General features: G+C 37.8%; 2 protein-coding genes across 28 annotated transcripts; one reads left to right on the forward strand and one right to left on the reverse strand.

The window, feature by feature from the left end:
• Positions 1–19,791: 19,791 nt before the first annotated feature.
• LOC106071146 (5-hydroxytryptamine receptor 1B-like) lies at positions 19,792–20,892 on the forward strand. The gene has a single exon (XM_013231182.2). It carries the CDS (start codon positions 19,792–19,794, stop codon positions 20,890–20,892), a length of 1,101 nt encoding a protein of 366 aa, XP_013086636.2.
• Positions 20,893–21,792: 900 nt separating this feature from the next.
• LOC106071147 (ras/Rap GTPase-activating protein SynGAP-like) lies at positions 21,793–234,593 on the reverse strand. Of its 27 annotated transcripts, XR_008779765.1 has the most exons (29): positions 234,342–234,593; positions 233,567–233,691; positions 232,229–232,373; positions 212,310–212,375; positions 211,806–211,880; positions 211,037–211,108; positions 107,336–107,439; positions 106,563–106,666; positions 95,667–95,819; positions 88,121–88,165; positions 55,989–56,210; positions 53,868–53,969; positions 44,882–44,980; positions 44,683–44,768; positions 43,968–44,022; positions 43,185–43,317; positions 42,572–42,734; positions 42,204–42,283; positions 40,944–41,122; positions 36,981–37,129; positions 36,241–36,316; positions 35,947–36,037; positions 34,422–34,532; positions 31,751–32,284; positions 30,771–30,908; positions 27,936–29,789; positions 26,343–26,545; positions 22,561–25,817; positions 21,793–22,516 (listed from the first exon to the last, which is right to left on the reverse strand). XR_008779765.1 is itself a non-coding variant. In XM_056041130.1 (28 exons), exons 1-28 carry the CDS (start codon positions 234,397–234,399, stop codon positions 25,544–25,546), a joined length of 5,496 nt encoding a protein of 1,831 aa, XP_055897105.1. In that variant the 5' UTR covers positions 234,400–234,593; the 3' UTR covers positions 21,793–25,543. The 27 variants fall into 27 exon arrangements, 26 of the variants coding, with proteins under 26 accessions (XP_055897105.1, XP_055897109.1, XP_055897107.1 ...); XM_056041130.1 differs by having other exon boundaries at positions 21,793–25,817; XM_056041134.1 differs by having other exon boundaries at positions 21,793–25,817; positions 31,970–32,284; positions 234,342–234,591.
• Between the last annotated feature and the right edge of the window lie 12,823 nt (positions 234,594–247,416).

A 247,416-nucleotide genomic window follows, 5' to 3' on the forward strand; every position in this document is an offset into this window, starting at 1 on the left:
ATAAAAATTACTAAATTTAGTAATAAAATTTAAAAAACTTAAAGAATATATTTTTTGACAACAAATCTCAAAGCGTTTGCATAAATGTGTTAAAAAATATGGTTAATATGTACTATCACGTGTTTATTTTATTTGATTGACGATGATTTTGATAAGATAACCTTGTGACATAAGCGGATTCGGAGATGCCGTGATTATAGTTCAAACACTTAAATAAATAACAAAGTGTTGTTATACTTTTTCTTGAGTTTATGTTGCAATTCTTTTAAACACAAACTTGAAACAATAAATGTATGTACAGTAGATATATAAAGCACATACAGAATACAGTTACAGTGATTGATAAAATGAGTAACTATTTACTTTTAAACTATCGACTTTTAACTTTCTAGCTCTCTCTCGTCCCAAGCTACTACTACTCTTTATATCTTTCCTTAGAATAATCTAGAACCAAAAAATGACACCTCAGTACCCTTGAACCAATTACAATTAATTTTAGTCGTCTGTTGTTTTGTATTTAATCATGTTAATTATATTTCCATGTCGTAGTCTTGAACTAAGTTGTTAATCAGCGTCTCTCAGGCATCTTAGTGTGATAACGCGTGACCTAAGTTTTAAAAGTTGATCTACCCGGAAAAGTTACATTTGATAAACTCCGGAGAGCAAGAAATGTTTACCAGTGTCGACCTTAGAATGTTAGATCTTGTTTAGCCAGAACAGCAAAAAACATTTACCCGAGAGTGTTAGATCTTGTCAACCTGGGAGAGCAAGAAATGTTTACTCGAGAGTGTTAGATCTTGTCAATCTGGGAGAGCAAGAAATGTTTACTCGAGAGTGTTAGATCTTGTCAATCTGGGAGAGCAAGAAATGTTTACTCGAGAGTGTTAGATAGTGTCTGCCATGGAAAGTTTAGGTCAGTATATATGTTGCCGAAATGAGGAAAACGCCAACAGGAACAAGTTCGTATGATGTGGAAGACCTCAAAGCCAGAAGGGATCGGGAACCGAAAAACCCATTGGATATCGACCCATTTAATATTTGCCCAAACACCCATATCGCTGTATCTGTGAAGTCTGCATTGCGGACTTGATTGCTAATGAAACAAAGTGTTGTTAACTATACGTCACCATTAATCGATTGTATTTTAGGTAACCATAGAAACTATGACTTGGGTAAACATAGGCTAGTGGAATCTAATTCATATTTAAGTTATCTTGAAAAGTGTACAATATTATTAGCCAGTTGAAAATAGTTTTCACAACATTCTACTGGCTCTCAGTCATAATAACTAAAAGTCTATTTCATTTGTATGTAATACATTTCGCATTGAGACTTATTTTTGTTACAGTTGTACTCTTAGAGTTGGCAAGTAAGATACACTATTTTGTAACAGAGACGAAGGGACTCTCTACATTTTACATTTCTGCTTACTATGACTTGAAGGTATGCGACCGAGATTATTATCATTTCTGGACAAGTAGTTTGGACTGTAAAATTATTTCTTTGGTTTCATGACCTGGGATCACACAGTTTTAAAATGTTTAGAGTTTATTATTTATTTTGTTTGAAGCGGCTTGATTTCAAACATTTGGAATTTAATGTTCGTTTTTTTTTTTGTCTAAAGCACAGTTATAGATTTTAAATTGTTTTGTAATGGTGTAAAAAAAAAGCGTTCTGGTTGTAACTAGAATTTGAAATCAAACTAAACTCTGGGTGCATATGTTTCTTGAACCAATAGTTCAGTATTACAGTCATTCCATTAACATGGACAATCTTACAAGTACAAACCAAACTTTATGTTTGGCTGACATGCACACGTTGGAAAAGTTATCCAGCAATGGGAACATGGTGACCTTGCTCTCAGTTCTTGCCATTCTTCTCGTCATGTTCACCTTGCTGTTAAACCTCACACTTATCGTCGCTCTGTGTCGTTATACAAAACGATGCCTGAGCGACAATAATATCACAAAGAAGCTGATGACGTCCTTGGCTGTTGTCGATGTCCTGATGACTGTTATAGAAGCCCCTTGCGGGATATTGTTGTTGATTTACAACGGCGAGTGGATACTTGGGTTAGCTGCCTTTAAAGGATGGCAGATCTACAGCATTGTTTTAAGTGCAGTCTCGGCTTGTCATATATTTAGCATGGCTCTGGATAAATATCTGGCCATCTGTCAGCCTACTAAATACAGGGTGCTGCCAGATAAAACCGGATATATCATGATTATACTATCATGGTTCATTCCCATTGTATGTCTTACAATAATGTTCTGTTTACCTGGCCTAGGCGTAGGAAACTCTGAATACGACAATTGCTTTGATGGTGACGTCATTAAGTACATCTCACACACATTTTATGATGTCAATTTTTTCGCTTCATCTGTGATCGTTGTTACGTCACTTCTAGTGACCTATATCTTATATGGCTGTATCTTTATACAAATTAAACAATGGTCCAAACGAACTAAAAAATATTTACAACCAGAATCAAGCGACAAACCTTCACCTATTCAAAGTAACATGTTAGCACAAACTCTATACGTGATAGGTCAGAAAGTGATGGTTCTCAACTTTTCGAAATCTCCCTCATGTAACATTCAGTCTAATGTTACTAGTGGAAGGAGAAACAGAAGCCTTAGAGCTATTCGTACGATAGCCTCCATTGTTCTTAGCTTTACAGTCAGTTGGTGTTCTGTTCTCATATTGTCACAGTTGATTCTATACAAAGTCACCATATCGATTCGATTTTATGTATTTGTCAACTGGATGTCCTACATAAACTCTACTATAAATCCGTTACTGTGTATAGGTGTTAAATTTGTTAGGGCCTCTATAAGAAATTTGTTGTCAACATGATTGGACTGTTTTGAAAAGATTCCTGAATTAGCCGCCAACATCAAAAGCATGTCGTGTATGTTACTGCATTCTCTACTTGCAGTGCACACAGGCGTACGTAAAGGAACAAAAGTCAAAAGTTGAAGTGGACACGAACTTGCCAACTACAAATCCACTTTGAAGAACTCACATTTTCGTTACATAAACTGACAAATAAATTCTTTGCCATTTTGTAATGTTTATTTAATGAGCATAAAATGAGGTCCTCACCTAGTAATACAGGCAAGAAAACATAAAAGTATTGTGAGTTGTAAGTTCTCAGACGTTCTTTCAAAACTAAAGATGATTCATTACGTCCTAGACTAAATGTCCTGAAAAAGGTCAGGGAATGGCGGCGGGTTCAAACCCGGGACTATTGTGACGACAGTACGGATCACATATCACATGACCAGGCAGCCATTACCTGACCAGGCGGCCATTCACTAACTTAATTAAAAGTTGTCTTGCGAGCTGCTTCTCTGTATCTTATGAAACTGTAAATGTGTAAGTTAAAGTATAACATTTTACTTCGTAAGTTAAATGTGTAACATGTGTTCTGTGTAAGTTATGTTACTGTTATGTTTATGTTATGTTATGTGTAAGTTATGTTATTGCTATGTTTAAGTTATGTTATGCGTAAGTCATGTTATGTGTAAGTCATGTTATGTGTAAGTTATTTTTTTTAAGTTTTATGTTATGTGTAAGTTATATCATGTGAAAGTTATATGGTGTATGTAAATTATGTTTAAATTATGTTATGTGTAAGTTATGTTACTAACAGCTAGGAAAAAGTGGCACTGGATAGATCCACATGGAGAGCGAGCATAAAGGAAGGGTTTCGCAGTGGTAGAAAATGCAACGGCGCTGATTACAAATGCCCAACTTTGTGACGGCAGCTGTGTATCAAGGATTGGCCTCTTTAGTCACACAAGAAGTTGCAAAGGAAAAAGATCGTCTCTCGAGACGTAAATTGCTATAGGCAGGAGATAAGATCTACAAGTGGATCTTTTTAAAAAACTTTTAACTTATTTCTGTGGTGGGTTGGGCACAGAACAAACTAAATGACATGACGGAGGCAACTCGTAGGACGATTCCAAACTGTTTATTATATACTAAAGACCTGCCAAAGGCAAACATAAAACATAATTACAAATGAACATAAACTAAACATAATTAATAGGCCTAAATACTAGATCTAACGAAAAACAAAAAGAAAATCTTTTGGTGTGAACCAATCATCTCTTTTACAAACACAAGAGAGATATGGAACACCAAAAACATTATACAAATAAATGACAACATAGTTCTCTAAAAATAAATCAACTAGTTGTTCTACATAAAACTAACATACATTGTTTGAAGAGTTTCGCTCTTTCCTTACCTTACAAAAACTATAATTAAATATAACAAATCTATACACTCACAAATATACTGTTTCTTAAAAGCCAGTATCTAAACACTTGTTGTAAAAATACATTTACAAGATGGACAGTTAACATTCTAAATAGAATACTACAGGTACGCATTTCAATAAATGAATTCATCTACATGCTGGCTTCTAAAAATAAGAATAGTCCAACATGAACATGGATGGCTGCCTGGTCGTGCGGTTTGCGCGCTGGACTGTCGTTCGGATTTATCGACGGTCGAGGGTTCAAACCCTGCCCGCTCCCATCCCCCGTCGTCCTGCGGGAGGTTTGGACTAGGAAGTAATTATCTACAACTCTGAAGGAACATCCGAAACATGTAAAACATTTTACAAACAAAAACCGCGGTAGTGATATTCTATATAAACTACTAATTAAATTTACAATCTAATATGAATAAGTAAAATGTGATTACCTGGAGCCATCCATACACACATGGTGTAGAACCAGGCACAAACAGGGAGTGGAGACGACGTAGGTCCAGTAACGTAAGGACACTACAGCGACAAGAGATGCCGGTCGAATGGACAAGTGCCCACGTTGGTCTGCCTTGTTATGCGCGGACACAAGGTGCCATTAGGGGGAAGGGTCACGTGGATATCGGGGTGGCCGGTGTTTTCTGATAAGGTATCCACTCCACTACATTTATAATAGTTTGTTTTACTATGTTTTGAATGTTAGGTTTTTAAATGATCTTTAATGAACTTTAAAAACAATGCTGCCACATTTTATAAGACCTCAGTGTGTCTTTGTATTTTCTTTCTTACAGCATCAGACAGATGTGTTGATTACATAAAGATGGCAAATGTAAGCTCTTTTAACGAGACGTCTTGCACTTCACTCAGTGAGACTGTTCAGCAAAGGTTCTCAAGTAACTTAGACCTAATTGTTGTCATAGCTGTCATTGTTTTTCTAACAATTGTATTCACGGCATTGATGAACGTCACGCTTATCATTGCCCTGTGGAGGTACACGAAACCACTTCGGAATGACAACAAGATTACGAGGACCATTGTCATATCTATGTCTGTGGTGGATTTGTGTATTTCTCTTTTGTCAGCTCCACCAGGATCTCTGCTATTCATAACTAATGGTCGGTGGAGTCTAGGCTTAACTTTCTTTAAACTGTGGGAAAGCTACAGTTATTTCTTTTGTATAGTATCGGCCTGTCATATATGTAGCTTGTCTATAGATAAATACCTGGCTATCTGCCATCCAACCAGGTATAGAGTTTTGTCAGATAAAATTGGTTATATTATGATACTGTTGTCATGGCTATACCCAGTTATAATCAGTCTTGCCATGTTTCTGTTTGTACATGGTAACACTGAAATGACTCTTTATGATCTTTGTTTCCATGGAAACATCCTGGCATATATATCGCAATCATTTTACATTTTCGATTGGATTTTTTCAGGCGTTGCTCTGGTCCTTCCAATTTTAGCAACTTATGGTTTGTATTTATTCATTTTGATGGAAATTCGCCAATGGGTGAAAAGAACAAGAGCTTTTGTGAAAGTCGATAAGAAACAGATGACCACAACCACTGGATCCCGACACGGAGATGCCCAACGAACAATTAAGGCGATTAGAGACTCAGTACATGCAGATCAAGTAGATAAAACAGATAAGAACAAATCACAGTCTCTAAACGTCCCAGCCCGTGCACCATTTAGAGCTAGAAGATCTCTAAAAGCTATTGGAACCATCGGGTCCATTGTTACCGCCTTTTCTCTGTGTTGGTTCCCCTCCTTGATCACCGCCTTCTTATCATCCAAAGGTTATTCTGTGACACTTCAATTTTTTCTTTTTTGTTTCTGGCTAACGTACTTTAACTGTACATTAAATTTCTTTTTATGTCTTGGTATTAGATTTGTTAGGTCCGCTATAAGAGACTTGTTGTTTATAAAGAGAATTTAGAGGTGGCTTAGAATAAATGTCTTTTAAAAAACAAAATTTAAATAAAAGAACATTATCTTATCCATCGCTAAAACTGTACAACAAAATTATATGTAACTACTTTTGTCTAAGTGTCGTTTGAAGAAAAGTTGATGGTATGAATCTGCCAAGACAATCAAGAACACTACATTTCAATCTCCTATTGAGATGAATAAGGCTACAGTACACGGCTACATGTGTGTGTGTGTGCTTATGTGATTCAAGAGGACAACCGAAAGACCTGATAATCTGTTTGGAAGAAATCTCATCACCGTACGAAGAAAAGAGACATTTTTTTTTTTAAGTTGTGATTTTTTTAAAGGAGGAAAAAAAAATCTTTATAGATAGAATAACAAATACATCAAGATAAACATATATATATATAGGCCTACTAGCCGACCCGCGGCGTAGCATACACCGCTACGTAGTGACGGCTGAACACTTCCTGAAAGACCCAGTTGTCCAAATGGAGTGGGTTTGGGCAAACGACTGTAAGTGAATGAAAAGAAGGAACTCTGGAGAGAGAACCATACAATTGTTCATGACTGAAAACAGGTTTTGGAAGATACAGGCATATCTTTTTGAACATTTGGCCTAGTCCTTTATTAATTGTCATGGTAAAGGCTAAAATATGGTTGGGCGACGTAGAGAATTATATCTACAGAAAAGATGACTTGTTCTCTCCTCCAACCTCTTTTTTTTTATAACCCGCGCTCTCTGTCGCAGCGAAAGTTACGTGGGGTAACTCTAATCAAATTGTAGAAATAAAAGAGTTATCGTTCCATGACTTTTTCATCGAGGGTTTATGAGTCGGCGTGCGTGCGTGGTGTCCCACATGGTTGGGCCACGTAGAAAATTAAATATACAGAAGATGAAATATATTTTGAACTCTTTATCGTTGAGGTTCATATTATCTCTATATACTGTACAAGTAGTTCGCTGACTATACAACTGGATGTTTTATGAACTCTATAAATATTTGTTTAAACTAGCATTCTTTGCGGGACACAATGTTCCCATTTTATGGACAATTTATACCTAATAGTTAATAAGGAATAATAGACAACAAGTATTGAAATAATTGTGTTGTAAAAATCCACTCAAAAGTCTTTACGTATCCCATTGTATGAATAGTATTCAAGTCAACTAAAGATCACACATTTGGAATGACGTGCCAATTTACAGAATCTCTAACTGTTAGTGTGTCTTTCACTTTCGGTAGAAATAGCAGCTAAAAGTTGGCGAATAAGACGCTTCTGTTTGCCAGTCTATCTACTTGGAAGTCTTCGGGCAGTGGCGTAGCTAGGGTGGGGTAGGGAGAGAATTTGAAAATCCCTCGTCCCCACTTTAGGGGGTCCCCCAAATTAATGTGTTCGAAATAGTTTTTTTACATTAAATATTACGCAAAATGCAGGGGCCCCCAAAAGAGATCAAGCTCCAGGGATTCCAAAGATGGTGAAATCCTGGCAACGCCACTGCCTTATGGGTACAGGAAAAGAAATTGTTCACTTTTTATGAGCTATCAGAAACATTCAAATTTTATGTTTGAAATTTTAATAAATAAATTTCGTTTCATGTGGCTACGTCGTTGTTGTTTTGACTTTACTTTGCACTCTTAATCTGTGTTTTCTTTTAGTTTTTCTTATTACTGGAGTTGAGCAGGGGACACAACTCCAAGTCCTCTCAAAGAACAATGATGATCTCCAACAACAAAAAAATGATATTCAAAATAATAATTTTTTTTTACATTTCACATTAATAAACAAAAGAAAATATAGGCTGCATAATATTATTTAAAGTTTTGAAAGTGGATCTAGTTAAACTAGTTTTTTTTTTTTTTGTTTCCCGGTAATGCAAAGCAAGCAGGTTAGAAGTATCAAAAGTAAAGTAGTAAAGTAAAAATTATACATACAACACTGTATATAAGCATAGGGATGCAACATAGCACTTCTGTAAGATACTCAGAAAGACACAAAGATAAAGGCACATTCCTCGTTCTATATGCTAGGACAAACTTGTACAAATGTCCCTTCTTCCCTAGTGCTATTAGAGCATGGAATGGGTTGCCTGAGCCAGCCAGGAAAACCAATGACTTGGCAGTCATTGGTTAACAAGCATGACTAGATGCATGAAGCGTAGGACGTAATCATCTTCTTTTTTTAAATTAACGTCTGTATTTTATAAGATAAGATAAGCAAACTGTCTACATAACATTACCTTTTATCTATTCTTGAACCTCAATTAGAATGTGAGAACAAATTACCAGAGTGACAGTTTAGAACAAAACACAGTTGGCTAGATTATAGCCTAATTTTAATTTTAAAGCCAGAGTCAGTAATTAACAATCTAATTAGTTAATATGCCGGTCCCAAGCCCGGGTGAGAAAGGAGGAGGGTTTGGCGTGGGGCTAGCGACCCCACCCTGTAAAACCACTATTGCTACAGAAACGGCAAACTCGACTCATAATGAAAACTGTGCGGCGAGGGCGGCCAAACCCTGATGACGGTGTTGGATCAAAGCCAACTGGAAGTCCAATGCCCGATACATGGCAAGCCTTTCAACGCAAGGAAACCGACTCTTATAGGCACGTGGAATGTAAAAACCATGAATTAATGCGGTAAACTGGCCCAACTTTTAAGAGAGTTTGACTCTTACCGGCTGGACATCCTTGGGATCTGCGAGATGCGGTGGACATCAAGTGGACAAATAATCAATGATGGCAAGACATTAATATATTCAGGACATGACAAGGAGCACATTGGTGGTGTAGGATTCATCATGTCTAAAATAGCAGCTTCAGCGCTAATTGCTTGGAAGTCGGTCAGTGACCGCATCATTACAGCTCGACTCCAAACAAAGCAAATTAAAGTCACTACCATCCAAGCTTATGCCCCTACAGAGGATGCAGAAGATACCATCAAAGATAATTTCTATAATCAACTACAAACCACTCTTGATGAAACACCTACTCACGACCTAATTCTACTGATGGGAGACTTTAACGCCAAAATCAATCCCAACCGAACTGGCTTTGAATATGTAATGGGACCATATGGCTCTGCAGAAAACATCAGTGATAATGGCGAGCGCTTGATTTCTCTCTGCGCATCCAACAGCCTTTCAATTGGAAATACATATTTTAAGCACAAACAAATACACACAAAAAAAAAAAACATGGCGATCACAAAATGGAGAAACCTTCGACGAGATAGATTACATTTGCATCTCCAAACGATGGAGGTCATCTCTGTTAGACGTGCGGACCCGCAGAGGAGCTGATATCGGCTCAGACCACTACCTTGTCAGTGGCAAATGTAAGCTCCGATTGAAACGCCAACCAAAACGAGCCACACGACCCCGCCCATTTAATGTAGAGAAGCTTAAAGACGGCAATACTGCAGCACAGTTCCAATTGAAACTAACGAACCGCTCTTGCAGATATATTGACCCTTGAAGAAGAGAGGGCCAACTTAAAAGATACCACTATTGGGTGCGCGGAAGAAGTTATTGGAAGGAGGCGAGGTTCATACAAGGAACGGTGGATACAAGACAGAACATGGACATTGATAGATGAGAGGAAAGAGGCCAAACGTAGACGAGATCAGAAAAATGAAACACAGGATCGCAGCCTAGCGAAAGAAGCCTATAGGGAAGCAGATCTGAAAGTAAAGAGAAGTTGTCGGCGAGATAAACGGGACTGGATTGAGCAGAAGGGACAAGAGGCACAAGCAGCTGCAAGCAGAAATAACACAAAAACCCTCCATCGTATTGTCCGAGATCTCACTGGAGCAAAGAGTGGACATGGGGCACCAATAAAAGACAAGCAAGGCAAAACTTTGTTAACAAAAGAAGAACAGGATGCAAGATGGGTAGAGCACTTTAAAGAGACCCTTAACCAACTGTCGCCAGAAATAACTTACATATTCAAGGACCCCTCTCCAGACAATGATCTCAAGGTCAAGACAGACCCAATAACTGCTGAGGAGGTTACCATGGCCATTGCAGTGCTAAAGAATAACAAAGCACCATGACTAGGCATGATATCAGCAGAAATGCTAAAATATGGGGGACAGTGTATTGTTAACAGAATGACTGATCTCTTAAATCTCTGTTGGCGAACTTCAAAAGTCCCAGAGGACTGGCAAAAGGGAGTGATTGTAAAGCTTCCAAAAAAGGGCAACTTGGCAGACTGCAACAACTGGAGGGGCATTACTCTCCTCTCTGTCCCAGGCAAAGTTTTCAGCACTGTTTTGTTGAGACGGCTTCAACAGTCTGTAGATGAAAGGCTCAGAGAAGAACAAGCAGGTTTCCGAAGAGGCAGATCATGTACAGAGCAGATTTTCGTTTTACGAAATATCATAGAACAAAGTCTGGAGTACCAACAACGGCTAACGATCAGTTTTGTGGACTTCAAAAAAGCGTTTGATAGTGTCCACCGAGAATCACTATGGAAAATAGTTAGAGAATACGGTATCCCAGAAGAATTCGCCCAGATCCTACGACACCTTTACAGTCAGTCTAGTTACTGCATTAAAACAGAAGAGGGAACAACAGAGTTTTTTACAATCGAGACAGGTTTGAGACAGGGGTGCATCTTATCTCCCTTCCTTTTCCTCCTAGCCATCGACTACATAATGAGGAGAGCAATGAACCAGACTGCCTTTGGTATTCCATGGCATGAACAACTCCGATTGACGGACTTGGACTTTGCTGATGATGTTGCACTACTCGGGGCTACAAATAAATGCATTCAAGAAATGACGGAGAGCCTAGACAGAGAGGCACCCAAAATTGGCCTCCGCATAAACTTGGATAAGAGTGGGATATAAGGCAAAGGGTATCCCCGTCAGACTTGGCGAGTCAAAGCTTGAAGAGCTGGACAAGTTCACGTACCTTGGCAGCATCATAACAAATGATGGAGATGCTTACCATGATGTAGCGTGCCGAATAGGAAAGGCAGGGAGCATTTTCCAAAGGCTGCAGCCTATTTGGACTAGCCAAGCCATTGGACTCGAGACAAAAATACACCTTCTCAACACAATCGTCATTCCAACTGCTACATATGCATGTGAGACGTGGAAGTCATCTGTCAAAATTGAGAAAAGACTAAATGTGGCTCAAAAGAGATGGCTGAGACGGATTTTGGGAGTCAGTTACACAGATCGGGTCTCAAACAAGGAAATCCTATGCCGAACTAGAAGTCGAACACTTAGTGAGGTTGTGACTGAGCGTCGCATGAGGTTTGCGGGACATGTTCTACGTCAAAATGAATTACGCACACCAAGAGTTGCGATAACATGGAAGCCAAAACGAGGAAAGCGCAAACAGGGACGTCCTCGTATTACCTGGCGACACACCTTCATGGAGGACCTCAGAACAGTGGACACCAGGTGGGAGGAGGCTTCAGACATTGCCAGTGACAGATCGTTATGGAGACAGCTTGCCGCCCAATGCTCCGAACGGCGCGGGAGGACCTAAGCCTAAGTCTAAGTAAGTAGGTAGTTAGTATGACGAAAATTACTAAAGTTAGTAATAAAATTTTTAAAAATTAATTTTTTGACAAAAAATCTAAAACCGTTTGCATAAATGTGTTAAAAATAGTTAATTCGCACCTCCCTTACTAAATAGTCTCCCGAGGTTTTACTATTAATAGTGAATAGTTGTAAAAATGATGTATTTTTATGAAATTGCTTGCATAGTTAATTTAAAAAAAAATACTTTTTTGGCTTTTGGAAAAGAAAAAAAGTAGCCGTTGTGTCAAAACTTTGAAAGGTCTAAAATATTGGGATGTCAAAGGTCTAAAATATTGGGATGTTAAAGGTCTAAACACGAACTAGAGTAGGGACGGACAGACCACACAAAACTAACAAGCGATTATTCCTCTTTCGGCGGCCGCTAAAAACTATTTCTTTTTCTGATGAGATCTCTTGGTAGCCTAACTCTCACTGGTAGCCTAGCTCTCACTGGTAGCCTAGCTCTCACTGGTAGCAGGGGCGGACTGGCTATATGGGCAAACCGGCAAATGCCCGGTGGGCCGTTACAAAATGGGCCGGTCTGGTCGCGACCAACGAAAAAAAAAATTCAATGCAGACAACTTTAAAAAAAAATTGACAGCAGCAAGATACAAAGGCCCGAACACGTTTTTTTTTTTTTTTAAATTCTTATTACAATTAATTTTGTTTGAATTTCAACAAGAATAAAAAAAAAAACACTATACACTGTACGTATTATCATTTGCAAAACGTTAGACCGTACTTTCTGCTATGCACGAGCGGCATGGACTGCTTTGATGTCTTCGAGGTTGTGTTTGGCCTAATCATTTTGCTGGTCGGCATGGGCCTTTGATAGAAATTAACTTTAACACATACACGCAGACGCGAAATTGCAAACCACCCAACTTATTCACAGCTCAATATGGGTATAAAGCTCCACTTTCTGCGGTTTGAAAAGAAAATGTTTCTTTTTGTTTATTTTTAATAACATAGATCTAAAAATACTACACTTACAAAAAAAAATTTAATTAAAAAATAAATCTAGATCTAAATCAAATTTATACTATTATAATTAATGGCAAACTTATGCTTAGTATTAAGTCATTAACGATGAAAATAATTACAATAATTTATATAGCGCTGTCACATCCGATATTTAATGAAAGGAGATTTATATTTTAAATAATGGGTCATGGTATATTCATATACAAATTGCGTTTTTGAGAATGTACTAGGAGGAAGCAAGAGCTTTTCACACTAAGTAAGTGCCTCTCTAACCGTTCTGCTTTCTCTTATCTTTTAATGGAATGGGTTGCCTGAGTCAGCCAGGAAAACCAATGATTTAGCATATTTTAAGTCATAGATCAACATGCATGACTAGATTAATACATGAAATGCGTAAGACGTAACAATCTTATTTTTTGAAGAAATGTCTGTAATCTATAAGTAATACCAAAAGGCTTCAAACTCATTAGGCTGCTATTGTTTTGTTTATAGCTTTCAGACTACATACATAATAATAATCTTTATTGTCCGTATGGAAATTTGTCTTACAATTTGTGAATTACACAAAACAAAAAACATTAAACTATAAGAAACCAAAGTGTACATTCACACCAGACTCACTCATAATTTACATGTGACAAAGTTTATACCAGATTGTTCTTATTTAATGATTTGATTGCCAGGGGAACAAAAGAGTGTTTGTGTCTGTTTGTCACAATAGAATACATTATGTAATCCTACGAATGCATGCATCCAGTTTACGATGCGTTATCAAACTTTATATATTTTGTAGAGAATTAGGCTTACGCCTATAATATAACACATGGGCTTAGCCTGGAGGGGAGGGTCTTCAAACCATCACTTGCCTCAGACCTCATTGTCTGAAAGGGAAACTTTACTTACTGCCCCAGTGCAGCACACGTAAGAAAACTACAGTTTCCAAAATTTCATGAGCGTAGCCAAAAGGGGTTTTTGTGGTTTCCCTCCCCCCTCCTATACAAAAACTAAAGCATTTTAGCATTTTCTACCTGTCGCTGGACTCCATTGAATAGCAGATTTGGTTTTTTAATTTTTTTTAGCGGAAGAGTAGCAGGCTAATTGCGCTGTAGATACCTCAGAATATGCATTTTTAAAACTTAAAATAACTGAAATAATGCTTGGTTCGGGGCGAACCACTGTGGAAGCTCACAGTGCTCCCCCGGACTCCTTAGCTGCCCTTTGGCGGCGTGTACTGTCTTTCCACTAATTATAGGAAGAGAGTATTCTAGGGCAGAAAAAGTGTTTGAAAGAATGAAAGATCAGAATGTAATGAAGATTAATTACATACACACACACACTAACATATATATATATAAATAAATTGCGGAGTGGGGTAAAAATCCCCCCCCACACACCGAAAATATATGATATGCCATTTGTGGGCCGGTTGCTAGTCCGCCCCTGACTGGTAGCCTAGCTCTCACTGGTGGAATTACATTGTGAAAGCGATGCGAGGAGCTTTGTGGACTCACATTGGACTCTCTACCCATCGCATTGTATTTCTCGTGGCTCTACGTTCACTTCACTGTTCTTCTGCAGGAATTCAATACTTCTGCTTCTCATACTCACTTGTGAAGACTCCATGTTCGAGCCCACTGGTTTAGTTCTCATTTCTCTATAAACCTTACTTGTAAACTGAGGACCCTCAGCAGTGGCGTCACTAGGGTCGGTGTCACCCGGTGGGGCAAGCTCAGGGTATAAACCCAACTCCCAACAACAGTCTTCAAACATTTCCCAGCATTGTTACGAAAACGTAAAATCAGTCTCTATTCTTTTTTAAATGTGATTGGTTATGACATTGTATCCATGGTTACTAGGCTACATAAATTAAAATGTCAGTTTGTTAATTAAGGAACATACTTAACATCTTTGAACATGTTTTTCTTTCTTAGACGTTACGTTTTTTACACATTACGGAAACTGTTTAACATCTTGCTAACCTTATTCCAACTTTTACGACCATTAAAAATATTTTAGACTCGAGAGCAATAAATGTTCGCCGCTCTCTTAGTCATTTATTGGTCAAGCTTTTTCAGTGTTTCTGACCTTAAAAAATGTATTTCCTTTGGTTTTAGATGGCTTCATTTCTCCTAGACAGAAATCGCAGGTAAAAAAATAAATTATAAGAAGAGGTAGAGGGGCTGAGTCTGAAGTGTGAGAAACATCCGAGGCCAATGAACAGAGCTTCTCAAACATTTACCTTAGGTTCTTTGCTAGACAATTTGTTTTTATCACATCCCCTTAGTAAGCTAGGTACCAAAAGGGGAACCTTGGATGGCTCACACAGTGGGTTTAAGAAGGCTTTTAAAAATGTAACGAAAAAGAAAAATTAATTAAAGAGAGATGTGTATAATTAGGACAAAATGTGTATTTTCTATAAATATTCACATTATGTTTAGAATCAAAATGTACGTACGAAGTGAATGTTTATTAAAAGCTAGTCCGTTTAAGTTTTGGTTTCGTAAATATTGTTTTGTAGATTCAAAAAAAATTTTTGCTGGAAATAGCATGAAGAGAGGAATGGGCTTCCCCCCCCCCCCTCCTTTAAGCGACAAGATCTAGGGGAAGCGCGTAAACTTCGCCAGGCGTTTTTCTGCGTTCTGGGCTTTATAAATTATTTTCTGGCGTCTGCAGCGCTTTTTTTTCTCATAGTATGCAGAGCCCGAGTCAAAAAGGGTTAAAATATAATACTCAAGGACTTTCCGATATTGAAGTGTTTTCTAGCAAGTAGATAGCAAGTAGATAGCAAGTAGGTATTCTTGCAAGTAGGTAGCAAGTAGATAGCAAGTAGATAGCAAGTAGATAGCAAGTAGATAGCAAGTAGATAGCAAGTAGGTATTCTTGCAAGTATGTAGCAAGTAGATAGCAAGTAGATAACAAGTAGATAGCAAGTAGATAGCAAGTAGATAGCAAGTAGATAGCAAGTAGATAGCAAGTAGGTAGCAAGTAGATAGCAAGTAGGGGTGCACCGGATAGTCCCTCCGGCTCCGGCTTCTGTCGAATATCCGGCATTTTTTACTATCCGGTGCTATTCGGCTCCGGTCGGATATCACTACCGGATAGTAAACCGGATAGTAAAAAATACACCTATTTAATATGCATAAAGTGGACCTCGTTCCATTAATGTCTGTTGTAGAATGTATTAATGTTTATATTAAAACAAAATAATGTGCTTAAAAATAGAGCCATTATGAATATGCACCAAACATCGTTTATTATAAAGACAAGGCGTGTTAATAACTTAATATAAATAGAAATGAAACTTTACATCATAAATGCGCTTTACATACAGAGCAGCAATGGCTGACACTTTTTTCAATTTGTCTTGACCTTTGAGTAGGTTAGTTAACATGTTAAAATGCTACATTCCTTGACTACGTCATGCTGACCAGACGTCTGTCTAGCTGTGCGAGTATATCTCCAGAGGAAGAGATGAACAACTCCCACCCCTTTTTATTTGTTTAGTCCATCACATTGAGTTTTTTTTTTATAGGCAGTTGACCACAAGTTAAATACGATGGACGTAGGTTTAATGTCAGCGTATTGACACTCTCTAGAGGTCACACCTTTCGAGGGAACTGAGTTTGTTTATTTAGTAGTTAATCTTTATTAAGGGGGCTGGACTACAAGAGCCACACCTCTAAGGTAACTAGGTATATTTCCAGATGAACTCCCTCCCCTTTTATTTGTTTAGTCCATAACATTGAGTTCATTGATTGACAGGTGACCCCAAGTCAGATACGATGGACGTAAGCACTCTCTAGAGGTCACACGAGGGAACTATGTTTGTTTACTTAGTAGTTAATCTTAATTGGGGTGGGGGGGGGGTGGGGGGTGGACTGGACTTCAAGCAAAACATCTACACGGGTATCCGGACAAAGAGTTTGCTTATTTGGAGAAAAATCTTAATCACGTGGTTGGTCTAGAGGCCACACCTTTTCAAGTGTGCTACGTTACTTGAACATAAATCTCAATGGACCTCATTCACCAATCGTAAACAAACAACATTTAGCCACGTGGCGCTCTATATCTTCTATATAATTTACGATCTCATGTTTAATTCATGATGGTTGTCACGTGACAGTTTTTTCCATTGTTTAATCAATAAGATCACGTGACTAAATGTTGTTTGTTTACGATTGGTGAATGAGGTCCATTAGTAAGCTGGACTAAAGATCACACGCACCTAAACGAGTGACATTTAGCTACACAGAACACAAACCGCGAGATTATATAGCCCAGTAAGCCAGTAACTAATTATTTTGTAGAAGACACGAAAAGGGCTATCTTTCAATGGAGAGCTAAACACCCCCTACTCTTTATTTTATTTCTTTGGTCATTGACACCCAATTTATTGATAGACATTGACCATTTTTAAGCCAGAATGAAAAAAACGCAACTTGCTAACAAAGGATATTACACTGTCAATAAATATTAACGTTAAATATTTTTTCTAACGTGTTAACTTGAATATTACTCCTGCAGTTAAGTGTCTTGATTTGATAACAATATTCTTAATAATTTGTGACAGTCAATTAACTCCTTGTTATTATTATTATTTTTTACTTAAGATGCGTACTTAGCTACTGTGTATCAGGCGAGGACGACTTTTACACACCTGACATTCATATGATTACTATCGATCCCTTTTGTAACAGTTACTGAAACCACGAATAAAATAATTAATAAGTAATAATTAAGGAAGATGTTTCTAACATACGTTCTTTGCATTTAATGTTTCTTACATACGTTCTTTGCACATTAAAATAAAACAAAGATGTGCATGTTTGCGTGTGTGTGTATTTTTGCCTTGTATTAAAACCTTTAGAAAGAAAGCTAATTTCATTGTTTAATTCTTTTGACTTAATAAATAACGGAAAACCTTACAGTAAATTTTAAAATCGCATAAAATAAATTGAATAATAGTACCGCAGTTAGATCTAGCAAACAAAGAAACAATATGCTGGAGCGTAAAAAAAACAACAAAAAAAAAAACCTTGACCTCTAACTAGTGGACGGGTATAATTTATCTACATGCTTGACTGACCATGCCAATGTGTTATCTTTTTTGACTGACACCCAATTCTATTGCGTGCGTATGCTCAAGGAAAAAACAATGCTTGATGGTTAACACAAACAACTATACACATTACACTAGGACTACATGTCTAGGCTCTCTAGGTATATCTGACCAGGTTGTTGCTCTGAAATGCATGAACACATACATCCAACCACTATACAAGGCAGATTGCACTTTACTTATGAGATTTACATTAGTAACTAGTTAAATATATACTAACATTATTTACATTGACCTTCCTACACATCCTTTACAGTTGGTGGTATCGTACATACACACAGACACACTCATGACATACAGATTTTTAGAAATACTGTTAAGTTTGAATAAATCAATCAGTAACAGAGTTTAAAACAATTAGGTATATAAAAGGAAAAAAAATAAAACCAACCAATATAGGTATGTTATTTAACAGTTTCGTAAAATGTTCAGCAACACAAGCTATTAACAAGACACTTAGGTATCCGGCTCCGGCTCCGGCCCCGGCCGAATATCAAAATTTACTATCCGGTCATATCCGGCTCCGGCCGGATATCAAAAAGTACTATCCGGTGCACCCCTAATAGCAAGTAGATAGCAAGTAGATAGCAAGTAGGTAGCACTAATCATTCAAGTTTTTTAAAAAGTCGTAAACTAAGCCAAGTCTAATAAAGAAGGCGTCAACATTGGTCAACATTGGTCAACATTGGTCAACATTGGTCAATACTGTTATACGATAGATATTCAAACTACATATAGAGCACATTAGAAATTACTTTGCGGAGCATTTATTTTCGTCACACAAAAGTCGTCAAAATAACGACAATCAACTGTTGTGAGAATTTTTGGCCTAAGAAAGACATTTAATTGAATTAATATTAAGACGATGATTAATAACTACAACAAAAATAATAATTTTTTAACTTTACGCTTGAAAAATAATTTAAAAGGCGCCCCCCCTCCACATTTGTCATACCCCCCCCCTCCAGTTTGAGAAACACTGCAGTAGAACATGCACGTTTTAAATGGGCTTGATCATCATTTCATCCTATTCGTGTTTAGCAAGAGGGCTTGTAGCAGGCCTGGTCTGTTCACGTATCCATAGTACGATTGTACGTCAGTCGGGAGAAATGTATCAGTTCTGACAGAAGAAGGAAGAAATGTACATTTGTTTTATACGCACTGAAAAGTCTTATATAAAAATACAAAACGCTTGAAACGATCTTGTAGTTAATGGGGAAAGGTTCTAGTTTTAATGATTTAATTTCTTTAATTTTTGGTGGGTGTCACCCGGTGCGGACCGCACCCCCCGCACCTGCCGAGTGATCACACTGACCCTCAATCTCCATACAGAATAGGGACAAGACTCAAACCTTCCGGGCCTGACTCGATCCATTTGCTTCACTTGCTGATTCTGTTTATCTGAAGTGTAACCTGGCATTCATTTGTATTAGTTGTGTGGTGAGTTTGGCGTACTATCTAAACAACAACTCATTTGGGTCTGTCACATTTCAAAGTAAGTAAATCGAACAGGTCACTATTGATCTGGAGCATGCCAGTCGAGGTAGAGTGTAATGAGCAAAGTTACATTTTAAAATCTAATCAATTAGTGTAGCTCTAACATTATACGACAAAGCTTGAAGGATAACATTGATACTGTACAGAAACACAAAGATTCATTATGTCCTGGATGTAAACCAGTGAGCTTTTTATTTTAAACTTGTATTTTACTATAGCGGACCTGTTGGTTATTGTAGTGGGAGGCAGAAGGAATGTCTAGTTTCACTCCTAAAACATTTCACATTTGTAAATTGTGTGCTTGTCATCAACGTCAAAGAAAGACGTTTCAACAGATTTCCGTTCAATGAATGAAAAAAAATATTTCTACAATTTTTATTTGAATCTACTTCAGCTTAGATAATTTTCAGAACTGACCTAACACCCTTATCCAACTAAAATGACCAATCCAGTGCCTGCTAATGAAACTGAATGCTCTACTGACGGCGACTCATACCAAAAGTTTTCATCTGACTTAAATCTGGTCGTATTCCTAGCAGTCATCGGATTTCTCATCATTATCTTCACTTTACTGTTCAACATCGCACTCATCATCGCCCTTTGTCTTTATCGAGCGACTTGTTTTCATGAGAACAAAATCACACGTACGATGATAACTTCCATGGCTGTCATAGATGTACTCATAAGTCTTATTCAAGCTCCACCTGGGGTTCTTCTAGTCATAACGAACGGAAAATGGATTCTCGGATCAACCTTGCTGAAACTCTGGGAAGGCTTCAGTATCGTTCTGTGTGCTTTGTCAGCCAGTCATATATTTGGTATGGCTCTCGATAAGTACCTGGCCGTCTGTCAACCAACAAGGTACATGGTGTTGCCTGAGAAAGCTGGCTATATAATGGTATCCCTAGCTTGGTTAGTGCCAGTGACGCTTCTCTCCATCATGTTTTCTCTTCAGGGGCAACAGTTTGGGATGCCAGAATGTGAACCAGTATTTGAAATCATTAAACAGTTTTACCAGAAATCTTTCAAAGTGATTTTCTATTTCGTTTACTTTGTAATTGTAACTCCAATTCTTCTTACTTATGTTTTATATTTCTTCATTTTAGTGGACATTTACAGATGGTCACAAAGAACTGGACAAATTCAACGTGCTGATAAAGAAAATCGCACTCCCACGTCATGTAGAGACAGCATCGTACAGGAAACAGTTTTATCTTTAGGCGAGACGGTGGCTCTTTTCAAGTTGTCTAAACATACCAACACCGGAAGTAAATCCACAGACGACAGAAAAACTTTAACACATCGCTGGAGACGAAACTTGAAAGCTATTCGAACAATTGGATCGATCGTAATCGCCTTCACTGTCTGCTGGTTTCCATCTATCATCACTGCGGTCACGGTGACACAGGGACATCCGATGTCTATGCAGTCTTTTATAATAGTCAATTGGATAACATACATCAACTCAACCTTAAACCCTCTTCTATGTTATGGTGTGACATTTGTCAGATTAGCTTTAAGAAAGCTGTTTTTCCATTAGGATTCATGTTTTGTGTTTTTTAAAAAGATAAAGAGATTCATTCTTTGCAAGAAACTGATTTAAAAGTGGATGGAACAAATCTTACAATCTTAGAGAAAGTGTCACCAGAGAGACAGAACATTTTCACATACCAGACGACATTCAAAGAATGGAATCGGTTTTATGAAGGTATCGCGATTCTCTATGTATCTTCCAACTGTAGTAGCTAGCCCTATACTTCATAACTTGTCAACAAAAAATACTCATCTAAGTCAGAACTAATACCAGAAGCAACCGGAGTAGTAGCCAAGTAGTTCACTTTCCACTATAGAATAGACTTTTCACTTCAGCAATATACAGTGTAGGCTTTAGGATGAAGTTTTTGTACAAATAAACAACTAAGACCTTAAATACCGAGTATACACAGGTCAGTCTTTATACTGAGTGTGTGTAATATTAATATTATTCTCTTGTATTATGTTTACTAAGCCACATCACTTCCTAAAGGAGGTGCGGTGGCTGAGTGGTAAAGCACTTGGCTTCTGAACCAGGGGTTCTGGGTTAAAATCCTGGGATTTTCAATTTCGGAATCTTTGAGTACCTCTAGGTCCACCCAGCTCTAATGGGTACCTGACATTAGTTGGGGAAAAGTAAAGGCGGTTGGTCGTTGTGCTGGCCACATGACACCCTCATTAGCCGTAGGCCACAAAAACAGATGACCTTTAGATCATCTACCCTATAGGTAACTTTAACATCATCTCCAAGTGTATCATTCACATGATACACTCTGTTGCATTGCAGTCTCTTGTCAATGTAATAAGTTATATTGCTGTCAGTGTTCTATTTTGATTCAGAATGAACAGAAAAAAAACCCTGAGACTTCCCTTAAAAAACACACTAGTGAGTAAAACAGGACAGAGCTTCACTGTTGAATATATTTTATTTGGTCTTAGTCCAACACACTATCTTATAGAACTCAAACAGACACAGCGCTCATGACATTAGTATATAGTCTCTTGACATGGTCAAAACATTCAAGAATAAATTAACTTAAGGACAAGACAAAATGCAAAAATGAACACAGCCAAGTCTCTCCTCTGGTTCTACAGTTGCTCAGTGTCACACTTTGAAGTCACTCAACTATTTTGTTCAATTAAAAGTTGGTTTACTCACAAAAAGATACAAACTATGGAAGTACATATATCACAATATGAAGCTACTACCAAACAGTGAAAAATGTTGGGATATGTTGTAGTACCTAAATAAAACTCAAAATAAAAAAAAATGTACAGTTAAGGCAACTGTTTTTTTTTTTATTATTATCATCAAAAAATGAGTTCTACAATTTTGAAAATGTCATAAATGAAAATAAATCTATAGAACAGTACATTTAAATTTGATCATAATACAAAAAAAAAACATAATGAGACTTTTTTAAAACATTATTTGTAGCTAGAATTTTTTTTTTGTTTTCAAATTATGTGAGACATCAAATACTTGCCAGGAAACGTCTGGTGGAGAAAATACATTTTGCCATTTTCCCATAGTATGGCACTAATGTCAGTGTATACAGTGTCTTGTATTATGCTTTGAAGTGTACAACAGGTAGCAATAATTCATGGTAGAGAGTTTGAGTGTGAATGAGCTCTTACAGGAGTGAGAATGACCTCTTACAGGAGTGAGAGTGACCTCTTACAGGAGTGAGAATGACCTCTTACAGGAGTGAGCCTTCCCAATGTCAACTTGAACAGCCTAGGGGAGGTAACTGCCAGATTAAAGACCATTACAATTTAGTTGTCATAAAAAGTTGATAAGCACCAATCAATCAACACCTTCTTACAAGAGTTGGGTAGCTATACCATCACTCTCCAATCAATCAACACCTTCATACCCAGTTCAAATATCTATCATACATGTCAGTGACATCAAGGATGTAGCACTGACTGACACAAACTGAACACAAGAACTGAAAGAGCAGTGACAACTTACATTGGCAGAAACATGAATGTACAGGATGGAAGAGAAATGTCATGACATCCAGAACTTGGTTGGACAATACTGATATCTAAATTATGCACTAGCAGAGAAGGTCTACACAAAATATATGAATAAATCAACATTCATCTCAGAAGACTGGAGACATTGAAGTCAACATTGTGGTGTCACTGAGCCTGGCACAGAACAGATCAGAAGAGTGAAGCTAACAAATTATGTTCAAAAGTCTATGGACTTACCAAAACATGTTCATTGGGAAAGAGGCTCATCATGTCCACCTTTATTGTGTTGAATAGAAACATGGACACCAATATACAAGTTTTGGTTTTATGTAGAAAAAAGCCAATGTCCCAACAGTGATACTTATCTAAAGAGACACACCCCCTTGACACAAGTTAACAGTGAAATAGCATCAAATTAAGTATCAGTACCGGGCACCACTTTTGGAAATCTTTTAGCATGGCTAAACATGGTATTAGGGACAGGTTCATTCAATAGACACAACAGAATGTGTGTGTGTGTGTTCATGTATTATTGTTAAGAGAACTCATTAAAAGGCTCATTGTTAAAAATGAACAAACCACAGAGCTGCTCACTTCATGTCTACAGATAATCTTAAAAAAGTTTTGACTAATTATTTGTTTATAAATCAATCTAAAATGTTGTATTTTAAGCCCATTAAAAATCCAACCCGTTCAAGACTCAATGCCAGTGAGGTCAATATGACATGAGACAAGTTTGACTGGACTACATGTTACACAGCGTCTGCAAACATTTTGTGAAACTTTATTTTTGTGTTCAATTCATGAAGTAAACCCTTCCTTTTACAAACATCTAAATACAATTCAACAGTTGTCTGCCCAACTGAGGAGATAGGAGAGTGGACATGTTAACAAAATAAGATTTGCCAGACAGGTTCAAGTCTTATGAAACCCAGCTTGCTACTATACAATAAAAAGAAGTCAGCAAATGAAATAGATAAAATGAAAGAAAAAATGAGCCTTTAACTGCAAGAGGTTTAAGGATTATACAAGAATGAAACTATATGTGTGTGATGCACCACTGTAAAAGAGGAAGACCACAACAGACAATTTTTTTTTCAATGCTCTTTATTGAATTTTTTGACAAAGTGTCATAACATAAAAAAAAAAAGGAAAAAGGGTTATGAAAAGGGAAGGGTAAGGATGTAACACTGGCAGATCTGTAGCACATGAGACAGTACATCATTACACATTACACCATCACATCATCCCTCATTACATCCTCCCTGATGTTCTACATGACAATGTTGTGATATGAAAGTCCCAACTGTGTTGCAATGTCAAGGCTGATTTCAGAAATGAAAAGAAATACAGAGTAAACTGATCAGAATATTTTCTGTGTGGAATTAGTGACAGTACAAAAACATTAAGTACAAAACTTTAGAGAGTGAGGACAAACCTTTGAATTGGACAGTTTCTGAAGTGATCAACAGATTTGTTTCCCTTCAATGGAAGAATTTCTCCAACATCTAAAGCAATTCAATTTCAGATCCAACAATTTTTGAGTTCAATGGCAAACTGAAAGTTTGATTTAAAAAATCAAACCAATAAAAGCAAATACATTTTGTTCTATGTATCTTGAGAAACAGAATTACTAGAATCAGGGAATAAAAGAGCACTAAGGACATTTCTTTACAGAATTCAATAGTTTGAGTTTTTTTATTTGTTAGCTTCCAGTCTTTAAGAATCCTGAACTAAGACTCTGGGAAACTTTCACTTCAGTCGCAGTGTGAGTTGGATTTAAAGAAAAAAAACAACCTTGAGACTGGGGATAAAACACTAGACACAGTTTTTGAAATAACTTTTGAGTCTCTCTCAGTGTAAGTAAAAGCTGATACTAGAACATGGAGAACTCCGCTGCTATGGCTGGCCCTGAATCAGACATCAATTCGCTGCTATGGCTGGCCCTGAATCAGACATCAACTATTTGAAAGCACACAATTACAACATCAAAACAAATCATCTCTAAAAACATTATCATCAGAAACTGATGGTCGTTTGTTTGGTTTCATAACATTTGACACACATTTAGAACCGAAGCCAATTGTTAATTAGCAGTACATTTTCACTTGTTGAATGAAACATTCATTTGTGTGACACTAACAGTAATGCTACAGGAGGATATGCTAACAAGACAGGCTCCACACCCTAAAACAAGCCTGTTTTCCCTGTATTGTTAGTACAAGACTATGTAACAACTTGAAACATGGCCAACAAAAAAATGTTTTTTTAACAGAAATATACATTCATCATTGTTTCAGTGTCACTACAGCTTCAAGTCAGCCCACTGTTCTATAAATACTGTACACTGTTTAAGACCAACCGCATGTTAAGTAGTCATTAACTTAGATCTATTTATAAATATATATATATATATAATACAAGAATGTAGCAGTTTTCTTTGACAATAACTCCCATTATGTAGTCAATATAAACAATGCACCAGATAATCCAATTGAAAAAATGATAAAACTTGAGACAATCACTGAGTTGATATATCCAGCTGCTTCAAGTCAAGCATGTGTCTTTGACATAGAAATGTTGTGTGCAGTCTAGCCCAGTCTGGTCAAATGTAACTAGTGATATTAACTGGTCCTGGACAAACTCAAGTGCTGATGCAAGCCTTAGGAAAACACTTAACAAGAACTAGTTTTGAATCCTGCTATTTCCTGAACATCTCCATTGCACAAAGTAGCAGGGGAGGAGTTACTATTCTCATCTCGTTCTTCCAATGCTGCAGCTCTGGCCGCCCTGGCCTTGAGGTCTGCAAGAGACAGAAGAAGTTTACTGTTGGCCTCATCCAGTTTACGTATCCTGTGTTCCTGGACCTCTATCACTTGTTGCTTGTGCTCCACTGCACTGGCCATATCAGCTTGTTCTTTCTTGAGTTCTTCCTCAATCACCTGAAGTCTGAAATGTAAGTCAGAGAACATGTCAGTTAATCAAAACATTTTATCATTCAACTCATAAATGTGGATTGTTTTGACATAGATTACATTATTACATCTAAGCCCTAACTACCCAGAGGATATTGGAGGATGGCGACAGACAGGGTTCAAACCTCAGACAATCAAGACAATAGTCCAGAGCACATACCACACGACCAGGCAGCCATCTGAAGTTGACAGATTTAAAAAAAATCACCAACACTAGATGTATTGTATTTTTTGTATTTTGGCACATCGGCACAATTTAGGCCATGTGGTGCCCTCAACATATTTAGAACTTAGAGCACAAGTCTTTCATTTGTTCTAAAACCACAGCAAAGCAATAGTAATTAAAAAAAAGAAAAGAATGGTAAATAGAATATTCAATGAAATCTACACAGAATGACTCAGTTATAATCATTTGATACAAACAATTTCTCAGAATAAATGAACCAATTATTCAATGGGGCTTTTGATCCCATCTAAGTCAAAGTCTTGCTGTTCTGACCTGCCTATAATAGCTTTCATTTGTTCATCTTTCTCTGCCTGTTGTCGCCTCATTTTCTCCTCTGACTCCACCAGTCTACTTTGCCATTCTCCCATCAGATTGTGAGTCTCTACTTCATGTTCCAGGAGTCTCATCTCAGCTTGTTGCAGTCTTTCTTGAGCCTCCAGGAGTTGTTGGCGGAGAACATGAACCTCTTGTTCATACTGTACCATGAAATCAAAATGGAATTGACTAAAACTGTACAATACTACAACTACATAACAAAAAGAACATAAATGGACAAATATGTAGACCCATTTTGATCAGACAAGATCAGAAATTTGACTACTTTAACATAGCAGGGTGCAGCCTATTAATTTGAGATCTAACTCTAAGCTGTAAAAGTAAGGTTCAATATAAGAAAAAATTATTTGTATCTAATGAATGGAGAAAAACATTTTGTAAAAAAATTCTATAATTCTATTTGTTTATATCTAAGTTATTCATCCAAGTTTGTAAAAATACTTTCAAGAAGAAAAATGTATTGAGTATAGGAGGATGTACCCAAACTACAACTAGTGGTCAATATTCTGGCCCAAACTGCAACTAGTGGTCAATATTCTGGCCCAAACTGCAACTAGTGGTCAATATTCTGGCCCAAACTGCAACTAGTGGTCAATATTCTGGCCCAAACTGCAACTAGTGGTCAATATTCTGGCCCAAACTACAACTAGTGGTCAATATTCTGGCCCAAACTGCAACTAGTGGTCAATATTCTGGCCCAAACTACAACTAGTGGTCAATATTCTGGCCCAAACTGCAACTAGTGGTCAATATTCTGGCCCAAACTGCAACTAGTGGTCAATATTCTGGCCCAAACTGCAACTAGTGGTCAATATTCTGGCCCAAACTGCAACTAGTGGTCAACATTCTGGCCCAAACTGCAACTAGTGGTCAATATTCTGGCCCAAACTGCAACTAGTGGTCAATATTCTGGCCCAAACTGCAACTAGTGGTCAATATTCTGGCCCAAACTACAACTAGTGGTCAATATTCTGGCCCAAACTGCAACTAGTGGTCAATATTCTGGCCCAAACTGCAACTAGTGGTCAATATTCTGGCCCAAACTGCAACTAGTGGTCAATATTCTGGCCCAAACTGCAACTAGTGGTCAACATTCTGGCCCAAACTGCAACTAGTGGTCAATATTCTGGCCCAAACTGCAACTAGTGGTCAATATTCTGGCCCAAACTGCAACTAGTGGTCAATATTCTGGCCCAAACTGCAACTAGTGGTCAATATTCTGGCCCAAACTGCAACAAGTGGTCAATATTCTGGCCCAAACTTCAGCTTAGAATGCATAGGGAAACTAGAAGATTGTTTGACTCCCAGGTAGAAAGAAAGTTGATGTTTTGAATGCAAGTTGAAGTCAACAAATTTGTGTCATCCTCAAAACATAAGAAAATGCAACTACAACAATAAGAAATAAATATGTGACAAATTAATGTAATGTGTGTTTGCTCAGCTAATGTTTTAGAATATATCCGCTGACATTTAATTTTCTAAATGTTCTGTAAAATCTTTTTGCAATAATACAAACATATTTTTCCTTACTTCTTGTTTGGTTCTTTCTTGTTCTTGCAGTTTTCTTTGAACTGAACTGATGCCCATGTGCACAGTGGATTGAGGAGAAAGTCTGCGATTAGCTGTTGTACTGGCACTGGATGACACAGACTGGGCACTGTCCTCCCTAGACAGTGACCTGGACTGACCAGAACTGGTAGGGGAAAGATTGTTGGGGGGCTGGTTTAAGGTGGAATCTGTAGAGGCTCTTTTCAGAGATTCCCCTTGCTTGCTTAGGTAGCCCAGATCCATGCTTCGCGACACCATGTACGCAGATCTAGAACTAGAACCAGAGCTGGAAGAGTCAGTGTTGGAGTGGTACGAGGCTGATCTCTCTGTCCTGGGGCTAGCAGGATGGACGACTGAGTATTTAGAGGTCAGAAATGCAGGGGGTTGTGGCAGAGGGGTAGACTGAAGAGAACTGGTGTGTATCTGGCTGTCACTAATACTGGAGAGTCTGGAGTTAAAAGGGTTTGAGCTGGACAAATACTGACCCCTGTTGTCCAGCTTAGAGCTGGAAAAACTCATACTGTTATTGTTACCACTGCTGACAGAACTATTTGAATCACTGGGTGTCTGTGAGATTCTGTGAGACATGTTCATCCCTCCAACGGAGCTACTGGAGTCACTCCTGGCTGGAGCCTGGCTCCCCACTTTAGTCAGGCTACTCAAAGAGCTGTTGGAGTCACTGTGGGTGGGTGTGTAGCTCCAGGGCTGAGACAAGGAGGGGGCAGAGCTGATGCTGTGAGCGCTACTGGACTCATGCATGCCTCCCACCTGGTGTTGGGTGGACCTTACAAGGCTCTGTGGAGATGAGTCACTGCTGCTACTGCTGTTTTCCTGAGAGGAACTGGAGCGCTCTACCTGATGGGCCATTTGCCACCCAGTGGATGTAGCCATAGCAGATGCTGGTGGCCTGTGAGAGATCACATGAGAGTTTAAGGATTTCGGAGAGGAGAAGGCATTAGAATTCATGTTGACATTGCCATTACTCCTGTAAGACGCTGGGCTTGATATTCCAGACGGCTGGCGATGACCCGCAGGGCTAATGAGGTCATTAGTTTTCTTACCACTATTTATACTTCTTGGTGGTACAGAAGGACTAGATGTGGTTAAATTACTTTGGGGGCTTTGAGCATCCAGGCTTGTCCCCATAAATCCAGCTATACCCTTGCCAGAAATATTTCTCTGTTGCACATGTCCAGCAGGGTTTGTGGTTAGTCCAGCCCTGTTCTGATAAGGTCTTGTTGGCTGCTTAACAGTATGGGCAGCTGAAGCAGGGTTGGAAAACTGTCTTTGATAGAGTGGGACTCTGCTGGAAGAGGAAGTCTCCCATTTGTCTTGCGCCTCTTTTGGCAGGGCAGGTGGATTGATGTCTCCAGCCGCAGCTGTAGAGTGGTCCTGCTGCCTATTGTGGTGGTATCGTCGTGGAAATGTACTACATCCATTCATAGTGCTGGCATTTAAGGAAGACATGACAGACGACACTTTTGTAGAAGGAGAGACAAAGTTGGTAGATGTCGAATGTACAAAGTTTGAAGTGCTGGTCAGCTGCTGACCACTCAGACTTTCATCACTGCTGGAGCTAGACAGCTGAGAAAGTTTTTTAAGTGGTGCAATGTTGGAGCTGTAGTCTGATGTTTTCACATAGGATGGCTTGCCGTCGGTTTCTGGCTGACCATCATCGCTGCTGAGTGAGGAGTCACTGGAAACCCTCTGCACTGTCTGTGCCAGGGTCATGCCATGATGAGTAGCCACAGCAGAAGACATTACTTTCCCTCCTGTCCGAGGCTGCTGCTGATGTCTGAAGAGTGGATTGGCAAAGGCAAGTGGTTGTGGGGGTGTCTGGAACAGAAGTAATACAAATAGAATAACCTTCATGTGAAGAGAACATTGTTTAGTTTCAAGCACTACAACTGGGTAAGAAAAAAAAGACAAAAGGGCCATTTCCAAATTTAGTTAGCACATAATGAAAACAAATCAGATGAACTTGACATTACTTAGTTTGATGATTTCTGTTTATACATTGTTGGTATTTCCTTTTATATTAATTATTGTTCTAACAGAATAATCTTGCTGGAGATTATATAAATGACTTGATAACACACTGAAGTAACATGTGTGTTCTCATAGAACTTTTTTATTAAACTTCTTTAAATTACACATATAAGTAGATTCTCAATTCAATAACAACTTGACTTAAATATCTTCATAAAATGAAACTTTCTAATACAACAACTTTAACTGATATAACTTGTTGCTGTACCAACTTAAAGCTACAAATTCAATTATGTAACTTCAACTACTGGACCCGTAAACATTAAAACGTAAGACCATTACTATAAAAAAATCGATACAATGCAAGGAAAGCGTGCCTCTCCAAGGACCTATTCCTCTGCAAGGACTGTTGAAATGCGAGGACCCCGACTAACTTTTTCCTAATTTATAATTTCCTAAACCGTTCTTGCCAGAATCATAGAATCTTCTATCTTAATTATTTTCATAACTGTGACCTTCTAGAAACTGACGTTTGCTACTTTTCCCTTAACCTCTTTCTCTGATGACTATAATTAACGTGTGTTTGTTCTGGACTTATATGACCTGACCTCGGCTACTAGAAAAAGATCGAATTAGGTCACAGCATTGACTCTGACACTTAGACTATAAGAGAAAAGAGAACTGTACTTAGTGGAAATAGAGGAAAACTTTAATGCCCAGTAGCCCAACAGATTGTTGACACAAATCTTTAATTCCAGGTCAGAATCTTATTGAACTCAAACAAAGCTGAGCTTTAGCTAACAAGAAACAAAATCTTTCTGGACTTACAGCAACAGGATAATGGATGACTGGAGATCTGGTTACTTCTCTGGTCAGCTCAATAACCTGTTGGTGGCTGGACATGTCAGTTGGGGAATTAGATTGATAGCCAGAGGATGTTACAGTGGACACTGGACCAATAGACACCTTAATTTAAAAAAATTAACAAGATAAAGTATGTAACAAAATCAGTTCTACATTAAGTTAAATTGTTGAACCCAAATAAATGTTATAAAGTCATGCGTAATAATGAAGAAATAATGAACACTTTTGGTATAGCGCATGGATGAATCAAACAAGTATTAAAGAAATCACTTTAACAAAAGTAAATAAGAAATAATATTTAAAGTACTACCCCAGTAAAGGTAATAATTGTAATGATAAAGACTTATGATAAATGATGCACAGACTACAGAAATCATATACCATACAACATTCCATTTATATAGTTTCATTTTTTTAAACATACATATTTTATAGAGAAAATAGAAGTCTAATGGAAAAAAAAAGACCAACTTTAATAATCTCAAATAAATTTTTGTGTGGAAGCTCATTCTTTCAATAGCACGTAAATAGTTCTAAATAATTATAAGCATGCAAGATGATAATAAAAAAAAAATCCAAAGTCAATAATTGACACCCATGTAGAAAACCAAGTGAAATGAAAGCCACCTCATAATGCGTCTCACACTTGCTAATGTAGGCATAAATCTACTACAAAATGTGAATAATAAAAAAAAAAAAAACTTGCTTCCTCCCATGTTAAAAGCCATTCTTGAGTGTTCAATTTGTAAAAAGAAATTAAGTTGAATGAGGGTAACAGATTGAAATTGCAATGTAGCAAACAGTCAAATGTATATCTAAGTTTACCATCTACAAACTATCTACACAGCCAGAAATTTAAAAAACACACACAAAGCTTATCTACAAAGAATGTTGAGCTAGGCACATGATGATGTTTGAGTCAAGTACGTATTCCCTTCATTTACCTGGCTACCATGTGCATTCAACTCCAGTTCTGCGGAGGAGTTCTGCATGTCTTCATCCATGAATGGAATCAGATCAAACATCTCACCGCTATCGGCCGCATGGACCATCCGACTCCAAGTCTCATTCAGTCTACGCTCGCTATAGCTTTTGTGTTCTGCCTCACGTTTAGACTTAACCACGGTGTGTGATGTGGAGTGTTTAAAAGACGAGGCAGTTACCTCCGCTCCATCATCCGAGGGCTTGATCCTGCTGGTCAGGGCAGCTATGTCTTCGCTGGACTCCCCACACTGCTGCAGAATTTCTATCAGGATCTCCGTAGAGGAAGAAGATACCATGTTTTTGGAGCGAGGCGTGTTGGATGTCTGGGATGTATTTTTGGTTGGACTGGGGATGTGGACCAAGTTGTCGTAGATCTGAGACTTCCTATTGCGAGGCTCAGGAGGAGTTTTCTTCTGACCAACAGTGGGGTCATCATAAGCACTTGTCAGATTGTTGATCAACTGGTTTAGCTCCTCAAACTGTTTGCCAGAAGTCTGATAACAAAATACACAAATACAAATAGAGTTACAAAAGGGTCACACTAAAAAATTAAAACTTTCTACCCATAGACATTGTGGTCAAGCTGTATGCATTTACAAAATACCACAATGTTTAACTGAAGGATAGAGGTGCTGTTGGAAGCTAGATTGAGGTGGTACTTGTTGTTTTTTTTTTTTATAAGTTTCCAACTTTTCAGAAATGAAGATTATTAGTCCAAACCTCTGACAGGACAACAGAGGATGGTAGAGGGTGCAGAGTTAGAAGTCAGGATATTGTGGCAACAATCTGAAAAACATGTAATGTAAACAGAAAGCCATAACAAACATATCACACAACCAGACAGCCATAACAAACATATCACACAACCAGACAGCCTAACAAACATCCCACACAACCAGAAAGCCATAACAAACATATCACACAACCTGACAGCCTAGCAAACATCTCGCACAGCCAGGCAGCCATAACAAACATCTCACACAACCAGACAGCCATAACAAACATATCACACAACCAGACAGCCTAGCAAACATCTCGCACAGCCAGGCAGCCATAACAAACATCTCACACAACCAGGCAGCCATAACAAACATATCACACAACCAGGCAGCCTAGCAAACATCTTGCACAGCCAGGCAGCCATAACAAACATATCACACAACCTGACAGCCTAGCAAACATCTCACACAACCAGCCAGCCATAACAAACATATCACACAACCAGACAGCCTAGCAAACATCTTGCACAGCCAGGCAGCCATAAAAAACATATCACACAACCAGACAGCCATAACAAACATATCACACAACCAGACAGCCTAGCAAACATCTCACACAACCAGAAAGCCATAACAAACATCTCACACAACCAGAAAGCCATAACAAACATCTCACACAACCAGACAGCCATAACAAACATATCACACAACCAGACAGCCTAACAAACATCTCACACAACCAGAAAGCCATAACAAACATCTCACACAACCAGGCAGCCATAACAAACATATCACACAACCAGAAAGCCATAACAAACATCACACAACCAGACAGCCATAACAAACATCACACAACCAGACAGCCTAACAAACATCTCACACAACCAGACAGCCATAACAAACATCACACAACCAGACAGCCATAACAAACATCACACAACCAGACAGCCTAACAAACATCTCACACAACCAGAAAGCCATAACAAACATATCACACAACCAGAAAGCCATAACAAACATCACACAACCAGACAGCCATAACAAACATCACACAACCAGACATTCATAACAAACATATCACACAACCAGACAGCCTAACAAACATCTCACAACCAGAAAGCCATAACAAACATATCACACAACCAGACAGCCTAACAAACATCTCACACAACCAGACAGCCATAACAAACATCACACAACCAGACAGCCATAACAAACATCACACAACCAGACAGCCTAACAAACATCTCACACAACCAGAAAGCCATAACAAACATATCACACAACCAGAAAGCCATAACAAACATCACACAACCAGACAGCCATAACAAACATCACACAACCAGACAGCCTAACAAACATCACACAACCAGACAGCCTAACAAACATCTCACACAACCAGACAGCCATAACAAACATCACACAACCAGACAGCCTAACAAACATATCACACAACCAGACAGCCATAACAAACATATCACACAACCAGAAAGCCATAACAAACATATCACACAACCAGACAGCCTAACAAACATATCACACAACCAGACAGTCATAACAAACATCACACAACCAGACAGCCATAACAAACATATCACACAACCAGACAGTCATAACAAACATCTCACACAAGCTACTTTGATGAGAAAAAAGTTTGTAACATTGATTTAGGTCAGTGTTTCCCAAACTTTTTTGTTATCAGAATACTTCGCACATTCTGATTATTCAGCAGAACAATTTGCTTATTTTTGAAGACATTATTTCATGTAGCAGCTTACTAGTTAATTATTCCTTTAGTTCGTGCGGCACCTATTCAGGCCTCGCGAACACTAGGGTTCCACGGAACACAGTTTGGGAAACCCTGATTTAGGTAAATAATACAAACAATAAAAAAAGAGTAGAAAGAAGAAACCTGGGAATGTTTCTCCATATATTCTGACAATAAACAATGAAGAACAGACAACTCTTTGCCAAGGTCGATGTAACCATCAAATTCAAGGAACTGGTTGCTACCTTCATCACTCTGTAATACACAAAGTAAAAACTGAACATTAGAGCAGGACTTCAGTCTAATATAAACACTTTGGATTTGAAATTTATAAACTGAACATTAGAGCAGAACTTCAGTCAAATATAAACACTTTGGATTTGAAATGTGTAAACTGAACATTAGAGCAGGACTTCAGTCAAATATAAACACTTTGGATTTGAAATTTATAAACTGAACATTAGAGCAGGACTTCAGTCTAATATAAACACTTTGGATTTGAAATTTATAAACTGAACATTAGAGCAGAACTTCAGTCAAATATAAACACTTTGGATTTGAAATGTGTAAACTGAACATTAGAGCAGGACTTCAGTCAAATATAAACACTTTGGATTTGAAATGTATCAACTGAACATTAGAGCAGGACTTCAGTCAAATATAAACACTGGATTTGAAATGTATTAACTGAACATTACAGCAGGACTTCAGTCAAATATAAACACTTTGGATTTGAAATGTATAAAATCAAGTACACGTTTCATAATAAAATTTATTAGTAAAATTCGGAATCCTCTGGCTCACAATAAAATTTGGTATTACTTGGTTTCATAATAAAATGTAATACTATTTGGTTCAATAAATTCTTTGGTTACATAGTAAAATTTGGTATTGTTGGACAAACTAGTTCTATGGTGTTAATGTTGGTTCATAATGCATTTTTAAACTAGGAACAATTGTGAGAACATCAATTGTCTAGTGAAACTGTAAAAGTGTACTTATTGTTTATATTATTTACTGCAATTGAAATTAGATACAATATTTTTTTAATGCCATTTTCAGATCCAGAAATGTTTAAATACAAAAAAAAAAAATAATAGTAAATTGTAAACAATAAAATTTTAATAATTTTTATTAAAAATGTAAAAAACAAACTGAGGAAAACAATTTACTAGATGATTTCACACAAATACAGGAAAATTTAAATTATAAACAAAATAGTCTAGATTAGTAATGAAAAGATGTTCAACATTTTTATAGTGACTTAAATTTTGTGTCTTAAAAATGTATCAGTGGTAATTAAAACAGCAAATTCTTGCTTTGTAATAATGTCATTACCACAGCTCAAACAAAAGCTGTTATACTAATAGTGCTGCCTCATTGATGTCATTGCTTTATGCTAGATAATACATACACACAGTAATAGCAAACATATGGTCTATTTACTGTCTGAGGCATTGTCTTGCTGGTAATTTTTAATTTGTATGAAGTGATTCAATATTTGTTTTTATTATGCAATAACAATTTTCAATATTTATTTTAAATGTGTTTTGTATGTCTTAGTTCTGTCTACATTAAATTAGTATTTAATTTATTTCAGGCTATCGTTAATCTCTGATCTAAACATTCTTGTCCATACTGAATAATTGAATGCTCTATTGTGACTCACAGATATTTTGTGTAAGAAAGTCTTCATGTTGCTGGCCTCCCTTTCCACAAAGCTGTTCATGAAGATCATAAACTCTTCCTTGCCACCAAACCTATCAATTTCAATCAATACAAAAACAATTAGAACTCCATCTTGGATGTCAAATACATTCACAGATATAGAACATGTAGTAAACTATGGACAGAAAACAAAAGCCTGTTGGGATTCAATCAGAAGCAAAGTATGGACAGAAAACAAAAGCCTGTTGGGATTCAATCAGAAGCAAACTATGGACATAAGAGTTAAGGAACTTACTGTGTAAAATTGGCAAGGGTCTGTATAGTTTTGGCAATCAGCGTTAGATTCCTGGAAGCTCTTTCATTGGGATACTCTGGGGCATCATAGAGAAGAGATATGAACAGTTTAGTGTTATTTGATGGGACATGGGATGTGGTCCAGGTCAGGTCCAAATACTTATTTAATTTTTTTTTATCAAATTAAACACACAAAAATGATTAAAAATACATTTAAAAATTCATCAGCTGGTCTATATAAATTATGAAATCAATCAAGAAATTCATTCTATTCCAAATCAAATAATATAATATAAAATTTCACACATATTGTCATTATTATAGGAAATTATTATTTGATTTGAAATAGAATGAATTTCTTGCTTGATTTAAATATATATATTTTTGTTAATTGAAATGTATTAACACTTTAAAATATTTAAATCATAATAAAAAAAAATCCAAACCATGAATATAAGAAATTAAATACAATTCAATATCCATACAATATGATAATAAAAGTACTTGTTATAAATAATTTGACAGAAACATTACAAGCAGTATTGGTGACACATTAGAGTCTTATAGGGAAAAGAATAAGATTTTCAGATGAAATGTGTCAGGAAGTTGTACTTCAGTTCATTGCTTTTAATAAAAAGAGAAATAAAATTTAGATCCTAAGTGAAAAAAATTCTAATTGGTCAGTAGTACAAGTTCAAACTGCTTAAATGAGTTTATGTTAATGTTTCTGTCTCTGCTCACCTTGAGTCAAATTAAACAGACTAGGAGACAATATGGCAGGGCAAAGGAAACGTAGAAATATGCATCCACTGATCAGATTGTCACTGTAGTCTTCTTTACCTCGGGCTTTACATTTCTCACGCAGATTGGCAAACACTTGTCTCATTTCACTGCAACATACAATAGCACAGATTTAATGGCATTTATTACAGAAAAACAACAACAGTTTGTATCTTTTTAAAATAGGTTTCTATCACACCAACAACATTTAGTATCTTCAAAAATAGGTTTCTATCACAACAACAACATTTAGTATCTTTAAAAATAGGTTTCTATCACAACATTTAGTATCTTTATAAATAGGTTTCTATCACAACAACCACATTTAGTATCTTTAAAAATAGGTTTCTATCACAACAACAACATTTAGTATCTTTAAAAATAGGTTTCTATCACAACAACATTTAGTATCTTTAAAAATAGGTTTCTATCACAACAACCACATTTAGTATCTTTAAAAATAGGTTTCTATCACAACAACAACATTTAGTATCTTTAAAAATAGGTTTCTATCACAACAACATTTAGTATCTTTAAAAATAGGTTTCTATCACAACAACATTTAGTATCTTTAAAAATAGGTTTCTATCACAACAACATTTAGTATCTTTAAAAATAGGTTTCTATCACAACAACATTTAGTATCTTTAAAAATAGGTTTCTATCACAACAACATTTAGTATCTTTAAAAATAGGTTTCTATCACAACAACATTTAGTATCTTTAAAAATAGGTTTCTATCACAACAACATTTAGTATCTTTAAAAATAGGTTTCTATCACAACAACATTTAGTATCTTTAAAAATAGGTTTCTATCACAACAACATTTAGTATCTTTAAAAATAGGTTTCTATCACAACAACATTTAGTATCTTTAAAAATAGGTTTCTATCACAACAACAACATTTAGTATCTTTAAAAATAGGTTTCTATCACAACAACAACATTTAGTATCTTTAAAAATAGGTTTCTATCACAACAACAACATTTAGTATCTTTAAAAATAGGTTTCTATCACAACAACATTTAGTATCTTTAAAAATAGGTTTCTATCACAACAACATTTAGTATCTTTAAAAATAGGTTTCTATCACAACAACATTTAGTATCTTTAAAAATAGGTTTCTATCACAACAACATTTAGTATCTTTAAAAATAGGTTTCTATCACAACAACAACATTTAGTATCTTTAAAAATAGGTTTCTATCACAACAACATTTAGTATCTTTAAAAATAGGTTTCTATCACAACAACATTTAGTATCTTTAAAAATAGGTTTCTATCACAACAACATTTAGTATCTTTAAAAATAGGTTTCTATCACAACAACATTTAGTATCTTTAAAAATAGGTTTCTATCACAACAACATTTAGTATCTTTAAAAATAGGTTTCTATCACAACAACATTTAGTATCTTTAAAAATAGGTTTCTATCACAACAACATTTAGTATCTTTAAAAATAGGTTTCTATCACAACAACATTTAGTATCTTTAAAAATAGGTTTCTATCACAACAACATTTAGTATCTTTAAAAATAGGTTTCTATCACAACAACATTTAGTATCTTTAAAAATAGGTTTCTATCACAACAACATTTAGTATCTTTAAAAATAGGTTTCTATCACAACAACATTTAGTATCTTTAAAAATAGGTTTCTATCACAACAACAACATTTAGTATCTTTAAAAATAGGTTTCTATCACAACAACAACATTTAGTATCTTTAAAAATAGGTTTCTATCACAACAACATTTAGTATCTTTAAAAATAGGTTTCTATCACAACAACATTTAGTATCTTTAAAAATAGGTTTCTATCACAACAACATTTAGTATCTTTAAAAATAGGTTTCTATCACAACAACATTTAGTATCTTTAAAAATAGGTTTCTATCACAACAACATTTAGTATCTTTAAAAATAGGTTTCTATCACAACAACATTTAGTATCTTTAAAAATAGGTTTCTATCACAACAACATTTAGTATCTTTAAAAATAGGTTTCTATCACAACAACATTTAGTATCTTTAAAAATAGGTTTCTATCACAACAACATTTAGTATCTTTAAAAATAGGTTTCTATCACAACAACATTTAGTATCTTTAAAAATAGGTTTCTATCACAACAACATTTAGTATCTTTAAAAATAGGTTTCTATCACAACAACATTTAGTATCTTTAAAAATAGGTTTCTATCACAACAACATTTAGTATCTTTAAAAATAGGTTTCTATCACAACAACAACATTTAGTATCTTTAAAAATAGGTTTCTATCACAACAACATTTAGTATCTTTAAAAATAGGTTTCTATCACAACAACATTTAGTATCTTTAAAAATAGGTTTCTATCACAACAACATTTAGTATCTTTAAAAATAGGTTTCTATCACAACAACATTTAGTATCTTTAAAAATAGGTTTCTATCACAACAACATTTAGTATCTTTAAAAATAGGTTTCTATCACAACAACATTTAGTATCTTTAAAAATAGGTTTCTATCACAACAACATTTAGTATCTTTAAAAATAGGTTTCTATCACAACAACATTTAGTATCTTTAAAAATAGGTTTCTATCACAACAACATTTAGTATCTTTAAAAATAGGTTTCTATCACAACAACATTTAGTATCTTTAAAAATAGGTTTCTATCACAACAACATTTAGTATCTTTAAAAATAGGTTTCTATCACAACAACATTTAGTATCTTTAAAAATAGGTTTCTATCACAACAACATTTAGTATCTTTAAAAATAGGTTTCTATCACAACAACATTTAGTATCTTTAAAAATAGGTTTCTATCACAACAACATTTAGTATCTTTAAAAATAGGTTTCTATCACAACAACATTTAGTATCTTTAAAAATAGGTTTCTATCACAACAACATTTAGTATCTTTAAAAATAGGTTTCTATCACAACAACATTTAGTATCTTTAAAAATAGGTTTGGATCAAGGCTAATGAAACTGAGCTTGAGTTGTAAACCTTTTGTGACTGAAGAACATCTTTGTGTCTTGTGTTATAATAATAATAATCTTTATTATCCGTAAGGAAATTTGTCTTACAATTTGTGCATTACACCAAACAAAAAACATTATAACTATAAGAAACCAAAGTGTACATTCACACCAGACTCACTCATAATTTACATGTGACAAAGTTTATACCAGATTGTTCTTATTTAATGATTTGATTAATATAGATTAATGTAAGGAATGATTATCGTGCAGCTTGTCCTGAACTGAAGCTAACAGGATAATTGTGTAACATGTTGTTAAATTTCTTAACACAAATCTTTAAGTACAGCATTACTCTTAGAAAATAACTTGGAATATAATCTTTAGAATGTTTAACTTTTTATTTCTGTCTTTTTTCCTGATGCGATTGTTTTATCTTTATGTTTATTTCATGGGACCAAAATAATGTGATGAAAACAATTTTTTAAGTGTATTGGTTAATCTTTAATGACATATGAAGTGCAAGAGGTATTTAGTTTTAGATTTTTCCATATTTTAGGATTAAATGTACAATTTAAGGTTCAAATCAATTAAATTTTTTAATGAATTTTTTTTATTTATTACACTTTTGAAGCTAAATCAATTTCCTTTAAAATAAAATTAAATGTGTTAGATCAAGAAGTTTAGTTAATTTTAGTAACTCTACCCCCACATTTTTGTTCATTCCAGAAAATTCAAAACTAAACACATTGAAAAATTTAATTCAGGTTACATTGTATAGTTCTCTAAAGTCAAGATATAAGTTTTAGGATATACATATTTATTTATGTTGTTTTTTTAGTTTCAATTTAAAGAACTTAAACTATAGCTTTGAACCAGGCTTTTTACCAAAGCTACTGAATAGTCGCAATATCCCATTAATCTAGTAGTACTTTGCCTAGTCCTACACTTACTAAGGAAAACGTATAGCAGAATCAATGACTTTGGCCCACACCAGATTGCAGTACATGTCCAGATTTTTTTGTTGACAAGTCAAGAGAGGCTGAGATGGCACTTTTGTGGGGTCTACCTCACAATCATCAGTGGTCTGTATCAGTTCTTTTACAAATCCACCTAGAGTGTCTTGAAGATACTGGTAAATTGAAACAACAAAATATCAATTTAATATTTCATGCCTTAGGAGAAATAAACACAAATCAAAACAATAGAAAGAAAAAATAAATATTACTCAAATCTTTACAACAAATATTTATATCACATCTAGATTTTTTTTTTTATTATCTGCAGGGGTCGACTGGATGTCAAAATTAGCCCTTGCATTACCATAACATCTGGACCATTGTCATACGATGTAGGTTTACATCTATTATTGATACCAGCCCCTCAAAATAATTAAAGTTTTGATAATGCAGTGAAAACTGAACGCAAGCATGCAAAAGTGGGTTTAGTCAGATAGGCCTCATTTAATGTACTATATTTCTACATCTAGACAGAATAAAGGACATCTCAGTACATCAGAGGGATTGTGCAACTGCAGCCTTAACTAGTTTGAATTTAATACTATATTACATGATTTTGAAATGGTTTGATATTACTAAAAGAGGCATAACTTTTGAAAAGGGAGCAACATGAAAGTTCTTGCAATGATCAAGGATAAAAAAAAGTCCCTCACCAACAAATTTTATCAACAGTATTAAACATGAAACTTTGAAAGTGATCTTGTGTCAAGATGCTTTTAAGCAGATTCTTTAAACATTTCTTTAAACATTTCAAGGTATCATTCATATCAAAAGTTACTTGCACTAGCATTAACTAAAAAAAAAACCAAGCTTATGATTACAAAACCTGCCCATCAATAAATTGTACATTTTTAACATTGAACAACACAACTTGATCGATGACACTTTAGTCCTGAAATGACTATGGATCATCTCAAAGAAATGAGATGAAAGCCTGGACATTAGCTATGGTAGGAACGATTTTGCCTACACAGCAGTTCCCCCTCTCCACACAACTGATCAGCGATCATACTGGCCCACCAGGCATTTGCCCATAGAGCCTGTCTGCCCCTGATGACCCACCCTAAAAAACAAAACAATTTAATTATTTTGTCAATTATTTTTCTGTGTGAAGAGCTGTACAGCCTACAATGAAATCTGAATGTTTCAATGTAACAAAATAAAAAAGTGTCAAGTGTGAAGTGAACTACTGACTTTTTCTCCAACGAGTTTCATGTAGGCTTCCATTGCTTTGGTTGCAATGCTGTTTCCTCTGAAGGTCAAGTGCTCATCATCTAAAGACATAGACACAGTCCAATGAGTTCTTCACAATCAATACAAAGTGAGACATTTTAGGAAACAGAACATTCGAAGGAATCATTAAAGAAAAATGAACCACAAAAAAAAAAAATAAAAAAGCTCATGCTCATCAAGTGCTATTCTTAATGTTTATGAATTCAGTGGTAAAAAGTTTTGATCAACTTTAACGTAAAGTGTACAGAGTCAGAGTCAGCAATGTGATCAAATATAAATGTATTTCCTAACTAGGAGGAGAACTACTAAGAGAACTGCTCAGGACTCACCCAGTCGGGAGATTTCCTCCATGACAATATCCGACAGGAACTCACAGGCTTTACTTTGTTTCTGTAAGATGTGCACCAGGCTAGTGGCAAAGTCTTCCTTCTCTCTGACACTCAGCAGTGGCTCAAACATCTGGCACAATTTCTTGTAGTCTGTGCTTAGGTACTAGACACACACACACACAAACAAAGAAGTTAAATAATATGTGCTTAGGTACTAGACACACACACACACAAACAATGAAGTTAAATAATATGTGCTTAGGTACTAGACACACACACACACAAACAAAGAAGTTAAATAATATGTGCTTAGGTATTACATACACACACAAACAAAGTGTGCAGTCAATAACTATGTCACTACAGTGTTCATTATCCCTAATTAAAATGTCATATGAGACAATTTTACAAAATTTTTGTGATCTTCAGATAGCAAAATCTGAAATAAGCCTAAAATGTCCTATGATAAATGTAACTAAGACTCTTGGCACCTTCATCAGGTAAGTAGTCTTTTAAAAATATTTATATTCAGGGATTTCTCATAGATTAGGTTTTTTACATTGACCTATTTCAAAAAAATGTTTTAAAAACATGCAAATCATAATCTACAGACCTTAATGAAAGACTGGTATGCATCAAGAGGTAATATGTCAACAGTTTGTTTCCTGGCTTTGATTCTAATAATGGGGAGCTCACTCTTGGTTTCTTTACCAGCTTTACCCACAGTTCCAGAGCTGCAGGTAATCCTGAAAAAGTGGCACACCACTGATATAAGAACATTTCACACAGGCATCTAGATTATATATCCAAGTCTACACATTACTTTACACAGGCATCTAGATTATATAACCAAGTCTACACATGATTTCACACAGACATCTAGATTCTATATTCATGTCTACACATTATTTTACACAGGCATCTAGATTCTATATTCAAGTCTACACATTACTTTACACAGACATCTAGATTCTATATTCAAGTCTACACATTATTTTACACAGACATCTAGATTCTATATTCAAGTCTACACATTATTTTACACAGACATCTAGATTCTATATTCATGTCTACACATTATTTTACACAGACATCTAGATTCTATATTCAAGTCTACACATTATTTTACACAGACATCTAGATTCTATATTCATGTCTACACATTATTTTACACAGACATCTAGATTCTATATTCAAGTCTACACATTATTTTACACAGACATCTAGATTCTATATTCATGTCAACACATTATTTTACACAGACATCTAGATTCTATATTCATGTCTACACATTATTTTACACAGACATCTAGATTCTATATTCATGTCTACACAGTAAAACCAAGATATGCTTCAGCAAACATAAATTTAACAAAAGTATAAGAATTCTGCTTACCACTTCTCGATAACTTGTCTGTTGTTGATTTCAGACAGACACAGATTGATGTAACCTGATTCAACATTACACAATTGTTAAGCCATTTGTTTAAACATGTCAATGTATACAATTTCAGCCTCTTTGACAAAGCCTAGAGCCATTACTTTAAATGTGTATTGCCTAAACACAAGCAGAGCTAAGGCTATTTTTATTTATTAGCCAAAAAGATGATTAACTTTGAAAATCTAGACCATTCTTGTGATTTGGGTCTAAAAAGTATCAAGGTTCTGGTTTGTCTTTAATTCCTATAAATGTTTAGTACATTCAGATATATATATGTATGTGTTTGTGCTTAGTTGGACATTTGTGTTTATATTTGTATTGAGACTTAAACATTTATTTCTAATTCTACTTGCTATATCTTCCAATCAATGTAAGCTATACTTGTATTATCTAGCCAATTAATCCAATGGACAACAAGACTTGAGTAAAACAATCCTGCAAAGCATCAAGGTAATCTTACCTAATGTTAAATACAATTAAATACTGACATGATTCATGTAAAAAACTTTCATATTGATAATTTTTGTTTCATTAAAACAATTGTGTTCAAGTCTTAAAGATATAAACTAAATAGTCTGAGATACAAGAATTCTGATATGATCTTCCTATTAGCATTCATTTCCCAGACACAGGATGGAAGAAAGTCAGACTAGAAGAACAAACAACTGACCAACAAGTGTGGTTTTGTCTTTCTTTTTCTTCTTGTCAGCATCTCTGTACAGGTTGATGGTGATAGTTTCTACAGCTGGTAGGTTCCTGTCAGATCAAGAAATCAGTGTGTGAGTGCATATAAAGGAGTTAAAATAAATTAAATATAGAGCCAAACCACTGATAGTTGAGTGACAACAATCTGAGACTGTCCAACTTACTTGAACTCAAAGTGTTCCCCCCAGAACAACATCTCAGTCATAGTTTTGATAGAAGTCACAGCGTACAGTTCCCGGTCCAGTAAAATTTCACAGAAATATCTGAGAAACAAGAGAGAGAAATGTTTTTAGAATCCACCTACAGGAGATAATTAACTGCAATCCACATGATGACTTTGACATACTAGAGGACATTCACTTCAGTACTTTAAACATTTTGTAATCACATATAAAAACCACTTTGAGCATATTGTGAAGAAGTTCTTGGACTTCTAACATCAGTTCACAAAAACTGTTCTTTTAAAAGATTCCAGTTCCAGCTGTATCAGTTTGTGTTGTTTTTTTTTTTTTTTTGCATAACTGTGATACAATTACTTGTGAATGTTATCTGTCAAAACAAAAAGTTGTCTACATGTAAGGTGCAGCTATGGAAGGAACCAGAAGACAGAAGAAAATAAAGGAAGTGGGGGAGGGGGGCAACACTGGACACATGGCCAGGAAGTTAAAGGACAAAGAAAACAAAATAAAACAAAACAAAAATTACTTTTTGTGTATTTATTTTTTCTTTGCTGTGTTTTTTTTCCCCTTCATTTGTATTATGTTCAAGTTCTGTTTAAATATCTATGAAGTCCTTGGAAGATTAATGTGAACTAATGTCTTTAAGATGAGTTTTACATTCTCATTATTCATGAGGCTTTGCAATGATCATTTGTAATCACTATTTAACAAATTAGATTGACAGACCCAGTAACACAAGGATACAAGCACATTTCTTATTCCTTAGTTGACCTTTTATCTCCAAAGTGTCATTAGAACAGGCAATGGGAAGCCTAAGACAGCTAAGGAAGCCAATGATGTGGGTTGATAGGAACAGGCAGGTTCACACATACATGTACAGGACATAATACTATTCTTTAGTTCAAGAAGCTGTGCCTGGACTTGTGAGGGAATACAAGTCTTGCCACTACCCTGTAGAGTCTACATCCTCCATGAGTCCTCACCAGCCAGTGTTCAAGTGCACAAAGGATGTCAAGGTCTATATTTAGAAGCAGTGGTAGACATTCCCCACTAGACAACTCCTAGTTTGATCAACAATCCTTGTAGTCCAGGTTCTCAAAGTCTACATTCACATCTCTCGTGCAATCCCGTGACCTGACATTTACATACACAAGTCTGGGCCCTCACACTTAGCTTCTTGACACACTTAGGGAGTGCAAGTGTTTGCTTTAGGTTCCTTTACTCCAGACATACCGTGGGAACCTTAAGACACCGTTTCATCTCCCCCCCCCCCCCCCCGCCTCGATTTGATTCAACAACAGTGAATACATTCTGACAAGTCCAGAACTAGGTCATACATTCAATGCCAAATTCCATTTCACTGTTGGGGGCGTTTTGAACTCATGCTGTGTGACACCGAGGTAGCAATGCTACCTTCAACAATAATGGGCTACAGCACCCCAGTCATTTACTTTATAAAGTAAAATAAATATAAATATATTTTGTCTGTCAGGCAACAATTGATAGTTTATGATGAAAAAAAAAAGTATACGTTTAATAGAACCTATAGGGTGACCAAGTTTCTATCAGAATCAACATATCACAGAGGTCACGCTTCTATCACAACGTATCACAGAGGTCACGCTTCTATCACAACGTATCACAGAGGTCACGCTTCTATTACAACATATCACAGAGGTCACGTTTCTATCAGAATCAACATATCACAGAGGTCACGTTTCTATCACAACATATCACAGAGGTCACGCTTCTATCAGAATCAACATATCACAGAGGTCACGCTTCTATTACAACATATCACAGAGGTCACGCTTCTATCACAACGTATCACAGAGGCCACGCTTCTATCACAACGTATCACAGAGGTCACGCTTCTATTACAACATATCACAGAGGTCACGCTTCTATCAGAATCAACATATCACAGAGGTCACGTTTCTATCACAACATATCACAGAGGTCACGCTTCTATCAGAATCAACATATCACAGAGGTCACGCTTCTATCACAACGTATCACAGAGGCCACGCTTCTATCACAACGTATCACAGAGTTCACGCTTCTATTACAACATATCACAGAGGTCACGCTTCTATTACAACATATCACAGAGGTCACGCTTCTATCACAACGTATCACAGAGGCCACGCTTCTATCACAATGTATCACAGAGGCCACGCTTCTATCAGAATCAACATATCACAGAGGTCACGCTTCTATCACAACGTATTACTAAGGTCACGTTTCTATCACAACATATCACAGAGGCCACGCTTCTATCACAACGTATCACAGAGGCCACGCTTCTATCACAACATATCACAGAGGTCACGCTTCTATCACAACGTATCACAGAGGTCACGCTTCTATCACAACATATCACAGAGGTCACGCTTCTATCACAACGTATTATTAAGGTCACGCTTCTATCACAACATATCACAGAGGCCACGCTTCTATCACAACGTATCACAGAGGCCACGCTTCTATCACAACATATCACAGAGGTCACGCTTCTATCACAACGTATCACAGAGGCCACGCATCTATCTAAAACGTATCACAGAGGCCACGCTTCTATCACAACGTATTACTAAGGTCACGCTTCTATCACAACATATCACAGAGGCCACGCTTCTATCACAACGTATCACAGAGGCCACGCATCTATCTAAAACGTATCACAGAGGCCACGCTTCTATCACAACGTATCACAGAGGCCACGCTTCTATCACAACGTATCACAGAGGCCACGCTTCTATCTAAAACGTATCACAGAGGCCACGCATCTATCTAAAACGTATCACAGAGGCCACGCTTCTATCTAAAACGTATCACAGAGGCCACGCTTCTATCACAACGTATCACAGAGGCCACGCTTCTATCACAACGTATCACAGAGGCCACGCATCTATCTAAAACGTATCACAGAGGCCACGCATCTATCTAAAACGTATCACAGAGGCCACGCTTCTATCACAACGTATCACAGAGGCCACGCTTCTATCTAAAACGTATCACAGAGGCCACGCTTCTATCTAAAACGTATCACAGAGGCCACGCTTCTATCTAAAACGTATCACAGAGGCCACGCTTCTAAACGAGAACGGCTCATTTTCTAAACACACACACAAGCAAGTCACATACATGTTATCAGTGGCGTAGCTAGAGTATATGATGCCTGGTGCGGTACCTCATCTTGATGCCCCCCCCCCCCCAAAAAAAAAAAACAACACAAAACAACTAACTAATTAATAACATTGCAAAACCTTACTTTTTTCAAAATAATATGTAGGCCTATTCATTAATCAGATATTGTTAATTCTTTCATGACCTTAATGACCTTTCATGACCGCAGCATTATCATAGCCTTTGTATCGATGAAGTCAACAAAAGACTCACGAACCTGCACCCTGTCATTCTCCATGACAACATACCGTAAAATTTGGGAAATTTGATCCAGCTTTGAGATGTCAGGTGTACTGTCAAAAATAATAGAGAAATATTTGGCTTGTTTTACTTGCTGTATGATTTGTTTTTTTAGCGTGATCCCCCAATATTGTAATAAATTCATTTTGTATTTGTGGAGACATGTATATATTCGATATGGAACAAAGCTTAGTTCGAAGCACATGCTCCCTCAAGAGTGGATCGTACTTTGATAGTAATTTTACTAACTGTCCAGGTTTTCGTCTCTTGTATAATCAAATCTTGGGCCTTGTTGTCAATATTGTTCCCTACTCTCAGGCAAACTTCAAGTTCCCTCCAAGCAAGCGATGACTGAATGTGAGCTCTGCTGGTCTCATGTTTTTCTATTTTCGGGGATAACCTCCACCACTCATTGAATCCATCTTTGGATTTAAATGAAGATTTGGTACTTGATCTTGTTGAGAAGAGCATGCAGGGGAAGCAAAATAATATTTATTTTTTTTTGGCGAATAACACATCCACTTTCTAAGAACTTTCTCGCCGTTTGACATTTGCCGGAAAAACCAAGCCTTTGAAAGCTTTCTAGCCTTTCCTTTTGCTGATTCTTGATGTCTATACGCCTCTCTGAATTGACTGTCCATACGCTGAACTGTTTCAGATCCTTGAGTGAAAAGGTGTATGCGAATATTATCTGTGATGACATCAGGCCAATCTCCAATGTCGTTCAGTCTAGAGTTTATTATCCTGCTTTCTGTATTGTTTACACTGTCTGATGGTTCAGCTTCTTCAGTATGAATTTTTGAGGACATGCTTGTGTGCTGTCCTTTAGTCTCTAGAACCTGCGGTATTGAAGTATTTTTTCTTTTCACGATTTCGGCCTCATCTTTTTTTTTCTGAATTCAATGATAACCGTCTCATCTTGCTTTGTTGCTTTTAATTGTTCAGTTAATTCATACCCATTAACAGCTAGCCTATAGTCGGTGGACTCTGGCAATGATGTGACTTGAAATTGTCTCGATGCTTCTTTAGACTTAAGAAATTTAAGAAACGCATCTCACTGCGGTCAAAGAAACTGCTTTATGCGGATGACATTGTCCTCTGGTCAACCGGCAAGAAAGCCGACCAAATACAGGCGGCATTACAAGCAGACCTCCAAACCATCTCCTCGTATTGCGACAAATGACAGATTCTGATAAACATTGCCAAAACGACCTGGTCCCTGTTCAGCCTATGGATCGACATTCTTAAGGCTCCATTCGAGCTTCAACTTAGTGGGCTGCGACTCCAACGTGAAAACACGCCAAAATATCTAGGGGTGACCCTGGATAGAAAGTTGTCAATGCTCCAGCACGTCCAGGAAGTTGAAAGAAAAGCCTCGGAGAAGTTAGTGTTACTAAGAAAGCTGGCCAGCACAAAGTGGGGTGCCAAAGCTTACATGCTACGCACATTGTACTTAGGGGCAGTCAGATCACACATTGAGTACAGCTCAAGTATATGCTAGTAAAACTGCCCTCGAATCACTCGACCGAGTACAATCACAGGCACTAAGGTTCATTTGTGGCACCTTTCGGACAAGCCCAACAAACGCTGCTGAAATCTTAACAAACGAGGCCCCTTTACATTTAAAGAGGGAGAGGGCGGTACTTACAGCCTATGAGCGCTATAAAAGGGGCGACAACATGTACCGTGTGTCCGAAATAAATCTAGTAAATTATAAGAGTCAAACTGTTCTATAGCTTACATTGTATGGAAGAAATAGTCAAGGAGATGAAACAAAATAGCGACATGACTAGTTTATAAATCGTTAGTTCATGTTTAAAATACAGTAGTTGAAGTTTGTTCGTGTCCATACAATTAGTCGTTTTTACTGAAAAGCTCACGGAAATAGGAAATTAATACACACTGGGGGAATCTTGGTGCCCCTCTCCACTTGGTGCCCTGTGCGGCCCGCACCACCCGCACATTGGTAGCTACGCCACTGCATGTTATATTATTTCTCCAGATCAAAAGAAGAAAACCCATTCACATCAAAATTAAGTAGCCCCATAAATAAAGCTAATCTTTATTTTAAAAAAAAATCTTAAAGTGCGTAAGGTGAAAATTGTATGTTAAAATAGCCTACCAGATGAGAGATTCACAGCAGCCACAATCAATACATAGTAACTTTCATTCTAATTCATTCCAGAACCCAATAACAAGATACATAAAACAAGGCTGGGTGATAACACAAACATATACATAGTAACAAACCATTACCAACTACAACCCTAGCTCCGTTAATACATAGAAAAGAGTCGTGTGCGTGTCAAAAGTGTTGCCGATACTGTTGTATTGTTAGTTTAAACTAACTACGTAATACCACAAGGGGCTGAGATTTATTCATGTTACTATTATTATTTTGTTAATATTCTTATGTATTCAATGAAGTGCTAGTTATGAAGATCTAGTTCAATGTGAACCTGTTTTGTAAAGAGCCAATCTCTCATTCAAAGCCTCAACAAATCAACTTTTCCCTTTGGTTCAATTGTGCATTGTGTGTAGAATAGGAAACGCTGTGGTTTTAAATGAGATTCAATAGGCATACTAAATAGCACTGAACCATTATCTTCAAAAACAAAATCTAATAAAATACTCAGAAAGACACAAAGATAAAGGCACAAAGATAAAGACACAAAGATAAAGACACATTCCTCGTTTCAAATGCTAAGAAGAATGTGTACAAATACTCCTTCGTTCTTAATGCTATTAAAGCATGGAATGGGTTGCCTGAGTCAGCCAGGAAAACCAATGACTTAGCAAAAATCGAAGACTGTTTGTGGACATTTATAATTAGATTGACCAAGTAACACTCGTAAGACGTAATCCTCTACTTTTTGAAGTAACGTCTGTATTTTACAAGATAAAACTAACTAGATTCTTTCTCTTTTATTTCTTTAAAATATAAGTAGCTAGTTTGTTTTTCAGAAAGTACTTAATTTAGTAATACAAATTTAAAAAATAATATTTTTTTTACATAAAAATCCAAAACCGTTTGCAAAATGTGTTTAAGATATTCAAAAAATAACCTCCCTAAATAGTTTTTTTTTTTCTTATTAATAGTGAGTACCTGTAAAAATGGTGTGTTTTTATGAAAAAAAAAACTGCTTGCATAGTTGATTTTAGTAACTAAACTTTTTGCTATAAAAAATAAAACAACAGAAAAAAAAAACCTGTTGCATCAGAAATTGGAAAGATCTAAAACATAATGATATCAGATTTTCAATATCTTTTATAGAGATCTAAAGACAGACGGACAGACAGACCAAACAAAATTAATAGCGACTATTTCCCTTTTGAAGGGCGCTATAAAAAAAAAAGAAAAAAAAAAGGTGACGTTAATATTTGTGTAGATGTAGTTCGATGGGGACTCACATCCCAGCAATCACAGAAACATGTCAACATTGGGCTGGTTCATGTGTCTCGTTTTAGTTGACCAGTTAATGTCCCCTTTAAATTCACCAATTGGTCCTTCTAGTTTGGCAATCAATGTCCCCTTTAGTTCACCAGTCAGAGATCAAGATGTATGAAGAGAAGTTTACTAACGAAAATGGGATTGAATATATATCATTAGATAGTAGATATAAAAGAGGTATAGCATATTATCCATTTCAGACCTTGCAATCTATAGGAACAGATGACATAAAGGTAATCTGTATGGCCGACGGTTAACGAGGGTGTAATGTGACCAGCACAATGACCAACCGCCATTACTTTCCCCAACTTAAGTCAGGTACTCAGAGTTGGTTACCACCACGCCCCCTACATCACTAGACATTTTGAGACTAACCCACAAGTCATGAAAACATTGTATGTCATTGTGGCTGTAATGATTCTTTGACCACCTAAACCTTAACACACAACTAAACCAGAAAGAAATCCCAAGTTTAGTTTTTTCCAAACTTTTATAACACTGTCTAGTTAAATCGTCTGATGAAATGTCGACTTTTCTGACACCATTGTAATAATCTGTAGAGAGAATCAACTAGTTCTACCCAGCCAGCCAAACCTTGTCCCACAGAAAGAAACTCGAGACCCTCGTGTAGCTCAGAACTGCGTTTATTTAACAGGGATTTTTTTTTAAAAATCTTTTTAGAAAGTATTTATAGAAACACTCTATGATTTCCAGTGTAGGCCGAGGGTTTAGAAAGAATATGAGCTAATTATGCTGGGCTGTCGGCCAAGGCAATCGGACGGGTACATCCCAAAAGGATAAATCTCCCCCCTCCTAAAAAACGATGGTCGATAACTCTAGTCAGTAGAAAACTGATCATTATCTACCCTTTCAATCACAATCTTCAGAAAGAAGAGCCTACATAACGATGGGTGGCGACATAATGTATAAATATCTGCAGCTCAAATCTCCAGTTCATAAATCAACAACTTATATTCACATTGGAGATATTGAAAAGTAAGGATTTAGTTGAACCATGCATGGAGCAGTGCTAGAACTTGAAATTTGAAGTTGTGGTGACACTAGGTTTTAAAAAGAAAAAGATAATGGGAGGAAAACTCAGCACATCATTGCAATCCTCCTCATCATCAAAAAAAGGGACAAATCTGGACAAAGAGAAGATATCAATGGCATGGACTGTCTCTATAGTATAACTTTAGAAACGTTGTAGAGTCAGCCATACCAGTTGACTGCATTGATAGGGCGATTTGAACCACATATACAATTGTTTCTCTACATAAACAGTCATTAAGACCCCACATACTTTCAACAAAATTAACTAGTGCTTTTGAAGTAACAACAAGTAAAGGAAAGATGATTGTGTGAGTGATATACTGAGTAACTACTGCTGGGAGACATAGCACAAGCTCTACGATTGTGTGAGTGATGTACTGAGCAACTACTGCTGGGAGACATAGCACAAGCTCTACGATTGTGTGAGTGATGTACTGAGCAACTACTGCTGGGAGACATAGCACAAGCTCTACGATTGTGTGAGTGATGTACTGAGCAACTACTGCTGGGAGACATAGCACAAGCTCTACGATTGTGTGAGTGATGTACTGAGCAACTACTGCTGGGAGAGATAGCACAAGCTCTACGATTGTGTGAGTGATGTACTGAGCAACTACTGCTGGGAGACATAGAACAAGCTCTACGATTGTGTGAGTGATGTACTGAGCAACTACTGCTGGGAGACATAGCACAAGCTCTACGATTGTGTGAGTGATGTACTGAGCAACTACTGCTGGGAGAGATAGCACAAGCTCTACGATTGTGTGAGTGATGTACTGAGCATCAACTGCTGGGAGACATAGCACAAACTCTACGATTGTGTGAGTGATGTACTGAGCATCAACTGCTGGGAGACATAGCACAAGCTCTACGATGGTGTGAGTGATGTACTGAGCATCAACTGCTGGGAGACATAGCACAAACTCTACGATTGTGTGAGTGATGTACTGAGCATCTACTGCTGGGAGATATAGCACAAACTCTATAACATATAAATAGCCATTTTGGAGGCAGTCCTGCCTTTACAATAGTCCTCACCTTTTCTTAGGCGCCACATTCTTAGCCTCTAGTATCCACAGTTTGAGTGAGCTGTCTGTTCGTCTTAGATGTTCTTCGTGGGGACGATGAGCTCTTCTTAAACTTGATCAAACAAAACAATAGACACATTACGACATGGTTACTAAATGTACATAATTTAAAAAAAAAAAGTCTGTTGTGAATACTAAAGGACAGGCGTCATAGTAAGACTAGTGAACTCTGGCATTTTACTTCTCGAGACATGATCTTTTCCCTTGCGCCGTTGCATTTTTACCATTCTTTCTGCTTCTGTTGTGTATGGCATCTGCAATCGGAGACCCTTCCTATATGCTCTCTCTTCATGTGGATCTATCCAGTGCTACTTTTTCCCAGCTGTAGCGTCGATTTTGAAGAGCTTTATGTCGAGTTTGCATACATCCACGGGCGACCAGCGGCTCTCCTGCCTTCTATTAGATCGCCATACAGAATGTCTTGTGGAAGTCGACCTACTGGCATTCTACGAACGTGGCCAAGCCAGCCAAGGCGTCTGCTGCTGATAACAGAGCGGATGTCCTGGCACCCTGCTCTTCGTAGCACTTCCTCATTGGTTATTTTATCTTGCCACCTTTTTTAAAGATCCGACTAGTGAACTAGGCAATTGCAATTCTGTCCAACACAGATCATTTCAACCTGCATGGACGGCATTATGTTTTGATACAAAATGCTCGTGTGACTAGTCAATTATCATCTTTCTAGGTGGATAATCCAGGTGGGTATTCTAGAAATCCTCAAACTCCATTTCAGTGAGAGCTTGAGCGGTTCAAATCCTCTCTTACAAAAAAAAAACAACAAAAAAAAAAACGACCCTTGTCAGAAGCCCTGATCGTGTGTGTAACGCAAATATAATATATGTCACCACACAAGTCGAGAATGTGTTGGTTTCCCAGACCTGTGGAGCCCGAGTCCAGCAAGTCTGGGCCAATCTAAAGGAACATGAGACACTGTCTTCCTAAAGGAACACGAGACACTGTCCCCTTTTCCTGGGGAACGTGAACCAAAGTTTAGCCTGAACTGTGCGATCCATGAACTAATCAGGGGTAATACAACTGGGTAGTCATGATGACTAGTTGGTCATTTTAGATGAGTATTCCAGTTGATTATTTTATACCGGTATAAGTATCTCAGATGGGTACTCTAGAGAAGCTATACCACCATCATCAAACTACATGTGAGTAAGGGTGTGAAATGAGAAAATTCTCTCTTGCAAAAAGCCCTGTACAGAAACCCTGCTCTTGTGGCTTCCCAGACTTATCAAGACATAGATCAGCAAGATGTGGGGCGGGGGTACTCAGCATTTTCTGAGGCGGGGGGTACAGTGATTCAAAATTTGACTTGAATAAAGACCAATGGGTATCGGGTATTCTAGATGACATGATGAGATGGTTTTATAGATGGTTTTATTTAATAATAATAATAATAATTATAGCTTTTATATAGCGCTACTTTCATGCTTATAGCATGCTCAGAGCGCTTTTGGTCCAATCTCATTTGTGGACCGGTGGGGGGGAGGGGGTATCTAGCAGTTGGTTTTCCGTGCTGCCATTAGGCGCTCAGTAAACACAACTCTGCCCGAGTCGGGTGTCGAACCTCGAGCCCCCTTCTAGGTAGCCAAGACAAGCCAAGTTCAAGCTTAGCCTCTCGACCACGCTTTCAGTTAGGTAATCCCTATTGGCCTAGCCGTGCCCTCTAATCACCGTTTCCACCCGAGAAAACAAAACAGCTTCCTGTTGAGGTGCCGAAGGACCAAGTCCATTTCACTGGCGGGGATGGAAAGAAGCCTTAACAAACATGTCACTATCCACACACCGGGGACGTTTTAATGTAATACAACTTACAGCGTCAAGGGATACAAACCATCGATAACAGGGATGTAAAAAAAAAATCTGGAATCTTTCCCAGACAAAACATTTTGATCAGACAGGCAGATGGCGTCAAGATTCCGTGTGCCTAAAGTTGCAAGAGTCGCAACTCTTGGGTCAATTACAAAGATGGGTATTCCACGTGGGCGAGTATTCCATATGGGTATTCCAGGTAAGTTTAGGTAGTCCCCCCCCCCCCCAAAAAAAAAGGGTCATCTCTTACCTGGACAGCCATCTGTCTCTCTCCTCTGCGGTGGTGCAAGAGATGTACTTGCTGCCCTGTGAAGTGGCCACCTTGAAGCACTGACCTTGACCCAGCACGCTACTGTGGAGCGGCTTAACCTCCACATCGGGGTCCCTCAGGTCGAAGGAGTGCATGCTGGGAGGTGTGGCTAGCAGGGACTCGTGTGACCTTGAGCTCCGGAGCTTAGCATTGATGAGAGACCTGGAGATAGAACAAGAGACGAAATCATGAGTAGAATGTCAAGGATTTGGCGATCCATCGATATTAATCAATCAAGTGGACAAGTGTAAAGATAATCGACACAAGGGGCTGCGAAATGTGAGACATTTCCAAATCTAAAGCGTTTTATGGTGTACCTGCTTCGCCCAATGCTCGTTTTGTCCAGGGTTCTATTCAGTCCGGTCACGCCAGCTTATATTCTGGTAATATAGTGTCATTAGACATCTATGAGAGAAGTGCAGAAATAAAAGGAAATGTCTGATTTGAGAGAGAGAGAGAGAGAGAGAGAGAGAGAGAGAGAGAGAGAGTATCCTAATATAGTTTTTTTTTTTATCCTGTCAATTATCTATAAAACTACATTCTACTAAAAGAACATTAGCATACAAACTGAATACGACCTGTGAAAATTGTGATAACCATTTCTATAACGAACAGGTCCACAAGCGACAATAGTTGGTCGTTTGCGTAACATCCTCACATTGTCAACTGGAAAGTTGTTCAGAGATAACCTGCTACCGACCGGCTACCGTGTTACATGTACACATCCTTATGTAGCAGAACAAGTTGTCAGAGATTCCCACGGTAGCAATTCAGTACGTAAACATTCTAAAGATTTGTTCATTCAGTAATTGCATGCAACGGGTTATATTTCTTTAACACCACAGAAAACCTGTATAGATTTCTATATTTAGACTCCATATGTTGACCTTCTATTCAGATCCCAATAGAAGAAGATAATTTTTATGAAGCGCATGAAAAGATTTTAGCCTATAATTCAATTTCATCACTAAATGGATTGTTGATGTACATGTTGGGTGTAGAAGAAACATTGATTATTACATTCGAACCATAAGGAAAGACAAGCAATAATAATATTTTTTTAATGGGTGTGGGGTAGGGGTAAGATACAGAGCTAGAAATAGACATTGAAGGGGTGGGAGGCATCCTTTCCCTTCTCTTTTGTAATCTTACTAGTGAGACATTCATGTGAGTAAAAAAAAAAAAACGACAAATCCTCCATCTCACTTTACCCTTAAAGTAACTAAGTTGCGCAGGTAATGACTAGAAATACTACAGTTGTTACACATACGCTACCAGGTCTGACACTCCACTAGAGACAACATCACAATGCCTTAATCCAGTTTGATAGTAACATTCGATTTGGAGATGTAAACATGTGACGAAAGCGTAATACTCTATGATGTGAGTCTCCGTAGAAACAGTGGTCTACTAGAACTCCTACCATTCCACTTGTTCGCGGCGTGTGTGTGTGTGTGTGGACGGGGGCTGGGGTGGAGACAATGAAAAACATAACGAGGGAAGAGAAAAATAAAAAAGAGAGAGGCGTGAGAGGAACAGAGGAGGAGGAGGAGGAGGGAGAAAGAGAAGAGACATGAATGGAGAGATGTCTGTTGGTGTAAACATAGGTCTACATTCGAAACAACGGCTATTTTAAACAATGACGTCATATAAAAAGAAAAAAAAAGAATTTCTGAACAACAAAGTTAAAAAAAAACAAGGTTACAAAGACAGTTTGTGTGGAAACACAAACTTAAAATCGGCCCCCGAAGTGGTCCACCCAGGCAGGCTTCAATATTTTCAGAAAGAACATTCAAATGAAATTATATCAAAGACAAATGAGAGATAAGAATGGAGAAAGAAGGTTGACAGATCTTGTGTAGTGCCACACTGGTGCTGCAGATCAAAGGATAGGTGAAAGTGAATGTAAAGTTAGATGTGAACCTGGCCTAATTAGTTCCCCTTGCAGACCTTGTGGTCTATAGGGCAGATGATGTAAAGTTCATCTGTTTTTGTGGCCTACGGTTAACGAGGGTGTCATGTAGCCAGCACAACGACCAACCGTCTTTACTTTTTCCCAACTCATGTCGGGTACCCATTAGAGCTGGGTAGACTCAGAGGCGCCCAAGGATTCCGAAGTTGAAAATCCCAGTCTTCACCAGGATTCGAACCCAGGACCATCGGTTCGGAAGCTAAGCGCTTTACCGAGCCTCTCCTGGTCTTTACATAATCTTTTATTCGAATTCTCAAAAGCAATACATAAAAAAAATGTTCAAGTAAATGAAATTTATAAGATTACTATTCCTTTTAAATTAGGTCTAACTTATAATGCATACTAATTAGCTTTTTCTCTTTAAAAAACTGCTTGCATAACTGATTTTAAAAATTAGATTTTTCGCTTTCAGGAAAAAAAAAAGTAGCCGTTGCATCAGAACCTTGAATGGTCTAAAATATTGTGATGTCGGTTTTTCAATATTTTTTCTAGTTTACGAGATCTAAACGGGACGGACGGACAGACATTTCGCACAAAACTAATAGCGTCTATTCCCCTTTCGGGGGCCGCTAAAAATCTAAATCAAGAACAAAGAGACTGGAATATAAATTCCTGTGAAGGAAGAAAACCTGTCAACCTATTAGAAAATGTTGATCTAAACATGTGCTGTCAAAACATCATACAACTTCCTAGATTGTCATGTTCTACACCTACAGAGATCAAAGCTTTTAAGTTTTTCTTTCACTGCTTGGACACAGCGTTCAGGACTAGACTGGAAGAGGGCTCACATAGCAAGTCTCTATATCAGTAGTAACAGTATTTCTTTTTTTCATCCAAGTGAAGATCTCCTTAGGCACACTGTACGTTAGAAAGCAATGAGTTGAATCAGATAAGAACTGTACAAACCAGGACAGACTATTACGGCAGACATTACGAGGCGAGGAGTTTTTGCACAGAAACACAACTAAATTTAAACTGCTAAATCCTAACAATAGAAGAACTGTCTGTGTGACAATCAACGATAGAACTATGAAGAAAGCCAGACCCTAACCGATATACCTTTGCACAGTGTTTCCAAACTCTGTTCCGCGGGACACTAGGGTTCCGCGAGGCCTGACCAGGTGTTCTACAAACAATTGGAGTAATTAATGTGTAAGCCTATGCGTGAATTAATTCCACAATAAATGCAGAACAGAAAAATCCATTCTATTAGCTCTTCTAGTGAACGGAAAAAATCCATAACAACATGACAACATGAACTTTGAACTGCTCTCGATTTGGCTATATCGAAACAAAGATTCAGTTTGTTTGAAGAGTTCCACAAGGTTGTAAAATAAAGTCTCGTTGTTGTTTTTACCTCGTCTCCTACAAAGTAATTGTGCGAAGCCTCCTTTCTTATTACGTTACAACCAAAGACAGGGTATTGTAACAAGCTCGACACACACACCAGATATTGGATCTCATCTCGGATTTATGCTCTTCTAACACTCAATACCATCAATGTGTTCAAACCTTCATTTATCTAATGCTTATATTTGTATTTTATTGTATTTTTATACTAAAAATGATAAAATTTTGAAGATTATTATTATTAATAATTTAAACAAATAGGAAAAATTCTAAACTAGAAAATAATCAAAGTGTTCCGTTCCATATGCGAAATGTTCCGTTAAAACCTTACTTGTCATGTTTACATTTGATGAACGTACAGAGCGCGAGCTAGACCTACACTTAAACAGTCAACACAATCATTACACCAACCTAACAACAACACAATCATTACACCAACCTAACAACAACACAATCATTACACCAACCTAACAACAACACAATCATTACACCAACCTAACAACAACACAATCATTACACCAACCTAACAACAACACAATCATTACACCAACCTAACAACAACACAATCATTACACCAACCTAACAACAACACAATCATTACACCAACCTAACAACAACACAATCATTACACCAACCAATGTCTAAGAAAAACAAAAACCGTGATATCAAGTATTCGTTTCAATCGTGTGTACTCTATGAATAGCTTTAGTACCCAGATATTTGTATTGGAGTAAAGACATTGTTGGACAGACGCCTTCATAAGATTGTGTTGGCAATGTAGTCTCTCCCCCAGCTATAACCAGTTTAGTTTGTCTCACAAGTCCGTGCACCATGTTTCGCTTCTCCTCGGTACTGTAAGGGAAACAAGACCTAAACCTTTTCATACTTAGTGGTCATATATGTGGGTCAACACCGAAGACACCTTAAATGGGGGGGGGGGGGGGGAGAGCACACTAGCGTTTCGTGCCTGACGCTAACAGCAAATGTGGAGAAGATGGATGTTAGTCCACTTAAAGTGACCTGGGATGACCCAAGGCAACTAGAAATACCTAAGAGAATATGGCAAAAATGGCCTTATAACTGTTCGGCACAGATCGTACCAATAAAGCACTTCAGACAACATAGAGTGCCCATGTACAAGGAGGTTCTATGGCCAGCACAATGACATAACACCTGTACTTTCTCTGCTCAAATTCAGAGTCAGGCAGACAAGCTCAAGTCACGTGCGAGAAATGTCAGGTATTACCCAGGTGCCGTAACTAAGATCTACAGTTAGCATGGCCAACTTTCTATTATTGTTATCTTTATATTGTTAATGTTGTTAATATACAATAGTCCTGTTTCACATTAAAGACATGCAAACGTTGAAAAAAACAACAACAACTACATTTTGTAGAGGTCTTACAGTATTCTAGTTCAAGTAGTTGGGAGAATAAAAATACTTTCTCAAGAAAACTATCCCCCCACATCCCCACAAAAAAAAAAAAAAGCCCTGACCCATTCCCAGCAGAAATCAATTCCAGAGTGTACAATGTTGTCCACTGTTACTTGAGACTTAAACTTCCAGACAGTGATTGAGTGACCAGATCGATAGAAGCGTCATAACCTTAGGATCACCCCCAGGGCCTGGCCACCCCGCGGAAATACGTTCATGGCCTTAACAGTTTTGCAGGCTTTCGGGATCAGAGCGAACCACTAAAACTAATCTAGTGACCGCCACGGACGTCACGATTCACTTGCTCATTGCTACTTGTGTGTGTGTGTGCGTGTTTGAGCAGATGTCGAGAGCAGGCCAACAAATTGAACACAAGCCAAGCTAATCAATACACAAGGTTTTGTTTCCAACCCTAGAGCTCCGTGTAGCGGTACCTACTAAGTCCTGCAAGGCTAGAACAGATACTCAAGAAACAATGAGAAAACACGTGCACAGTTTAAGGGTTAAAGTAAATGGGGAGAGGGCGATTCTATTTATCACCAACATTTCCAGACATAATATAGAATAAATATTGTATAATATTATTATGTAAATCTAAAGTATTGACATTAGTAACCAAATATGTACACGTATTGCGTAATTATCTATTTCAAAAACACATCGGTCACCTTAGGGGTGGGGGGGTTGGTGATGGCGGTGAAGCAGGGAGAGGAGAATCATCTCTACCTCCCCTCCGCTGTATCCTGTCATGTCTTTATTACATAATGACTCTTCATCCGGACTCATTTTTCCCACACATTCTCAGGATTGTCATTTTCCCCACACGTTCTCAGGATTGTCATTTTCCCCACACATTCTCAGGATTGTCATTTTTCCCACACATTCTCAGGATTGTCATTTTTCCCACACATTCTCAGGATTGTCATTTTTCCCACACATTCTCATGATTGTCATTTTTCCCACACATTCTCAGGATTGTCATTTTCCTCACACATTCTCATGATTGTCATTTTTCCCACACATTCTCAGGATTGTCATTCCCCCCCCCCAGATGTTTCATGTCAATGCAGTTAGAAATTGTTCTAGTTGCTATTTTGGATAGCGTCACCGAGAGCCCATAGCCTAAGGATAAAATATACGTCAAAATTGTTTAATTATGTTCCAAATTAATGTCGCTATTAAAGAGTGCCTGATTTTCCGGTGCCTAATTTTCCGCCTTGTCAAAAAGTGCCTAATTATCCGGTGCCTAAATTTCCGGGTGCCTAAATTTCTGGGTGCTAAATACTCGGTGCCTAAATTTCCTAAATTCGGTACAATAATACTCAGCGGTACACCAGACTTACGCACATGTATTCCATGCAACGCCCAGTTATAAACAATTCAAGCGATTAACAACTTTATTTCAAGACAAATGATGCTACCTATTTCAACAGTTCTGTAAACTTACTAGATGAATCCTTCAACTTCTATTACCAATGCTTTTTATTTTCATCTTAAGCTGCTAACAAGATCAAAATGTAAGCAAAAAAAAAAAAAAAAAGACCGAGACCTACTTCTGACACTAGGTCCAAATTCTTACTAATATAGAAAGGGTAGATCTAGCTGATTAAACTTGACCTCACCTTTTCTCACAAGTATTAACTGCAGAATTGAGCGCTACAATCACCCACTAAACTCCAGATCCAGCGCTAGTGCACGCGTTAAACAATTCAAACCTAAAACTCCAGGTCACGGCAGCTGAGTTCAAATATTGAAACTATTTTTGGAGCGAGCACTCCCTGCACGTGCCGCGAGTAACTTTAGCCTAACTGATCACGAGGAGGAGGGGGTGAGCTAGAGATAACAATAAGTGATTCCTCCAAGCTCGCGTGATAAGTCGTCGGAAAACTTATCCAATAGATGTGTGATAAGTGAGGTACTCCTGGTCTTGCAAGAGATACAAGTGCTACATACTAGGCCGTGAAAGTTTAGAAAACTGTTGCGAACACAAAGTTGAGTGAAACCTTAGCCAAATGTGTGAGACGCAGAAAGTACACTGTGTAGAATAAACTCAACTCATTCCAAATACAGTCTTAGTTTGAATAGACTTGAGTCTAAACATGAGCAGGAAACAGTGTGTTGAGGAGAACAGTAACGGGGAGATGCTGACAAGTCCCACACATGCAGTCCACCCACAACAGACTCACCAAAATACTCAACTTACAAAATCACAGTCAAGTGTTTGAAAGGTCATCATTTCATACTTGGCTATTTCTTAGCTCAGGGACAAAACAAAACTAGACTTGGTAACTAAGTTGTGAAGTACTTTGTGAAATCAGGCAACGTGTGGTGACTGTACAGAGAACAAGCCACGATTTTCATTTCATTTTAATACACTTGAGGCATCGTACAGAATAATGCATGAAATAAACATTACATGATAGAAGACACAGCACTGTATGATAGTGTGCACAGCACTGTATGATAGTGTGCACAGCACTGAAAGACCATGTATGACGTAACATTTAAGACAAAAAGACCCTCGACACTCAACAGTTTTTTATTGCGTCAGTTGAGGTCACAGCTGATTGCGCAGCCACTTTTCCTTAACCCTCCAAAGGCACTATTTTACAGATTATTAGTATTAGACTATTGACGATGCTCTGTGTTCGTATCAATGTACCTAGGTGACTGTGGACTAAAAACTTGACATGTGTAGAGCATTGGTGTGAAACAAACAACATACATGAAGAGGGGAGGGGACGTGTTCTCACTGCAGTTCCTGTGATCTATTTTTAGCTTCGTGTGTAAGACAGTGAGCAGAGAATGTCAATTACTGATGAGGCCAACACACGAGATTCTGGAAGTTTAAAGTTCCACTCAGAAAGCAAGAACAATTATCTATTAGAAGACAGTTAAAATTGTCAACTTCAGAAGTTAGTCCCAAGTTGTATGCACGTACGCTACGGAACTCGTCAAACAAAAGCTCGGGCCTAGTCAGTGACAACCGGAGCTGGGTCTGACAAAACTTAATGTCTTTGTCATGTCTGTCTTTCTGCTGGCAATAATGTTCAGAGTAGACACCTCGTCATTGTGTTGATTGTATTCAAAGTCTGTGAATAAAGTGAGTGGATGTTGCAGGTTTAAAAGCACTCGTCAGTACGTCGGTGCATGAATAGTAAAAATAAAAACGCTCAGCTATCAATCAGTCTGTTTGAAGAAAGCAAGAAAAAAAACACAACCAGTTTCTTTGTCAGAGGTCTATTGCAGTGGTTCTCAAACTTCTTTGCCCCAATCATTCCCGTTATATAATAAAAAAAAAACTTAACCACGGACCCCGAAGTAAAAAATCTACCTAAATGTAAAGTATATCAATTGCAAATGCTAACAAAAACATTTCGTTGAAGGAGTATTTACACAAATGAATGACTCGGGAGAGTAATGTATTGTAAATTGTATGAGGGTTTCTATGTCCAGCTCAATGTTTGCAACCGCCAATCTCAACGAGCACACATTTCTAGTCGGTTTCTTTTATTTGTGACTAGGCTCATGACGGCAATGAATCCACGTTGTACCAAATAAGAAGACGGGAAAAGTCAATGCTGGCTGTAACAATGGAATCTTGATTTGTAACCAGAATATGTGGTCTCTTTTGTTCAAACAAGTTTAAGCTCCTTGATTTGTGGATATTTCAATAAGCTGCTCCTGTACTAAAATGAATTCATGTCTGATTGGGAGCTGCGTTTGTCTACTCGCTAAAGGGTTCAATAGCCAGTCGGGAAAGAAGAACGACTTCAAATCTTAGGTTTAGGTCGTCATAGAATAGTTCGTAATAAACATGTTACACAGTAGTGAGGGGGTGATCTCATTATTATATGATTGAAATGATCCCAACTGGCTTTTAGTGAAGAAGTTATTTAAAATGTATATAATTTTCAGCTTTCTGTGGACCCCTACAATAGTCTTACCGACCCCCAGGGGTCCTCAGACCAGTTTGAGAACTACTGTTCTGTTGTATTAAATGATGTGTGCGTGTTTTTGCGAAACATTGTTTCCAAAAGAATAAGTGTGTGAGTCAGCTTTAGTGAACTGTCTACAATACATCCAGCCAAATAAAATAATCCTCCAGCCAATGAGAGTTCAAATCTGTCTACATGAAGTTTGGTTGTGAATGTATCTCCAGTGTCACATTGACGATGGCCATGAATCATTCTATCAAAGTCTACCAGTAGGCGTGGCCGCCTTACATTAAGTAGAGCTACTCGACACAGTCTAGTTAGTATTCATTGAACACTCAGGCTAGACTACCAAGTGTCTACATGCCAGAATAAACAGATTCTGACTAGATATGAATGTACAGGATAGTTGCCGTATTTAGGGTTGTAATGACGAACTGATAAAGTCGCAATTTGTACTAAATACAGACAACAGATACAAAGAGACATGACTATAATGACAAAAAAAAAAATAATGAAAATCCCTTAAAAAAAAAGATCACTTTAAAAATCATCGAGCCGTACTAAACATATCGGGTTAAGAATCCAGCTATCACTTTAATTATATCGCATTAAAGCTGAACCAATCAGCATATGATACCATACGTACTAGAGCTATCGATCTAGTTTCTATTAATGAATAACGACAATGGATTTATCTGGTCTAACTCCACACTTTATTTCAAATGATTCTTTTTAGATGAGACGGTCTAATAGGTAAATGTATAATAAACAACACAGATACATTTTTATTTTCACATGATATTGACCATAAACTTTTGAATAGAGGAACCACGTCAAAGGCAAAAACAATTATACAACAACAAGTATGTCCAGAAGATAAGATTAGAACCCTTCCTGGTAGATCACCACCACAGTAAACTTTTTTTTAATACAAAGAAGCCCACAGTGATTGTTCATGGGTACCTTATATTTGACTTGAAACATGCTAGTAGAGACTTCATTACATGAATAGCTGTACAGTTTATTAAGTCTACCGTTTGTTCATAAACCATTATATCATCCATTTCAATTATAGCCATGTGATTCAAAGAAAAGATATTAGCACCAGATAAATGTGCCACTTACCTACAGAAGCTGCTAAACTAAACTAGTGTTGAATTCCTTCCATTGTCACATTCTGATCATGTGAATCCCTTCAAAGCCGGAGACACCAAAGACAATCCCACCAGTTCTAACAATATCCTCATTCTTAAACACTCATGTTCCCCGCGGCTCACTCTCCCAGGCTTATTGAACTAAGTGTCAAGATTTTAAGCGCTCACCACTGCACGTCTGGGGGAGGGCGGGAGAGTGGTGGAGACTTGAGGAATGTACGCGAGCTTGTCAAGCTTCTAGCCCTGACGTAACGCAGCACTCGAAACACGAACACACAAACACACGAATCACACACACACAAACACACGTAGACACAGAGCAGCAGCAGAGTGGAATATGGAAACACCGACTGAAAACTATCAGACATATGACAAGTGTCTTCGTATCATGTAGGACAAAAACTCTATCAGACAGATGACAAGTGTCTTCGTGACCTATAGGAACGGTATGATTGACAATTCAAAGTCTTTGGTATTAGAACATATCTTGTATTTAGATTTATGTATCCAGGAACTTTGGGGTTATAAAATAAAACAAAAAAAAACATTTTTTTTTTAAACAAAGCTTATACGAAATGTGTATCAATTAGTTTCATCAGTCATGTCATGAAATGTGTACTAGATCTAGACCAACAACACTAAATATAGATGCGATTAGAAATATCGTTACCATTATTTGTTTGTTTAGCGCTATTTCATGCCTGTAGCTTTTGCAATACGCTAGGAGGGGGGGGGGGCAAGAAAGAAACGGAGTGGTGTATACAACTTCTTTCCCTTGTTCGAGATACCAAACAAGCGAATTAATTACCAATAGTTAACTAATAGTTGTTTTTTTGTTTTTTGTATTGATTCTTGTGTTATCAGGTAATAGAAATATTTGTGCAAAATTTCAGCTGAATCAGAGATTGGGTGTAGGAGAACTAACGTGTACAAACTTTTGACAATACTTTTTATATTTTTATGGTTCTGTTTTATGTCTCAGTATTATGTTGGGCCGTTCAGATGACTAAACTAAATAGACAAATATACACGAGGTGAACCGCGCAGTGGTTGCCAAATCAGGCAGCTCTCTATATAGTTTTCTTTCAATAGGGGTGTTTTGGGGCCAGTGTCTTGTTCATGCCTCTTGGTAAAGAATGCAGTTTTAAAGGACATGGTCGGCACTCCACTGGGCAGATTTCGCTAGTTCAACTTTTTGAGTTGATTCCAGCTTTGTAAAATAGAGGTGTTGGGCATAATTAGTTGAGACAGTATGTTTGAAATAGAAAAGCTTGACTGCAGTAATGTTTATCTAAACTTAAGTGACAAGCTTCAAAGCTGTGCATGCCGATAGTCTACACACTGGGACACTGACATTTGTTGAAGTACAGAAATGAGATCAATGCATTTTCGGTTGGGAGGTTAGTAAAAGGAAAATGGCGAATATGACCAATTGAGAACACCATACCCGAAACAGGAAATGATCATGTTCTAGATATCTAGTACGCATTTAGTGAGACGGAATGGTATTTCCCTGCTGCCTCCTTTTTTCAAACCATGTAAAATTGTCTTTTTATAACTATTTTTATTTTAGATCTACTTCTGTTATATTCTTAAAGCACACTAAAACTACATTACTGTGGTCATAAATATTTTATTCCACAACATATGATAAGACAGGGTGTAATAGTAAGTAATGTTGGGATTATTCGGATATGATCTTAGCGTATGTTTTATACAGTCTTTTAAAGAAAATACAAGAGACGGGTATTTGGGGCGAATAGCTGTGTGTGTCCGAGTCGTGTGTGTGTGTTTTGTTCCTAAGGCACTTCCTAAATTTGTTTTTGTTTATTTTCACTTGTTAGACTCCGGGTCCTCTACTTAAGCTCAATAGTTGTCTGTGACTAGGAAGTGAGTCGATTTGAACAGGTTACATGTACTACAGAATTGACCTAATTTACAGGTACACTATTCAACTAACTATTATATACACAGGTATTTGTACTACCTACTTGATGGCTAGCACGCGTCTCATGCCAATATCAACACAAAGGCCAAGTACCGATGACCAGCCAACTGACATTATTGACACAACTGTTTGACAGCAGTGTCACCATCATTAAACATCCTGTGGGTAGACTTCCTCTCTCTCTCTAAGCCTGGGACCCGCAGTAGGGAAGTTTATGGACTACTATGTCAACATTGGTCACCTCATAGATTGCGTGTTTGTTGTGTGTTGGTTCCTGACACACCAGGGTTATGTGTTGGTTCCTGACACACCAGGGTCACCTTCTAGTGTAACAAGAGCCTAGGGAGACCTTGAGGAAACTGAAATCTAAATGTAACGATTCAAAACTCACTATTTTGTCTTCAGTACCAATAGGCCTAGGTGTGCCTAGTTTCTTCAGTACCAATAGGCCTAGGTGTGCCTAGTTTCTTCAGTACCAATAGGCCTAGGTGTGCCTAGTTTCTTCAGTACCAATAGGCCTAGGTGTGCCTAGTTTCTTCAGTACCAATAGGCCTAGGTGTGCCTAGTTTCTTTAGTACCAATAGGCCTATATGTGCCTAGTTTCTTCAGTACCAATAGGCCTAGGTGTGCCTAGTTTCTTCAGTACCAATAGGCCTAGGTGTGCCTAGTTTCTTCAGTACCTTTAGACCTAGGTGTGTTTCCAATTATGATGATAACACTAGGGACATTTTTCCTAAATGCATAAACCTTTTTTTTTAAATTCCTTAATACGTAATCGGTTCAAAAACCTAGTTGGATACGGATCTCGAAAACGGCTCCAACCTTTTCCCTAGAAACTTGACAGTTTAGGTATATCTTTGGGAAAAGAATTACTAATTGGCCACAAAGGGAAAACTCTGGTTTGAACGTTATATTTTTTTTTCAATGTCCGCATGTGTTCGTTAAAAAAATAAATATATGTTCAAGAACATTTGGCGCACCGTCTTACGCAGAATTCATGAGCTGGGCTGGTACAATTAATTACAAAAATGTTATATAAAATAGAATTAATAAGTGACAATAGACACGTGTTATATAATACTTATACATTTATTAATACGCGGTTAAAAAAAACAACTTCCTTTTTCTATCTATCATTCATTAGTTTAGTAATTAAGAGCTAAGTAATCAGCTTCATACAGGAGGAATAGTCTTTTTTTTTAAAGTACTTTTTATATTTTACATTTTGTTTAATATCGTTATTTAGTATAGACTAGGCACAAAGAATGACATCGTTGACTTAGGTTGGTTACGGGGAAAAAGTCGCCCATGATAAGCTATGGTAGGGAAACAAACGCGATGACAGTACTCGTGCACAAAGGCAGTAACTACATAGATCCATGTACTAGGATAGTAAAGACGGAATGAGTTTCACTTATGAAAGCTTAGGTTTTAAATAGAAAGCGAATTCGAACACAAAAAAAAAAGGTGTACTTGAGCTATGGTCAGAGGTTTGCTTCATCTGTGTACCATTTAGTAGACGAACTAGACTGGTTCTACAAACAAATGTTTACATACCTGTCTACATAACGTCCACCACTACCAATGCAAGAGAATAATCCACTATTTCTGGTCATTCTTGCGTCTCTTATCACACAATCGAATGTTAGTCTACTGTACTGTCGTCGTCCAAGTCTGAAGTTGACTGCATGTTGTTGCAGCTAATACTGTGTGTTGCCTAGACATATACTCCTGTAGTTACATTGTTTAAAGTGTAGAGGCAACTTAGTAACACTAAAGACAAGGTGAACTTTTACAAAGGTGTTGAAAGTGAAACTAGGCCGAGCGGTGGTGTAGTCGCTGCGACCCCAGGGTAGACGTCACACCGAGTCTAAATACATTCATTGATAACCGACTTTGTTGTCACAAAGATCTACCATGGGGGCTAGACCTTCAATCATGTATACACCTCATCAAGATTTCACGCAGTAAGGTCATGGGGGGGGGGGGGGGGGGGAGGAGACATTAAAAAAAAAAAAAGGTTAATCCAGAGGGTGATGAGGGACACACCAAGGTTGACACGCGACACACTGACCATCAACTTTGTGTGTGTACTCCGTGTAGGAGGGCAACTTTTTTTCTCACTGACCTGGTATGTTCATAAAACGTGACACGTCATTCCAAACAGCAGAAGACTAGCCAGTGAAGAGGACGCACATGACAGCGTTGCCTACGCCCTTACAAGACAGCATCGAAAAAAAAAAAGGTGATTTAATGGAAACACATTTTCAAACCAGTCACAAACTTTAAGAATATTTGAATGTAACAACCTCAGTTACCACAGGCATACAACTCGACAGTACACTAGACTTATAGAAAGTCAATGGCTTCAATGAATTGTATTTGTTGCGCTAGGTCATTGAACTGATTCCAACATTATCTATGCTTAAAATAAAATGCAACGATAGTCCAAATCCACTAAGTCTCAAGGCGCCTACAACAAATTGAACAGATCCACAATACGTACGAATATGAGAAACTTATAAGAACAACTATTCATAAATATGAAGTGTCTTATTGTGTCTACATGACGCGATCGAGACTGATTTGAAGACTAGACCGACAGTTTCCTTCCTTTCACTATGAGTACGGGCTAATAGCTCTTTGTTCTAAGAAAATAAGGATGTACGAGAAGTTCATGAACTTTGTTTGACTCCGGTCAAAGTCTAGAGAACACACGTCAATTTCACGCCATAATTACACTACGCTCCTATGCTATAAATGTGCAAGTAATCCAAACTCAAGTACTACTACTAATTTGTAAACAAACCGCAACCCGTATCTCTGCCTGATGAACAAAGGAAATCATTTAATTATGATCCATTGGTCTTTTCTTATGTCTGAACATACACACAATGAGTATACATTGAAGTCTCTAGACACACAGCCAGGAATTGGTCCAAACACAGTCGTATTTTACATGTCACCTGTACATGTGGTCCAGCATGGCATGTGGGATAACATCAAATACAAGGAATGCAATTTCAAACATGATCGATTCAAAACTATCGACACTAACTAATGGATGAACAGCCCCAACAAGGTGACTCACTATTGGACGAGATCGATACATTCAGTCCTCAGAACCATTCATCCTTTACAGATGACCAGAACAATCGATAGTGTCACTTGGTAACCAAAGTTAACATCTGGACCATGCCATATCGATCAAGAGAAATTTGAAGTTTCACTGTACTCTCAGGTTCCAGACACGAGTCTAGTGTTTAGACTAGCTTTATTTAACATTCGTTTAACTCGATGTGCGAAACTAAAACTAGTCTTTTCGATGTGCGAAACTAAAACTAGTCTTAAAACAACACAGTCTGTTTGAACTATTGTATACACCCTGACAGCAATAGGTTTAAAATCTCTCCGAACACTACTTAAGCAGATAGACTCCTAGTTTCAGTGGTAAAGGCCGGAGATAGCGACTGTCATGACAAAGAACGGAAACATGGCTCCTAAAGGTTGAGAAGTCTGATCAAAAGATACATTCAGGCGTGGAAATAAAGCAGGCAGTGAGTTTAAACTAAATCGTTCTATTCAGTGTGATGAAACAGTTACTAAGAGAACCAAACACACACAGCTACAGAAAGTCTATCTCGATCATGTCCAGGAGTGGTACAATCTAGTTCACGAAGCAGCAAGCATCCTAATGTAAGAAACTTTCACAGTGTTTTCAAACTATACAACGAAATATATAGTTCTCGTCGCTAGTTACTTGACTGTCTTGAGTCAAGAACTCAGTGATTGGGAGGAAAACATATAAAACAAAATTCAATGTTTGGAAAAGAATAATAAATTAATTCCCGCAATTCAGTAAAGAATAGCTGCTATCTTCCTCTTGGTAACTACATGAGCGCTAACACAGACTAGGTAATAGCAAAGGTCTATAACCAACACATGTCCAAGTGAACAGAACCATCCAGACACCGTTAAAGGTCATGTTCCTGTCCAAATCTTCAACAGTCCACTAAAGTCAATAAGCTGTGAAAGCTAAACCCGGTCTATAGATCAGTCTGAAAACATTCCTGGTCAGAGCCAGACCTAAGCGGGCCTAGACTAACCGTGACGAAAACTGTTTGGACATTTGTCAAGCGAACTCTTCCCTCCCCCCCCCCCCCCTTCCAGGCCAAGAATACAAATCGGTGATCGAGGCCTGGCTCCAGAGATAAGAGACCCTAGACTGTGTGCTTCACTTTGTGCTCGGTTGAGATGGGAGCCATCAAACCCAGTGATACAAGGCGAACGTTTACAGCCAGTGCTTGGCTTATCTTCGGGGTGGGCAAACTCTGACCCGCGAATAGCTTGCGGTCAGTGAAGCGATAGCATGCCGGACATAAAAGGATAGGCAATTAACAGACTGTCACTATTCGTTTACAAAAAATCTAACTTGTGTCTACACAATACTGGTAAACAAAACAGTTCAAATATACAAGTTGACCTATTCCTTACGCTTGGCACAGAACTACTCCAAGAGTTAAGACGATACGTTTTTAAGGCATTCATTTCCAATGTCATGTCAAAATACACCAAATATCGATTTTAAATATTCGCTCATTGGGAAAAAAAAATCAGACAAAACAATACTAATGACACTTCCAATGAGATGTATTGTACAAGATGTCTCTTGGATGTGTAAGTGCTGGCTCTAAATGAAAGAGATCAATTCTACGAAGAATGCACATGATCTTGTTGACAGACACATTATGGATTTATTGAAGCTACTTTTTAATCACAAGATGCGCCGCAAGTTAAATGTATGTTTAATTAATAACCTAACGTAGCTTATAATTTCCCAATCAACTAAGCAGGGGCGTGGAAACGTTCAATGCAATACAAAGTATTTGGTTTTGAAGACCGGTAACTAGATCAAGATCTCGCCACTAACTACTCTTGTTCTAACTCTACCAACATTTCTCTTGTTCTAACTCTACCAACATTTCTCTTGTTCTAACTCTACCAACATTTCTCTTGTTCTAACTCTACCAACATTTCTCTTGTTCTAACTCTACCAACATTTCTCTTGTTCTAACTCTACACACATTTCTCTTGTTCTAACTCTACACACATTTCTCTTGTTCGACCTCCAGTGTTGGCGAGTCATATCTGTTTTTGTTTTGTTTTTATACTTTGTAAAGACAGAAGCTACTTCAGCTCAGGCCTCTATTCATATCGATTATCAATGGAAGACATCGTGCATTTAACACCCACCCCCCTCCTCCCCGACTGTTCAACACTACAATCCGAGGCTTGGGAGATACTCTTTTAACTCCCTACATGCAGGGTTTTGGTCCGGGGCAAGAGGTGCATTCAGTCTCTCCAGACCTCAACCACATTGACTTTGATGGTGATATATTAATTAATTTTAACATCTAACATCTCAGGACTATTATCACATTAGCGCTATGGTAAATAACTCATGTATGTGTCGGAAATATCCAATGTTACATATGATATGCTCATACTGAAAGGAAATATCAATGTCAAGTTAGGTGCTGAAACAAACGAATGATACAGATATGAAACGCAGCATCAGGGACCAATGAATGACTCTAAACCAGAGGAATGTTGTTGTTGTTTATTTTTTTTTTTTTTGACATTTCGATGGTCTAGACTAGAGGTCAAGTTCTTAAGTCCGCTTTGCAGAGAGTTACTGCCTGGCGGTGTAGTCGTTTCCAGGGTCACTGGTTCGGGCCTCGGTCGACGCAGGCCCTTATATTCATCGCATTTAAATCACTATTTTCTCTCATTTAAAAACTTGGGTCCCTGGTGCTGCTTTTCATTTATGTTCAACATGTATGTATCATTCATTTGTTTCAGCACCTAGCTTCACATCTATATTCACGTTTACAGTTTAATTGCTGATACTTGGACTTCAGCTTCTCTATGTCGTGTATCTATGTTGTCCACTTGTCCTAACGAGGGATACACAATTAGAGAGAGACATTGTTGGTCTAAATATATGCCTAACGTACTGTCTGTAGTCGGCTCTGTTGAATGTGTTAGTGAACACAGGTGTGGGGCGGGTTAGCTTGGGCATGTGGCCATTACCCACTGGGGTGGTGATTTGCATACGGACGAATGACTTTGGACCAGAAGAATATTTTTTGGCCATTCCGATGGCCTAGAGGTTAAGTTCACTTTGCAGCGCGTTACTGTTATCGTCTCCAGGGTCACTGGTTCGGGCCTCGGACGGCGCAGTCCCTTACTTTTGGTTGCATATAATGCACTTTCTCTGTGACTGCTGCTTTTCATTTATGTTCAACATTGTGTGTTTCACATTGAAAGGGTTAGGGTTCTTTTAAAAGACTTGAAATTGGTTTAAAAAAGAAAAAAGACATCAAGCAAGGTAAACAACTCTTTCAAAAATAGATTTGAAATTGTAACAGATATAGAAGAAGATGCTACTGTACTAGATAAAAACAATGAGGTACATCTGCCATTGTCTTTACTTTCCGTGCATACATTATGCCAACATAAAAAAAAAATTGTGTTGAGTCATCAAAAGTCAGTGTAACTATAAAGACTAAATATTCAATCAAAGTTACTGACACTCGCCCACCCATTAATCCTCTTCACGGACCCCAACAGTAGGCGGTCAATCAACCCGTAGAGTAGTCTGGGTGATCAAACAATCAATTCAATAACGGACAGAGAATAGAAAAAAAAAAGGGGGGGGTAATCTTTGATATATCTGGATTAGTACTGTCTGTCTAGGTCACTATATTTGACACTAAAAGAGACAAACGAACGGGACAATGAATACTTTCTGTTAGTGACTTGATCTTGTATGTATAGATGTCTTGCGGGGAAGGTGAAGAGTTATTTTTAGGCCAAAACTACACAATGTGAACATCAAAGAACCCAGGTGTGTGTGTGTGTGTGTGCTTACGCAAGCACTCGATTGCATGTCCATGAGAGAGCCACACACACACACAGAAATAATAATGAACAACAAACTTATTTCGTTTAGACAGCATTATTGACATCGGTCTCTGTGTTATTTGATGTGAACAAAATGGGCCAAGAGTTGAGATCCAGTTCAGAAAGAATCTATTTCGGCCCTGACTGCGTGCATTCCAAATAGTGCTGACTCATTCTTTCTGTGAAGGCAAACTTTTTTTCTTTACACCAAAAAAAATAAACAAATAATAAACTCCAGGCCAATGAAATCTGCATGGTGTGATGATGTTATAGACTAAACCGCCACATCTCTTTAACTATTTCGGCCTTGTACCTAAGTTCTAGTCTGACAGCATCACCTGGAAAACGTATTGCTCCAAAGTCCAGGTAAGGCTCATACATACAAATCAACACTCCTTCAGTCACATACACACACTAGCCTGCATGGTTTACACACAGCAATGAAACCAATGGCGGCTAACTTCATAGATTCGGACTTCTTTCATGTGTCAGCCTTGGCGCACAGATCTGCTGGCATCGTTTGATGAAATCCAGACCCACATGTGCTGACCCACCCCCTAGCCGGCCAGCACCCCCCCCCCTTTGCTTTGAAAACACCGAGATGCTCAACACTAGTGAGTAGTAAGGTTCCTTCCCTTGTTGTCTACGGCGGGAAGAGGCGGCCAGCACGTGCGGTCATGATGTATCACTTTCTGAGCATTAAGAGATCAGAGCAGCGATGGGGCACAGATAAAGCGTGATGTGTGTGTGTGGGGGGGGGGGGGAGTCACGCTGCGATATGAAAGATAAATCTATCCAAAGCATACGAACTAGGGGAGATAGCCTTTTTTTTTAACACTCTCTAATTTGTATTTATTTTGAATGGTAAATCTGTGAAGAGGCGGTCATTTGAAAACAAGGAGAACAAAGCTTATATAAAACGTAGTTGTATCAATTCGTTTGGATCGGTTATGTAATTACATATGTCATAGATCTAGACCAAATACAATACATCTGTGCCATTACAAATATTTTGAACAATTGTTTTCGTTATCCCATGTTTAGCATCTATCACTTATATCGATCTAGATTGGTTTTGGGGGGAGGGGGGGGGGAGGAGGAAGAGAAAGAATTATGCATCTGGGTGATCGCTTTTTTAAATGCATTTATATATTTAAAAAAAAGGTTTATAGTTGTCTATTGTTAGTTTCAAACTTTTCTCACTACAAAGTATAATACTCAACTTATACCACCTTACCAGTTAAGTGCAATTTCTTTCCATTGTACGAGATACCAAACAAAATAATTAATTACCAACAGTTTATTAACTAATTTGTAATTGGTTAATTTTTAAATTGATTCTTGTTTTGTCAGGTAAAAGAAATGATTGTGCAAAATTTCATCTTAAACCGAGATTGGATGGGGGAGAAATAATGTGTAAACATTTGACCAGACGGACAGACAGAGTGAGTTGATAGAAGCTTTGTAACAAAAAAAAAAAAAAAAGAGAACGTAACGGTTAAGGGAGGGGAATACAACTTAGTTACGGACAGCTGCAGCAGGGCCGGTCTTAGGCCACTGCAACCTATGCGGTCGCAGTGGGCCCCGCGCTTTCATAGGCCCCGCGCTAATTCTATGTGTAATTATTAATTGCAAATTATATACGAAAAATTTGCTGCACTAATTAAAATCTCCTGAAAACTCATCAAAATCTCATGAAAAATAGACAAAATTATCATTTGTGTGTGTCATTCCTACGCGCGTTAAAAAAAGGCAATGTCAGCTTTCTTGTAATAAAATGTAATGATCGGACAAATTTTCCCCCATAACCAATACCGTATTTACTTTTATAGTCACTGGCATAAAAATATGCCATAGGTTGCAAGATTAGTAAAGTTAAGTTAACTTGATCGCAATTTTGTACTTAGAAAAGAATGAAAAAAAAATGCAAAGCCGAATTTATTTTCTAATACAAAATCTTAATTTTCACTTACTATCCTTTTTCTCACCTAGACTAATCAGTTTCGCATAGGGCCCCGCAATTGCTAGGACCGGCCCTGGCTGCAAGGGGGAGGAAAGGGGGGGGGGGGTCTGGAGATTGGTCATCTAACAAAACAAACAAAATATATTCAAATAAAAGAACAATACTTTTTTTTTTTTAGAATAGTATGTCATTTTAACTGTCGTGTTTATGTTTGTAATGTTATCATGGCGCCTCGAGCCTACTATATTCGGTTTGTTAACAGCGCTCTATACATTAAGTTATTATTATTAACATATACAATGCCTTAAGCATTTGGCGGGTCCAACGAGGGGTGTACACAAATATTAAAGGAAAAAATACCCACGGGTTTTCCGGCGCCGCCCGATGTTTGTAAACAGTATTGGGAAGGGGGAATGAATGCACCTATAGAAGTCTAGACTTTTCCCCATCATTTTTATAGATACCAAGATGAAAAATGACATTTGGGAAAATGATAACTCATCAATAAGTATTTTGTCAAGTTCGAATGTTCTTGTTATGTTAATCTATCGGGGAGGTTTTTTATTTATGATTTGATATAAGGGGGAAAAAGGGGTAAAAATAAACGTGATTTGTTTGGTGTTACGTATTGGCCCGTTCTGAAACCTAGCAATAACAACCTGTTCTTCCCTGTTTTACTGCCAACAGTCGTCAGATTTCGAGGGTCCATTCCAAATTGTCCACACCCTGCCTGTTTTTCCGTTTTCCCGATTTTGGTGCCACTTTCTCTCGTCCATTCGCAAACAACCGTCCTACCCTGCTCAAATGTCTGTGGCTCTTCCGGTGAGTCCAGTTTGCTGCCGAACTTGGCAAGTCAGCCCTCTCGTTTCCTTCGTTACTGACATGCCCTGGTATGTACTGTAATGTCGTCCGAACACTGTTTGTCTTGAAGGCGTCCCGCGGTAGCCAGTGTTTTTGCCAGTGGTTCCAAAGGAAGCTCTCGGACTTTCTAAACGTAGTCATGCTGTTACTGACTAATGACTTTAGCATCAAATGTTTTCAGTCAAAGTGTTTGATTGAACCGTCCATTTACATAAACAGGTGTACACTTTTATGTCATCACAAGCAGATATAAACATACACACTCAAGTACCGTTACTTAAAAAAGAAATTTAATCAAGAGCAAGATGACGCAGGCAGGGGTGGGTGACGAGAGGGAAGTGTGTGGAACAATACCCACATGGCCACTTCCTCACAGTACAAGACGTGGGAACCAACGTCCAGATACACTACGTCAGGGGATGGCCAACCTTTTGCTTCCGAGCGCCAATCTTGTTCACTTCTCATTCAGATTCATTTCAGTACTTTCTCGCAATAAAAGATACAAGTCGACCGGCGGCGTAGCATACGCCGCTATTTTGTATGGCCGGCCCTAGGCCACTGCAACCTATGCGACCGCAGTGGACCCCGCGTTAATTCTAGGTGTATAAATTATTAAATTAAACCATTTTATAACCTATAACAGATTTCCCGCTGCCTCCTGTCGATTTACCAGGAGCTCCTGGAAATCTCCTGAAAATTGCAAAATATACTAAAAGTCCTGGAAATATCCGGAAATTATTAAAATCTTTTGAAAATTCATACAAATCTCCTGAAATATATAGACAATAATTGTCATTTTGGGGTGTCATTCAATATGGAAAACACCAATCCTACGCGCGATAAAAAAAAAACGGCATTATGCAATACACGTAATTGTGGAATCTAGTGAAAGAAGCTTCTCGCGCCTCAAACTAATGAAGAATTACTTGAGGTCAACAATTCTCGTAGATAGATTGAAACATTTGCTAATTCTTGCTATTGAGCGTGATCTACGTAGGAAACAGAATTCTTATGATATACTGTATGACTTCGCTACACGCAAGGCTCGTGTAGTAATTCTGTGCGTAGTAAAGAATGAATAAAATGTGAAGACGAATATATATTTTCTAATACAAACTCTTAATTTTCACTTATCATCCGTATCCCTACCCAAACTGGGCCCCGCGAAATCCGTTTCGCATTGGGCCCCACAATGGTTAGGTTCCGCCCTGCTATTTAGTGACGGGTGAATACAGAGTAGATTACTTGTTCTCTTTCCATGACTTCTTGGTCACAATGGTTAAGTCCGCCCTGCTATTTAGTGACGGGCGAATACTATTAATACTTGTTCTCCCTTCCCCCCTGTTGTTTTTTTTCGCCTCTAAAACTACGTGGGGTAACTCTAGTCCGTCCGACTTACAGAAATAAAAGAGTGATCTGTCTATTACTTAATGTCCAAACTCTTGAGCCATGAAGAGAATTTATATATATATATATAGATTGGTGTATAAAACATTGGTGTCTCAGAAGTGGACAATCTAAGATTCTTTTGAGCAAGATTACAGTTAAAGTAACTCTACCAGTCATTGACGGCTTAGTCTACTTTAAGTTTACTTTATTGGATAGATGATTTCCTAGACATGACTTTGCTACCTCTCATCATCTGGTTTTTCCTTAGAATGACTAAAGACCAATAAGTTCTTTAAACAAAAAGCTTAAATATGTAACATCAAAAACTCCCAAAAGTCCCACTACTAACGAAAAGAAAGAGTATATTTATTTACGAAAGAAAACCCAATACTAATAATTACATTAATTTGTTTAATAAAAATTTCGGCTGAACAGGCATGCTCTCTCTCCATTTTTTTTTTTTTTGAGGGTGAAATGAGCTACTTCTAATTGTGCTGCCACTTTTGGCGCATGTGTTGTAGGTTGGCCACCCCTGTACAACGTGCTCCAGCCGCTGGGGCACAAAGACAAGGATCGAAGTATTTTCTTTCTGACTTCATTGTGAGAGAAAGTATCCAATGACAGAACACAAAAACGTTCTAAAACATCTCAACCATGAAATTATATGGTGTACATAGTGTGTTGTACATAGTGTCTTGTACATAGTGTGTGACTGCTTTCAGAATGTCCTGATAAATCTACATTGAATCTAGGAAAGATTCAGGACTTGGTGAACAATTAAAATGTCTATTAAACATTTGTTTGGAGAACTTGTCCCCAAGACCACTCAGATCTTCAGCGCTCAGCCATGTCGTTCCTAAGAATACAACGTATACATAGACATGCAGTCTAGTAGAAGTATTTTTTTTTTGGGGGGGGGGGGCGGTGCTAATTTCATTTTTCAACAAGTGAACATATGTGGTCTCTCACACAAACTCTTGGGGACCACTGCGATTAAGTCTTACTCCAAACATTACTCTATTACTAGACAGCGGAGAAGCAAATCCTTCTTGTTCACATCCAAGCTAATGGTTGAACACAGACGTTTTGAAAACAAAATGGTTCGCCTTCAAAAGACCAAAATAACTTCTGGGGACGATACAGATGATGTTAAAATCTGAGTTTCAAAACCTCTTAGGTTGTTATTTTTTTTTAGATCTAACCGCTTAGACAACTCAAACTTGGAGACCGCTACAAACCCAATGGAAATATACACTGACTGTTTGTCTAACGCTCTGATACTGTACAGTCAGTAATAAGAGACTTCATTTAGAACAGAAACTGAGTAATAGCTGAAGATTATTGATTTTGTTTGTATACCCTACAGAAGCCTAGGGACTCAGTTTAGATTCATTTTGAGAAGGCAGACCTTTGATGGATGGCACAATCAACTGGCGCCATCTTGACAGATATTTTTCACGCGGTCCTAGTAGGTGAACTAAAAAAAAAAAAACCTTTCACGTTAAACATTATATTTTACACATACCTAATTATAATGTCGCCTATTATATAGCAAGATATTTCCTATACAAGTCCAGTCAAATGATCTTGTTTATCTTCAATGCCAAATACTCGTACTCGTAAGAGATAGACTTACACATTCACATGCATGCAGCCAGCAAGCTCTAAGAGAAACAGAAATCTTCAGGTCTTGGTATGTGCTGGTAGTAATGAGAACTATTGGTACATAAATGTGAATAATCTGAACTTCACAATAATTTTAGAACGGAATCAATGAATTCACGTGTTCTAAATCCATTTCTTTAAAGACTATTGTCTCATACAAGTCTCCATTAGAGTATACAAACACATGGGCAATGGGAAAAGGAAGGAAAACAAAAACGTAGATAGTACAACTGTGAACAAAGAAAGACTACATTGTCAGATATTTGTGTTGAGCGGTCCAAAGACAGCCGGGTAGTGCAATTGCTTCATATCTCTTTCAATAAAAGAACCCCCCCCCCCCCCCCCAAATCGGATTCAAACAAAACATTAGCAACTAATATTGCACTATTTGACAAGATCTCTCTGTCTCATTATGTATGTAGGCCCGTGTCTAAATGGGACTGAGTCTAGTGATGACAGCAATGCCGTGGAAACATGGCACGTAACCTATACCACTGACGAGACTCATTATCTAATAGCAAAGGAAAGCGAGGCCAGTGTCCATGCATCTATGTATTGTATTAACATACAGCGACCTTTCACATCATGGTCAGTTGATCAGTTGGAATGCACCTGAGACCTGACAGCGAGCTGGAGACGCAGAGGGAAATGCTAGTTTAGAAATTGGTACACAATGACAAGGGGGGCGCGCGCTTGGCTTCAGAACCTGAGGTCCTGGGTTCGAATCCCGGTAAAGACTGGGCTTTTGAATTTCGGGATTTTTAGGGCACCCCCGAGTCCACCCAACTCTAATGAGTACCTGACTTTAGTTGGGGAAAGTAAAGGCGGTTAGTGGTTGTGCTGGCCACATAACACCCTGCTATTTAACCGTTGGCCAAAGAAACAGATGACCTTAACATCATCTTGACCCATAGATCGCAAGATCTAAAAGGGGAAACTTTACTTTAACTTTTTACATACGACCAAGGCATAATTAAGACCTGAAACACAAGTAGGCTACAGTTACATTATTTCTTTAGGAATAATCTTCAATATTTTTATTTTTTTTACTTTAGGACTCATCTCCATTATTTGTTCATCTATATTATGCTTAAATAAACATCGCAGAGTGGACGTGAGGGCATTTTTTAAAAAGTGGGCAAATGTGACAGAAGGAGTATCCATAACAAGGGCAAAGAAACAATCCAACATTTCTCAAAAGTAAATGCGATTCTTGTCTTCAAAATACTAAAATAGTTCATACATACAGATGTAAATCCGTATCACAGAATAAATGTGATAGCATTTCTTATTCCTTTTAGCATAAGTATAGAGGTATTCTTCCTTTCTCTTGCAAATATTTATATTGTTTTCAAATAACATGTTTCAGTTAAAAGACTTCATCACTTTCAACCTTCAACAAGTTTTTGCATGTCGACAAATGTGGCAATGTAGAGTAGATGTTACATAAAAAAAAAACTCCATGGATAAATAAAAATGAGTTCATTAATAGGCCCTTTTTTATTTCTAGAAAGAACGCAAAAGAGTTGAACTCAAACGATTGAACCAAAAAAAAACCAACTTTATCACCCCACCTAATGGTACCCATTAGAGCTGGGTGGACGCCCTAAAGATCCCGAAATTAAAAATCCTAGTTCTCACCAGGATTCGAACACGGTACCCACGCCTACCATCTGGACTCCATATTTTAGTTATTGCACCTTCCCCCTTTTTGAAAAGCACACACTATAACCCAGAATGAACATCAGACTATATTCAGGGTTGCTTGAACCAATTAAATATTGGTTATACATCGAAGTAAAACATCCCACTCAATTTTGATATAGATCAGGGACTGAGAGACTGGAAATTCTGACAGCCTCCAAGAATTCTGTTAGAAAAACCTCCAGACAGTGCTGGCTGCTGCTCTATTTAACCCTGGCTTTTTTTCTGTCGGCTAGATAAGTTATCAAGTTTTGTATCAGCTTACCTGGCCAGTTAGTGAAGGTAATATTAGTTCTTTGACGAGATGGACTTCAAAGAGATTATACCCAAGTTAATCTTAGCGAGTGTACAATGTGAAATTGATGAAATTTGGAACAAACACAATATCAGGAGTCTTTGGCACAGAACTATTGGTGACTAGTTGAAGTACACTCCAGTGAAACATAATCCTGGTAAGTCACTATTGTACAGAAATAGTTGTCATGAGGCACAAAGGGACTGTACTTGGGTTTCCATGTAATTATGTTACAAAAGTATTTAGATCAAGATTAATTTATATCAAATTTCTCCAAATTTAAATGGATCTTTGTTCTATACCGGTTCGTTTAATATTAAATTCTGGTGTAAACCTAGTCAAGCCAACCAAGACAGCGGTCCAGTGAGCATACACAAAGAAATCTTTATATGGTTTGACGATATCAACTAATCAACAGCTGACGTAACCTTGTAATCACAAGAAGTAACGAGATATCTAGATTTACATTTTGAAAGCACAGGAAGATTCATTGCCATTCCAACCACATGTACACTCAGAAAATGAAACGCGAAAAAACGAAAAACCACCTTTGCTTTGTAAATAACATATTCATTATTATTACAGGTACAGACTATATGGTTGTATCCAACCTTGAACTGGTCATCCTGCTGTCAGCATGGTAGAGTATGCTGACTTGTCTAAATCATTCTTGTGTTTTCAGGTCTATCTAATCCGTAGAAAGGAAACAGCTATCACAAGGGGATCAAAGTAGCACATGATCCTACACAAGGTCAACTTTGGAGGGTCAACTGGAATAGAACACAACAATTACTGCTTAGAACAACTCCGTGAGGAGTTCAAAAGTTAATTGTTGCCAAGTCTCGACTCGCCTCCCTTTCTCGCGACTAACGCGCGCGTGCTAAAAGAAGCGAGACGCTGTCATGGTGTGTTCCTGGCCGTCCGTGTGTTTGAATGACTGATTGGATCATCTCCCTCAACCGATATGTTGCCCCCTCCCCCTGCCTCCCCTTTCTTAAAACTGACCCAGCACATCAATATTACCAGCATCTGCAACAGCCACAGACACGCACAAATAGCAGTGAATGCAGAAGATTGGAGTTGTTCAGCAGCGTAGTGCCCCCCCCCCCCCCAGTAATGCAACAAATATCTTTCTTCCTTTTTTATGTCTTCACTCCAGACACAATCGTGTTTTGTTCTTTCTTTCTTTCCACTAGGCCCAGTCAATATTACTCTTTATTAATTGTTGACATCGTATTAAGTGTCTTTAACCAGACCGCTGTCTAGGAAAACGTATGGTCCACACACAGGGCTCAAGAGCAATATAGTTCTATGCTAGGGCAGCTAGGCCAACGCAATGAAAAACCCTGTCAGATCTACAGCATAATCATTTTGTACAAAGCTTCTATCAGCTCACTCTGTCTGTCTGGTCAAAAGTGAGTACGTTATTTCTCCCACACCCAATTTAGGATTAATCTGAAATTCTGCACAATTATTTCTTTTACCTAAAAAAAGAAAATAACCAATTAATTAATTAAATATTGGTAATTATTTATTTTGTTTGGTATCTTGAACAAGGGAAAGAAATCGTACTTGACAGATGAGGTGGTATAAGTTGAATTAGTCCCCTTGAGTCCTGAGTGAACATTTTTTATGCAGTTAAAAAACGATTATGCAAACATTCACAAGATACCCTCTCCCCTTTTTTTTTCTTTCATTCCCTTCCCCTTTCCCAACTGGTCCAGACAAGTGATAGGATCATAGTGCATTGAGAAAGCTAAACAAAAACATTGGTAAAAATATTTCTATCGCACAGATAGGTCCAGGTCGACCCTACATATAAGTAGATGACGGATCCAAACTAATTGATAGAATTACACTTCATTTCATTTTTGTAAGCTTTTTTTTTTAAGAATTTTTTTTAATGCAGTTCTTGTTGACCTTTATTTCAAAGCAACAACCTTTTACAATTAGAGAAAAAAAAAAGTAATTTGACGCACAAAAGGGTTTTGACAGATGCTGAGGGAAACAAAAAGATGAAATTCTGACTGGCCATACCAAAGTCACAAAGAACTGACCGTATGAAATGCACCCACTGCACTTTTCACAATGAACACAGTTCCTTGAAATCAACAAAATATCAATCAAGCTATGGTATGCATCAAACCTCAGGGGACACAACTCGTGGCTGGTAATTTGCAACGGTCGACGTGATTTCTTTACGATACATTGAGCACATAGCTGGCTAGTAGAATCAATACGCTGACTAGATGTAGATCTGCTTGGTTTTCTCTGAGGTGGCCTAATTTTCAAACCAATACATGAAGGGAATGCTAGAAGATTATTTGAGGCACTCTCCAGGCAGAGGAGGTTAGATCATCTAGTTCTTATGTAACCACGTCTTCCACTGGATCACGAAATAGTCACCAAAACATTAATACAACAATCAGAAAAAAACTTTGTTTTTCTCCATTTGATATATATATATATTATTTGGCTTTTTTTATTTCGTAAGGGAAGGGACAAAAGTATTTTGGGAAAGATGTCTAGACTTGCCACTAGAAACGTAGCATGTGTGTAGAAAGATGACAAGGGACACAACTAAATAATAATGAGAGAGATTTAGGTTGCTAGGACTAAATGTCTCCCTACAGCCAATCCAGTTCCCTCACAGCACCTACAATTTGGAGAATGTTAATAACCCACGTGGTGAATGAGGCACGTCTTGATCATTACACCCCCAGCTCTGCATGTGTGACAGTCTATGTCTGTGTGGATGTGAAAGGTTCAGTTCCTCGCCCTGAGCAGAACATGTTAGCAGATGTGAAGATTTCATTGAATGCTTAGAAACACCTTCAAACCACGACAAACAAAATGAAAAATAAACAAGGTTACAAAGACAGTTTGTGTGGAAACACAAACTCAAAATCGGCCCCCGAAGTGGTCCACCCAGGCAGGCTTCAATATTTTCAGAAAGAACATCCGAATGAAATCATATCAAAGACAAATAACTGATAAGAATGGAAAAAGAAGGTTGACAGATCTTGTGTAGTGCCCAGCAGATCAAAGGATAGGTGAAGGTGAATGTAAAGTTAGATGTGAACCTGGTCTAACTAGTTCCCCTTTCAGACCTTGTGGTCTACAGGGCAGATGATGTAAAGTTCATCTGTTTTTGTGGCCTACGGTTAACGAGGGTGTCATGTAGCCAGCACACCGACCAGCCGCCTTTGCTTTTCCCCAACTAATGTCAGATACCCATTAGGGCTGGGTGGACTCAGGGGCGCCCAAGGATTCCGAAGTTGAAAATCCTGTCTTAACCAGGATTCGAACCCGGGACCCCCGGTTCGGAAGGCAAACGCTTTACCACTCAGCTACAGCGCCTCCCCCGGCCTAACTGATGTCTAATAATTGCTTTGAAAACGCTCAATCTCTAATTCGAAATTAACAATATCTCCATCTGGTCTGCTCCAACATGCGAAAAACAAAACAAGAAAATGCAGTTTACAAGATTACTATTCGTTTTAAATAATGTCTAACTTATAATGCATACTAAATAGATTTTTTCTCTTTAAAAAAATAGTAAACACTTGTTTCTGTGTAAATATAGTACTTAGTATAACAAAACTTACTTAACAATACAAATATAAAAACAAAACTTTTTGACAAAAAATCTACAACTGTTTGCATAAATGTGTTAAAAATAAGTACAGGCAGTGGTCCCCCCTAATAAAGAGCCTCAAGTGTATTGAGTGTTTAATAGTTAATAGTCGTAAAAGTGGTGTATTTTTATGAAAAAAACTGCTTGCATAATTGATTTAAAAAATTAGATTTTTCGCTTACAGAAAAGAAAAAAGTAGCCGTTGCATCAGAACTTTGAATGGTCTAAAATATTGTGATGTCTGATTTTCACTATCTTTCCTAGTTTACGAGATCTAAACGGGATGGACGGACAGACATTTCACACAAAACTAATAGCGTCTTTTCCCCTTTCGGGGGCCGCTAAAACACAACTTTGTTTTTTTTTTTTTTAAAGCGTATATTGTGTGAAGGGAGTGCACCATTCAATCGCTGACATATCTATTAATATTGCAAGGTTTATCTCTCCTTTTCTATTTAAAAATAAAATTAAATATTTACCACTTATTGTTAACTAATTGGTTAATATTATTTTTAATCCATTCCTGTGCTGTCAACGACAATGAATAGTTGTGCAAACTTTCAACTTGATCCGAGAATGGGAAGTCGCGGTGCCTACATTTCCAGACACCCTCCCAGACAGACAGACTAGGTGAGAATAAGCTTTGTAAAAAGAAACTACTAGGGACATAGGGCGGCCTTAGAAGTGAAAAAGGTTCAATTGAATGTCTTCTTCTATGTATCCCAATGACCAAGATTAAATATTGGGATCTCGTAGCTAATAATCTCACGTATGTGTGAATTTTGTTCGCCTGCATGGATAGAGCGATACGAAAGTGGAAAGAAATGTCAGGCTTTAAATAAATCCAACAGATTCCACTCGAAAGGTTCAACGGGAAAATATGGAGGAAGCCTGGAAGGGTAAGGAAAGGAGATGTCACATCTGCAAGTGTCCTAATGTTCGCTAAGAAGAAGCTGGAGTGTGTTTCCCAAACTGTGTTCCGGGGAACCCTAGATTTCCACGAGGCCTGAATAAGGGTTTCACGAACTACTGGAATAATTAACTAGTAGGCCACCATGTGAATTAACCTCTCTAAAGAAAAATAAGCAAAGTGTCCTGCTAAATACTCAGAATTTTGGAAACACTGTTCTAGTTCTATCTGACATCATAACAGTATAAAACTAAAGTACGCTATGCAGACTGTGTAAAGACAGTCACCACTAAATCAGTATCATCTCGCATCGTTTGAAACAGACAAGTCAGCATTTTACATGCCAACGAGGTGCACAATTAGTGAGCTCTTGCATGCTAAGGGCAATCACCAGGGTGTTACAACACATATACGCCAAGAGGAAAAAAAAAGGTGAGGAGGTTCATAGTGAGATCGAATTTTTGAAACCTGAAGAATCGGTCAACCTGGCATGTTTGTTTGTTGTTTTTTAAAGGAGCTATATTTTTTTTCAGAAATTGTGCAATATAAAAAAAACAACCAAATAATTGTTATAATGAGTGTTCTATAAAGTACAATCTTTGACATAATTGAACGTTGAGAGGCATGATCAAACCTAAATAACATATTGTCACTACGGCACTGGGAATTTAAGGAGAGCTCAAAGTCAACTATGACATTAATAGTTGAAAGGTATACAAGAATGTATTAAATTGGACCTCATTTATATGATATCCGATAAAGACAAACTGCAAACACTTAGAATCAAATACAAACAATCAACAGCTAAAAATAACAATTAGAACAAAAACTGAACAAAATAAAAAAAACAAAACAAAAAAAAAAGCGAAACTCAGTCCATCCTACCAAGTGGACAGTTGGTCATCCGAAGAATAAAAACATGGGCAGAACCTGAAATCGTTATGTGCATAGATAAACATACAAAAAATAAAAACCTAGTTCATTACCATTGTAATAAACTAACCAAAACGTACATATCAAATACTAAAATGTTAATAAGAGGAAAAGGAAGTCAATAACTGTTTCTATGTGGTTTGAAGTGCACGTTTTTCTGTCTTGAAATTTAGATTCTATACGAAACGAATAAAACAACTTTAGATTATATTACGGTGCAGAATAAAAAAAAAAAATTCAAAACTAAACCCAGGATAAACTGTGCAGAACATATTTGTTAGTAGTGAACTATTTGTGAATACCAGAATCTGAAACTAAAGCTGGGTTAAAAAAAAAAAAAGGCACTAGATTTCCTATACACAGACCTGGTAGTAATGACGAGCTACACAAGTCTTGGACAGTAAGGACAGTAACTTTTAGACTGCGCAATACAGACGAGAATAAATCTAAACATTTTCAATGACGTCAACACGTCACGTGAGTGGCAGTACTTTAAGTACATAGAAAGTTTAGAACTAGTAGATTTCTGAGACTTGACGAAGATGTAAGAAGACTTAGGGACCAAACTCGAGGACTCAGAAAAGAGACTGATTTAAAACTAAGAAAAGAGACTGATTTAAAACTATTTCTAGTCAGAACTAATTGGTCAGTCTTTTAGTAATCATTTTTTTTCTTACTAAAACTAATTTGAGTTATTACAAATAAACATTACAGAGAAACAGATTTACATTAAAATAAAAAAAAATAATATCAAAGAAACTTAGAGAAAGTTGTTTAGTTACATTAAATAGATATACTACGAACCTTACAAAATAACAGACACAATAATAAACAGTACAGAAGTTTCAACTTATTATAAATAGCCCAGATAAACAGTTGAGTTTAGCAGGAATCTACTACAGTGATCTAAGCTATTCTATTAAATGCCACACACAGACTATGCAATAATTCTCAAAAGCCCAAGGTGCTATGTTATTTTAGTATAAAGTGAAACAAGGTAACATTGGACAACGTACAATCCTAAATCTACCTTCACCATAATCTGGAGCTAATAGTTACAAATGAAAAGGTTGTGTAGAAATAAATCCTTTGAAAAGTTCACCCCGGTGTTGAAACAAAGTGTAAGGAACTTGTGAGTTGATTTCTGCTGGCATGACTTTATTAGCACTGATGGTAAGCAAAACAGTTATTGTCATCCTAGTTAAATAGCGACTAGTGCTTCTCAAACTATACTAGCTTACAAATAACACTAACAAGTTACTCTATTTAGAAATGAGGAAATGAGTCCTGGATGTTTGCAAAGCATAATATATTTTATTTAAAGCATTTGATAAATTTTCATTAAAATATTTACAAATACATCGAAGAACTTAAAATTTAGCTTATCTTTATTCACTCATCATAATGTCTAACAGATAAATGTAAAACACTAACTTAAAGGTTTGAGAAGCACTAACTGAATATAGAACTAGATTAAAAAAAAATACAAGTCCAGAAGTTAAAGAAAAGCAAACCACCTTTCATTGTAACCCATTCTTGCTGAGTTCTATGGCGGGACTTAGTGATAGACAGAGAAGTAGAGAGAGAGAGAGAGAAGATGTTACTAATTAAAGAAAAGGCTGAGCTATTCGACTACTTTTTAAAGCTCTAGCAAGGCTTTTAGTAGAAGAGGATGTTATCTAGGCTTTAAGTAGAGGAGGATGTTATCTAGGCTTTTAGTAGGAGAGGATGTTATCTAGGCTTTAAGTAGAGGAGGATGTTATCTAGGCTTTTAGTAGGAGAGGATGTTATCTAGGCTTTGAGTAGAAGAGGATGTTATCTAGGCTTTAAGTAGGAGAGGATGTTATCTAGGCTTTTAGTAGGAGAGGATGTTATCTAGGCTTTGAGTAGAAGAGGATGTTATCTAGGCTTGAGTAGAAGAGGATGTTATCTAGGCTTGAGTAGAAGAGGATGTTATCTAGGCTTTTAGTAGAAGAGGATGTTATCTAGGCTTTAAGTAGAGGAGGATGTTATCTAGGCTTTTAGTAGGAGAGGATGTTATCTAGGCTTTAAGTAGAGGAGGATGTTATCTAGGCTTTTAGTAGGAGAGGATGTTATCTAGGCTTTGAGTAGAAGAGGATGTTATCTAGGCTTTAAGTAGGAGAGGATGTTATCTAGGCTTTTAGTAGGAGAGGATGTTATCGAGGCTTTGAGTAGAAGAGGATGTTATCTAGGCTTGAGTAGAAGAGGATGTTATCTAGGCTTGAGTAGAAGAGGATGTTATCTAGGCTTTTAGTAGAAGAGGATGTTATCTAGGCTTTTAGTAGAAGAGGATGTTATCTAGGCTTTAAGTAGAGGAGGATGTTATCTAGGCTTTTAGTAGGAGAGGATGTTATCTAGGCTTTGAGTAGAAGAGGATGTTATCTAGGCTTGAGTAGAAGAGGATGTTATCTAGGCTTTTAGTAGAAGAGGATGTTATCTAGGCTTTTAGTAGAAGAGGATGTTATCTAGGCTTTAAGTAGAGGAGGATGTTATCTAGGCTTTTAGTAGGAGAGGATGTTATCTAGGCTTTGAGTTGAAGAGGATGTTATCTAGGCTTGAGTAGAAGAGGATGTTATCTAGGCTTTTAGTAGAAGAGGATGTTATCTAGGCTTTAAGTAGAGGAGGATGTTATCTAGGCTTTTAGTAGGAGAGGATGTTATCTAGGCTTTTAGTAGAAGAGGATGTTATCTAGGCTTTTAGTAGGAGAGGATGTTATCTAGGCTTTTAGTAGAAGAGGATGTTATCTAGGCTTTTAGTAGAAGAGGATGTTATCTAGGCTTTTAGTAGAGGAGGATGTTATCTAGGCTTTTAGTAGGAGAGGATGTTATCTAGGCTTTTAGTAGAAGAGGATGTTATCTAGGCTTTTAGTAGAAGAGGATGTTATCTAGGCTTTTAGTAGAAGAGGATGTTATCTAGGCTTGAGTAGAAGAGGATGTTATCTAGGCTTGAGTAGAAGAGGATGTTATCTAGGCTTTGAGTAGAAGAGGATGTTATATAGGCTTGAGTAGAAGAGGATGTTATCTAGGCTTTGAGTAGAAGAGGATGTTATCTAGGCTTTTAGTAGGAGAGGATGTTATCTAGGCTTTTAGTAGGAGAGGATGTTATCTAGGCTTTTAGTAGAAGAGGATGTTATCTAGGCTTTTAGTAGAAGAGGATGTTATCTAGGCTTGAGTAGAAGAGGATGTTATCTAGGCTTGAGTAGAAGAGGATGTTATCTAGGCTTTGAGTAGAAGAGGATGTTATCTAGGCTTGAGTAGAAGAGGATGTTATCTAGGCTTTGAGTAGAAGAGGATGTTATCTAGGCTTTTAGTAGGAGAGGATGTTATCTAGGCTTTTAGTAGAAGAGGATGTTATCTAGGCTTTTAGTAGAAGAGGATGTTATCTAGGCTTGAGTAGGAGAGGATGTTATCTAGGCTTGAGTATAAGAGGATGTTATCTAGGCTTGAGTAGAAGAGGATGTTATCTAGGCTTTTAGTAGAAGAGGATGTTATCTAGGCTTGAGTAGAAGAGGATGTTATCTAGGCTTTTAGTAGAAGAGGATGTTATCTAGGCTTTTAGTAGAAGAGGATGTTATCTAGGCTTGAGTAGAAGAGGATGTTATCTAGGCTTGAGTAGAAGAGGATGTTATCTAGGCTTGAGTGGAAGAGGATGTTATCTAGGCTTTTAGTAGAAGAGGATGTTATCTAGGCTTGAGAAGAAGAGGATGTTATCTAGGCTTGAGTAGAAGAGGATGTTATCTAGGCTTTAAGTAGAGGAGGATGTTATCTAGGCTTTTAGTAGGAGAGGATGTTATCTAGGCTTTAAGTAGAGGAGGATGTTATCTAGGCTTTTAGTAGGAGAGGATGTTATCTAGGCTTTGAGTAGAAGAGGATGTTATCTAGGCTTTAAGTAGGAGAGGATGTTATCTAGGCTTTAAGTAGGAGAGGATGTTATCTAGGCTTTGAGTAGAAGAGGATGTTATCTAGGCTTGAGTAGAAGCGGATGTTATCTAGGCTTGAGTAGAAGAGGATGTTATCTAGGCTTTTAGTAGAAGAGGATGTTATCTAGGCTTTAAGTAGAGGAGGATGTTATCTAGGCTTTTAGTAGGAGAGGATGTTATCTAGGCTTTAAGTAGAGGAGGATGTTATCTAGGCTTTTAGTAGGAGAGGATGTTATCTAGGCTTTGAGTAGAAGAGGATGTTATCTAGGCTTTAAGTAGGAGAGGATGTTATCTAGGCTTTTAGTAGGAGAGGATGTTATCGAGGCTTTGAGTAGAAGAGGATGTTATCTAGGCTTGAGTAGAAGAGGATGTTATCTAGGCTTGAGTAGAAGAGGATGTTATCTAGGCTTTTAGTAGAAGAGGATGTTATCTAGGCTTTTAGTAGAAGAGGATGTTATCTAGGCTTTAAGTAGAGGAGGATGTTATCTAGGCTTTTAGTAGGAGAGGATGTTATCTAGGCTTTGAGTAGAAGAGGATGTTATCTAGGCTTGAGTAGAAGAGGATGTTATCTAGGCTTTTAGTAGAAGAGGATGTTATCTAGGCTTTTAGTAGAAGAGGATGTTATCTAGGCTTTAAGTAGAGGAGGATGTTATCTAGGCTTTTAGTAGGAAAGGATGTTATCTAGGCTTTGAGTTGAAGAGGATGTTATCTAGGCTTGAGTAGAAGAGGATGTTATCTAGGCTTTTAGTAGAAGAGGATGTTATCTAGGCTTTAAGTAGAGGAGGATGTTATCTAGGCTTTTAGTAGGAGAGGATGTTATCTAGGCTTTTAGTAGAAGAGGATGTTATCTAGGCTTTTAGTAGGAGAGGATGTTATCTAGGCTTTTAGTAGAAGAGGATGTTATCTAGGCTTTTAGTAGAAGAGGATGTTATCTAGGCTTTTAGTAGAAGAGGATGTTATCTAGGCTTTTAGTAGAGGAGGATGTTATTTAGGCTTTTAGTAGGAGAGGATGTTATCTAGGCTTTTAGTAGAAGAGGATGTTATCTAGGCTTTTAGTAGAAGAGGATGTTATCTAGGCTTTTAGTAGAAGAGGATGTTATCTAGGCTTGAGTAGAAGAGGATGTTATCTAGGCTTGAGTAGAAGAGGATGTTATCTAGGCTTTGAGTAGAAGAGGATGTTATATAGGCTTGAGTAGAAGAGGATGTTATCTAGGCTTTGAGTAGAAGAGGATGTTATCTAGGCTTTTAGTAGGAGAGGATGTTATCTAGGCTTTTAGTAGGAGAGGATGTTATCTAGGCTTTTAGTAGAAGAGGATGTTATCTAGGCTTTTAGTAGAAGAGGATGTTATCTAGGCTTGAGTAGAAGAGGATGTTATCTAGGCTTGAGTAGAAGAGGATGTTATCTAGGCTTTGAGTAGAAGAGGATGTTATCTAGGCTTGAGTAGAAGAGGATGTTATCTAGGCTTTGAGTAGAAGAGGATGTTATCTAGGCTTTTAGTAGGAGAGGATGTTATCTAGGCTTTTAGTAGAAGAGGATGTTATCTAGGCTTTTAGTAGAAGAGGATGTTATCTAGGCTTGAGTAGGAGAGGATGTTATCTAGGCTTGAGTATAAGAGGATGTTATCTAGGCTTGAGTAGAAGAGGATGTTATCTAGGCTTTTAGTAGAAGAGGATGTTATCTAGGCTTGAGTAGAAGAGGATGTTATCTAGGCTTTTAGTAGAAGAGGATGTTATCTAGGCTTTTAGTAGAAGAGGATGTTATCTAGGCTTTTAGTAGAAGAGGATGTTATCTAGGCTTGAGTAGAAGAGGATGTTATCTAGGCTTGAGTAGAAGAGGATGTTATCTAGGCTTGAGTAGAAGAGGATGTTATCTAGGCTTGAGTAGAAGAGGAAGTTATCTAGGCTTGAGTGGAAGAGGATGTTATCTAGGCTTGAGTAGAAGAGGATGTTATCTAGGCTTGAGTAGAAGAGGATGTTATCTAGGCTTGAGTAGAAGAGGAAGTTATCTAGGCTTGAGTGGAAGAGGATGTTATCTAGGCTTTTAGTAGAAGAGGATGTTATCTAGGCTTGAGAAGAAGAGGATGTTATCTAGGCTTGAGTAGAAGAGGATGTTATCTAGGCTTTTAGTAGAAGAGGATGTTATCTAGGCTTTTAGTAGGAGAGGATGTTATCTAGGCTTTTAGTAGAAGAGGATGTTATCTAGGCTTTTAGTAGAAGAGGATGTTATCTAGGCTTGAGTAGAAGAGGATGTTATCTAGGCTTTTAGTAGGAGAGGATGTTATCTAGGCTTTTAGTAGGAGAGGATGTTATCTAGGCTTTTAGTAGAAGAGGATGTTATCTAGGCTTTTAGTAGGAGAGGATGTTATCTAGGCTTGAGTAGAAGAGGATGTTATCTAGGCTTTTAGTAGAAGAGGATGTTATCTAGGCTTGAGTAGAAGAGGATGTTATCTAGGCTTGAGTAGAAGAGGATGTTATCTAGGCTTTTAGTAGAAGAGGATGTTATCTAGGCTTGAGTAGAAGAGGATGTTATCTAGGCTTTTAGTAGGAGAGGATGTTATCAAGGCTTGAGTAGAAGAGGATGTTATCTAGGCTTGAGTAGAAGAGGATGTTATCTAGGCTTGAGAAGAAGAGGATGTTATCTAGGCTTGAGAAGAAGAGGATGTTATCTAGGCTTTTAGTAGAAGAGGATGTTATCTAGGCTTGAGAAGAAGAGGATGTTATCTAGGCTTGAGTAGAAGAGGATGTTATCTAGGCTTGAGTAGAAGAGGATGTTATCTAGGCTTGAGAAGAAGAGGATGTTATCTAGGCTTTTAGTAGAAGAGGATGTTATCTAGGCTTGAGTAGAAGAGGATGTTATCTAGGCTTTTAGTAGAAGAGGATGTTATCTAGGCTTGAGTAGAAGAGGATGTTATCTAGGCTTGAGAAGAAGAGGATGTTATCTAGGCTTGAGAAGAAGAGGATGTTATCTAGGCTTTTAGTAGAAGAGGATGTTATCTAGGCTTGAGAAGAAGAGGATGTTATCTAGGCTTGAGAAGAAGAGGATGTTATCTAGGCTTGAGAAGAAGAGGATGTTATCTAGGCTTTTAGTAGAAGAGGATGTTATCTAGGCTTTGAGTAGAAGAGGATGTTATCTAGGCTTGAGTAGAAGAGGATGTTATCTAGGCTTTTAGTAGAAGAGGATGTTATCTAGGCTTTTAGTAGAAGAGGATGTTATCTAGGCTTTAAGTAGAGGAGGATGTTATCTAGGCTTTTAGTAGGAGAGGATGTTATCTAGGCTTGAGTAGAAGAGGATGTTATCTAGGCTTGAGTAGAAGAGGATGTTATCTAGGCTTTTAGTAGAAGAGGATGTTATCTAGGCTTGAGTAGAAGAGGATGTTATCTAGGCTTGAGTAGAAGAGGATGTTATCTAGGCTTGAGTGGAAGAGGATGTTATCTAGGCTTTTAGTAGAAGAGGATGTTATCTAGGCTTGAGTAGAAGAGGATGTTATCTAGGCTTGAGTAGAAGAGGATGTTATCTAGGCTTGAGTAGAAGAGGATGTTATCAAGGCTTTTACTCACAATGCTGGGGAGGCATGCGGAGTGATCTGTCTGGACTGGGAGGCCGACGGAGGGGTGCCGCCTCCTCCTGCCAACTCTCTGTTACTTTTACCCTTTCTCTTGCTGAGCCGGCCCAGGCTCATGGTCCTCCTCAGTGTGCCCATCAGGGAGGTGCTAAATGGAAATGAATTGGATAGGGGGGAGAAGGGGAGTAATGTGCTGGAGTTAATGACAAACATGGACAAAGTTATAATCCTAACAAAACATAACTCTGACATGATCGGGCCAGGAAACAAGCGTGAGGGATGCTGTAGCAGAATCAATAGGAAACAAGAGATGGCGTGACATCAACTAGTGATTGTGCAGTGCATTCCTACTTGAGAACTCTTAGGAACGTTTTAGGCAGTGTAGGTGTAAAACACATAGATCTGGGTTAATAGTGCCAACAGAAGTCATTTAAATCAAAGTTATATTATTTGTTTAGAATGCTTTATAATATGTATAAGTTTATGAACATGATTAAGTCTGTGTTAAGTAAATGTGACCATGATCAATTTAAATTTCCCAACTCTGAAAGAAAATTCAGAGAGGATAAAAAGACTGACATTTTAGGACCTACTGTAGAATTGATTCTTTAACATTCATTTTGAAAGTTACTCAACGCATTTTTTTTTTATTTGAATTGTTTAACAATTTGTATTCAATGTTCTTATTCAGACTATTTCAAACATGGGCACATCCAACAGAATGCATGCAATACATTGAGTCACAAACAAAAAACATTATTTGTTCCTTGAATAGGTTTTTATTGACGTGACATGACCACAACATACTACTGTGTCCCGATACCCAGCACTATAATTAGCATGCAAATATGCATATATATTCCTACCTTTTAAGGAACAAATAACATTGAAATTTGAAAAAAAGAACAACATGCTTTCCCCCACAGCAATATATAAATTAACGAAACCAAACAAAATCAAAACTACAACTCATGCTTGTCAAAGAAACAAATCTCAAAGTAAGTAAACACTAAGAGAATGACATGAAAACATAGATCATACAATAAGTAGTAACTACATTAGACCTGATCTTGTAGCCATACATAGACTTGGTAGACGCTGGACACTACGGACACAACAGTTCAATTCACACGTACATCGCATGAAGGTTGGAGTTGCTTAATGCTTAATAAGCATATGTCAAACATGACACGCACATGTCATCAAATGCATCATGGATTCGGCATTCTATTTCAAATGTGTATTTCTTGACACCCAAGGACCGCTAGATACAGTGTACAGTGTACTTCTAGAGTTACTGAAGAAATACCAACATCCTTTGAGTTCCCTGTAGATGTATAGAACCAGGGGACTTGGATCCGTCATATCAATTGGACAAAACAACATTACGACCTGTACCAGATATATACAAGTTGGATGTTGGGTAGACAAACTTCAACCGTGTTATCGAATGTCTAGATCAGTGGACTCAGTGGTCAGTGGACTCAGTGGACTCAGTGGTCAGTGGACTCAGTGGCCAGCTGTTAAAGGGAAAGAAGCAAGGGAGTGTTCATGGACTGTTGATTTTTTTTCCAGGCAGATTTAAGACGTCAGCAGCACTCGACCTACTTTGTGCACAGAGTGACAAGTACGCTACTGAAAGGAAGAGATAGCTATGTCATGAAGTGGACAAACTACTAAACATCCCATGTGTGCTGCAGTGTGGGCTGTACAGATTTAGCAGAACATCAGTTTCATGAGCTGACAGACGCATTAAGAGAATGGTACAAGTTAAGCAATCGTATAAAGAGTTGGCTATAAACCAAAATAGATAGCAGCCTACAGCATGAAACAAATATATAGATATGTGTACGTTCCAAATACTGGAAAGGAAAAAATGTTTTTTTTTATAATGGAGCTTGTGGTTATCTCTTGTCATCCTAATGTCTAGTCTATGACAGCTTTAGTTGCCTATCAGAATGTCACTAGTTAGTCACTTCTAGTCTATGAGCGCTTTAGTTGCCTATCAGAATGTCACTAGTTAGTCACTTCTAGTCTATGACAGCCTTAGTTGCCTATCAGAATGTCATTAGTTAGTCACTTCTAGTCTATGACAGCCTTAGTTGCTATCAGAATGTCACTAGTTAGTCACTTCTAGTCTATGACAGCTTTAGTTGCCTATCAGAATGTCACTAGTTAGTCACTTCTAGTCTATGACAGCTTTAGTTGCCTATCAGAATGTCACTAGTTAGTCACTTCTAGTCTATGACAGCTTTAGCTGCCTATCAGAATGTCACTAGTTAGTCACTTCTAGTCTATGACAGCTTTAGTTGCCTATCAGAATGTCACTAGTTAGTCACTTTTAGTCTATGACAGCTTCAGTCGCCTATCAGAATGTCACTAGTTAGTCACTTCTAGTCTATGACAGCTTTAGTTGCCTATCAGAATGTCACTAGCTAGTCACTTCTAGTCTATGACAGCTTAAGTTGCCTATCAGAATGTCACTAGTTAGTCACTTCTAGTCTATGTCAGCCTTAGTTGCCTATCAGAATGTCACTAGTTAGTCACTTCTAGTCTATGACAGCTTAAGTTGCCTATCAGAATGTCACTGGTTAGTCACTTCTAGTCTATGACAGCTTTAGTTGCCTATCAGAATGTCACTAGTTAGTCACTTCTAGTCTATGACAGCTTAAGTTGCCTATCAGAATGTCACTAGTTAGTCACTTCTAGTCTATGTCAGCCTTAGTTGCCTATCAGAATGTCACTAGTTAGTCACTACTAGTCTATGACAGCTTTATTTACCTATCAGAATGTCACTAGTTAGTCACTTCTAGTCTATGGCAGCTTAAGTTGCCTATCAGAATGTCACTAGTTAGTCACTTCTAGTCTATGACAGCTTAAGTTGCCTATCAGAATGTCACTAGTTAGTCACTTCTAGTCTATGTCAGCCTTAGTTGCCTATCAGAATGTCACTAGTTAGTCACTTCTAGTCTATGACAGCTTTAGTTGCCTATCAGAATGTCACTAGTTAGTCACTTCTAGTCTATGACAGCTTAAGTTGCCTATCAGAATGTCACTAGTTAGTCACTTCTAGTCTATGACAGCTTTAGTTGCCTATCAGAATGTCACTGGTTAGTCACTTCTAGTCTATGACAGCTTTAGTTGCCTATCCCAATGTCACTAGTTAGTCACTTCTAGTCTATGGCAGCTTAAGTTGCCTATCCCAATGTCACTAGTTAGTCACTTCTAGTCTATGACAGCTTAAGTTGCCTATCAGAATGTCACTGGTTAGTCACTACTAGTCTATGACAGCTTTATTTACCTATCAGAATGTCACTAGTTAGTCACTTCTAGTCTATGACAGCTTTCGTTGCCTATCAGAATGTCACTAGTTAGTCACTTCTAGTCTATGACAGCTTAAGTTGCCTATCAGAATGTCACTAGTTAGTCACTTCTAGTCTATGACAGCTTAAGTTGCCTATCAGAATGTCACTAGTTAGTCACTTCTAGTTATGACAGCTTAAGTTGCCTATCAGAATGTCACTAGTCACTTCTAGTCTATGTCAAGTTTTAGTTGCCTATCAGAATGTCACTAGTTAGTCACTTCTAGTCTATGTCAGCCTTAGTTGCCTATCAGAATGTCACTAGTTAGTCACTTCTAGTCTATGACAGCTTTAGTTGCCTATCAGAATGTCACTGGTTAGTCACTTCTAGTCTATGACAGCTTTAGTTGCCTATCCCAATGTCACTAGTTAGTCACTTCTAGTCTATGGCAGCTTAAGTGGCCTATCAGAATGTCACTAGTTTCATGTCTTTTCGTGCGGATGTCTTACTTCCTGTGTAGCACTCAAATGTCTCCATGTATTCCGTGTAGTCTCGTTACTGCTGCTATGAAATGAATTTTAAAAAAAGACACATCAAGTACATCAGGTAGAAAGGGCGTTGACCCCTTCAATAAATGAACTACTGATATGAACTAGATTGATTAGCAAAGTGAATTCATCCCTCCAAGAAATATATGAGCTCTGACCATGATGAACAACAATGTCCACGTCTCTATCTCAGACTCACACTCACTCACACACACACAGAGACTACTCACCTTTCCTCATTCTGTACAAACTCCTCAACTTCCACATGTTGTTTACTCTTCTCAGACAGGATCCTCCCTCTCTTGGTACATACCTCCCGGCTCCTCCTGATCTTCTCGGAGGCCGAGGAGAATCTATCCCTGGAGATAGGTTTGCTCATCTTTAAAGATGTCCACAATTGTACTAGAGTGTTCACACTTAGCAATCCATGGATATCACAAGTCCATTACAGTGACAGTTCACATTGTCGTGTCTCTATAGAACTACTGTTTGTTCAGAAATATCCACAACTGTAGTCTAGTATGCCTACATTTAGCACTCAAGAGTCCACCAAAAAGGTCACATTGTGTGTTTCTAAATATGTACTATATTCATTCCTCTATCTCATATATCTCCACTAGTTAGAATGGCAATCATGCCAACACAGTAAAACAAAAAAAAAGGTGCATTCATCTCCTCGAAAGGCCGGATCCAAACAGTTCAATAGCCTCTCGGCTGAACACTTAACACTTGGCCAAGTCAAACAAAGCTCTTGTAAAGAGAGGTTTCAACCAAGAGACAGCCACAAACAACATTCCCAACTAGAGGCTCACCAAGGCTATGCCATTCTAAACAATCGATCCCATTCCGAGCTGTCTAACTGCAGACAAAATACGAGCCACTGATTTTGTTTGAATAATTAATGTTTATTTATAGAGAAAGTGTGTATGTGATGTGTGTGTGTGTGTGATTGTGTGCGTGGTAGTATGTTGATGAGCGGGATCTCCATTACGCAGTGCTATATTAGTAACAATTAGCATTGCTTGCCTCTGTTCATATTCTTCCAACGCCACGCTTCTTAAATTAACTCCCCCTTGGACCAGTTCCCTCCTTTGAGGCGACTTCCTACTTTCATAACAAATGTGTTGACAAAACACGTTGAAAACCAGGAGTATGAACGTGTATGCATCGCTTCAACATTTATAAGAAGGTCGGAGGTCATTCTGTTTTATGACCAGCGAGTTTTCATCTCCCCTTAGTTGTCAGCTGCCCGTACTCTGTAGTGACAAGATGGGTTACACATTAAGTTAGGAGCTGGGGCTACAACGGAAAGGTCTTTCAGCCAGGCACTGCATCGTCAGGACGTGATTTAGTGTTCTTTCACTTCCGCCGTTCAAGTTACACACGTGCACGCGTGCTAGCTGTCTGGGCAGGTGTGCGTGTTTTATTAAGAGCACGCGTAATATGAACCGGTGCAGCCTATCTAGTGCTAGGCGGGGTGCTACTCAGAGATGTACGGCTACACAGCTCTAAACGTGAAATGCAAGAGAAACGTCATGCTATGTTTCCACGTGATCCATCGCCTAACACTATGGGTGAGCACGAGAGTCCTGTATCAGTGATACTCCCGTGGCCAGAGTGACCGATAGATTACAGTATCCCATCAAAGAGAATGCAGTGACTCTCATTTAAGTGACAGTCCCAGCTACGTGAATGTGAGTAGCTTGACTGGACTGGTCGAGCAGAGACATAAGCTCACACACACGTGAACCAGAGGCACGTTTGTACATGTGTCAGTCCGTTAGTACATGTGTCAGTCCGTTAGTACATGTGTCAGTCCGTTAGTACATGTGTCAGTCCGTTAGTACATGTGTCAGTCCGCAGGCATAGACAATCTGATTGAAGATGTTATTCAATGCAATTGTGATAGTTTCAAATACTAATTCTGTACATGAACTGAACAAAAGCAAGCATAATAGTTCATTAGAACCAAACTGTCAAGCCAAGTCAACTTAAGTGACATTGTTTACTGTTAACTATCATAGTAGTGATAGTTAAACTTTAAGGTCAGAGCTTGAAAACTACACAAACACGCTTTGTCCTACAGATTCAATTTGTTGAGCTTCCATTCAAACGCTTTATAAACTAACCCAAGAAATAACTCAGAGTGACTGAATGGCAATGCTCTCTTCTATAGGAATTAAAAGCCAATATAACCTTTGTCGACCGATGATCGCAGCTCCCCAGCCCCCTATATCCGGCATTGAATCTATCTTAAAATACACGAGTCAAGTAGATATTTATAGTACTTTAAAAAAATACAATGTCAATTGTATTTTATGAGTTTAACTCCATCATACACTAACCATAAGTGACTTGAACAAATTATGTGTTGTCTAGACTAAAGCACACACGACGTAGGCGAAAAAAAAAAACTAATATAAAAAACACACAGGTTAAACATCGTGTCTACACTAAACACTAGGCTGCAGTAAATATGGCGTCACAAGAACTTTCCGTACAAGTGAAATAGTCCGCGTACACCCAGATGTGATGTTTTTATGGGATTACTTCACTGCGCTACGTCTACCCAGTTGGCCATAAACATGTTCCAGATATCAGTCTGACCATCACGATACCAGGGCACACCACCCTGCCTGCTTTATCTGCACCAACTTTGAAAAGCGGGGCAGTACACTGGCAGCCGGGCCCAGAGGTGGACACTTACTACATAAATACATCCAGGACCGTAGAACGAATTTAATCTCAAGACTAGCATCGGGTCTCCTATCATCTTGTCAAAAGTACGAAGTACTCACGATTCTCAAGTGTGGGGACACAAACTAGAGAGAAAACAACACAAGCCACTACATCAGCGCGTCTGTCAGAGTGAACTAGCAATAAACACAGGAGTGTTGTTCTAGTAACGTGGACTTACTTGTCTGTGTGTATCTAGCCGCAACACTCACTAACACACACACACACTAAGCGAACACACACACACAGACTTCATGAAAAAGAGAAAAAGGAAATGAAATAGAGAGAAGTAAAAAAAAAAGCCAAACCAGCAAAATAGTGGGACGGGAGGGGGGAGGAGGCCATGAAAGGTTGAACGTTCAACTGGCACGAACCCAAACGTGAGCTGACTTAGCGTACTCATCGGAGCATGCAGCAGACTAGGCTGGTAGACTGTTTTATGGTATCTACTTATTGAACAGGTAAAGAGAGGCTTTAATGGGAGGGGGAGGTCCATAATAATGACTAGTTGTTCCTGCTATCTAGAAATGTTTCCTAGTACCATTACCAAGTACAAACATAACAACAACAATAAATTGTCCCAAACTGTTTAGGGTTGTAATATAGTTGTAGACTAACACGAGAAGCTCAGGGAGAAGTAACAGCACTATCGTGACTCTTCCTAGTGATGTCAAATAGTTTCCTTCCAAACAAAGTCATGCAGCGACTAGTTTCATTCAAGCTATAAAGTCCCGTAGTTGAGCCGAGTCTGAATTCCAACGTCAGAATGATGGTGATGACGTATATTTCACTGTACAAACAACTTTCCGATGAAATACATGCGCATGTACACGACGTTTCCAAAGCGTGTGAACGTAAGGACAAAGTTCAATGCAGATTAAGTGGCAAGGAATATGAGAGTTAAGAGAAATTAGAACTCAGGACCATTAACGTTTGGAAACATTAGTAACTAGTGAGACTAACTAACTGACAGTTTTATTTGTCAGCGTGAGTGTAGCTAACTTGATCCTAAATATAGCTGCACGGAACTAGTGTCAACCAACACGTTAGCTCGTTGCTTGCTGTGTTGAGTTGAAGAAGAACCAAAGACAAGTGAATTCTTCCACTCAAGTGGCCGGCTCGTCTTCCAAGTGGCCAGTGGTCCTGAGTTTCTAACCTTCCATTTCCTTTTTCGGCGTGGACAGGTCCTGGTCCACATCAAAACATTTTGGCCTGAGGTCAAGTGGAGGAATGGGGGACAGTCAGGTCAATGGTCAAACAGGGCTAAGTGGTGAGTATAATGGACAGTCAAGTCAGAGGTCAAACAGGATATAGGTGGTGAGTATATTGGACAGATTTGTAGTCAGCGGCCATGTAGAGAGAGGTAGGTGGGAAGTCCATTGTACTGATGCTTTAAAATAAGCCCACAAGTTTTCCCTTTCCAAATCACGACTTTGTTACTAAGTTATCATCATTTCCATCTTATAGACACAATAACAGCGAAGGCGTCGGGAGAATGAACTCAGAACATTGGAAAATCTACTTGGGTAATTAGTCTTCTGTAGATCTAACCACAAATACTATGTGCTTAGCGTGTAAAACACTAGTACAACAGAACACATATATCTACAGCAGACACACACGCACGGACAGGTAAGTAATTCAATACTGGCGAGATGTGTGGGAAAATACAAGAAATGGAAGGGTTCGCTCTTCTTTTTGGAAAACAGGGGAGGGAGTTTTAAAAAAGGGAGGGGGGTATACCACAGGTAAAATGGAATGCCTAGCGAGTAAAACAGTCAAAAGGCTAAGAAGAAGTTGAGTCTGTACCACATTAACTGAGTAGCCCAAAGAGCCGATATGGAGGTCAGGCTATCTCAGACTAGAACTGGTCATCGAAGATTCAGTCTCCATAAAGTATACCATCTTGCCTACAACACGGTGATACATGTATTAGTGTGAGATTTTATTCTTCCTCTGATACTTGCCTGTGTAACTCCTCCATTAGCCCCATGTTGGGAGGAGAGACGAGACGTCATACACTATGTCTCACAATCTCACCCTACAGACAGAGATGTAGCATTCAGATAAAGAGAGGATTGTCTTAACATAATTTGTCTTGGTTACTAATGAGCTCCCTCTCAATTCTTCTCTTCAGTTTCCGGTGAGTCAGTGAGCCATGATATGCACAGGACCAAGGCTGACAAGCCAAATAAATCAAGTTCAAACCTTGTGCTGGTTGCTATTGGTGGTTATTCCATTGAACATGTTGTTTTTCCAAATGCCTAATAAACTTTACTTAAAGCTTAGAGAGGACGCCAGTGTTATTGAGCTTTAGATAACTTATACATTTACTATGAACATCAGCTGTCTAAAAAATGTGTCTTCAAGACCAAAGTGTAATGGATTCGAGTAGAAGAGAAGTAACTCTTAGAATAGAACAATCCAACAAGTCGTAATAGTGACTCAATATAACGACATATAGTTCTACTTCCAGTACGAGGCTAGGCTGTAAGGTCACGTTCTCCAGACACGGTACACTATCTGGTCCGTGGCCTGGAGGAGGATGGGCCAGCTAGTTAGAAATGTCACATTCTGCCAGCTGACCTTTCCATCCATGACACTCATTAGGACTGGGAGAGACAGGAAATAACAGCGGAACATGTCCATAATGTAGAGGTGACCAAGACGACTGGAGCACAGCTTCATGCATCAAGCAGCACGTACAGTATCAGGGAAGTCTCTGGTAGTCAACAAAACAATGCTCTCTCTCTCTCTCTCTCTTGCTTTCTCTCTCTCTCTCTCTCTCTCGTGTTTGAAGATGTAGACAAGAATTCGGTATTGGAAAAAAAGATTCACTCAAAGTTGACGGAATAATGGTGGTAGAGCTGAGTGACCAAACAATATTTGACTTTGATGTACTGGCCAAAGTGAGGGCAGTTGCTCGTTCTGCTGACCATAAATCATTAATGATTGTTGAGCTCAGAATTCCAAAACAACAATGTAATTTATATGTCTTAAATTCCGGTGTGGCGTCGTGCACCATCAACAATGTGAAAGTTTTTTTTTTTGTTGTTGTTTTTGTTTTGTTGATGTTGAAGACGTAGTTTTTCATTGACCTGATTAGCTGCAGAAGAATGGGAGTGAATAGAGATAAAGTAGAATCACAGAGAAGTTTATTTCCCTTGAATGTTTGAGTACAGGTGTACACAAAGCTGGAGGCCTACTGAATGTTACAAGACCACAGAGCTCCACGATGTAAGGGAGACAATGTTCGTCTTCTTCGGACCAGTCGAAACACTCAAGAATTATGCAATGAAAGCAAACAAACAAAATCCTCGCACGCATTTACCTAACGACCACCTTTTCCCCCGTTATTTTATGTACATTGAAAGAGATTACAGCTCAGCTACAAACTGCAGACAGGATGCAGGAGAAATAAACATTCACTTTCTTCTTTTCACTTTGATAAGCATCAGTCTCTGCACACTGACTAGACAACGTGAACACACAGCACTGAATGGAGACTACACAAAAGTCTAAGTAGACTAGTTCCTAGGTCTCACCGTCAAAAACCTTCCACCACAGCACTATTACTAACAATAAACATTTTACTAGAGTTTCAAAATTCCCTAACATGCAATAGAAGTTGAACTACGAGGAACAAAACTATAGGGCAACCTAACATAAAATGTATCCAATCTAATGAACTGTTGGATGAAATGAATAGGTCGATTATGTAATATCAATTTAGTATTACATTTCATTGAATTTTGTTTCATGTCGAAATTTCTCTGAGCAATAGCAAGCCCATTTCCCCCTTTCCATTTTCTTTTAATTCTTAAAATTATTAAGGGGGAGCAACCTATACATATTTTTCTGTCAACATTCCCAACATGGTTGTTTCCCTTACAATTGAGCTCTTGTTATGCACAGCTACTGCAGTTCAATGACTACACTTGTCCATTTGTTTTCTCCATAGCAAGTCTCCTGTAGGAAACTTTCCATCATAAAGATGTAGCTAATGAAAAGTATTGATAATTTATAGGTGTTATTAGGGTCACAGAGATGTGTTGCTTCATCCAGATGCATTCTCTGACAACAAATTTGTTCATAATTTTGTGCTTCAAAAAGTTCTCACACAAAGACACGCTTACAGACAGAAACAGAACAATACTAAAAAAATATGCCTACTTGAATACATAGGAACATACAAACATAATGAATTGGGAAAGACAATAACAATAAATACTCTATCTGCTGTACGGAATAGACAATACGAGCTATATTTGGCGGGTTGGGAAGGGGGTGGTGGTGGTACTTACGTGTCATTCTCCGACAGGTTTGGACTGGACCGCTTTCTGTCGAGTTTTGTGGCGCTTTTGGTTCTTTTCAAATTATTCTTAAATCCTTTTTTAGTAAACAAGTTCTGAAACAAAGATGTCAGCCATGCCAGAGATATTGTAAGAACATATTATCATATGTATGACATACAGACGTCCCTTCAAAAAGAAGATCATTACGTCCTAGGCGTGTCCCTAGGTCAATCTAGTCGTGCATGTTAATCAATGACTTAAATTCTGCCAAGTCAGTCACTGGTTTCCCTGATTGGCTTAGGCAACCCATTCCATGCTCTAATAGCACTAGAGCAGAGGGAGCATTGGTATACATTTGTTCTAGCGCATGGAACAAGGAATGTGCATTTATCCTTGTGTCTTTCTAAATATTCCATTAGGTTTTGTTTTGTATTTGAAGATTATGATTTTACTTATGTGTTTTATTTATAATTGCTACCTTAATTTTAAGTCTTCTATCCTGAAGACATTCTAAATTTAGTGATTTTACTAAAGGAGTTATTCTAGTCAAATGTGAATATTCGTTTGTTATGAACCGCACTGCTCTGTGTCTGCTCCATGACATGACAGTATGACATCAAATATAGGTTATATTAGTCACCAATTGAAGTTGAATTGAAACAGTCCCATTCATACTCTTAACAGTTCTATAGTTCTTCTAGGTTGTTTATGGAGTACGCCCCCCCCCCCTAAAATCGTATCTTTAAGTAATACCACCACCATTCCCCCCTTCCATCACTTACCGCCAACTTTGAGGTGGTGGACACTGACTCGGTGCTGCCATTGTAAGGTGACACTAGGGGGAGGCTACCCCGCCTCTCTGTGTCCACTCGCTCAAGTGAAGAGTCTGGAGAAACAAGAAATTCCCTTCATTAGCCTGCCTGTAAGTTTGACTATTAAATCAGTTAATAGGTAGGTCTACACACGCGCCATGCTTTCAGCCTTCTAATCAATAACTTAAGGAAAAAAATGGAAACAAGTTCTGGACTGGTGCCCAACCTTTAGTGACCTTGGGGTGAGTCCAATATTCCACCAAAACATGTCATGGGGAGTATAACCGAAAAAAAAAAAATCCTCGATTTCAGTGGAACCGATTCTCAGGGGCTTCACTATTTACTGTAGACACAAGTTAGGAACTGCGTCAAAGGAGATTGTAATTTGGACATTTCTGGATGACTGGACTAAACCCAAACTACATGTAGAAGCAACAATACGATGTGTCATGCATCTCCAAGAGCCAACAAGCAAATCACGGTACAAGAACATCATAAAACACTGCAGGTTAGAAATGGTCAAGATTGAGTTCTGGTCATTCTGGGTTTCCTGTAAACTTTAAAAAGAGAAGAAAAAAAAAAGGGGGGGGGAGGGGGTAATTCAAGTTGTTTACTTGAAGATTGTTTTGTTTTGTTTGTTTAGGTTTGTGGGATATTTTTTTTTTATTGAAATGTAACTCATAGTTCAACAGTGTGGACTTTGTTTCCTGTCCAGGACATTTGGACTTTAGTTTCTAGAGTGGAAGGATATACTTTAATCATTTTGTACAACTATTATTTGTTCTGTTGGATATTACATATTGGATATATCATTAGCCAGAAGTGTGCCTATAGTTTACTTCTAGTTACATGTCCGTGAATCGGCATTTTCAATCTTCGTTCTATCTTCATATGTGTAGGTCACAGTTCAAGACTGGGTTACATGTGGTGTCAGAAGTACACATACGTAGATCAAGAAGAGCAGATCCTCGACAGAAATCTCATACAGAGTATTACAAGTACATAGAGACACCTCCACACCAACATGTCACATCCTCAGAGTCTTCTTGACAATGACATGGTTTTGTTTGTCCATCTACTTTTGTTGAGTTCCTTCTTGTTGTGGGTTCCATGCTAAGGCAAAGCTCAGTGCGTTCTGTTCCGCATCTCTTTCGAGGGAAGGGGACTATATGGTCAAGGTGTCCAGGCTGCTTTTGATCGGTCAGCGAACACAACTCTGCCCACATCGAACACAAGCCCCATTAGGTAGGTAGCCAAGCGGTTTAGGCCACTGAGCCCCACCTAAATGTAACGGCGTACAGAATAATATGTCGTCACATTTGGACTTGATACTTAACATTTGCCAGCATTTTGGTTTGCCAGTAACCACGATCTTCAACGGAACTTTTAGAAATGAATGTAAATGACAAAGAGTTAGCCTACTGGTGAGGTCTTCTAATGAACACTTTGAATTGTTCAAAACAAAACAATATCTGATAGTGAGATAACAGTTCAATAAATAAAACTATAACATAACATAAGTGATTTGTTGTTTTTAATGGCAGCATATACTTTAGATCAAGGTCCGTTTAAATTACGTAAAAACATCACTGCTATGTATTACAAGGATTTCAATTGAACACTTTGAGTTTAAAGGGCAAGAAATAATGTCAATGTATAGAAATGGACTCAATGGCAAGTAACAAGATGTCATCAAAGAGGATCAGTGACCACATATGACAAACTGTCTCAAGAGTTGTATAAGTAAAGATGTCCCCAAGAAGAAGTGTACATTTTAAACATGTCTTGAAGTATGCACGCTACCATTACGAAACGTAATTATACAAGAAAACACATAAAATGTGCATGGCTTCCGTACAGGAAGTCATTAACCATGGTCAGTGCGCGAGAGCTGGGGTGATTCATCCTTTACCCACACACACACTAATTCACACACATATCAAGAGATGTTAATCTAGTATATCTGTATCCACTGCCTGTCACTCCTCTATGTCTGGCACGAGTACAATGACCCACCAGCCTACACAGCACCCCCATAGGTCAGCAATCCATGCCGACGTAACGCACATTGCAACAAAGGCCAAAACAATTCATACAAAAGGTTGCAACCTTATACAATTAAAACAACGAAACAAAAATTATTGTAATGGAATCGGACAATTATTGAACTCATAATGTAACAGGACCCATCAACAGAAAACCTAGGACTCAAGAAAAACAAAAACAAAAAACTATGAAAACTAAAAGGTAAATGTTGAACTACATGTTGCTGACATTAAAAAAAAAAGGTATGAGGTCTAAGTGACTCGTATACTCGTAGTAGTGTAAGCTAAGACTGTTGTTTACCTTGTTTCTCCACACTGTTCTTCTTAAACAAAGGTGAATCAAATGCACTATATCTAGAGTTGAGATCCACATCGTCGGAATCTTCGTCGTCTTCCTCACCCACGCAATACTGCTCCTCCTCCGCCCTACCTCCGGAGGACCTGTTCCTCAGACCCCCGTCTCCCTTCCTACGCCTACTTTTCCCGGAAGGGATCAAGCTCCTGGAACGCTTCCTCTTGGCCCTGAAGCACTCCCTGCACAAGCCCAAGCAGGAACACAATAAGGACTTGGGGGCCATCCTAAAGGACACGCCCACGTGGCTGCACCACGCTCTCAATGGTCGATCATATCCAATGTTCCATCCTGGCACGTTCTCCCCACAGAATACACTGTTACTAAATAGCACTACATTTCAGTTCAATAGCACTACATTTCAGTTCAATAGCACTACATTTCAGTTCAATAGTAGATCTACTTCAGTATCGAACAGAATAAATAGAACAATAAAACAGCTGACACTAAAGAAACATGGAGGAAACACATACATATTCCAGCGTCCTAATGACAACATTTGTGTGACAATATCAGCAAAACATAATAAACTTATTAAATCTTTAATATTTTCAGTTTCTAAAGCGTCCAGAATCGTAGTTGATCTTTTGAATGACATAAAACACAATCGTGTGTGGCTTGATACACATTACTCTAACCAAGATTGACCAAATAAAAAATGACATAAATTCAGAGTACAGCAGTCATCAAAGAGCCATAGCTCTTTAGTCCCGATCTAAGAACTACAATCCAGACTGATGTAGAAATGCAATCACAGCCACTTTGTGTCAGCCCCACGGACACCGCCGCTAAGCATCACAAACTGCAGCAACAAATCAACAAATTTATAGATCTACGTGTCAGTCTGACCCAAAGCCACGGTCTGGCCCAAAATGAAATTAATTGGCAAATTGTCCAGAGTTCAACAGACTGCTCACGAGAGAGAGAGAGAGAGGTGGGTGGGGGAAGGGAGATAAATAAAGAAAAAGAACAGAGAAAAAAGGAGAGAGAGAGAGAGAATACAAATACTGCAAGAGGATAGTGTGCATAGAAAGTTGCTCAATCTAAAATGAAACTAGGACAACTCCAAAACGAATATAAATATAAAACGAATATATATATATATATATATATATATATATATATATATATATATATATATATATATATATATAAATCATTCGATCACATTTCCTTGTACAATCATGAGAAATATAAAATTGCACAGTTTATAGCTTTACACAAAGTCAATAAATATGTCGTTAAAAAACTAAAGACTCTGTTATACTTATTCAACTAAACACTATTCCCTCTCGACCAAAGTAACGAGAGAGACTGTGAGTTCTAGGGTGATTTATTTCCAGTTTATTTGTTCCTAAATGTATCCTTCTTAGAGTCGGAATGGACGGGCAATGTCTCACTAACATTAGAATAATGCGCATTCATTTAGGATCTCCTCCACGAATATATTTGAATCGCCCCCTTCCCCCCGCAAGCCTCCCCTCTCGCCACCTCCTCCCTTACCGACATTGATTGGTCTCTGCCTCTCACACCCTAGTTGCAGACGTCCACGGAACTAGTACAATGTAATTGGATGTTTATGTCTCTAGAAGTAAGGTCCAGTTGTCCTGAGCTGTGTCTATGTATGTCGTTGCAGATGTGTGTAGATGTGTCTACGCGTCTTGGGTATGTGTCCATGCGTTCTAAATAGAAAAACTTGCTAGAACCTTCTAAAAAGTAACTAGATCTATATGTTTGATCATTTCAATCAAAACGCTCTGTTCACCACAGAATGTAGTACAGATGGTAGACAATGGCTCTTGACACAAAGATTTCCTTGCTTTAAGCTAGCTCTGTGACGCATGATTAGCTGTTTACTTGTCTTACTAACTATTCCATCGATAGGAATCGGCTTAAAAAAAAACTTTTTTTTCTTTCAAATATAGGACCTCACACACACACACACACCATCACATTAGACTTCAATTATTAGTCATGTACAATTGAAAGTTCCAGTAGCTAACACGATTAACCGTCTGTAAATTCTTTAAAAGAAATGAAGGACCCAGTCCGGCAGTCGGGCTAAAAAAAAAAAGAGGGGTGATGATCTTTGTACAAATGAGAGAGAGAGCGAGATGTAAAAACTATGACATTTGTGAGAAATCTCTTTGAAACTGGTACTAACTAAAAGGAGGCAAAGTAGCTGAGCGGTAAAGCGCTTGGCTTCTGAACCGGAGGTCCCAGGTTTGAATCCTGGTGAAGACTGGGATTTTTTATTTCGGGATCTTTGGGCGCCTATAAGTCACCACAGCTCTAATGGGTATCTGACAGTAGTTAAGGAAAAGTAAAGGCGGTTAGTCGTTGTGCTGGCCACATAACACCCTCGTTCACCATAGGCCACAGAATCAGACGACCTTTACATCATCTGCCCTGTAGACCACAAGGTCTGAAAGGGGAACTTTACTTTACTACATACTAAAACATACAAACATATGTATTGTTTTGAATCCAATGTCTTGATTTTGTTACTCATGACTAGCATTGGAAAGTTGTCTAAAAACAGACGAGAAAAACTTGAGTTCGTAGATACAATCGAGAAGATCATTCAGTGAACATTGTTTTCTCAATTCTATTTCATAGTTGTTGTGTTTTGTTTTGTTGATATTTTATAAGCAACCTGGTTTTTATTTAGTTGTGAGTCAGAACGAAATGTGTATATCTAGATGTACATGCTTGACTAACGTTCATGCATTGTTCAACCTCCGACCCGCGATGACGTCATAAATGGATCATTCTTAGGAACTTATTGGAAGATATCAATAGAATACCAATTGATCGTGTCACTGCAATGAGGCCCCATCAATCAAGCGATGAATACAAGCACAGACAAAGCGTTGGTGGTATTTAAAAACAACAGAGAAGACAATGTGTTGTAGATCCAAACTACATGACGTCAGATAAATTATTTGTACACGTTCTACACTTAAACGATTTACTGCAAGGCTCAAGAAAAAGTAACTTTTTTTTTAAAGGCCAACAACTCTTTTTGAAGTTGATCATAAAGGGAGGATTACTCATCCTCCGGCTACACCATGACGTCAGGCCATGCCATTCATAAGGCTAGAGGTATAACTATGTTCAGTTGGAGGGGGGGGGGGGCGAGATGAGAGAAGGGGTGAGAAGAGATGCTGGGACCGGGCTACAGAGGCAGAAAGAAAACTTCAGACAACTAGCCCCTGGTGCAGTAACATGTCTAGGAACAAAAATAATCGCTTCTTTCTTAACCTAACACCGCCGATGTTATTTGGCACTGATAGAGTACATGTGGGACAAAGAGAAGACTTTTACATTAGACGTTGTGCCTTCATTGACTAAGAAGTTGTTTGTTTTCTTTTTTACTTCCGCAATGACAACTACCAGACCAACATTGTCCACACTGACATACAACAAAAAACAATTTCTATAGAAAGAACTACATCTACCTATGACACAAAGTTACTGTCCTAACAGGGGGACCCGTGGGCTGGCTCTGGTTAAGCGCTTGACTATCGAACCTGAGGGCTTCCTGACTTTACTTGGGGAAAGTCAAGGTCGTTGGTTGTGCTGACCACATGACACTCTGCTCGTTAAACGTTGGCCAAAGAAACTGATGACCTTAACATCATCTGCCCTACAGATGGCAAGGACTGAAAGAACTACTATCATAATAGCTTCAGATCAACACCAGCTTCAAGTTACGCGCTTATTATTTGGTTTCAAGCCCATAGAAAAGCCCTTGCCGAAAACGGGCAAAAAATAACTCCCCCCCCCCCCCCCCAAAAAAAAAAAAAAAAAATTAAAAAGACCCCCGGAGTGAAACGACTTTGTATGTAGCAAGTGTTAGCAAAATATGCAGGTCAATATTGGGTTGGAATGATGACGTAAAAAAAATGCATTCATCCTTAATCTTCGGAATCGAAGCCAATATGGAATTTCATAGAGCTCATGATAAGAGAAGTACATTTCGATGACTATTGTTTGATCTTGTAAAAAAAAAACATGCATCTCATCAGATGTACAGCTATGTATGTGGCTAGACTAGGACAGTTTGTAATTAGCTTCTTTTTTCTATTCATTTAACCCCAACCCGCGCCCCAAATGGAACTATGAATGTAGATCTTGACAATTGTGCCTTCACTACTGAGTCTACTCCGAATACAACATCGTTGACTTTACTTGACTAGATTTAACATAAAAGAGACCTCTCCAACTGGCCTCACCCCGTCACCGCACTGGACTGACCAATAGCCAGTGTCCAGCTGCCTTCCCCATGGCCTGTTCAATGTTGTTCATGTTTTAGTTAGACAACTTAAGAGTAACACCAGCTCCTAATTGTGTTGGCCAGATACAAACATCTCCAGGGCTTTTTATCGTCCCCCCCCCCACCCCCCAGTGTTTTTCTTCTTTGCTCGAGAATTCAAAGTCCAGAGACAAAGAGATCTAAGTCACTAGCCACACAGACAAGCTTTCGGTCCACGTGTGTAGATGTATTGGGGTCATTTTATTGTCTAATATCTCCGAATAAAGGAACAAGAATTCCCCCGAGATCTCCAAGAGCTCCATTGAGAACTGTGAATATGTTACACCGTCAGTGTTTGATAGTTAGCGCTGACAAAATCTTGACATACTCTACATCCATACACTGTATTTCTTTGTTGGTATTATTTGCTGTCATCAGAAAATGTGTAGAATAAATGACACTTTGTTCTGTCTGTTACATAATCTCTCTAACTTCACTTTCTCGGTCACAATCCATCACATTGTCCATTCACTAAGTATCTCAATCTCCATTCTTCTCACTGCAAACACCATTGAACTTCTCTCTCACTCTATAGATTCACTGTCACCGTATCTCTTCGTCTCTTCCTTCTCTCGTGATGCAGTTCCGTGTAACCCGGAAACAAAGAAACAAGTGTTGAATGAAATACAAACAATTTCTCGTTATTTCGTTACTTGGGGCCGACTTAATGTCACCGGTGCTCACAATGAATTCATTTGAGTGATATTTTCTGCGAAGACTTAAGACTGTAGGAGAACTTCAAGTCTGAGTCACGAGTGCCACTTTGCGCCACAGAAATATACTAACCCGTATTATAAGCAACACTTAAGCGATAGCTACAAAATGAATTTCTCTTCTCAATTTAATTGACAGCTAGTTTTATGTTGTCTGAAACCCACGTCTGCACATGCAAGACTTTCCCAAGAACTTGGTGCACATGTTGATCACAAGTATTATGACTCAACTGGTCAGAAGTAAAAAAAAAAAACAACAACAAAAAAACTAGGAAATGGCTTTGTTTCATATATTAGCGTGAATATAAAGTTCAGTGATTAATAGCCCATTCTAAAGAAAATCCGAGAAATGATTTTGCACTATTTCTAAACTTTGAAAACTAAAGATCATTACCTTTCTAAGACAGAAAAGATTGATCTTGGGCGACTTCCCTTGGAGCTTAAAATATATATATATTATATAGGTCTGTGAATCGATCCATCGCGAATGAGATTCCGTTTCCGGTTTCCAGTCTAGATCTAATCTAGAATTCTATGTATACAACACGTTCATATATATGAAAAACAAAAGCTTGAAACAAAAGAAACGAAACAAAGTGAACATTTATTTTGCGAACACTTTTTAAAACCATTTTTCAAATTTCAAGAGCATCAGGCTCGTGTTGAGAACTTTGACAAAACTACTTTGAACTATTCAAATTCTGTTCAACAGCGCTGTATTAACGGATCTACATTAATAATTCTATAAGGAATGGTAACCATATTATTTTACAAAGATTCGGATTTTTTTGTTGTTGTTTTGTTTTTGTGTATATGGCAGACTTTTCAAGTTGATGTTCAAATTTAGGTGAATATATAGGTAGTATCTAATATCGATGTCTCAATCCAAAAGATGGATCAAGTAAGCATTCAATAGATTTCGACGCTAAAATAATTGTGAAGAAATAAAGAAAACCAATGCCGTGGAAATAATAATGTGAAACTGCGTGGGCAATAGTTTAGCATTCCTTCATGGAAACTTTCACAAATTAATGGAATTCTACAGAAAAAAATGCAGATGAATATATACATACTGTCACCATACAAAGAAGTCTCTCACATTTCACAGATCAGTGTTTCTACTTAATGAGTTTTTGTGGCTTTTTTTTTTTTTTTTTTGGGGGGGGGGGCGTTCCGGGAGATGAGGCTTGTCAAAGGATATGAAAAAAAAAGCCTGTGTTGTCATAGGAGATGAGCTAAAGTAGGCTCCCCTTGATGTCAAGTCAACAGAGCCCCCAGAAACTTTTAGTGGCACTCCGCAGTTAAAACATGGACTATCATGAACTGGATCCAGTGTAAGCAGCCAAAATGATGTTTGAACAACTGGGTCGAGTGTAAGCAGCCAAAATGATGTTTGAACAACTGGGTCGAGTGTAAGCAGCCAAAATGATGTTTGAACAACTGGGTCGAGTGTAAGCAGCCAAAATGATGTTTGAACAACTGGGTCGAGTGTAAGCAGCCAAAATGATGTTTGAACAACTGGGTCGAGTGTAAGCAGCCAAAATGAGGTTTGAACAATTGGATCGAGTGTAAGCAGCCAAAATGATGTTTGAACAATTGGATCGAGTGTAAGCAGCCAAAATGATGTTTGAACAATTGGATCGAGTGTAAGCAGCCAAAATGATGTTTGAACAACTGGGTCGAGTGTAAGCAGCCAAAATGATGTTTGAACAACTGGGTCGAGTGTAAGCAGCCAAAATGATGTTTGAACAACTGGGTCGAGTGTAAGCAGCCAAAATGATGTTTGAACAATTGGGTCGAGTGTAAGCAGCCAAAATGATGTTTGAACAATTGGGTCGAGTGTAAGCAGCCAAAATGATGTTTGAACAATTGGATCGAGTGTAAGCAGCCAAAATGATGTTTGAACAATTGGGTCGAGTGTAAGCAGCCAAAATGATGTTTGAACAATTGGATCGAGTGTAAGCAGCCAAAATGATGTTTGAACAATTGGGTCGAGTGTAAGCAGCCAAAGTGATGTTTGAACAATTGGGTCGAGAAAGTGAAAAAAAAAAAGGGGGGGGGGAGAGAATAAAAAATAGAGAAATAAAAAAGATTTTAAAATGAAAGAATTGATAGAAGAAGATTTTTAAAAAAGTTAGAAGCAAGTTTACACAATCGTATCGTATCCTTACTGTTCTGAAAGTGAATCACTTCAAATCTTGTTTCCAATGATATCAATTTCAAAAGTCCCGAATATATAGAAGCGTATACCAGATGGCAGTCTAACTTGTAAAAGAAAGACATACAAACACATACACACTTATGTGTTTCAGTTTAAGTTCATCTCCAAAGTCGATCAGCTCAGAGATTCAGAGGAGAGAAAAAAAAAGTACTACTAAAACTAATCAGCGAGTTAAAAGGAGACAAAACAAACTTTTGTATGAAGTCAATTGGCGAGTAGAAACCTGAAGCTGAGCACGAGCAGGAAGCAGGCTATGAAATGTTACATTGAGACTTACTTGAGGGCTCACTCAGAATCTATAGGGAACAATGAATTAAAATGTATCACCTAATTTATTGTAAGACGTAATTTACACGTAACAACCTTTAAGACGAAAAAAAAAATAATTACAATAAAATGACTAAATAAATGTAATAGAATTGTTCCCGTGTGAATAGATCCGAGCTATTTCAAAAAACAAAAAAAAAACATGTGTCAAAACGAATATCCACTGAGAATAAAAGTAAATCAATCCACGCTTCAATCAATGAGTACACTTCAATCACCAGCACCAATACAATCAATCTAATTGTTGGCATCCAATCAGTGTGAGTAACCATCAAAGTTGTGTACATGCATGGACCAGATTTGTCTCAACCAGGCCGAGTGACACGAAGCGAGAAGAGGGGGAAAAAAAAAAAGGGGGGGGGGTATCGTCGAGGAGGAAAGGAGGGAGTGAGGGGGTGGGCAAAGTTACAGTTTCGGTTAGAGCTCGGAGACAGCAGGGCTGAGTGAGTCGTGTCAATTTATTGCCTCGTGTTCCTTACTCGTTCAGTAACATCCTCCTTGGCACACACACACACGAGCACAGTTTCTTTCCGTTGTTCCAATGAGCGGCTCGTTAGTTCATTAACTTTCATCAGAGTTTGAAACAACAACAAAAACAACATTAATAAATGTTGTAAAAAAAAAAGTATTCAAAATGTCTCTCATTAAGACTCGCTTCTTTGATTAATACTTAGTTCTATGATTAAGACTTAGGTCTTTGATTAAGACTTAGTTCTAAGATTAAGATTTAGTTCTTTGATTAAGGCCTAGTTCTTTGATTAAGACTTAGTTCTACGATTAATACTTAGTTCTATGATTAATACTTAGTTCGGTCCATCACCCCAGCTCCACCAAGCACAAGTCAACTAATGACGATGGTATTCAATGACACAAACGAGTGTCAACAATTGTTCAATATATGATTAACATGAAGTCTGAGAAATCATTTGACAATTCTTGCAATGTAGATTCCTATCTCAGTGGGATCGCTTGCCCTATCAGACTGTTAGTGTAGACTTAAATTAGTGTAGACTTAAATTAGTGTAGACTTAAATTGGAGTTTTGATTTCAATGATGGGCGTTCCTATAAAGTTGAAGATTATCACATTCCGCCTTAACCTGGCGGTGAGCAGGATTCGAACAAGAGACCTTCGAGACGACAGTCTTAAGCGCGTACCACAAGACCAGGTAGCTTTCCAAATGTAATTTAGATGTAAATTTCTTTCTTGCAATGTACATTTCAGCCTTGCAGTGTCGCCTAAACTTGTGATGTAGACATTGAAATTGTAGACATACTGTTAAGTTCAAGAGTTAATATACTTTTGTTTCTGAATATAGAGCGTCTTTCCGTTTAAAACGAAGATTGCACGCTGTATTTCGTGATAGAATGGCAATAAGCAGGTCACAGCTTAAAGTATTGCTTACAGGGCGAAGTAGTTGACTTTCAAGTCACTTGTACTAGAACAATATCATTCTTATTGAGAAATAACATTCAAGATGAGCAAACTAGTGCTTCCAATTCAATGACGTTATTGCTGATCAGACTTTGGATGCGTCATCGATACCACTATTCGATCGGAAGCCAATTCTAAATAGTCAATAATCCCTCTACCTCCCCCCCTCGTCAACTCTCGCGACTTGAGAAAGCAAACAATAAAACAGTAGCCAGTTGATTGGAGCGAGTCGCCCAAGTCTCTCTCCAAAACGTACATTGTCTGGCCAGTCCAACAGCCACTTCGTGTCTTCTAGCTCCCATTGAAATAATACTAGTTTTCACATGAACAAACTTTAATCAACTCACCATGTCTGTCTGGTAAAACGTTTGTTCACGTTATTACTCCCACACGCAATCTCCGACTCCAAGCTGAAATTCTACACAATTATTTCTTCTACCTCATAACACAAGAATCATTAAATATATATATATATAATTAACGAATTAGATAATTAACTTTTGTAGAATTTTTTTCTCCTTGTTGTCTTAAACTACAGAAAGAATTTATATTTGACTGAAGTGGTGGTATAAGATGAATTAGTCCCCTTTAGATGTCGTCGTTTGAGTCTTAGTGAACACATCATGAAAAATAGGTCGAGACTATAGAAACAATATATAAAATCATCCATGTTATTAGGCTCTGCACTAGCAGAGTGAATACCGTGTTGGCTTTTTTAGCGGCCCCCGAAAGGGGAAAAGACGCTATTAGTTTTGAGCGAAATGTCTGTCCCGTTTAGATCTCGTAAACTAGAAAAGATATTGAAAATCCGACATCACAATATTTTAGACCATTCAAAGTTCTGATGCAACGGCTACTTTTTTTTTTCTGAAAGCGAAAAAATTTAATTTTTAAAATCAGTTATGCAAGCAGTTTTTTAAAGAGAAAAAGCTAATTAGTATGCATTATAAGTTAGACCTAAATTAAAAAGAATAGTAATCTTGTAAACGTCATTTTCGTAAACAATTTTTTTATTGCGGAAATATTTCCTTTTTTTTTTTTTTTGAGCATTCGTATAAGAGATTGATCCTTTTCAAAACAATTACATCTATTATAAGACTTCAGTTAGGCCAGGAGAGGCGCGGTAGCTGAGCGGTAAAGCGCTTGGTTTCCGAACCGGGGGCCACGGGTTCGAATCCTGGTGAAGACTGGGATTTTCAACTTCGGAATCCTTGGGTGCCTCTGAGTGCACCCAGCTCTAATGTGTACCTGATATTAGTTGGGGAAAAGTAAAGGCGGTTGGTCGTTGTGCTGGCTACATGACACCCTCGTTAACCGTAGGCCATAAAAACAGACGAACTTTACATCATCTGCCCTATAGACCACATGGTCTGAAAGGGGAACTAGTTAGTCCAGGTTCACATCTAACTTTGCATTCACTTGTACCTATCCTTTGATCTGCTGTACCGTTGGGGCACTACACAAGATCTGTCAACCTTTTTCTCCATTCTTATCTCTCATTTGTCTTTGATATAATTTCATTTGGAGGTTCTTTCTGAAAATATTGAAGCCTGCCTGGGTGGACCACTTCGGGGGCCGATTTTGAGTTTTTGTTTCCACACAAACTGTCTTTGTAATCTTGTTTATTGTTAGTCTAGATCTATTACAAATTTAATGACATGAGTGATCCAAACTAATTGATACAACTATGCTTAACATAAGCTTTTTTGTTGTTTAATATATTCTTGTTCAAGTTTAAGTACGATTCAAATAGATCAAAATGAAGACCGTGTGTGAGCATTATAAGGTTTGACGTTACCAGCCCCGTTCCTCCTCTGATAAGTATTTTTTTAAGTTTTTCTATTATCAACCACATAGCTCAATCTTGTCAACTGAAGTTCACGACCGTGAGATATCTAAAAGAATTTTGACAAAGACAAGGAACATGGGGCATAGTAAATGTTCACTAGGCTCGCTTAGTGTATAGATAGATTCCAACAGCTGAACAATGTCCGACAGTTCACTAGCTCGCTTAGTGTATAGATTCCTACAGCGTAACAATGTCCGACAGTTCATCAGTTATGCATGAGGACCATCATCCCAATGTAAATTAGATCTACGAATAGAGCAACGCTTAATCCAGTCATGGATGATATTAGGTTGACGGGAATGCCGCCAAGTTAGTCGATCTACTTGCAGAGTAGCGTATCAGTATTGTGGTTACTATTGACTACAAAATCATCCCAGTGTTTGTAGACAGCGAAACAAAAAAAACAACATTAAAAATATTTTTTTTTTAAAGAAAACACCTCCTGTGCGCAACTTATATAACCAGTGGTTTTCTCTTCAAAATAAATGAATGTTTGATTAGAAATCAATAGAACATTTATTTCACCCCGCCCCTCCCCTTCTCATCGAGAAAAAAACCTGATGGTTAAGCGAATGTATAGATCTAGTACACTTTATAATACTACTAGACATATATTACCCACGGCCCGCGGGTCTTAATTTGCGTATCACTGTCGATATACAAAAAAAAAAGCAAATTCACGACAGTCACTGAGAGTGTTTTGTAATCAATTAAACGAAATAATAATGTTATAAGTAAAGCGAATGCGTGAATGTAAAGTAGTGTGAATGTAAAGTAGTATGAATGAAGCTATAAAAATAGCTAAGCGACCTAACTTCATTTTTTCAAATAAAAACATTTGCTTGTATGCCTACATATATTTGATTAAAATATGAAATGAATAGACTTAATTTTGTATGTTCATGTGTTAAAGTATAAAGTAGATCTTGAGTTAGACATAGATCTAGCTCTTTCTCTCCGTAATTATTTACCACATTCTGGTGGAATCAACGCTGGTATCGTCAGTTAGGAGAGAAAGAGCTAGATCTAGACTAATCTAGAGTTCAATATTGGCTTGGAGAGTTCATTCTTCGCTGCAAGAAGGCTTTGCTCTGCGCATGCGTGACCTTTTTTAGTAGGCGATTCATGAATGAATATATTTCAACACGATTTCGCAGCTTTAGCGAACGAATGTATGAAAAATGAAAAACAAATTTGAATGTTAATTTGATAAAAATATGAAATAAATGGACTATAATTAATATGTTCATGTGTTTAATTATAAAAACTATCTTTGAGAAGAGAAGTTGTATCATCTTAGAGTGGAATTATAGTTTTAGACCTAGGAGAGATGTGAAACATTTCGCGTAGTGTCTAATGAAAGAATGTTTGTCAAGAAATCAAAATTCGCAGATAAAAGGAACAAATTTATGTAAAAATGCTTTTGAAACACACATTTGAAGCTTAATTTGATTAAATAATGAAATCAATAGACTATATTTTGTATTTTCATGTATCAAATTAAAAAGCTATCTGCGCAAAGTGTAGTTTCTAAAATTAGATCTAGATCTAGATCCTTTCGATCTTTTCATGTAAATATGGTAAACATAGCCTAGATCGATAAAGTTATAATGCTTTCATAGAGTTGGTCAACATACATACATAAATACATACATACATACATACATACATACATACATACATACATACATACATACGCCTTACTTTCTACTTTATAGTGTTACAAATGAACAGTGATAGGTAGAGGTCAACGTATAACCCCGGCGAGATGACACAGCAACTAGTGTTCCCTGGAATCTACATGTGCAAACAAAGACAGGATGTGACGTGTCCACACGTGTTGTTCCAGGGGACGAACAGATCTAAGTAGGGGGACAGTTACTAATGAACAGTGACAGATAAAGGTCACTACGTGTGACCCTGACTTGATGACACTGCATCGAGTGTTTTCTGGAATCTACGTGTATAAATAAAGACAGGATGTGACGTTTCCTAACGTGTTATTTCAGAGGATACTAGCCGTGTTTGTGCAACTTTGGACAAGCGATTAGGGACTCTATATAAGCCAGAGAGTTAATGTGAAAGTCAGTCGTATGGAGTCGTGAGTGAGCCGTTACAGTCGATACAGACTATGTAAGACGTGTGCGGCTCTGTGGAAGAGAAATGTGTACGACTCGATGCAAGTTAACTAGGGTAGAGTTAACTGGAGTGGACTACTGTCGTTAAAGTCTATACAGCGAACTACAGTCGATACAGTCGATGTAAGACGTGTGCGGCTCTGATTCGGTAGACTTGAGTACGACTTGGTTCAGCTTTGGGAGACCTGGAGCGACACTGGGAAGTGTGTCGTTGGTCTGTTCTGTGGAATACGGCTCGATGCTAATTGAGAAGAGAGGAATTGCAACGAAGTGAAGAGATGCAGTGCAACGAAGTATAGCTAACTGTAAACTGACAGATATTGTACAGTCTTCTACGCTACATGTTACAGTAATGTTAGAGTTAATAGTCAATAAAGTTAGATGAAGCTGAAAGTTGAGTTGTCAAGTTCTTTGCAGCGTTTTTATTTGTGTGCCAACTAATACATCTAGCCAGAAGATTCAGAAATACGTAACAATTGGTGTCAGAAGTGGGATCTTTCTGGCTAGAATGTGTTCCATCAAACATCTTATTGAACTTGACATGAAAGAACTTAGACAAGAGCTTCGAGAAAGAGGTCTACAGCTTAACGGAAATAAGGAAACGCTAACAGCACGTCTCAGACAAGCCCTGTTGGATGAAGATGAGAATCCGGACACTTGCCAATTTGAAATCAAACCTAATATGACGGAGCTCCTGAGAACTTTGCAATACAAAATGAACTCGGTGAACGAAAGCATTAAGGAGATAGAATCAGAAATCAACACCCGATTTTCTTCATTTAACCAGTTGATCAAAGCCATGAATGAGAATGAACAAATAGTTACCACGCCCAACAAGACAGAAGAACAAACAGATACGATAAAAGATCAAACTAGAATCATGATGAACGAGCTACTGAACACTCAGCAGTATCAGATTGAGTCGACAGATGAAAGAGCTACACCATTGATGAACAGCGAACAATTGTCCAACCAAGAATGTGGCGATACAGACAATTACGATAGGGATGCTGGTGATGGTTGTGCTGTCTGTGACTGTGATAGCAAACCAAATGAATGTGGCCCACAAGAAATGAAAAGAGACGATAGCTGTTACTATTTCAACGAAAAGCAGAATGAGACCTCTGAAGAAACAATAGAAGAGACCTATAGTTTGACCGAAGCTTTAGCTACAGATAAACCTGATATGAGTACCTCAACCAGCCAAACAGATCAAGACAACGTTGGGTCTGCGTCCAAGCCTGTTGCTGTGGGCCTTAAAGACTTCTGTCTTCTATCTGCCAGTGTCTACGAGAGGAACTCGAAGCTTGATTATTGCACCCATGCGTTTGACAAGAACTTTACGTACGTAGCTTTACAAGAAGACTGTGAATGTCAAGAAATACACCAGCAAGGTCTGGACTTAACAGAAGCTTGTCCAGCTGTCAAGATCAGCGCGAGAAGTCCTGGTCAAAGTCAAGGAAACACAATAGAATCTGATGCTGAAGTTGATGGACCTTTGCACGTTGAATGTTATCAACCTGCCCCACAGGCGAGTGCTCCAGACTCGGATGAAGGTGATGACGTGTTTGACACCTTGCCTTCAAGTGATTTTGCAGCTCATTCGCAAAGCACCCATCGAAGAATAATGCTGAAGCAACTTGTTAGATCAACAGTCTTGATGACTACAGCTATGAAATGCAATGCCTTCCTATCTGCTAAGTCGCTGCCATCAGCATGGATCGACAAGAAAGCAAGACAACGACAACAACATCAACGCAACCAAAGAAATATCAAATTGAGGAGGCGGAGAAAGCGACATATGCAGAGTGCAACGTGGATGGCTCCAACAAGATCAAGATACAAACCCACCCCTTCTCCCACTGATAGACCCCCACCTGCATTTATGAAACTCCATAGCCCATGTTGTTAGAAAACAAGCCCACCACTTCTCCCACTGATAGACCCCCACCTGCACTGATGAAACTCCACAGCCCATGTTTTTAGAAAGATTCTGTCCGGAACCATCAGACCAAAGAAGAAAGCCTTACGAATCAGTTGAAAGTGTGAAGCCACTAATGAATAATCTAAGAACATTCCTCATGAGAATAGGTTGATGAAGTATAACAGAGGTTTTAGAAGCACGCTAATTAAGTCAGAAGCAAGAAGGACAGAAAAGAAGTAGTTTAAGATGTCAGAACTGTAGTGAGTAACCATCTGTGACAGAACTGTACAAGAAGATCAACCCAACAGGCATCGTACAAACCCAAAGTCAGTTGCTGTTGTAAGAAGAACATGTGAATATTGCTGTACTGTAATGAACCTGGTCATCTCTGAAGAAGCTCTGGAAAAAGCCCTAACCCATCTGTAAAAAGATGCTTGAAAATGTAAAACTCAGCCAGTGAAGCACGAACTCGTTAGAATGCTGATGAATTTTCTCGACAAGAGTGCCCAATGTCGTCATCTGAAGGTCGATGTTTCCATACCAAGATTGATGAAAACATTTGTGAGGAACTGCTGAAAAATGAGGATTTGGCTCCCATTCTTCTATGGAAAGAAGATGGACAACTGCCAGATTGAAAGAACATCTCTGAGAAGGGGGCAACCACCAAAGCTTCCTAATTGATCGTCGATCGATTTCATCAGTATCGTGATGAAGTAGAATCTGTTCGGGACGAACAGATCTAAGAAGGGGGCAGTGTTACAAATGAACAGTGATAGGTAGAGGTCAACGTATAACCCCGGCGAGATGACACAGCAACTAGTGTTCCCTGGAATCTACATGTGCAAACAAAGACAGGATGTGACGTGTCCACACGTGTTGTTCCAGGGGACGAACAGATCTAAGTAGGGGGACAGTTACTAATGAACAGTGACAGATAAAGGTCACTATGTGTGACCCTGACTTGATGACACTGCATCGAGTGTTTTCTGGAATCTACGTGTATAAATAAAGACAGGATGTGACGTTTCCTAACGTGTTATTTCAGAGGATACTAGCCGTGTTTGTGCAACTTTGGACAAGCGATTAGGGACTCTATATAAGCCAGAGAGTTAATGTGAAAGTCAGTCGTATGGAGTCGTGAGTGAGCCGTTACAGTCGATACAGACTATGTAAGACGTGTGCGGCTCTGTGGAAGAGAAATGTGTACGACTCGATGCAAGTTAACTAGGGTAGAGTTAACTGGAGTGGACTACTGTCGTTAAAGTCTATACAGCGAACTACAGTGGACTTGAGCCGTTACAGTCGATACAGTCGATGTAAGACGTGTGCGGCTCTGATTCGGTAGACTTGAGTACGACTTGGTTCAGCTTTGGGAGACCTGGAGCGACACTGGGAAGTGTGTCGTTGGTCTGTTCTGTGGAATACGGCTCGATGCTAATTGAGAAGAGAGGAATTGCAACGAAGTGAAGAGATGCAGTGCAACGAAGTATAGCTAACTGTAAACTGACAGATATTGTACAGTCTTCTACGCTACATGTTACAGTAATGTTAGAGTTAATAGTCAATAAAGTTAGATGAAGCTGAAAGTTGAGTTGTCAAGTTCTTTGCAGCGTTTTTATTTGTGTGCCAACTAATACATCTAGCCAGAAGATTCAGAAATACGTAACAATATAATAGATAATGAAATAAAATTTGAAACCAAGGGGGAAAAAAAACGAATGTATTATATAATTAGCTTCATTTTCGAAATACCAAATTCTGCTATAACACACACAAATTGATCAAATGTCTTAAAAAAAAAAAATGAAAAAGAAAACACTTCAAGTAAATAATTGTTGCTATTCGCAGCCTCGGTCGCTATTTAAGCTAAGTTACACGGATACGGGCATAGTAAGAAATGCTTCTGTGCTACAGAGTCATTACAACTGTAATCAAAGGGATATTTAGGATTAAAAAGTGGTAGCCCAGTTTAAAGAGTGAACCAACTGGGTACTTCCATGGACATCATGTTTTCTCATGACAGATGACGTTAACAGTAATGTTTCCCAAGTGATTCCCAAACGAGCCATATCCGGTCCTTGAGGCAGCACTCTCCGACCCCCCCCCTCCCTTTCCGAAACTCATGCCCATAGTTCAGACTAAAGTCTATGAGGCTAGGATCTATAGGACTCGCGAATTATTTTTGTTGATGTGTGTCGCGATCCGAAATGTGCAAGGCCCACAAACCGAACAAGGTTGGGCCTTATTTCAATACGTGATGCAAGTCATTACAAAGGGATGAAAACAAACTATTTTATCCTTTTATAATGGGCTTGAACTTATTTGATTACTAGTTATTGAGTGTAATGACTCCCACTAGTGGAACAACAAATGATTAATTTATAAACAAGTAAATGAGAAAGAGAGAAAATAAGAAAAGGAAAGAAAGAGAAAAAAGGAAAGAAAATAAGAAAAGGAAAGAAAAGGAGAAAAGGAAAGAAAAGGAGAAAAGGAAAGAAAAGGAGAAAAGGAAAGAAAAGGAGAAAAGGAAAGAAAAGAAGAAAAGGAAAGAAAGAGAAAAAAGGAAAGAAAATAAGAAAAGGAAAGAAAAGGAGAAAAGGAAAGAAAAGGAGAAAAGGAAAGAAAAGAAGAAAAGGAAAGAAAATAAGAAAAGGAAAGAAAAGGAGAAAAGGAAAGAAAAGGAGAAAAGGAAAGAAAAGGAGAAAAGGAAAGAAAAGAAGAAAAGGAAAGAAAATAAGAAAAGCAAAGAAAAGGAGAAAAGGAAAGAAAATAAGAAAAGCAAAGAAAAGGAGAAAGGGAAAGAAAATAAGAAAAGGAAAGAAAAGGAGAAAAGAAGAAAAGGAAATAAAAGAAGAAAAGGAAAGAAAAGGAAAAAAGGAAAGAAAAGGAGAAAAGGAGAAAAGGAAAGAAAATAAGAAAAGGAAAGAAAAGGAGAAAAGGAAAGAAAAGGAGAAAAGGAAAGAAAATAAGAAAAGGAAAGAAAATAAGAAAAGGAAAGAAAAGGAGAAAAGGAAAGAAAAGGAGAAAAGGAAAGAAAAGGAGAAAAAGAAAGAAAAGTAAAGGAAACAAATAAAGGAAAGAAAAGGAGAAAAGGAAAGAAAAGGAGAAAAGGAAAGAAAATAAGAAAAGGAAAGAAAAGGAGAAAAGAAGAAAAGGAAATAAAAGAAGAAAAGGAAAGAAAAGGAGAAAAGGAAAGAAAAGAAGAAAAGGAAAGAAAAGAAGAAAAGGAAAGAAAAGGAGAAAAGGAAAGAAAAGTAGAAAAGGAAAGAAAAGGAGAAAAGGAAAGAAAAGGAGAAAAGGAAAGAAAATAAGAAAAGGAAAGAAAATAAGAAAAGGAAAGAAAAGGAGAAAAGGAAAGAAAAGGAGAAAAGGAAAGAAAAGGAGAAAAGGAAAGAAAAGGAGAAAAGGAAAGAAAAGGAGAAAAGGAAAGAAAAGGAGAAAAGGAAAGAAAATAAGAAAAGGAAAGAAAAGGAGAAAAGGAAAGAAAAGGAGAAAAGGAAAGAAAAGGAAAGAAAAGGAGAAAAAGAAAGAAAAGGAGAAAAAGAAAGAAAAGTAAAGGAAACAAATATTAAAAAGGAAAGAAAAGGAGAAAAGGAAAGAAAAGGAGAAAAGAAGAAAAGGAAAGAAAAGGAGAAAAGGAAAGAAAATAAGAAAAGGAAAGAAAAGGAGAAAAGGAAAGAAAAGGAGAAAAGGAAAGAAAAGGAGAAAAGGAAAGAAAAGGAGAAAAGGAAAGAAAAGGAGAAAAGGAAAGAAAAGGAGAAAAGGAAAGAAAAGGAGAAAAGGAAAGAAAATGAGAAAAGCAAAGAAAAGGAGAAAAGGAAAGAAAATAAGAAAAGCAAAGAAAAGGAGAAAAGAAGAAAAGGAAAGAAAAGAAGAAAAGGAAAGAAAAGAAGAAAAGGAAAGAAAAGGAGAAAAGGAAAGAAAAGGAGAAAAGGAAAGAAAAGGAAAGGAAACAAATAAGAAAGGGAAAGAAAAGGAGAAAAGGAAAGAAAAGGAGAAAAGGAAAGAAAAGGAGAAAAGGAAAGAAAAGGAGAAAAGGAAAGAAAATAAGAAAAGGAAAGAAAAGGAGAAAAGGAAAGAAAAGGAGAAAAGGAAAGAAAATAAGAAAAGGAAAGAAAAGGAGAAAAGGAAAGAAAAGGAGAAAAGGAAAGAAAAGGAGAAAAGGAAAGAAAAGAAGAAAAGGAAAGAAAATAAGAAAAGCAAAGAAAAGGAGAAAAGGAAAGAAAATAAGAAAAGCAAAGAAAAGGAGAAAGGGAAAGAAAATAAGAAAAGGAAAGAAAAGGAGAAAAGAAGAAAAGGAAATAAAAGAAGAAAAGGAAAGAAAAGGAGAAAAGGAAAGAAAAGGAGAAAAGGAGAAAAGGAAAGAAAATAAGAAAAGGAAAGAAAATAAGAAAAGGAAAGAAAAGGAGAAAAGGAAAGAAAAGGAGAAAAGGAAAGAAAATAAGAAAAGGAAAGAAAATAAGAAAAGGAAAGAAAAGGAGAAAAGGAAACAAAGGAGAAAAACAAAGACAATATTCAACGTTTGTTTTCTCAATGGTCTCCATGTTCCCAAACTAAAAGTGATACAAAACTAAAGCGTGCTCTCAAACTTTATGTCACCAGAAGTGGATCACGTTTTCACATCCTGGAACAAAGTGCTGAAAGAAAGATCTAGAGACTACCATTTGAATGAGCAAACAACAAAAACACCAGAAGTATTCTTGTGTCCTGTAATGTGCACCAGCCACCTCCCTCCCCCCACCCCATTTTATTTTTTGGAGAAGAAATGATGAAAACGAACACTTCAATTAGGTCAAAAACTTCCCATCCAGAAAAGTCAATATTACATTTAGTGACTACAAGCCTCTCTCTCTCTCTCTTTCTCCCTCTTATACACACACATCACACTTCCCCTCCACACAGGCACAAGGAGCTAAACATTTCTCCACTGACCTTAGGTGTAGGTCAACATAATTCGGCCCTGGATATGATTTATAAATCAGTTAATCACAAGGGATAAGAACGCATGTAAAAAAACAAGAAAAAAAAAACACTATCTGAAGATCCTAACGGTCTTACAATACTGATCAATGAGGAAAAGAAGAGCCCCTGCTCTCTCTCTCAGGGTCACACTAGTCTGGTCTCCAGTGTTCCTATGTCACTGACACCAAGAATTAATGGGCCCATTGTTTAAACACTTGTTTTTAAGTGGAAACGAAGAGCCAAAACATTTACTACAGAGGGGTAGTCGCTATTTTAAGCTGCAAAGGGAGATCAGAATTACATTTCAAGTTAGGCAACTGTGTCAGAAAATGTGCAATGAGATGGACGCCATTGTTTCAAACAGGACACTGAAGCCAGGGAACAGATCCAGCTGAAACAGTCGAGTCTGTGTTTATAGTCAGTAAATGTCTGGCCTATAGAAATAGTGGGGAATGTTGACATTGGGCGACTTTAGAAATATTTCCAAGAAGTACTAGTTCAGTAATTGGAAGAGGAGAAAATAATTCTCCGAAAGTTGATGGAAAGAGAATAAATCCCTACTTGCGATGAATGACTATTGTCACATTTCTCCCATTAAAAGAACTACGTAACTAAAACAAAAACATTGTTCCCAACATAATGATCCCACTGAGTCCCTTACATTCAGGTGTATTGGTTCATTAATATGTTGTTGTTTTTTTTTGTTTATCCTAGGTAACAAATTTACTCTTTTATTTTCAAATACTTTTCATGCTAACTATTTAATTATTTTACAAGTGAATTGTTGTTCAATTTGTTTAAAGATAGCGGAGAGGGAAATGTTAACATGTGCACCAAAGATCCACTGCAAGGTATTCCCTGCTCTATCTAAAGGCATACACTTAGTAACAGGATTGGTTCTATGGCTTGACGATTGTTCACGTCAAATGTGTGTGTCTACTATAGAGAGAGGCGAGTTTGGGACTTCACCAGACAGTAAGATTGACAGTAAGTTATTTTGAAATATACATGAACGAAGCTAGAAACAAAGTGAATCCAACAACTTATAAAGTAACTCACAGTCATGAAGTAACTCACATAAAACAGTCACATTGAAGACTATTAGTACGCACGTTAAGATGTGGATTTTTTCACAAAGTGGAGGCGAATCCATAAATTCCAAACGTTTGAGTGTATCCGGTGTATAGAATACGAAAGTAGTGATCAACTAGACATTTTTTTAAGCCATGTAATAATTTTAATGCACTTTTTTATCTCTGTAGAATCGGATCTCCAAGATTACACAATCAAGATTGTAGTTATATTGAACATTGAGAAATAAACAGATTTAAGTTTCTCGGATTTGTGATACAATCGACTATTCACATCCAACCTTTAAAAAAATAAATAAGGAATTTCCTTATTAAGTCTAACTAGTCCAGTAGAAACACTCCACTGTACAGTGTGACCTCTTCCACCCAACACTAACGGGTCGGTCCATGACCTACAAGATGAAACATCCCAAGGGTTAAGGTCGGTCAGCTTATTGTTGCCTCACGTTCACCAAACACAAACAGACCAATCCAAATATGAATGTTTCCTACTTTGAGTCCAGAGACTAATGAAACTAGTGGAGACACAGGTTTACGTGAAGGGGGCAAGTCAGACAATATCAAAAGTTTTAGAACAAAAGAAACTGGTCAGTTAAATAAACATTGTCAAATGTTCATTAAATAATGCGTCCTTTCACAATAACAAGACGAGTTGAAAGTCAATGAGCAAAGTAGCTCTATAGACAGTCATTGTGTGGATGAGTTGTGTTTGAGAAAAGTAATCTAAGAAAAAAACAGTTCACAATGCAGACTTCGGGGATAGGAACAAAGGACAGATAGTGAACAGTTTGGTGGAACACAATGGGACAGGAAGAAATGCAGACACGAATACCAGCAAAGGGCAAGGAAATCTGAATACTACACCCGACATGTTTAGACTGAAAGACGAACGCTAAAACAGCCATAGAGAGAGAGACAGACATACAGACAGACAAACAGACATACATACAGACAGACAGAAAGATAGACAGATTGATAGATAGATAGATAGATAGATAGATAGATAGATAGATAGATAGATAGATAGATAGATAGATAGATAGAATGGCTTTTAGGTTATATAATAATGAATCTTTGTTTTACCTACTAATACAATAGAAGTGTAAACCGACATTAAGTCATTTAAAAAAGTACACATTCGCCTCCCCTAGACACACACACACACATTTATTACATCAAATAGATTTAAACTTCTCCTACTAAATGAACCAAGGTTTTTATTCAAATAATATTTCGGTTTTCCTTAACGAATTTTTTGTTCCCCCTAAACGACTGAGTCAGCCTAATTTGTTTCATGTCAGAGAATGCCAATTCAATTCCAGTTTAGGAAAGCACCTTAGTACCTTAGAAAGTACCTTAGTACCTTAGAAAGTACCTTAGTACCTTAGAAAGTACCATAGCTAAACAACCTGTTACGGTAGATCCAAAGCAATACCTAGATTAGAAAGTCTGAAGCAGATCAGCAGGTAGAACATTGTCGCCAACAACTACTTGAAAGGCTGACTCAGACTCAGCAGAATCAATTATCCAGAACAATACATCCACGGATGAATGACTGGCTAGTCAGGGGAGCGATGGTGTTAGACTTCAACCTTGAATGCACTGCAGGTTCTAAATAAAATGTCTAACATTACAAATCGCTGTAGAGAATGTGAACCTAGAGGTTCAAAAACACCATATCAAGTACGTAAAGATCAAAAGTTGTACCCTTTACATTAATGAAGGTTTTAAGTTCTTGAAGAAGCCTCTGACTTTGTATAGTCTTACAGTGAACAGTGTCTACATATCAGACAGAAATAACTTTAATTCACCTTGCTTTAGTAGCAACAGAAGAACTAAGATAATAGTATAGCTTATGTCACAGTAACAAAATGTATGCAGGTCTAAGTGTTATGTGTTTAGGTATTTAAACAGTGTTGGATTGATGTCTTTAATTCAGCGTCTTAACTAAAGTGAATAGGGATTTTTTTAATGCTTTGTTTTGAATATTCAAGTCCACTCAGATCTAATATGTGCCTGGCATTTCTTGGCGAAGGGTGGTCGTTGTGCTGGCCACATGACACTCTAATATATTAAACTCTTGAACTGGCGAGCTTTACTTGATCTAGTGAGTACATGGTCTCGAAAGAATACTGACTTTTATTCGGGTACGTCAGAACGAACTTGTCTGTCTGTCTGTTCTGTCTGTCTGTCCAGTCTGTCCTGTCTGTTCTATCTGTCTGTCTGTCCTGTCTATCTGTCTGCTGTCCAGTCTGTCCTGTCTGCTTGACTGTCCTGTCTGTCTGCCTGCCTGTATGTGTTTGTGTCGGGAATGGTTATGACCGAGAACATGTGTGTGTGTGTGTATATGTGTAAAAGTTTCAATGAGGTTGCCATCCCAATATTCTATCTGATGTAGTCCCACAGAGTCCAGACCAAATATAGCGCAGTGCTGATTGGCTGTAGCCACTGGAGTGGAGAAATACATTGAAATGGGGAAAGCGTGTGGGAAACTGTGAAGGCATCCTAGACATCACGTGATTTTAAACTGAGCGAAAGGAAGGCTACAACCTCTACACCACAGACAGCAAGCAATGTACCGGCTCTGGACCCTTGGACAATGGAACATACCAACACTAACTACATTGTTAGCTGACAACATCATTTAGTTGGAATTAACCTGACTCGGACACAAGATGGACTAGTGGACGCTAAAGTGGATCACGAGACTTGATCTATACAAATCATGTCAATAGAACTCAATAATCTAAATACAAGCGACTAGGTTCAACTAGACTGTCTCTTGATCTAATATTCTGGTCGCCAATGTAATGCAAGATTACTAAAAAAATAGATCCATTCTTGCATTACCTGCTTACTAATCTAGATGTTTGACAGTACAATGTACAGGTACAATGTAAGCTGTCAATATGAACATTTTTCCTGTCATGCTTTCAATTGCTCTGTTGACCAGTTATCCTGAAATTTAGTGTCCACCTTTAAGTGACCGAACGAGATTTTTATAAAACACATTTCGTCTATGACATGTTTGTAAATATAGATCCTTCAAAGTTTATATGAAATACATTCTGTACATTTCTACATTCGAAACAATACAAACAAGAAGGATCCTTTTTTTTTTAAACTATCAATGCAAGACACTAGCGGAGCCCCAATCTACTATGACAATAACTAGCATAAAAGTGAGCCGAGATTTCTAGACAGCAAACAGATAAAACGTCTCTGGGAATTACAGAGTTTAACGATGCACCTAGACTCCTGAATATCAATAATAACTGATGTGACACACAAGCATTAGAAATCATATGAATTTCTTACCATCAAATGTGAAGTGAGGTCTGACGTTATTCCAGTCAATATTTACAAAGTTGCCCAATCCAATGCATCAATTACAATCATGTCGATAAGATAAAAGTCAAGATGTCATTATTACTGGGTATTAAAAGCAACTTCCGATGACACTATTCCCTTGCACGACCTGACATTTACTATCTTGTCTTTACGACCTCTTGAAAGTGAAACCTAGGTCTCGTGCCGTAGTTCGGAAAGGTCACATTAATACGAGATATGTACCTCGTGACGCAGGAAACAAAAAAGTAAGGTACAACTAGACAAATCAAATCCTTGTGACACTAAGTCTTTCAACATATCAAACTTTCATCAACATAATATAAACATTCTAAACTAAAGTCAATCTCAACTTCTGGTCCGTGGAGCAATGAACCTTTGATGTTCATACTGAACAAGCAGAAGCTACAACATTACCAGAAATTCTAGGACTCATGACAATTCTGTACAAAAACAACTGAAGTAAATTCTTTATCTGCAAATATTTGATACATAGACTGCAAAGTGTTCAACTTTGAGAAAAGCCTATGATTGTTTCACATTTACCAAAGACCCAAAGTGACACCACAAAAACAAAAAGCTATTCTATAACCTATATATGTTTGAAACTTAACTCCAATATTAAGAAACATGACATGACAACTTTAGGCTAAATTTTTGGGAAACTTTTATCTCAGGTGATTAACATTACCACTGAGCCAAAGCGGCCCCTGTTAGGTTACAGAAGAGGTCTGTAACATTATATCTAGCAATTATACGCTAAAGGTAAAGACAAGGCTGTTTAGTAATTGCAGGGGCTATCAATCTTACCCCATTTGTCTTTCTAGTTGGAAGGCACTGTGGAGAAAATCACAAAGTAGTACAATGTACCATGCACAAGTCATAGTTACTACCAAATACCGATATAGTGGGCCATTATTTATTGCGATATTTAGATCATAAGAAGCAATACACTGACTAGAAATAAAGCGGCATGATATGTTCATATCCAATTACATCGAAATAAAGCACAGCGTATCTTGCTTGTTTAATCAAAGTCAACTGCAAATAATTTCAGCCTAACATTCGGCTAGAACTAGCGTAGTACTTTCACCTGTAATATGTGCAAGAGTCCATAGCAAACCATTGCTCTAAAAATTCACTTGATCTAATTTAGAAACAGCTATAGAGTCAAACATAAACAATACAAATGGGTGTCTATCTTTTCAAGAAAAAATATTTGAATCAGGAAATAGTTTAAATCCTAAATAATACAAACGGAGCTCACAGAATTAATACTATAGATTTAGTTCTACTTGCAAAAGAAAGAAAAATCGTAACGATTAACCTGAAATAATGTTCACTTGTATAACCTTCAGATGAAATTCCTTCGAAATTATTGGAACAAAGAAGATTGGTCAATAGGTTACAAAATTTCGCTTCGGAAAGACAAACTTCATAGTAGATTATGTCTTTTTGTTTCATCGTTGGATCCAAGAAAGTCCTAGATAAAGGTTTCTAGTATAACAAGTCTATGTTTCAAACACAAACAGTGAAGCTAAACATACAGGAAACATGAACGAATTGTAGACGTTTAGACAAAGAAATGCACCATTCAACCTAATGACAGAAATCCAACTGTACGCCAGAAAAGTTGTCATCATCATAATGTGTCTAAAGACAGCTGTCCGGCACAAAGCCTCAGTGGAGGCTCATTTCTTATTAGCACGTCTCAAAAAGGCCAAACAAAGAGCGTGTGTGTGTGTGTGTGTGTGTTAGACAGGGGAAGAAAGAGGTTGGGGAGGGATGGAGTTATGTTTGTCCAAAGTGTTCCCGTCACAGAGCGTTTCCAAATTAATCTCTCAACGTTTCAAATATTTTTGTTCTCTGAACATTTCCATGAAAAGCCTCATTTGTTTGTTATTCAGTGGGGCCTCTGTAGTTATTGTCATAGGTCACCCTGACATAATCTCATTATCGCATTGGCGAGTCCAGTACAGAAATCCTTGTTTATGAGGGGCATCCTGACAAAATGATAAAAAAGGCCGATATAAAAGAGAGAAAAAAAAAGGTGATTCGTGCCTAAATGTTCGAATCCTGTTCATATTGCTTCCATTCCACAATGAAATCACTAGTGAAGCTAGCGTTGACTGTACCTTAAAGAAGAGAATGAATATAGCACTAGAGAGTGCGACAGCACAGACTCATGTATTGAGATGTTGGTGTAGACTGAACTGTAACACACCATCTAGAATATTGAGACCTGGTGCAAGTATAAGGAGTTGCTGCTTCACAACAACAGATACAATTACACTATACATATTTCGAACAATGACCACTGAGACACACCGTGTTTCTGGTATTACAGCCAACCATTCGTTAATGCCACAGCTATTGTGTGGAAAAGATTATGTCGGTTTGGACATAAGTGGCAAATTATTATAAAATCTATGAAAAGTTGTGTACATTGGCGCTTCCATTGAGAGAGTGAGAACAAAAGAGACTATTGATTGAGATTCTAGGTTCATCATTTTTTAGTCATTGTATGCATTAACAAGCTAATAATTCTTGAAAGACTAAAAAAAAAAGTTTCCACCATTGATAAATAAACAGGCCGAATAATGGATGCATTTAATTGGTACGATTTATTTCTAAATTTAACTCTCTATCAACATTTTAACTCAGTGTTCTGTCTCGAGCTCTCGCTGTTTCTTAAACCTACAAGCTCGTGGAAATAAAGCTCAATTTTTATCAAGCTTTCTTTCAGCCAATCTCAACAAAAGTGTACATTTCAATCTTATTCGACAAAGGAATTCAAAAAGACTAATGCCAACTTGAAGATCATTTTACACGAATGTGCTCCACTACTATTCAATACCCGCCAGGCCCATTGGTACACTTGATCTGTCAAGATATCTACAATCAGTCATATGAAGTGAGCAATTATCTAAACAATTTGTTTTCTGCGTCGACTAGATGAACTGTGCTGTAGACACACATGGACATTCTACAGTAATTGAAAATGATGAAAAAGCTGAGCTGTAAAGAAATGTTGGTGTGAAATATGAAACCATCCGTCTGTTTAAATTCACATATCTAATATCTAGATTCTGTTAGAGAGTAGGTAATATTGCACTAATGTTGTTTAAGCGCAGTCTCTATATATATAAATGCCTGCATTAATGTTGAGTTTACATGAAAGGAAATATTTGTTATAAAAATGATTGTAGCAAGGGGGAAAAAAAGGCCACTCAAGAATAACAACCCGAGTGTTTCATGCGCGGTTATCCCCCCTTTTAAACCAGATTTAGTTTTGAGTGAGCCAGGATTTCAACTTAAAAATAGCAGAAAGACCCAGACTGGAGACTTCTGTGGAAATGGGATGTGATTAAAAGCCAACAAGGCCACGTCATTGTTGATATTATAGAATAATGTTAGATTTGATGGCCACTGTGTGAGTTGAATCAGAGAACCAGGCATCAATAAAGCTTTAGCTGTTATTGTATGGATTTCATTTTTCAGCCTGTCCATAATCATTCAGTTCCACACACCAAAATATAGAACAAACGACTGTATATGGTTTTAATGTCATGTTGAGCTAATAGAAACAGTGACCGCTGTATAATGAAATGGCTAAATGCATGTAATATTAAGACTTACCAGGATTAATTTAAATATTGAGACCTTTAAACATAATGCTCGGGGGAAAAAGTTTTTCTGACTTGTTTGTGTAACAGCCTTCTTTTGACAAATAAATAGCTGTTAATAAAATACAATATACTAGCCAAATATCAAGATTGGTCAAACGGTTTTGATTTCTACGAGGGACATACATACATGCATACATACGCCTTACATTATGCTTTATATATTAGATAGTGGTATTATTTACAAGAACATACCACTATTTGCTACTGTGCATGGACAGTGAATAAAATATAGGTGAGTCTTAATGGACGTACACTCCGCTGATCGATGACTTGAATGACATCAAATAACCACCGCCCAATACATACGTTCGCTCTCTACCGAGCTCAAGTAACGACTGCCCAATACATACGTTCGCTCCCTACCGAGCTCAAGTAACGACTGCCCAATACATACGTTCGCTCTCTACCGGGCTCAAGTAACGACTGCCCAATACATACGTTCGCTCCCTACCGAGCTCAAGTAACGACTGCCCAATACTTACGTCCGCGCTCTACCGGGCTCAAGTAACGACTGCCCAAGACATCATGAAACACTTCAACAGGCTTCCGTAGAGAACACGCAATAACTGAACTAGTGTACTTTTACCATACCGAACTATTACGCTTTTATCAAAGTCGTTCAAGATTTGTATTTAATCAATACCGTTTCCAATGGTTGATGACAAAGCTTCCTGTTTGGTCTAATTGAATGCAATAAAGTGATCACAATGAGGTACTTAATCAAAGGTCTTCGCGTTGGTGTGATGCGTTCACTTCCGTTGACGGAGGCTTGCATGGCAGAGAACATGTACGCGTGGCAGGTCCATTGTACCAATAATGTATCATCTAACCAACACTGTAGCGAAGAGAAAGTATCGCCTGGGAACTCCCCTTCATTCAAGACAGTAAACTATCCTATAGTTCGGGGTCAGACCAACCATTTCCTAGTAGGTAGGACTGAACTTCAGCTCATCAGACACATCCATTAGTCACACGTTATTCTCATCGTATGGTATGAAAGACTAGTTCCAATGATTTACAATGCATGAACTTCTAAAGCACTAGATACCAAAATGACATGTCACTCGGAGGTAGAGTAACAGAAAGAAGGACCTAGAGAGACAGGTCAATAAAAGAGATGGAATCAGCACTGAGTATGATTACACCAATTAAAATCAGAGGACGTTTGTTTCCATACTTGTTTAAACAATAAGAATATACCTTTAGACGGGAAGACACAAACATGAGCCTGCATACATTATTGTAAATACAAACGTTAGGTCGAACAAGCAAATATATTCAAAGAGATGATAATAGCCAAGTCAAATATTTCAAGTCAAAAAATAGATGACAGGATGACTTGAATACGATAAACTAGTCTGGCCTACAAAGTCTAAACTATGTCACATTATATATCACACCATATTAACTATACCAACTGGTGTCACCCTGACACTTGTACTAATCAATAACCAAACAGCACAAGTCCAACAGCACATGAATTGTTCAAAGCTGAATAAAAAAACATGTATGTTTATAAATCCACAAGTAATCCGATTCATTGAAGATCTCAACAACTTTTAAAGTTGTGACACACTCCAAGAAGTCAATGGGAAAATGGGGTGGAACGTGGAGGGGGAAGAGAGGTGTTGGTACGAAAGAGACTACCTGTTCCACAGGTCAGGTGTGGCGGGATTCGGGTGTTTGAACTCTCGACTAAAGGCATGACACGAAAAAAAAATGTCTCGAGCATGTTGGCTGGCAGAGGGGAGAGGCAGATTATTTATATATATATATATATTTGGTCTATTCCCTTCGTCTCTAGTCCACGCCACACCGTGTCAGCACCAACACATCATCAGTGGAAGCATCGGTGTCGAAAAAAAAATGTTTCATAAGTTTAGTTAACATCTACATCTCCTGACTCCCTGCTTATCAGGAGTTAGATGTCAGACTGGTGTGCTTAATGTTATGTCAGTTGTATATATATTGCACACCAAGTGTGTGTAGAAGCATCTGACCAGATAACGTCGCTCAGGTCTAACGGTAAAAACAGCGAATGTAGATATTTTCTCGCTATTACTTCAAGTCGTGTTGTTGGCAACTGGGCAAGTAGTGATTGAGCAACATCCGATACATGGATTGAAATATTCGATAGAAAACATTCCTTTGTGTGTGTGTGTGTGTGTGTTTGACACATGTGTTTAATCCAAACACAACCCTCTTGCAACAACGTTGGGCTAACTAAAACTATTTTGACTATCTTCCATTTAGTATTGGAGGACACGTACATAAATAAATAGAAGGCAAGCATCTCTTGAACTGACAACAACAAAAATCACGAGTTGTGTTACATTGTCGATGTTGGTAGGGCTATCACAGACATATGTAGAGTGTATAACAACTCCAGAATACGTTGGGTTCACAGTGGGAATGTTAGTTATACTAAAATAGCTGTAGATGTGTACTCTGTTAAAGTGTTTCCTTCTATTTTGTAAAGGTTCTATTTTGAACATAGAAACCAAAGACCAAATGATGAAGAAATCAAAGATTAAATGGTCTAACTTCCTTAGAGAGCCAACAATAGTGGCCATCTTCACATAAAATAACACGCTTTCTGAAGTCCTTCCTGTAGAATGCTAGATAAGTACTTCTACCTAGAGGTGGAGTGAGAGGGGTACCGTGAGACCTCCACAAGTGAGGCTACACTGCAGAGGAAACAAACGAGTCAGTACTTCACAGTTCCATTGAGAAGACGCACTCGTGAATCAACTAGCTCGTGCCTAGGGACACGGCAATCTCACAGCCTGGGGAGAACTCTCAGATAAGTACCATGTTATTTACAAAGGAACAAGTAACTAGAGAAAAACCTAAACACTCCACAAAACTGTATTATTACAGTGTCTGACTGGTACGATTTCTCTCACACCCATTCTCTAATGTAGCTGAAATTTTCACAATTATTCTTAGTCTATGACAATACATAAATCAATAAATTAACCAATTAGAAGTAGTGTTTATTAATTAATTTTCTTCCTATATAGAAAAAGGGGAGCTTATTCATGTAGAGCTGAGATATATTGCAGTTATTCCTCTTAGATAAGCTTTGTTTTTTGTGTTGTTGTTGTTTTTTTTTCACAATACACAAACCATACAGAAATGCTATCTTATTTTAAAATAAAAAACTTCATTCGCTAGCCTCAATTTGGTAATACAGTGTTGAAATGTTGGACCTAGTATAAATATTACATTCAATGCCTTAATTTTGTTCTATTTCCCCCTTTCAATTGGTAGAGTACAGGGAGATGTAAGGCTACTCTTGTTATGAGAACATTCTTTCTGACCATTCTTTATCTAAAAATACTTATAAACGTCATGCTTATATTTTCACATCTTCCTTTTTTTGTGTTTGATGTAAAGTTGTTGTTTCTAAACTATTCAGCTAGCTAACACATCAGAATGTATTATAATTAGGAAAAAAAACTGTCTGAGCCTGTTACTAAGTGTGCATGACTAAACCTCCAGCTCCGCCGTATCTGTAGAGTCACGCAGGCATCCCTAAGTTATCAGTCAAACTATGACAGGTCGTACGGTGATAAAATTCTAGCTAAGACTGCGCCGGGCCCAATCAATACAATCTATGTGAAGGTTGGCTGAAGACAAGTGGCCACCATTTAGAAAGAACACGGGAAAGAACAAGGGATACAACGTGTCAGTTTCAATCAAATAAATATGGAAAAGTAATTTCCCCTCCAAAACCTCGTTTTCTTCAATACATGCTGGCTAGTAATTGTACTAAAAATACATGAATGTTAGTAAGTTTATAGTTTTTCAATTACATTCATTTTAACATTAACTCTTCAGAATTTAGGCTAAAGAATGGAGAGAGTCTAGTACTCTTGTTCATTAGGGACATTACGATTTAGCATATTTTAACACATTTATGCAAACGGCCTTAATTTTTTTTTTTTGTCAATTTATTTAAAAAATTGTATTATTAAGTATTGTTGTTCAGACTTTATGAATTTTATGTATTTCAGGAAGGGTCAAATACTGGTAATCCAGCCGGAAGTAGATAGTCTCTGAAAGAGACAACGAGAGATAATGAGAGGAATGACACACATGTGAGTATTTACTTTCAAGCCTATGCTTTTATAAAAACTTATGTCTACCATATACTCAACATTTACAATATATGGTTTAACGTTCAACGCGAGAAGTTGCAAATGCGACCAGAAACAGAAAAAAAAACAAAAAACAAGGTTACAAAGACTCAAAATCGGCCCCCGATATGGTCCACCTAGGTATGTAAAAAGGCAGGTTTCAATATTTTCAGCAAGAACATCAAAATGAAATTCTATCAAATGACAGAGAAGAATGGAGAAAGATGGTTGACTGATCTTGTGTGGTGCCCCAACTATCCAGCAGACCAAAGGATAGGTGGAAATGAAGGTGAATAATGGAGAAGAAGATTGATAGATCCTGTGTGGCGCCCCAACTATCCAGCAGACCAAAGGATAGGTGAAAGTGAGGTTAAGTTTGATGTGAACCTGGCCTGATGTCTTATAATGAATATCTAATAGATCTAATTGTTTTGTAAAGCTTCAAGAATACAACATTTCGTAATTTAAAAAAATGTCCTATAGTTGGGTGTTCCATTGCAGTGTGGAACGACGGTTGTGCACGCGATAATATGAAAAAATACGTATTAATTGTTGTTTTAAATTATGCCAAACTTGTATGCTTAGTACATAGATTTTTTCTCTTTAAAAAAAAAATTACATTTTCTTTGTGTAAATGTATTAGTTAGTATGACAGAACTTACTTAACTAAGCAATACAAATGTAAAAAAAAAAAATTTGACAAAAAATCTTAAACCATTTGCATAAATGTGTTTAAAAGTCAAATGGTCTCCTCCCCTAGGAAAGAGCCTTCTGTTTTGTTACTATTAATAGTGAATAGTTGTAAAAGTGGTGTATTTTTATGAAAAAAACTGCTTGCATAAGTGATTTAAAAAATTAGATTTCTCGCTTTCAGAAAAGAAAAAGTAGCTGTTGCATCAGAACTTTGAATGGTCTAAAATATTAATGCTGTCGGATTTTCACTACCTTTTCTAGTTTACGAGATCTGAACGGGACGGACGGACAGACATTCCACACAAAACTAATAGCGTCTTTTTTAGCGTCTTTTCCCCTTTCGGAGGCCGCAAAAAATCACTATCTATACTACTTAATAGCAAAGTGAATATCGTTAGCAAACACACTCATGAAGTATTGGAGAGCCTGTTTGGGAAGACTGGACTCCTAATTCCCCCACACAGATGTTGAAGTGTTAGTGTCATTGCTGGTGTAAATCTAAGAATTAAACAAAAACAGCTTGGAATCTCAGATACACATTTGAGAAAACGTTGTTTTAAATATTTCAATGATGACACGTTTTCTTGGCATCTATTTATCTAATACTTGTTGAAAGAAAAGTAATCGACGTTTTATCGGTGAAATGCAGATAAATATCCCGTGAGATTTACACTTCAGGTCCAACTTTGTGAAATGTGCTTACCTGGTGTTTATAAATATTTCCCTTAGAGATCCAAACATACTCCAGTCAGAAATGAGCTGAAAACATTCAAACACAGAGGTCTGGTTGTTTCAAAGGGAAACACTCGAACATGTCACTTGTTCAATCAAAACTGACGTTCACTTGAGTCAGCAAGTGGTCATCCTAATTACAATGTTCTTTATATTAAATAAATAAACATGATCTCGTAGCTGTTCTAAATAGTACGTCATATAGTGTTACCTAAATAACACATAACCCTATACAACTAACAAATACTAGTTGATCCTAATAGTTGTTAGTAGTGTGTAGTGTAATTCAAATGGTCTCGACCAACTCACTAACAGTGCTAGATGTCAAAGGTCAAGACTTCATGACACGAGATCGTATCAATAAAAGAAAAGTGGCCTTACTGTGTAGGATCGAAATGTTGATATATTTTACCATTGTATTTGTAAGATTTGAGTTATTTTTAAATACTGAGCATGCACATTTAAGACTCAATATAACTGGTTCAGTATTTAACAAGGTTACAATGACAGCTTGTGTAGAAACGCAAATCCAAAATCGCTCCGCGAAGTGGCCCGCTCAGGCAGGTAAAAAGGCCGGTTTCAATACTTTCAGAAAGACTATCAGAAACTATGAACTACATAACTATCAATATCTACAGAGACGTGCGCGGGTTGTAAGTATCATTTCAGTGAGACACATAGCAGAGACAGTAAAAAGGTTTCAAACCACAGCATACACTTGAGAAAAAAAAAATGTCATCCCGGGAGATGGGCCACAGGGGGAACCAAGATCAGCGAAAGAGCTAGAATTAGTGTCTAGAAGTGCCTTCTACCACTCTATCAGTACTAGAAGACCATAGACTTTTATCCAATTACAGAGAGAGTACATTACACATTAGCCCCCAGACAGTGGAATGGAGTCAGAAAGAAACAAACATTAGATGAAAGCTTTAGAGACGTGCAGCCACACAGAGAGAATTAAACAACACACACACACACACACACGATGTAGTGGAACTGCTTGAGACAGCGCTAAGACCAACTCCTTAGGGAGGACATATGGCGCCCCTGGGGAAAACAAATTGCTGGAATTAAAATTTTTAGTTATTTCTAAGACAGAATCACTTGGACAAATGAACACCTAACAATAAAGGCAGACACATTGACTCACGTATTCTATGTTAGAGTTGCAGTACTATTTACATACGTTTCTATACTTTTGAGAAGGCTCTGATGGTTAGTAACATACAACCATACTACATTGTTCTTCACAAGGAATAAACAGAGATTTTCAGAACATATTTCATGGCAATATTGTACATGATATCAGAGAAAGTGTGTAAGTTAAAATATAAAAAAATATAGATCTATTTTTAGTTTTAAAAAATAACTTATAGTAAGTGTAATTATGTCACTTATGTTGACTCGATCACGTAATTGTACAAAACATAAATCAGTTAAAAGATTAATTAATTAGTCAAAAGATTATTGGTAATTAATTTATATTTGATTTCAAATAAGGGAAACAACTTCTATATTACTAAGAGATTTGTAAGCGATTTTTTTTTCTTTTTTTTTTTTTTAAAGGAATTTTTTTTTATACTTTGCTTGTTTTTTTAAATTGATCAATGTCTTGTTAGGGACAATAAATAATTCTGCAAAGTTTCAACTTGATCCGAGAATGGGAAGTGGGTGAAATAACGTATACAAGATTTGTTCCAGAGAGAGTGAGTTGATATAAGCTTTAAAAAAACCTTTGGTCATACATTAAGTCTAAGAAAATGAAAACAACAAGCATAGCACCTTTAAAAGGAGAAGATATCTTAACACATAATGATAATGAAACTAAAGCTAACATCCTAAATAAATACTTTGCATCCACATTCTCAGTCCCAGGAGACAAAGACATATTACTAAATTTGAACCAAGTAGACAACATAGGAGATAAAGAAGTACAAGAAAAGGGAATCAAAAAACTGTTAGCCAACATAAAACCAAGTAAAGCATCTGGACCTGATGGTATTCCAGCTAGACTACTCAATGAACTAAGCAATGAGCTAGCACCAGTGTTCAAAATACTTTTTCAGGCATCTCTTAACCAGGACAGAGTTCCAAGGGACTGGAAAGAAGATAATGTCACCTCTCTATTTAAAAAAGGAGAAAAATCAGACCCAGGAAATTACAGACCAGTATCACTTACCAGCATCACATGCAAAATCCTAGAACACATAATATGTAGTAACATCATAAACCACTTAGACAAACATAATGTCCTTACTCCATACCAACATGGCTTTAGGAAATATAGATCATGTGAAACACAACTAATAGGACTAATTATGATTTTTCAAACGCGTAGGACGTAATCATTTTCGTTTTTGAAGTAACGTCTGTATTATATAAGATAAGAAGAAAAAACAAACTGCTAGAGTTCCTAAAACGAATTAAAAATAGAACGAAAAAAAAAAGATTTAGTGTTAAAATGAAGGTAAAATGTGGATGCCAAAGATTAGCACTGCTCCATTGGACTAAAGACGTGAACTCTAAACGTTGGGTTCCCCAAAGCACACGTTGTGTCTATATGTATAACATCTTGATTTTACAAAGTCATCGATTTCCTTGATCTCAACGCAAGTGAGACCCACTGTATAATAAATAAGAGAGTTATATCCTTTTATTGAATCAGATGGTTAAAACAAATGGTAGGGGTCTTCCACAAAGCATGGACGTGTACAATCATTTCTTTTAGTTGTACCTGTGTCTAGCTCGAACAAACAACAGAATAGTCATCCATCATGTCCCACAGTAACAGATCCACGAGAAAGACTCAAGGAGGTTCCTTTGTTAATCCTTTTTAAATGTATATCTTGTATAAAGCCTAAGTACTTTCAGAATAGGGACAAAAAGGAAAGGGTGGGGCGGAAAAAAACCAACGGTACCAGTAACATCTAGTTCCAAGACACCAGAAAGGCAATGGTAATGTCTGATTGTCCAAAAAGCGCTGTTTATTTCTCTATTACAAACGTGAAAGTAAAAAACAAAGCAAATCATGAAAACAACTTGTATTATTATCCTAAAACATGGGACAAGAAATAGTCCACAGGTTTACAAAACAAAAACGTTCATTAGATTAATGCGCCAGGCTCAGAGCTAAACTTTTGTTCAATAGCGAAGTCTATTCGCTTAGGGAGTTAACAAGCTCTTAACGCTGTGTCCATGCGATCAAAAAATATTCCACGAGCTATTGGCAAGGACATTAAACATTCATATAAGATGTATAATCCGGTTCGAAGGCCCAATGTGGCCTCAAAGTCATTGCTGGTGCCAAGCTATGGACGTCAAACTGTATGCGCAGTGTCAGGGACCGAGTCAGGAAATGAAAGAAAGGCTTAAAAGCCCCCAAGCCTGTGAGACGAATACAAAATGACGGAGTGTCAATGCTGGAGGCGTGCTGCAAGTTCATGACAAGTCCGCCACCTGATAATCCAAAATATTCTGCGGCCATGTCTTCAGGGCACCAGAAACATAGTGAGGACTTGGGCCGTCATCTGTATTTGACAGTCCTTAGAGATTAGCTTACACCGTGACCAGACTGCTCTTTTCTTTTACAACGCGTTATAACACGTCACAATGTATGTATGATATAACTCATACTGTTATGTGTCATTACGTGTCAAGGTTACAAGACAAGTGTAAACATGAAGTTTATTTTTATAATGACTTCTAGAAAATTCATGAAAGGGAAGATAATTGGTTTCTCTGTACCAGTAGGCTGAAGAAGTTTCAATTTCTAAATTGAGCATGAGAAATATATTTTTTAAATATAATATAATTTACAAAACATTTGATTCATTTCGGGTATCGAACCCGTGACACCGTCAGCTGCATGACTGCCCTGAAGTTGAGCGTTCGCATTTTCTGATTCGTCCAGCCGGGAAGACATGCGATTATTGATGGCTAGGTTTAGTATATGGACATCTAGGTCTAAAGCTAGACCGTAAGTTCCTATCTAGAACTCTGAAGATGTAGTCTAGATCTGTTTCTAGATCTAGAATATAGAAATATGCGCAAAGCATATTAACTTCAATAAAATTGAAACAACTTGAAATTTACTGTTATCGCATAAATACGGTAATACGGCTAACTAGCCATATTGGCTTTAGAACTACATAGATTTGTAAGTCTCTAGCCAAATTTACATTTATTTATTTTTACTTTGAAATATTATAAAGGTCAAACTAGAGTTTTCCCCAATGGCCAAATTTCTTGGAAAATCGTTAGAGCAATTTCTCCTTGGAGAATGAAAATGTTTGATATCTCGTAAAGAAGATCTCTGTTACTTGTACGCCTAGACAAAGTTTCCCAGACACAGTGGAATTGATGGTCATCGGAGTTACACTTTGGATCCAACCTGCACTTGAAATACAAAGACGTTCCTTTGCAACAATTACAATTGAAGAAATTATCTGTACAGTTTCTAATGGTGATTTTCAACAATGATTCTAGTTTATTTTGTTAAGAGCCCAAAAGATGTGGAAACAATTGTTTGCACTCCGTAGATACCTAACACTTTAACCAATTCAAAAATACAACTCTTTGTATGATCCTTTTATCATCAGCTACAATATTTGAAATACACTCCATGGCACTGTAATCCTTTATTTGTTTATTTAGTGTGTGTGTGTTACCCAAAGGGAAAAGAATGCAAGAACCTGCTAACAAAAAATCAACCTTATAAAGCCTAAGCAAGCACCATCCCCCAACCCACTATCCATAGTCGAAAGATACTAATTATCGCAGTCTCAAGTGAGCCTTACCAAGTCGACCGATTCGTAGAGCAATGACATGGGGCTGGTCTGTTCTCAACATCACAAACATTGTCCCTCTAGTCAGCTACAGATGCTAGATCATGGAATTTCTCTTGTTAAGTTTTCATCTTCATTCCACAGCCACGGAAAAAGGTTCTAGCGTAACTACCAATGTAAGTGTCTTTAATGGAAGTACCAATGAAAGTGTCTGTAACGGAAGTACTAATGTAAGTGTCTGTGATGGAAGTACCAATGTAAGTGTCTGTGATGGAAGTACCAATGTAAGTGTCTGTGATGAAAGTACCAATGTAAGTATCTGTGATGAACGTACCAATGTAAGTGTCTGTGATGGAAGTACCAATGTAAGTGTCTATGATGGAAGTACCAATGTAAGTGTCTGTGATGGAAGTACCAATGTAAGTGTATGTGATGGAAGTACCAATGTAAGTGTATGTGATGAAAGTACACTGCCTTGTTGTTGTTGTTGTTGCTTTTAACTTCCCCAAAACGTGAGGAATTACTTGTAAGGTTCCAAATGACAAAAATCAATCCTGTGGCCCAGTGTGTTCGCTGACACAGACATATAAATCCACCGAAATGGTATATGATCTCAGGATTCACCGAGACATTAGGACACGTTCATTAGTGTCTCCGATTAACAAAAGCCTTTAGCAGTTATTCTCTGCAATTGTATTGATTGTCTAGTTCTACCATTCAACAGACAACAATACCGTATCTAACATTTGAACCTATGTTTGAGATCTGATAGCACAAACCACTTGATAGGCAATTCCTAACAAAAGAGCATTAACCAAATGGCACGTGACTAAAGAAGCTGAATGGTAAGATTTTATATTCAGATCAGGGAAATAATTTTAAAATTTGTAATAATAGGATTACGGATGTAACAAAACGATTAAAATGTAATAATAGGGTTATAGATGGTATATTTAAATTATTGATAGAATGATATGATTATACAATGTAATAATAGCAGTAATATAGATACAATAATAGGATTATAGATATAAAAATAGCATTACAATTGTAATATATATATATATATATATACAGAGAGAGAGAGAGAGAGATTTATATATATATTGTTATAATTCTGCCGTGCGCACCGCCATCCAGACTAGTGCTAGAAGGTGCGCACTGTGATAGACTAGACCTAAAAGGATGTCAACATTAAAGAAGAAAAACGATTTCCACCCAAGTAGAGAGCCAATATGGAGAGATTGTGCCTAAGATAGATGTTCTTTTGTGTACCTGTGATGTCGTGTAAATATATATATATATTTAAAGGGATATAAAGGTAATTATAGGAATATAGATCCAATAATGGGATTATTGCAGGCTGACAACGGCTTTGCATCAGATCATGATGCATCAATATGCAGTTCGCAACTGGGTTTGCGTAGTCATGTGAAACACTGCACTCATCCTTAATCTTCGGAATCGAAGGCATTGCCATAGCAATGGGATTATAGATTAAATAATAGAATAGATGCACTTGCAGAAAGATTTAGAGCTCAAAATAAAATGTACATGTCAACAAAGTCTTTTATTATGATATCGACGTCATCCAGCACTGTGTTATCAAGCATTCAATGTATGATACCAGAAAGTGAAATACACAGAAGTCTCCAGGAAATGCTAACAACAAATTTTATACAATGTAAAAAAATATAAATAATTTTACAAAGATAGTTTGTTTGGAGACACAAACTCGAAATCGGCCCCCGAAATGGTCCACCCAGGCAGGTAAAAAGGCAGGTGTCAATATTTTCAGAAAGAACATCAAAGACTAATGACAGAGAAGAATGGAGAAAAAAGGTTGACGGATCTTATGTGGTGCCCCACCGGTCCACAGACCAAAGGATAGGTGAAAGTGAATGTGAAGTTAAATGTGAACCTGGCCTAACTAATGTCTGATGATGAATATATAATTGCACTTATTGTTTTGTAAAGGGACAATCTCTTATTCCTCAAGAAAAAAACATTTCCGTAAAAAAAATATTTTTTTTAATCCTTTAGTTCATTGTGTTCTATCACCATAAGGTTTATTTTGCATAATGATACAGTCCTTGTGATAAAATGAAAAACTTATAGATTTTTTCTCTTAAAAAAGTAACAAAAATTTTGTGTAAATGTAGTAGTTACTATAACAAAATTTACTTAACTGAGCAATACAAATGTAAAAAAAATCTAAAACCGTTGGCATAAATGTGTTAAAAATATGGTATATTGTCATCTCCCCTACTAAGGAGCCTCCCGTATTAGTTACTTTTAATAGTAAATAGTAAAAGTGGTGTATTTTTATGAAAAAACTACTTGCATAAGTGATTTTAAAAATTAGATTTTTCGCTTTCAGAAAAGAAAAAAGTAGCCGTTGCATCAGAACATTGAATGGTCTAAAATATTATGATGTCGTATTTTTACTATCTTTTCTAGTTTACGAGATCTAAACGGGACGGACGGACAGAGTTTCCACACAAAACTATTAGCGTACATTTTTTTTTCATGGCATACACTTTCAAGAATTGGGGGGAGGTAATCACTGAGAAAGAACTGTAACTACTTCACAAGGACTTCGTATAGTTAAGGAAAAGAAAGTATTTCTACTTATTCTATCCTTCCCTCCACCTCTTTTTTTATAGGTAAAGTAAAACACCTGCTAAGTTCGAACACGACCTAGTTACTTTGATGTCAGACATCCAATAGATGGTGCTATCCGATAGGTGGTACTATTTCGCTGTGGAGGATTATGTTATTGACTTTAGTCATACAAAGACATGATCATGAGAAAAATGAAAGGAAGAAAAGAGGTGTACATCTAAGAACATAGAAATATATTATTTGCAAAAAAAATTGAAATGTTTCAAACCAAACTATAACCCGTGAAAGTCACCTTGAGAATTAGGAAAGTGAGAAGCTAGATCAACTAATGTCTCGGACACAAGATCAACTAATGTCTCAAACACACGATCAACTAATGTCTCAGACACAAGATCAACTAATGTCTCAAACACACGATCAACTAATGTCTCAGACACAAGATCAACTAAAGCCTCAGCCTCAGACACATGATCAACTAATGCCTCAGACACATGATCACCATTAAGAAACAAACACAAAACTGAGTTTTAAAGAAGAAACTGATGGTTCCGATTGAATAGAAAGACTAACAATTGGATATCATACTCATGACACAAAGTCAAGTAAGAAAATGTCTAAGCCAATGGAAAGTGAACAGGAACATTCAATTTAACGAGAGGCATCTTTTTTGTTTTCTAAGATTTCAAGTTGTTCAACATTGTCAACAACATATCATCGCACGTCTAGTAAGGGAAAGAAACGACAGTCCACCAAATAATTGTACATTATGTAGAGATGTAGTTGTTCTTTTTATGGTTAATACATTGGTGGCGTCTTTTTTCTTCTACAAAACGAGGCGGCGTAATCATAAAGTATATACAAACTAAGAACGACCAAAAGATAACATATTGAATGAACCAAATACGTCCATAAGTTCACAGATTGAGATTACAAGAACTCAAAAGAAGACTAAAATGATACAAACTAGTAACGAACATAAGATAAACGGATACAATTTTGATAACCAAAAGAGAACAGATTATCTTTTTTAAATAACGATTTCCAAAAAAAATGTGTTCTTTGATTCTCATAAAGTGATATTTATCAATTTGGTTAGGAATATATTTATATGGTTAATTGGGGCATTGTGCAGATGTCACCACATAATTTATTTTAAAAAACAACTACCCATTTGAATTCTGGGTGATCTCAGACTATAGTCCAGACCTTCAATCAAGAATGCTCGGAGTTTCAATCGGGACTCGAACAAAAGATGTTTGACGCTAGCTGAACATGTCGGAACCGAAGGTGCAAAATAATTTTAATCTACAATATTAAGAAGTCATAGAGATTTAGAAAAAAAAACGCAAGCAAAAACCACAGCGTCCATTAAGATCACTTCCTTGAAGGTATTCACTGAACACTTTATAATCAGAACATCTCATTGCCACCACTTTCTCTACTAAGTACAAAGTTTGACAACAAAAAGTCTACATTGCCTATCTCTAGGACACTCTCCAGAAGACGTCCTCTCTCACAGGTAATGCATAACGTTCAACCATTACAGCTTCCTTCCTTAAGCTAGAAACAAAACTGACACCCCCACATTTAGTCTGCCAAACAGCAGAGCACGCGCTCTGGCAAAATGTCATCCTGCCCTCTAGTTATGGTGAGGAGAAAAAAAAGGACCTGAGAGGCTGGCCTTTGACTTGGTGGAGGGGGGAGGATAAATGAGTGTATACTGCTACTGTCTGACTCCTTAATAGCAGCCTTTCATGGGGGTATTTGCAAAAGATCCACATTGAAGACACTAAACATCAGGTCAGTACAAAATGTGTTAGAACAAAATAAACGTCGTCCAGACAGAGGCCACACAAAAAGTCCAGGTTTTGACAATTATTTTGTCAATTATTCATTCGTGAAAGTCCAACATTCGATCATGTAAGTAAAATAATCAAAACATTTAGCACTAATGTTCAAACATTTAGCACAAATATTCCCTCATGAAACTGAATCCTTGAATTATAAAGGTTACTCATATCTTGGTGATGCTTCACTCTCCTATCAACAGCTTCCTCTCACACCAACCACTTTATTCTCTGTTTTCATATTTACTCTTTGAACTGTTCTGTTTCCTCTCTTGTTCGATCCATCTATCTCTGACTTCAGAACTAAATATCTGGCTTCTCCACTAGCGTCAGACAACTAACCTCCCATCCTTTTATTTTCCCCTCTCTTTTATTAGTTCTATCTTTCCAAACATAAAAGGTTGTCACTTTTTGTTTGGTCAAGATCTCAAGGAAATAGTAAAAAAGGAAACACGATCCTGCCTGGAGACTCGAGCTGTCCCTGGCGTTCAATTATTTGCTATCATTGTGAGAAATAGTTCACCAACATGTTTCTCCATCAGTTCACTTGTAACATGTTTCACTGGTGACTAGTGAACCAGGGTCAGATAACAGGTTCCAATTTATATTACACCACAACCGACACATAGCAATGGGGCAATCAATATATATAGTGGTCATCACTGTGCTAGTAAATACGTATGTAGGGCATCAGTCAATCAATATACTGGACAACTCCAGAGCTGACTCTTAATACTGTTACGTGTTACGTTAGCTTTGTCAATAGTTTACACATACATATATAGAAAGTACAGACAGATACTTACACACACGTAGACAAGCAAATAAGTGTAAATATACACAGCTACTAAGTGTTATGATACGCAGTTGGTCTATACACATGTAAATGCAAATGGTGCAGCATACATGGTACATTTACTAATAAAAAAAATAGAATAAGCCCTAAGTTTGTTGTGAGTCAAAGTAAATTATGGAGTCCCACACACACACATGCCCCAGATTCTCTGTCTCAAGCACACTTGAATGGACAGTCTCCTGGGAGGTCAGTAATAAAACTGACCAAAGTAACGAGTATCTACGAGGTAGATGACCGGAAGTACGTGAAGGAGGACTGAAAAGATGGAGCCGAGTCACGCGAAGGACGATGATTAACCCATTTCCTCTTGCCCTGTATTGTCTGACAGAGTTATTGAAGATGTTCTATGTCACCAGTGATACCGCCAATATATTACTAGTGTCGTGTAAGGAAAAAAAAAAGAATGCCACTGCCATGTCGATGTGATGGTGTGAGATTTGATCTTTCCATGGCACCGTCCAAGTTTTTATCCCAATAGATATGGATTACTCAATTACTAATGTCTGTGTGTGTGTGTTTGGAAGTTAAACGCGCTTCTTCAACCACTGCACAGTTCCTCTCAGATCTAGGATCACTGATCTGAACCCTCCGACATGAAAAATGAGAAGGATGAAGAAAGAAGGAAAAAAAAAAAGATCACCAACGTTGGCTATACATTGACTGCCATGACAGTGTGCTAGAGAACGATGCTGATATAGTGCTCAATGTAATTGTATGGCTCTTATGTTTCAATGTTAATGTGTTACTCCAAGATGGAACAGGGATAAGGACTCAAACAACGTATGCAGTGCTTTTGTTACAAGGGGTAAATTTATATCAAACATTAAATGTAGGACTTTGTATTTTAAATAAGACAAATAAAGTAGAATCCATACTTTGTATGCCTAACATAACTGGAAATGCTTTTACAAAGTTATTCTCCTGTAAGACAATTGTAAAAAATACTTCAAATCAATACTGTGACTAAGTTCATACACTCGGATTTAGTTCATTGCAATAAGAACTAAAAACGAATGTGTTTTACAACTTTACTCTTTCATTAGCTGTGTACACGAATAAAGTTAACACTTGTTCAATAAACTGATCGCGGTATATGAGTAACAGTATGTATCCAATACTAGAGATTTGAACAGTCCTAAGTCTGTATGTGTCTTGTTACTATGCACAACTGTGAAAACCTCGATGTTGAAAAAGCAGACATGCTTTTAATGGTAGTCGTAATAGATCATCCTGTTGGTGTATGTTCTTCATTAAATAAATGTTTTAGGGCCATTCAAATTTGTTGTGTTTTCGTTAGCTATAAAATGACACGCGCATTATAATCCAAAGTATTTTATGTATTTCAAACAAAGGCTTTAATCATAGTTAGTGGAGAGAGACAAAGAAAGACAACCCGGGTTATATGAGGCTAGACATTGTCAAACACAGTTATGTTTCCCTTATTCAAGCCAAACATGGGAAGTCGATAGTATAGTTTCTTAGAATGAAACCATCGAATAACAAATGCAACAAACAATAAAGTATAGATCTAGTTTTAAAAACTTTTAACATATATCTTTTTTTAAATATAGCATAATTCTAACAAATAATGTTTGGTTTTTTTTTGTTTTGTATTCTTTTGAGAAAATGTAGAGTAAAAGTTCATATTTTAAAAAATATTATAGTATATCCAAAAATAACAATACGTGAATGAAAAAAAAAAAAAAAACAGTATTGAAGAGCTCTAAATCCTTGCTTTGTGATAGGAGAAGACAAGATTAAGGGGAAGAATGAGAAAAAAGAGGGCGTGAGATTTGGGGGGGGGGGAGGGAGAGGTTTGAGGCCGCAACGCTTCTTCTCACCATTTGTGAAGACGGGTCCAACTGCTAGTATGACAGCTAAGGACAAAGAAACGGGAAAGCCGTGCACACGAGAGAAAGTCAGTGCGACAGATAGAGAGATGAATTTCTAATACAGTTTCTAGTACACACTACACACACACGGATATAGATATGCACTACAGTGCGGGGCTACACAATGAGACCTATCGCGTACCTTACTTTTTATAAATAGCTACACCTTGAATTCGACGTAACTAGGCTTTCTATTAGAGCTAAGTGGACTTAACTTAGATCTATAGAGTCTGTTTCATTAGAGTCCAGTAAACGTCAGTTTGAATGGCATTTGTGAAATTGAAATCAATGATTACAAAGTGTGACTTGTATCCATATTTTTGTTTCATTTTACTTGTTCTTAAGAAGAATGCCTCGATGTCTAGACGCAGATCAAATAACATCATATAGAGAAGATCAAAATAGGCAGGTATTATGCCTGCGTCTATACTGGTAGTATTATAATAGTAATGAGAAGGTGGACAGTTGTAGATTGTACTCAAACTAAATTTCCTTTTTTTTTTTCCCGCTCGAAATTAATAATCTATATTACTGGTAATTATAACAAATATATTTTGTATTAAATGGCAAATAAATGACATTACAAAAAAAAAACTTTTATTGAAAAAAAAAAACAACAACAGCAACACACATATACAGATCAACCAATGTGTGACGCATTGATCCCTATGAGTAGAGCAGTACTATCGATGAAGGATGCACTGACACAGCTAAGAGATGACGTTCTGTGACCTACATTTGGTGCATAATGTGTGCTAGATCGAGTATTAATTTCAGTCACTCCAAGTAAAGGTAAAACCCAGTGTCAACACTCAGGCATTTATTGATTAACTGGGCAAGATAACACACAGACCTGCACACACACATCACACAGCTCAGGCAATGCAGATGTCCTTTAACCAACACAACATTGTGACTTGAGCGCTAGTCGATTGTCAATCTCTTAGCACACCAGGGAGATTATAACAAAGAGATTATCCGACTTTTTCAATGGGGAATATCTCAATGAGTTAGTCCATTGTTGGAAACATTGGTAGTAAACTAGGGCTCAAAATTCAGATCTAGGCCTACATGTAGAATTGTAGTTTGTACATTATATATCAGTCTTTTTTTTTAATTTTGATTAGTGTAAACACCATTAAACATTGTGTTCATTTGATTTAATAGCAATAAAGTTCCAAAACAAATAAATTAGCAATATCATTCTCGACATTTCATTAACGTAATTATGATTACTGGCTCTATAGAGAGCCCGGGTACTAACTAAATAAAGGTTTTTATTAGATACTGGAAACAGAAGCTATGATTTTGTGATATTGGACTGATTGATGTCGGTCTATTTGAACATGGTCATTTAAAAGTAGATCTAGGTTATGTTGGTAAACACGGAAGCAAGACAAAGAGTAGCCGGCCTTCGAACCTTTGAGATACAGATGGAGAGCCAATTAAAATGAAAATGTTATCTAACCGACTTACTAGACAGATTTACTAGACAACTAGATTTAGTAGACTATACTAAATGAGTTATTGTGTTTATCATAGACTTAGACCTACCTTTTGTTTTGACTCGCTGTACGCGTCTCAATAACATCCCAGGGACATTAACAGATCACAGTAGATATTGGCTTGAGAATTCTATAAATAGCACCTATCTGTATATACATTATCAATGAGTGAAGCCATAAGTAGATCAAACTAGCCTCTGAATAATCCCATAGTGTGAGTGTGCCCCTGGCACTGGGTTTGTTGACACTAAAACGAAGTGCCACACAATGGAGTCACTTCCGTGTCCGATTAGTCGCCAGATACTCTTCCTTCATCTCTTCTGCTCGGGAGGTCACGTAGTGCTGCGACCAAAAGGTCGGGTACCTAACAGGTGGAGTCCAGTAAACTACCACAGAGACCAGTAACGTGTGCTTGGGATGGGCACAACCGTGGTGGACGACTACTGAAGCTATAAGAGCTGAAACCGTGGTGGATGGTATGAAAAGGGATTAGACAAACATCGTGTCCTTCTGTCACTCAAGTCCTACCTAGCTGTGTATTGATAGATACTTGGTCATGAATTAGAGAATAGATTTAAACAACACAACATGTAAAACAAGAACATTGTACTGATACTTTTAATTAGTGGATTTCATTTCTTGTCATGTGAACTATATATTCTATGATATAGGACACACAGTTCAAGAAATACGAGTGAAAAAAACAAAGGTGTGATTTGAGAAAGAGAAATATGAAGTAGTGCAATGCCTCAGTTGAAGAAGATGAGACTAATGACAGCCTACAATGATCTGAACTGGAAGTGTATAGGAAGCGAACGAAACAACTTGAGCAAGAAATATCAGCAGGTTTAGTGGTCTTATCAGCAGGCTTTTTTTGTTTTGTTTTGTTTATTTATGTGTTTTTTTGTAACTAAGTGTTTGCGTGGAGATAATGACAAGAGTAGAATAGAACGCATAAAAAAAAAACGATCGTCAGAAAAGGCGAAGGAAGAAGAATGAAAGATGAGAAAGAAAATAACGGATGGTCAGAAATAAATGTTTGAGAAACATTGGAGGTTCGTATCTTACGTACAATTGTTGAGAGGTAACCAGTAGACAGCAGTCACACTTCTAGGAGTCTCACACACTAATGTAAAAGTAAATAGCTGCAGACATTGTGCTTATAACACTAAAGGAAAAAATAGTGTCAGGAAAAATACATGGTCTACTTTATACTGTGACTGTGGGTTATACAAATATCTAGTATACATGGTCTACTTTATACTGTGACTCTGTGGGTTATACAAATATCTAGTATACATGGTCTACTTTATACTGTGACTGTGGGTTATACAAATATCTAGTATACATGGTCTACTTTATACTGTGACTGTGGGTTATACAAATATCTAGTATACATGGTCTACTTTATAATGTGACTCTGTGGGTTATACAAATATCTAGTATACATGGTCTACTTTATACTGTGACTCTGTGGGTTATACAAATATCTAGTATACATGGTCTACTTTATAATGTGACTCTGTGGGTTATACAAATATCTAGTATACATGGTCTTCTTTATACTGTGACTCTGTGGGTTATACAAATATCTAGTATACATGGTCTTCTTTATACTGTGACTCTGTGGGGTATACAAATATCTAGTATACATGGTCTACTTTATACTGTGACTCTGTGGGTTATACAAATATCTAGTATACATGGTCTTCTTTATATTGTGACTCTGTGGGTTATACAAATATCTAGTATACATGGTCTACTTTATACTGTGACTCTGTGGGTTATACGAATATCTAGTATACATGGTCTACTTTATATTGTGACTCTGTGGGTTATACAAATATCTAGTATACATGGTCTACTTTATACTGTGACTGTGGGTTATACAAATATCTAGTATACATGGTCTACTTTATATTGTGACTCTGTGGGTTATACAAATATCTAGTATACATGGTCTACTTTATATTGTGACTCTGTGGGTTATACAAATATCTAGTATACATGGTCTACTTTATACTGTGACTCTGTGGGTTATACAAATATCTAGTATACATGGTCTACTTTATACTGTGACTGTGGGTTATACAAATATCTAGTATACATGGTCTACTTTATACTGTGACTGTGGGTTATACAAATATCTATTATACATGGTCTACTTTATACTGTGACTGTGGGTTATACAAATATCTAGTATACATGGTCTACTTTATATTGTGACTCTGTGGGTTATACAAATATCTAGTATACACGGTCTACTTTATACTGTGACTGTGGGTTATACAAATATCTAGTATACATGGTCTACTTTATACTGTGACTCTGTGGGTTATACAAATATCTAGTATTTCATCCATAAATGACACCCTATGAGCATCAAAGCCAAGTGTGACTATCAAGTGAAATGTTGCACTACTATATCAAAAAAATTCTTTATTTTATTCTGTTTTCATTGCCTGCTGTGGTGAAAATGACTTCAAGAAGAAAACATGTTATTTCTGAGAGAACCGTTAACCAAATGACACTAGTGTTTGACTTAGCTCCAATCTAGATGCAGTGTGACGTAGCTCGACTAGTGTTTGACTTAGCTCCAATCTAGATGCAGTGTGACGTAGCTCGACTAGTGTTTGACTTAGCTCCAATCTAGATGCAGTGTGACGTAGCTCGACTAGTGTTTGACTTAGCTCCAATCTAGATGCAGTGTGACGTAGCTCGACTAGTGTTTGACTTAGCTCCAATCTAGATGCAGTGTGACGTAGCTCGACTAGTGTTTGACTTAGCTCCAATCTAGATGCAGTGTGACGTAGCTCGACTAGTGTTTGACTTAGCTCCAATCTAGATGCAGTGTGACGTAGCTCGACTAGTGTTTGACTTAGCTCCAATCTAGATGCACAGTGACTTAGCTCGACTAGTGTTTGACTTAGCTCCAATCTAGATGCACAGTGACTTAGCTCGACTAGTGTTTGACTTAGCTCCAATCTAGATGCAGTGTGACTTAGCTCGACTAGTGTTTGACTTAGCTCCAATCTAGATGCACAGTGACTTAGCTCGACTAGTGTTTGACTTAGCTCCAATCTAGATGCACAGTGACTTAGCTCCAATCTAGATGCACAGTGACTTAGCTCCAATCTAGATGCACAGTGACGTAGCTCGACTAGTGTTTGACTTAGCTCCAATCTAGATGCACAGTGACTTAGCTCCAATCTAGATGCACAGTGACTTAGCTCCAATCTAGATGCACAGTGACTTAGCTCCAATCTAGATGCACAGTGACGTAGCTCCAATCTAGATGCACAGTGACGTAGCTCGACTAGTGTTTGACTTAGCTCCAATCTAGATGCACAGTGACTTAGCTCCAATCTAGATGCACAGTGACGTAGCTCCAATCTAGATGCACAGTGACTTAGCTCCAATCTAGATGCACAGTGACGTAGCTCCAATCTAGATGCACAGTGACGTAGCTCCAATCTAGATGCACAGTGACGTAGCTCGACTAGTGTTTGACTTAGCTCCAATCTAGATGCACAGTGACGTAGCTCCAATCTAGATGCACAGTGACGTAGCTCGACTAGTGTTTGACTTAGCTCCAATCTAGATGCACAGTGACTTAGCTCCAATCTAGATGCACAGTGACGTAGCTCCAATCTAGATGCACAGTGACGTAGCTCGACTAGTGTTTGACTTAGCTCCAATCTAGATGCACAGTGACTTAGCTCCAATCTAGATGCACAGTGACTTAGCTCCAATCTAGATGCACAGTGACTTAGCTCCAATCTAGATGCACAGTGACGTAGCTCCAATCTAGATGCACAGTGACGTAGCTCGACTAGTGTTTGACTTAGCTCCAATCTAGATGCACAGTGACTTAGCTCCAATCTAGATGCACAGTGACTTAGCTCCAATCTAGATGCACAGTGACTTAGCTCCAATCTAGATGCACAGTGACTTAGTTCCAATCTAGATGCACAGTGACGTAGCTCCAATCTAGATGCACAGTGACGTAGCTCCAATCTAGATGCACAGTGACGTAGCTCCAATCTAGATGCACAGTGACGTAGCTCCAATCTAGATGCACAGTGACGTAGCTCCAATCTAGATGCACAGTGACGTAGCTCCAATCTAGATGCACAGTGACGTAGCTCGACTAGTGTTACATTTCATTTGTTCGCTTGAATGATTGTCGGGTAAAGGAAACGAAAGCGGAGAGGTCAAGGTTGACAATGGGAGTTCACCATAACTTTCCGACGTCAGTTTCGGACGCTGTAATCCTACCTGGCCTGGCAATGCATCATGCGACTTGAGAACTATGACAGTGACTAGATGTTGAGTCTTAAGTCCGGTGAAAGTTTGGACGGTCAGAAGATGGACGTGAGAAAAGAAGGAGATAATGTTGTTGTTTTCTCTGCACTGGACTAGCGTGGCTTCTAGAGCAATTATATTTCTTTTGTTTTAATTAGGAAGAATGACTAGGGTCTTTATCTTTCTTTCTCTCAATATACATATATATATATATATATATATATATATATATATATATATAAGAGAGAGAGAGAGAAAGAGAGAGAGAGAGAGAAAGATCTTCTTTCGTATGTCTTCTATTCTTTTCTCTCTCCTTTTCCTCTCTTGCTACGAGTGTCTACCAACATTGTCAACTACAGTCTTTGATGAGTACGTCAATAGGAGACAAGCTCTAGATCTACATTCGTGTCTATGTACCATACAAGCTCAAGTTAAATAAGTTCATGACTACAGTTTGTTCTAACGTCACAGTTGACTTTATACAATCTTTGTACTGCATTCCATGAACAAAAAAGTGTGTTAATTGACTTGCACCTACGACCAGCAGTCAGTTTAACAAAAAAAAAAAATAATAATTATAATCTTAAGTAAAGTTGAAGATACTTCAACTATGTCTAGAAATGTACTGTGTGACACAAGATCAAGGACTGATAAGTGGAGACAAAGACAAAATCACATTCTCCTTTATACCAAATGTTTGCTATCGAGAGTTTGGATTAAACACCACGAATATTTGAGTTCTTCGTGTAGAAAGCTACAAAAGAACAATCAATCAAATTGGATAAAACTTACAAGCTAAGAACAAAGTATAGGCCTCTCTAGTTAGCAATAGGAAGCTTACAAAGTGAACAGCTTTATTCACATGACAGAATTCAAAACAAACCATTCAGAGAAAGCATATACACAAGTTTTCTTCTACCTTGAACTCTAAAATGTCTTGATCATTTGAAAAGGACAAACCAGATTTATATCACATGTTACTATCAGCAGCTCCCATCCCCTCCACAAATTTCATACTTTTCACCACAACGAAACAACATATTTATTTTTAAAAAAAGTCATGTTACGGATGTGTGTCCGCACTCCTTAAACCTAACAACACCGCTGGCACATTTGACGGAACCGCGAGGATGGTTGGACACAATGGTGCCTGTCCCCAACAAAAAAACCTCTCTGCTTGTATCCACCCTAAAGTTACCAACTAACTAACTGTTTCAGTCAACATGTCATCTATGAAAGAAAGACGAGCTAAACACTTACTGGACTTTGTTTTCCATCGTTTCAAGAGAAACAAACTGCTCTTGCCTCCCATACATGACGCACAAGACATTCTTAGTTCCAGCTGAGGACTACACCTAACGTAATGTCCACTGAAATAGCCAGTCACTTGGTCCCAGGAACTTCTTGGCCGCTATCCACATACTAGAGTCTTTGAACACAACACGCCTGTCTCACCACTCCTACAAGAATTCACTCGACCGTTTAATGACCGCAGGTAAATCTTGACATATTTACTCACCCTTGTCTACCTACACAAGTACACACCACGAGGACACTAGACCGAGTTAGGGGACTACGTTTAGTAGACTTCAAGCAAGCTGACATGAGCTGAATGTTAAGACGAACTAACAGAAAAACTTACAACTTAATGAAATTATCTTTTTCGAAAAAGACGCAGTGGCTTGTGTACTAAAAGTATACTTTGTCCTAGACACACACACACAAACACCAGTATATCCTTGGCACAATGAATTAATATCAGACTAATGATATATCTCACAAGTCAACTTGGCCTACATCTTGCACGGACATTATACAGTTACTGTGACGGGCTGCTTTCGAGTATCCGGTCACATATATCAGCACATGTCAGCACTGACAGTTTCATAGTCCACTGTGATCTGACAGGTTGGAGACATTATGAGTAGAATCCAGTCAATGAATCACGTTCAGCGTCACACTGATCAAACTTGCATTTAGTCGAGGGGGTTTTCCAACCTGGACAAATGAGGTCATTTCATACCTATTTTTAGAAAACCTCCACTTTCGAGCTAAGGAAAGACAATGATAAGTTCGCCCTTATGTCCAGCGGCTAGTCTACAATAGCAGCCGTTTAACGAAATATGAGTAAAAAAAAACTAGAGCAGGATTCTCTCTACTTCGATCTTCGTGGGATATTCCCGCTACGACTCGTGTTAAGAAACCAGTGAGGTCACCGTATCGATAATCGTGATGTCTGCTTCGTGCTAAAAAAAAACAAAACCCAGGAGCGGTGACAGCACACTTTTCAAGCACAGTCCATTGAAACGGATTTATAACACCTGATTTTATGAAGACCTTTTAAATGGTATCGATTATAGCCTAAGCCTCGCCGTGTTATTCCGTTAAGATAAAGACACAGTCTGGTCGTACACAAATCAAATAGAGTCAAGAAAACTCAAGATAACATACAAAGAGTAAACAAAAAAAAAAAGGTTAGCTACCTAATCTAAAGTTACGAGTGCAGTGTGACCTGCTATGAAAGAACTTTTTAATAAGTTAGCACATGAAGAGATGTCTTGCTTTCGGATAGTAGAGAAACGCGCTGTAAACTGGACACGGTTCACCCACTAGATGCACTGAAGTTGTTATAGAATTGTTGGACTTACAAATAGTATACATATGGCGCTGGTCAGTGTATACTTGTTCATTATGGGTTGTTGTTTTGGTGTACCTCACTTGAACAAACTAGTACGCAAACCTATTTATTTGGCTGAAAGATAATTCCTTTACACCACCTCATGACTAGACTGTATTGTTTAGTGCTTCCACAACATAGAGCACACATGAAATAGAGCACAAACAGTGTGTATCCCCAGCCACTGTCTTTCTATTAGTACTAAAAGAGTTTGCTTTGAATAGTGCCGACAGATTTAATGTCTACCATTTTAACAATACGACTGTGTGCGCATCATGCTACTGTTTCGTAGCAATCCATTAGGAATAGTTTGAGTTATTTACAAGTGAGCCAGTCTCATCAACTCATTGATTGGATTGACAGCCACCACTTGGACAAGCTGAGATAGTGTGATCTGTGTGTGCACAGTCAGAAATGTATGAATCCAAAACACAGGAGATCAATGAGAGAGAAGGATTGTGACAGCAGCCCCCACTGAGCATCTCCACGCCAAGTGGTAGGCCCGTGACCAGAAAGACAATGAAACTTATTATGTTGTGATTCTACTTAGTACAAGGTCTACCAAGCACGTGAACCTCACGCACACAGTTCAAGAATGGGATACGAATGCTTATGACAGAAGACGTATCGATTGTAGCGATGATTCATGGGTTATTTCTCAAGGCACGGCAAGTGTGAGTAAACATTGGGTGTCAACATCTGCATGTCCTTTACTCACGCTGTCCTTGCGTGGCGGAGAGCAGCAGACGTGGGGGGGGGGGGGGAGGGGGAGGGGGATAGTCTAGTCTAGATTGACACACACAGAAAACAATTCAGACTTAATTCTATTACCGACAGCAAAACCAAGTACCAAGTGAAGTACATGTACAGACTACTCAGATCATGAACACAATTGTTGTACAAATTAAATCAGATCATGTACACAGTCCCTGTACAGACTAACTCAGATCATGTACACAGTCCCTGTACAGACGAACTCAGATCTTGTACACACTTGTTAAGAGGCTAGGTAAACGTGTGTAACTAGATCATTGTCTAGTATTATATCTTGCTGTACAGCTGAAGTTTCAAGTTTCAATACAAAGTATCAAAAGTACTCAAACGAGTCAGACAATGTTCAATTATAAGCATACGACGACGACAGATAATGTTTTTAGTGAAAGTCAACGTGGACAGTATTAATATTCGACCGACTCGCTGGGTAGTGCACCAATTATGTATAGCTGAACACCGTATGCCTAAGGCGAGCTTAAAAGCTGGTCTAGAACAGAACACTTGGCAGTGAAAGGCTAACGACAGTGTAAGCTGGGGAACTTGAAACAAGACTGCATAGACATTTCAGAGCTCATGAAAAGTTACCACAGTGCAGACAGCGACAAATTAACTGAAATAGACCCACAGCGAATAAAGGCTTTGTCTTCGTCTTCGACCTGGGTTTACGTAGACAAGTAAAGCAAACCATTCTTCCTCTATCTTTGAACTACAAGTGAATTGAATTTGTGTGGAAATCTTGATTTTCTAACTACCTAACCACTGTAGCGAATCGAAATCAAGACCACCATAGCAATGGTCAGGCAATTTACGTACAAGCAGATAATAAACAAATCAACAGTTTTGTACATCAGGCTTTGACACTAGTTAGAAGCACTGAAGTTCAGTACATAAATATTACATACTTTCTTTTTTTTTCTTTTGAGCATTGACCTATTTGATTCGCTTGTTTGAACATTTACTTCATAATGATTAATCAGGCATTACTGACAGTCTCTGACAGACTCAAACCAGAGAAAATTCATTCTAAACATTGTGTTTTCAATACAGAAAGTTTTCTGAAAATATGTCTTCATCATCCTATAATATTAACAATTGATGATGAAAAGATGCTAAATATGTTGATAATAAGTTCACATATAAAATACTAACAAGTCAACTGACAAATATCGTTACGCATTAAGAATGTATGATCTTTGAAACCACACCTGATCCACACACACATTTCCTAGAGTCAGTGAACACAAGATCGTTTATCAGGCATCACAAAACTGTCACTTGTGTCTATTACATGGTAAGCTCAAGTTTCCAGTAATCAATTCTTCACTACTTATACAGGTGAGTGAGACACGGAACTTGTTCACAAGAAATCTCCGTAACACTACTATTAAGTTTGTGAGAACAGAAAATGTACAGCTTTACACTGCAAGTAGTATTGATACTAGCAAATCACTATAGTATACTCTCTCTCTCTCTCTCGCTTCTAATTTCCTTCTGCATGGTTCAACTATCATTCAAACTAATAACTCCTTGTGTGAGCAAAACGTTCTTCTAGTCTACAATACATTTATTCTGCCAATGTGTGTTTTTGTTATCTGAAAGCACAGGAATCGTGATTCTATTTCTCTATTTTACTATTTTCATGACGGTGTTTTTTTCACCCAGATTTTAAGCCGAGTCCTTTCATATTAAAGCCTAAACCTGTCATCTTCAGGCCAGGTATCGACATTTTGCTACTGAGAAGAGAACACATCAAGTCAACATCAAAAGTTATCAGGCGAAACTATGTATTTATAGAGGCCAAGGTATTGTAAACTAGGCCTACAAAATATATGTTCAATAATTCCTTCATGGCAATTCATTTTTAAATATTATACATACTAAACACACACGTTACCTTTCACACTCACAAACTCACACTGGTCTAAAGGTCAGTGGTTCAAGTCTCTAATCGCGCGCAATTTATACTTTATTTACATATTTATTTATTTCAATTGTGTTTTTCGAACAATTTAATTTTAGAACTTCAATCTAAATACACGGAATTTATAACTTCTCTCCTAAGATGATTTTTAACACTTGAGCCTTTCAAATATTTTTCAATATTTTATGCAGTATTATTAAGGCATTGGATGGGAAGGGGAGGGGGGATTGAGATAGGTGACATTCGTAATCGATTTCACTAGCACACAAAAAAAAAATAAGTGGAAGGAGTAGCGTCAAGAGTTATAAAGTATCCAGTTAGATGGAACTGATGCTCAAATTCTTGTTTTTGAGAGGCGAGAAAAGTGTTATAGAAAGAGTTGACAGGCTAGAAGGGAGTGTGTTTGGGTGGGGAATTTAAAGAGGGCCGATCCAATTCAACGTAAAACACAGGCTAGAAGGGAGTGTGTTTGGGAGGGGAATTTAAAGCGGGCCGATCCAATTCAACGTAACATATACTAGAAGACACTGTGGCCAAAAGGGGGAGCGGGGTTGTTGAAATGCGGGCTGTTTTATGGAAAGTGAAGAAAACTAAAGGGGGTGGGGGGGATAGGGCCAAAGTAGTATGTGAGCATTTGCAGGATGCAATAAAAAAAAATATCTTAGATCAGTGGTTCTCAACCTTTTTAGTCCCGCGACCCCTTTTTGAAATTGCCCACAATGCGGCGACCCCAAAGCATAAAATAATCTGTGTTTTTGCTAACGTTAAAAACTAATCATAATTTAAATTTCTTGTATGAAATGAGTAGTGCTTCATTACAAATGAAGGTTTTTCTATTTCTGCTTTAACTATTGAAATAAAATCGTGATTATATTTTATTTTTCAGAGATCTATTTGTGTGATCTGTTCCATAATGAGATTGTTACCTTGAATAACATGATGACTTAGTACTACTAATACATGAATCTACTTTTTAAATTACGTGCGTAAATCTTCACCCTAGAAATATAATATCTAGGATTCTGCACCACGCCTTTTGATGGACAGTAGTTGAAACTGTTACAACTATTTATGCTGCGACAATCAAAAATGTTTGTATAGATTCTGATTCAGTTGTTTGTAAAATCTATCTTCCAATGACAATTATTTTTTAAAAAAAAATGATCTACCCATGAAACATTTTGAAAAATGACAAGTTTTTTAGACAAAAAAAAATATCTATTTTTCCAATGGCCTTAAGCGAACCCTGGAAAATCGTCGTTCGACTCCCAAGGGGGGTCGCGATCCACAGAGAAGGTCTGTCTTAGATCCTATAAAGTATTTCGGATAAGAAATGAAAATCAGAAGAATAGTCAGATAGTGTAAATAACACTAGACCCTATTGGTTAGGGAGGAGGGTGAGACGTGATACTTCACTTTAAGGGGTTGGTTCTATTCAACGTAATAGATATACTAGAATTAGCTGGTCCAATGAAGGAGAGTTTAACTTTACATCACAGTACTAGAACTTAGAAAAATGGGAGGGGACCTATGGCAAAAAAAAAAACAATATATAGCATGAGAAAAAAGGATGAAGTCGGTGGGTAATTCTAATTAAATTATATTCTTAATCCTGTCTTAATATTTAAAAAAAAAAAAGATGGGGCGGTATTTGTAAAATGTTTGACGTGTTTCGAAAGTTCCTTCAGATTCTGAAAAATATTTCATCCTAGCACAAACCTCCCACAGGAAGACCGGGATGGCAGCAGGGAAGGTTCGAACCCAGGACCTTCGAGACAACAGAACGACGGTCCCGAGCACATACCATAAGACCTCTGTTTAGGACATTTTATGTCCAGGTCTACTATCTCTTCCTTCAAACATATTCATAGCTGCTACCTAACACAAGGCTACTGAAAGATGTCTGCAAAATTAGACATATCTGTCTAATGTATTTTCTGCCAAAATTAATAAGGCGTCATCCGTAAAAACTTTTAAATCTGAACAGTAATTGTGACACACTTTGTTTATGTATTGTCTTCCATATTTATAAAGCACTCATTTTTAAAAGTAGGCCTATAAGGTACTGACTGCCAAAAATTATAAGATGTTTTTTGCCTACTTGACAAAGTATTATAGTAGATTGAAGGCTCTTCAAAATAGTGGGCAAAAAAAACAACTTACTAGCATGTGGAATGGATCGACTTCTCAACCTTCTAAGAGCTTTCATCGCAAAGAGACTATACAGAAGAGTTTTTCACGTCCACTGTTTGAACTCTCCTTAGTTAATGTACTCCACTCCAGTGCAACAAACAGCGTCACATTAAAGTCACATTTTTACAAGCAACACGAGGTGATAAAAAAAACAACAAAGTTATAATTAACGTCTTTATAGGACGCGCAACGATCCAATACAAAACTGAAAGGTTTCTAGGACGATCTGAACACACTGAAACGCCTCTCTTGTAACAAGATATATCCTTTGTGTTTCTTTGAGTTGGTGTTGTTTATCAGCAGTTGGCTAACATCCCGGAATAGTACAAGCCAGTTAAAAGACGTCCAGGATATCTACTGATGAAGACCACCGATACATGACCACACACAAACACACACACACCACTAAGTAATATAGGAGAGCTAAGGTGTAAGTAACAGTATAAAAGGAGGTCACATCAAGCCCTCCCCACTCTAGTAGATTTGACTGGACTATTCTACTGGCGATGTAATACAACAGATCGATCAGGTCCCCCTACTCATTTCGAGCTGTCCCGACAATGTTGTCCTAAGCTCAGCCCGGAGATTAGCCCCCAGTCTAACCATGGGGCCAGCTGTTAGCCAAAACAACCATGGCCACTGGCTGGCAAGTGGAGTTCAAATCCCAACCCCACTATTCGCGTTTAGGTTTGAGTGAGTGCTTGGTTTTACAAGTTTCACTGGAAGAGTCTAACATGAAACAACTAGTGAAAAAAACAAGGAAACCTAAAACAAGTTCAGACTTCAAGCCAAGAGAGGAAGACATGAAGTGAATGAAGTATGCTTTGGGGTTTAGAAGCAGTAGACAAACACAATGGAAATAGACTATCTTTTTATCAAGGCTATGTCGTGAGAGTCGCGATAATAGGTCAAATCTGGCACACATTTACTATTCAAAGAAACTAGTGTTTGGTCTTTATGATACAGTACTAATTTATTGCTATTGCATTTATATTTTTTTATTACAATACCTCTATTCAAGTCAGAAGTTCGTGGCACCTGCATGGAACCTGGGTTTAGTGAATAAGACTGAAGATTTATTGTATTTTGTATTACAGGTATCCCTAAAACACTAACTTTCACGTACTGTCTACGGCCGCTTGCTATAACCTGACTCACCAAATAGTACACGTCTTAAGAAGGTTGGTTTTTTTTTTTGAGTTAATGAACTGGTCAATTTATATTGACATTGCTTCCAATCTGATGCCCCAATCCAAACAGTACCGTTCGCTGGCTTATATCTCACAGCTACTACGTATTTTATCTTACATTGAGGAGATCAACTTAAACAAAACATACAACTAAACATGTTGCAGTACTTTCAGTCTGGTAGATTGGTGGCCTGAAAGCTAACCAGATGTTCAATCGGTACCTGTGACGCTGATGTTCGAGTCCTCGTATGTCGCAGCATGTTCTCTTCTTCTTCCAATAGCTATCTTTCTCTCATGCTGCTATTCTATGTCACATGCCTTGTTTAGTCTGATTTGTTTCAGCACTGAAGCTTCTACTTGCATTGTTAGAAACTGATATCAATTAAGTAGCCCGCGAATGCGCTAACGGTATCGGTATCAACTATGTCAAGTTAAAAGATGAATATTTACATGATAATGATATAGTATAAAACAAAACCTAATCCCGTCTTAATTAGAACAGAGATAATTTAACTTATGTTGAGTGATTGTTTTTAATGCTGTCTTCATGGAAACATACGAAAACTGTAGGCTCACAGTCAACGGGACATAACCGTGAATAAAACAAAAAAAAAATATGTAATTGCATGTATAAAAACTAAGTTCTATCCCTTGAAACGAATGTTGTCATGTGCTATGATTCTATAATTGTAGAATCCGGTAGAAAAACAAACCAGTATACATGTACAATAATAATGATGTTACTTTACTAAAACTTCATCTGAGCATTACAGAACAATAATGTAATATGCATTCTATAAATATTCCATCTATGTCCTTCATGGTTCCCGGTCACTTCATCCCCGGTCATTTCATCCCCTGTTATTTTCATCATCTGATCATTTTTATCTAACAAATAGTAATTGTAAAAATTATGAAATGAGCAACATTGAATATATTCATTTTTTATTTAAATGACAAAAAGTGTAACACATTAGATATGAATAAAATTAAAATTAAATGCCATTAAAAACTAAAAAAAAATTAACATGTATAAATAATGTAAAAAAAAGTGTATATTAGAGAACACAAAAAATAAAACCTTATTTCAAGGCTAACAATGACGCGCCCAATTTCAAGAAAGAACGATTGAAAAAAAAAATAAAGTGAAACATGGTCGCACTTTCCACCACACCTTGGCCTTTGATGATAAGTTATCAGCGGCATGATCATAATTATTGTAATCGCACTTCTATCTCTCAAATGATTTTTTACTACTTCCACCAAACCTTGGCCTTTGATCATTACGTCATGCGAAGGAATATATAATATTACATCCCCCATATCCAATAGAAGTGCTATAGCTAAGTACACACCCAGATTTACAATATATTATAAGATTTCTCATCAAGAATGCAAAAGTGGAAGAGGAAACACTATAAACGCATTAGTAACATGTCAAAAAAATACCTTTAAAAAAAAGCCTTAAAAGCACAATTACACAATGAAAAAAGAAAAATATTTAGTTGAGGATGAAATGACCGGGGGATGAAATGACCAGGGGATGAAATGACCGGGGATGAAGTGACCGGTCACCGTCCTTAATAACGGTCAGAGTGACGATAATGTTATCACACAATGTCATACAAATCGTCTGCACCGAGTGCTCTGGATCTGTCACTCAGAAGACAGTGTTTCTCACAAAACAACAAAGTCAATTAGATGGTACAAGTGTTGCCTATACAAGGCACGACTAACTCAATAGCACTCTTAGGCTCCATTGTTTCCATACAATGCTTTCAATATATATTTAGATGTAAGTATTTGTAACATAGTTTCCACGTATGATAATAGACAGAAAATGCATCCATTAGTACAACACTAGACAGTCTGTATCATAAACAGAGAAGGCTTTATTAAATACTAAAATAACCGTATATCATTTAGGTTAAAAGAAAACATATAGAAAATAAATGCATATATTTTACTAGCTGATGTATTTTCTCTTGTACAAACTACTGATAAGTTACTAAGTAAGTTTATTGTTTCAAAAAAAGAATTAATAAATTCTAAAAGCACATAGTAATCTTTTTTTTTTTTTTAAAGTGAACAGATAGTGTTTGAGTGTTATCTAATGCCATTTTCATAACTGCTATCCGAATGCTCTTCAAATCATGAAGCAAAGGGAAAGACTTCTTCCAGTGATCATGGATGAAAGATTGACCATTCCCCGACCATCCTAATGTCAGTAGTCCAACCATCATTGAACCATTCCTTATAACAATCAGTTCACTGGAATTTGAATTCTTATGAATTTAAAAAGTAATAGAAGTAATTAAAACAAAAAAAAAAGCACGTCAGCCTGGCAATAATACAATCAGACGGGCAGGACTTTCGCCCCGGACACTTCCATTATGTATTAAAGTAAGGGAGACTAGTGGTTGTTAATATGTTTGCACTTCTTAGCTTCTGATATTCGTATACAAAAAAATATGAAGCATGGCTTACAAATAGCCCCTTCTGAAGCCGCCACTGGACAAATAACTTTCACTTCATTTTTTTTTTAAATTATGATTTAGAGAGTTTGTGTTTTACGCAAAATCAGATGGGCCCCATAAGGTCCACCAATGTTTAAGCAATGCAGGTAGATCAATTCGACCTGACTTATACAATCAAAGTAAATAAAGTGAACGCATCAGCAAAAAATAAAATTATAAATAAAATAAAATGTGAGGTCTGGAGAGGAGGATGAAAAAAAAATTGGGGGAGGGGAATGAGTGGCTTGGCTTTCCACACTTCTATGGCTAAGAGATAGACCTTGCCTTGCAAAAGACATGAGTTTCAAACCAATTTCGCAACTATTCTGCTGTTCTCTCAACTTCGTCGATATCTCAGATTGGAGAAGCTACATTTAAAAACAAAAAACCTTTCAGGCCACACCCACAAGTAAATGGACAGGTATTAATTTGGGGAGAAGGCAAGAACATTGAGTCTATCAGAGTACATCGATACCAGAAGTAAGTTCACATCTTTCTCATGGCAAGATCTAAGGTTTCAATCATGGGATAAATGTGATGCAATAGATTCAGACACACTTGATGCAATAGATACACAGACACACTTGATGCAATAGATACAGACATACTTGTTGTAATAGATACATAGACACACTTGGTGCAATAGTTACACACAGACACACTTGTTGTAATAGATACATAGACACACTTGTTGCAATAGTTACACACAGACACACTTGATGCAATAGATACAGATATACTTGTTGTAATAGATACACAGACACACTTGATGCAATAGTTACACACAGACACACTTCTTGTAATAGATACATAGACACACTTGTTGCAATAGTTACACACAGACACTTGTTGTAATAGATACATACAGACACACTTGTTGTAATAGTTACACACAGACACACTTGATGCAATAGATACAGAGACACACTTGATGCAAATAGATACACACAGACACACTTCTTGTAATAGATACACACAGACACTTGATGCAATAGATACAGAGACACACTTGATGCAAATAGATACACACAGACACACTTCTTGTAATAGTTACACACAGACACACTTGATGCAATAGATACAGAGACACACTTGATGCAAATAGATACACACAGACACACTTCTTGTAATAGATACACACAGACACTTGATGCAAATAGATACACACAGACACACTTCTTGTAATAGATACACATATACACACTTGATGCAATAGATACATAGACAAACTTGTTGCAATAGTTACACACAGACACACTTGATGCAATAGATACATAGACACACTTGTTGCAATAGTTACACACAGACACACTTGATGCAATAGATACAGAGACACACTTGATGCAAATAGATACACACAGACACACTTCTTGTAATAGATACACACAGACACACTTGATGCAATAGATACACACAGACACACTTGATGCAATAGATACACACAGACACACTTGATGCAATAGATACACACAGACACACTTGATGCAATTGATAAACACAGACACACTTGATGCAATAGATACACATATACACACTTGATGCAATAGATACAGACACACTTGATGCAATGGGTACATACAGATACACTTGATGCAATAGATACACACAGACACAAACAATGTTCCACTCGACATCATAATAATAATAGACACACAGACATGCTCGCCATTAAATACACCAAAGATATTCTTTGCAACACAGACGTAATTTAGACACACATCTACTCGCCAATACAGCAATATTAGACACACATCTAGTCTCTACTAGATACCAAGAATTTCCTCGTCCAAAGCAATAGACAGACTTTACTGGTCAATAAAAACACGATGACAAGCGTAGCTTCTCACAGAAACAGACACAATAGACACAGATGTACTCACGAAAAAACAATAGTTACAGTTCAACTCACAAACACACTAGACATGGATCTACTCATAAACAGACCCACTAGACACAGATCTTCTCACAAACACAGACTCACTAGAAATTGATCAACTCAGGCAGACATACTAGACACATATCTACTTACAAACATAGAAACACTAGTACAGATTTACTCACAATCACAGGTATATTAGACACATATCTACTCAAAAACACAGACTCACTAGACAGGCCTATGTAATTACACAGACTCACTAGACACATATCTACTCACAAACACAGACTCACTAGAAATTGATCAACTCAGGCAGACATACTAGACACATATCTACTTACAAACATAGACACACTAGCACAGATTTACTCACAATCACAGGTATATTAGACACATATCTACTCACAAACACAGACTCACTAGACAGGCCTATGTAATTACACAGACTCACTAGACACATATCTACTCACAAACACAGACTCGCTAGACACATATCTACTCACAAACACAGACTCGCTAGACACATATCTACTCACAAACACAGACTCACTAGACAGGCATATGTAATTACACAGACTCACTAGACACATATCTACTCACAAACACAGACTCGCTAGACACATATCTACTCACAAACACAGACTTGCTAGACACATATCTACTCACAAACACAGACTCACTAGACAGGCATATGTAATTACACAGACTCACTAGACACATATCTACTCACAAACACAGACTCGCTAGACACATATCTACTCACAAACACAGGCTCACTAGACACATCTACTCACAAACACAGACTCACTAGACACATATCTACTCACAAACACAGACTCACTAGACACATATCTACTCACAAACACAGACTCACTAGACACATATCTACTCACAAACACAGACTCACTAGACATATATCTACATATCATTTTGTTTGTTAACAGCGCTTTATAAATAAATAAAATTATTAAATTATTATTATTATATCTACTCACAAACACAGACTCACTAGACAGGCATATGTAATTACACAGACTCACTAGACACATATCTACTCACAAACACAGACTGACTAGACAGGCCTATTTACTCACCAAATCCCATAAAAGAGCGCACCATCCTGACAAACATCATCCTGGACAAGGTAAGCCGTCACGTTTATATTTAGCCTGGCCAGGCTCCGTGAGTTGCTCAGAGATGGCCGCCGGGTGTCTCTATCACACTGGGACACTGTGCCGTTTTGAGGGAGAAATGAGTTTGTGAAAGTAGCGACTTGACGGTTCACGTTCTTGACTGTAGAGCAAAGAGTTGATGAACATCTCCATCGTCTGAACTTCCGCTTCTATTGACTTGCAGTAAGTAGTTGTCTTGGATACAGCAAGTTTCACTCACTATGAAAATGTAATCCGATTCAGGAATCTTTGCTGTTTTGTCTACTTGAACCCAGCGCTATAGATAGCAAAGTTGTTTTGTCTCTTCTTCATCCCGAGACAGCTCAAATTTACTTCAAATCACAACTGGTATAATATTTTATCTGACAAATTTTCTTCTACCATTTTATCTGTGGCTAAAGTTGAAATTCATGTTACATTTTAAAAGTTCCAACAAATGTGTATGTTTTCAGTAATTCTAATGAAGTTATTTTTGACCCAAAAACATAATAATAAATACACCATCACCATAGCAACTTGAATGGGTTTAGTGGCGATCTATTTTTGACTATATTTCTGATACATCTACGTCAACAGTCATTCCTATCGAACTAATCACTCTAATAAATAGGAGTACTCCAATCCCTGTCTTCCTTATTAATGTACTAGTTCACTGTAATGACAAAGCAACTTTAATGTTGACATGAACAATACTTTAAGTATCGTATATATCATAGTCTAAACTTGAAATCATTATTTTATTTAAGTGACTATACAATCTCCATGCCATCACCACGTCTGTGTATCTTTTAAATCAATGTTTTTAGGCTCATGGTCTTATAGTATCGGTATTGGCTTTTAAACAAACAATATTACTGTTCGTATTGACACATCACACAATATGAACGTATGTTAATGTCATAGAGCAGATAGGTCCGTGACAACATGTACACATTATGTTGGCAGTGTACATCTGAAATCACAGTTAACACATTCGGCATCTGAAATCAAAGTAAACATAGTGTGCCCCGTTACTTGACATTATACACAGAAATCATTGATCTTTAGTTTATCTCTCTATCCCTCCACTGGATTCAGAAAGCGCCCTAAATGTCTGGTCTGGCTCATAGCCCTGCAGTCTATTGGCTGCATGGACATTTACATTTGAGAGGTTTAAAAGATTGATGACTGGACAGTTCAGTAAGTAGAACCAACTGAATGCGGCTTGACTTAGTGGTGCCCATTAAAATAGCAGATTTACGAGTGGGATAGCTTTCTAGATACTAAATGGAGAGATTCACATGTTAGCTTTCTAAATTATTAGCTTTTTGGATAACTAACAGACCTGTTCTTCGGCTCTCTAAATAACAAAACTAATAGTTTCACATTTTAGAAAATAAAAATGCTGCTTCCAATACAAAAACCACAACGAATTGTCAAGCACTATGGAATTGAACTCACAATTTTTGGTTGTGAGAGACTATGTGGAAAGAAAACTTAATAATTCCAAACAAGAATTAAGAAATCTGGAATTCCTTCTCTAGCATTAAACATAAACATCAACGTACGCACTAGTTATGCCTTGACTAGATGGTTTCAAGTGTATCCTGATCTCTCGTTTCTTGTAGCATAGTAAACAGGACAACATCTTCTCGCTCTATATACATGCTAAGCGTTGCCATGACAACAAAAACCTATCAAATCTCCCCCCTCCTCATACACAGGATATAAAAAAAAACAACAACATAAAACAAAATATCAATAAAAATATTGTTACGAAGCGCTGGCGGCTACATAAATAAATGATACCAGTGCGAGCGTCAGTTTGCCTACAGTATTTCCTTACGTATCTCTTGGTGATGTGTATTCTCCACAGAATGGGCAACATATGGTTTAGTATGGCAATAGACGAGTTCCGTTCAAATTCAGTTGTTATAAACACCGTTGTAGAATGACAGATGGCTAAGCAAACACAGTTTTTAAGTCCTTGAGTTCTACAGTCAAAGCTATTATCTAACACCTGGTTATAAAGAATTCTTTACCCCAGTATCAGAATCTAATTTATCAAACTAGACATAACAATTCTACGATAATACATAGAAAAGCAGCTTGGCTTACCGCCCGCCCTTCTTAAGCTATTTGAATAACGAGTTACAGTTGACAAAAGATCATGTCACAAATAGATCTACTTCATTTCCATTACCACTGTTAGCAAAACAGGTTTTCAAAACTAACAAACAAAAAAACGATCCACTAATAGGCAACTGAAGTTATTTAAATAATTGTCTTCATTAGGAATCCTCCGTGTGGACTTGACGATACAAAAGATCACAGGATTTGTCTAGAAGCTACTATTCCATACTAGAATCTATCCGGTTCTAATCATAAAACTATTATAATAAAACCGGGGGTGGGACACATAAACAGACGAGAAATCGATCATATTTAGCCTGCGCCCAAGTTTTCCCGCCACATTCATCGCCGCCTCCCTTTCCTCCCCACCCCCCACCTTCGAACTAATACGAACCGCACAAAAACGAAGCAAGTTGTCGGACTCTAGATGAACAGGAAGATAAAAAAGGCATGTGTTAGGAGGTGCTGACCGATGGAAAGAGAACACAATAAGGGAACATTGATGAACCAATGCAGGTTGAAACGAAATCAGAGACAATCTTTTCTTTATAATGTAATACTGCAATCGTGACTGAATGAAGACCATTACATGAGAAGTGAGCAGTGTAAGACGTTTTACAAGTCTTGCGCTCAAATAGCATTTTTGGCGTATAGGTTGAAGAAAAACAAAGTTATAATGTATTTATATGTAGGTCACAGCCTTTAATAGATAGTCCCAAAATTTCGTCAACGTGTAGAAATAAGAAAAAAATCATTTCAAAGGGAGCTAGTAAAGTGAACAATAGGATGGATGAGACTTGGTCCGTGGATGAGACTTGGTCCGTGGATGACACTTGGTCCGTGGATGAGACTTGGTCCGTTCAGGAAAATCTCTCTACCCACTACCCCCGTGATCCCTTTACGTAAAAACAAACTTATTTTTCTTAAGCTGCAATTCTCATTGAGCTATGCAAGGCACACAAATGATTTCTGCATCTTCGACCAGTTTGTATACAGTTCGTTCAGGAAAGAAGATGATACAACGCAAGACAAAAGATAAATGAATTTTAACCAGAATAAATGACTCCAATAGTCTGGTTTAGAGAATCACGATGCCAGTCATATGATAAACAAGACTACCCAGCTATCTGCCAACACATATTGAGAGTAAAATCAATGTCTACCAGTGACCTTCCCAAGAGACATTCCCACAGTGAACAAGTACCTAGATGTCGACATAATGAATGACTGGCATTTCTAAATACATCTCACTACGTGGTCTGAAACCGAAGCACAACTTGAAAACAAAATTGATCTTTAGTTGCACCACTTTCACTAAGCGTCCTAAAGTGAACACTTAATTGAGGGTCCTAAATGTCATTTTACTTTTATTTAACACACATACAAAACACACAATTAGAAATCAACATTCTGTGTATTGTGTCAACAGCGGGAACGAATCATTAATTTTGGAACAAGTGGACGATATTATGATCTTCTTAAAGTACCATCAAATTGTAAAATATCAGTAGAACTTATCATTAATGTAGCAGCACTACTAGTTAATGTAGGACTACTTTCTAATGTAGCAGCACTACTTGTTAATGTAGGACTACTTTCTAATGTAGCAGCACTACTTGTTAATGTAGGACTACTTTCTAATGTAGCAGCACTACTTGTTAATGTAGGACTACTTTCTAATGTAGCAGCACTACTTGTTAATGTAGGACTACTTTCTAATGTAGCAGCACTACTTGTTAATGTAGGACTACTTTCTAATGTAGCAGCACTACTTGTTAATATAGGACTACTTTCTAATGTAGCAGCACTACTTGTTAATGTAGGACTACTTTCTAATGTAGCAGCACTACTTGTTAATGTAGGACTACTTTCTAATGTAGCAGCACTACTTGTTTATGTAGGACTACTTCTAATGTAGCAGCACTACTTGTTAATGTAGGATTACTTTCTAATGTAGCAGCACTAATTGTTAATATAGGACTACTTTCTAATGTAGCAGCACTACTTGTTAATGTAGGACTACTTTCTAATGTAGCAGCACTACTTGTTAATGTAGGACTACTTTCTAATGTAGCAGCACTACTTGTTAATGTAGGACTACTTTCTAATGTAGCAGCACTACTTGTTAATATAGGACTACTTTCTAATGTAGCAGCACTACTTGTTTTAATATAGGACTACTTTCTAATGTAGCAGCACTACTTGTTTTAATATAGGACTACTTTCTAATGTAGCAGCACTACTGACTATTGCAGCAGTAGTACTTACTAATGTAGAAACACTACTTTCTAATGTAGCAGCACTACTTTCTAATGTAGCAGCACTACTTACTAATGTTGCAGCACTACTTTCTAATGTAGCAGCACTACTTACTAATGTAGCAGCACTCATTTCTAATGTAGCAGCACTACTTACTAATGTAGCAGCACTACTTTCTAATGTAGCAGCACTACTTACTAAGTAGCAGCACTACTTTCTTATGTAGCAGTACTACTTACTAATGTAGCAGTACTACTTGTTAATGTAGGGCTACTTTCTAATGTAGCAGCACTACTTATTGATGTAGCAGTACTACTTGTTAATGTAGCAGTACTACTTGTTAATGTAACAGCTCTACTTGTTAATGTAGCAGTACTACTTGTTAATGTAACAGCTCTACTTGTTAATGAAGCAGTACTACTTGTTAATGTAACAGCTCTACTAGTTAATGTAGCAGTACTACTTGTTAATGTAGCAGTACTACTTGTTAATGTAACAGCTCTACTTGTTAATGTAGCAGTATTACTTGTTAATGTAACAGCACTACTTGTTAATGTAGCAGTACTACTTGTTAATGTAACAGCTCTACTAGTTAATGTAGCAGTACTACTTGTTAATGTAACAGCTCTACTAGTTAATGTAGCAGTACTACTTGTTAATGTAGCAGTACTACTTGTTAATGTAACAGCTCTACTAGTTAATGTAGCAGTACTACTTGTTAATGTAGCAGTACTACTTGTTAATGTAACAGCTCTACTAGTTAATGTAGCAGTACTACTTGTTAATGTAACAGCTCTACTTGTTAATGTAGCAGTACTACTTGTTAATGTAACAGCTCTACTTGTTAATGTAACAGCTCTACTTGTTAATGTAGCAATACTACTTGTTAATGTAGCAGTACTACTTGTTAATGTAGCAGCTCTACTTGTTAATGTAGCAGTACTACTTGTTAATGTAACAGCACTACTTGTTAATGTAGAAGCAGCACTCCTCATGAATATGACTGTCGGAGTTGAATATCATTGAGAACCTAGCTCAGATTTGATACAACTTCAACCAATGTAGGAATGAACGAGGTTAAGTCTTTCCAAAGCACATTGAATTGTACTAATAAAATAGTCATGAACAATAACCAACAACCTACATACCTGCTCAGGATGGAATGTCGAACCAAAACATGTATAAACAATTGCCGGAGTTAGATATTTATGCCATGATCCAAGTATGTGAATTGATATATATCTACTTCATTTTCAGAGGTAAGAGATAAAGACAGCTGCTGCTAAGATTTCGTAATATCTCAATTGAAAGTTGTCAATTAAAAAAAAAATAACCCTGTAAGTTGGGTGTCTACCAGCAGGCATTAAAAGTATCGGTTTAACAGGGGACATCAATCGTCCCGCTGCTATCAAAACGAGGGGCAGTCAGATCATCGGCTTATTGCAGCAAGTCATGGCTGGGGTTGTATTCAAGATGAAATTGGTTGAAATTGATCAATACTTGGTACATTCATGGTGGGGACATAAAGAGAGAAGACACTCTATCATGGGGGGGGGGGGGAGGTAGGTGGAGGAGAGGGGGAGGTGGCCTACAAATCGACGATTCAGAGATGACGAGAGTAAGCAAGAGTTATAATAATGGATGTGTGCTCCTCTCTGTGTTTATGTATGTCTATGTCTTCATGTCTGAATGATCCATCTCAAAATTGAGATTGAACATGAAATAAATCGTAGCTTCAGAAGTTCAGCACTAATGCCACTTCTTTTCGTAAGCTTGCTGCATCCCGGTAATAGATAAACATTGTAGTGAGTTCATCTATCGGTATCCAATGAAATCTCGAGATTAAAAACCAATGTTTAAAACGTCTTTCAATCATTTGTTTGTTCATTCTTTCAAGGTTCAACGTTTTATTTCCCAAATCATTAGCTACAATATTGGTGCTTGACAACACAGAGACGAACATTTGATGATGTTTAGTGACAGCACCCCAGGGAGGCCATTGTCACGGGTTTTTACGAGCTCCCCGAGGTGCTAGAATCTGCATAGCGACGCTGGCACCGCTTGCTAAAACATGACCTCCAGAGGTCACGCAGGATCCAGTGAATATAACTCTCTTTCATTTTCTCAAAGAGGGGGCGACAACGGTTTTTTGTTGACCAGCCGTCTGCTACCAGTGCAATGATAATGACGTCAGAGGGACCAGACCGACCCTCCCCCACGCTGCACACAGAATTAAATTGTAAAGAAATAAAAGAACAGAGAAAAATGTTTCGGGTCGAGGTGATCTTAGCCGAGCGCAATGGACTAGAATCTAGAACTTTCCAGAGGGTCTGTTTGGTGTCAAATTTGGCATCACACTATGTTACTAGTAACAATGGCCACTGAAAGAACATGCATCCTATTAACATTGCTTAATCAATAATAAGCATGAAATGTGAATACACAAAATTGTTTAGAGTATACTGAAACTATAATGACAAATTGTAAGGTATGACATTTTGAGATACTAGCATATTTAATAACTAGGCACATTAATCTACAGATTTTACTTTTTTTTTTTTTACTCAAATACGTAAAAAATAGCTCACTCAGCCCCTTTCAAATTTTCCTTAGCAACCATTTTTATTAGCGGCCCCCGTAAGTGGAAAAAGCCGCTATTAGGTTTGTGCAAAATGTCCGTCTGTCCGTCTGTCACACTCAGATCTCGAAAACTAGAAGAGATATGAAAAATATTATTTCATCATTAAATGCGGCTTGAAAAGTTTAGGTGCAACGGCTACTTTTGGTTTTCTAAAAGCAAACCGTTTAATTTATAAAAATTAATTATGCAAGCGATTTTTTCATAAAAATACACCAATTCTAAAACAAATACGTAAATGTAAGGGAGGCAATGTTACAATATGCTAACAAAGATTGACAATTTTTGTGTATTTTCAGTATCACTAAGTCAAATATATTTTAAAAATGTACAGGAAATGTTTACAACAAATATAGATAATAGTTAAAGATGTTTTTTCTGGTCAACTAGCTGCTAAAATTAAAAGAAAACATTTCTGTTTGTTTATAAAGGCTAATAATGCATTTTGTATGTAAATATGACGCACATTTTTTTTAATGGACTTTTTATGCAGCGATTTTCGTGCAGTAGCGTAACGTCGCTACATGACCAGGTGCTAAACCAATTCCTTAAACTTTTTTAAAAAATCAGATTTAATTTATTTTTTGTTTAGTGACCCCATCCGAATAAAAGAAGATTATTTTTGTGCGTTTTGTCTGTTAGTCGGTCTGTCCGTCACGATTAGATTAAAAAAAACTAGAACTCTAAAAGCTATTGAAAATCTGATTTACACTTTAATGTTCCTCCCGTAACATCTCAATAGTTTTAAGTATCTAAAAATTGATTGTTCCGGATTTTTTTGTGCAAAACAAATCAACCCCAACAAATGTTTGTTTGCTCTTCTAATTTATATTACATTCAATTTCCATGCTTAAACGTTGCAAAAACACATTATCAATAATATGTTGTTCCGTTTTTTATGTAAATAGCATATTAATGCTAAATCAAAATCTCTATACTGACTTATATTTCATTACGTGTAAAAAATGTTTCGGATATTGTTTTTAAAAAAATGAATTATGCCTAATGATTGTTTGAAATCGCATAATTTACTAATATTACACTTATATTAATTGACAATGCGTCACTATAATTTGGTTATCAATATCAAATTGTTCCGTATTTTCATCTTTAAACAAATTTTAAAAATATCGACAATAGGTTGTTCAGGGCTTTAAAAAAAGTAATTTACTAGAATTGATTACTGAAAATTACTTTTTAGACATTTAATTTTTTTGCTAAAACATAACATAGAAGTTTTGTAATCGATAAAGAAAGTTTCGGATTTTGTTTCTTACAAATCGTCGCCAGAAATTTCCGAATTTATTTAAAAATCTACTAACGCCAAATAATTGTTTGAACTCCCTCTTCTAATTAATAAACAAATAATCTTCTCATTTACGAAATAATGTTATTACGGATTTTTATGAAAAATATTTTAACTCACTACTCTCTTACAGTACATTTAACTTTCTACCTAAAATATTAAAAAATATAATTATCGTTTATATTATGTTCCGATTTTTAAGGAAAACAGAATCCAAACACCAAAGTAAGGTATGAAAATCTCTCCACATGGCTGTAGTACATCTAATTTTTATACGAGACCATCCAAAATATTTAAATAACGGTATTTCATTTATCTGAAATTCTCTTTTTCTTTTACTATTTATACAAACATCCGGAACAATCTATTAAATAAACTTTTCAATTGTGTTCATACCTAAAAATTATTGCGATGTTTTGAAACGTAGAATAAAGGTTAATCAATTTTTAATAACTTTTAGTTGTTTTTTTTTTATATCAAGATGACTGACAGACAAAACGCAAAAACAATGCGGCTTTGATCCTTTTTAAATAAATTCTATTAGAACTCAGTGCACCAATGTCTATGAACCCTCGTTAAATATATCGTGTAAATAAAGACATTTTTTTTTGGTACCGGTACTAGCCTATTGTGAGGTAATGGAATTTTTTTTCTTTGACGTCATATGAATGGACTATTTAAATGTAATGTTAAAAGAACGCACTCGGTGCACCAATGTCTATTAACCCTCGAAAAATTGCTTGTATTAATGAAAACATATTTTAGTCTAACTAAGCCGTGTGACGTAGTGTTTTTTTTTCCTTTGACGTCATATGGAATGAATTCCTTAAAAGAAATGCTAAAAGAACGCACTCGGTGCACCAATGTCTATGAACACTCGATAAATGGCTCGTAATGATGAAGGTGATTTTTATTCTAGCTAGGCCGTGTGACGTAGTGTTTTTTTTCCTTTCACGTCATATGGAATGAATTCTTTAAATGAAATGCTTAAAGAACGCACTCGGTGCACCAAAGTCAATGAACACTCGATAAATTTTTAGTCTAGCTAGGCCGTGTGACGTAGTGTTTTTTTTTTCCTCTGACGTTATATGGAATTAATTCTTCAAATGAAATGAAAAAAGAACTCGGTATGGTAATGTTTATTAAGCCTCGTTATGTGACTCGCGTTTAAAAAAGGAATGATATCTTGATTTAGATCTAATCTAGATTTTTTAAACTAGATCTAGATTTTTATTACAGTATATCTAGATCTGGATTTATATTCTAATTAAAATTATTTTAGAGTCTATACCTAGAATTTCTAGATCTAGCTTAGACTAAATTAGACTAGATTAAGATGTAGAATTTCAATTTTTAAACTTAAAGTGTAAAAAAAAAAGTGTAGATTTTCATTTCCAAACGTTTTGATCAATATTGTAATGTTTTAATATACTAAAACTAATCTACTATTTTTTATTTAATTTAAATTTAAATTTACGGCAAATGAATCTTTGAAACATTATTACTTTTGACCATCGGATGGCTGCCTGGTCGTGCGGTTTTCGCGCTGGACTGTCGTTCAGATTTATGGATGGTCCAGGGTTCAAACCCTGCCCGCTCCCATCCCCCATCGTCCTGCGGGAGGTTTGGACTAGGAAGTAATTATCTTCAACTCTGAAGGAACATCCGAAACATGTAAAACATTTTACATCAAAATTAAATCACCTCTTGAATATTATTTGCGAATCTGCAGCTCCGACAGGGATCCGACTTCGACGGGGCCGCCTCTGAGTTTGTGTAACACAAACTCTCTTTGTAATCTTGTTTATGGTGACTACGGTTCTAACATAATTATTACTTTAAATAATAAATCAAAATGAAAAAAAAATGAAAGCCTGTGTAAATGTGAGCAATAAAATTTAAACTTAAGATTTCTCTAAAATTTTAAATGCAGCATGTCTAATACATAAGCAAGTCATGTTACAAATTTAAAAAAAAAATTAAATAGCTCAAGCTGCATACATTTTTATTTACTTTTGCTGTGAATATTCTTATTGTATTTTTTTTCCAGGTTTTCAGCTGACAAGCCAAAATATCATTAAAAAAAAAACATTGTTAACATTACCTTTTATTACATGTTACTAGAGTAAACAAACTTCACAACCTATTATCGATAACGAGACTTCTCGACCTTCTAGCAGGCAAGACCAATAAATAAAATATACTAAGAAAAAGACTAAGAGCCAGTTAAAAAAGGTTTTCAAATATCTCAGAAGATGAAATATAAGCATAAAGTCATTTTTGTAAACAAAATTTTTAAAAAAGTTTTTTTTAGTTTTCAGAAAATTATGTTTTGTCGGTCAACGCCCAACATTTAAAATGCACAACTTATACAAATATTGTCCTATTGCTGTGTGTGCATCTCTATTCCTCATTTATATTTGTAGGGTTTCTTGCCGATTTAAACCAATATCATACATTTAAACATTTTTTTTTATTTTTAATAAATCATTTTGTAAACCAAATTTGTGAAAATTCATAAAAGAAATTTATCAATATAAAATAAAATGTTGATTCACAACCTAATTTCAAGTCCCCATTAATGCATCCATATAGAAATAAATGTTTCTAATTTTATTAATAAGGTTTTCTACCTTAAACATGATTCCGCTATAGTGTAATTGTTTTTTTTGTTGTTGTTGTTGTTGTTTTCTTTGTTTGTTTTTTTTGACAACAAATTACTAGCTTGTACTAGATTTAAATTAGCCATTTACCCCGCCAGCTGGACTCCTCCCTGTAGATACTGTCATAGCAGGCATAACACAAATGTATAGACATTGGATCAGAAACTATTTCCTTGTGTTATTTAGTAATCAACTTGTCTGTTTAGTTCAGCGATACTCGGCAGGCCAATCAAAGTCGATGTTATCCTGATAAGCGGCCCTCATCACTAGAAATCAATCACTCTTGTCAATCTTTGTTCAAACAATTGAGCAATACACTCCCACGCTGAATCAATAGAATGGGACGGAGGCAAGTGATGAACAGCTAAGATCTCAGGGCTGACTGAGCAGCTAAGATCTCAGGGCTGACTGATCAGCTAAGATCTCAGGGCTGACTGAGCAGCTAAGATCTCAGGGCTGACTGAGCAGCTCATCACTGAGTGGATGTGATCACTATTCAGCAGTCTCTTCAATCCTCCAACTCAAGAAGTACATGTACGCCAAGTAGGGGGAAACATCATCGCGACTACTTGACGCCCCACACACACACTGTGTAAACATTGGGTAGTTCACTAGTAGTATTATAATGACGAGACAAAAGTACGTCTCTAACACAGTTAGCGCTATAGTTCATTAAAACGAAACAAAAACTCATTATAGTCCCCCTTACAGTAATAACTATTTAGTTTGTTAATTAAGTCAGGCATTATTACACCTCCATATTTTCATGTCTCCTTGATACACATCCTTTGCCACAGTCAAATTTCTAATTACACTTTGTATTTCTTATTGAGTGTAGACAATCTGCGAGCCAGTACATCTCATTAATGCTTGCCCCTAGATGGGCCTATTTTGTGAGTTTCCCGAAACACTTTTCAACCACTTCTAGAAGTATTGTCTATTTATCCTGATTTAATACTACGCCACAGACTACAATTGCTAGTTTGTATAAATTAAGCGACACCATCATCACACGAAGTACGTTGACACTGTTTAGTCTGATTTTCAAAGAAAGAAACGGGGAGAGGGGGGGGGGGGGGGAGTCATATAATTTAGGATCTAAAACACCAAATAAATATTTGGTAAGACTCCACTATAGGAATATTTCCCATTTTTTTATTTCGTACTCATTAGGGGCCGCCTCTGAGTGTGTGTTTCATATCACACAAACTCTTTTTGTAATCAAGTTTATTCCTAAATCAGATGAAAGTTGATCTTAGACTTAAGTCAAATGTTGACATCTTCAACCATAGTAATCGTGACACATATATAATCACTATGTCAATAAGTAATGAAGTTTTTTATCAGGATCACAAACATGACTGTAATTTTGATATTTAAACAAATCTGAACTTCCAGACAAACATTAAAGAATTATTCAGTCAAATGTAACACTAGGATTACGTACAAAATAAGATACAATAGAGAAGCAAATGCTAATGTTTCTATAACGTCAGTCAGTTCTGAGCTTGTCATTTTGTTTACAAGTCCGCAAGAGGCGCGATAGGAGCATAATTCATAAGTCTTTTCTTGCCATTAGGTGTCTTTGAGAATCGCCTCTTTGATAGATGCAATCAATGGAAGAAACCCATTCAACAGTGTGCTCTCTGGTCGTGTGACTTTGTGACTGTGTTTGTGTGAATATGTTGGTGCTCTCTGGTGGTGTGACTTTGTGACTGTGTTTGTGTGAATATGTTGGTGCTCTCTGGTCGTGTGACTATTCCTGTGACTGTGTTTGTGTGAATATTTTGGTGTTCTCTGGTCGTGGACTTTGTGACTGTGTTTGTGTGAATATGTTGGTGCTCTCTGGTCGTGTGACTTTGTGACTGTGTTTGTGTGAATATGTTGGTGCTCTCTGGTCGTGTGACTTTGTGACTGTTTTTGTGTGAATATGTTGGTGCTCTCTGGTCGTGTGACTTTGTGACTGTGTTTGTGTGAATATGTTGGTGTTCTCTGGTCGTGTGACTTTGTGACTGTGTTTGTGTGAATATGTTGGTGTTCTCTGGTCGTGTGACTTTGTGACTGTGTTGGTGTGAATATGTTGGTGCTCTCTGGTCGTGTGACTTTGTGACTGTGTTGGTGTTCTCTGGTCGTGTGACTTTGTGACTGTGTTTGTGTAAATATGTTGTTGCTCTCTGGTCGTGTGACTATTCGTGTGACTGTGTTTCTGTGATTATGTTGGTGTTCTCTGGTCGTGTGACTTTGTGACTGTGTTGGTGTGAATATGTTGGTGCTCTCTGGTCGTGTGACTTTGTGACTGTGTTTGTGTGAATATGTTGGTGCTCTCTGGTCGTGTGACTTTGTGACTGTGTTGGTGTGAATATGTTGGTGTTCTCTGGTCGTGTGACTTTGTGACTGTGTTTGTGTGAATATGTTGGTGTTCTCTGGTCGTGTGACTTTGTGACTGTGTTGGTGTGAATATGTTGGTGCTCTCTGGTCGTGTGACTTTGTGACTGTGTTGGTGTTCTCTGGTCGTGTGACTTTGTGACTGTGTTTGTGTAAATATGTTGTTGCTCTCTGGTCGTGTGACTATTCGTGTGACTGTGTTTCTGTGATTATGTTGGTGTTCTCTGGTCGTGTGACTTTGTGACTGTGTTGGTGTGAATATGTTGGTGCTCTCTGGTCGTGTGACTTTGTGACTGTGTTTGTGTGAATATGTTGGTGCTCTCTGGTCGTGTGACTTTGTGACTGTGTTGGTGTGAATATGTTGGTGTTCTCTGGTCGTGTGACTTTGTGACTGTGTTTGTTTGAATATGTTGGTGTTCTCTGGTCGTGTGACTTTGTGACTGTGTTGGTGTGAATATGTTGGTGCTCTCTGGTCGTGTGACTATTCGTGTGACTGTGTTTGTGTGAATATGTTGGTGCTCTCTGGTCGTGTGACTTGTGACTGTGTTTGTGTGAATATGTTGGTGTTCTCTGGTCGTGGACTTTGTGACTGTGTTGGTGTGAATATGTTGGTGCTCTCTGGTCGTGTGACTTTGTGACTGTGTTGGTGTGAATATGTTGGTACTCTCTGGTCGTGTGACTTTGTGACTGTGTTTGTGTGAATATGTTGGTGTTCTCTGGTCGTGTGACTTTGTGACTGTGTTGGTGTGAATATGTTGGTACTCTCTGGTCGTGTGAATTTGTGACTGTGTTTGTGTGAATATGTTGGTGCTCTCTGGTCGTGTGACTTTGTGACTGTGTTGGTGTGAATATGTTGGTACTCTCTGGTCGTGTGACTTTGTGACTGTGTTTGTGTGAATATGTTGGTGTTCTCTGGTCGTGGACTTTGTGACTGTGTTGGTGTGAATATGTTGGTGTTCTCTGGTCGTGTGACTTTGTGACTGTGTTGGTGTGAATATGTTGGTACTCTCTGGTCGTGTGACTTTGTGACTGTGTTGGTGTGAATATGTTGGTGTTCTCTGGTCGTGTGACTTTGTGACTGTGTTTGTGTGAATATGTTGGTGCTCTCTGGTCGTGTGACTTTGTGACTGTGTTGGTGTGAATATGTTGGTGTTCTCTGGTCGTGTGACTTTGTGACTGTGTTTGTGTGAATATGTTGGTGCTCTCTGGTCGTGTGACTATTCGTGTGACTGTGTTTGTGTGAATATGTTGGTGCTCTCTGGTCGTGTGACTATTCGTGTGACTGTGTTTGTGTGAATATGTTGGTGCTCTCTGGTCGTGTGACTATTCGTGTGACTGTGTTTGTGTGAATATGTTGGTGCTCTCTGGTCGTGTGACTTTGTGACTGTGTTGGTGTGAATATGTTGGTGCTCTCTGGTCGTGTGACTATTCGAATGACTGTGTTTGTGTGAATATGTTGGTGCTCTCTGGTCGTGTGACTTTGTGACTGTGTTTGTGTGAATATGTTGGTGTTCTCTGGTCGTGGACTTTGTGACTGTGTTGGTGTGAATATGTTGGTGCTCTCTGGTCGTGTGACTTTGTGACTGTGTTGGTGTGAATATGTTGGTACTCTCTGGTCGTGTGACTTTGTGACTGTGTTTGTGTGAATATGTTGGTGTTCTCTGGTCGTGTGACTTTGTGACTGTGTTGGTGTGAATATGTTGGTACTCTCTGGTCGTGTGACTTTGTGACTGTGTTTGTGTGAATATGTTGGTGCTCTCTGGTCGTGTGACTTTGTGACTGTGTTGGTGTGAAATGTTGGTACTCTCTGGTCGTGTGACTTTGTGACTGTGTTTGTGTGAATATATTGGTGTTCTCTGGTCGTGGACTTTGTGACTGTGTTGGTGTGAATATGTTGGTGTTCTCTGGTCGTGTGACTTTGTGACTGTGTTGGTGTGAATATGTTGGTACTCTCTGGTCGTGTGACTTTGTGACTGTGTTGGTGTGAATATGTTGGTGTTCTCTGGTCGTGTGACTTTGTGACTGTGTTTGTGTGAATATGTTGGTGCTCTCTGGTCGTGTGACTTTGTGACTGTGTTGGTGTGAATATGTTGGTGTTCTCTGGTCGTGTGACTTTGTGACTGTGTTTGTGTGAATATGTTGGTGCTCTCTGGTCGTGTGACTATTCGTGTGACTGTGTTTGTGTGAATATGTTGGTGCTCTCTGGTCGTGTGACTATTCGTGTGACTGTGTTTGTGTGAATATGTTGGTGCTCTCTGGTCGTGTGACTATTCGTGTGACTGTGTTTGTGTGAATATGTTGGTGCTCTCTGGTCGTGTGACTTTGTAACTGTGTTTGTGTGAATATGTTGGTGTTCTCTGGTCGTGTGACTTTGTGACTGTGTTGGTGTGAATATGTTGGTGCTCTCTGGTCGTGTGACTATTCGTGTGACTGTGTTTGTGTGAATATGTTGGTGCTCTCTGGTCGTGTGACTATTCGTGTGACTGTGTTGGTGTGAATATGTTGGTGCTCTCTGGTCGTGTGACTTTGTGACTGTGTTTGTGTGAATATGTTGGTGCTCTCTGGTCGTGGACTTTGTGACTGTGTTTGTGTGAATATGTTGGTGTTCTCTGGTCGTGTGACTTTGTGACTGTGTTTGTGTGAATATGTTGGTGCTCTCTGGTCGTGTGACTTTGTGACTGTGTTGGTGTGAATATGTTGGTGCTCTCTGGTGGTGTGACTTTGTGACTGTGTTTGTGTGAATATGTTGGTGTTCTCTGGTCGTGTGACTTTGTGACTGTGTTTGTGTGAATATGTTGGTGTTCTCTGGTCGTGTGACTTTGTGACTGTGTTGGTGTGAATATGTTGGTGCTCTCTGGTCGTGTGACTTTGTGACTGTGTTGGTGTTCTCTGGTCGTGTGACTTTGTGACTGTGTTTGTGTAAATATGTTGGTGCTCTCTGGTCGTGTGACTATTCGTGTGACTGTGTTTGTGTGATTATGTTGGTGTTCTCTGGTCGTGTGACTTTGTGACTGTGTTGGTGTGAATATGTTGGTGCTCTCTGGTCGTGTGACTTTGTGACTGTGTTTGTGTGAATATGTTGGTGTTCTCTGGTCGTGGACTTTGTGAGTGTGTTGGTGTGAATATGTTGGTGCTCTCTGGTCGTGTGACTTTGTGACTGTGTTTGTGTGAATATGTTGGTGTTCTCTGGTCGTGGACTTTGTGACTGTGTTTGTGTGAATATGTTGGTGCTCTCTGGTCGTGTGACTATTCGTGTGACTGTGTTGGTTTGAATATGTTGGTGTTCTCTGGTCGTGGACTTTGTGACTGTGTTTGTTTGTATATGTTGGTGTTCTCTGGTCGTGTGACTTTGTGACTGTGTTGGTGTGAATATGTTGGTGTTCTCTGGTCGTGGACTTTGTGACTGTGTTTGTTTGAATATGTTGGTGTTCTCTGGTCGTGTGACTTTGTGACTGTGTTGGTGTGAATATGTTGGTGCTCTCTGGTGGTGTGACTATTCGTGTGACTGTGTTTGTGTGAATATGTTGGTGCTCTCTGGTCGTGTGACTTTGTGACTGTGTTTGTGTGAATATGTTGGTGTTCTCTGGTCGTGGACTTTGTGACTGTGTTTGTGTGAATATGTTGGTGCTCTCTGGTCGTGTGACTTTGTGACTGTGTTTGTGTGAATATGTTGGTGCTCTCTGGTCGTGTGACTATTCGTGTGACTGTGTTTGTGTGAATATGTTGGTGCTCTCTGGTCGTGGACTTTGTGACTACGTTGGTGTGAATATGTTGGTGTTCTCTGGTCGTGGACTTTGTGACTGTGTTTGTGTGAATATGTTGGTGCTCTCTGGTCGTGTGACTTTGTGACTGTGTTTGTGTGAATATGTTGGTGCTCTCTGGTCGTGTGACTATTCGTGTGACTGTGTTGGTTTGAATATGTTGGTGCTCTCTGGTCGTGTGACTTTGTGACTGTGTTTGTGTGAATATGTTGGTGTTCTCTGGTCGTGTGACTTTGTGACTGTATTTGTGTGAATATGTTGGTGTTCTCTGGTCGTGTGACTTTGTGACTGTGTTTGTGTAAATATGTTGGTGCTCTCTGGTCGTGTGACTATTCGTGTGCTTGTGTTTGTGTGAATATGTTGGTGTTCTCTGGTCGTGTGACTTTGTGACTGTGTTTGTGTGAATATGTTGGTGCTCTCTGTACGTGTGACTTTGTGACTGTGTTTGTGTGAATATGTTGGTGTTCTCTGGTCGTGTGACTATTCGTGTGACTGTGTTGGTGTGAATATGTTGGTGTTCTCTGGTCGTGTGACTTTGTGACTGTGTTTGTGTGAATATGTTGGTGCTCTCTGGTCGTGTGACTTTGTGACTGTGTTGGTGTGAATATGTTGGTGCTCTCTGGTCGTGTGACTTTGTGACTGTGTTTGTGTGAATATGTTGGTGTTCTCTGGTCGTGTGACTTTGTGACTGTGTTTGTGTGAATATGTTGGTGTTCTCTGGTCGTGTGACTTTGTGACTGTGTTGGTGTGAATATGTTGGTGCTCTCTGGTCGTGTGACTTTGTGACTGTGTTGGTGTTCTCTGGTCGTGTGACTTTGTGACTGTGTTTGTGTAAATATGTTGGTGCTCTCTGGTCGTGTGACTATTCGTGTGACTGTGTTTGTGTGATTATGTTGGTGTTCTCTGGTCGTGTGACTTTGTGACTGTGTTGGTGTGAATATGTTGGTGCTCTCTGGTCGTGTGACTTTGTGGCTGTGTTTGTGTGAATATGTTGGTGTTCTCTGGTCGTGGACTTTGTGAGTGTGTTGGTGTGAATATGTTGGTGCTCTCTGGTCGTGTGACTTTGTGACTGTGTTTGTGTGAATATGTTGGTGTTCTCTGGTCGTGGACTTTGTGACTGTGTTTGTGTGAATATGTTGGTGCTCTCTGGTCGTGTGACTATTCGTGTGACTGTGTTGGTTTGAATATGTTGGTGTTCTCTGGTCGTGGACTTTGTGACTGTGTTTGTGTGAATATGTTGGTGCTCTCTGGTCGTGTGACTTTGTGACTGTGTTTGTGTGAATATGTTGGTGTTCTCTGGTGGTGTGACTTTGTGACTGTGTTTGTGTGAATATGTTGGTGCTCTCTGGTCGTGTGACTATTCGTGTGACTGTGTTTGTGTGAATATGTTGGTGCTCTCTGGTCGTGTGACTATTCGTGTGACTGTGTTGGTGTGAATATGTTGGTGCTCTCTGGTCGTGTGACTTTGTGACTGTGTTTGTGTGAATATGTTGGTGCTCTCTGGTCGTGTGACTTTGTGACTGTGTTTGTGTGAATATGTTGGTGCTCTCTGGTCGTGTGACTATTCGTGTGACTGTGTTTGTGTGAATATGTTGGTGCTCTCTGGTCGTGTGACTTTGTGACTGTGTTTGTGTGAATATGTTGGTGCTCTCTGGTCGTGTGACTTTGTGACTGTGTTTGTGTGAATATGTTGGTGTTCTCTGGTCGTGTGACTTTGTGACTGTGTTTGTGTGAATATGTTGGTGCTCTCTGGTCGTGTGACTTTGTGACTGTGTTGGTTTGAATATGTTGGTGCTCTCTGGTCGTGTGACTTTGTGACTGTGTTTGTGTGAATATGTTGGTGTTCTCTGGTCGTGTGACTTTGTGACTGTATTTGTGTGAATATGTTGGTGTTCTCTGGTCGTGTGACTTTGTGACTGTGTTTGTGTAAATATGTTGGTGCTCTCTGGTCGTGTGACTATTCGTGTGACTGTGTTTGTGTGAATATGTTGGTGTTCTCTGGTCGTGTGACTTTGTGACTGTGTTTGTGTGAATATGTTGGTGCTCTCTGGTCGTGTGACTTTGTGACTGTGTTTGTGTGAATATGTTGGTGTTCTCTGGTCGTGTGACTATTCGTGTGACTGTGTTGGTGTGAATATGTTGGTGTTCTCTGGTCGTGTGACTTTGTGACTGTGTTGGTGTGAATATGTTGGTGCTCTCTGGTCGTGTGACTATTCGTGTGACTGTGTTTGTGTGAATATGTTGGTGCTCTCTGGTCGTGTGACTTTGTGACTGTGTTTGTGTGAATATGTTGGTGCTCTCTGGTCGTGTGACTTTGTGACTGTGTTGGTGTGAATATGTTGGTGCTCTCTGGTCGTGTGACTTTGTGACTATGTTTGTGTAAATATGTTGGTGCTCTCTGGTCGTGTGACTTTGTGACTATGTTTGTGTAAATATGTTGGTGCTCTCTGGTCGTGTGACTTTGTGACTGTGTTGGTGTGAATATGTTGGTGTTCTCTGGTCGTGTGACTTTGTGACTGTGTTGGTGTGAATATGTTGGTGCTCTCTGGTCGTGTGACTTTGTGACTATGTTTGTGTAAATATGTTGGTACTCTCTGGTCGTGTGACTTTGTGACTATGTTTGTGTAAATATGTTGGTGCTCTCTGGTCGTGTGACTGTGTTTGTGTGAATATGTTGGTGCTCTCTGGTCGTGTGACTTTGTGACTAAGTTTGTGTGAATATGTTGGTGCTCTCTGGTCGTGTGACTTTGTGACTGTGTTTGTGTGAATATGTTGGTGCTCTCTGGTCGTGTGACTTTGTGACTGTGTTTGTGTGAATATGTTGGTGTTCTCTGGTGGTGTGACTTTGTGACTGTGTTTGTGTGAATATGTTGGTGCTCTCTGGTCGTGTGACTATTCGTGTGACTGTGTTTGTGTGAATATGTTGGTGCTCTCTGGTCGTGTGACTATTCGTGTGACTGTGTTGGTGTGAATATGTTGGTGCTCTCTGGTCGTGTGACTTTGTGACTGTGTTTGTGTGAATATGTTGGTGCTCTCTGGTCGTGTGACTTTGTGACTGTGTTTGTGTGAATATGTTGGTGCTCTCTGGTCGTGTGACTATTCGTGTGACTGTGTTTGTGTGAATATGTTGGTGCTCTCTGGTCGTGTGACTTTGTGACTGTGTTTGTGTGAATATGTTGGTGCTCTCTGGTCGTGTGACTATTCGTGTGACTGTGTTTGTGTGAATATGTTGGTGCTCTCTGGTCGTGTGACTATTCGTGTGACTGTGTTGGTGTGAATATGTTGGTGTTCTCTGGTCGTGTGACTTTGTGACTGTGTTTGTGTGAATATGTTGGTGCTCTCTGGTCGTGTGACTTTGTGACTGTGTTTGTGTGAATATGTTGGTGTTCTCTGGTCGTGTGACTTTGTGACTGTGTTTGTGTGAATATGTTGGTGCTCTCTGGTCGTGTGACTTTGTGACTGTGTTTGTGTGAATATGTTGGTGCTCTCTGGTCGTGTGACTTTGTGACTGTGTTTGTGTGAATATGTTGGTGTTCTCTGGTCGTGTGACTTTGTGACTGTGTTTGTGTGAATATGTTGGTGTTCTCTGGTCGTGTGACTTTGTGACTGTGTTTGTGTGAATATGTTGGTGCTCTCTGGTCGTGTGACTTTGTGACTGTGTTTGTGTGAATATGTTGGTGCTCTCTGGTCGTGTGACTATTCGTGTGACTGTGTTTGTGTGAATATGTTGGTGCTCTCTGGTCGTGTGACTTTGTGACTGTGTTTGTGTGAATATGTTGGTGCTCTCTGGTCGTGTGACTATTCGTGTGACTGTGTTTGTGTGAATATGTTGGTGCTCTCTGGTCGTGTGACTATTCGTGTGACTGTGTTTGTGTGAATATGTTGGTGTTCTCTGGTCGTGTGACTTTGTGACTGTGTTTGTGTGAATATGTTGGTGCTCTCTGGTCGTGTGACTTTGTGACTGTGTTTGTGTGAATATGTTGGTGTTCTCTGGTCGTGTGACTTTGTGACTGTGTTTGTGTGAATATGTTGGTGCTCTCTGGTCGTGTGACTTTGTGACTGTGTTTGTGTGAATATGTTGGTGCTCTCTGGTCGTGTGACTTTGTGACTGTGTTTGTGTGAATATGTTGGTGTTCTCTGGTCGTGTGACTTTGTGACTGTGTTTGTGTGAATATGTTGGTGTTCTCTGGTCGTGTGACTTTGTGACTGTGTTGGTGTAAATATGTTGGTGCTCTCTGGTCGTGTGACTTTGTGACTGTGTTTGTGTGAATATGTTGGTGTTCTCTGGTCGTGTGACTATTCGTGTGACTGTGTTGGTGTGAATATGTTGGTGTTCTCTGGTCGTGTGACTTTGTGACTGTGTTGGTGTGAATATGTTGGTGCTCTCTGGTGGTGTGACTATTCGTGTGACTGTGTTTGTGTGAATATGTTGGTGCTCTCTGGTCGTGTGACTTTGTGACTGTGTTTGTGTGAATATGTTGGTGTTCTCTGGTCGTGTGACTTTGTGACTGTGTTTGTGTGAATATGTTGGTGCTCTCTGGTCGTGTGACTTTGTGACTGTGTTTGTGTGAATATGTTGGTGCTCTCTGGTCGTGTGACTTTGTGACTGTGTTTGTGTGAATATGTTGGTGTTCTCTGGTCGTGTGACTTTGTGACTGTGTTTGTGTGAATATGTTGGTGTTCTCTGGTCGTGTGACTTTGTGACTGTGTTTGTGTGAATATGTTGGTGCTCTCTGGTCGTGTGACTTTGTGACTGTGTTTGTGTGAATATGTTGGTGCTCTCTGGTCGTGTGACTATTCGTGTGACTGTGTTTGTGTGAATATGTTGGTGCTCTCTGGTCGTGTGACTTTGTGACTGTGTTTGTGTGAATATGTTGGTGCTCTCTGGTCGTGTGACTATTCGTGTGACTGTGTTTGTGTGAATATGTTGGTGCTCTCTGGTCGTGTGACTATTCGTGTGACTGTGTTTGTGTGAATATGTTGGTGTTCTCTGGTCGTGTGACTTTGTGACTGTGTTTGTGTGAATATGTTGGTGCTCTCTGGTCGTGTGACTTTGTGACTGTGTTTGTGTGAATATGTTGGTGTTCTCTGGTCGTGTGACTTTGTGACTGTGTTTGTGTTAATATGTTGGTGCTCTCTGGTCGTGTGACTTTGTGACTGTGTTGGTGTGAATATGTTGGTGCTCTCTGGTCGTGTGACTTTGTGACTGTGTTTGTGTGAATATGTTGGTGTTCTCTGGTCGTGTGACTTTGTGACTGTGTTTGTGTGAATATGTTGGTGTTCTCTGGTCGTGTGACTTTGTGACTGTGTTGGTGTAAATATGTTGGTGCTCTCTGGTGGTGTGACTATTCGTGTGACTGTGTTTGTGTGAATATGTTGGTGCTCTCTGGTCGTGTGACTTTGTGACTGTGTTTGTGTGAATATGTTGGTGTTCTCTGGTCGTGGACTTTGTGACTGTGTTTGTGTGAATATGTTGGTGCTCTCTGGTCGTGTGACTTTGTGACTGTGTTTGTGTGAATATGTTGGTGCTCTCTGGTCGTGTGACTATTCGTGTGACTGTGTTTGTGTGAATATGTTGGTGCTCTCTGGTCGTGGACTTTGTGACTGTGTTGGTGTGAATATGTTGGTGTTCTCTGGTCGTGGACTTTGTGACTGTGTTTGTGTGAATATGTTGGTGCTCTCTGGTCGTGTGACTTTGTGACTGTGTTTGTGTGAATATGTTGGTGCTCTCTGGTCGTGTGACTATTCGTGTGACTGTGTTGGTTTGAATATGTTGGTGCTCTCTGGTCGTGTGACTTTGTGACTGTGTTTGTGTGAATATGTTGGTGTTCTCTGGTCGTGTGACTTTGTGACTGTATTTGTGTGAATATGTTGGTGTTCTCTGGTCGTGTGACTTTGTGACTGTGTTTGTGTAAATATGTTGGTGCTCTCTGGTCGTGTGACTATTCGTGTGACTGTGTTTGTGTGAATATGTTGGTGTTCTCTGGTCGTGTGACTTTGTGACTGTGTTTGTGTGAATATGTTGGTGCTCTCTGGTCGTGTGACTTTGTGACTGTGTTTGTGTGAATATGTTGGTGTTCTCTGGTCGTGTGACTATTCGTGTGACTGTGTTGGTGTGAATATGTTGGTGTTCTCTGGTCGTGTGACTTTGTGACTGTGTTGGTGTGAATATGTTGGTGCTCTCTGGTGGTGTGACTATTCGTGTGACTGTGTTTGTGTGAATATGTTGGTGCTCTCTGGTCGTGTGACTTTGTGACTGTGTTTGTGTGAATATGTTGGTGCTCTCTGGTCGTGTGACTTTGTGACTGTGTTGGTGTGAATATGTTGGTGCTCTCTGGTCGTGTGACTTTGTGACTATGTTTGTGTAAATATGTTGGTGCTCTCTGGTCGTGTGACTTTGTGACTATGTTTGTGTAAATATGTTGGTGTTCTCTGGTCGTGTGACTTTGTGACTGTGTTGGTGTGAATATGTTGGTGTTCTCTGGTCGTGTGACTTTGTGACTGTGTTGGTGTGAATATGTTGGTGCTCTCTGGTCGTGTGACTTTGTGACTATGTTTGTGTAAATATGTTGGTACTCTCTGGTCGTGTGACTTTGTGACTATGTTTGTGTAAATATGTTGGTGCTCTCTGGTCGTGTGACTGTGTTTGTGTGAATATGTTGGTGCTCTCTGGTCGTGTGACTTTGTGACTAAGTTTGTGTGAATTTGTTGGTGCTTTCTGGTCGTGTGACTTTGTGACTGTGTTTGTGTGAATATGTTGGTGCTCTCTGGTCGTGTGACTTTGTGACTGTGTTTGTGTGAATATGTTGGTGTTCTCTGGTGGTGTGACTTTGTGACTGTGTTTGTGTGAATATGTTGGTGCTCTCTGGTCGTGTGACTATTCGTGTGACTGTGTTTGTGTGAATATGTTGGTGCTCTCTGGTCGTGTGACTATTCGTGTGACTGTGTTGGTGTGAATATGTTGGTGCTCTCTGGTCGTGTGACTTTGTGACTGTGTTTGTGTGAATATGTTGGTGCTCTCTGGTCGTGTGACTTTGTGACTGTGTTTGTGTGAATATGTTGGTGCTCTCTGGTCGTGTGACTATTCGTGTGACTGTGTTTGTGTGAATATGTTGGTGCTCTCTGGTCGTGTGACTTTGTGACTGTGTTTGTGTGAATATGTTGGTGCTCTCTGGTCGTGTGACTATTCGTGTGACTGTGTTTGTGTGAATATGTTGGTGCTCTCTGGTCGTGTGACTATTCGTGTGACTGTGTTGGTGTGAATATGTTGGTGTTCTCTGGTCGTGTGACTTTGTGACTGTGTTTGTGTGAATATGTTGGTGCTCTCTGGTCGTGTGACTTTGTGACTGTGTTTGTGTGAATATGTTGGTGTTCTCTGGTCGTGTGACTTTGTGACTGTGTTTGTGTGAATATGTTGGTGCTCTCTGGTCGTGTGACTTTGTGACTGTGTTTGTGTGAATATGTTGGTGCTCTCTGGTCGTGTGACTTTGTGACTGTGTTTGTGTGAATATGTTGGTGTTCTCTGGTCGTGTGACTTTGTGACTGTGTTTGTGTGAATATGTTGGTGTTCTCTGGTCGTGTGACTTTGTGACTGATTTTGATTTGATTTGTTGATTTGAGGCACATCGGCACAATTTAGGCCATGTCGTGCCTGCAGTCCCTTAAGGACTACTCTCTCTCTAAATAACAAGGGCCAGATTCTATACAGTAATATAATTAAAATTAAGGTCTATTCACAGTTAAGATAGTAAAGGTAGTGAAAATTTAAATATTTGGTAAAAATCTAATGTAAATAGTGCATGTTCACAAATTCAGAAATCAAATCTTCGTAGATAGCCCCACTTCCCGAATAAAGCCCAGTACCTTCCCAGGGTCGACATTATTAAATAGTGTTTTTAGATTAGTGGCTCTAAAATGTTTCGCCCTGACATCCTGGTATCTGGGGCAATCAACGAGGATATGTTCCACGGTGAGGCGAGAGTCACAGTACTCGCAAAGTGGGGGCTCCTCTCTCTTCAGTACAAAAGAGTGCGTGATGTAGGTGTGGCCAATCCTAAGTCTGGACATGGTTGTGCTACCACGCCTTGTCAGACCCTTAGATGTGGGCCGCCACCTGACATCCGCCACAATCTGCCTGAGTTTACTGTGAGTCTCAGCCTCCCATCGGTTCTGCCACTCTCGATAGGTGGCAGAGGCAATACTTTGTCTCAGGTCCGAGTAGGGAATTTGGGTTCCTGACACCGCATGATTTAGGGCTCTCTTTGCTTCTCTGTCTGCGGCTTCGTTTCCCTCAATGCCAACATGGGAGGGGACCCAGATGAAGGTGACATCCCTACGGTCGGCTGTTATTAGGTCCAACAGCTTCAGGCTCTTATGTACCAATGGGATGTCAGTCTTCATCCGCCCCAAAGCTTGCAATGCAGATTTGGAGTCGGAGCAGATTATAAATTTACTCCTTTCTGATGCTTTTACGGCCATAAGTGCAAGCAATATTGCGTGCAATTCGGCCGTAAAGATGGAGCAGCCATCGGGGAGTCTACGGGAGATTGTTTTGTTCCGAAAGGAGCAGGCACACGCGACCTTTCCCTCCATTTTGGATCCGTCTGTGTAGATGGTGCCACAATCTCCGTAGCTCTCCTGCAGTTCCCTAAAGTGGACTTGTAGTATGCTTGGGTCTGTATTTTCTTTTTTGAAATTAAGGAGGGATAAATTTAATTTAGGTTTATTCATTAGCCAAGGAGGATTCTGAGGGGTTTCTATTTTAGAGATTTGGTCAATGGGTGGGGTTAAATTTTGGATGGGTTCTCTCATTCGAAGGCCCAACGGCTGTATGACGTTAGGCCTTCGATTGTATAATTCTACCTCTGTGGGGTTAAATATGGAGTCAAAAGCAGGGTTCGTGGGGTTGGATTTTAGCTTGACTATATACTGCATTGCAAGCTTTTTCATTCTTATATCCATGGGGAGTTCTCCAGCCTCCACATGGAGACTTGGGATAGGTGATGTACGAAACGCGCCGAGACAGAGACGCAGGGCAGCATTTTGTATTGGTTCCAGTATTTTTAGGTACGACTTCCTTGCTGCTCCATATATTATGGATCCGTAGTCTAGCTTGGATCGAATTAGACTCCGATAGAGCAGCAGCAAGGTATCTCTGTCAGCTCCCCAGTCCGTATGGCTGAATACTCTTAGTATGTTTAATGACTTTTGGCATTTCTTCTTAAGTTCCTTAATGTGGGGGAGAAAATTAAATTTGGAATCTAAGGTGAGGCCTAAAAATTTTGTAGTTTTCACGACAGGGATCTTCTTTTTGTGTATAAATAGTTCAGGGTCTGGGTGGAGCCCCCTTAGATTACAAAAATGCATACTAACTGTTTTGGAGTCAGAGAATTTGAAACCATTATAGTTTGCCCAACCCTGAATTTTGTTTAAACATAACTGTAATTTCCTTTCTAAGCTGTTCATGTTTTTCCCATAAGTAAGAATGACAAAGTCATCAACATACAAAGAGCACTCTATGCCAGGGGACAGCGCATTTATGATGCTATTTATTTTAATGTTGAACAGGGTGACTGACAGAATGCTGCCCTGGGGTACACCCATTTCCTGGTCATGAGTGTCAGAAGCGGAGTTGCCCACTCGGACCTGAAATTTTCGATCTTTCAGGAATTCCTCCACAAAACGGGGGAGGTGTCCCTTAAGCCCCATAAGCGCCAGGTCACGTAGAATGCCATGTTTCCAGGTTGTGTCATAGGCCTTTTCTATATCGAAGAATACAGCTACTAGATGTTCTCTTCTGAGTAATGCATTTCTAATATAAGCTTCCAGCCTTACCAGGTGGTCAGTTGTTGTCCGCCCCTGCCGGAATCCGCACTGGTAGTTTGAGATCACTTTATTCCTTTCCAGGTACCAGACCAGCCTACTGTTAATCATTCTTTCCATGGTTTTGCAGATGTAGCTTGTTAGTGCTATTGGTCGATAGTTAGCTGGGTCAGAGCCGTCTCTTCCCGGTTTAGGTATCGGTATAACTGTGGCTTTCCTCCAGCTGTTTGGGAAAGCGCCTGTTTGCCACACACAGTTATAGACCCCTAGTAGGACTGCCAGTGAGGGTTCGGGAAGGTGCTTGAGGAACTGGTAATGGATTTCGTCTTCTCCAGGCGCTGTGTCATGTGACTTGTCCAGCGATTCCCTCAGTTCCTCAAGCGAGAACGGTTTGTTGTAGTCTTCATTGTTCTCTGACCTGAAATCAATGGGGTGTCTTTCCTCCCTGGTTTTGACTTTTTGGAACTCTGGCATGTAGTGTGCAGTGGATGATTTTTCTGCTATTGAGGATGCAAGGCAGTCAGCTATTTCTCTGGGGGACGTGACAGTTCGTCCTTGGTTTTTCAAATGCCCTATTGCATTTGATTCTTTCCCTTTGATTCGCCTTACTGCCTTCCAAACCGCTCTAGCAGAAGTTTTGGCATCCAGACTGCCGACAAAACTTCTCCAGGAATTCCTTTTGGCTGACCGTATGGTTTGTCTAGCCTTTGCTCTAGCTATCCTGAATAGCTTTAGGTTTTCCTGGGAAGGGTTCTTTATAAATGCAGCCAGTCGTTTTTTCCTATCACCAATAGCACTTTTGCAAGCTGTATCAAACCATGGTTTGCTAGGCCGTTTTGGATTTGCAGAGGTTAGGGGTACAACTTTCCTGGCTATACTTAGTAGCTTGCTAGCAAAGGTATCAGCTGGGTTCTGTTCATGGAGGATATTTTCTGTGATATCCTCAGAGCATCTTTTTTGGAATTGTTCCCAATCGGCCTTATTCAGTTTCCACCGCTGAGGTCGTCCCAATGAAGGGAGATTGTTAGTAATGATGATTGGGAAGTGATCACTTCCCCGTAGATCATTGCTAACTGACCATTTAAAATCGTCCAGAAGTCCGGGGACGCATACGGTGAGGTCAATGCATGTGAATGATCCAGTTCCTGGGTGCAAGTAGGTCGGTGATGCATCATTAAGTATGCATAAATCATGTTGGAGGAAGATATCCTCCAGCATACGACCTCTTGTGTCGGTATTGTTGGATCCCCACATGTTGTTATGGGCATTGAAATCCCCAAGGATTAAATAAGGCCGGGGGAGTTGTTTCAATAGGTCCTCCATGTCTGTTCGGTTTAATGGAGCGCCTGGTGGTAGATACAGGCTGCAGCAAGTGATAACCTTGTGAAGGGTTATCCTAGCTGCTACGGCCTGTAGTGTGGTCTGTAGTTCTACCCTCTCATGGGGGATGCTATCCTTCACAAGGATACAGACTCCACCTGATGCTCTCTCTGCATCCTCAACATTCTTGGTGTAAGCACGGTAGCTTCGGAAGCTGATGCAATCTTTTAGAAATGTTTCCTGTAAGCAGACAGCTACAGGAGTCTCAGAGTCCATCAGTAGCTGCATTTCCTCGTAATTGGCCTTGAGGCCTCTACAATTCCACTGTACAATTCTGGAATCCATGGCTTATTCTAGATGACCTACTTGGAGCTATTTGGCCTTGGGAGGCCCCCGGAGGGGTTTCCCTTTATTCCAGTGACCTTGGTATTTTTATTCTTGGGTTTGGATGGAGAGGAGGACAACCCCCTTTTGGGGGAAGTCTTTCTCTCTGGAGAGGGGAGATCCCTCTGGTTAGAGCGGAGGTTATTTCCTCCTCTCTCACCTCGGGCATCCTCTCCGCTTTGATTTCTCCCCTTAGGGAGTTGGTCAACCTCTAACTCAGTAGAGGTTGGGGTGTCTGGCTGGGTTCTCTGAGGAGAACCTGTGTCAGACATGATGTCTCCGGGTTCTCCCGGAGTATTGGTTTTGACATGCTGCTCAGTCTCCATGCTCTCATCAGCGAGCACAGAGAACCTGTTCTTTAGCATGACAACAGGGCTTTCTTGTTTCTTCAGAGGTGTGTTCTTTGGCGGTGTTTTCTTCTGAGTTGGGGGAGGAGGAGGGGGTGGTGGGGTCAATGTGTCCGTCTGTGTGGCTATGGATCTTCCTTTCTTAGCAACAGCCTGGGCGTAGGTCTTTGTCAAGCCGAATTGGCCCTTGGGTAGGGCCAGTACAGCCGATTTCGCCTGGCTAAAGGTACATCCGTTTCTTGCCTTGTACTCCTGCACGGCAACCTCCTGTTTCCACACAGGGCAGTCCTTGGAGTAGGCTGAGTGGCCAGCTTGACAGTTTGGGCATTTGAACTGGGCTGTGCAGCCCTTGTCCTCATGACCCTCTCCAGCACATCTGGCACACACAGTGTTCCTCTTACAGACTGCCGCGCCGTGTCCATAACCCTGGCACTTAAAGCACCTCATGGGGTTAGGTATGTAGGGCCTCACTGGAACTCGTAGGTATCCTGCCTTCACATACTCTGGCGGTGTCCTAGTTCCGAATGTGAGGATAATAGTGGCGGTTTTGACCTCCTCACCCTCCCTGCGCCTGGTAATGCGCCGGGCATGGGTGACTCCTTCAATGCCCTCCACTATTTCCTTCTCGGAACATTCCAGTAGGTCCCTAGAGCTGATTACACCTCTGCTGGTGTTCAGACTCTTGTGTGGCATGACTTCCACTTGGAGATCACAGAGTCTTCTGCATCTTAAAAGCCCATCAGAGTGTGTCTTGCTGTCTACTTCAACAAGGAGTTCCATTGTTTTGTGTAGCTTAGACACACTCTTGGGCTCTCCCACTACTGACTTTAGTCCCTTATAGATAATAAAAGGGCTCAACTTGGTCAGGCTTTTTCCCTCCTCTGTGCATCTAACCACCAGAAATGATGGCCAGGTGGCACAGCTTTTTGGGACCTCCTCTTTTTTATCGTCAATTCGTCGTTTCTTGCCCAGACATAGGTCTGGGGCAAGTAGTTTTGTGTGTGTTTTTTTGTCCATATATATTTTGGTTAATTCGGCACCTGTGCTCCCCACCCGCCATCGAGTCCAACAAGGGGACGGGCCATTCGGATGTCCAGAATGAGCCCGCCAGGGCTACACAGGTGCTATACTCAGTCAGCTGCTACATCGGACATGTGTCCGATACAGCAGCTCCCTGATTGACCCTCCAGCCACCGCCCTCCAGCATAGGTCGACGACCTATGCTGGTAGCTCGGCATGACCAGCCGGTTGACCCAGAGCGGGCCATCTGGGTCTCAGGTCTAGGGGAACTTGGAGCCAAAGTATTGTGTTGTTGTGGTTTATCCTCAGATAGCCACCACTCAAACACCAGGATCTCTTTATCCCCCCTTACCCGTCGCAGTCCACGGCAAACGGACTGGTCTAGGACATAGTGAGAATTTAAAGTTAAGGAGACAATGTGATGATCAATGAAGGCAGACTTAGGAAAAGAGGAGGCAGACACAATGATAGAAAAGAAGTAGGGCACTTTTGAGCTCCAAAAGTGCTAAGGAAAGAGGAGCGCAGTTTAACGTCATGTCTCGGGACGAGACTTTGTGACTGTGTTGGTGTGAATATGTTGGTGCTCTCTGGTCGTGTGACTTTGTGACTGTGTTGGTGTTCTCTGGTCGTGTGACTTTGTGACTGTGTTTGTGTAAATATGTTGGTGCTCTCTGGTCGTGTGACTTTGTGACTGTGTTTGTGTAAATATGTTGGTGTTCTCTGGTCGTGTGACTTTGTGACTGTGTTGTTGTGAATATGTTGGTGCTCTCTGGTCGTGTGACTATTCGTGTGACTGTGTTGGTTTGAATATGTTGGTGCTCTCTGGTCGTGTGACTTTGTGACTGTGTTTGTGTGAATATGTTGGTGTTCTCTGGTCGTGTGACTTTGTGACTGTGTTTGTGTGAATATGTTGGTGTTCTCTGGTCGTGTGACTTTGTGACTGTGTTGGTGTGAATATGTTGGTGCTCTCTGGTCGTGTGACTTTGTGACTGTGTTTGTGTGAATATGTTGGTGCTCTCTGGTCGTGTGACTATTCGTGTGACTGTGTTGGTTTGAATATGTTGGTGCTCTCTGGTCGTGTGACTTTGTGACTGTGTTTGTGTGAATATGTTGGTGTTCTCTGGTCGTGTGACTTTGTGACTGTGTTTGTGTGAATATGTTGGTGTTCTCTGGTCGTGTGACTTTGTGACTGTGTTGGTGTGAATATGTTGGTGCTCTCTGGTCGTGTGACTTTGTGACTGTGTTGGTGTTCTCTGGTCGTGTGACTTTGTGACTGTGTTTGTGTAAATATGTTGGTGCTCTCTGGTCGTGTGACTATTCGTGTGACTGTGTTTGTGTGATTATGTTGGTGTTCTCTGGTTGTGTGACTTTGTGACTGTGTTGGTGTGAATATGTTGGTGCTCTCTGGTCGTGTGACTTTGTGACTGTGTTTGTGTGAATATGTTGGTGCTCTCTGGTCGTGTGACTTTGTGACTGTGTTTGTGTGAATATGTTGGTGCTTTCTGGTCGTGTGACTATTCGTGTGACGTGTTGGTGTGAATGTGTTCGCGTGACTGTTCATGTGAACTTGTTCTGTGACTATTGTTGGTGTGACTAGTGTTTGTGTGACTAAGATTTCGTGTGACTGTGTTCGTGTGACTGTGTTAATGGCTGGTATACACCATTTCGTATTCCCAATTTGCAACACTATCAAGTCCATTTTCGACTAAAATGACGTCATGTTTACATCATTTTTTCATCATGTTTAAGCCAAGAGGCCACGGAACCACCCAAGTAGGCCAGGAAACTGCAAAGGAAAAAAAAATGACGGCGACGCTAGGAAGTTGTGTTGTTTTTTGTTTTTTTGTTTTGTTTTGTTTGTTTTTTTACTTTTACATTGTTATGTTTGACATAAAATCAATACTGTCATAAGAGATACGGTAGAGCAAGAAAAACAATGTTCTTGTAATGACGACATTCTGTCATAGAATGAACTGAATGCACCAGACTCTGTCCTTTTCATGTGCAAATTAGTCACAACTGCATGAAATCTATCTGCAGTTGCGCAGAATAGGTTAGATCGGAACAAATTTGCCTCAGGTCTCTACTGAGAAGCTGGAAGTGGCATCAAACGCCTCAGCTAGGGCCTAGACTATTGTGAAACTTAGCAGATGTCTCATTTTAACAGCAGCTAATTCAGAATGGTATTGCCCGGATAAATCTATGCAAATGTAAGCTCGTTTCTGAGTCAGGTCTCTTGTGTTCACTTGTCTGCTCACTTCAAGCACAAGTATTTCAAACAAGCTGAAAACAACTTTGTGCCCAGAGTAAATGCAAAGGTGAAAATCCTCAGTACCATATGCAGTAGGGAAGACCACATATATTAAATATAGTCAGAACTCAAGAAAAGAAACAAATGAATGAACTGACCCCTTCCTGGCCATCTAGCGTTAGTCCAATGTAAGTCATACTTATAAAGTCAGTGTTATGTTTCAGTCATATTCAACAAACATGGTGACAAGCAAATTTTTTTTTAGAAAAAAAAAAAACAAAAAATAAATTTTAAAAGAAATCACAACATGTATTTTATTTTTACGAAGCTGATGACCTTTTGTAAGGGCGATTACTTCAGTACAAGATTAAAAGACATTCTAGTTTGGTGATAGGCCTTTAGATCCAGACTTCAAAGGCAGTGCGCAAAATGTTCCTGAAAGTTTATTTATTTATTTCACTCTGTAATAAAGACATGTGGGAAACCCCGCTGACGTATGTGCTTAAGATACAGATTGTCTAGATCTCCAGGCCAAATTTAATTATTAGATTATTATAAGTCAAAAATTGTAACGGTCAAACCAAAAATTTCCCTGTTTTAATTGCTAATAATTTCTTTCCCAAATATATACATAAACTGTCAAGTGTCTAGGAAAATCGTTAAAACCGTTTTAAGAACCGCGTCCATCCACCCGGGTTTTTTTTTTTGTTTTTTTTTGTTTTTGTTTTTTGACCCGACGAAGAGTTCGCAAGCTGAGAAGAGGGATTAAAAACCCAAACGACCATCCAATAGACTGGACGTGACTAGCAGCGAGATGAAGACGAGACACACCGAGACGTCAAGAAAGCACAGACCGAACAGTGAAGGAGGAATCAATACATGGCTTGTGTCTGGCTGGACATTGCGCGTGCAGACATGACGTCACGCTGGGGAGGGGCCAGGGAGGAATGTAGATCACGGAGAATGTCAGAAGAGATGTTTGGTGTATGTGTGTTTGTGTTATCCGTCTGTTGAGAGTGTGTGTGGGGGGGGGGGGGGTAGACGGGAATGGAGGCCGAAGAAACAATAGCAGGACTCCAGTCCATAAAATAAGTGACGTCTGGTGTCCTGATGTCATGTGAGACCCATAAATACACCGCCACATACATTATTAATAGCTGCCAAGTGGGGAGGTGGCTCGAAAGGTGGAATGGCGGTCATGAGGTTTGATGTCTAGCTTTTGTGTGTTTTGTTGTTTTTTGGTGGGTAATTCGATTCTGTTCAATGAAAAACAACACATTTTCGCCTATAATCAATAGTACTATACTCATGGAAAAAGAAAATGTGTTTTTATTTAGGAGAGGTGAAGTATTTCTAGCAGCGGTTGATTGACACCATATTCTTACAAACTGAAACTAAGGTGACCTGAGACTACTTCACATGACCCCACTTGTTTGATATGTATCTTTCCCTTTTGTTAGTTTCTAGAATGAAACCTAGATGTTAGTACATCGTGCTCTAGAGATTCACATGAACTAGAAGCTAATTGTTTGTAGTTGTCTGAAGCAGCGGCGGACTGGCTCTATTGGCACTTTGTCAAATGCCCGGTGGGCCAGCACAGAATGAGACAGTGGAGGCTCCGCCAATGTGTGACTTTGAATGCCAGTAAGTAGTAATTGATGTTTTTATTTCCCCCCTTCATACCTATTGATAAATACGTTCTATAAGAACTGGATTTGGACACAGTCCTAAACAATGAGTCAGCCCTGAGTTTGTTGATGTATACTATAGAAAGAATTTAGGATGTCTCACCTTTTTCAAGTGTTTTGTTTTACTCTTTGAGTCAGTTCAAATGATTTCAAAAGCATGTTTTCTATTTTCTATTCAGATAATTAAGATTGCTGATGTGCTATTCATTTTTGTTTTTGTTTGGATTTCCTATAGCCTCTCCATCTTTATGTAGACCTGCAATATGTTACTTCAACTCACCCAAACTGTACATACTATGCCAACATGTTACTTCAACTCACCCAAACTGTACATACTATGCCAACATGTTACTTCAACTCACCCAAACTGTACATACTATGCCAATATGTTACTTCAACTCACCCAAACTGTACATACTATGCCAACATGTTACTTCAACTCACCCAAACTGTACATACTATGCCAACATGTTACTTCAACTCACCCAAACTGAACATACTATGCCAACATGTTACTTCAACTCACCCAAACTGTACATACTATGCCAACATGTACTGACATGTACGAATGGATATCTATCATATTGAATTCAAGATGGGTGCCGATAATAAGTAATGTCAGGGACGATAATTGCAGCCAGTCTCCCCCCCCCCCCCCCCGGTCTGAAGAGAAATGAAATGTCCTCATAGAAGAGATTACATTCAGAGAAATGAAATGTCCTCATAGAAGAGATTACATTCAGAGAAATGAAATGTCCTCATAGAAGAGATTACATTCAGAGAAATGAAATGTCCTCATAGAAGAGATTGCATTCAGAGAAATGAAATGTCCTCATAGAAAAGATAACATTCAGAGAAATGAAATGTCCTCATAGAAGAGATTACATTCAGAGAAATGAAATGTCCTCATAGAAGAGATTACATTCAGAGAAATGAAATGTCCTCATAGAAGAGATTACATTCAGAGAAATGAAATGTCCTCATAGAAGAGATTACATTCAGAGAAATGAAATGTCCTCATAGAAAAGATAACATTCAGAGAAATGAAATGTCCTCATAGAAGAGATTACATTCAGAGAAATGAAATATCCTCATAGAAGAGATTACATTCAGAGAAATGAAATGTCCTCATAGAAGAGATTACATTCAGAGAAATGAAATGTCCTCATAGAAGAGATTACATTCAGAGAAATGAAATGTCCTCATAGAAGAGATTACATTCAGAGAAATGAAATGTCCTCATAGAAGAGATTACATTCAGAGAAATGAAATGTCCTCATAGAAGAGATTACATTCAGAGAAATGAAATGTCCTCATAGAAGAGATTACATTCAGAGAAATTAAATGTCCTCATAGAAGAGATTACATTCAGAGAAATGAAATGTCCTCATAGAAGAGATTACATTCAGAGAAATGAAATGTCCTCATAGAAGAGATTACATTCAGAGAAATGAAATGTCCTCATAGAAGAGATTACAAAGACCATACAAGACTGTGTTGTTCTGTTGTCTTAATGTATAACCTTGTTTGAGTTTCTACTTGATTTGAAGATACTCATACTTGGAAGAAGTATATGCTGTACAAAGAAACGAATCTACTGACCTGTGCTGTGCAAGTTTTGTTTAATTCCTTTCATTCTCGATGGATGTATTTCATGATCTGAGCCCAAGAAATCTGTAACACAAAGGGATAACAATGTTTTGTATTTAGTAGCTAGAAGTGTAGAAGCCTGTCTAATTTAATCTATCATACTCATCGTTGTAGGGCGTAGATCTAGATGCAGCTAAAATATAGCACTGGAAATCTTCATTCTAAAGATTATTCTTATCTATGTATATATTGTGCGAGTTTTAATTCGATTCCAAAGTCCTATAATTGTTAACACAAATCAGTATATGGCTTTACAAATGTAAAGTGTATCCGATACTCCTGTATTCTCAACAGCGGATACACCAAAATGTTTTCTATTTATGGATTCGCCTTTTCATATGAAAATCTCCAACTGACTGTTGCATATCATAGCGTTTAGTGAGCTGTAGCTATAGCGGGATAGTGATACCATCTTCCCAGACAAAAAAAAATGAAGAGTCACTTTTCTGGTGCAGTCAGTATTCTTGTAGGATTGCTAAAGTTACACATTGAAAGCTTACTCTTAAGTTGACATTAGCTTTGGGGGAAAAAAAGGACGCGATGTTCTGGCCATAAAGTAAACAACTTACTGCTGCTAAAAGATGAAGGAATAACGTAACAAACTTACTGCTGCTAAAAGATTAAGGAATAACGTAACAAACTTACTGCTGCTAAAAGATGAGGGAATAACGTAACAAACTTACTGCTGCTAAAAGATGAGGGAATAACGAAACAAACTTACTGCTGCTGGGATAGTTGTGTTTCAGTCCGTAACGTGAAAACTGAGCCAAGTCTTGATGACGCGAGTCTAATAGATCTGTCAGACAGAAACAGATGTACATGTACTAGCTACTTCATACTGACATGTTGTAATAGTTTCTATGATGAGATCAAGTCTACTGAATAAGAAGGACACTAGAAACATTGTCATTTAGTGTGCTCTGTTTGGAAGTGTTTCTACATCTGTCAAGGACCAGGTAGTGTAGTGTTCAAACAATGGAAGAAGAGTCTGTGAAGATCGAAGAGGAGTCAGCGACGATATAAGAGACAGACGAGGAGTGAGAATGTTGTATATATAGACTATACACTTAATGAGGTCAAAATATAGGGAACACCTCAAGACGTATGTCTTACCTACAGAAATACAAGGGGCATCTGTAAGAAGACCATAACCTGATAGACTAACAATACAATGAGATTATTTTATGATCAACAAACAGTACAGGTACACATTCACGTTAGTCACCTGGTAAACTTTCATTTCTGTATTGTATCGTCACCCCACGAGGTCGGAAGAAACTTTCAGATGAAGCTGTAAAAACAAAGGTTGATACGTTACATAATAAATGAACACTTCGAGGAAGACACGTGATGATATGTTTCTCGGCAAGGAGGGGGAGGGGGAATGTCAAAGTACAAGGACAACACAAATTTGATAGGATAATGTCCAAATGTGGGAGCATCTGTGTCTAGACAGGAGATTCAAGGGAAATATACTAGACCAAGAGGCTGACATGTAGTAGGGTCAAGTCAGATTTTAATAATATATGGCCCACTAAGCGAAGGAAAGCGATCGCAAGGTGGGCAAAGAAAGCGCTTCAGGGACACCCTCAAAGCTTCTCTGAAGGCGTTCAGCATAGACCCTGGCACCTGAGAGACAGAGGCACATGACAGAGCATCATGGCGTCGCGCTGTGAAAACTGGCGCACAGGTTGCTGAGGAAAAAAGAACAACGCAGGCAGAAGAAAAACGCCAGAAAAGAAAAGCAAGACAAACGACACTAGCTCCAGCTGGAATAAAATGCCCAGTGTGCGGCCGAACATTCCGGGCTCACATAGGTCTCACCAGCCACATGAGGAGGCATAAAACCCCAGTGCAAAGCCCTCAGCCCTGGATGACAAAGTGGTCATCATCGAACCACGATGGACGAACTATATATAATAATATAATAATTTAAGCAAAACAAAAAGTTCATTTTTTATGTAACAAGAAAGAGTGTTTAATAAAAGTGAAAGTCAATCAGAATGGTCGATGTTTTGTTCAAAGTGAAAGTCAATCAGCATGGTCGATGTTTTGTTCAAAGTGAAAGTCAATCAGCATGGTCGATGTTTTGTTCAAAGTGAAAGTCAATCAGCATGGTCGATGTTTTGTTCAAAGTGAAAGTCAATCATCATGGTCGATGTTTTGTTCAAAGTGAAAGCGAATCAGCATGGTCGATGTTTTGTTAAAAGTGAAAGTCAATCAGCATGGTCGATGTTTTGTTCAAAGTGAAAGTCAATCAGCATGGTCGATGTTTTATTAAAAGTGAAAGTCAATCATCATGGTCGATGTTTTGTTCAAAGTGAAAGTCAATCAGCATGGTCGATGTTTTGTTCAAAGTGAAAGTCAATCATCATGGTCGATGTTTTGTTCAAAGTGAAAGCGAATCAGCATGGTCGATGTTTTGTTAAAAGTGAAAGTCAATCAGCATGGTCGATGTTTTGTTCAAAGTGAAAGTCAATCAGCATGGTCGATGTTTTGTTCAAAGTGAAAGTCAATCAGCATGGTCGATGTTTTGTTCAAAGTGAAAGTCAATCAGCATGGTCGATGTTTTGTTAAAAGTGAAAGTCAATCAGCATGGTCGATGTTTCGTTATTAGCTGTAATGTCTATAGAGAAAAACAAAAGAGAATAGCTACATAATTGTATGTAAAAGAAATATATGTTATTAAAATACTAATTCGGCTAAAATGTGACGTTTTCCTCGTGTCAACCTATTTCTACACTACACTGGCCAATACTTTCATCATGTGTACATAAGAGCGACTACCTGATATCAATAGGATACATATTCAACTAAGAGTTATTATTGTACATCATCCTCATATACAAGTAAGTACAAGTAAATCACCACAGCTCGAGCTGTCTGTTCGAGGGAATGGAATGACTGGCATAACTGACGACCGGCAGCCTTGAGAAGTTGCATTGCTTGAGTATTGTCTTTTATGATGGCTAAATGATGTATAGAGATAGTGTTGTTGAACATTATAGCCTGCTAGTTGAACAAATAATGTTGTACACAACAACATCTAAATGGACGTGAACCTCCGAGCTGCCCCCCTCTCCTACGTTACCCTATTCGGTTTTCACATCCTGACCTGATGGAGAGAATCAAGATCATCTTTTGGGGAGCGACTATCTTTCGTTTCATGTTTCTATTGACTGTAGCTGACATGCGCGTTGATGCTCGGTCGTTGGCTTGTAGCACCAAACAGCTAGCACAACTCACCGATGTGGCAGTCCCGTATCAAAGTCTTAATGGAATACACTTGAACATGCGTCTTTCAAAACAAACAAAATATGACTTTCATGTATCAATAGACCCAGCTTGAAAATAAATATGTGCAGAAATACAGTTGTAATGATGATCTCAACAAGATATAGTTCACTACAAATATACGTCTTTTCGAGTCTCTTGCTAGTCTACCCTTCAGCTTTCACACAAGACCTTTTAACAAAACTCTGTATCAACTCTGTCTGTTTGTCTGTCTGTCTGACAAAAAATGGTGTACACGTTATTGCTCCCACACCCAATCTCAGACTAAGTTTAAATTTTGCACAATTATTTCTTGCACCAAACAAAACAAGCGAAATATTAAGCTTTTCAAAATGAGAAGAACTACGCCCATAAAACTATATCTATCAAAAATTTCCCTTATTCGATATCAAACAAAATAATTAATTAATTGTTGATTCATGTTTTGTTACATACAATAAATAATTGTTCAAAGTATCAACTTGATCGGAAAATGCATGAGGGAGATTAACACTTATTGAAGGGGACTAAACCCAACAAAGTTAGCCATATCTGTGCATACTGAAGGATACGTTTTCCTTGCTGGTATCAAATAAAATAACTGATTGCCAGTAATTAATTGACAAATTGGCTACTTTTTATTTCATTGATTCATGTCTAGTCTATGCCAATGAATAATTGTGAGAAGTTACAACTTGACAGAGAATCGTTATGCGAGAAATAACGTGTACACACTTTTTACCAGACAGACAGATAGACAGACAGGGTGAGTTGATATAAGCTTTGTAATTAAAAAAATGAACGAATTAGTTAATAATTGGTATTTAATTATTGTGTTTTATATCTAACAAATGAAAGAAATTGTACTTAACAGATGTGATTGTATAAGTTGAATTAATTCCCTCTCAACTTTTGTGTAGAGAGTTGGGCCACTACTATAAAGTTAGATTTGAAACTAACAATAAATAACTAAAGAACCTTTTACTTTCATAAGCACTTCGCCGGCCCAGTGGTAAGTCTATTGGCCTGAGAGGCTTGAGATGTAGAGTTCGAATTCAATTGGTGCAACTTTAAAAAAAAAAATTATTATTTTTTAGTTTTAGGGGCCAGGGACTTTTAGATTGTTTTGTGAAAAACAGTTCGGCCGTCTCTAAAGCTCATATCTCAATACTAGAAAAGCTTTGAAAATCCCATGTCATGATATTTAGTAGGTTGCTAGATGAAGTTAGAACGGCTACTTTGAAGTCTTCTGAAAGCAAACCCCTTTAGTTTTTACAATTTGTTTTGTTTTGTTATAAGGATATTGAAAGTGTATATAACAAGTCGTAAAAGTCTTATATAGTATTTACTATCAATATATCTATATTATAAAGTAGAATGTGAGGGGTATGTATGTATGTATGGATGTATGTTACTTATATACATCAAAACCGCTTGACCAATCTTGATAAAACTAGGTAGGAATGTTCCTTGGGTACTAACTTAGACCGTAGTGTATGTATTGTAGCCCTAAAACAAACTTAAGACCCTCAAAAAAAATAAAGTGGTCCGACTCTATTACAGCTATAGTATTTTATGGATCTAGGCCATGTCTACAATGTTGACATGAGAAAAGATAGAAAGGATTTAGACCTAGATCTAATTTTAAGAAATACACTTTGCGCAGATAGTTTTTTACTTTGACACATGAAATATATAATAAAATTAACCTTCAATTTTGTGTTTCAAAAGCATTTTTTACATTAATTAGTTCCTTATATCTGTGATTACAGATTTCCTGACGAACATTCTTTCATTAGACAATTCCGTAATGAATCGCGTACTAAATATTAATTCGTTTAATTGTTTACTTTATAATCCCATCCCTAGATCTAAAACTCTAATTCAACTCTAAGATGATAAAACATCTCTTCGCACAGATAGTTTTATACTTTAACACATAAACATATTAATTAAAGTCCATTCATTTCATATTTTGATCAAATAAACATTCAAATTTGGTTTTCTAAAGCTACATTCGTCTACGAAAGCTGCGAAGCCGAGTTGAGATATGCCTAGATCTATATTCATTCATGAATCGCGTACTAAACATTATTTCGTTTAATTGTTCACTTTATAATCCCATTCATTTAACAAAGCTATCGCTCTTTTCGTTTTTAATAGATAAGAATGTATCGACTTCGGGTAAACCCATTTTCGCAAACCTAATTTTATTTTCGTAGCGAAAGAGAAATAACGTGAAAGGATCATTAGCTAAGTTTAACATACATATAAATCCAATCCACTAGATTATTCAAAAGCATTTTTTACATAAATTAGTTCCTGATATCTATATATTTCCTGGCGAACATTCTTTCATTAGACATTACCAAATGGTTACACATTAACACATCTCTCTTCTGAGGTCTGAGTCTATTCCTAGGCCTAGGTCTAAAACTCTTACTGAACTCTAAGATGATAAAACTTCTTTTCGCAAAGATAGTTTTATGCTTTAACACATAAACATACTAATTATTGTCCATTCATTTGATATTTTAATCAAATTAACATTCAAATTTGTTTTCTAAAGCATTTTTAATACATTCGTTCGCTGTTCGCTAAAGCTGCGTAGCCGTGTTGAGATAGGCCTATAATCATTCATGAAAAAAAGTTCACGCATGCGCAGCACAGAACTCTAGATTAGTGTAGATTTAGATCTACGTCTAACTCAAGATCTACTTTATACTTTATACACATGAACAAAATTTAGTCTATTCATCTCAAATTTTAATCAAATATATGTAGGCCTACAAGCAAATGTTTTAATTTGAAAAAAAAATGGATTTAATTAAGCCTATTAGCTATTTTGATTTGATAGCTTCATTCACACTACTTTTACATTGACACATTCGCTTTACTTATTACATTATTATTTCGTTTAATTGTTTACAAAACACTCTCAGTGACTATATCGACAGTAATGCGCAAATAAAGACCCGCGGGTCGCGGGTAACATATGTCTAGTCTTCTATATTATAAAGTAGAATGTGTGGAGTATGTATGTATGTATGTATGTATGTTACTTATAGACATCAAAACCGCTTGACCAATCTTGATAAAACTAGGCAGGAATGTTCCTTGGGTACCAACTTAGACCTTAGTGAATGTATTGTAGCCCTAAAACAAATGTAAGACCCTCAAAAAAAATAAAGTTGTCCGACTCTATTACAGCTATAGTATTTTATGGATCTAGGCCATGTCTACAATGTTGACATGAGAAAAGATAGAAAGGATTTAGACCTAGATCTAATTTTAAGAAATACACTTTGCGCAGATAGTTTTTTACTTTGACACATGAAAAGACAAAAGAAGATCCATTGATTTCATTATATAATAAAATTAACCTTCAATTTTGTGTTTCAAAAGCATTTTTTACATTAATTAGTTCCTTATATCTGTGATTACAGATTTCCTGACGAACATTCTTTCATTAGACAATTCAGTAATGAATCGCGTACTAAATATTAATTCGTTTAATTGTTTACTTTATAATCCCATCCCTAGATCTAAAACTCTAATTCAACTCTAAGATGATAAAACTTCTCTTCGCACAGATAGTTTTATACTTTAACACATAAACATATTAATTAAAGTCCATTCATTTCATATTTTGATCAAATAAACATTCAAATTTGGTTTTCTAAAGCTACAATCGTTTACGAAAGCTGCGAAGCCGAGTTAAAGGCCTAGATCTATATTCATTCATGAATCGCGTACTAAAAATTATTTCGTTTTATTGTTACTTTATAATCCCATCCCTAGATCTAAAACTCTAATTCAACACTAAGATGATAAAACTTCTCTTCGCACAGATAGTCTTATACTTTAACACATAAACATATTAATTAAAGTCCATTCATTTCATATTTTGATCAAATAAACATTCAAATTTGGTTTTCTAAAGCTACATTCGATTACGAAAGCTGCGAAGCCGAGTTGAGATAGGCCTAGATCTATATTCATTCATGACTCGCGTACTAAAAATTATTTCGTTTAATTGTTCACTTTATAATCCCATTTATTTAACAAAGCTATCGCTCTTTTCGTTTTTAATAGATAAGAATGTATCGACTTTGGGTAAACCATTTTCGCAAAACTAATTTTATTTTCGTAGCGAAAGAGAAATAACGTGAAAGGATCATTAGCTACGTTTAACATACATCTAAATCCAATCCACTAGATTATTCAAAAGCAAATGTTTTAATTTAAAAAAAAATTGGATTTAAGCATATTAGCTATTTTTACATTGACACATTCGCTTTACTTATTACATTATTATTTCGTTTAATTGTTTACAAAACTCTCTCAGTGACTATATCGACAGTAATGCGCAAATAAAGACCCGCGGGTCGCGGGTAACATATGTCTAGTACAGTGATGCCCAACCTAATTTGATCTGCGGGCCATTTTAATTTGGACACTCGTGCCGAGGGCCACATGACCGAAAAAGTACAAATACGAAAAGAAATTGACCTGAAACAATGTTATTACAAATTCTGGATCTAGTACTTACATTAATTAATGGGATATTGGATGTTTAGTTTTTTACTCGTCGGAAATTTTCAATATTTCTCTACTTAAAATGTGAGCAACATTGTCGCTAGCTTTACCAACGACTCATTTTCTTATCTCTGTTTGGTAAATATTGCCATCGATCCTCCCATTTATTAGAGTAGTTTAACAATATTTTTATTCGCGGCTCAAACCAAGTATGCAGTCGTATTTGGTTTATAATGCCGTTTTTTTTTTTTTACACAGCCTTAGTTACTTTAGAAAACAATTATGCTGGCTTATAATCATGTGCCACAACATGTAAAGATACGTTCACCTTTCCTGGTAGATTCTCATTCAGAGTCACCTTTCATAAACATATAAATGGTGGTGGTGGGGGGGGGGGAGATTTTTATACACTTTGTTTTGGCGTTTCGGCGGGCCGGATAAAACCACGTCGCGGGCCGGATCTGGCCCACGGGCCGTACGTTGGGCATCACTGGTCTAGTATATATATAATTATATTCTTCGCTCAACAGTTTGGACGAGCAAGATGTAAAGGAAAGATCACTCTCTTATTTCTGCGGATAGTCACCCTACGAAAAAACAAGAGGGGGAGAACAAGTATTCACAAAATAGCAAGGCCGGACCGTTGTAACTAAGAAAGATCACTCTATTTTTTTATTTCTACCTCACGTAAAATAGAGAAGGGGGAGAACAGGTATTTCTTCCCCCGTCGCTAAGGATAGCTGCCTGGTCGTGCGGTTTGCGCGCTGGACTGTCGTTTAGATTTATCAAATCCAGCCGGCTCCCATCCCCCTTCGTCCTGCGGGAGGTTTGGACTAGGAAGCAAACTATCTTCAACTCTGAAGGAACATCTGAAACGTCAAACTTTTTACAAGCTAACATTTTACAAACACTAAATAGCAGCGCCGGACTTATCCATTGTGACGGAAAAGTCATGGAAAGAGAACAATGTATACTATGTGTATTTACAGGTCACTAAATAGCAGGGCCGGACTTAACAATTGTGGGGCCCTATGCGAAACTGTTTTCGCGGGGCCAAGTTTGGGTAGGGAAGCGGATAATAAGTGAAATTTAAGAGTTTCTATTAGAAAATAAATTCGTCTATGCATTTTATTCATTCTTTACTACGTCAGATTACACAATTACGGCTAATGCAACATGCCGTTTTTGTTTATCGCGCGTAGGATTGGCGTTTTCCATATTGATTGACATCCCAAAATGACAATTTTTGTCTATATATTTCCGTAAATTTTAAGGACTTTTTCGTATATTTTGCAATTTTGGGAGATTTCCAGGAGCTCCTGGTAAATCGACAGAAGGGGCAGGAAATCTGTTTTAACTTAATAAATGTTTTAATTTTATAATTTATACACCTTGAATTAGCGCGGGTCCTATGAAAGTGCGGGTCCTATGAAAGTGCGGGGCCCACTGCGGTCGCATAGGTTGCAGTGGCCAAAGGCAGGCCTTGCAAAATAGCGGCGTATGCTACGCCGCCGGTCGACTAGTAGTTATAATTGTTGTTCTCACACCCAGAAAGGGAGATTATCATTTGTTACAATAACGTGATTTCATCTCTCTAATACAAAAATAAGCAAAGAGTTCCACTAAATACTCAGAATCTGCGAAGTGTTCCATTAAGGAAAAGTTTCAGAAACACTGAATTCGTTGCTTTGGAATGCATAATTAAGGGGAATGGAATGATCCATTTATACATATCTATCATAGTATATCCCACTGGTATCGAACAAGTTGTTTATGGTAACTCTTTGTTGATGATACTAATGTCCATCGGACTAATACTTACATCATGGATGATCTATATAGAACAGTTGCTTATCACAGCATTACTTGAGCATTACTCAATGTTTCGGACAGGTGTTTAACTCAGCAAGCTCACACTATAACATGCACACAAAGGTGTAACCCCCCCCCCCCCACCCCCCGTATGCTACTCACCAATATTGTATCTTCGGGTTCTATGGAAGAACATCCTGGAAATGTGCACGACTAACAAGCAAGTCTATTTATACTTTTATATCTTTGTGTTGGTGCATTTGAACTGCATATAAATATAAATCTGGTACAGTTAAACCCATATCAGCTGATCCATTCTTACTGCGTTACAAGAACCACTTATTTATATTGTAATCCGAAACGTGTTGAAACAACAGAAAAACATGAAGTTCTATCTGGTGTAAGTGTATCGCAATCATTTCTCCGAAATATTCTGTAACTCTGTCCACAAACATTCCAGCAGACTAAGTGATAACTCAAGTGATTACGATGTACACAGCAGTTCTGTGTTGGTCAGCAAACCTTCAACTCAATACATAGGCCAGTGTAGTCATTGGGAGCAAGTCTCATAGCACCAATAACATATTCGCTAATGAACACAGCTTCTTATTTCCTGAGTAATTTCCCTTCCTAGATCTTCCCCCATCCTGTCCCGCCCCCAACGCACGGTCCTATGTGTATTATCCATTGGCCCAGGTGAGAGAGAAAGGTAAATTGGGAAAGCTACCTACAGAAATATTTTTTTCCTCTGCCAGAATAAGTGAGAGTGAAGACTTTCACCACTTAGTCATCAGGAGGAACGGCCAGACAGTAGAGTTGGTACCGACAGAACAGAACTTATTAGTTTGAGTAATGGCTCTTCTTCTCGATCAGACCACTAGTAGTTTGAAGCTTATCAAACACGTGCCTAGTAGCAAGACTAGTAGCAAGACGTTCAGCTCTACAATAACACAATACCATCAAAGTCAATAAACCATTTGTCTGATGCTTGTGTCTGTATATTTAATAATAGTTTTCTACCTGTATACTGGTATTCTAAATACAGTTCAACTAGTATTATTGTTAATTTTGACATACGTAAAGTAATCGACTTAAAAAAAAAAGAGCGAAGTGTTTTGCTAAATTGTCCTAACATGGGAAGTGTCCCGCTACAGAAAACGTTTAGGAAACACAGGCCTGGAGAATACATGAATCAATAGAAACAATAATTAGTCAATTGATTAATGGTTATAGATTATTTGGAGGTCAATGTTCAATGATATCGACCTTATAGAAAGTTGCTTTAAGTATTGCCAAACAAATCATCTGACTGATGCATACTTCGACCTACGTTTATTGTTGTACATAGATCGGATGCTCCATCAGAATTAAAGAATTACATCCTTGCCAAAAACCTCCAGGAAGACGGCGGGGAATTGAGGGGGGGGGGGGGGCTGGGTTTGAACACAGCACCTTCGAGACGATAGTTCGGATCGATAGCATACCACCAGGCTACCATTCAATGTTTTATGTGCTGATAAGACAACCGAAATTCTATTTTCATAATATAAATACCCCAAAACAGCATCAACATAGGAAGATCTCTTTCCAGAAGTGTAAATTGTATGCGATTACATCTATACGTCCACAGACCAGAGAATGTTATTGATGTCGATAAGGTTACAATGGGTTACAAAGGACTTACAACAGGAGACCAACAAGTAAATAAATAAATAAATAGTTACAACTACAGACGTTACGTTTGTAAGAGTCAATGTCAAGACTGTGTGTGGGTAAGTGCCTGTGTGTGTGTGTGTGTGTGTCAACAATAAACAACAACTATAAACTCTTGTTGTGACTAAGTGATACATCTAGTACTTTGGTCTTGTTAGCAGATCGGGTGGAGTGGGTGCTGGAGACACACAGAAACGAAGGTGAAAACGCCGGTACCTAAAAAAGAAGTGTGATCACCACAAAGACACAGAGGTGTCAATAGGAAGACAAAGACACAGAGGTGTCAATAGGAAGATAAAGACACAGAGGTGTCAATAGGAAGACAAAGACATAGAGGTGTCAATAGGAAGATAAAGACACAGAGGTGTCAATAGGAAGATAAAGACATAGAGGTGTCAATAGGAAGATAAAGACACAGAGGTGTCAATAGGAAGACAAAGACACAGAGGTGTCAATAGGAAGATAAAGACACAGAGGGGTCAATAGGAAGATAAAGACACAGAGGTGTCAGTAGGAAGACAAAGACACAGAGGTGTCAGTAGGAAGACAAAGACATAGAGGTGTCAATAGGAAGACAAAGACATAGAGGTGTCAATAGGAAGACAAAAACACAGAGGTGTCAATAGGAAGACAAAGACACAGAGTTGTCAATAGGAAGATAAAGACATAGAGGTGTCAATAGGAAGATAAAGACATAGAGATGTCAATAGGAAGATAAAGACATAGAGGTGTCAATAGGAAGATAAAGACATAGAGGTGTCAATAGGAAGATAAAGACACAGAGGTGTCAATAGGAAGATAAAGACATAGAGGTGTCAATAGGAAGATAAAGACATAGAGGTGTCAATAGGAAGATAAAGACATAGAGGTGTCAATAGGAAGATAAAGACATAGAGGTGTCAATAAGAAGATAAAGACATAGAGGTGTCAATAGGAAGATAAAGACATAGAGGTGTCAATAGGAAGATAAAGACATAGAGGTGTCAATAAGAAGATAAAGACATAGAGGTGTCAATAGGAAGATAAAGACATAGAGGTGTCAATAGGAAGATAAAGACATAGAGGTGTCAATAGGAAGATAAAGACATAGAGGTGTCAATAAGAAGATAAAGACATAGAGGTGTCAATAGGAAGATAAAGACATAGAGGTGTCAATAGGAAGATAAAGACATAGAGGTGTCAATAGGAAGATAAAGACATAGAGGTGTCAATAGGAAGATAAAGACATAGAGGTGTCAATAGGAAGATAAAGACATAGAGGTGTCAATAGGAAGATAAAGACATAGAGGTGTCAATAGGAAGATAAAGACATAGAGGTGTCAATAGAAAGATAAAGACATAGAGGTGTCAATATGAAGACAAAGACATAGAGGTGTCAATAGAAAGATAAAGACATAGAGGTGTCAATAGAAAGATAAAGACATAGAGGTGTCAATAGGAAGATAAAGACACAGAGGTGTCAATAGGAAGATAAAGACATAGAGGTGTCAATAGGAAGATAAAGACACAGAGGTGTCAATAGGAAGACAAAGACATAGAGGTGTCAATAGGAAGACAAAGACATAGAGGTGTCAATAGGAAGATAAAGACATAGAGGTGTCAATAGGAAGATAAAGACATAGAGGTGTCAATAGGAAGACAAAGACATAGAGGTGTCAATAGGAAGACAAAGACATAGAGGTGTCAATAGGAAGATAAAGACATAGAGGTGTCAATAGGAAGACAAAGACATAGAGGTGTCAATAGAAAGATAAAGACATAGAGGTGTCAATAGAAAGATAAAGACATAGAGGTGTCAATAGGAAGACAAAGACATAGAGGTGTCAATAGGAAGATAAAGACACAGAGGTGTCAATAGGAAGATAAAGACACAGATGTGTCAATAGGAAGACAAAGACACAGAGGTGTCAATAGGAAGACAAAGACACAGAGGTGTCAATAGGAAGACAAAGACATAGAGGTGTCAATAGGAAGATAAAGACATAGAGGTGTCAATAGGAAGATAAAGACATAGAGGTGTCAATAGGAAGATAAAGACATAGAGGTGTCAATAGGAAGATAAAGACATAGAGGTGTCAATAGAAAGATAAAGACATAGAGGTGTCAATAAAAAGATAAAGACATAGAGGTGTCAATAGAAAGATAAAGACATAGAGGTGTCAATAGAAAGATAAAGACATAGAGGTGTCAATAGAAAGATAAAGACACAGAGGTGTCAATAGGAAGACAAAGACACAGAGGTGTCAATAGGAAGATAAAGACACAGAGGTGTCAATAGGAAGACAAAGACACAGAGGTGTCAATAGGAAGATAAAGACACAGAGGTGTCAATAGGAAGACGGCAACTAGACAGAGATAGAGAGATAGAAAGTGGTCGACTCGTGTTGATACATTGACAAGAACTATAATGACATTGAGATATAGGCCTGCTTTACATTTCTAACATTGAAGTACAGAACGTCTACATGAAAAGATGCACCAAGACCATAAGTTTATCCTTACTCTAAATAAACACATATGTACTACTTTCACCTATAAGTAATAATCATAAAATTAATTGATCGTTGTAATCATCAAAATGACAATAAGTTTTCTTAATTTCTATTCAAACTTGACTTAAAGCACAACAAAAATGGTGTGCAGATAAAGGTTACAGTTGTTTGTAAAACCTTCTACCACCGTTGCCGAATATTGAGCTCTAGGTCAAGTATTCCCTGAGTTTACCTTCAAAGATGTTTTTATCTAAGGAGCTCATCAGTAATCACGCCTGAGCATTAGTGCATCTGTTCTGCACTTATACCTTTACTTCCACAAGTGAGTCAATACACACACGCACACACACATTCTGCGTGGTTAAGCATAGACATAAGTGGCAGCATGAACAAAAATGTATTTCTATTATTTATAAAAAGTAAGAGTCGGTGCATTTGTATTCACTAATCTACTAAATGAATATTTGAACATGTGAATGGAACAGTAATGTACAAACCCAGTGAGAATGTCCCCACTGTAAAGCCACTCTTACTAAACATTGTGGCATTACTAGTTAAAAACGGACTAACTACATTAGACTTTATCAAACTTTTAACAAGGCCAATGACATCGAACAAGATTTAAGTAGACATCCGCGGACAACAGCTTTGTCTGAGTCAGATGTGACAAAATATGTAGGTCGCAAATGGGTCTGCTTACTCACGAGAAATACTGCACTCATCCTTAATCTACGGAATTGAAGCCATTGCCTTATCCAGCTAATTAAATTAAAAGCCTCGTATCTTGGGCCACTTCCGTTGAGATACAATTTTCCGGTTGGTGTCCATTAAAATGTCAAGGCTAAGTTTTTTGTTTGTTTTTTTTCCAAAGGGTAAGAATGAAAGATTGTCTAGTCATAACTTTGTCTAAAGAAAGAAAGCGTATCTCAACCGTTTTGTGGACTTGGAGCTCTAAGCCAAGCTTAAGATTAAGCAAATTCCTACACCCTAACCAGCTGTTCTGAGAAGATCCACACAAGGACAAAGCTTTTTTAAAAAAAATAGCAGGCTTCTGTATATTTGTCAGAAAAGCTTGTGTACAGGCTACCTACAAACTTTAATATATATATATGGCTCCTTTTGTCTCGAAAGGCAATGGATGCGCCCAAGTGAGTCACTGGTTTTGGCTTAATCTTGAGACGGGGCAGAATCTGGTGTGGCTAATCAAGCCAATTCTAGAATGGCAGACTTTGCCACAATTCGTACATGTGTATGCCTCTGATTTAGGGCTAGCAGACAAGGCAGCTTTCTTTTTTTCCCTCTTGATTAAAGCCGCTTCAATTCTTTTGTTCTCAGCAAGGGTTGTCCCAGCACGCACAGTCTGTCTCCATGCACTCCGGTCTTTGGCTATGTTTTCCCACATACTTTCACTGATGCCTGAGGCTCTCATGTCTCGCTTGCAGACATCTCTATATGTTAGTCTTGGGCGGCCCTTGGGTCTGACTCCTTCCACAAGCTCAGCACATAAGATATCTTTCAGGATTCTACCATCTGGCATGCGGGTGACATGTCCGAGCCAGCGTAATCTTCTTTGTGTCAGGAGAGCATACATGCTGTTCATATTGGCCAATCTCAAAACTTCCTGATTGGAGACATGGTCCCTCCAAGAGATGCCCATTATGCGTCTCAGGCAGCGCAAGTGGAAACTATTCAATCTGTGCTCTTGGTACATGTATGTTGACCAGCTTTCACTGCCATAAAGGAGAGTGCTCACAACACAGGCGTTGTAGACTAGGATTTTGGTCGCTGTGGTCAATTTACCATTTTCCCAGACGCGCTTGGAGAGTTTTGCCAATGCTGTGGTAGCTTTTCCTATCCTTTTTGTCAGCTCGATGTCTAAGTCTAGGTTACTGACAATTGTTGAACCCAAGTAGGTAAATTCCTGCACCACTGAAAGGGTGTGGTTCCCAATTTGTATTATAGGTATTTCTGCGACGTCTTGTGCCAGGATTTCGGTCTTGGAGAGACTTATAGTAAGGCTAAACTCTTGACAAGCAGCTGCTAAGGCGTTCACTAGCTTCTGTAGACCTCCTTGTGAGTGAGATACGAGTGCCGCGTCATCGGCAAACAGCAGCTCCCTTATCAAGATACGACGCCTTTTCGTTTTGGCTTTAAGACGTGCCAGGTTAAAGAGCCTTCCATCCTTCCGATGGAAGGCTACAAACTTTAAGATTAAACAAGGTTACAAAAGACAGTTTGTGTGGAAACACAAACTCAAAATCGGCCCCCGAAGTGGTCCACCCAGGCAGGCTTTAATATTTTCAGAAAGAACATCCGAATGAAATTATATCAAAGACAAATGAGAGATAAGAATGGAGAAAGAAGGTTAACAGATCTTGTGTAGTGCCCCAACGGTCCAGCAGATCAAAGGATAGGTGAAAGTGAATGTAAAGTTAGATGTGAACCTGGCCTAACTAGTTCCCCTTTCAGACCTTGTGGTCTATAGGGCAGATGATGTAAAGTTCATCTGTTTTTGTGGCTTACGGTTAACGAGGGTGTCATGTAGCCATCACAACGACCAACCGCCTTTACTTTTCCCCAACTAATGTCAGGTACCCATTAGAGCTGAGTGGACGCCCAAAGATTCCAAAGTTAAAAATCCCATTCTTCACCAGGATTCGAGCCCGGGACCCCGGTTCGGAAGCCAAGCGCTTTACCGCTCAGCCACCGCACCTCCCCTGGAATAACTGGTGTCTTATAATTAATCTAATTGTTTTGAAAAATGTTAAATCTCTTATTTGAATCCTCAAAAAAAAAATTTAAAAAATTCCGCAATACAAAAAAAAAAGTTCATGAAAATGAAGTTTACAAGATTACTATTCGTTTTAAATTAGGTCTAACTTATAATGCATACTAATTAGCTTTTTCTCTTTAAAAAACTGCTTGCATAACTGATTTTAAAAATTAGATTTTTCGCTTTCAGAAAAAAAAAAGTAGCCGTTGCATCAGAACTTTGAATGGTCTAAAATATTGTGATGTCGGATTTTCAATATCTTTTCTACTTTACGAGATCTAAACGGGACGGACGGACAGACGGTCAGACGGACAGACATTTTACACAAAACTAGCGTCTTTTCCCCTTTCGGGGGCCGCTAATAAACCCATAGACTATGTAAGTGTTTTTTTTTTAGAGCTAAATCTTATCTCTAATAAGAAACTTTACACACACAAAAAAAAACGTGAATAGAACTACTCAATTAAAAGAACAATTTGATCAAATAACATAAAAACGAGATGCCAGGCCCCATGAGTTGCTCGTAACAGAGAGAAGGCAGAAGACAAGAAACCTGCCATCCTAGAGTTTTTACAGTAACTATAAGGGTTGTCTTTCTACTTATTTTTTTATTTCTTTTAATTGACAGGATACTTTAAAGTTGTATGATAAGAATATATGTGTTTGTAGAGTATAGTGTAGTTTCTGACTATATTCAGTCATCTGTGTCCATGCTATCTAAGGCTGTGCAGTCACAAAAATACAGTGTATAGATGTGTAGACAGTATAATATAGAACATCAAAATAATAGTATATAGATGTGTACTTGTTTCAGCAGCCTTTTGAATGGGATCATTTGAATAGCTAGTCGCATGTATTACTATATGAGCCTTCATGTAAAAAAATTAATTTAAAACAGGAAATATTTTTAAATATCCTGTTAGTAAGTATAAACACATTTTGAGTTGCACATAATGAAGACTTCGAATTAAAAATTTCCCACCAAATGCCTGAACTTAAATAACGCAACTTTAAACATGCACACACACAAATATACTAATAGACCCAAAGAAACATCGAAATCTACGGAGTTTGTGTACAATAACTCTACACTACAAAAGTTGATCGTCGCCTATGCTTGTCTGTCGAATGGGTTAATTTAAGAATGCACACAAATCTATATTTCAAAGCATGTACATGCCATGATAATGTGTGCAGCTTACGTGAAGTGGGTAAAAAAATGGTGTAATAATAGAGCAAGGATAAAATGAAAGCTCACCCCACTTTTTCCTGGCCGCTGCCAACCTATCCTGAGTTGCCTTGCTGGGGTGACCTCCCATTTTACAGTGAGTTACCTGTACAGATCACTTGGCAGTCAGGTCAATAGCTGAGGAACAAACCATGACATGAAGTACCATCCAGGGGCGTTCTCTACAGAATATGTCTGGGCACACATTGTAACTGGTTCAATAGTAACGTTCTAGGACTGACAAGACATAAGAAACAACAAAGTCGTCCATTGGCTCAGTTCAAATAAGAATTCAACAGTCTGCTAAGTGGAACACTTCAGAAACAATGGCAAGCTTTGCTTGAAGAAATTCACGGCATCCACAACCAAAAGACAATCTACGTATCATCACAAATGTGTTAACTACTGTATAGTTGAGTGTCTTTTCTGACTAATTCTATTCATTACCTACTAATCTATGCTGATACACGAGACAATACCGTTGTGTCATACGTCTGTACGTCATACAGGTCATCTCCGGTATTAATGTTTGAGACATGGTAAGCTTCAGTGTATTGTTTGTTTTTTAATATATCACTATCTATCTCAGCAACATTACGTCAAATATTCCGACCTTCCTAAGCACATAGTTACTACAATGAAAAGAAGTGCATGAAATAACCAAGCGAGTTTCAAATAAGAAGCGCCAACAGCTGCACAAAGTATGAGTATTAGTAAAATCTGTGTGTCCTCCTCCAAACATGCTGTGATAATGAGAAATAAATGAGTTGTATCCCTCCAAGTACTCAACAAGCAAGGGAACAAGAACACAAGTTGAACACTGAACCAGAGAGCACGCTGTCTAGTCAATGTGTTGTGTAAACATTCTGTTGTGTGTCATTTAGTGGTACAACAGGATCTCAACCACCCTGGCCAATAAATGTCAAATGTGGATAGGAGAAGAAAAAAAGATACATTTGAGACTCAGTTTCAATGTTGAAATACTTGAGAGTATGACTAGGACTACACAAACAGCTCATCACAACTTTGATATGTACACCAGCTTTGTAGAATGTCAACATCATGTTTCAAAGAAATATAAAACAACAAACGATCTCAAGTTTTCCTGCGTATCCTCGCTAGTGTAATGTCTTTGTCGTGATGTGCTTGGGCTGACACAAAACATGTTGTAAGACCAGTATTGGAGGTCTCGTGCCTGTGGATGGCTCCTTACATTCCAGTAGCACGGCTCTGCATCACACACAAGTCATGAATGAGTGAAAAGAATAGCTTGTTAAGTTCTTGTTACAATCAAGTAGATCTAAACCTAGATCTAGCAGTCAACAATCCAACACACAAACTCCCTGGTCTCTAGTAAGTCAGAAGTTGAAAAGAGACATCAGCAAGGCAAGACATGGTCTAGTGACGACCTAAATATTGTCTGTGACAAGGTTAGTGTCATTTATTTTTAGTCCGCTGGCATACTTATACACACACACATACATATACAAACACACACATGGAAGACTAACACTTATACACACAAGCATGCTTACATACACACATACACAAACACACACACATGGAAGACTAACACTTATACACACAAGCATGCATACATACACACACACATGGAAGACTAACACTTATACACACAAGCATGCATACATACACCAGGACAAAAAAGATGGGGGGGGGGGGAAATGTTGGGGGAAAGAAAGCTGCATGTCAGAAACAGAAGTCTATGAGATGTAAGGATAATAAAGACAATTCTCTGAGAAACAAACAGTGAGAGAGATTGAGAATATGAAGGATAGAAAGAAAGAAAGAAGGAGGGCTGAGGAAAAACAATGTAACATCCCTTCACATTTGGTAGAAACAATGTAACATCCCTTCACATTTGGTAGAAACAATGTAACATCACTTCACATTTGGTAGAAACAATGTAACATCCCTTCACATTTGGTAGAAACAATGTAACATCACTTCACATTTGGTAGAAACAATGTAACATCACTTCACATTTGGTAGAAACAATAGATAAGTCAATCAAAAGAATGTGACCAACACTAAAGTCCTCAGATATCAAATAGGAATGATTAAAATGTCACATCTGCTAAAGCACAGTAGAAATCTATTTCAATAATCACTTGACTTTCTGTCAGATGCTATCTAGTGCATTGCATGAGAATCAAGTCTAAAACTTAGGGACTAGGTGCAATGGATCTATAGCTAGTAAGGGAAATAATACTTGAGGTCACATAGCTTGTAATGCACTAGAAATGTACAATCATCTAGATCTAACAATAGGCCTACTTTTGTTTTTAAAGTTGCTTTAATAAGTTATGCTAAGTAAAAATAATTATATATATATATCTTATTTTTTATTTGCTCAAGAAAATTTCCAAATTTTGAATACTAATGTAAAAAAAAGACTATAAATTAATAGTCATATTACACTGGTTTATTGTCACTACACTACATAGGCCTTGTGATCATACCACATGTGTTCAGCCACCATGCTACATGTCAAATTTTCTGATATTCATATAAAGTAAACATTTATGAAAACCAAATCAAACAAATTCCCTCAAGGATAATACAGATTTCTTTTCTTCTTAATATTATTATAACTTAATGTTATTATGTTAAGAACATTAAGTCTAATGGTCAAGAATTATTATGTTTTGCTGGAGTAGTCTACCTTATGTTTTATGTTTTGTTTTGATGCCATGCAATATGGAATGTAGTGTTTTACTGTTAAACTACTCTTTATTATTTGTTCACTAAAAGTGTTGTTGAATCTATGATCATCAAGTTATTAACACTTGAAGAAAGACTTCTTAGTACTGTGAATTGTGAATTAACAATTTGAAAACATGTCAATGTTTTAAATTGAATCCAACAGTGTGTGAATTCCTAACTTACACTAAAATACAATAAAATATTTTGCGTCTAAATATGTTTGACACCACAGAAAGTTTGTTAAACATTGTTAAAGCAACATATATTTTAACCTTATCCAAACAGAGAATATAGAACCCTTTATCTCTAATAGCAAGTGTTAAAAAAATAGCTTGTTTTAAACTATATAAGCTGAATAATAAAAAAATAAAAATAAAACCTAATAAGATAATTTTGAAAACTCAATCTTTAATTGTTTGTTTAAATGACTACAAGTTTTTTCTTTTTATTAATACCCCCTAAAATCAGCTTCTCAGAAAAAAACATTTTAATTTCAGTGCATTACGATGTTAAGTTGAGTTCATTCTCTAACAAAATGAATTGGTTTGAATAGTGATAGAAAAGATAGAAATAAAAAGCCAAGCACTTACTATCAAGTTCATCTATATGTGAAGTGAGCAACTCTGTGTTCTCAGTAATGATGTCCAGCAGATTGTAGCCCCACCTTTTATGAAAATGTTCTCTGCCCCCATCAAGCCTGGACACTTGGGTCTGGTCATTTTGGTCACTATCAGTCTGTTGGAGAAAAGAGACCTCAAATGAACAATCCTTTGTAGATGATCCTTGGCTTCCTTATCAAAGGGAAATAATTTTAAAATTACTAATATTGTGTTTCATGCCTATTAATTAAAACCTATTAAGAAGCATAAATTTATAAATAATCTGCACAGATGTATCTTTAGAAAAAGAAGGCCGCTTCAGCATTGTATCCAATTTATTATATTAAATATATAGGTAGATATTAGTTAGGATGATATAAACTTAATTGTGTATCAAATACTATTTGTGCAAAGGAAACATTTGTTATTAAAAATTTAAAACTGGGAATCTCATTTATTAGAAATTAATTCAGGGACAAAACAAATACTAGTAACTGAATTTTTTTTATTGTTTTTAGTAAATGTATCTTTAAAACAGCTTTAATAAATGATTTTTTTTTCTGTTAGTAATAAAGTTAACATGTGATGGGTTTTCTATAACATTTACATTTATTGTAACAGTTCTAATGTTTCTATGATGATATTCAGAGCTAGCTTTAAAGTTCCCCCACTAGATCAATATAGTCATTCTATGCCACACCTATATTAATTTTGACTAATTTGAAGATGAAATGAAATTGATAGTTATTTGGTACAATTTACATACACACAAATGCTTTCAATAATAAAATAAAAAAGATATAAGGTATGGAATTAAAATAAGTTGAAAATATTTTTAATAGTAAACTATACAATTTGTATGAATGTATCATTTTGATTCTAAATTGAAAATAGTATAGTATGGTAAAAAAAAAATGATATACAAGTAACACATGTGTACTTCTAAGTTATTCTTTATAATTGAATTATTTCCCTTTAATGTATTCCTTGTGTTGATCAATTTAAAAACTTTTTGTTAATAAAACTACCTATTCATAGTCTAGATAAAATATAAAGTCATTCTTTTACAAAATATTTACTGTCTTCTTGTTTAATTATCTGTTATGTTAGCTTAAGCCTCAACATAGTAATCAGGTCTAGATGACAAGATAAAAATACAAAAAAAAAAATTAATTGTCTAAGCCTTACACTAATCAAAATATTAACCCTCCATTTTTAGCTACAAACATGCATGATGCCAGAGACTAGCTCTGAGACACAGTGTTGCATTTGAGCTTCCATTTGTAATGTCTGTCTGACAGCTAATCAATAAAAGGCCTGCTGACTAACCTGTTCTGTCTGACTGAAAGTAAGAATGCAGTCTCCTGTCCTGAAGACACAGAACTCTGGTTTCCACAATGGCTTTGGGTGTCTACCAGCACAGAATAGCCTTTTATCTAGGTCAAGATCTACATCTGAACCATAAATTTACAAAGCTGTAGTCTCTTAATTAGTCATTTGTATTAGATAAATTAAAATAAGATTATATAGAATCTAGATCTAGATCTTACCTAATTAAATATAGATCTAGATCTAGATCAAGGGCTAGATTAAGTCTAGTCTTCATCTAGATGTAGTAATAGTAGACTATATTATAGATCTAGATAGATCAAGGAATCAAGATTTATATCGAACTCTATTAATTAACAATTACATCTAGTCATCTAGACTATAGATCTAGATCTAGATTAGTAAAATAAATTGATTTACAGTATTTACATAAGTGTCATAAGTCATAACACATTAACACTGCAAAACTAGATCTAAGTCTAATAAGTTTACTTGGTAAACAAAAGGAGTCTAATATAGAGTCCAAGTAATGAATTATAAATACAAGTAGATGTAGATTCTAGAATCTAGTCTAGTCCTAGATATCTAGATGATAGATCTAGATTCTAAGTCTAAGTTTAAGTCATTTAAGACTAAGACGTTCAAATCTAGATCTACTCATCTAATCTAGATTTCTATATTGACTATATACTTAGGCCCCTATATACTAATAAGACTAATATAGATTATAGATCTAGTCAATATATTAATTTAATTAATTTTAGATCTAAATTACCCCATACATGTAGCCATCCTTTTGTAACTATTTCTTCAAGAATGTATCTTTGTGACATTATGATTATGATAATGATTCAGATGATTGTAGTCATTTTATTTTGTACTCTGTAGATTTAACTCTAGGCAGTCTAGGTTCTAGACTCTAGATCTAGATAGAATCTTTACTATATAGACCTATCTCTCAATATTCTAGATCGAGATCTAATATTTATATCTATAGTCTATAGCCTAGGCTATGCCTATAAAGTATAAATATTCTTTACATCAAACCTCCCGTATTATTAAAACACACAACACATCCATCGAAATTTTGCCGCATCTTTGTGACACAGGAAGTGCTTCAGGATGATGCCAGACTCGAGTCAAGATCGATGATCGAAAAAAAAAAGAAGATCAAGTGATCTAATCTATGGACTGTCTCTATCTAGTCTAGATGTAGATCTAGGTCTTGAAATGTAATTTAAATGACTCTAGGACGACTAGACTTTTATCTTTTTTTTTATTATTATTGTTTTACTTTGTATAAACAACTCAAAGAAGTAATTTATTATAGATCTAGATCTAATCTATATTCTAACCGAAATAAAGAATTCTGTAGATTTTTTTTTTGTTTGTTTCTGTTACATGCGTAATGAAATGTAGATCAATCTTAGCACAGCGGTTCTCAAATTGAGGTTTGCAGATCCCATTCTCCAATCAAGTTGAAATTTGCATAGCCTAATTATTCATAGTCGATAACATTACACGAATCAATCCAAAAATTAACCAGTAGGCTAATTTAATCATTTAGCAATAATTAACTTTGTTTTATATAACAGAAAGGGAGTCTAGCCGTGTAATTTTTATATGAATGCAGTAATTAGCTGTTATTTCCCCTTAAATAAGCTTTGTTGTTTGTTTTTTTCTATTGCTTGTTTAGTTATGGGACCGGGTTCAATGAACTCATACGCGTCATTGATGTCACGCCACTTTTTATGTCTGCAACATGCATTCGGTCTCTTGGTGTTTAGAGAAAAGAAAATACTTGAATTGTGTCTATATATTTATAAAATTTTTGTCACATGTTTATGATTTAGGCAAAGCCTAAATATTTGACTCATTATTATTATCATTAATCCTTTTGTATAGCGCGTCATCCGTACTTCTATTCTCCGTGAGCTCTGGTCCAAGCTCTTTTGTGGACATAGGCCTACATATGTTTGGTGTCAGAAGTATCTAGAAGGTTTCCATGTTGTCTTCAGGCGCTTACCAAGCACTACTTACCCCTTCGTGGGGGTTTGCGATTACCCCTTCCCCTTTTTATACAAAAAGGAAAATAATGCAAACGAAAATCCTCAAATTCCAAGAATATAGCTAAGGGAGATTTGGATTTTAAAACCCCCTCCGAAATTTTCTTTACAATAAACCCCCCCTCTTCAATATAAGACTAAAGCATACATCAGTCACCAGATTGTATGATTGTAGCCAAGTGGGGTTATGTGTTTAACCCCGCCCCCCTCCAGAGGGCTTTAACTTAAAACCCCATACAGAGGTTTTTGAGTTTAAACCCCCCCCCCCTCCAGCTGGGATTTGAAGCTAAAAACCACCTCTTCAATATAAAAAAGCAAATTACGCTCTCAAATTCATCTAAATTTAATTTTTTTTGACTTATAATATGAGAAACATAATGCGTTGTATACGCCATGAGCAATGGCGTAGCATCCATGGCGCGAAGGGGTTAAATGAACCCGGGCCCACGACCATTAGGGACCCACTACGCTTGGGCCCATGACTCTTGACTAGTTGAGAACTTCGGGATTACACCAAAGTGAAAACATAAATTCACTTTTGTAAATACCGATTTAAAAGAATAGAATTCAAAAAGCTCCCTCAAAATATCACGAACGTTGTACCAAAATGTATATTAATTAACTTCAATATCAGTGTTTTAATCTTTAATGTAAGGATTTGCTTTGCATCAAGTTTTGTAAATTGTAATGGCGGCCAGCCCTAATCATGCGTTTGAGGTGACAATCGTTTCCATATCGTCCCATTCATAAAACCATTGGTAGTATTACAGGAATGGGATGGGGGGGGGGGGCGGATGGGGAAAATTTGGTTAAGAAATAGGGATAGTCCTGATTGTCACTAATTAAAATTTCGATACAACTGCAAATTATTCAATTTTTTTAAAGCTTAATATGTTTTTTGTTGTTTTTTTTTGTATTTAAAATATGAATTATCAACATTTTTCTATTTTATTGGTTTGCCTTTTTTCCCCAAAAAATTAGTCTGACATTTTTTTTTTTGGTGTACTGTGGTTCTAGTATCTCTCATGGATTTGAATGAAATCTAAGTAATTTTAATTAGCGATGTTATTCTTGTCGCAAAGTGTACTCATATTTTGATACATAAAATATAACTGAGGCAGATATTAAAAAAAAAAATTGTCCTAAATCTAAACTGAATTTGTAATATGTTTAGTAGTTCAAAAAGTGTCTCAACTGTTGTTTTAAAAACTATTGAAGCTGATGAAATTTCTATAGTGAAATATTTTAAACATTCAAGCAGGACGATGCGTCCTCGAAAGTCTTCACCGCATTGTTTTGTTGTCTTCTGTAGTCTATACAAAATGTTGATGCAATCGTTATAACAGAATAAAAAGGAGATGAAATGTAAACAAAAACACAATAAAAATAACATTAAATATTTAGCAAGCCAAAGAAACATCAGTGTTAACTTAGGAATCGTTCAAGTTGAACTTGCTTGTGCTATTACAATTAAGGAGGAAACCGAATCGGGGAGCAGGTTTATAACAAAGATCTAGAAGATAGAAAGATAACTAAATGGATCATGGAATAGTGTCTCTAACCAATGCTTAGTATTTGGTTGAAACCTATTTCATATCTCTTAAAGAGATTTAACGCCATATATTTATACAGAAACATCAGAAAATTGCTATGAATATTCAAATTTGACAGGATATCAAAGCCCAACAGATTCAAAACGAGATAATACATCTGTTGAGCAATGCAGTTCCGGAAAAAATATCGGTAATTTAGGACATCCATTCTGCACCATTTGTCTCTTTCATTGGTGGCAGCGTTCAAGACAAATAAAAAGTTGATATCAAATTCGTATTATTTTTTATGATACTGCTAGTGATCTCCGATGACGGATCATCCAAAGAAATAGAAATTAGATAGTTATTTCTAGGTTTTCATATAAGTGAGAATCAGACGTCAGCAGAATTTGCTGAACAAATGCTCCAGGTAATAAAAATCCCCATTTATCCTTAAATAAACTTCGAGGCTAAAGCTATGAAGGTTCTTCCAATATGACTGGATACTAGAATAATCTTTGGGCATTGTTTCATCAGAAAAAGCCGCTCGCGCATTTAGAAATAGATGCACTGGTTTCTTACTTTGCTACTTAAAAGGCAAGGTTGTCATTGCCGCAAGTGGTAATGGATGTAAGCACTCCACTACCTATAAAATGCTTTCTTATGGCATGCGTCTCAATTAGCCTCAATTAGTCCAACTCCTGGCCTTCACGTGTGGCTCAGATATTGAGTCCGGTGGAACTGTTCTCACTAACAGGAGAAAGGGCAAAGGCGAGTAACTGGCGCCTAAACCAGTAAGCTTCGGGCAGGAGGGGCTCGTTAGCCATGGCTGGCTACCCACCTAGGAGAAGGAAAACTCTGAATTCAAAGCTCTGTTGCCTTGCAGCTATACCCAATCATGGGAAAAGCTTCGGGAGTCAACCCTGAGAAAAAATGAGGAGCTGGCGACCCTAAGGCAGTTTGCAGCACCAAGTGCCGCACCATGGCAGAACCTTCGACGCCGCTGACCCCAAACTGTATCGGCACTGCCGTTCCTTTGGATACATCAGCTGCGTGGAGAGGGGGGACTGATGTGTGGTCGACATCGTTCTGACCACAGTTATTGCCTAGGCATTCATCACATTTCCATGAGTTGATCCATAGAGTCTCTTCGTGATTGAAGGAGGCCAGAGAAATGTTCAATAAAAAAATATTCGATCTGTTTACTGTGAACGTAGAACTAGATACTAGTTTGTATCAATGTTTCAAAGTTTGACACCTAGAAGTGTTTTAGGAATGTAAATGTGTAGAATTGGAACTAGAACTCATAAAACATTTCCTTATAGGTTTGAAACTCCGTTAACTCGTTTCATTCTGTTAAAAAAAACTGTACAAACATGCAAACTTTTATTTTATGTTGGAGTCCTGCTTCAAACTTAATAAGATTATTAAGAAGCTATTCTACTTGCATTGGAATGTCTTTTGGTCAATGTACCGATACATTCAGATTACTCAATTGTTATGTCTTCTGTGTATTCGTCTTATTGAGGGAAAGGGCCCACCAATATATTCTTGAACCCGGGCCCACGGGTATCTTGCTACGCCACTGGTCATCTCGTGTATACCTTTAATTGTATTTCTATGTAATGCAATGTCGTCGCAAAATTCAACTGGGTCTGGTTAACGCCATTGAGGCCCGAATGCATCCTGCTTTTATGACATCGTCAATGGCTACGAGAAAGAGAAATGGGGATAAGATACTCCCTAATCAAATATCTGTGAAAGATAAGATACTCCCTAATTAAATATCTGTGAAAGATAAGATACTCCCTAATCAAATATCTTTCTCGATGTTGAGGAAATCCACCGTCTTCTGTGACACAACAGCTTGATTTGCTTTAGACAAGTCGTTGAATCTTGACAAATTATAATTGCGAGATGCTTTATCGTCTTGCTATTTTCCATTATTTGTTGGTATTCCAAGATTTGCTCGACGATATTTTGCAGGACGTAAACCTGTTCAGTGCTTGATTTGGCTTCTCAAAAGCAGCTGAGAAACACTGGTATAATTTAAAACCTTTTCCGTAAGGAGCTCCTAAAAAATCTCTATTTAAAAATATGTTCAAGTCAATGTTTCTTAATTCAATAATTGTACATTTTAATGTATGTGATAACTTTTTATTAAATGTCAGAAAACAACTACATTTTAAAATACAATCGAAAACCGTTTTCGTGTATAACCAATCAATGAATTAGCTTACAGTATTATTGTTCAACATAAAGAAACAAAATAAACAATACATGTTTGTTTTTTCAGGGTGAGATTATTTTTTCCTTGGGGGGGGGGGGGGGGGTGACACCCCAAGCTTACCGCACCGGGTGTCCCCGACCCTAGTTAAGCCACTGCCTCAGAATATTTTTTTTGTTTTAAATACCGGATAGTGCCTGGCGGTGGGGCTCCGCCCCGAACCCCGATGGATGGAGCTCCCAACGCTCCCCCAGACTCCCTTGCTGGCAAGGGCGAGGTGTCTACAGTTTTTTTTTCTACCAACTCCAGGAAGAACCTTTTCTATGGTACAATAACTTTCGAAATAATGAAGGTTCAGAATGAAGTAAAGATTAATTAAGTACACATACACACACTAATATATATATATATATATATATATATATATATATATATATATATATATGTCCGGGGCCCGGGCTACTCCCCCCCCCCGAAAAAAAAAGAAGGGTGGACCCCCCCCCAACCCTCCCCGAAAAAAATCTGGGCTACGCCCGTGACAGGCTTAGACTTGCTGATGACGTTGCACTACTCTTGTATAAAAGAAATGACGGAGAGCCTAGACAGAGAGACACCCAAAATTGGATGAAACTAAAATTGTGTGCGTTGGATATATATATATATATATATATATATATATATATCATGGGCGTAGCCGGGGGGGGGGGGTTGGGGTTCAACCCCCCCCCCCCCCGAAATTTAATCCCCCTCCCTTGGGGGGGGGGGATCGGAATTTGGTGAATGATTTTTTGCTTTGATTTTGTTTATTTTAGGTGAGATTTTAATACTAAACCATCAATTACCTCAGCAAAACCAATGGGGTTTTGAGTTTAAAACCCCCTACCAGGGGGGTTCGAGTTTAAAAACCCCTACCAAGGTTTTTGAGTTTAAAACCCCCTACTAGGGGTTTTGAGTTTTAAACCCCCTACTTGGGGTTTTTGCAGTTAACTCTCCCCCTCTTCTATAAAACAAAACAAAACAAAAATGCAAACGAAAATCCACTAATTCCAAGAGCACAGTTAAGGGAGATTTTTATTTTAAAACCCCCTCTTCAATATAAAAAAAAGTTAAATACGCACTCAAAATGTTATGAGCTTAGCTAAATGGGTTTTGACTTAGTTTTTAGTTTAAACCCCACTTCAGCGGGGTTTGAAGGTAAAAAATACCTCTTTAATAATAAAAACAAAGCCAATTATACACTAAAAATGCTTTGAGTGTAGTCAAATGGGTTTTGAGCTTAAACTCCCCTCCAGTGGAGATTGAAGCTAAAAAGTATCTCTTCAATATAAAAAAAAGCAAATTACTCACATTAAAATCTATGAACGCAGCCAAAGGGGTTTTGAGTTTGAGGCTAAAAAATACATCTGATCTTCAGTGTAAGAAAAAAAGCAAATTACGCACTCAAAATGCTATGAGCGTTGCCAAAAGGGGTTTTGAGTTTAAACCCCCATTCAGAGAGGTTTAATGCTTAAAATTCCTCTTCAATATTAAAAAAAAAAGCAAATTACACTCTAAAATTATTTGAGCGTAGCCAATCCAATCGGGGGTTTTGAGTTTAAACCCCTCTTCTACAGATGGCGTTTGTTTAAAGTTTAAAACCCCTCCAGAAGGTTTTGAGTTTAAGATCCCCCTACAGAGCATTTTGAGGTGGAAAACCCCCAACAGATGATTTTGACGATAAAACTTCTCTTTTCGATATAAAATCTAAAGCAAACTACAGTCACTTAATTCCAAGAGCGTATTTAAGAGTGGTTACACATTTTTACCAGTGGCAGGGCTCCCTTAATAAACTGCAGTGAATAGTCATCTGCCGAAATTGAAAAACACTAAATTTGGCTCAACAAAGATGGCTAAGACAGATTTTAGGAGTCAGTTATAGAGATCGGGTTTAAATCAAGGAAATCCTATGCCGAACTGGGAGTCGACCCTTTAGTAAGATTGTGAGAGAGCGACGCATGAGGTTTGCGGGACATGTTCTCCGACAAAATGAATTACGCATAAGAAGAGTTGCAATGATATCCTAGTACAACTTGACGCCACTCATTCATTGAGGTCCTCATTGATGGTGGGAAAAGGCTTCAGACATTACCAGTGACAGATTTTTATGGAAACAGCTTGACGTCAAATGCTCCGAACGGCGCGGTAGGGTCTAAGTCAGTAAGAATAGCACATTAGGTTTTTGAAATAAAACTTTTTAATAGCAGGAAAATGCACTGTAGATACCTCAGAATATGCATTTTGTTGGCTTTCAATACCAGAAATAGTGCTTGGCGGCGGGGCTTCGCTCCGCGCTAGCGCTCCCCAGACCCCATTGCTAGTAATGGCAGGGAATCTACAATTTTATGGAAACAGCTTGACGGCAAATGCGCCAAAAAGGCGCGGGAGGGTCTAAGTCAGTAAGAATAGCACATTAGGTTTTTGAAATAACACTTTTTAATAGCAGGAAAATGCACTGTAGATACCTCAGAATATGCATTTTGTTGGCTTTCAATATCAGAAATAGTGCTAGGCGGCGGGGCTTCGCCTCGCGCTGGGGGAGCTCCTAGCGCTCCCCCAGACCCCCTTGCTAGTATGGGCGGGGAATCTACAATTTTTCCACTAACTCATGGAAGAACCTATTCTAGGTCACAATAAACGTCTTCCGAAAGAATAAAGGGTCAGAATGCAATAAAGATGATGTACACACACACACACATAAATACATATAAAAAAAAATTTCGCGTGGGGGGGGGGAGAAAAAAATCCCCCCCCCCCCCGAACCCCGAAAAAAAAATTAATATTAATAAGGCAGATGGTACCCCCGTCAGACTTGGCGAGTCAGTGCTTGAAGTTTACACACTAAGGCAGCAAACTATGGTAATGCCTACCATGACGTGGCGTGCTGTATAGGAAAAGCAGGTATCATTTTTCCAAAGGTTGCGGCCTGTTTGGACCAGCCAAACTATTGGACAAAAATCTACCTACTTAACACAATCGTTATCCCAACAGCAATGTATGCAAGTTTGTGACCGAGCGTCGCATGAATTTTTCGGGACATGTCGTCCAAGAGGACAGAATGAATTACGCAATGACAATGAGTTGCAATGATCTGAAGGTCAAGACATGGATAGCGCAAAAAAAAAAAGAACTTTCATGGAGGACCTTGAGCAGTGGACAACAGGTGATAAGAGGCTTCTGAAAAATTTATGAAGACTGAATGCATTGAGCGCTGGAGGATCTAAGTCTAAGTAAGTGGAAGACTTTGCCACACTCATTTCTAATGACTCTCTGAATAAAAATAATTCTTCTCCACGCCTTTTCTATTTGAAAACAAAAGCTCTGGAGAAACTTTCTCAAAACACGAAGTGGTAATTTGTACAAACAACTTGCGTGTTAAGTCTTCAATCAATTTTGTAAGTAATTAAAATATTAAGGAAAGTCATTTGGACAAACAACTTGCGTGTTAAGTCTTCAATCAATTTTGTAAGTAATTAAAATATTAAGGAAAGTCATTTGGACAAACAACTTGCGTGTTAAGTCTTCAATCAATTTTGTACGTAATTAAAATATAATGAATTAAAGTCATTTGGACAAACAACTAGTCTAGTGTGTTAAGTCTTCAATCAATTTTGTAAAGTCATTTGGACACAAATATAAATGGTACGTGACGTTTTGGCGACGCCGTTTTGGCGACGCCGATTTAGCCCCGCCGTTTTGGCGATGGGACGTTTTGGCGCGAGCCGTTTTGGCGACGGGACGTTTTGGTGCGAGATAGGCCTATCATTTGACGATAATTTAATAAGCACGTAGTTTTTTTTTAATGAACCCTTGAATTCCAGCGACTTAGGCAAATAACCATGGTGTCTATGTATACTTAACTTAAAGTCTTTTGAGAAACATGGTACATGTATTATATTTTTACTTATTATTAGCAAGTGTTTGGTATGTATAGCTGGAGATACCATACAGTCATTAAACAAACCAATGTTAATGTAAACAATTAATTGCATCAATTTTTAGTCTATCATCGTTTGATTTTCTTTTTAATTTTAAAGTAATATCTTAAAAAACTTTTTTGAAAATAAAAGTGTGCCTCTTAATAAACACACATACGCAAGCCAAAATGTTTATTAAAGAAAATGATGTGAAAAACAAACACACATTTACATTTAGTACGTGAAAAATATGTCTTAACACAAACACTCATGCAAAACATAGAAATGAATAATTCTTTAAAAAGAAATAATACAATAAACGTACATAATGTATTTCGCGCCAAAACGACCTTCGCGCCAAAACGGCGGGGCCAAAACGGCGTCGCCAAAACGGCGGCGCCAAAACGTCCTGCTTCGAATATAAATTATAGTTATCTCTTTAATTTTCCGTATTCTTGCTTGACAAAAGAAATTCTACAAGTGTCTAAAGGTTGGTTGGCAGTCGTAATGTCTCAATCTTTTAATTATTAACACTTTTCCACGAGCTCGAGTCCTTTTAATATGTAGCCTTGCAGTTTATGTCACCAATTCAGACGTTTGAATATTTAAAATAACTACCATCGTAATAACAATACCGCTCAAATCTTTTCATACAGAATCTGATAAAGCAGGAAAGATAATAAAAAACAAGATTAGCCTACAAAGAGAGTTTGTGTTACACAAACTCAGAGGCGGCCCCCGTCGAAGTCAGATCCCTGTCGGATCTGCATATTCGCAAATAATATTCAAGAGGTGATTTAATTTTGATGGTCAAAAGTAATAATGTTTCAAAGATTCATTTGCCGTAAATTTAAATTTAAATTAAATAAAAAATAGTAGATTAGTTTTAGTATATTATAACATTGCAATATTGATCAAAACGTTTGGAAATGAAAATCTACACTTTTTTTTTTACACTTTTAGTTTAGAAATTGAAATTCTACATCTTAATCTAGTCTATTTTAGTCTAAACTAGATCTAGAAATTCTAGATCTAGAGTCTAAAATAATTTTAATTAGAATATAAATCCAGATCTAGATATACTGTAATAAAAATCTAGATCTAGTTTAAAAAATCTAGATTAGATCTAAATCAAGATATCATTCCTTTTTTAAACGCGAGTCACATAACGAGGCTTAATAAACATTACTATACCGAGTTCTTTTTTCATTTCATTTGAAGAATTAATTCCATATAACGTCAGAGGGAAAAAAAAAACACTACGTCACACGGCCTAGCTAGACTAAAAATCGCCTTCATCATTACGAGCCATTTATTGAGTGTTCATAGACTTTGGTGCACCGAGTGCGTTCTTATCTTATCTTATATAATACAGACGTTACTTCAAAAAAGAAGATGATTACGTCCTACGCGTCATGCATTTAGTCATGCATATTAACCAATGACTTAAATTCTGCCAAGTCACTGGTTTTCCTGGCTAGCTCAGGCAACCCATTCCATGCTCTAATAGCACTAGGGAAGAAGGAGTATTTGTACAAATTTGTCCTAGCATATGGGACGAGGAATGTGCCTTTATCTTTGTGTCTTTCAGAGTATTTTATTAAATTTTGTTTTTGTATTTGAAGATTATGGTTCAGTGTTTTATGTATTATTGCTACTTTACTTTTGAGCCTTCTGTCCTGAAGGCTTTCTAAATTTAGTGATTTTACTAAAGGTGTTACTCTAGTCAAATGTGAATATTCGTTTGTTATGAATCGCACTGCTCTATTTTGTGTCTGTTCTAGTTTCTTAATGTTTTCTTGAGTTAAGGGGTCCCAAACAGAGGATGCATATTCTATTATTGGCCTAACCAAGGTTAAATAACATTTTAGTTTTATGTTCTTATTTGATTTATAGAAATTTCTTTTAATAAATCCTAATGCTTTGTTTGATTTTTTTGTAGTTTCATCAATATGTGGATTTTATGACAGTTTTTCATTTATTATAACACCTAAGTATTTTGCGTTTTTAGTCTGTGTTACTGGTTTGCCATGAATAAGATAAGTGGAATTAATTTGTTTTAGTTTTTTTGTTACTCTTAACAACTGACATTTTTCTGGGTGGAAAGACATGCTCCAATTTGATTCCCATTTCTGTAATTCATCTAATTCTCTTTGTAAAATATCTGTGTCTTGTGTTGTTTTTATTGTTCTATATATTATGCAATCGTCTGCAAATAATCTGACTTTTGTTCCTGAAGTAATGCAATTTGGTAAATCATTTATGTAAATTAAAAATAGTAGTGGACCCAAGACTGTTCCTTGAGGTACACCTGAGTTTAATGTTATCGGTGTTGATTTAGAACCATTTATTATTACAGTTTGTTCTCTCCCTATCAGAAAGTCTTTAATCCACTGATGCAGTGGACCATTAATGCCGAAATATTTTAATTTTTTAAGCAAACTATGGTGGTGAACTTTGTCAAAAGCCTTAGAAAAATCTAGTAAGATAGCATCTATTTGTTCACTATTATCTAAACCTTTTGAAAAATCATCAATTAGTCCTATTAGTTGTGTTTCACATGATCTATATTTCCTAAAGCCATGTTGGTATGGTGTGAAGACATTATGTTTGTCTAAGTGGTTTATGATGTTGCTACATATTATGTGTTCTAGGATTTTACATGTGATGCTGGTAAGTGATACTGGTCTGTAATTTCCTGGGTCAGATTTTTCTCCTTTTTTAAATAGGGGGGTGACATTAGCTTCTTTCCAGTCCTTTGGTACTCTGCCCTGGTTAAGTGAAGCCTGAAAGAGTATTTTGAACACTGGGGCTAGCTCATTACTTAGTTCTTTGAGTAATCTAGCTGGAATACCATCAGGTCCAGAAGCTTTATTTGGTTTAGTGTTGGCTAATAGTTTTTGAATTCCATTTTCTTGTACTACTATATCTTCTATGTTGTCTACTTGGTTCAAATTCAGTAATATGTCTTTGTCTCCTGAGGCTGAGAATGCTGATGCAAAGTATTTGTTTAGAATGTTTGCTTTAGTTTCATTATCATTATGTATTATGTTATGTTCATCTTTTAATGGCGCTACGCCTGTTGTTTCCATTTTCTTAGATTTAATGTATGACCATAGGTTTTTGTTGTTATCTTTAGATATTACATTGTTTATGTATTAACTCTGCAGCTGTCTGCTTACTTTTTGGGTTAAGTGTTTAATTTTTATATACTTTTTGTAAACTCTTTCTGCATTAGTTTCTTTAAATTTTCTATATAGGTTTTCCTTCTGTTTACAAAGCTTCTTTAGTCTATTATTAAACCAGCATTTATTTATTTTGTTTGATGTGTATTTAGTTGGTATATGATTTTCTATAATGCTTTTAAGATGACTTTAAGCATTTCATTTAAAGAATTCATTCCATATGACGTCAAAGGATAAAAAAAAAAACACTACGTCACACGGCCTAGCTAGACTAAAAATCGCCTTCATCATTACGAGCCATTTATCGAGTGTTTATAGACTTTGGTGCACCGAGTGCGTTCTTTTATCATTTCATTTAAAGAATTCATTCCATATGACGTCAAGGAAAAAAACAACACTACGTCACACGACTTATTTAGACTAAAATATGTTTTCATTAATCCGAGAAACTTTTCGAGGGTTAATAGACATTGGTGCACCGAGTGCGTTCTTTTAACATTACATTTAAAGAGTCCATTGATATGACGTCAAAAAAAAAAATTCCATTACCTCACAATAGGCTAGTACCGGTACCATAAAAAAATGTCTTTATTTACACGAGATATTTAACGAGGGTTCATTGACATTGGTGCACTGAGTTCTAATCGAATTTATTTAAAGAGGATCAAAGCCGCATTGTTTTTGCGTTTTATCTCAGTCGGTCTGTCCGTCATCTTGATATTAAAAAAAAACAACAACTAAAAGTTATTAAAAATTGATTAACCTTTATTTTACGTTTCAAACATCGCAATAATTTTGAGGTATGAACACAATTGAAAAGTTTATATAATAGATTGTTCCGGATGTTTGTATAAATAGTAAAAGAAAAAGAGAATTTCAGATAAATG

The sequence above is a fragment of the Biomphalaria glabrata genome, chromosome 9 (assembly GCF_947242115.1).
Source record: "Biomphalaria glabrata chromosome 9, xgBioGlab47.1, whole genome shotgun sequence".
Lineage (NCBI taxonomy): Eukaryota > Metazoa > Mollusca > Gastropoda > Planorbidae > Biomphalaria > Biomphalaria glabrata.

Bases quoted from the DNA above. Each gene is read 5' to 3' on its own strand.
- LOC106071146 (XM_013231182.2), top strand. From the start codon at position 19,792: ATGACCAATCCAGTGCCTGCTAATGAAACTGAATGCTCTACTGACGGC.
- LOC106071147 (XM_056041130.1), bottom strand. From the start codon at position 234,399: ATGTCACAAAGATACATTCTTGAAGAAATAGTTACAAAAGGATGGCTA. The intron at 42,735-43,184 runs GTCTGTAGATTA...GTGTGTGTCTAG, and splicing joins CATACCAGTCTTTCATTAAG to TACCTAAGCACAGACTACAA. The intron at 29,790-30,770 runs GTAAGTCCAGAA...CTTCTGTTCCAG, and splicing joins TCATCCATTATCCTGTTGCT to ACACCCCCACAACCACTTGC.